At 38.3% G+C, this 210,000-nt stretch overlaps 14 protein-coding genes, 1 non-coding gene and 1 pseudogene across 31 annotated transcripts in view; 11 read left to right on the forward strand and 5 right to left on the reverse strand.

Moving 5' to 3' along the window:
- The window catches only part of LOC131783924 (uncharacterized), a 9,646-nt gene extending 8,109 nt beyond the window's left edge, over positions 1–1,537 (forward strand). For both annotated transcript variants that reach the window (XM_066171529.1, XM_066171533.1), the window contains one exon: positions 506–1,537. In XM_066171529.1, the coding sequence (XP_066027626.1) occupies positions 506–786 (281 nt within the window). In that variant the 3' untranslated portion in view covers positions 787–1,537. The remainder of the gene's footprint in view (positions 1–505) is intronic.
- Positions 1,538–2,619: 1,082 nt separating this feature from the next.
- LOC131783903 (uncharacterized) lies at positions 2,620–8,793 on the forward strand. The gene is made up of 6 exons (XR_010718609.1): positions 2,620–2,710; positions 3,957–4,417; positions 5,306–5,415; positions 5,799–5,876; positions 6,705–6,814; positions 7,481–8,793. It is a non-coding gene; the product is annotated as an uncharacterized protein (transcript).
- A 6,186-nt stretch (positions 8,794–14,979) lies between these two features.
- On the forward strand, positions 14,980–33,505 carry LOC131783919 (uncharacterized protein DDB_G0286299). Of its 11 annotated transcripts, none has more exons than XM_066171535.1 (26): positions 14,980–15,081; positions 15,842–15,896; positions 16,838–16,908; positions 17,675–17,830; positions 18,926–19,003; positions 19,598–19,678; positions 21,920–21,997; positions 22,576–22,656; positions 23,077–23,157; positions 23,496–23,576; positions 23,876–23,944; positions 24,320–24,397; positions 24,983–25,063; positions 25,466–25,546; positions 25,776–25,859; positions 26,169–26,237; positions 27,154–27,231; positions 27,814–27,894; positions 28,286–28,366; positions 28,589–28,657; positions 28,960–29,028; positions 29,901–29,978; positions 30,490–30,570; positions 31,289–31,369; positions 31,688–31,756; positions 32,072–33,505. In XM_066171535.1, exons 2-26 carry the CDS (start codon positions 15,865–15,867, stop codon positions 32,341–32,343), a joined length of 2,160 nt encoding a protein of 719 aa, XP_066027632.1. In that variant the 5' UTR covers positions 14,980–15,081; positions 15,842–15,864; the 3' UTR covers positions 32,344–33,505. The 11 variants fall into 11 exon arrangements, with proteins under 11 accessions (XP_066027632.1, XP_066027638.1, XP_066027636.1 ...); XM_066171541.1 differs by having other exon boundaries at positions 23,894–23,944; XM_066171539.1 differs by having other exon boundaries at positions 23,508–23,576.
- Positions 33,506–34,224: 719 nt separating this feature from the next.
- On the forward strand, positions 34,225–47,755 carry LOC131783904 (uncharacterized). Of its 2 annotated transcripts, none has more exons than XM_059100677.2 (13): positions 34,225–34,331; positions 35,971–36,078; positions 37,332–37,417; positions 37,499–38,690; positions 39,385–39,576; positions 39,815–39,941; positions 40,815–41,161; positions 42,047–42,270; positions 43,025–43,323; positions 43,875–44,198; positions 44,862–45,015; positions 45,592–45,649; positions 46,215–47,755. In XM_059100677.2, the coding sequence occupies exons 3-13, from the start codon at positions 37,394–37,396 to the stop codon at positions 46,490–46,492; spliced, it is 3,219 nt and encodes a 1,072-aa protein (XP_058956660.2). In that variant the 5' UTR covers positions 34,225–34,331; positions 35,971–36,078; positions 37,332–37,393; the 3' UTR covers positions 46,493–47,755. The 2 variants fall into 2 exon arrangements, with proteins under 2 accessions (XP_058956660.2, XP_058956661.2); XM_059100678.2 differs by having other exon boundaries at positions 34,277–34,385.
- Positions 47,756–51,516: 3,761 nt separating this feature from the next.
- On the forward strand, positions 51,517–59,887 carry LOC136278146 (cystatin-2-like). Its single transcript, XM_066161512.1, has 3 exons — positions 51,517–51,731; positions 57,225–57,341; positions 59,612–59,887. Exons 1-3 carry the CDS (start codon positions 51,531–51,533, stop codon positions 59,861–59,863), a joined length of 570 nt encoding a protein of 189 aa, XP_066017609.1. The 5' UTR covers positions 51,517–51,530; the 3' UTR covers positions 59,864–59,887.
- A 15,602-nt stretch (positions 59,888–75,489) lies between these two features.
- LOC131783922 (uncharacterized) lies at positions 75,490–77,425 on the forward strand. The gene has a single exon (XM_059100700.2). The coding sequence runs from the start codon at positions 75,490–75,492 to the stop codon at positions 76,423–76,425; it is 936 nt and encodes a 311-aa protein (XP_058956683.2). The 3' UTR covers positions 76,426–77,425.
- Positions 77,426–77,540: 115 nt separating this feature from the next.
- Positions 77,541–80,866, forward strand: LOC131783916 (uncharacterized). Its single transcript, XM_059100693.2, has one exon. The coding sequence runs from the start codon at positions 77,809–77,811 to the stop codon at positions 79,516–79,518; it is 1,710 nt and encodes a 569-aa protein (XP_058956676.2). The 5' UTR covers positions 77,541–77,808; the 3' UTR covers positions 79,519–80,866.
- A 1,756-nt stretch (positions 80,867–82,622) lies between these two features.
- Positions 82,623–83,489, forward strand: LOC136277871 (uncharacterized). Its single transcript, XM_066160651.1, has one exon. The coding sequence runs from the start codon at positions 82,623–82,625 to the stop codon at positions 83,487–83,489; it is 867 nt and encodes a 288-aa protein (XP_066016748.1).
- A 20,055-nt stretch (positions 83,490–103,544) lies between these two features.
- Positions 103,545–113,013, forward strand: LOC131783923 (D-inositol 3-phosphate glycosyltransferase-like). Its single transcript, XM_066160667.1, has 11 exons — positions 103,545–103,695; positions 107,238–108,426; positions 110,366–110,443; positions 111,373–111,444; positions 111,585–111,656; positions 111,797–111,868; positions 112,009–112,080; positions 112,221–112,292; positions 112,433–112,504; positions 112,752–112,829; positions 112,958–113,013. Exons 2-11 carry the CDS (start codon positions 107,277–107,279, stop codon positions 113,011–113,013), a joined length of 1,794 nt encoding a protein of 597 aa, XP_066016764.1. The 5' UTR covers positions 103,545–103,695; positions 107,238–107,276.
- Positions 113,014–113,564: 551 nt separating this feature from the next.
- LOC136277879 (uncharacterized) lies at positions 113,565–115,717 on the forward strand. The gene is made up of 2 exons (XM_066160676.1): positions 113,565–115,661; positions 115,712–115,717. The coding sequence occupies exons 1-2, from the start codon at positions 113,565–113,567 to the stop codon at positions 115,715–115,717; spliced, it is 2,103 nt and encodes a 700-aa protein (XP_066016773.1).
- Positions 115,718–123,851: 8,134 nt separating this feature from the next.
- Positions 123,852–135,583, forward strand: LOC131783900 (cathepsin L). The gene is made up of 16 exons (XM_059100674.2): positions 123,852–124,083; positions 125,971–126,087; positions 126,969–127,145; positions 127,976–128,066; positions 128,768–128,881; positions 129,227–129,343; positions 129,464–129,489; positions 130,293–130,389; positions 131,319–131,399; positions 131,835–131,954; positions 132,530–132,594; positions 133,363–133,453; positions 134,158–134,206; positions 134,595–134,619; positions 134,885–134,970; positions 135,084–135,583. The coding sequence occupies exons 1-15, from the start codon at positions 123,880–123,882 to the stop codon at positions 134,957–134,959; spliced, it is 1,449 nt and encodes a 482-aa protein (XP_058956657.2). The 5' UTR covers positions 123,852–123,879; the 3' UTR covers positions 134,960–134,970; positions 135,084–135,583.
- An 86-nt stretch (positions 135,584–135,669) lies between these two features.
- LOC131783899 (proton-coupled folate transporter) lies at positions 135,670–141,729 on the reverse strand. Of its 2 annotated transcripts, none has more exons than XM_059100673.2 (7): positions 141,595–141,729; positions 139,793–140,027; positions 139,300–139,612; positions 138,242–138,784; positions 137,908–137,991; positions 136,764–136,923; positions 135,670–136,236 (listed from the first exon to the last, which is right to left on the reverse strand). In XM_059100673.2, the coding sequence occupies exons 2-7, from the start codon at positions 140,018–140,020 to the stop codon at positions 136,107–136,109; spliced, it is 1,458 nt and encodes a 485-aa protein (XP_058956656.2). In that variant the 5' UTR covers positions 140,021–140,027; positions 141,595–141,729; the 3' UTR covers positions 135,670–136,106. The 2 variants fall into 2 exon arrangements, with proteins under 2 accessions (XP_058956656.2, XP_066023489.1); XM_066167392.1 differs by lacking the exon at positions 141,595–141,729 and adding an exon at positions 140,196–140,313.
- A 544-nt stretch (positions 141,730–142,273) lies between these two features.
- LOC131783914 (proton-coupled folate transporter) lies at positions 142,274–148,535 on the reverse strand. The gene is made up of 7 exons (XM_059100689.2): positions 148,401–148,535; positions 147,418–147,644; positions 146,607–146,919; positions 145,403–145,945; positions 145,021–145,104; positions 144,548–144,707; positions 142,274–143,265 (listed from the first exon to the last, which is right to left on the reverse strand). Exons 2-7 carry the CDS (start codon positions 147,631–147,633, stop codon positions 143,109–143,111), a joined length of 1,473 nt encoding a protein of 490 aa, XP_058956672.2. The 5' UTR covers positions 147,634–147,644; positions 148,401–148,535; the 3' UTR covers positions 142,274–143,108.
- A 688-nt stretch (positions 148,536–149,223) lies between these two features.
- LOC131783901 (uncharacterized) lies at positions 149,224–177,252 on the reverse strand. Of its 2 annotated transcripts, XM_066173819.1 has the most exons (33): positions 177,129–177,252; positions 175,426–175,482; positions 170,213–170,288; positions 169,887–169,982; positions 168,897–169,271; positions 168,495–168,536; positions 167,640–168,023; positions 166,644–167,102; positions 166,119–166,247; positions 165,852–165,904; positions 165,525–165,696; positions 164,689–164,859; positions 163,776–163,910; positions 162,260–162,472; positions 161,857–162,003; positions 161,501–161,638; positions 160,349–160,450; positions 159,398–159,507; positions 158,711–158,890; positions 157,220–157,291; positions 156,050–156,159; positions 154,903–155,068; positions 154,478–154,540; positions 154,166–154,314; positions 153,239–153,353; positions 152,649–152,799; positions 152,012–152,138; positions 151,647–151,704; positions 151,192–151,280; positions 150,602–150,722; positions 150,481–150,522; positions 150,199–150,301; positions 149,224–149,372 (listed from the first exon to the last, which is right to left on the reverse strand). In XM_066173819.1, exons 5-33 carry the CDS (start codon positions 169,138–169,140, stop codon positions 149,296–149,298), a joined length of 4,122 nt encoding a protein of 1,373 aa, XP_066029916.1. In that variant the 5' UTR covers positions 169,141–169,271; positions 169,887–169,982; positions 170,213–170,288; positions 175,426–175,482; positions 177,129–177,252; the 3' UTR covers positions 149,224–149,295. The 2 variants fall into 2 exon arrangements, with proteins under 2 accessions (XP_066029916.1, XP_066029912.1); XM_066173815.1 differs by lacking the exons at positions 175,426–175,482; positions 177,129–177,252 and adding an exon at positions 172,084–172,230.
- A 1,414-nt stretch (positions 177,253–178,666) lies between these two features.
- On the reverse strand, positions 178,667–198,489 carry LOC131776428 (uncharacterized; annotated as a pseudogene).
- Positions 198,490–208,135: 9,646 nt separating this feature from the next.
- Positions 208,136–210,000, reverse strand: part of LOC136284054 (uncharacterized) — a 24,874-nt gene continuing 23,009 nt past the window's right edge. For all 3 annotated transcript variants that reach the window (XM_066173838.1, XM_066173835.1, XM_066173841.1), the window contains 4 exons: positions 209,607–209,727; positions 209,487–209,528; positions 209,187–209,292; positions 208,136–208,425 (listed from right to left, as the gene is read on the reverse strand). In XM_066173838.1, the coding sequence (XP_066029935.1) occupies positions 208,349–208,425; positions 209,187–209,292; positions 209,487–209,528; positions 209,607–209,727 (346 nt within the window). In that variant the 3' untranslated portion in view covers positions 208,136–208,348. The remainder of the gene's footprint in view (positions 208,426–209,186; positions 209,293–209,486; positions 209,529–209,606; positions 209,728–210,000) is intronic.

Consider the following 210,000-nt stretch of genomic DNA (forward strand, 5'->3'; position numbering starts at 1 on the left):
AAGTAGGAAATACCATCGTCCAGTGTGTGTATTAAGGAAATGTATATCAGTCATGAAGGAAATGACATTTTCCTTCGTTTGTCATGTGAAATATATTTTATAAAAGCAATCCTCGACTGGGTCTCGGGTTTGCATAACTTTCTTGGCTCCTGCCCATCCCCTCGTGTTTAGACGAGGCTATGTAAACACGAAAAAAGTCCTCTATTGCTTTTTATAATTTAAACCGACTAACTGGCCAGTATCCTTACTTTGTTTTCTTTCCACTTATATTTTTGCCTGAGACTGGAGTGTTTCCAAAACAACAGCTTTATAACGATCGTTACAACTTGATATTGAACTTATATTTAACCTATGACGTGACCACAAATAGTGCTGTATGCTTTTGTCATGACTTAATGGCGACTGAGAAATTATCTGAAATTGTTTTACTTGGTTCTCTGTCTTAAGTCCGCTAATGATTGCTCTTTATTTATGCTTCTCATTAACAATTAATTTGTCTTTGTAGTCAAACAAGGTACACCCAGTGACTATGAACTGGAACGTCTTGCCTCAGGGCTTGGTGATGCTTGGAAAAAGCTTGGGCGCCGCTTGAAAATCCAAGATCCAAAGCTTGATGATCTGAACAAATTAAACGAGGATCTCTCCGAAAAGGGATATAAAACGCTCAGGCATTGGAAGGAGGTAAACGGTTCAGCCGCAACTTACGAGATTTTGGGTCATGCCTTATTGCATGGGCTTGTGAATCGGCGAGATTTAGCGGAGGAATTTTGCTATGAGAAACATTAAACGAAAAAAGGGGCCCCTAACGTTACTAACAGATTGTATATTTTGTATGTACTAATTTTTATCTTAATTTAATCTTAGTTTTGTGAGTATCTTATTTTGTAGAAAAAATTTTCAGCAGAAGATTACCCCAGAGTCAAATAATTTCTAACTTCCGGAAGTGATCAGCTGACTTGTGAAATAAGTGTATCGCTGCTTTAATATAACTTTTAGATGCTCGTGGAACTACAAAATTATTTGTGTCAGGGCTGTGTTCGATGAAGTAGTACTATTTTTTAGTGGCAAATTTTTTCCAACACCCTGATAGCTTGGTTTACACGTCCACTAAAACAGGAAAAGTTTTTTGCGACTGCTATAGAGAGGTATTATCTAGCAATAGTATTTTTTAAAAAGTGAACGTTACATAAGGTTTCACTCTAAAATAGTTTATGAATATTTATACAGATCTATGTTTTAAAATGTTTCGAAGAAATTATTAATTTTAGATAGTCATCATTTCGTAATAACATTGTAACTGCTGTGTTGTACAAAACATCATCTTTTTATTATTACACAAAATATCACTTTAGCATACTTACCGATAGTATTTGTAATCTTAACTTTGTTCACTTCATTTTAAAACACAGTGGTTTCACAAAACCCACGTTTGAGCGTCCTTTTGTGTCTGTGACTGTATAGTAGAATCTCTCCGTCTTTCCCTTCAACCTGATTTCAATCTTTCGGTCCAAGCGGTTATCCGTGGAAGGAATATTTTGCATTGGTACGTTCATGGGGAAATGCGTGAAGCCTTGCTTGATAATTGTGTGAGCGCATTCGGAGTAGAAGGGGCGTCCAAAGGTTTTGTCTTGAGGTGGGTTTTCGAAACCTTTCATACCGAACCTGTAGACCCCTTGATAGCCTGCGTGGCTAGAGGGTTTCTTTTCTCTTTGTTTTGTTTTTTTCAAGGTTTGATGAAAATTACGGCTGCGAAGCCGCGGTCTGGAGGATGGAGGAACTACGTATTTTTTACTGCCCAGGCCCCTCGCGGCCTATAGTCCACTCTTCCCTATAAAAACGACATTGTCGGATTGAATGAAGAAAGACCATTTTGATTAAGAAATTATTGTAAAGAAATAAGTGTAGTTACCTGATTTAGGGTTACAGTGCCTTCTACAACTATCGCCTATCTCATTTTAAGTGAACCCTTTAAGTAAGCGGTTGTGCAAGTGCAAACAGGAAAGGAGGAATGTGTTCGAATTCCGTCGAAGCCGTTATTCCTTTGAGGCTTTTTTCAGCAATTGCTTTAACAGCAGCACATCCGCGAGGATCACTGCTGAACTTAATTTTCACCCGCAGGTCAAATGAACTTATTTCAATGAGAATTGTGAAATATTTTGGCGTAGTACATGCAGGAGCTCTTGGTACATGTTAAAAAACAGAGACTGTTTCAAAGACATGAAAAAGAAAAAACCCACCGTTATCCCTTAAGATGCTGCAATCACCTTTCTGAGGACTTGAAAATTAAAATTTTCTGGGAGAGCATGCCCCACTGTCCTCCTAGGATGGTCTACCTTCGGCGAACATCTATCCGAACCCTCACTAAATCCTGGACTTCCCCCAAACGCACAAATTGTCTGTAGTTTTCACAGGTTAAATTTATGTAATTCATGGGAATGATTATCAGGGTACTTTGATAACATTTCAATTCTCAGTTTCGATCAGGTACCACTATGGAGAGGGTTCATTCATACCTAGGGCATATGTTCTAAAAATTTACCGCCGCTTTTTCGTTGTTATTTTTTTTTTAATTGATGGCGCTGTGTCTCATGGGATCGATATGCTTAGAATAATAAGCGATTGTTCCGCAGCCTTAGCGACGCCAAAGATCAAGTATTTTCGTGGAGCTGGATTTGCCATCCAATACGCAAACTTTTTACTTCTAAGTGAGGTAAGTAGTTTACAAGCCTTGTAACGTATCCACGATAGTCATGTCTTTTAGTTGCTACCTTCACTCTGTTGATTGCGCTAGTCAATGGAATGAACAAGTGTGAATTAATCCAGTCACGCTTCGACGAATTGTTCGACAACAATTAAGATAACAAAAAGCAACAATTCGGTTTGAAAAGTTTTTATCGGCAAGAGAAAGGCTAAAAGTAATTCAGTTCAACCTTTTATGTTGAAATCTGTCGCCCAATTCTCTTTATGCGGCACGATAGCCCCTTAGTGCTGGGAATTTCACTTCCGCCTTTGGAAATTGTTTCTTAGATACACAACTGAGGGTGAAATTTAATTTACACCCTAGTAACAGCTTAGGCTTCTTGTGTCTGACGCTTAAATGCTTCTAATAACGGTATTTAAGGCACAAAGACATCGATCTGAAGTCAAGACTCGGCAGACGCCGAGGCCACTGGCTTGGATTGCGAGACCGAGAACAAACCATTTACCCCAAACAACAACTAACAATTAGACCGTCGCTAGACTCAGATAATGGCTAAGTACTGTTAAAGACAACAAAATAATGCGTTATAGTTGAGATGATGTACTCTTTTTCACGTTCGTGTTAACGATGTGTCAGCATGTACACTGCAATTTTTTCATTTTTTAAACCACAACGATCATACATCAAAATTTCCTCGTTTACATCTTAACTCTAATAAGTTTCTCCCTTTCGAACGAGGACCCCTGCTGTAAGTAAAAATCCCAGATCAAAAGGAAAAGTGACAATTTGGGGCTCACCACTAAGGCTAACGAGTTCAGATTCAAAAATGGCGGGCTTACGGTTTTCCAAAGGTTCCTTTAGCCACCCTCCAAAGGGAGCCACAACCCATCAGCTCTTAAGTTTCTTAATTAGCTTGTGTGCTCTTGTGGGAGTCACATAGAGACCTATGACTTATCTACCACTGCAGTGGAATCATACAAGATTGTGGGTATCTAACAGACAGAGACAAATTCTTGATTTCTTCACTGTCCTTATAACAACTGCTTGATTTGACAAAGGATAATGGGGTAGGAAGGGGCAGTGAGTGCTTTTATGTAAAATCATATTCATTTGGAAGCTGCAATGAAAAAAAATTTTTTTTCCAAAATCACTTACACAGACTAACGAGAGGCACCCTTGTAACATGAGCCCTGACCATAGGGTAGCCTGTGATGCTCATTAAAATCTAATCTGAATTGACATTTGTGTTTGGCAGGGTAAGTGTTGTTCAAATATGGCCAGTGAAGCTGAAGGAGATGCAGGTAATGGTGCCAGACCAAGCCCTAGTGGTTCTGTCATGAGAGTAGAGACAGCTGGAGGGAATAAGATAGAGATTAATGATGTTTGGACAACTAGAATATTGGTGACCGCCATCTCTGGGACTGGAATTTATGTGGTAAAAAGTTTAGTAACTTTTTTCCGTGAGAACCCAAAATTGGTTACAGATGTAGTAAAATGGGCTTTTAAAGGTTGGGGTGAAGCTACAGTCAAGCCTGGATCAATTATTGTTGACTTGGATTTTGGATCACAGGAGAAATTTTTAAAGTTTAAAGAAGACTTTAAGGATGGAAAAGTTAAAGATGCATTGGAGAGAGGGTTAGGAGAAATTGGCTACAATGCCAAACTGGAATTAAAACTCATAAAGGAAACTCCCAATGTGGCTGCAGTCGAAATGAGGTAAATGAGTTATTTTTATTTGATAGCTGACATGTATTGGTCTGTTAGTCAGGTGATTGGTTAGGCCTTCTCTTCATACCTTAGCAGGCAATCATTTTAGCAGGCAGTCACATTAACTTCTTTATTCATACCAGTTTAACCTTTTACCTTAATTTCGTACACCCTGAAATCAATGTGCATATTCTCCATACTGTTCTCTGTACATTTCCCAAAGTGGAGACAAGGGGAATTTGTTTAACAATCGAGAGCTTCTTTAGTTGGTGATCATTTCCTTTGTTCTCCTAACCTTATTGTGTGGTTTAGGGGTGATATTGTAAGAAGAAGTTAAATGCTAGATTAAATCACTCTTGAGGACCCCATGATTAATATTTTGTTCTGTTGACGACACTGTGAGGATTGTTTTATTTGCATTGATGTCTTTACCTTGCAGTTCAAATGTATTACAGTTCTCTATCAATTCTTTTAGATATGCTCAAGACCTTTTGGAAGAAAATTTTGCTATTACATAGTGACCAGCTTAAGCTCCCACTGTTGGCTAAGAACAAATTTTTGTTTCAAGCTCTCAATGAAAATCCAAGAAGTTATGTGACTAGCCACTAATCTCTTGCAAAAATACAAATTTCTCAGGATCAAAATGGAAGTTTAATTGTTCAATTTATGTGGATTTTTTTGTTTAAAATGTCATATTCTCATGCAAGATTCAGTATACTTTAAGAGGTCTTGTTAGCTGTGTTGTTTTATTTTATTTGTTAGTGTTGACATTTATCCATCATCACAATGCATTGACCTCCAGTGTTAGCAAAAAGAAAAAAATACTTAATAGGTATAAGAGCTATATTTTTTGAGTACATGGTTTTCATACAGTACAATGAAATTTTGCATTTTCAGCAAAGAAACTGTGATACGAGAGACCAAGAAAGTTTCATTTGCATATTCCAATCCTAGAGTTGTGTCCCATGGAGAAAGGAAAGAAGAAAAAGAGAGTGATCAGGAAGCCGGTGAGACATATGCTCTGTGAATGTTTATAGACCTTTATATAATACAATATCTCAAAAACATACACTACTGCATGATCTAATAGCCTCCAAATTCAGAGAAAGTACAAACTAAGTTGCTAGTCTGTATATAACCATGGATTTTTGTTTTGTAAAGGTGAACACATAACTTGGAATTGTTTAGAATACAGTCATGTACCTACAAATTGGTCTCTCATTCCCACCTTTTCCCTCTCAAACTTAACAAATTTTAATCTTGCATGGACATTTAATTACCAAACCAAGTATTGCAAGAGGCTGTGTTAATGTCACTGCAAGAGTCACTTATATTTAAAAATAAAATTTGTAAAAGCAATTCTGACTATGAAAGGTTCTTCTTTTGACAGAAGTAAAAGAGAATCCAGACGGGACAGACAACCCAGCTAAAGAAGACATTCAGTCACCCTCTCAAAAGCGTAAAGAAGGTACCAGAGACTTTTCATTTGCCAATTTTTGTTTCCTGGAAACAGAGAAAAGGTTTAAGTCAATGTAATTGTGAAATAAGTTGTCAAAAGAGAATCATTCTTGAACAGTATAGTGCTTAAAGGCCTTCTTAATTTTAATAGCTCTGTTAATATTTGAACATATTTATCTCAGAATCAACTGGATATAGTTATAGTAAGGTTGTATGAACCTGAAACAGGCATGTCTCTTTTAATTGTAATAGTTTGTGTGAAGAACTATAAGATGTTAGCTATTATATAAATAATAAGTTTGGACTATAAAGTAATAAACAAAAATCAACATTTTAACAAATCATTATATTGATGGTAATCATGCTAATGGAGAATACAAATAACTTAGGCCACCACTTAAGAGTGTTAGAGAAAATACATTGCCACTGACTAGAAGAGCCTGCTGTTTTTAACTAATGGCAGTTATTGGGTAAATTTTATTTCACTAGATCAAAATGAACCACTTATTGTCTAAGCTTGCAATACCAGGATCCATATCTTAGCCTGAAGAACAGGTGTAAATTCTTTTGCCTTTTTCAGTAGAATTGAGGCAAGCATGAGGCAGGCATGAAGTCAAAGGAAGGAGTTATTATTTGCACTCCTACCCTGTGCATGACTTATCTTCATTTGCCTGAAAAACGCAACAAATTATTCCTGTTCTGCAGGCTAGATCTCTTAGACCTAAATTCTTCAGAAAAACCAGTCAGCAGGAGGAAATGCAAGCACAAAAAATATCACATTTTTACCCTAACCTTTTCATCTCTCTTACTCACATACTAGCTTCTGGCTCCACTGAAGTTAAGCAAGAGGAGGAAAGTGGCTCAGCTGCAAAAAACCTAAAATTGATCCTATTGGAGAACCTGGAACTTCTGGGGTATCCAGCACAAGTAAGACAAGGAAGTTTAAGGGTAAGGACAAAAGGAAAGTTACATTTTCAGTTGATAAAATTTCTTTACAGACTTGAAGAACCTTAAATCTCTCTCCCAAAATAGATTTTTTTTTGTGATAAATTGTTACTGACTCACAATCAGTTATACCCCCACTAGCTGCCATAATGTAAATCAACTCTGATCAGTTTTATTCAACATATTATACCTGATAATATGGGTAATGAGTATGTGGATATGTATTTGTATGCTTTTGAAATTGACCAGTCTTCCCCAACAGGGCTCGATCACCTCAGAATAAATACAAACAATCTGGTCCCAAACATTGTAAATAAAAACAGGGTGTAAAAACCCCAACTGGCAGGAGGCAGGCAGCAGTTAGCTATATACAAAGAACAGCCAAGGAGTTGAACTCAGGGAACCATTAAGAACAATCCATTGAGTGGCAGGCTGAAGGGCTTGTTCTCAGGACCACCAGACTAACCACTTGGCCACCCTGCTTCCACAACATCTGATAGAAAATCTTCAACATGACAGAAAAAAGCCTTTGCTCTTCTCTCCCCCCCCCCCCCTCTGAAAAAGATTACTTGCAATGAATGATTTCAAAATTTTTACTGAGTCACAGTAAGTAACAAGTAAGCTGGTAATCTTAAAATAATTATCTCTCCACTTGTTTTTATATTCAAGAGGGAGTAGTAACTGATGATGACCTTCAAACACTTGGCAAATATATTGCTGACAAAAGGGATGAACTGGCACGTCAACTTAAAATTATGAGAGCAGACAAAGTAATAATTGATCACGATTTTAAGTCTTTGTCTGAGAAGGGATATCAAATACTGCATCTGTGGAAATCAAAAAATGGGGAAGATGCAGACTATAAAACTTTGTATAATGCATTAGTCCACAATTTGGTACAGCGGAGAGACTTAGCAGAAAAATATTGTTTTGAATAATAATATCTCTTTGATATTACTCATACCAAAACCTGGGAGTTAGTTTAAAAACAGATGGCCACTAGGTGGAAAGTAGAGATAACTTTGCTGGTTACCAAGAAATTCCAGTTGGCTATTAATTTTAAGAATCTAGTGATTATTTTAACCTTGATTTATGGCCTTTTATTGATAGCCTTTTTAAAACATTTTTGGTGTGTTAATAATGGTAATTGAAATAAGTGGAGTGGAATTTTGGCTGCAATCATATGCATGATTTCAAAATCGAACGAATGTGAGTTCAATTTGAAATCAAAAGTATGATTTCAGACCAAAATTGCACGACATGAGGTTCAATTACCACTTTATTACATCCATTTTAAAATCGCCCAAAAACTGGACTTGGTCAGTTCTTATATTTTATTGATGCAGTACTGAGCTGATTTGAAATTAAATTCATCCATTTTCTGGGGGGAAAAATAAGAGTTTTGGAAAGTTTTGTTTTTGGTGTGACCTGCTCATTGGCTGGGAAAAGATGCGATTTAAAGCAAAAAATGGTGCAATTTGTGAATAAATTGTACCAATTAGAGCCAATCAGATTACAAAGAACACTAGTGATTTCAAAACGGGTGTAATAAAGCTGAATATTGCACACGCATTTGATTAGATGTATTGGAGGACAGACTCATATATAAGGTAGAGTATTTCAGATAAACTAAGCAGTCTAAGTTTTTTAATGTAGGCCACTATATATAGTTTTTAAAAATAAAAACAGAACTGCTTGTTTGGAGCATTTTGGCTAGTGATTAAGTTAGCGTTTTTGGATCCGCGTTTTTCATGATTGAGGAACGCAACACATGCAGTCGTTCGTCATTGGTAATCACAGCCTTAATTTGTTTCAGTACAAATCGGGCATGACAATAATGTTATTTTCCATGGTAGTATTATAGTTAACAAGTGTTTGCTTAGCAGCTTTCCTGTATGAAATGTAATGGAATATTTACCCGGTTATGAAATACATGGAGTGTATTCACTTTGAACGTTCAAGGTGTGGTGTTCCAAAACGTGTTTATGCACCTTACTTTATCACGCCTGGTCTAGACAAAATTGACCTTGGACGTTGGGCCTTGACCCTCTGCATCTTCCGCGGCCGTTTTTGATCATGGCATCAAAAAATGCTTGTGGAAACACAGGTATCCCAAGCTCACACTTCGACAAAAAGCAAACTATTTATTACTCGGGCTTTCCAGAGGAAACGCCTGAGTTCAAATTCCGGCCTCGTTTGTTTTTCGTTCGGTCGCAAATCGCAGCCAAGTCCTTATCACGCATGCGCTACCTTTTGACTCTCACGCATGTGCGACGTTTTGACTGATGAGCACACGGCATGGTCTAATGGCGGACGAAGAGAAGCTTTCGCGGAGCAAAATCAGCACAGAGACTGTGTATAATACGCTCAAAACGCATACAAAATATGCACACATCGTTTGAGGTAGACCCACACTAAAAGATGTCGAGCGTTTTCGGAACGGGTCGGTCCACGAACCTTATGAGAGATCTCTTTATGAACGAGCATTAATAAGTGAACCTTTCATCGAGAAACAGGCTTTATCACATAAACTGCGGCCCTGAGAAAAGCCGTATCAACACACTTGAAAAAATTTTTTTAAAATTTTTTTTTATTTTTAATTAGGTGTGTTGATAAAGCCAATCAGCTGCTTACACGTCATACGCCTTTGGCGCCACTCGGTCAGGTTGATGAATGAACGACAAAGCCTTCACGATTCTCAATAGAAGTTGTTTGTCAGAGCTTTCTCGAATTATGGCGACTGAAACACTAAAAAATCCGTATCACCGGTTCAAACTTGTCTAGAAGGGGAAGAAAACCAATATACCAAAAGAAAAACCGAAAGTTGCGTATTCGGTGGCTTTGGTGTTAGCATTTCTCTCGGCTGAGAATGAAAATCGACAACTAGAAGATTGGACACCAGCCGATTTTTGCCGTTTATCTGAAAGACTTCTGCTGTTGTTAAGGACAAAGTGAATAAATAAGAATTTTGTAAATTGAAAATTACGACCATTGTTGTTTTTGTAATCATGATTCAACGCATATTTCCATCTTAAGAGTTGGCGCCAACGCACTCTGCGATTGTTATTCGAGGATTGTCCATCCGTTTATTTTCATTTATTAATGAAGTCGGCTTTTCTTCCCAGTTGAGGGCTATTGTGTTTATATGATAAACAAAATAGGACATGGTTGCTTGAAGATATAGAATTTCTCTTCTCGTGTTCAACTCGTCATCTCACTCATGAGCTATCGAGTTAAAACACTGGAAGAGAAATTCCATATCTAAGCGCGTCCATGTATTATTCTCTATTTATCAATTGAACTAATGTTAATCGAGAGAATAGACGCAAATCTCATCGTGTTTGTAGACGTGATCGTGAACCAAGCAGAATATCAATACGAAGTTTGAAAAGGTTAAGGAACAAGAGCAGAAAGGTTAGAAAATTTGACTACGCATGTATTCTCTCATGTATTCCCTTGTCATCTACACTGTACTGTTATGTTAGTGCGAAAAAACTACTAAATAAGAGGATATTTAAGTTTAACTGTCGTGAAAGAATTCGTCAAAGTATAAGAAAGGTAAAATATCGTGCCAGTCGATATTTAACATTGTTTTCTTGTAACAAACTGATGTTTTCTTGCAAGAGCGAGGCTTATGTAGCAAATTATTGCTGCAGCAACTATAAATTAAGTAGAGACATAGAAAAAAATCCTGGCCCTCCCACATATGTTAACCTTAACAAAACAGTAATGTTGTGTTGCAATGAGTGTGTTCTTTGATTTACAATAGCACACAAGGGATCAGCTCTGCAAATGATCTTATTCAAATAATGAATATTGGAAATCAGCTTTTTTTCATGTTTGTTACGATTAGCTAGACAGGCATATTTAATGCAGTCAGAATTACCAACAGCATTAAATGTGTTTGATACTGATTATCTGGAATACAGTGAAAGCTACTCTGGTACTGTTCACCAAGAAATTGCTATAGAGGGATATTAGTACTGTGCGTCTTTACGAAGAGCCTTTGAGTTGCTCATATCTGAAAGCTACACCAATTTCATTTTAACAGTAGGGTGTATTACTGTTGCAACCTATTGTAATCTTTTAGGTGACCATACAAAATACTGATGATGAGGAGTTTAGCTTAAAAATGGGAGAAGAAATTCTCTCAAAGTTGTTTGATAGACCAGACGTTTTAACATTAGATGAAGATACATTGACAGAACATTTTGCTATTTATCAATGATGTAAAATTAACGTACGAAAAACACACTTTCTTAGTAACAAGTATCTGTTAGTTTGTCGCACATTTGTCTAAGTGATGAATTGTACACTTTGACTACTCTCCTTTCATGTTAAGTTTCTGTTACAGTTGTCAATTTTTATAAGATGTGAACATGATTCACAAATATAATTTGAACTTTGACAAACTACTGATTCCTTACAAACAAATTTAATTGTTCTTGTTGGACAACAATTTCTACTACTATACCCTTGAAATATTATCATCGTAATCAGTAGATATAAAGTCATATAAAAAAATATTAAAACTATTTTAATCTTACAATATACCTTTTTCCTCACTGCATATATACAGAATGAAAATATTTAGATAATTTTCATATGCAAATGAAAATTTGCAATTACTGTAGTTAGTAGACTCTGATTTTTTTGTTCATTATCAACTGCTACAAACTAATTAGTCATTTTTCATTCAAAGGCAAATGAAAATATTGGTTTTGATTAGAGTGATTTTAATAAGCCTGGGTTCTGCTGATTAATTACATTAATGTTTTAAGATGCTCAATGCTTTTTGAACTTTTTTTTTCTTTACATCTATTAGAGTGATATTCAATCGCTCATGAAATAAAGAAATGACCATTTAGTTTGTAGTAGTCAATAAAGAACAAAAGAATACAAAAAATTCACAGTACACCACTAACTATTAATCACCCTATTCTTTCACGGAAAATGAAAATTACTCTAAACAGTAACAGTTGATTAGTACTCACCAGGTTTGGTGAAACCACTCTAACCAATAAACCAAAATATAGCAATTAAAGCATACTAGCTCAGTAACTCCAAATGGAAACAAACAAATTGGGAGGTAATAGTACAAAATATGCTAAAGTATATTTCATACTTTCATGAGAACTATCCCAACAACCCCATAACATTAATAGTTCATCTGGTAATAAACTTTGGTAGCGACTTTTTGTTTTCTTTTGGTTAAGTGTCATCACCCTAGCACTTGGTGCTGTTCATAATGAAAAGCTATCTTTGCCTGAAACTTTTGTCAACCAAGAAAAAGAAAACATAAGAAGACAGCCTGTTTGGCAAAAGACTTACCCTGCTACAACCCTTAACCCGCAAAACAAAATTTAATCAAGTTGATACTTAAAAAAAAATGAAAATAGTGTCTAGTAGTAAGCATTGAAATAGTAGCCAATTATATATGGCACTACCTCCCCCCACCCCACCCCAGAAAAGGGTCTTCACACTACATAACAAATGCTGTTTTCAGCTCTGTATACATATGTGAGAAACCTGCATCTCTGGCATACCAAGAGAAAAAACAGTTACAGGATAAACCCAGAATTGCATTAAAAAACTTAAGCAAATGCAAGCAGAAAAAAACGAAGTTTATTCCCAACAGAAAGCCTGGGTGAACGCAAATATGCGTCTAGTTTATTAAAGCGTTACGCGCTGTGTGACGATATAATAACTGGCTGATGAAATGATACGTTCCTCTCGCTTGCCTTCGTCCATGGCGGCAGTACAAAACACTCCTCAGCCGTGAGTGACTACATAAAGTTTTGGGGCAAACAAAAAAAACTTCCAGTGGGGCCTGCGCTCCATTATGTCACGCAAACTCTATTTTGAGGTACTTTGGTATTATCAACTAAGTTGATGGCGTAAATTGGTCACCGTTAAAATTTTCAAAGCTGACGTTTCTAGCGTTAGCCCTTCCTAAAGAGCGAAATGTTCCTCCGTTATTCGCTTTGATATTTAACACTCGAAACGTCAGCTTTGAAAATCTCAGCGGTAGCCAATTTACAGTCTCTCAGTTAATAATACCTAGTTACCTTTCTATACCTTCCCATCACGCAGCACCACAGTTTCTTCAGAAATTTCCCCCTTCATTCATTATGCTTTATTTTACCTTGTCACGCAAAATTTCTAATAACAATTAACATATTATATTTTTGATCTTAATTGATTGATTTCTTTTTCAAAACTTTTTTGTTCGATCCTTGGTCCGTTCCGATCCTGATTTGGTCGACGCCGCTCACTTGGAGAGGTTTAAGCCATTTAGGATCTTTAGATAATAGTTAACTGACAACTGACAAATGGCCCCAAGTCTAACAGACAACTGACAAATGGCCCAAAATTTAACTGACATATAGATAAAATTTTAACTGACAAGTGACATTTTCGCCCCTGCCCCCCCCTCCATCCAGACCCTCATAGTTTCATCAATGGGCTTTTATCTCAAAATTCATCCATCCCTATGACAATGCATACCCACGAACTGTCACCCACCCTGAGCTCAAGTAATGTGAACCTACAGCGATTTGGGTACGGCGGAATTCGTACAACATCTAACCCAAGGACTCTTAATTGGCGGCCTTTAACTCCGTCCCTTTTGGCACAAACCTCGAACCATTCACATCTCCATTCCTTTGTACACGAACCTCGAATAAGGCAAATGAGCGTAACTAGCCAGCACTGTCCGGTATGGGGAGCCATTTGCGTTCTCCATACCGGACATGTCCGTATGGGTGTTGAATTTTGCGATGTCGAGGCATTTACAGTAAAATAACAGCATTTTACTATCAGTAGATTTGTTCGGATGGGATCACCCACTGACCTATCTTGGAAAAAACTTATATGACGAATGCCAAGTAATCTCATGAGATTCAAAGGAACAAATTCTAAAGCATGATTTATAAAGGTTTTTGTTCAAAACTAGGTCAAAATGTTGGGTTAAGAAGGCGTCGAGCTTCCATTCCCATACAAATGCCATGGCAGATCGTCCAACTGTGCGAAATAACTTGATATTAACAACCATTTTGCTGAAGATTATATGGTGGATAAAGCAGCAGAACTAAGAACGACCCAGATATCCTTAAATTCGCCCAGAAAACTCCCAAGGTGCAATCGACCAACCATAGAAGTATGGCAATTTTGTTTTTATACAAAACCAGGAGTCCATTAATAATGGTAATGGGCTCCTGACGAAAATAAAATTTTTAAGTGAAGGATGCGACCTTTTTTCCCCCCAGTCTTGAACCATAGCGCAATATTAAAAATGTTTGTATATCTTTGGAGGCTCATCGTGTAAGCTAGGGCTACCTTTGATTTAACAGAATGACACTAGGTCACTTTACTGTTTATTACACCCATTTTGAAATCCCTGGTTGTCCTTGTAATCTGATTAGCTCTAATTGGTGCGATTTATTCACGAATCGCACCATTTTTTGCTTTAAATTGCATCTTTTTCCATGCTAATGAGGAGGCTTCACTAAAAACAAAACAACCAATCAGATTTCAAGGCTTGTTTAAAGTAACCAATCAAATTGCAGGAAAATGATAGACAAAGCGTATCGTGAAGCAAATTTTGCTACTTATGTTTCCAAAACTCTTATTTTTCCCCCCCCAAAAATGGATGAATTTAATTTCAAACGGGCTCAGTACTGCATAAATAAAATATAAGACCTGACCAAGTCCTGTATTTGGGCGATTTCAAAATAGATGTAATAAAAAGTGGAACCTCGTGTCGTGCAATTTTTGTCTAAAATCATACTTGTGATTTCAAATCACGCATATGATTTCAGGCCAAATTGCACTCCACTCAGTTCAATTACCATTATTTTCTGGCTTCCTTCACCTGAGACTTACAGCGCGCGCACAAAAGCTTTTTCGGAAGACACATGTGAAAGTTTGGAGGAACATTAAAAAAACACTGTGGTATTGTCTCACTTCCACAACCGGAGATGGCGAGATTTAAACAATAATATGCGAGGAGGCCCCATATTTAGCGCTGCAGCACGAGCGTGCCTTTGCCCGCGAGAAAGTTTGAGGATTTTAGCAATACGGGGCGGCGGGAAGTTTTAGAGGGGTCTGGCACGAATAATTTTCCAGGAGAGGGAATGGTGAAAAGTTGTTTAACACACGTTGAGCTACACCGTTGCATTTTGGCGCTCAAAGTATCACATTACGTCTCTCTCTCTCTCTTCTTAGCATGGATAAGTTACGGCTCTCTCCTCGACACTGAGGTCTTTAGGGTAAGTGTTATGCTCACCAGATTTCTATTGTGATAATTTTACGTTTTTTTTGCTTACAATCGTTATTTCTTATCCCTCTTGAAAACTGCGCGATGAAACGTTGCATACAGCGCGCTCGATTTCAATGCCTAATTATTTGTGTTTGGTAAAATTTGTGCACAGCCTCATACTATTGTAAAACAAATCTGTTTTCCCAGTGGCAATGTATTGTTTTTGTCATTGTTTTCTCTATCCAAGAACTGATTGCATGATGTGGTATGGGGCTGTGCGGAAATTTTACCTTTGTGTTTATCAGATTGTTTATCTAACGTTTTTTCAAAGTACTTCATATTAGCGGTTCTACATTTTAAATGTAGATATGTCAATAAGCGATTTCTAGCTAGAAGGATGTAGCGCCTTGAAGGGCAAGATTTCCGCACCGTCCACTTATTCTGCGTTTTTCCACAAAGTTCTTGCATAACGGAAACGCACTGGCAAAAATAGTAGATTGCCTTTGGAACTCCTTTACGGCTTTGTTTCAGAATATTCTGGGGCTATGCAAAAATCTTTCCTCTTTTCGTACAAACGCTAAGGAGAGATGTTGTCTTCGAGCATATTCTACGTCAAAATTGCTTTGCCAGCGTTATAACTAACGGTTCGGCTTAACTATTGTGTTAATCCAAGTGAATGATCAATTTTCAGTTCCCTGGGTTAAAGCCCACCTGTGTTAGCTAAGGGATTGTCTGTTATATCAGCTAACTTCTAACATCTGTTATATCAGCTAACATCATTTCAGCTAACGTTATGTCCTGGCAATTGCTGTGGGAATTGCAAAGGTGAGACTTAATGAAATTTACCTCAACTCAGCTAGGATCCTTGAAAAGAATTTGTCTGGAATTGTGAGGCTATTGCATGTATATCTGACCTTCAGAATGCTCTTACTGGAAGAAGTTTCCATTTATTGAAACAATCTTTCCCTTTCACTGATTAAATTGTTTTAAATCACATACGCATTGTAAAACTCAAGCTAGACATACAATTTTATAGTCTACTGACCAAAAACTACTCTTTTTCATTATAAATATGTGCATGAGTAATGATAATAATGACAATCAAAACTATAACAAAATTCTCAAACATGATTGGTTATCACCATTCCTATTTGAGTACCAATAGGTCATGCCTGTGTTTGTGTCACATGTGTGCTGTTGTTGCACTTTTTGCTAAGTTATCTGTTGTTTTCTATGAAAAGGTATAACCAAAGGCTAGTTTGTTTCTAGAATGTTGTCATAGTTTTGATTAATTGGTAACAGGACTTCAAGCTGTCCAATTCTGTCTCTAATCATACTTGTGATTAACAAATTTGTCATTCACTTCAAATTCGTCATGGATTTTTTGGTATCACTTTCACAACTAGACTTCATCAGACCCCACTCAGTCCTATCATCATTATACTTATAATGATAACCAAAGTGATAACAATAATGATGAGATACTTGAGGTTAAGGGAATTTTCTACAGATGTTTCATGTGTTCCCTCGATGAAATGAGTAAAATCTTAGGAACTTTTTAGTTGTAAATATATAGAACTAAATTTGTGAATGATGGTGTAAGAAAGAATTTGTTTTTAGATCATGTTTTAAAATGTAACTTAATTTATTTACTTGAATAAGCACCTCCCCCCTGAATATGTGCAGCATCACCTATGCAGCACTTATTCTATTAATTTTTTTCTGTCATGAGCTGCAATGACTTATGCACATTCTGATATCTTAAGGCAATTAGAAGCAAATCATTTTGAATTGGAAAGTGACAACAGGCTGACTGCTCCTCGAAAAAGACAGAGAGGTATGTAAATGTATGTGCATTGTTATAAAGCCTGGAACTTTTGTAGTAGGGTTAATCTGTGGGTTTCTTGTTAGTTTTCACAAGCAACAGTTTGAACCTCAGTTGGAGGTATATGTTAGGACCTTGTGACAAACAAAATTTCAAAAATTTTCTAGATTTGGTAGTACTTGTGAATGTGGAGACAACAATTTTGATCAAATTTTTGTAAGATTTCCTGTAAGAAAAAACCTAAATTATGCCTTACAGAGTTGTAAATGTATAACATGATGATTTTCCTAAACTAATGGGGCTATTAAAGAAGTTTTGAAGAGTTAACCCTTCAACTCCCAGATCAAATTTGTAATTCTTCTTACTGTCAATAATACAATTCTTATAATGTCACTTCAGAGAATTAAGTATTGGATCAACTAATTATCTCCAAATTGATATTTTCTTTCATTCTCGTCACTTATTTGGTTGATATTGTATTGATAATGTAAGGAGAAATTCTGTCTTGGTCACTCATGGGAGTTAAAGGGTTAACACTTAAGGCTACGTAATCTGACTGGTAATCCTTCACATAAATAAATAGTAGTCAGGACCATGTAAGGGTCTCATTTATCAGCCATTTTACTGGTGTTGTGTCCTACTTCCTCTTTGTCAAAGATTTGTCAAATACTCTCTCATGTGGTCAAATCAAACTAGTCTGAATCTGTTCTGACCCAAAATTACTACTGTATTACTACATTTGCTTTTTATCTGAAAGTTTAGTTTCTTTTGTACTTAGTGGGTCTGGAATCTAGTGATTCAGAGGGCTCAAGTCCAGAGACAGATGACTCAGTTTCCAGATCTGATGGGAGCTCAGACACAAACACAGACAGTTACACAGAGGAAGAGAACTTTGGTCTTATAGAGGAGAAACCTATTCTAGCCAAACAAAAAGGTAGAGCTGTGTATATTTACATGTATATAATGTACATGTTGCTTACAAAGGCATGTCATCACAATCAGTTTGTTTAAGCATGCTTCACAATCCAATTATTCTTTAACTACACTCAAAGGCATTATGAAAGCAAAAAATTAATGCCAATTTGCTTTGCTTTAATATTTTTTAATTCTGGGAGAGTTTTGGTGTAACCTTCGTTGTAGATTTCTGAGTTTAAAATGTCATTGAAATTAATACTAAATGCATCTTTTACGTCAAAAGGCTTTTGTTGCTGGCTAAGTCTATTTAAGAGTAAAAGACCTATATACAATGAAAACTAATGAAAAAGCTCAATTATGGTCCCAGAGGCACATAATTTGCCTCCTAAATTTCACCTGAATTTTTTAAAATAACTTTTGTAATTCACTCCAAAGCATGAATTATTTGTTTATCAAGAGTCATTTACAGTCTGTTATAGTTCCTAAAAGCTGCAGATAAAAACTTCACTATTTTGGAAATTTAGCCTGAAGGTAGAAGAGGAAAAAACTGGTGTAAGGCTAAGTGCGTGTTTGTGCTATATGTACACATAGCTACCTGCTCTCTTATACCAAGACCCATGTGAAAGATATGCTCTTAGCTCTGATATATGCTCTCAAAAGCTTTCAAAAAGCAAGTTTTACATTAATTGTAAAATGACATAAATTAGTTGCCTCACCTCTGGTACCAGGGCTCTATAAGAACATGGTCATGCTATTGTGGGTAGTTAATGCATAGTGCTAATTTCCAGATTTTATTTCAGAATTAACTTCCGATTTAATTATAAAGTACTTTGAATAGTCAATTTTGCATGTGCACATTTAGATGCCAATTAACAAGAATGTGGTTGAGAGTGCCTTTCTCAGTAATAATTTGTTATACTAACCTTGCTAGGTCTCTTGTCTCTTTTGTAACAAAGTTAACCTTAGCTTTTACCCTCAAACAACTCTGAAATGGACTATTCTCAAACACAACGAACCTTACAAGTCCATCAGTGAGCTGTATCAATTTAGTTTTCTTTTTTAAGTATGTGAGATATTGTAAGCACTGAACTCTTGTTAACCTTACCTATTCAAGTTTCCAAGAACACCACCACCAAAAAGGAGACAGCTAGAGCTTCCAACACAACAAATAAAATGGAGAAGAATGAAAAAGGTAACAATTTTTCTTACATTGTTTATGGCAAGTGTTCCAGGCTCAATTGGTCAGTGGAGACAAAAAGAGAGCACTGAAGGTTGCTATTTGCATGCTTGCTTTCCCCATCCACTGATTAAAAGCTTGGCAAAGGCTAGTTCCTTTTTTTAGAAATTATGGTCATTAAATACAGTACTGTAATAATTCAATGAAATAAATCTTTAGATAAGTTATTTTCTTTATTCATTGCATGTGGGTTCATGAAGAAGTAATTGCAGTTTTAAGATGGAACACCAACTGACTTACCTCAGTATAATAGCACATATTAAAATTATTAGTGCATGCATGCCTGTTCTTGGCTTTGTCTTACATCATGAAGCAAAAGTATTTTGGAATTACGACATTTGAATAACAAGCACAATGTTGCCATTCTTGTGTGAAGAGGTCAGTACAAAAAAGTCACAGAGGTAATATCATTGGTAATGAGAGAAACAGTTTCTTTAGTTATGTGTAGAATCTGTTTTTGTATGGGTGGTTTTTTTTTACCTAGTTTGATGTTGTGTTTTTATATTCAGCTATGTGCCATTATTTAATTATGCTGGACTATTTTTTAAGGTGCATCTGAGGAAATTCTGGCTAAAAAACCAAGAGCTCAACCTAGGAAAAGAAAGATTAGCAAGGAAAATACAGGGAAAGGTAACTTATTTATAAAGATCAGCACCATTAGATAACTTCAAGTCAGATTAAATCCTTGTATAGGACTTTGTCTATAATAGTAATTGAACTGAATGGAGTGCAATTTGGGCTGAAATAATACGCGTGATTTCAAAATCAATCGAGCATGCAGTGCGAGTTTGATTTGAAATCACAAGTATGATTTCAGACCAAAATTGCACGACACAAGGTTCAATTACCATTTTATTATGTCCATTTTGAAATTGCCCAAATGCAGGACTTGGTCACTTCAAATATTTTATTGATGCAGTACTGAAATTAAATTTATCAATTTTTGGGGGGGTGGGGGGGAGTAAGAGTTTTGGAAACAAAAGTAGCAAAATTTGCCATACAATACTCTTTGTCTATCATTTTCTTGCAATTTTATTGGTTACTTTAAACAAGCCTTGAAATCTGATTGGTTGTTTTGTTTTTAGTGTGGCCTGCTCATTGGCTGGGAAAAAAGATATGATTTAAAGTAATAAATGGTGTGATTCATGAATAAATTGCACCAATTAGAGCCAATCAGATCACAGGCACCACCAGTGATTTCAAAATGGGTGTAATAATATTTAATAATGTTGCTTCCAGATTCCTAAAAAATGCAAATGGGGGTAGTTGTAAGACAGGAGCTAATGGTCAACAAGTTGTCAACAGCATATAGGAGATATCTTTAGCAGACATGTTTTGCTGACTTACATTGCATTATATTAGAGACGAAGTTTTACACAAAATTGATAGGGAGAATAAATTCTGCATCATTTTAGGAGATTTTAATCTTGATTTTCTTAAACTGGATTCTCACCCAGATACAGAAGGTTTTTTTAATATTTTGGGGTCCTTCAGCTTTCAACCTCCTATTTTACAACCTACTTGAATTACTGACCACTCGAAAAATCTAATTGACAACATTTTCTTCAATTCTTGGAACACCTCACATTAAGTGGGAATATTGTTTATGATGTTACTGATCACCTACCTAATTTTCTTATTATTCAAAAATTCACTTCTTTACCTATCAATGCAGGGCGTGAAATTAACTTTTTTTTCTGATAGCCACTTGGCTCCTAAATTCTTCAAAGTGGTAACCAATTCAAAAAAAGTTGGTTGCCATTTTCAAATACAAACAAAATCTTTCTTTACACTGTCAGCGTTCTAGATAGGCCCTCCAAAATTAAGTTAGGGAAAAGATCTTTAACGTGCTACAAAGTGGACACTAGGATGGATGATTTAAAACATTCAGGCTTATCTAAATCCAAGATGGTGTCTAGTTATCGATCGAGATGCATGTGCTACGTTTTGGAAACAAACTTAACGAGGAAGTTTGCCGCAGATTTATCTTTGCAAATTTTTTAAATTCTCTATATCTCCTGGTAAGGTTATAATGAAACGTTCTAGTTGCCAATTTGGCGACCAACTTTCAGGATTTGGTCGCCAAAGTGAAAAATTTAGTCGCACTGGCGCCTGTATTAGGTGCAATTTCACGCCCTGCAATGTAAAAAATTGCAAGCAGTTTGGCTTCTGTGCAAAACAATCAACTGGTCATGCTATCCTAAGCATCATTGACTTGATTCAATTTGCAATTGACTTCCAGGAATTTTCTTGTGGTATATTTTTGGATTTCAGTAAAGCCTTTGATATTGTAAATCATAATATCATGATTGAAAAATTAGATTATTATGGCATTTGTGGTGTAACCAAAGATTTGTTCATCTCTTATCTTACCAACAGATATCAATATGTTTCCTAGGGGCAAACTGAGTCTCAACCTCAACCTGTCTCTTGTGGTGTTCCTCCAGGCTCAGTTGTTGGCCCACTATAATTTCTTGTATATGTATCAATGATTTTAGTAACTGCTCTGAAATTCCAGATTTTCATTTATTTGTAGATGATGCCAATCTGGTTTACAAACACAAAAATCTTACAATCCTTGAATCCAAAGTAAACAATGAACTTGTAAATATTCATACTTGGTTGAGTGCCAACAAACTTTCACTTAATATTGCTTAGTTGAACTTTGTCATTTTCGACCCTCCACGAAGAAAGTTACCCTTTCATGTCACACTCTCTTTAAATGGCATTAACTTAAACCAAGAGTACTCAATAAGATATCTAGGTATTATAATAGATTCTAATTTATCTCAGAAAAGTCAAGTAAGCTATATTGCTGAAAAGATTAAGACATTGTAAGCACTGAACTCTTATGAACCTTATCTATTCAAGTTTCCAAGAACACCACCACCAAAAAGCAGACTGCTAGAGCTTCCAATACAACAAATAAAAAGGAGAAGAATAAAAAAGGTAAACTCTTTTGACACATCACTTAGGGCTTGTCCCAGGCTTAGTGGAAACAAAAGGAGAGCACTGAAGGCCATTATTTGCATACTTACTTTCTCTATGCACTGACCTTTCCTAGGTCCTAGTTTGTTACTTTTTTAAGAAATAATGGTCATTAATTGATTTAATACTTCAGTGGAATAAATCTTGAGATGAGTGATTTTCTTTATTCATTGCATGTGGGTTCATGAAGAAATAAAGCAATTGCAGTTTTAAGATGGAACACCAACTGACTTAGTTCAGTAGTAGCATGTTGTCAAATTATTAGTGCATGCATGCCTGTTCTGGGATTTGTTCTTCATTATAAAGGAAAAGTTTGTTGGAGGTATGACATTTGAATAACAAGCACAATGTTGCCATTCTTGTGAGAAGAGCTCATTGAAAAAATCACAGAGATAATGATATTATTATTGAAAATGAGAGAAACAGTTTCTTTAGTTATGTGTAGTTTCTGTTTTTGTTTTTTTATATCACCTAGTTTGATGTTGTGTTTTTATATTCAGCTGTGTGCCATTATTTAATTATGCTGGACTATTTTTAAGGTGCATCTGAGGAAATTCCTGCTAAAAAACCAAGAACTCAACCTATTAAAAGAAAGAGTAGCAAGGATAATACAGGGAAAGGTAACTTATTGATAAAAATGAGCATTATTATATAGTGTAGCTTCAAGATTAATTCCTTGTATAGGATCTTGTGAATATATGTAATTATGTTGCTTCCAGATTCTTAAAAAAGCAAATGGGGGGAGGTGGGGTAGTTTTAAGACAAGAACCAATTTTCAACAAGTCATCCACAGCATATAGAAGAAATCTTTAGCAGACATGTTTTTCTGACTTACTTACATTGCATTGTATTAGAGACAGTTTTACAAGTGATGTACGGGTAATTGACTTTGGCTTTTCTTTGACTTTGTTCGGTCTCCTATAAAAGCTCTGAGAGAAGTTGTCCTTTTTTTTTAAACAGACCTATCAAAGAGCTTTTTAATCACATTTACTGGTACTAATTTTGCCTTAACTATCACAATTAAATGTTTATAATCCCAGTTACCTGTCAAGAAACACTTACTAAAACTGCAAGACCTCAAGCTTTGAAAACAAGCAGTGATTGGGGGAATGATATTGGAGGTGAGTAATATACATATACTTATCAATAATATACCTATATTTCTTGAGTGCATTCGCAGATTCTTGCTTGCTTCTCTTCAGAGACAACCTCTGTCCAGCTCCCCTATATAGTTTTGTTGAATAAAAAACATGATTTCATATATAGTTTCTTCTTACTATACTTGGAAGTTTTGAGAGTTGTGTATTAGGTTTGTTTATTTTTTTTTTACAAATCTTTATAATTATACAGTCACATTTCAAGAAACACTCGCCAAAATTGCAGAACCTCAAGTTTTGGAAACAAGTGTATTAAGTTTGTTATTTATTTTTTTTTTTTTTACATATCTTTATAGTTACAGTTTCCTTTGCAGAAACATTCACCAAAACTGCAGAACCCCAAGTTTTGGGAAAAAGCAGTGACTGGGGAAATGATGTAGGAGGTGACTAAATTACATCTCTTTTTCAACAACATACCTGCATTTCGTGAGTGTATTAGCAGATTCTTGTTTGCTTTATGTCAGAGAAGACCACTGTCCCGGTTCCCTTATAGAGTTTTGTTGATTTCATGTATACTTTTTATACTGACAATAGTTGAAGGTTTTGAGAGTGGTGTATTATGTTTGTTCATTTGTTTATTTTTTTCCTTCCCCTTGAGTAATCCACTAACTTTAGAGGTTTTATTATTATATTATTGTCTACTAACTCAGCTCTTTCTAACACTTCTGAATATAAAATTCAGATGCATCTGCACCAACAGTCAACAATAAAAAAGGGAAGGCTAGTGAACCAAAACAAAGCCAAAAGAAGGGTAAGTAATCAAACATCCATCCAGTAAGGGAAGGGAAAACTTGAGAGTTTGTGAACAAAATTTGTCAAATTATGGCTATTTTGTTGAATATCAAGAAAGTAAAAATACTGTGACTTACTGGCTTGTGTGATTGAATATTATTCCTGAGAGACAACTTGGTTTTGATGAATCACTTGTTCCTAGACCCTAAGAAGAGCTCTTTTGTGACAAAGTTAACCTTAGCTTTTACACTCAGACAACTGTGAAATAGACCATTCTCAAACACAATGAGCCTTACAAGACCATCAGTGAGTTGTATCAACTGAAGTAAGTTTTCTTTTTTAAGTATGTGAGACATTGTAAGCACTGAACTCTTGTGAACCTCATCTATTCAAGTTTCCAAGAACACTACCACCAAAAAGCAGACAGCTAAAGCTTCCAACAAAACAAATAAAAAGGAGAAGAATGAAAAAGGTAACAAACTTTGACACATCACTTATGGCTTGTTCCAGGCTCAGATGGTCAGTGGAGACAAAAAGAGAGCACTGCATGAGGGCTAATATTTGCATGCTTACTTTCCCCATGCACTGACCAAGAGCCTGGAAAAGGCTAGTTCCTTTTTTAAAAAATTATAGTTTTTAAATACTGTAATACTTCAATAGAATAAATTAATAGATGAGTTATTTTCTTTATTCATTGCATGTGGGTACATGAAGAAGTAAGCAATTACAGTTTTAAGATGGAACACCTACTGAATTAGTTTGGTGATAGCATATAGTCATATTGTTATAGTGCATGCATGCTTAGTCTTGGATTTGTTTTGACATTATGAAGGAAAAGTTTGTTGAGTTATGATATGTGAATAACAAGCACAATGTTGGCATTCTTGTGTGAAGAGCTCATTAAAAAAATCACAGAGATAATATTATTGATAATGAGAGGAGCATTTTCTTTAGTTATGTGCAGTTTTTTTGCTTAGTTTTTTATCACTTAGTTTGATTTTCTGTTTTTATATTCAGCTGTGTGCCATAAGTTAATTATGCTGGACTATTTTTTAAGGTGCATCTGAGGAAATTCCTGCTAAAAAACCAAGAATTCAACATATTAAAAGAAAGAGTAGCAAGGATAATACAGGGAAAGGTAACTTTTTAATGATAAAAATAAGCATTATTTTATAGTTTAGCTTCAATTAAGTCAGATAAAATCCTTGTAGATAGGATCCTATATATATATATATATATATATAAATGTGGGGTTAGAGTCTACCTTGGCATAAAGTGCTCAATGCTGTGGTAGCAGAGCTAAGTATACATAAAATAAAGAATTAAAGAGGATGCATCGATTCTCTGTGACTCTGAGTTTCGCACCTAAGCACTTGTCGGACAGAACTTTATTCAATGAAGAACATACCTTCCTAATGTTCTTCATTGAATAAAGTTCTTTCTGACAAGCCCTTAGGCACAAAACTCAGAGTCGCAGAGAATTGATGCGTCCTGTTTAATTCTTTAACAGTATTTTTTACACAAATCTTTACAATTACAGTTACCTTTCAAAAGACACTCACCAAAACTGCAAAACCTCAAGTTTTGGAAACAAGCGGTGACTGGGGGAATGATACAGGAGGTGACTAATAAACATATACTCATCAATAATATACCAGTATTTCTTGAGTGCGTTTGGTAATTTTTGTCTGCTTTACCTTAGAGACAACCAGTGTCCATGTTTCCTCATATAGTTTTCTTGAATAAAAACATCATTACATGTATAATTTCTACTTATGATAGTTGAAGGTTTTGAGAGTAGTGTATCAGGTTTGTTTTTTATTTTTTTCCACAAATCTTTTTAATTACAGTTTCCTTTCAAGAAACACTTACCAAACCTGCAAAACCTCAAGTTTTGGAAACAACCAGTAGCTGGGCTGGAAATGATCTAGGAGGTGACTAAGTTACATATATTTTTCAACAATATATATACCTGCATTTCTTGAGTGCAGTTGCAGATTCCTGTTAGCTTTTTGACAGAGAAGACCACCATCTGGGTTCCCTTATATAGTTTTGTTGAATAAAAGACATCATTCATGGAAACTTTTTATACTAACAATAGTTGAAGGTTTTGAGAGTAGTGTGTTATGTTTGTTAATTGTTTCTTTCTTCACCTTAAGTAATCCACTAACTTTAGAGGTTTTAATGTTATATTATTGTCTACTAACTGAGCTCTTTCTAACACTTCGGAATTTAAAATCCAGATGCATCTGCACCTGCACCAACAATCAAAAAAGGGAAGGCCAGTCAACCAAAAGACAGCCAAAAGAAGGGTAAGTAACTGAACATCCATCAAGTAAGGGAAGGGAAAACTTGAGAGTTTGTGAACAAAATTTGTCAAACTACAGCTATTCTATTAAATATCAAGAAAGTAAAAATACTGTGACATACTGGCTTGTGTGATTGGATATTATCCCCTAGAGACAACTTGGTTTTGATGGCCAGCTAATGAGATCTCATGAGAAGATAGGCCCTTAAAATTGGTTGATTTTATTTGTTATATTGTGGAGTCCAAAGCATGAATCATTTGGTTATCAAGACTGAGTTACAGTCAGTAATAGTTCTGTAGAGCTGCAGATAAAAAGTTCACTACTTTGAAAATTTAGCCTTGAGATAGAAGGGGAACAAACTGGTGTAAGTTTGTACTACATGTACACATTGCTACCTGCTCTCTCACACATGGACCTATGTCAAAGATATGCTGCTAGAGCTCTGATATATGCTCTCAAAAGCTTCTGAAAAGCAAGTTTTACATGAGTTGTACAATGGCATAGGTTAGTTATCTTGCCTGTGGTAACAAGGCTTCATAAGAAGATTGTCATGCTTTTATGGGTAGTTAATGCATATTGCTATTTTCCAAATTTTATTTCAGAGTTAACTTTTAATATAATTATGAAGTACTTTGAATGATCCATTCCGCATTTGCACAATTAGATGCCAATTAACAAGAATGTGGTTGAGTGTGCCTGTCTTAGTAATAATTTGTTGTACTAACTTTGCCAGGTCTCGTCTCTTTCCTGATAAAGCTTACCTTAGCTTTTACCCTCAAACAACCCTGAAATGCACTATTTTCAAATGCAATGAGCCTTACAAGACCATCAGTGAGTTGTATCAGCTGAAGTAAGTTTTCTTTTTTAAGTATGTGAGACATTGTAAGCACTGAATTCTTGTGAACCTCATCTATTCAAGTTTCCAAGGACACCACCACCAAAAAGCAGACAGCTAGAGCTTCCAATGCAACAAATAAAAAGGGGAAGAAAGAGAAAGGTAACTTTTGATATGTCACTTATGGCTTGTTCCAGGCTCAGTTGGTCAGTGGAGACAAAAAGAGAGCACTGAAGGCTGTTACTTGCATGCTTACTTCCCCCCTACACTGACCAAGAGCCTAGAAAAGGCTAGTTCCTTTTTTAAAAAATTATATTTTTAAATACTGTAATACTTCAATGGAATAAATTTATTTAATCGATTAGTTATTTTCTTTATTCATTGCATGCGGGTTCATGAAGAAGTAATTGCAGTTTTAAGATTTAACACCAACTGACTTAATTAGTTCAGAAATAGCACATAGTCAAATTATTAGTGCATGCATGCCTGTTCTTGGCTTTGTCCTACATCATGAAGGAAAAGTTTGTTGGAGGTATGATATTTGAATAACAAGCACAATGCTGGCATTCTTGTGTGAAGACCTCATTGAAAAAAACACAGAGATAATATTATTGATAATGAGAGGAGCATTTTCTTTCTTTAGTTATGTGTAGTTTTTGTGCTTTTTTTTATCACCTAGTGTGATGTTCTGTTTTTATATTCAGCTGTGTGCCATTATTTAATTATGCTGGACTATTTTTTAAGGTGCATCTGAGGAAATTCCTACTAAAAAACCAAGAACTCAACCTATTAAAAGAAAGAGTAGCAAGGATAATACAGGGAAAGGTAACTTATTGATAGAATCAAGCATTATTGTGTAGTGTAGCTTCAAGTCAGATTAAATCCCTGTACTGGATTTTGTTTATATATTTAATTATGTTGCTTCCAGTTTCCAAAAAAAGCAAATGGGGGGTGGTTGTAAGACAGGAACCAATTGTCAACAAGTCATCAACAGCGTATAGGAGAAATCTTTAGCAGACATGTTTTGCTGACTTAATGTCGCATTATATTAGAGACAAAGTTTTACAGGTGATGCGTAGGTAATTGACTTTGGCTCTCTTTAGGCTTTCTTTCGGCTTTGTTTGGTCATTTAATTTTTCCAAACAGACCTATCAAAGAGCTTTTTAATCACATGTACTAGGTTTGCCTTAACAATCACATATCTTTATAATCACAGTTACCTGTCAAGAAACACTTACCGAAACTGCAAGACCTCAAGCTTTGAAAACAAGCAGTGATTGGGGGAATGATATTGGAGGTGGCAAATATGCATATATTTTATCAATATTATACCAGCTTTTTTTAGCACATTTGCAGATCCCTTTTTGCTTTACTTTAGAGACAACCACTGTCAATGTTTCCTTATATAGTTTTGTTGCATAAAAGACATTATTCCATGTATAGTGTATAGTTTATAGGTTTGTTTGTTTATTTTTTTTTTTTTTCCCACAAATCTCTCTAATTACAATTTTCTTTCAAGAACCACCCACCAAAACTGCAAAATGTCAAGTTTTGGAAACAAGCAGTGACTGGGGAAATGATATATTAGGTGACTAAATTACATATATTTTTCAACAACATACCTGCATTTCTTGAGTGCATCAGCAGATTCTTGTGAGCTTTACACCAGAGAAGACTACCGTTCAGGTTCCTTTACATAGTTTTGTTGGATTAAAAAAAATAATTTCATGTATACTTTTTATACTTACAATAGTTGAAGGTTTTGAGAGTAGTGTATTGTTTGTGTATTTTTTTCGTCTTCTTGAGTAATCCATTAACTTTAGAGGTTTTAATGTTATGTTATTGTCTACTAATTCAGCTCCTTCTAACACTTCTGAATTTAAAATCCAGATGCATCTGCATCTGCACCAACAGTCAAAAAAGGGAAGGCTAGTGAACCAAAACAAAGCCAAAAGAAGGGTAAGTAACTGAACATCCATCAAGTAAGGGAAGGGAAAACTTGAGAGTTTGTGAACAAAATTTGTCAAATTATGGCTATTCTGTTGAATATAAAGAAGTAAAAATACCTTGACTTACTGGCTTGTGTAATTAAATATTATCCCTGAGAGACAACTTGGTTTTGATGGCCATCTAATGAGATCTCAGGGGAAGTTAGGCCCTAAAGTTGGTTGATTTTATTTGTTACATTGAGGAGTCTAAAGCATGAATCATTTGTAATAGTTCCAAGAGCTGCAGATAAAAACTTCACCACTTTGGAAATTTAGCCTTGAGATAGAAGGGGAACAAACTGGTATAAGGCTAATTAAGTGCATGTTTGTGCTACATGTACGCATAGCTTCCTGGTCTCTCATGCCAAGACCCATGTCAAAGATATGCTCTCAAAAGCTTTCAAAAAGCAAGTTTTACATGAGTTGTAATGGCATAAGTTAGTTATCTTGCTTGTGGCACAAGGGCTCTATAAGAAGATTATCATGCGTTTGTGGGTAGTTAATGCATAGTGCTAATTTCCAGATTTTAATTCAGAATTATCTTCTAATATAATTGTAGAGTACTTTGAATGATCCATTTTGTATTTGCAAAATTAGATGCCAATGAACAAGAATGTGGTTGAGGGTGCCTTTCTTAGTAATAATTTGTTATACTAACCTTACCAGGTTTCTTGTGTCTTTTGTGACAAAGCCTAGCTTTTACCCTCAAACAACCCTGAAATGGACTATTCTCAAACACAATGAGCCTTACAAGACCATCAATGAGTTGTATCAAGTTAGTTTTCTTTTGAAACATGTGAGACATTGTAAGCACTGAATTCTTGTGAACCTTATCTATTCAAGTCTCCAAGAACACCACCACCAAAAAGCAGACAGCTAGAGCCTCCAATACAACAAATAAAAAGGAAAAGAATGAGAAAGGTAACAATTTTTGATATATTCCTTTATGGCTTGTTCCAGGCTCAGATGGTCAGTGGAGACAAAAAGAGAGCACTTAAGGCTGCTATTTGCATGCTTACTTTCCCCCTGCACTGACCAACTGCCTGGAAAAGGCTAGTTCGTTTTTTAAAAATTGTTGTTTTTAAATACTGTTGTAATACTTCAATGGAATAAATCTTTAGATGAGTGATTTTCTTTATTCATTGCATGTGGGTTCATGAAGAAGTAACACCAACTGATTTAGCAGTCAAATTATAAATGCATGCATGCTGCTTCTTGTTTCACATCCTGAAGGAAAAGTTTGTTGGAGTTATGACATTTGAATAACAAGCATAAAAAAATAAGGAGATAATATTATTGATAATGAGAGGAGTAGTTTCTTTAATTCTGTGTAGTTTTGGTTTTTGTGTTTTCTTTTTTTTACCTAGTTTGATATTCTGTTTTTATATTTGAATGTGTGCCATTATTTAATTATGCTGAATTATTTTTTAAGGTGCATCTGAGGAAATTCCTGTTAAAAAGCCAAGAACTCAATCTAATAAAAAAAAGAGTAGCAAGGATAATACAGGGAAAGGTAACTTATTGATAAAAATAAGCATTATTATATAGTGTAGTTTCAAGTCAGATTAAATACTTGTATAGCATCTTGTTAATATTATATAATTCTGTTGCTTCCAGATTCCTAAAAATGCAAATGGGAAGGGGGTAGTTTTAAGACAGGAACCAATTATCAACAAGTCATCAACAGCATATAAGAAAAATCTTTAGCAGACATGTTTTGCTTACTTACTTATGTTGTATTATATTAGAGACAAAGTTTTACAACTGATGTATGGGTAATTGACTTTGGCTTTCTTTTGGCTATGTTTGGTGTTCTGTAAAAGCTGTGAGAGAAGTTGTCATTATTTTTAAACAGACAAATCCAAGAGCTTTTTAATCACTTGTACTAGAGTTGCCCTAACTATCACAAATCTTTATACCTGTTACCTGTCAAGAAACACACACCAAAATTGCAAAACCTCAAGTTTTGGAAATGAGCAGTGACTGGAAGAATGATACAGGAGGTGACTAACTTACATATATATTTCAATAATATAACTGCATTTCTTGAGTGCATTTGCAGATTCTTGTTTGCTTTACTTCAGAGACATCCACGGTCTGGGCGGTCTGGTAGAATAAGAAACATCATTACATGTATAGATTCTGCTTATGATAGTTGAAGGTTTTGAGACTAGTGTATTGGGTTTGTTTATTTTATTTTATTTTTTTTCCACAAATCTTTATAATAACAGTTACCCATCAAGAGACAATCACCAAAACTGCAAGACCTCAAGCTTTGAAAACAAGCAGTGACTGGGAGAATGATAAAGGAGGTGACTAATGCACCTGTATTTTTCAATAATATACCTGCATTTCTTGAGTGCATTTGCTGATTCTTGTTGGCTTAATTACATAGAAGACCACTTTCCTGGCTCCCTTATATAGTTTTATTAAATAAACAACATCATTTCATGTACAGTTTGTACTCACAATAGTGAAAGGTTTTGAGAGTAGTGTGTTAGGTTTGTTTGTTAATGGTTTGTTTGTTAATTTTTTTTCTCTCAAAGTAATCCAACAACCTAAGGGGTGTTATTGTTATATTATTGTCTACTACCTCAACTCTTTCTAACACTTTTGAATTTAAAATCCAGATGCATCTGCACCAACAGTTAGCAATAAAAAAGGGAAGGCTAGTGAACCAAAACACGGCAAAAAGAAGAGTAAGTAATAGAACATCTATTAAGTAAGGGAAGGAAAAAAATCGTCAAATTATGGCTATTCTGTTGAATATCAAGAAAGTAAAAATATCGTGACTTACTGGCTTGTGTGATTATATATTATCCCTGAGAGATAACTTGGCTCTGACGACCAGCTAATCGGAGATCTCGTGAGTAGATAGGCCATAAAGCTGGTTGATTTCATTTGTTATATTGTGGGAAAGGAGTATGGAGTGTTTTCGTTGGAGCTTGAGTTTACAAGTAATTTTAGGGCTAGATTCTAGATTGTCAGACAAATGATTCATAGTCTTTTTATAGTTAAACAGGGCACACCAAAGATGGCTGAGTTAGAAGGATTGGGTATAGATATTGGTGACAAGTGGAAAACTCTGGGAAGACGCTTAAAAGTATCAGAGCAACTCGAAATAATCGATGCGCGATATAATACTCTTTCTGAAAAAGCCTTCCAGATGCTTCAATACTGGACCCAGAAAAGAGGTTCCTCTGCGACCTACAGAGTTCTAAGTGGTGCCTTAAAAGACGACCTTTTAGTACGTAAAGACTTGTCAGAAAAGTACTGTTATGGTTGACAGTTGACATAACAAATATTTTCTTGTCTTTTAACTCTGATTTACGAGGGAGTGAGCGGTTTAGTATGTACTTTCTTTGTTCTATTTTCTTGTTCTTTCAGTTACACATGTCACTTTCGTCGAAGTGTTTAAAATGTACGTCCAAACTTATGACAGTTCTTTCACAAACAAAACAGCTGCTTAAGAGTCAGAGTTTTGTAACAGCAAACTAAATACAGTAAGCAAGAGTATTGTTTCGTGGTCGAATCTCAGAGTAGAATTTTAGAATTTCAAACTGATCGCTCAACATACAGGTAGCGATTATTTTTAAAGGATCAGACTGAAACAGAAAGGGCGATTTGCCGATTTTTTTTAATTCTTGGGGTATTGTCTAATTGGTAGGTTACTATCAAATTTTCGGATCATGTGTACTAGAGGTGGCCTCGGTCGACTATCGACCGACTATAGGTCGACTATCGGTCGACAGTCGACCGATAAATGTGTACATATCGGGTGATGCATTGGTCGACTATCAGTCGACTGTCGGTCGAATATCGGTCGACTTTCGACCAATAGTCGGTCGATAGTCGACCAATATATCGGTCGATTGTCGGCCTATATGTCGACCGAGGCCACCTATAGTACACATGATCCAAATTTTCTACTTAATTTTAATTTTTTTAGAACGGCGTTTTTGTCTCTTTTTCATGCTGAGCACCAGTAGATTTAGACCGTCAGTAGTACTAAACAAGTTAACTGGTATATCGTATGAATAACTTGTAGGTTGATAAATATAATTATTTTAGACTTTCTTTTAGGTCATTATTACATTTCTGTTGGTGAATTGTTGTAATTTACGAAATTACCAAGAAATTGTAATTTTTACACCCCGTTATTAATGTGTTAATAGAGAATTCCTCCCAAAAAGTGTTAGAGAAGTATTTGGTAAGGATGGCAGTTATTTTATATTCATGTTAAATCATAAATTTTGTCCGTTAAAGCTATAGAAGGTTGGATAGGATTATTTTTATGGATCTAGGTAAATACAAAGTTTGTGATATTGCACACCTTTTAAAATATGGATTTGGTGTTAAGTTAAATTATTGTTCTTAGATACCTAGTGTCGTAAAATGTAAATTACAATTATCCGTAATAAAATACGTTTAACGTATTGAAACTCACAGCAAGCGATGTTTTTGTTGTTCAGCATCAAGCAGAAACTCGTGCATTCGTGAGGGTAACCTAATTGTTAGATATCCCAAGAAATTTCTTCGAGTGAGCCTGCTGAGGGCAGTCAGTTTTCTTCCAATTTTCACTCCTGTGAGAGCCCAGGACAGACTTTGTCTACTAAACCGCAAAACAGCAGCTTGTTCTTTATTCATTATTGTTATTATCATTATTATAATTACTACTATTATCAAAAGAAAAACCCTGAAGTAAAAAAGTGAGCGTTGTTTTTTCGACATGGAACGACGAGCTTATTTTTATTTCTCAAATACCAGCTGTTATATTTCTTTAATTTTTTTTAATCGTAGTAATTTTGTGTATTTCGATATTTATAGCGATTTCTAACCTGGTGTTTCCCTCGCTGGAATTAGTTACCAGGCTCTTTTAGCATGCAAGCTACCAGACTTCTATGGAAACAAAAATTTATTATTTACCGCTCTACTATAGTCTTTAAAATCTTATGCTATCTATTATTCCGGTTTGGAAATGTAAAACCGGCTTTGACCATCGAGAATAAGAGAATGCGAACATCCTCGGCACTGAGAAGCTCCTGTTGCAGAGGTCCACACGCACGCAACCTCACGGGGCTGCGGGGGACATCTAGCTACACGCGTGATATCGCATGTGTAGCGTACCTGAGTCCTTGTTTTCAGGCCTTGCTCCACGATGTGCGTGGATGGGAATCAAGTTTGCAGATTTATGCACGCGTCTTCTTTCCCGCTCAAAACATCCTCGAGGTGCCAAGAAAAGATGAAAAGAGTCAGAACTTTCCTCAACCAGTGGTAAGCGGAAATTCTTACAACAAAACGGGAACAAATTACGTTATATTGTCAGCGGTAGGTCAGTCTCCAGTCGAAGACTGGAATTCGAACGAAATTGTAATCCCAGCGAAATGAAGTCAATGTTTCTCGCTAAGAATCGCTGAAATTTTATCTGCCGTTTTAGTTGTATTTTATATAGACGTGAGCTTTGCTTATTATTTGACATTTTCTAAGATCCGCTCTCAGTGTTTATTAAATATGAAGATCGATAAACGACCGTTGAGATCTTATACTCAACGACTTAACGTTGCACGATCAAGCTTGTTTCAATATTAAGCTCAATCTTAATGCATCTAGAATTCATGACGGTCGAACGAAGATGGATCCATTTTTTTCTAAAAAGGTATTTTTAACAAAGGAAAACCACGAGCCCAATATAGAGAATTATGCTATGAAACCAACCTTTCTCTCGCGGCTATCGCACTTAGTGCAACTGTAAACCGGAAGTCACGCATGAGAGGCGATCGAAGTTTTCTCAAGATAATCCATGAGTTTGTAAATTTTTGTTGTGCTTGCTGATTGCTCTCATGCTGATCAACGAAAAAAACAAATTCAAAGCATCCTAATTTTTTGCGTTGTCCCTCGTGTGTAGTATGCTGTTGAACACGATCTTTGAGAATAGTGGTAAAAGGAACCGATACCATTATTTAACCTGTAAATCTACACGAACAGGAACAGTTGACATAAACTTAGAACAATTTAGGATAGTCCACAGGTGTTTCATCAACAGTTTGTTGCTAGCAGGGTATAGACATGGGTGATCAAATTACAGAGCTTCTGCAGGAAAGATTTGTGTGCAGCCTCATACTTCATTATGCACATAGTTTTTGGATAAACAAAACAATGGCAAACCGATAGATTACCTTTGTGACTACAGCTTTGTTTTAGAAGAGTTTGAGGTTGTACGAAAATCTTTTCCTACTTTGCTACAAATTAATTTTGAGCTTTACTTTATGGAAATAATTTCACTCTAAAAGGATTCTGCTTGAGGGACAATTTTGTTACCCTTTTTATGAGCTAGAGTGTTAAATGTAAACTTTTAAGTACCCTGGCATAGATTTTACATTTATTGTTTTAATATATACTGTATAAAGTAAATGTTATTGAATTTACAATGCATGAAATCTGTTTTTCTGTTTTGCCATGAATGGGGTGGGAAATTTGGGCACTTTTGTCCATATTCTAAAAAGCTGGGCCAGCAACAAGCATGTAGTCAGCCAATCAGAGTTAAGAATTAAAGATTCCACCCTGCTAAAGTTTTTCTGAAAAAACATATATATATATATATAAATGTGGGGGTAGAGTCTACCTTGGCATAAAGTGCTCAATGCTGTGGTAGCACAGCTGGGTATATATGTCTTATATATATATATATATATATATATATATATATGTATATATATATATATATATATATATATATATGTATATTAATAATCATTAAATTTTGGACTAGCCTTATCAAATAAGAATCCATTATTTACTGTTTTTGTTGCTTGAAAAAAATTGTGAAATTTGAAAGAAACTGCTCTTATTGATTTACTAACTAAAGAACTGAGAATAATTTTCTTGTAGTGTTGACATTGTTTTCTTTTTAAAGAGGTTTATAGAGGGTACAATAAACATCCACAGGCAACCATGTGTCAGCTGTCTCCTACAAGTAGAAAGAAGATGATGATTAAAAGTTTGTTAAATAAGTGATTGAAAGGTAAGAACGCTAATGTAGTTTAGAAACCTGATCTACTGCTTTTTCAAAGTTTAATAGATACATAAGAATTAATATACATGTAGGTAATGACATGATTTCAAGTGCAATATGATGAAAATATGCACATATAAAATTTTCAAAGACAATGAAAACTGCAGTAACCCATACATGTATTATATTTCCAAAGTGAAATAAATATTCTGAGGGTAAGACTTCCTCAAATGTGCTGGGAGCTTAGAGAGTGGCAGAAAGAAGACGTACAGGATAGGTGGGGGACCCTATGTCAGTTAAGATTATGCAATGTTGAGGAGTGGGAGTAAAAAAATTAATGATAAATTATTATAACAAAGTATAGAAATGTTATTGAGAAGGCCACTGGAATCCAATGATGAATAAGACTTTAAGAAATTTTGCAGAAGAGTATTTGGAAACTGCATTGTATTTTATTACAATAATTGCTGAAGTTTGGTAAGTGCTGGTAAAAAGTAAATAAAAAAGAAGGTCAAGGATTTACAAGTAAAATAAATATTTTTAGGGAACCACTTCTCACATGGAGTTTAATTGGGAAGGCCAACAGACTTTTTTTGTGTTGGTTTTTGTTGGGTTTTTTCAAACTGATTACAAGAATGTTCTGTAGCATTCCAATCATGTTATACAAACTGACCAGAAGGAAACATCCTAAGTCTATGAAGTAGAATTGTTTGTCTATTGATTTTTGCTATGTTTTGATGGTGTGCTGGGCATCTTTATCAGGCAATAAGGTTGACTGGGTATGTGTTACCTTATGAACTGTTCTGCTCAGTTGTAATTGACTGGAATTCCACAGCTGTGATTGGCACATCCTATTAACTTATTAACATATATTTACAAAGTGCATGTGCATGCAGGACCATTGCTTTAACCCATTAACTCCCATGAGTGATCAAGACAGAATTTCTTCTTACAATATCAATACAATATCAACCAGATGAGTGATGAGATACTAAATTCTCTGAACTAACATTATAAGAATTGTATGGTTGACAATAAGGAGAATTAAAAATTTGATCTGGGAGTTAAAGGGTTAATTTATCCTTTGCTTTAACCCTGCTTTGATGATCATTCTTCTGTACTTCATGTATCAGTGGTTTGACTAATGTTCAAATTTATGTGAATGATATCGAGCCATACTTCAGTCAGGTTGTGTTGACACATATTGGTATCCCTAGTGAAGTAACATCAGTTTTTTTTAAGTACTATATATTTTATTTTAGGCAAGGCATGTGCATACAATCAGCCTTCATTATTTGCCGATGAGGAACCTACAGAAAGGACAATGCAATCCTCAATGGGCCAGGAGGTAACATCCTTTTGTTAACTTACAATTGCATATTGTTGGAGAAAATTTGTAAACTTATTAATTTTCTTCTCTTCATTTCAGCTTTTTGACATCACTAAAGACAAAGAAAAGACTCCGCAACAACCAATTAGACTCACTCTGTTAAGTACGGAATGGAGGCCATCTCTATTAGACCTTTCCATAATCATAAGAGGACTTGCCATAGAGTTAGCTAAAGACCCACGTGTGGAGGTTAGTGTCTTTCTTCCACACTGCAGTGAAGAGGACAGGAGAAATGCTGCAGGTTACAATGTTCAGCTCATTGAAGCAGAGAAAATGGTTCCTGTTACTCATCCAATTGACTGGCTGATTAATTTACCCCAAGGACATGTCATGGATTGTGTTTTAGCTTATGGTGCAACTGATGGTAGAGAAGTGCCATACATCATCAAAAAGCAGCATAATTGTAAATGGATTCAAGTGGTTCTTGAGGAACCTGGAAAGAACATCACAAACCTTTCAGAGGGTGAAAAATGGCAACAGGCAGAAGTGGAAATCTGTGAGATGGCTGATCAAATTTTAGCCATTGGGCCTAAGCTTGCAGGTGCATATCAACACTACTTTTATTCTAGGAATATAGATCAAACTGTGTTAATTTACACCCCAAGTATTTTCTTTGAGATTTGGGATGTTCCACAGTTAGTTGTTGTGGATATCAAAGAATCATCACCTTTTGTTGTTTTACTATTTGGTCTCAGTGGAAAACTTGAAATTAAGTGGTGGGAAATTGTTGCTGAAGCAATGTCTGCATCGGAGGATGAAACCCACATACACATTTTACTCTCCTCAGAGGTAAATACAGATGCCATGGAAAGAAAGTTATTTGATAGTTTCACAAGATACAATCGACTGTCCTTTAATGTTGTCATCAATAACAGCTTTACAATAGCAGAACTTACTAATTTATTCAGTGAGGCAGATCTTGCCATAATGCCATTCTGGACTGAAAGTTTTGAATTAGCAGCACTTGGAGCCCTATCTGTTGGTTTGCCAATGCTTGTCAGAGGTTCTTCAGGATTTGGGAAGGTTCTAAAAGAAGTTCCCTTAGGCCCTCAGTGTGTAGTTGACTCTGATGATCCTAAAGACTGGACCAAGGAAATTAGAGCAATACAACAAAAACCTAGGGTAGTGCGACTTAAAGAGATGAAACTTATCCGTGAAAACTACTCGGAGAAATACAACATGGAGGAATCCTCTGGAAGACTTTTGAAAAAGATGCTTGAGTTGGTGTCAGGTACAAGTTCTATTTTGTCAATTAAGTTACAAGTTAAATAATTTTATTATTGATTGAATTTACATGACTGTTGCCTTCTCCATTTACTAACAGTAGGTTCATTATGATGCACAATAGGTTAGCTCCTGAATTTTATTTTTTAGTTAAGTTTGGATGTTCAAAGGACAGAGCAATCAATTTTCAGCTAGTATTCTCTACATATATGAGTTTTTAAGTTTGACTCTTATTTGCTTAGAATTAGCTTGTTGTGGTTCTGACTTATTCTACAGGATATTATGAGATAACTTGGTTTAGTCCTATAATTTCTTGCAGATGAGCCTTAACAATTCTCAGACTTTGTTTTCATATCACACTTAATAATTTTCCAAAGCAGGATTGAGAAGAAGAATGCAAATTGTTTGCACAATGATATAAAGCAATTCTTTTGTGTCTTTTAGTCAAGGTGTAGAGATTTTAGTATGGTGGTTATTTCTTGCATTATTTTCCAATCAGAGTTGATTTTAAAAAAAACATAATGTAGCATTAATAGTTAGCTTTAGCTTTATCCTTGAATTTTGAAATTATAACAGGATTCTGGGGATGACAACTGGTTAACATCCCTCTCTCATTTGAAGGCAAGGAACTCTACCTTTAGAAAGAATTATTCTGGTTAGTTCAATATTCTCCAACAACATTTTATGGGGTCAAATTACAGGTAGATCTAAAAGCAGATTAAAGTCAAGGCGATCTGCAGCTAAAAGGTCATCACCTGGTGTTCATGAGTTCACTGCCAAGAAACATAAGGGAGAGCCAATGACTTTGCCATCAACATCCACTAAGGAAACAACCCACCATAAAGAGTGGCTGCAACAAAGGGAGAGAGAATCAATGCTGATTGAAGAAGATGGTAAGTTTAAGAATGAATACTTAACCAAGTGAATTTTTTCATGAAGGAAAAGGGGGTTTCAATGTCTCATACTGTCAACACTACTCATGTTAAACTTAACTAGATTTACAATTGTAGAGATTTGACCCCTTTGTCTGGATTAGCTGAGACAAACTTTTTACAAGGGGAAAATACAAACTGGTGTTGGAAAATTTGAGTTTCACTATGTTTGTATGCTTGTTTTATTAAAAATATTTAGTTCCCATGGAGGGAGTGATGTCCCAGTTGGTAAATGTTAAGATGGAACCAGATACTGTGCAACACTTAGAATTGAAAAAAGATCCATTGCTGGATGTTGAAGTGATCACAAGATCTGTCATTTTTAGGTAAGAATTACTATATCTAACTCATCAATTTATTATCGGTAAGGTGGCACATATTGCAAGAGTCAACTGGTTAATTTGGAGAATTTATATTTAGTAATCTGTGGATAGTAATGAGAAGATTTGGTATCAAAGAAAAACCAATGGACTCTGCACAAAGAGATTGATTGATAAGAGTGGCAATGGTTTTACCATCTAATACTGAGAGATGATGACCTCTTTCTGATTGGACTTAAAGCATATTTTAACTCTGTTTAGGGGACTGTGAGCTGCCCTTCTCAAAAGAGCCACTATGAACTTCCATAGACTTAGAGATTTTTATCACCAATTCATGTAGCTTTTGCACAGGTGCAAGGATAAATACATGGTTGAAAATGAGATTGATTGATTACAGGTATCTGGTTTGAGGTAGCTTAATCAGAACTCAGGGCCTGGTCAAAGTTTCTTTTCTTTCCTTTTCTTTTTTTTTAAGTCATTCATATACCAAACCGAAAAACAAAGGAAACAACGCTTTGCTAAATTAGTGACAGGATAGATGAAACTTTTAAGTTTCTTCAGAGATAGCTTTGAGAACAAGTCTCATAACTCACTCAGCTTGTTAACTGTTATTGAAAAAGGGGGATAATTTTCTAAAGAAACTTTGGTGCTGCGTTGGTGGGAGAGTATAACATGGTAATTTGGTATTATCAACTGATTTAATAACATAAATTGGCCACCGTAAAAAGCTGCAAAGCTAACGTTTCGAGCGGTAGCCCTTCGTTATTCGCTCTGACGAAATCAAACGCTCGAATCGTCAACTTTGCAACCCTTTAAGGTGGCCAATCTGATAATACCAAATTACCCTGTCATAACTGTTATTGCCAACCTTATTTTTAGGGGTGAAGTTACGGAAAGAGGTTGTGTATGGAACCTACCGGAAGCAGCCGCCTACTTCACATTTCATGAGGGAGCTGTGCCAAAACCTTTGTTATTTACTTGTTCAGTATTGCCTCTTAAACTTCGCTGTCCGCCCATTTCTAGTGATGAGCTTTTGGTAAGCAATGTGATTGAATTGTCGCATGATGGTCCACCAGACCTAGAGTTAAGTGGAGATGAGGAAGGAAACGTTACTGTGGCTTTGTTGCACAGTGCAACTGATTTGAAGGGCTATGAAGTGGTTATCAAGCAATTGGTGGATCCATATGACAACGAATGGAAGGATTTGGAGACTTGGCATGCATCAGGTACAGGTTACATGTCATTTATGATGATTGTTAGTGAGCTTTTTGAAAGTGTCGCAAACCCAAAACCAAAGTACAAACTGTAATAATGACGGCCAATTAGAAGAAAGGAAATACTTGTACGAGCCAATGAGAACTCAAAGTATAACCGAACAAACTGCCTAATAAAGCGCGGGAAAACGCTGGCGACAAAGTCTTGATTTGTTTTATTTTTGCTTGTGATTGGTTGAGAGAATGGCGCGAGTTTTCTGGACCAATCAAAGAGCGAAGAAAAACAAAAACATATACGCTCAATTGAAAATTTCTCTTTATAATTATCGATTGTGAAGTCTGAAAACCTGGGTGAGGTTATATAGTCCTGAAAAGAACTGATTTCGTTGACAGTTTGTAGCGTTTCGTTAACCTGAGCAGAAGTCATCGTCAGAGTCCAGTGTGGAGTTGTTTGTAAGTCGAATGTTGTATGTGTGATCGAGATTGTAGGGTTCAGTGCAAGTTGACTCATACACTAGTTTGTTGGTATCCTTCGTCCTTTATTGAATTGTTTTGTTTTCGCGCTGGTTGTTCTCATTCTTCCGCCCTCTAAGACTTAAAGCCGACGACACCGCAGCAAAACTGACCAATCAGTTTTCACGAATCAGACTCATATGTTCGACTTACAAGCAAATATTCGCGAGAAATTGATGATAGTTTCCTCAAAAGTTGCTGAAACATCAGTCTTTTACCACCTATAACAGTCCTTCAGCCAGAAAATTAGACCACACAATCATTTTTTACTCTTTAGTCTATCCTTTTTCTGCATCATAGAAGTAATACAGTTGTCATTATTTTTTGGCACCTATCAAGGAAACAGCTCAAAATATTCAACTAGAATTTAACGTTTATGTGTAGAAAAACCAGAAGTTTCTGACTGGCGTCAGCTTGTTGAAGCTACATGCACCCCGTCACGATGTTCCTCGTTTGCTGCCATCTGGCGCCTAAAGTCCTTCACATTCAAAAGACGTACTTCATTGGCTCCTCAATTTACATGTGTAGTACCTGACTTTCCAGACATACGCGTTGAAGTTCCTTCCAGTTCTGTACCTGTTGATCAGGACTTTACTCTGACAATTAAGGTATAGGAAAACCCCGTTAACTTGCTCGATTAACTCGAACCTCCAGCTAACTCGAAAAGGACCCGATCTCCCTAGATTTTACCTCATTTTTCCGGTGACTTACTATAAGCTGGCTTAAACTCGGTTAACTAGAATTCCCCGTGAAGTCAAACTAATTTTACTTTCCCTTGATTCAAATTTATGCTGAGAACTCGAACTTAAAGTAAAATGTTGGTCTCAACCTTTAATCACGATGGATACGAACGTGATAACATTTATGAAAACATAATACATTCAGCTGAATTTCCCAAACTAAGAAGCACTTAATACAAACTAAATGTAAGTATGTGACTGTTGATTGTACAAGAATGGTAAAAACACGATTCCCTATCAATTATTAACAGGATAAATCTAAATCAATACCAAGTCTGATAACTAGAACCCCTACTAATTCGAACCAGTTTTTGTCTCCCGGTGGAGTTCGAGTTTGCAGGGTTCTATTGTATTATCTTATGTCCTAATTTAGAGGCAAATGACTTAGATGTGTTTGCATGTGCTTGTTAATGAAATAGCTACACTTGCATCTCCGTTACTTTTAATCCTTAAACAGCATGCGTCTAAATAAAACCTCCCACAGAAGTAACTTTTAAAAGGTTGATCTTTCTTTACTCAAGGACAATCTGAAATTTTATCATCTATCCTGATCTAAGAAAGAAGATTGTTTTATGGTTGGTATTCACCAAAAGTCAACACCTTTTCTGATTTTTCATCTAAGGTACAAGAATTTCCAAGCAATGAGGTTGAAGACATTGGGATACTGTGTGGTCCTGTCATTCACATTTCAAGCTCTCAGAACATTGTACATATGGAGCCTGTGACTTTCAAGGTTCCCCTCGCCCTTCGTGAAAGTAAACATGACTTTTCAGAGCTTTCAAGTGAAATCATAAGGATATTATACCTCGACTCAGAGGGCAAACCATGGAACGCTAGCTGGACGGATATCACAGGTCAACTAGAAGGGCCAGTTACTGTTAAAGATGGAATTGTAGAATTCAAAGTGAAGCATTTCTGTCGGTGAGTTGTGTAAAATCTTTAGTTACAGGGGAAAATATTTCATATTGCTTTTTGAATTCCGTCAATAGACAGGATGTTTGTCATATGGGCCTAGTTTTCAGCCCCTAGTTAAATGATTTTCTTGTTGGCCGCACTCTCACTGTTTTTCTTCAGAGCATGCCTTTAATTTGTTACTGACAGGGTGAGTTGGTTGTTAGCCGCACTGCCGCGCAGGAAGTGGAGGGTTCTAGCCGAGGAACAGACCAACAGTGAGCGTATTTGAGAAAAATTGAGGAGCGTGTACTGCCTTTTCGATGTCATCGGGAAATGATTAGACTAGCTAGTCTTCTCGAGTAAGGGCTATTGACCAGGGTTTTCAATAAAAAAAACCACCAACTAGTAGTCTACCACCGCCTAAAAGACCATTTCCCGCTGTCTGTTTAGCCCGCGACCAAACTCTCTCGATATCGACGTGTCTGTGCGGAGTGAAACAGCCTTCCACGTCTTAAGACACGAGGGATCATTTTTGAGTAAGATGTTACAGTTTATTCGTGTTACTTTCTGTTTTGCAGATTCTGTGTCTGCGCGTTCCGTAAACCCGTTGCTCTTTTGGAAGATTTTTTTCGTCGTCTTTTCTTCAGACCCATGCCTCAATGTGTACATTTTCTCACTTGTTTATGTAAGACAACAGTTCCTGATACTTACGGCCTTTTATTGTACTGTTATCCAAACTTTAAAAAAGCTGAGGTGGAAAATAAATTGTCAAGCTATGACGCACCTTACAAAGGTGAAGGAAAGTCAAAGGAGCCTGCTTGTGTCGGGGATGAAATTGTGGTTTCCCCATCAGCGCTTGATTTTGTGAGGGAGTCTCAAAGGAAAGAAAAGGTAGTTCTCAGGTAAGTTACTGATTTCCATTGAAAGGTTTGTCACGATACAGCATGGTAAGGCCAAGAGGCTCGACTATCCAAATTACCTCTTTATACTCTAACTCCCAAGATCCGATCGTTAATTCTCCCCTTCAGCTGCAACAGATTTCCTCGTAAATTAATTACGAGAATTTGGTGTTAGACCAAGATTACAACTTCTACCCGATAAGTTTGAGTATTTTCATTACCTGTTTCCTGGATAATATATGGATATTATAGGGAGAAGTTTCTTTTTAATCACTTGTGGGAGTAAAGGGGTTAAAAGGGAAACAACAAACCTGGCAGGTTTTATACAATATTCTGAATCGCTTCCATAGGTCACTGACATTTCTAACAGTTTGTTAAGTTAGTTGTTCAGTTATCTTGTAGGAATGTTAGTTAGGTATACATTTAAACTTTGAATAATGCGTATGCTACTTTTAGGATAAATAACTTTATTCATTAGTTTTTGTACAAGTTACATCTTGGTAGCAGGGTTAAAAGTTCCGCATTTATCGGGTTGGACATGAGTCGGGAGCGGGGGGGGGGGGGGTGTGGGGGAAGGAGGGTTGGTTTGCGGCCAGTAGAGAAGTCGAGATAAAATGAAACCCAGGCAATCTACCAAGAAATATTTATTTGGTTTCCATTTTTCAGGTTTCTTGGAAATGATATATCTGACAACAGTGACATGGCTTTGATTGTTCGCGTGGACAGCGAAAGTGTTCCAACAGTGAAGTTCTCCAAAGACGAAGAGCTGCAAAAACTTCTCTGTGAAGTGCCGATCTTGAAGACTCGACCAGCGTCTTCGGTACAGATAGCACCGTTTAGTAAATGTTCCTTTTAGCGCAATATTCAATTGAATATCGAAAGTAATCCGAGATTGCATTGGTTTTACTTTACTTTGCATTGTTATTGGTCCAGAAAACTCGTGCCTCTCTGTTAACCAATCACATGCAAGACTCACGACTTAGTTACCCGCGTTTTCCCGCGCTTTAGGCAGATTGGTTGTTTTTACTTTGACTTCTTATTGGCTCTTAAAGGTATTTTCCTTTCTTCCGAATGCTCGTTGTGATTATTTTGGTTTTACAACTCTCCAAATTTAATTCATGACCTAAACCAACTCTTATTATTGGTACAGCAGCTTACTTTGCATCTTAAATTATCTTAGATGATTCGTGGATTTTATTCTAGCGTAAATGCTAGATTCTAAAATCTCGAGAATGAAAGATTTCGTTCAGAATACTGTTTCTTTTAGATTTTAGTATCTTCAGGCTTTAAATACCAATTAGCATCAAGCAGATGAGCAAAAATGGATGTCTTGTGACGTATTGCTGTTTTGTTGTTGTTGTTTTTTTAATAATGATTCCTTGTTATTATGTGGCAGGTTCCTGTAACAGAGGGCGGAGATCAAAGATTGGTACCGGAGGAAAGACCTGCACTTGGTGAGTGGGCCTTTAAAATCACTCGATCATAGGTGGGGGGTGGTCCTAAAACCACGCGTTGTATTCCTCTTTTTCGGCATTTAGTAAAGTCACTAAGTCAGCTGTCAGGGTGCAGTTTAGATGACGCTCGTTTTGATTAAGGACCAGACATTGTCGCCGGTGGGGGAAGGGTCTGAAGATTTTGGTCGAGTCACGATAAAATGAATCTGATCCCTCTTATGGTCTCTCTCCCCCACCCCACCCCCCTCGATCGCAGTTTATTGAAAGTCAATTTTCTCTACAACCCCCCTTTGTACTCTGTTGACGACAACTGATCCCCCCTCAATTTCCCCTGAAAACCATGTCATCCCCCTCGAAAAAAAGTCCTCCGTCTGCTACCCCCTTACTCCACCCCTGCGATAAAAAATGACTGGTGCCTTTACAAAAACCCAAAAGAGAAAGGGGTCAGTAGCATACATATTTTGTCAGGTGTTCCAACTGTCGTTGATCTGAGGAGTATTCCCCTCTCCGTCATCATCTACCTTTTGACTATCTTGAAGTAAATCTTGTTGGTTTTTTTTTGCAGTTAAAGATGGTGAACCAGATGATGTTGAATTGTCTGACATAGCCGAGAAAATTCCCCAACTGTGGAGAAAACTCGGACGTATTTTAAGAGTTCCACGGGAAAATCTAAACGAGCTTGGTATAAATTACAGGGACGATGCCTATGAGAGGGCTTTCCAAGTACTATCGAGCTGGAAGGAAACTTTAAGTGATGGTGCAATTTCAAGGTATCAAGTATTGTTCGATGCCTTGACCAAAATTGGCCGCAGTGATTTGGCCAAAAAGTACTGTTGTTACTGATCCAAGTTTGGTGATTTCGAAGAAAGAAAAAGTTTCCAGCCGGTAGAGAGATTAATTTTTTGGTAGATCTTTATCCAGATCTAATTCATACTCGCGTCTCAACCTAAGGTAATTCAGTATTATCAACTGAGCGGATAACGTAAATTGGCCACCGTAAAAAGTTTCAAAGCTGATGTTTCGAGCGTTAACCCTTCGCCATTCACTCTGACGAAGGGCTAACCCTAATGCTGGTGTGGCCAATTTACGTTATCACCTCAGTTGATAATACTAAATTACCCTGATATTACTCTTTCACCAAAGCAGCACCACAGTTTATTTCGAAACTTACCTCCTTTCTTCATCTGAGCATAGGAGGCCGGTCATTATTTCTCGCCTGGGTTGAGGTGGGTAGGATGATTTTGGTTGTCACATTGAAGTGTACCTGATCACCCATAAGGTTCTGTAGTATTCTGACGACCCCCTCCCCCCTCCCCTCATCGGTAAGGAATTTCTATAATTTTCCCTTTATACTCTGTTAAAGACGACTAATCCCGCTCTGTTCCCCCCTGAAAACCATATGTTCCCCCAAAATCCTCCGAATCCCCCGTCGGCAGATGAGGAAGACTGGTTCCTAAGTTGGTCTAAAAGAAGCAGATCGCGCTAATCTTACGAAACTGAGTCAACTTCAATCATTTTTCCATTGTGAACGAAGTTTCATTTTTTAACCAAGAAAATAATTTTTTATCGTATAAAAGAATGAAAACTATTTTTTTAAGTCAGCGTTTTTAAATTTAGAAGATTTTCCAGTATATTATTCTTTAATTCTACTCTACAACATTCATGTATAGTCTTTGAATTTTCAAATAGCTGTACGTACTACTTTTAAACGATTACGTATCCTTTTGTTTCCATATCTTCTAAGGAATTTCTACGGCAGATATTTTTCATTCACTCTACTCCAGTTTTCACCGTACATAGCTGGATACTCGTCAGCAAAAAAAACAAACAATATTTGAATTTGTAAATACTGTAAGGCTATGAACAGTGTGAGAGTGAAGAATTCGCTAACGGTAGACTCGCGTGAATTAATAGTCGAATTGTGCCAGCAATAAAGTCGCCAAAATTTCCCAAGACAACTACATATCTACGTAAAGGAGACCACAGTTTTTTTACTCAGTACGTCTGAAATAACGTAAGACTAGATAGAAGGCCAGCTCTGTCGAGAAGGCTATAACAAAATTGTTAAAAGACCTCTTCAGTGGTTGTTGTTTCACTCGTGCTCATTTAAATAAAACCTTTTTAGAGGATGAAAAATGTAAAGAATGTATCATTTCCTCTTTTCCAAAAAGGCCAGGTCCCATTCAAGGACGGGAGAAAAGGGAGGGGAGGTGTAATATTCACCCAAACCTTCTAATCCCGGTTCAGTGTGGGAAAATTCTGGTAAGTTGAGCGTACGAAATTACATGACCGTGCAAGGACACATTTAGTTCTAAAGTGCTGGCGGATTCCATTGGTGCTATGAGACAAAGTGAATTTGTCCCAGTGACAATTCTTTTTTTTTTTTTTTTAATTCACATTATGATTTTGTTTTAGATATAAATTAGATGTTGAAATCATAGGCGATGTCGAAAACGCACTAAGACACGTTTCCTAATAAATCACCTTTTGAATGATCTCGTGAAAAGAATCTCCGCTATCAAATCTACAGGACAACTAACTAGCTGAATATATATATACAACCTTGAAAGCGATTGATATTTTAGCACTAACGATTGGGTTTTATCACTGGTGATTGACGTTTTTGGCACAAATGGCTCCGCAATAAGTTCAATCAATAAGTTGATAATATTCGTATACCCTCTTCATAACTCACGAGTGAGACATTGTGAATGTTATTCACCTGTGGAAATTTAAGTTGCCTTGAGTCAAGGTTGTTTTCAAAATGTGCAAAAACTGTTTTTTGAAATCAAGGTTAAATTCATGAGTTGACTTTAAAATTGTGGTGTATGACGTAAGTATTCATGCCGTCCTTGTCAGCCTCGTTTTCATGTATCATGTTCGGGTCGACACATTGTGGGAAAATAAATCTCTGTTTAGTTTTCTTCGCGTCTTAAAACTTAATCCGACGCTATAGAAAGATTATTCCATGCTTATGCAGGTGCACCGCTGGTCATTGCAGGAGAGATTCTAGTCGACGTGAACTACAACAGACAACGGTAACACTTCCATCGCTTGTTGTTCGCGCCGAGCGGTACACCACTCCTTTGCTCGGGAGATCCCAGATAATGAAAATTCGCTTGGACTGGAAAAGCCTTTTTTCCGTCTTCTCACGGTCAGTTTTTTTGTCAAGATAGCGATGAGCGGGTCGAATGTCTTAAAGGACAGTACGCTGAGATCTTTAAGCCTGAATTAGGAACGGTTAAGGGTGTCCCAGCGAAATTGCACTTGAAGGAAAACGCCACACCTGTCTTTCAGCGCGCTCGCCTGGTACCTTATGTCCTGCGCCCTACCGTGGAGGAAGAACTAAAGCGATTGGAAAACAAAGGAGTTCTTAAACCTGTGGAAGTGAGTGACTGGGCCACGCCTATTGTCTGAGTACCTAAAACCGATGGGTCAGTTCGTATTTGCGGTGGTTACAAGGGCACAGTTAACCCAGCAATCCTAACTAAGCAATTCCCAGTTGCAACGTTGGAGGAAGACAAGGATGTATACCGTCCTGGAAGAAATTTACGAAGGTGGATGTGCGAGACGCGTATCAGCAATTGATACTGGACGAGGAGGCACAAAAACTTTGTACTATTAACACCCATAAGGGTTTATTCCAATATACACGCTTGCCATGGGGAATTTCATCCAGCCCTGCAATTTGGCAACGATTCATTGAGCAAGTGTAAGCAGGCTTGACGGAACATGTGTCACTATGGACGATCTGTCAGTGGGAGGCTCTAGCGACGAGGAGCATCTGAGGAGAAGTTTGGCCGGTGGGTTAAGTTACCAAAGTGCGTGTTTATAGCACCTTCTGTTTCGAGCTGCGCTTTTCAGAGCATGGTCTTCGACCGACCGACGTGAAGGTCAAGGCCATCAAGGAGGCACCTATCCCTCGTAACGTAGCCGAACTGCGTTCCTTTTTGAGAATGTTAGCTGCGCTGACCAACTTTATGCCCAAGTTGTCAACGCTCGTTCATCCCCTATACGAGCTCTTTGGGACCATAACTTGGAACTGGTCGCCGAGCTGTGAAAAAGCCTTTTGTGCTGTAAAATGCGCCCTGACGTCGGCAAATATGTTGGCGCACTACGACCATAAGCTTCTTGTGGAATTGTCGGTCGACGCCTCTCCGTATGGTTTGGGTGCCGTTATAATGCACGTTTATCCCCATGGAAACCGTCGCCCGATTGCTTACGCGTCACGAACTCTGAAAAACACTAAAAATGCAACGGACAGATAGACAGATTGAGGCTTTAGCGGTTATGTTCGGCCTAAAACGGTTCCACTTGTACCTTTACGGCCATCATTTCACGATCCTCATGGATCATGAGCCGCTGGAGCGAATTTTTGGTCCCCAAGACAGCTATTCCCTCACAGGCAGCCATGGGTCTTCAACGTTGGGCCATGGTACTGTCAGCATTCAATTACAGCATTACAGATTTTTATCGAAGCAAAATGCAGTGGCTGACGTGCTATCACGGCTGCCCTTGCCCTCCACGGTTAACGGAGAGGATGCCATTTATAGAATGGAAGAACGTCTGGTTCACTCGTTACCCATTACGCACAAGGAGATAAGCTACGCTACGCGGGTTGACCCAGTACTATCTAGAGCGTCAGAGTTTGTCAAACAAGGATGGTCACGAGATGTGGAAGATCTACGCCTGCACCATTTTTCACTGAACCGCTGATTTGAGTTATCGGTAGAGCAAGATTGCGCTAGAATCACCCTTTTCTATCTATTCAATGCATCATCATCCCTAAGGCACTTAGACCAGATATCGTCTTCAGAAGCCATGAAAGTCACCTTGGCATTGAAGCATGGTTAAGAAAAGCTCGAGATGCCCTCCTTTGGCCCGGAATGAACGGCGAGATAAGGGAAGCAATTGCAAAGTGTTCTGTGTGTGCAAAGTTTCGAGAGGATAACCCCATAGAACCAATGCAGACATCGAAAGTTCCAGATCTTCCCTTCAGCAGACTTGCAGTTGACATGTTCACCCTTAACAAGAAAGAAAACAAAAATAATGGACTATTATTCAGACTTCGTGAAAGTCCAAGAGCTTAGTGTCAGCCTCACCGACCATCATTCAGTTTCTGAAGGAACAAGTCAGCAGGCACGGAATCCCAAATGTTCTCGATTCAGATAATGGCCTACAACTAACAAGCCAAGAATGCAGGACATTTACCGCAGGGTGGGAGTTCAAACATGTAACAAAGATCCGTGGCTAGCTTTACTTGAATATAGAAACACGCTTGTGGAAACCATAGATCCAGCCCAGTACAGAGACTCATGTCTCAAAGAACGACGATGCTCATGGAAGACACGGGGACGGAGACTGGACGTGAAATCATTCGTTACAACAGGTAGTTTCTCAAACCACAGGAACAGTCAGCAGCAGAAGTTGGTCTGGAAACTTCACACAAAGTTACCAAGCCTGTTGGAATACCTTTTCTTGCAGTGCCTATCCAAACGAAAATTAGCCCGTATGTATCGGATCCTGCACCTGATCCCGTAACTGATCCGGTACCTGATCCTGCACCTGATCTTGTACCTGACCCTATTCCGTAAGGCGTACTCGTACCAGGATCTTTAGCTGCCTAATAAGTTCAAGGACTTAATTTTAACTATTCAGATTTCAATGGACACAGATTCGCTGAATTCAGAACTCAATAAGTTTGCTCTAGTTTACTTTTATTTTCATTTTATTTTTGTTCTTTTTCAAAAAGAAAGGAAGATATAACGATATTTGCATATTTTATTTGATTGCGTCAGAGTTTTGTATTTCTCTACTATTTCCATATTTGGTAGTGGAATTCAGCTGCTTAATCACCATCTGACTAGATGAGACGAAAAACATGACGCTGAGCTCGAAGTTAATTTTTCTTAGCGTAATTTTGGTTCCTTGCTTCCTCTCGTTGAAAGGAGAAATACTGAATCTCAAACCTGATTACCAAGGGGTCCTTGATGCCCTTGATTTTGCCATGAACAAACTCAATGATAAGGGGAGCAACGTGAATCGCTTCATGTCCACCAAAGTTCAGGAGGCCACTCTGCAGGTAAAAATGTAGCTTTGTTTGGATCGTTACGGATACATAGAAGCTATCTAAATGCGGATTTTGCATACCTTATTTATACTGAACAGAGTACCAATTTAGTCTTTGTTCAGAATCTTTGTGCAAGAGGTTCGATCGACGTTGAATTCGATCACTGAGGCCTTCCTAAGGGGATTCTTGATATCGCCTTGTCGCTCATTTACCAAACGGTCAATGTAAGATGCATATTGCAGACTGCGGAACGAGGGTAAAATGCAAACTCGATTCTTTCGTTGAAATTTACCGGTATGGTAAATTCTGATTTCTCTAAGTGATTTACTTTTAAAAGGAACTCGAGACCTTTACTTGCTCTTAATTTGTATTTATTTAAGGAAGACTCCGATTTTTTTTAGTGAATAAAAACAGGTCACAGCAAAACTAAGTTTCTTAAGCATCCCTTGTCGGCCACCAAGAAGCAAGATATAGGTTAAGTTGACCATGATAGCCACAAATTTACCACGGGTAAATACTGAAGTAAAACACTGAGCGGAATAAGGAAGGCAAAGATCCAGGGATATTGCTTGGAAGTTACTAATTATTTAGACCCTTATCTCGCACCCATAAGTTTACAGTGAATTAAAAGAATTTGCACTGGCTAGTGGTTTTCGATTTCCATTAGCCAGTTTGGCTAGTAAAAAAATCGAAATTGACCGAACTAGTTTTTCTTTTTTCAAGGAAGACAAAGTCAGACACTTTTCTCGGAATTTCGTTAAAGGCGCAGCGTGTTACCGGGCACGTATGTAAATTTATGTCCGATTACTTTTCGCTCTGTGGCGCATAAACGGGTATTATGTCGAAAGAAATATTTGACCGACAAGAAATCGTTTTCTTTTTGTTACGAAGTTACTTGAAGAAAACATGAGCTTCCTGATAAAATCACGCGCAAAATCGTGCGGCACTGTAAAGGGAATCTTTACCAAACGGTCAGTGTAAAACGCATATCGCAGATTGTGGACCGATGGTAAAATGCACTCGATTCTTTAGTTGAAATTTACCGGTATGGAAAATTCTGGTTTCTCTAAATGATTAACTTATAAAAGGAACTTGAGACCTTTCCTTGCTCTTAATTTGTTTCAATTTAAGGAAAACTTCGCTATTTTTTCAGTGAATAAAAACACGTCACAGCAAAACTAAATTTCTTAAGCATCCCTTGTCGCCACCAAGAAGCACGACATAGGTTAAGTTGACCATGATATCCGCAGGTTTTACTTCAGTATCAACCACGGGTTGATACTGAAGTAAAACATCGAGCGGAATGAGAAAGTCAAAGAACTGAGGCTATTGTTTGAAAAGTTTTTTATTATGTAGAATCTTATCTCGCACCCACAAATTTGCATTGAATTTAAATAATTTGCACGCCTAACTGCGCAGCGCAAAACAGCGGTACGAGAAACAGGTTGTTAATGTCCAAGTAATCGAAATTGCGAATGTGTGATGAAAGTCTATCGCTACTACTTTCAAGGCCGAACAAAGTATACATGAGCTACAAGTATGTTAAATCTACCTAATTTTTCTCAGCAGAACTGTTTATTCCTTAACGAGGAATATTTATTTAGCTGGCTGTGAACTGCACATTCAAACACTTACGTTTCTAATCATTCTTACCTTAAAACAATATGTCGACGCCAAAACCATCTGAGGAAATGAAGTTCATCACATAAATCACCGCGACGATTATTGTCCGCTTTTCTCGACTTTTGCGGCCTCGATCCCGGCTAACTCTTGAAGTTTTTACGGGGAAGTGGGTTATTTTAGAACCAAGTCGGCATTTCATCCCTGGTCTGCAATCTTTAGTCTGTATTTAATCCCTAGACAGCAGACTGCATACCGCGGTCAAAAGACGGTTGCGGTTTGCGGTCTGTGGTTTGTGGTCTGCAGTTTACACCGACCAGTTTACCAACACTCCTGTTGCCTATTTGGTTCGGGACAAATATCGCTGTCACTTTTTTGCTAGAATAAAAATGTCGCTGTCGCACTAAATTTAGCAATACAGTAATTTGTGACTTGTGCTGGCGCCCATTATTTTTTTTCTTCGTGACATAAGATCAACTACACATAAATTTCTGTTGGCTTGAGCAGAAGTGAAAAATTACAGAGATCAGTAATGCTTTGTATTTTTGTGTTTGATTGTCGATCGGTGGCCCAGCTTTCTCAGCACCCCTCACTCGAGTACTTACGTGTATCTTAACACATGGTCATGAAGAAGACAATTCTCTTCAGATAAACGTCGTATTATTGTTTGAATAAGGAGTTAAGCAAGGGCCGATTCAAACGGCCCACCATTGTCGTTTGGCACTCATCTGACTAAATAGTATTGACAGGCCTGCGCGATTCGCACCATTTTTTCTTCAGAATCTTAATAGCTCTAACTAGAATATCTTTTAAATACTCTCCAAGTACATATTGCACATTAAGGCGTTCGGTTTTGAATAAGGTGCCATTTTTCTATCAGTGTTAAAAAGTGTTGACGAGCCTACACGACTCCTGCCATTCGCAAGTGAATTTGAATCTTCCACCTTCAATCAAATAAATGTCTCTGACTCAAATATCTTTGCCGGCCCGTAGACAAGTTTTAGTGCAAATGGTGCGTTTCAGGACCTAATGCACGAATTGACGGGCGCTAGAGGCATGAGATTTTAGGGGAGGTCCAGGGGCCTGCTCCCTCGGGAGAGATTTGGAAATTGGGTTGTGCGAGAAAACATTTTGTGTGCTTTGAGGACCGTTTGAAGGCATCTTTTGTAACTGCCTTCTTTTGAATCACCGGTATCGAGTAAACAGACTTTCACGGCCCATGGGGGGAGGGGGGATGTGTGTACGCACCCGTCGCATCCCTTCCTTACAAGATCTGCTCTGTCTTGTTAAAGAGTGTTAATAGGCCTGCATGACTCACCACGGCAAACAGTTTTTCAGAGTTAAACCCTGACCAGATTATCTCTTTATGACTTCCCTTGTATTGCGATAACAGGGATGGCTTTGAATACTATACTACAAGGCAGTTGCAGTATACCATAAGATCTGGTTTTTTTTTTACGTATACTGTCATGCTGGAAGCGAAAAAGTCTCTCCGTAAAATGAATGTTAATGGTGGGATTATTATTCATTATTAATTGACAAACACCGCTAAATCTGTGCCTTTGGAATTATCTGCAATTATTGCCCAGATTATTTTTCTTGTCTTTCCTACAGTGACTTGTTTTGACCTTTTTTAATCTTCTTCAGAATGCACTGCGATTTCTTGTTATCTCTCCCCGTTTCCTACCAATAACAAAGACAATATTGAGACTGGAAAGATCACGAAAGCGTCACACTGTTCTGGTCACAATGTCTCAGTCAAAGTGAAAAAAATGTCGCTTCATCGAAATTAAAAATGGATTGTTACTGTCGCAAAATGTCACTCCTTTCCTGTCGGTTTTTGTCGGCTGTTGATTCATCAAAACAAGATTGTCGCCAGTTTTTTTTTAGCACTGTCACTTGTCACCAATACCCTTTGGAAGGCCTGATTACTAATGTGACGATGTTAGTAATTTGCATCCGCATTGAAAGTCAAGTAATTATGCAACTGCTTAAATCTTCCCGAAACCTAGCATTATTTGAGAACAAAAATACCATAGGTTAAACATGATTTATAAAATATTCTTACGAATGCGTGTTGAACAAAATGATGTACACTGTTAATGTTCTTTTGGGATTAATTTTATTGCGCGTGATAATTTAGTTGCTTATTGTTGTTTTGTGTCATGGTCCTAACAGAACTTAAAAGTTGTAAAAGGTATGAACGATACACAATTACAAGCACGATGCATGTTCTTTCCACTGCTAGCTGCAAGTGAAAATTATCTTCGTTTTATTCACTCATGTGCAGTATGTCATGTGATTTGATCTATTTTTGATTCTTTGTTTCGTGTTGAGCTAAAGGGAGGTACGGATTATAGAGGAAGATACAACTTTATTATGATATTACCGATAATGTATGTGACAAAATTATGCACTTCTGACTGGCTGAAAATAAGTGCATTCTCATATAGCATGAATGCAAAGTCGTAACACAAGTGCAAATTACAAATAGGGCTGGTGCGCACACTATCAAAATTTCGTCTGTCTTGCCTTTCATAGATTTTTTTTCCAATGGGTTCGTGCAATTATCTTTGACAAATTTTCTGGTGCTTTTTAACTCGAAGTCATGTTTTTACCTATACAAACACAGAATACCACAAGGGAAGGGAGAAAAAGGGTGTTATTTCATCAAAATGTCAATATTTTGCACTTTTCAGGCATGATAAAAATTGTGCAATAGGAGGGTAAGGTTTTGAAAAATAATACTTTTATGTGCTATTTCCAAAACGAGTGCGGATGTTTCATCGGGGGGATCCAAACACCGAGAAACAAATGAAGGCAGGAGGCTGTAGGCCGAGTGCCTTTATTGTTTTGAGGTGTTTGGATAACCCAATGAAACACGAAGCACTAGTTTTGGAAATAACTTCTCATGATCATTCTTAAAGAAATAATAAACAAAGACTTCCATTTAGAATTGTTTGCTGTCCAACATTCCTTCCGTGATAATTTGAATATCAACGATGCTTTTTACCGGTGTAATTCATTTGTATTTATGGTGCGATTTAATTTATTCAGAGATGTGAAAGTTGCTGGAGTTGCCAGCTTTTACAAGTTGTCGTTTAGTCAGGATGTATACCGTAACAAGTCGTTCGAGAGATTTTGGCTGCCAAAAAGTGTGGAGGATGAGAAAAATGTGTTGATGATGCAGTACTGAAATCAACAGCTTATAAAACCAAATAGTCATGTAAGGTTTTTGAGGAATGAATCGATTAGTGAAATCCTGTACTTTGGAGCCCGGCGGCCCTTTTACCACAAAAGACTTTGAAGAAGGAGTACAAACTTTGAACACAGCCATTACAGATATGTCTGTATGCAGTGTGAACTACTGGCTGTCGAAGTTCGTTCAAGAAGTACGCAACTCTTCTGGGGAACGCTATCCTTCCCATTCGTTGTACTCGATTATTTATAGACCAAAGCATCACCTTTGTGATGTAAATGGAGTGCAAGTTGTCATATGTCAAGTTAAATGATTGTGAAGTAAATGTTTTTGTAAATGGGCTTAAATAAGACAATGAAGCATTTTAAAAGGAAGGTTATTTTGAGTAATAAATATTCATTGATTTTGTACAAGTTGTCATTGTGCATATTTTAGGGGTTTTTTTACCACTCTCACTGGAGAGTGGTATACTGTTTTTCATTGATTATTCAAACACATGCACGTAATGTGGTATACATCTTGTTGTTGGTAGTTGACCTCAAAAATTATTAATGAGTTTGAGAAGTGCATGGAAGCATAGAGGGACGTTTTGCTTTTGGATGCAGATTGATTAAAGATGATAATTTTAGTTGGTTTGTTTGTTTTTTGAGTATCAGAGGTGATTCTCATATGGTTTTATGTTTCAGGTTGTTTCTGGCCGAAAGTTCTGTAATGTTTCGGAGATTGGCAATTCTCGAAGGTGCCGGAATGATAAAACTCACAAGTCCGCCTCTCTGGATACTTGCCCTATTGACGCATTAGAGGTAGGAGACTGTGTTCTAGGGATATGTGGATGTCATAAGACTGAAAATGGCGGCAATGCTTTGTTTAGATAAATAAAACACGTTTAACATCACAAATTGAATGTGCAATAAATCTATTTAGATGTAAAGATGTGGAGATGTGCATATGTGTAGATGTGTAGATATGATTCAACTGAAAATAGATAATTAATACAAATATTTAAGTACAAATATAACAATATCTACAAGAACGACACAACTACATGAAATAGAAACAAACTTATGGCTGTTTCACAATCAGGGGTACCTTTTGAGGCCAGGAAGAGTCAAAAATAAAAATTTTATCTTTCAAGAAGTAAAAGTAAATTGTAGGTAGCTTCATACCATGGGTATACTGTCCTGAAATATCTTTGCACAAACTGCCTTATTTCCATTTAAAGAGGTCACTGCAACATCCTTCAGTAAAGGAAAGCTATAACAATTAGTAAGAACCTCATCAACACATAATGGAATTTAATAAATTAACTTCACTCTGGATTTAAAAATCAGAGCCAACAGAAGTCTCTTCAATCTCTGTGATGTCAAGCACCTCTGCCATGTATAGAAGTACACTTTTAGATCCATTTAACTTGACAGCTACACAATCTCCGATCCAAGGTGCATGGCTTGCTGTTGGTAAAGAAGGTATTGAACTGCTGGTAGTGGAGGTGGTACTGGTGCTGGTATTGGCGATGGTACTGATGTTAGGCTTGCCCGATTGCTTCTGAATGTGCAATTGCTTGGGTTCTGAGGGTGTTGTATGTTCTATATCTTGGCACTGAGTACCTTGTCTGCAGCCTTGACAGTATTTCTTCTTGCTTCCTTTTTTTTGCATTTTTTGCTGGCTTCTTATTTATTTGCTGCTGATGATATACCAGGTTTGGCCAACTGTGTTACCTGATATTCCTTTCTCTTTTCCCTATACATTTTCATCCCAAGCCTTTTTTTTCTCTGTTTCTGCTTTCTTAACAAAGGGTGATGCTCAAGGTACTCCTTCATAGTTTGTTATTCAATAAGTCAGTAGTCGTGGTTTTGACAACGTTTTCGCAGTTTGAACTCATATATGTCTCACTAGTTATCCAGCGAGACTAGTATGAACTTTGCTAATTTGGCTACCTTTCAATTTGCGGCCTCTCGTGGCTCCAAGAATCTTGCGTACGAATTGAGTAGACGTCTACGCCACCTTTGCTATTCATTGATACATGGGCAATATTTAAATCAAAGCTTTGCTCAATTCCCTTCTGTACGGCAACCGACTTTATGTCAGTAAAGGATATGACGTGGCTTTTAAATTCGTTTAGGTCTTTATGACGACCTTGGAAAAATTTTGTGTACCACTAACTGGTACACAAAATTTTTCCTTGTGTACTGGCTCATTACTTACATTGCCATCTTCTCGGGCGGCATAAATAGACACGAAAACTCTATATTCTGAAACATTTGCAGCCGTTTAGGTCGACATTCTTTCAGATCTTTCATTCGATGGATTCAGTTACTATCTGGTCTTTCTGGGTACGATCTGACGCACTACCACGACCAAGCGGTCGACAAAAATAACACTGAAGGTCATAGTCCTTGTGCAAATGTTAACTGTATTAACTCAGTTGTGCCTACTGCATTACGATTGTTTAGACCTGGACGGAAAAGACCAGAAAACAGTGTCACGGCTGTCACGGTTTATTGATCTTCGTTAAGACTCTATTTACTTTCAATGATTGGTCTCCTTCTAGGTCAAAGGGTGTTCACTTATCACAGAATTCTAATAAGAAGTCATGTGAATCACGCATTACGCGCTTCTAAAGTAGCAAATCACGCATCATGGTGTGATGTCCGGTCCAGCGTCACGCGGATAATTTGGGTTAAGTCGCATGTCACACTGCAAATTTTGGGGCCGTCACGCGTCACGCAAAAACCCTTTGTCACCCTCTAGCATGACTGCTCTTGTGGGAGTCATATACAGACCTATGACCTGGCTGCCACTGCAGTGGAATCATACAAGATTGTGGGTATCTAACATCTCATTGTTCTTGTAACAACAGCATGATTTTACGTAGGATAATGGGGTAGGAAGGGGCAGTGAATGTTTTTGTAGAAAATCATATTCATTCGGTAGCGACAACGTAAACATTGTTTTCTTTCCAGAAATACTAACACGGACTAATAAGAGGCACCCTTGTAGCATGAGCCCTGCCCATAGGATAGCCTGTAACGCTCATTAAAATCTAATCTGAATTTATATTTGTGTTTAGCAGAGTAAGTGGTGGTTAAATATGGTCAGTGAAGTCGAAAGAGATGGATTTGATGGTGCCATATCAAGTGCTGCAGCTCCTGCCTTGAGATTGTGGCTACCCTTTTGGAGTGGGGTAGAGGTTAATGACAGTTGGACAGCTAGAATATTGGCGTTTGCCGTCCCTGTTTTCTCCATAATTATAGCAGTGGTGATTGGCTATTTCTGTACCTTGTGGACGATTCGTAACATACAAGCATTACCAGCTCTGGAGTAGGACTAACGCTCGAAACGTTAGCTTTGAAACTCTTTACTAGGGACCGCGCAGCAAGTTTTTTTGGCTCCGTCATTCTTGTTAAACTATTATTTTATTATTGTTTAATTTATTTTAATTTTTGCGAAAAAGTGAGGGGCTAACCCCCCCCCCCCCTCCAGTCCCTCCCTCTGCGCGGTCCCTGTTTACGGTGGCCAATTTACTTTATCAACTCAGTTGTTTACACTAAATTACCCTGTCATTACTCTCCCTCCAACGCAGCACCACAGTTTATTTAGCAATTTACTCCCTTTATTTATCTGAACGTAAGAGGCTGGTCATTATTTCGCGCCTGGGTTGAGGGGGGTAATGTAACGATAAGATTTTTAGTCAGCAAGTTTTTGTGCTAACTATTTAAAAATTCAGCGTGGAAACTGCGAGATTTTGCCAAGCTCAGCAAAGTGTACATGCTATTAGTTCCAAGTCAGTCAGCCGTAACGAGTTCTTATTTGATCATAACTGTAATTAGTGTTAAACTGTAACCGTCGCCTGTCGTGGCCTTTAGTTTAGTTGTAATCCACCTGAGCTTTTTGGAAGTGGTTAATCTAGTAAAAGGCGAAATTCCTTTCTAGCCAATCATTATATTAGATTACGTGATCCTTTAGATAATTCTTAGCATTACCTAATCCTTTGTACCTTAGGCTTACATACAACTGTTTTTTTTAAGTTTTCTCTGGTCAGGGCCATTTCAGGCCAGATCAGAGAAATAAGTAGTTGGGTGAAGCTCAGTAGTATTTGCAGATTAAATCTATGTTGGAGCCAACTTTGTTTTTGTTTTAGTCATTGTCTCAACCGTCGTCAACAGCCGTAATAGATTCCAGCCTTTCCTGCAGCCAGTGAGTGTCCCAAGGATAAGCCCTTTCCAAACTAAGTTTATTAAGTTGTTTGCCTGTCCGTTTGTTTATTTGTGAAGGCGAAAAAACCTGTTTTCACATTAGGATTTGATTGATTTTGGTTGTATGTGTCACAATGAAGTCTACCTGATTTCCCCATAAGGCTCTGTAGTATTCTAACGACCCCTCCCCCCCCCCATTGGCAATCAATTTTCTATTATTTTCCCTTTAAACTCTGTGAGAGACGACTGTTCCCCCTTCTGTTCCCCCCTGAAAACCATGTGATCCCCCAAAATCCTCCGAACTGCCCTCCGGGAGATGAGTAAGACTGGTTCTTAAGCTGGTCTAAAAGAAGCAGAACGCACTGATCTTACGAGACTACGCCGACTGCAATCATTTTTCTATTGTGAAAGAAGGTTCACTTTTTAGCTAAGTAAGTAAGAAAATTTAGTGTATACAAGAATCAAAGCTACCTTTTTAAGTCAGCGTTTTTAATTTGTGAAGATTTTTCCAGGATATTATGCATTAATTCTACTCTACAATATTCGTGTAGTCTGAATTTTCATTGTATATCTGGACACTGATTCCCTTTCCGTTACACCCATTTATAATGGAAACAAGTGGAGTCCAATTCGGTCGGTAATCAAACATGTGACAATTGACAAAATCGATTTGTCAATCACGAGTATGATTGCATTGGACAACACGAAGTCCTGTTACTAATTAATCAAAACTGTGACAAAATTTGAGAGAGAAACTAGACATCGGTTATACATTTTCATAAAAAAAAAACAACAACAGTTAACTCGGCAAAATGCGAGACAACAGCGTTCTGTCCGCTTACACAGTGTTAACGGTCCCTTTAACTGGTCTATTTCACTGTCCAATTACAAGCATGATGCATTCCCTGACCTATCAGTGCTCAAATCGGGCTGGTGATAGCCAATCACGTTCGAGAATTTTGCTATACTTTTGGTTAAAGTTCTGATATTGGCTGTCTTAACCCTTTAACTCCCATGAGTGACCAAGAGAGAATTTCTCCTCACAATATCAATACAAAGTCAAGAAGACAGGTGTCGAGAACCAAGAAAAGTATCAATTAGCGGATTATTAGTTGATCCAATACCAAATTCATAGAAGTAACATCAAAAGAATTGTATAGCAGACAGTAAGGAGAAGGGAATAAAGGGGTAAGTTTCTAAAGAAACTGTGGTGCTGCGTCGGTGGGAGAGTATAGCAGGTAATTTAGTGTTAACAACTGGGTTGAAAACGTAAATTAGCCACCGTAAAGGGTAAAAAAGCTGACGTTTCGAGCGTTAGCCCTTCGTCAGAGCGATGAGAGGAATGGTGGGTTGTGTGTGGATTTATACGTAGAAATTGGAGCTACGCCATTGGTGGGAATATGTTGACGAGAAAACAGGAATAAATTAGTTGAATGAAAAGCGCTCGTTGATTCCGTGGGGATTAAGGGTGCCGATTTGGAATATAAATTTTTGTTCTAGTGTTTTACGGCTTTCCGAACTGCCTAGATGTAAGGAAAGGCCGCAAACTGCCATATGCTGTTTAGAATGATAATGAAGATTAAAGTGTCTAGCGACTGGTTTGGATGCGTCCTTGTCATTTCTTTCCACATCGCGAAGGTGTTCTCGGAATCGGTCACCCAGTCGTCTTCCTGTTTCGCCGATGTATAACTTATTGCAATAAGTGCAAGTTATGCAGTAAATAATATTGGCGGAGGTACACGTAAAGTGATCAATGATCTTAATGGATCTTTTGGGTCCGATATTTTCTCTACGTTATGAATGAAAGGACAAGTTTTGCATCGTGAGCGAGCGCATTTAAAAGTTCCAGATTGGTCATTGGTTTGAAATGAACTCCTGACTAAAAAGTTGCCTATGTATTTCTCACGTTTGAATGAAATAAGTGGGGGTTGCGAAAAGATAGTGCCAGTCTCTGAATCGTTTTGGAGTAATTTAAAATTTTTAAGAATGATAGATTTAACTGCGTGGTTGTGAGGGTGAAATGTAAGAGTAAATGGAATGCGGTCAGTGTTCTCCTTCTCGGCCGTTTGTAGTGCTGCCTGTCGATCGATTTGTTGGGCACGGTGGTAGCCCGCTTGAACGACAGAAACAGGATAGCCGCGTTTATCTTATTTTTCAGAAAAATCATAGTCATCACTACATAAACGACGAAGTCTGAGAAACTGTGAAAAAGGTATGGAGTTCTTGACGTGTGATGGATGTGAGGATGAATACAACAAGTAACTATGTGAATCTGTAGGTTTGTAGTAAACACTAGTACATAAGCCGTTGCCTTCAATTGAAATTTTGATGTCTAGAAAAGCCAAAGAGGTGTCGGAAATTTCCCAGGTATATTTAAGAGCCGGATGAAAGGAATTGACGGCGGTTATAAATTGAGTGAGCTCCTCTTTGGTAGAAGAGGTAGCGCCGATGCAATCGTCAATGTAGCGGCCGTAGAGTTGAGGTTTTGGGCCATGGTATTGGCTAAAAAATTGATGTTCGATGAAACCTACAAAAAGATTGGCGTAGCTGGGTCCCATTTTAGTACCCATGGCCACGCCATTAGTTTGTTTGTAGTAGTTACCACCGAATGAAAAGCAATTGAGTGTGAGTACTAGTTCGGCCAGACGGAGTAGTGTTTCAGAGCTAGGTTCCTTAACAGTGCGTTGATCGAAAAAATGTTCGAGGGCCCGGAGACCTTCGTCATTGGGAATGACAGTGTAAAGAGATGTTATATCCATGGTGAAAATAAGTTTGTTTTGGTCGAGGAAACTAAAGTCACGAAAAATTTCAAGTGCGTGTTGGCTGTCCTTAATGTAAGACGGTAGAGTTTTGACGATAGGTGCCATAATTTTGTCTAAATAGCTGGAAATAAGTTCAGTGGGAAACGATGGGGAGTAAGGAGAAGGGGTTATCAGTGACTGATGACGGTAAAAACCATGTATTTTTCATTAATGCTTGAAGGTCAATTTTCAACGTCAAACCTACCGAGACTTACTTAAATCTAAGTCCAGTCGAGATAGCGTGATCAAGAGTAAGAAGGAATTCTGGTATTTTAGCCGAAATCATGACGTCATTTGATCTAATAATCATGGTTTGACTTTAAATGAAACATTTTCAGAGGCTGAAAAATATAAAGAATGTATCATTTCCTCTTTTCAAAAAAGGGCAGGTCCCATTCAAGGATGGGAAAAAAGGGAGGGGAGCTGTAATAATCACCCAAACCTCTTGATCCCGGTTTAGGGTGGAAAAATTCTACAATGTTTAGCGTGCGAAATTACATGACTGTGCAAGGACACATTTTGTTCTGAAGTGCTAGTGGATTCCATTGGTGCTATGAGACAAAGTGAATTTGTACTAGTGGCAAACGTATGTTTTTTTTTTCATTCACAATATGATATTGCTTTAGATATATATTAGATGTTGAAATAAGAGGCAATTTCGAAGACGCACTAAAACACGTTTCCTAATAAATCGCCTTTTGAATAATCTAGAGAAACGAATCTCCGCTATCAAATCTACAGGACAACTAACTAGCTAAAGAAAACATATGATAACCTTGAAAGCGATTGATATTTTAGCACTAACGATTGAGTTTTATCACTGGTGATTGATGTTTTTGGCACAAATGGCTCCCCATAAAGTTAATAATATTCATACACCCTCTTCATAACTCACGAGTGAGACATTGTGGATATTGTTCACCTGTGAAAAATTCAAGTTGCATTGAAATAAAGGTTGTTTTCAAAATGTGCAAAAACTGTTTTTTGAAAACAAGGTTTGATTTCAAGGTTGACTTGAAATTTGTGGTGTATGACGTAAGTATTCATGCTGTCCTTGTCAGCCTCGTTTTCATGTATCACGTTCTGGTCGACATATATTGTGAGAAAATAAATCTCTGTTTAGTTTTTTTCGCGTCTTAAGACTTAATGCGACGCTGTAGAAAGATCATTCTATGCTTATGCTGGTGCACCGCTGGCCATTGTAGGACAGATTCAAATCGACGTGGACTACAAAGGACAACGAGTAACACTTCCATTACTTGATGTTCGCGCCGAGCGGTACACCCCTCCTTTGCTCGGGCGATCCTAGATGATGAAAATTTGCTTGGACTGAAAAAGCCTTTTTCCATCTTCTAACGGTCAGCTTTCGAATTGTCAAGATAGCGATGAGCGGGTCGAATGTCTTAAAGGACAGTACGCTCAGATCTTTAAGCCTGAGTTTGGAGCGGTCAAGGGTGTCGCAGCGAAACTGCACCTGAAGGAAAATGCCATACCTGTATTTTAGCGCGCTCGCCCAATAACGTTATGTCCTGCGCCCTACCGTGGAGGAAGAACTAAAGCCATTGGAAAACGAAAAGGTCTTAAGCCTGTGGAAGTGAGTGGCTGGGTCACGCCTATTTATTGTCTGAGTGCCTAAAACCGGTGGGTCAGTTCGTATTTACGGTGATTACAAGGGCACAGTCAACCCAGCAATCCAAATGAAGCAGTTCCCGATTCCAACGTTGGAGGAAATACGATGACGCGTATCGTCTTGGAAGAAATTTACGAAGGCGGATCTTCGAAGCGCGTATCAGCAATTGGTTCTAGACGAGGAGGCGCATAAACTCTGTACTATTAACACCCACAAGGGTTTATTCCAATATACACGCTTGCTATGGGGAATTTCATCCAGCCCTGCAATTTGGCAACGATTCATTGAGCAAGAGTAAGCAGGACTTGACGGAACATGTGTCATAATGGACGATCTGTTAGTGGGAGGCTGTGGCGATGAGGAGCATCTGAGGAGAAGTTTGGCCTGTGGGTTAAGTTACCAAAGTGCGTGTTTATGGCACCTTCCATGGTATATTTCGGTATTTCGGGCGGCGGTTTTCAGAGCATGGTCTTCGACTGACCGACAGAAAGGTCAAGGCCATCAAGATGGCACCTATCCCTCGTAATGTAACCGAACTTCGCTCCTTTTTGAGATTGTTAGCTGCACTGACCAACTTCATGCCCAAGCTCTCAACGCTCACTCATCCCCTATACGAGCTCGTCGGGACCATACCCTTGACAGGTCAAATGAAGCAATATTCAACTCATCCAGTTTTACATTCAATTTTGCACTTTTTATTCAACTTCCAATGTGTTGTTTTATATTCAACTGATTACTTGATATTCAACTATTCTAACATCCAACTGTTTCTTTAACATTCAGCTATTTATCCTAACATTCAACTATTCATTCAATCAATTATCCTTGAGCCCCCAATACATCCGACCAATTAAGCACAACCTTGCCTGTTACAAACATGACTGCATCTGCCGCGTCCTTTGCAATGCGAACAGCCTATGAGGACGATAACACGATTCTCGACTTCGATGTGGAATTTGACCTGCCCAGGTTTCTTTCCTTTGTCCTTGATAAAACTGACCAAATTTCTCACACGAAAGTGGATCATGAAATTTTGGAGCAGTATATTGTCGTGGTCGATTAGCCTACATGTAGCCGTGCCCTCCCCCTTAGGGTGAAACGGAAGCGGCTTCACATTAGGGGTAGGGGGAGGGAACGGCTACACGTAAGCTAGTGGTCGATCAAAGGGTTCGTTTGCTTCGTACCCTCCGAAATAGCAGCTGGAACATTTATTTTTTAGCGCAGATGACAAAGAACATCTAGATAATCTCTTATCAGCTTTCTATGATGTCTCATCGGCTCTGCGGCAATGTTTAGCCTTAGAATCTCTATCTCCGACTACAGTTGCAAATAATGTTTGTCCAAAGGTAAAAAGTGATGTGATTGGTAAGCCAGCTTTTGATATCTCTGCGGAGTTGTTCGAGGACTTCCTTAGTTTGGGATTTAGCTACACTAGAATTTCGGAAATGTTGGGAGTGTCTCGTTGGACTGTATCAAGGGGAATAAAAGATTCTGGTTTAGAAGACTTTAAATCGTTCAGTAAACTGTCTGACGACAAGTTAGACAAAGTTGTATGAGGTTATATACGTGAAAATGGAGCAAAAAATCACTTTCCTCGATACCACAGTGGTTAAAGGAGATCGATTCGCAAAAGATTCCATCTTGGACATCAAATCCCATTACAAGCCGAACGAAACCTTTCAGTTTACGCACTTCGCCTCGTGCCACTCACCAGGCTTAAAATATGGTTTCATTAAAGGTGAAGAAATACGATTGCTTAGAACTAATTCTTCGAATAAAACATTTGAAGAGGGCCTTTTAAAATTCAAACAACGCCTCAAAGCAAGAGGGTACCCAGAAAACATCAAAGAAAGGTCTCTGGTAGGGGTCAATTTTGCCTCCAGACAATCGGTCATTAAAAATACACAAAAGCCAAAAGGTCACGAACGTTTATTACCTTTTGTCACAATGTACCACCTGGCAGTTAAAACAAATATTGATGGAACATTGAAGTCTGGTAAACAATCAATCCTTGCTGAAAACAATTTTTTCAAAACCTCCGATCATCTCTAAAATCCCCTAAAGACATGCTTGTGAGAGCAAAAATATAATTTGAAGGCAATAATGCAACGCAACCACAAAAGCCACATGAGGAGTCCATGCCGGTGTGTCTTAACCTTCATTCTCATCATGAACCTCTTGGCTTGCCTGGCTCTAGCATTGTGATTATCTACGTAGGTTTTCTTCCATACTTTTCACAACGATGAATTTTCACGGGAAAACAAGCAACTTGAACAAACCCGTGCAGCACTGGGTTAAAGCTAGATTACCCATTTACTGATTTGACCACTGAACAGAAATAGGGAGGGCTCAACACTAATTGATCAAATGAATAGTTGAATGTTGAATGAAAAGCTGAATGTTAAAGAAACAGTTGGATATTAGACACACAGTTGATATCAAGTAATGATTTGAATATGAAACGACACCTTGGAAGTTGAATGTTAAACTCATAGCAGGTAATTTAGTGTTGAAGACTAAGTTGAAAACGTTAATTGGCCACCGTAAAGGATAAAAAAGCTGACGTTTCGAGCGTTAGCCCTTCGTCAGAGCGATCGGAGGAATTGTGGGTTAATGGTGAGTTTATATGCAAAAAGTGGAGCTACGCTATTGGTGGGAATATGGTGACGAGAAAACAGGAATAAATTAGTTGAATGAAAACCGCTCCTTGATTCCGTGGGGATCAAGGGTGCCGATTTGGAAGATAAATTTTTGTTCTAGTGTTTTGCGGCTTTCTGAACTGCCTAGATGTAAGGAAAGGCCGCAAACTGCCATATGCTGTTTTGAATGGTTGGGGAGATTAAAGTGTCGAGCGACTGGTTTGGATGTGTCCTTGTCATTTCTTTCCACGTCGCGAAGGTGTTCTCGGAATCGATCACCTAGTCGTCTTCCTGTTTCGCCAATGTATAACTTATCATAATAAGTTATGCAGCAAATAACATTGGCGGAGGTACACATAAAGTGATCAGTGATCTTAATGGATCTCTCGGGTCCCGATAATTTCTCTACGTTGTTAATGAAAGGACAAGCTTTGCAACGTGAGCGGGCGCATTTGAAAGTTCAAGATTGGTGATTGGTTTGGAATGAACTTCTGACCAAAAAGTTGCCTATGTTTTTGTCACGTTTGAATGAAATAAGTGGGGGTTACGAAAAGATAGTGCCAGTCTCTGAATCGTTTTGGAGTAATTTAAAGTTTTTAAGAATAATAGATTTCACCGCGTGGTTGTGAGGGTGAAATGTAAGAGTGAATGGAATGCGGTCAGTGTTTTCCTTAACAGCCGTTTGTAGTGCTCACTGTCGATCAGTTTGTTGGGCACGGTGGTGGCCCGCTTGGACGACAGAAACAGGATAGCTACGTTTATGGAAAAACTGGCACATTACCTCTGATTTTTTCCGAAAAATCAGAGTCATCACTACGTAAACGACGAGTTCTGAGAAATTGTGAAAAGGTACGGAGTTCTTGACGTGTGATGGATGAGAAGATGAATACAACAAGTAACTATGTGAATCTCTAGCTTTGTAGTAAACACTAGTGCATAAACCGTTGCCTTCAGAAGGAATTTTGATGTCTAGAAAAGCTAAAGAAGTGCCAGAAATTTCCCAGGTATATTTAAGAGCCAGATGAAAAGGATTGACGGCTGTTATAAATTGAGTGAGCTCCTCTCTCTGGTAGAGGAGGTAGCGCCGATGCAATCGTCAATGTAACGGCCGTAGAGTTCAGGTTTCGGGCCGTGGTATTGACTAAAAAATTGATGTTCGGTAAAACCTACGAAAAGATTGGCGTAGCTGTGTCCCATTTTAATACCCATGGCCACGCCATTAGTTTGTTTGTAGTAGTTACCACGGAATGAAAAGCAATTGAGTGTGAGTACTAATCTGCCAAACGGAGTAGTGTTTCAGAGGTAGGTTCCTTAACAGTGCGATGATCGAAAAACTGTTTGAAGGTCAGGAGACCTTCGTCATTGGTAATGACGGTAAAGAGAGATGTAATATCCATAATGAAAATAAGTTTGTTTTGGCCGAGGAAACTAAAGTCACGAAAAATTTCAAGTGCGTGTTGGCTGTCCTTAATGTAAGATGGTAAAGTTTTGACAATAGGTGCCATGATTTTGTCTAAATAGCTGGAAATAAGTTCGGTGGGACAACTGCAGGCAGAAACGATGAGTCGACCTGGGTCAAAAAATGTTGCCACGATATCAACAAACTTAAATTCAATCGTAACACAAAATTTTTCAATCTTTCTTCGGAAGGGTGGTCGGCACTGAAAAGTCTAAAAAAACGCAAAGACATAGTCATTAAAGCGGCCGACAAAGGCGGCGCAGTTGTTGTTTGGCGGGCCGACCTCGACCAAAAACTTTCTGACACCTCCTTTTATGCTAAAGTCGTCAAATATCTCACTTTAATCAACCAAAACATTGTCAAAAATACGATTGACGATCTTATTGCTAAACAAGAATTGCCGGCGACTGCTAAAATCTCACCATCACCACTCCTAGAACTTCGTGTATTGACTTTTTACTTTTACTTGACTTTTTTTTTTTTTAAATTTGCAAACCTAACAATCCAGGTCGACCCATCGTTTCTACTTGCAGTTGTCACACCGAACTTATTTCCATCTATTTAGCTAAGGCTGTCACCATCAAAGGACATGTTCGGCGATATGTGAATGAAGGTAATGACGTTCTGACTCCTGCTGACTTCAAAGATACCATTCTGTCCTACGGTGGAGTGAGTGGAGTGACGGTTGCTCTTGTTGACACCGTAATAGATGAAACAGTCGCTATGCAAGGCAAATGGAAGGGGATTAGCACACTAAATAGCTTCAGCTACACAAACAACGGGAAAGTGTCACTGTGTGGAGAGCTTATAACGTAGGAAAAAAGAAAACCCTTCAGTGGTCTAAGGTACCAGGTGAGAACCAGTATGAAATTATCTTAAATTGCACAACCGCTAGTTATAAACTAAAAATATATATGGTCCTCTGCAATGTTAAAATTTATATTAGAAATTTTAATATTCAATGGGAGCAACTTCAGAATACCCCGAAACTGACACGCCCTCTTTAAATCTACAGGTCCGGATGAATAAATATTAAACTAAGTGTTACCGTGGTCCGCAGTGTTTTACTAAAGTGCTACCGCGGTCCGCAGTCCCGTAGTGGATGAATAAGTTATGGGGTAAGTGTATAATTTAAGTGCTACCGCGGTCCGCAGTCCCGTAGTGAACAAAGCAAAAAGCGGTATATTTCGTGAGGTTTATATATAGATAGTATGTAAATTATGTCGACTGCGGGACTGCTACATGTACGCCGACCCGAAGTGAATGAATAAGTATTAAACTAAGTGCTACCAACAAGGTGAACAAAGCAAAAAGCGGTATATTTCGTGAGGTTTATATATAGATAGTATGTAAATTATGTCGACTGCGGGACTGCGGTAGCAGGATTTGAAAGGGCGTGTCAGTTGCGGGGTATTCTGAAGTTTAGCCATTCAATGTTTTTCTATTTAGTTCAAGTGAGTCTATTTCCAATATCTTCGACTGCAATAGAGCTTTCCTTTGGAGATTTTGTGGAAACGTCAAATCAAACGGCTACACAGCGCCCTGAAGTATCATTAGAGAATACCCCAGTGGAAGTAGTAGAAGAAAAAGAGAAAGATGAAGTTGAAGCCCGAGACGGAAGTGAAGAGGTATTCCACAGTGGCTTATTTTCATGTCCCTCTGAAGGACGAGTCTTTGAACTCCAGAAGTATTCCAATCTCGAATATCATATTCTTTACGGCAAGTGCAGGATAGTAGAAGAGAAAACTACCCTCATCGATAAAGCAAAGATTCTCTATGTGCAAAAGCTGACAGAAGGAACAAGCACACAACCTCAGATGGCCAGCTCCACTGTACTGATGTCAAGCTCGACAAAACTTTCGGAAGGCTGGGCACTGAGCGTCTAAGAAATCAACGCATTTCAACGAAAACCAAAAGAATTACCTCGATGAAAAATTCAAACTTGGCCAGGAGACTGGTTACAAAGAAGATCCATCCCAAGTTGCGCGTGATATGCGTCGTGCTAAAAATGAAAACGGAGAGCGTCGATTTGCTGTTGGCGAGTTTTTATCACAGCAGATAAAGTCGTATTCCTCAAGGTCAGCAGCAAAAATCAAAACAGGGGGGATCTGTAACAGAGATCGATGTGCCAGCTATTGATGAAGAAATGGCATACTCCTCAGCTCGTGACAAGATAATTCAAGAGTGCCAGCTTAGTCATTCCATTTTGTATGACACATACAACCTTTGTCAACTGTATGCCACGAACAAGCTTACTCGTTTCAGATTTCTTTCCTTCAAGATATATGCTCATATTTCCACTTGGAAATTGATTCCCTTCCTGCTAAACGAAAAGCGCCATACATTGGTTTTATCAATAAACTGATAAAGTCGTGTGCGTGCTTTCCAGCTAGAAGTGACCATATTCTCCGTATTCAGAAAGTAAGGACTCCTGGAATAGAGAGACACCAGCATTATTCCAACTGCCTTGAGAGAAATAAGTACAATAGGTGCATATGCGTCACACGCGGCTACGATATGTCATTATCCCTTTGTATCTTTATTATAAAAAAATTGGCGGTGAAAACCTCACGTTTACATAAACATGTTTTAGATCGAAAGGATTTTATAGAGACCAACCTTGTTCTGTAAAAAAACGTTGGTTAATCTTTTGTATCATTCTCACTTAATGGGCTTCCTGTGGGTAACGCAATCACATACCATCGATTGCCGAAGTCGCCAAAGTTGAGCTTTAATTGATGGGTGAAATTTTGCTTGAATTAGAAAATTCGTAAAAAAATCGTTTTTTAAGGAATCTTAGAAAAAATGCTTCAGAACCTTTAAAAACATCTCTTGTTTTAGAATTGTTATGTGGTTTCTGAATTGCTGGCGAAACAAATTTTTTTCGGCCGTTATCTTGAGGTGCACTGTTTCACCGGGAAAACACGGTTATGAGCCCCCAAAACACAAAATGTTACCGTTCTCCCAAAATAGTTTTTTTTCGGCATTTTTGATATTTTTTCGTAACTGAGACCATACATACCTATGTTCTGGCAAAGTTTGAAACAATTTTTTTTTTTTATTTTCAACACCTCTGCTCGATTTTTACAGACGACCACTCTTAAAAAGGGGAAAAACTGATATAATTATGTCATACCGTATTGCGTCCTTTAATATTCTTTCCTTTCTTTAGAAAATTGCGAAAGCTGTCAGAAGTAGCTTTCTCCTTCTTCTTCACCTTTACCCATTTACGGATCCTTGTAAGATAGTCTTTCCAAACGTCAATCAGCTTCAAATGACAAAACGACTTTACCTTTAGTCACCTAACAAATTATCAATAATTTGTTATTAAAATTACTCCCACGTCGGGTTGTGACCCTCACGCGAAAATTTTTTCCTTTGCTTTTTGCTTCCCGCACATTAAACATCACGCCATAGCCCTTTTGTTATTGGTAATTCTGAGGGATTTTTGCCGAAGAGAGAAAAATATATATTTCTTTATCATTTTATTGGTGTTGAAATTGATAATAAGGCTAAGGTTGTTTTCATACAAAAAATTGAGCTCTTCCTCGTGAATGAAACTATCTTGTAAAATTAATCTGTCAAAGTTTAACAAACTATCAATGAATTCTGCTCAAAACGATTTTGAAAGTTTCGCTGGGCTAGTTAAGCATGATTTAGAATTTTTGGGTTAAATCGAGCGCGCTACACGTGAACAATAATGCACGTCTTAGATTAGATTTGGCTTTCTGTGGTATGGGAAATCAATCTTTTGCTTTAGAAAAAAAAAAGAAAACTATCAAACAGCACACAAAAAGACAGTTTTAGCATGAACTTCTCGCTTTATTTCAGAAAAAAAGGTTCTTTATGCCATTATCTACTAATTGCGAACTATTTCTTAAACCCTCAATTAACTCTTGAAGTCCTTCATTACCTTCGTTACGTGAGTTAGCTTTAAAATCAAGAATTTTACATTGTGTTACTATTTGGTCCATTTAGATGAATTCCATTTGTGTAATGCTCAACAAGCACAGAGTTTGATCGACTATCATGCCAGGTATCCACCAAACCACCATTGTGTGGTGGAAAAATCGCATGCGTTACAACGGAAGTTGTTATTGATAACTTTGTTGTAACCAAAGTTGTCCTCAGTGGGGAAAGCACCAGAGGTGGACACGAACTCACAGCCAGTAAGGCTGCTGTCAGTGTGAAGCATGAAGGTGTTATGAATCTGCCAGAACTTTGTTTGATCTAGTTGATAAAAGTATGTAACAAATTCAGCCACCAATCAGATGGTCACTCACAAACCATTGCGGAGTTTAGCATCAAAGATTTATATTTTCAACCTAAAAACAGAAGGCCGCTTTGTTTTTCACCCAAATTATCCAAAGTGTATAAACCATCATTTGATATTAGACTTTGACCTTTATTTTGCTCATGCTTACTTGGTGTTTGTTGCTATCACGTTGACCATCTCAGTCTTGCCATACCTATTCCTTTCCAAGGATTGGGTATGGCAGGACCTTACATGGTGTAACAGTAATGGTGATGGGACAACGCTTTGATGGGAGCTTAAATTACTTTTCGGTAGTTACTTTTTTCTCGAGGCAGGCCATTAGAATATTTAGATGGAGTAATTTAATGAATTGTTCTAAACAAACTATTTTATTTACGTTAATCGCTAAGTTTATAGGACTCCCTAGTGGCCTAACGCTAAGTAATCAGTGCATGGCTCAAAAACAAAACAAAAAAAGAGGTAGCATACCGCAGTAACATTTATTGTTGTATGAGAAGGCAGGTCATTTAAAAATGCCTAAACTCTTGTCTTTTTAAACTTAAACGTTTGATAAGATATAAGCGCGTGCTTCAGTTTTTGAGTGAACTGATTAGAATTTTTTTGTCTACCCCTTAGATTGTTTCTAAGCCCAGTCCTCTTCCATTGTTAATTGAGAGTCCCTAAATCATGGACTCAAATAGCCTAAACTTTAAGAAATTGTCACAGAGAGATAACCATCCATGAATGAAACCAAAGCACGATGGGAAAACATCCAAAATTACTCCAATAAAGGCAATTAAAAGAACTAAACTGGTAACCACGATAACTGAGCTGAATGCGGAAAGCTATCAAATGTTAAAGGAAAGTTGAAATATTTGCCACAGTAGTGACCAAGCTGAGGTGAGCTGATCCCACTAAGGGAACGCCCATAACGTTTAAGTCCTAATTTGACATAAACAGTGGGATAAATTGCCATGGTGTTCCTACTTATTTATCAACCAAATTATAACACTCAACTATGGCTGTTCTGAACCTTTCTCCTCAGTATTGCGGTTTGTACCATGAGAAACATTCTAGAACTGAAAATTAAAATCTCTAACATGAACAACTTACAAAGCTACTTTTATTCAACTGTGTGCAAATATTATTATATTATTGATGCTAGACGTAAAAAAACACTATTTACAAAATAAATGTAACGTTTCACTGTGCGTATCAAATTTAGCTGCAAGATGACATTTTCATTATATAATTTTATACGGTTTATCCAATTACAGTAACCAAGTCTTTTGAAAGTTTTACTCTATCTATTTCATGGTGGGCCAATTAAGGACCAGGTGGACTTATTAAAAATATTGCTTCAATGTTCGAAATATGTCTCACCTCGCTACCACGCGTCACTTCTTTGAAGCTTGCAATGTTTACATTTGCTTAACCAGCAATCTCTATAATTTTTCTTTAAAATTTGTATAAAGAGCCGGTCGACAGTTTTATCATCTTCGTCCTTCCACGGTCAACACCGCACATACTCTGTGTAAATAGTGAAACATCAAGATTAATTACTCTGATGTGTCACTACAGAGAAGACCATTGAAACCCATGCTTAAAAAATTTTTTTAGCTTTATATATATATATATATATATATATATACTCTAAAGTAGAGTGTTCCTCTAAGAGAGGAGACCGGTGCCTTTTGATCGAAATAGATCACAGAAGTGCGCCAAAAATTATACTGAGATTTTTGCAGAGTAACTTTGTTACCAAAAACTAGAAATCGATATGCTGAGGAACCTTTGCAAAAAACTTTAGAGTTTAGAATTTAACACGAACGTGAAAAGAGGTGACCTCTCCAATTAGGATTCAGTTTGTTTTACTCTTCTTTTGTTTTTTGAGGGTGGTTGCCCATAAGCTATTCTTAAAATGCAAATAAATAGGACTTTCCAGAGGGTATGCATTACAAGTTGCATAACATGCGGTGTGAATCACTTAAAAAGGTGGAGGAAATATGGTGCTCTTTGCTACAGAATGTGCGGGCTATCGAAGTAACGAGTAAGAAGGATTTGCCAAAGGCCACTGTAAGTCTTGTACCATGGAACAGCGTTGAGAAATGGATTGAACTGGTAAGGGAGCACTACTTCTGGTTTGATTTTAGTCGAGCCTTGTTTCCGGTTCTGAGACCGTTCGGTTTCACCAGCGATAAACTCACCGAGTACAATCAATTTCCATTCCAAGAAGATAACGTTAACAACTGGTTTGTACAAGAAGTAACTAGTCCTGGTCAAAATGAAATGCACAGAGTAAACATTATGAATGTTGATGGGAGCGGACGCAAACGCAAATGTTATGTTAATCAAAACAATATTCGAAATTTTCCAAGTGACCTGAATAACGAGAACTTTGAAGTTTTTGTTCATGGGACAAATCATGCGGGCGCCAAAAATATTATCGAAAGAGGTATTTTGAAGATAAAAGGATGTAGGATGCGAGACTTCAGCTCTGGTGATGGCTTTTATTTGGACACAGATTTCGACCATGCATTGGAATGGGCCAGTGGCAACTCATCGAGATCAGCAGTGTTAATATGGCGAGTAGAAAGAAACGAGTTTAGAGAAAGGTACAAAGGCTTGGATTTTAGTATAGAAAGAAATCAAGAGCCTTCGTTTCAAAAAGTTGTTTCAAATTTTCGATCTGGTAAACCAGATCCTAGCTTTCGTAAAAATTTGGACAGGCGGTATGACTATATTGAAGGTCCTTGGTCCGCTGGACCATGGCCTGATGACGGCAGGGTTTCGAAAGGACGTGCCACTCCGTTGGACGGAACATATCAGTTGTGCCTTAGGAATGACGCCTGTTTTGAAGTCTTCAACACCGGTAAACTACATTCGGCAGTATTTTTCAAGGATTGAAGAAACAATGGAAAGAAAGATGAAGAATTAGACTGAGGGTCGCCTTATTTTTCATGTCTTATGTTTTTTATGAACACCGTTTCACACAGCTGGTTATCTTCTTTATGATATACAATACTTATTTTTGTTAGGCTTCCTGAGGAAATAGTTTCCCTTGTCTATTTCGTTTTTCAAAAATTTGATTTTATGTTATATAGCTGACCCTGTGGAACTCAGTGTTTTGAAGTTTCTAGAAGTAATTTAGTTTATGAACCGACGATGCGATTTGTCGTAGTGTTAGTTTAGGGATAATGATTTGTATCAATTATTAATCGTCAAACTCTCCAAACAACACCCATAAAAATATTGCTAGGGAGACATCGTTGGAGCCGAGGTTAATCTTGTTTAAACTTATTACCACAGTTCCTCACGAAAAGTTGAAAACTCCAGCCCGAAACCACAATAACACCAAAGACACCACAATAACATACAAAGTTTCGGTTCACCGCGCAACGTAGCCTTAACATCACAATAAAACACCTTGATATTTTTAGATCACCTAAATTCCGCGGTGTGAGAGTTAATTCACAAAAAAAAACTACCTAAAAACTGACGATAAACGGAACTCTGACCGAAACTCTGAAGTACGACTGAAGATGAAGCGCGCTGAAATGACAGACGGCAAATATAATCTCTCGGTTCAAATGGTTTCCGCAAATAGTCTTTATCCTTACAAACTTGCGCAAACACCGTGGTCACACTGCTATCATAATACTCGCGGTATTCTTAAAGTATATCTTGGGGCCGAGAGCAAACACGCGAGACTTAGGAAGGTGGTAGGGAAACTGTGTCTTAGATGAGTTGGTCTAAAAATGTGTTATTATCTCATACGAAATAATATGCAAAATATTTTCAATTTTTGCCCCAGGTTATTGAGTTTGTCATGCCCTTAAATGGTAAAACAATTCGTTGTACAGGTGCTTTTCTGTGTTATTATTTACATAATGGTTTTGAATACTATTACCAACGAATTGCCTCCTGGCGTCGGAACTACCCGATTGGATCACTAGGTTGATCACGTGAATAAATTTTCCATATTACAGCATTTTTAGCAGATGATTTCTGATAAAGGAAAAGGAAGCTAACACGAACTAGTACAAGAAATGGAGGGCTTTTGTTTAAAGGTTGGTCGTAAAAGGCTACTACGTCATTCGTTTCGTCTGACCGTTGTAATTGTTGGGTTATGAGTTCCCATTCAAGATCCAGAGATCTTTTTGATCGTCGGCCGAGTCTTTTGAGGGATCAACACGAACTAGTACAAGAAACGGAGGGCTTTTGCTTAAAGGTTGGTCGTAAAAGGCTACTACGTCATTCGTTTCGTTTGTCCGTTTTAATTGTTGGGTTATGAGTTCCCATTCAAGATCCAGAGATCTTTTTGATCGTCGGCCGAGTCTATTGAGGGATCAAGCTAAAACACGGACGCGGTTTAATCGCCATAGAAGTACATCGAGTCTCAGCATCGAAGAACCCTTTTTCTGGGACTCTGTGGATGACTCTCAAGGATGCGTCGGAAAGGAAAGCGAAGGTTACCCTTCTGAACATTCTGAAATGCTTTTCAACTTGATGGCACTAAAGAAGTTGATTACTGAGTTACAAGAAGGTGGCGAGAAAACGGACACATCAACATATTATTCGTCAACTAAATGCAAATCATACAGTCAATCGGTCCTCAACTTGCAAGTCAAAAGAATCCTACGTCCATATCAGTTTCAGTCAGTACGAAGACGTCCAAAGACAAAGGAAACGTTAAGTCGTCTTGAAGATCTTAACATCATCTTAAAAACAATCCAACATGCATTTGAAAGCGACGAAGCGCATCGAGGACAGCTCGGAGATACAAGAGAAAAAATTCACAATGGTCAACAAGCAGTAAAGCTTTTGCAATGTTTGTTTCAGAAATCTCACGAAATAGAGCATGATATTTTACACGTTTTCGCTGGTCTTCAGAAAGCTTGCTCTGAGGTAGACAAGAAGATGCCAATAGAAGCTGAGTTTCTCGCACCTGAACATAGAGTGAAAATAAACAATGAAACAGGGACATGTGCTGATACAGTTCGAGTTTGTTCTTGCCTTGGACTTCGTTTTGATTTTCTAGATCACCTCGGTAACTTTTCGCGTAGAATTAGAAACCACCGCTCAATAAGGGACTGGATCTTGAAATTCTTGTGGGAAAATTATGAATCTCTTCGTTTTGATGAGAAAAGTTCTCTAACAAAAGAGCTTCTACTTGCAATCGGTTTTGAATCGACGAGTTCTATCGAGACCGTTTTGACACGTTCGCTCTCAGGAAATATGCAGCAGCACTTAGAGGCGTGGGAATGGGCTGCGATATTTGTTGAAGACGAGTTCAAATACAATTTGTTGCTGTCTTCAGAGGTTGAGGAGTTTCCTTTTCAATGTAATTCCACGGACGCCTGGTTTCAGAAATCCCAAAACAACTCCTTGAACGAAGATGAAGGCTCAGTCAAAATCAGAAATGTTTCGGTAGAGAAAGGTGCAATGCATGAAAAGACAGGTTCTATTTTAAGTGAATTACGCATGGAACAAGACCAATACACTGTTTATTTTCATGGAACAGACCATGACAGTGCAAAGGACATTTTACAAAGGGGCGTAGATTTGACCACTGGTCGACAGAGACGAGACTTTAGTAGTGGGTTAGGGTTTTATGTAACGAAGGATTTCGGAATTGCTTTGAATTGGGCGAAGAGCATTACATCCAAACCTGTCCTTTTGATTTTTCAGGTCCAATGCAGTTTTCCTGATGGGTTTCGAAAGAGATCTTTTCTCGAGAACTGTGCTGATGACATGATGGAATGGGAGAAGGTAGTCGCTTCGTTTAGATCGGGAAATATAACTCCAGAAATTCAGAAACTGGTCAAAGATTTGGACTTCATGGAGGGTCCTGAAGCCATACTAACTGGAAGAAACGAACTTGACGAATTGATATTTGAACGGAAACCACGATCTCACCAAATGTGTTTCTTTTCTGAAACGATTGCCGAGGAGTTCGGTCGAAGTTTGAATTCGATGATATTTTACCGTTTATTATGAGTTCAACCGTGTATTTACTTGAGCCTGCTTTTTATCTTTCCGACTTTGGACAACATCCCACAATGATCCGCAAACCGAAAGGGAAACTATTTGCAAAATGATTGCGGAAATTAACTTCAAGAATGAATTTTCAGTTTAGAGCTATTATTTTGCGCTGCTCCATTTGTTAGTTGTTTAAGAGTTGTGGTTTTAACCGTAGTCACGAAATTTGTGATAACATTATTCAAAAAATTGCTTATACTGTATTTGTCGCTTATAATGTGGATCGAATATTCGTACTTAAGTTTCAGGAAAATTCTTTGCTTCATGTCGAACTGAAATCTGACAGATAATAGCAAACTTGTATTTTTGAAAAATGTTAGGAAAAGGTGTGTAATATTGATAACTTAGCAATTACGAGATTGGCGGGAAGTTTACAATCACGTATTCTAAGCTGTCCCTTAACTGGCGTCTTTTGACGACTTTTGACTCCTTTTTAGACTATTGGACAATAATTTTAATGTCTACCGAAAAGGTGAACAAGAATTATTGAAAGAAGATATGTGAAATTTCATCGTGAATGTTTTAGAAGTATCACAAGTATTCTGGCATGTCAAATGATCAAGGTCAAATGCGAGGAGATTTTTCCAGAACAAAATATTGTTAGTGATATCATTTCACATTTAGGGGATTTCAAGTTTTGAACAAGAGACATTTATTGTCTGATTGATCCATATCTTCAAGAAAAATTGATTAGGTCAATGTTCTTCCACTTCTGAAAGTCCCAGCACCTGGGAAATATTACCTGTCAAAAGAATTATAATAACGTAAGCAACATTTTTATAGAAGACACACATCACCTGTAACAGGTAGTATAGTGTATGAAATATTTTAGCATATTCTCCTCTTCTTCTTCTTATCGAACCTATGTGTTTGGTCAAGGCTCTTGTGTCAAAGCTAGTAGGTATGCTCGAATAAACGTTATGGAACTGGCTCAATATATCTTAAGTGTCACTTATAATATGGAACAGAACGAGCAATTGACGTGAATGTGCATATAATCAATGCCTAAAGCAAAATCTAAACTCCCAGAAATCGACCTTGGACTTAATTTTATGGGAAAATATTTTTTGAGCCTACGACACGTTGAGACATGTATGTATCAAACTGAAAGGGGTGCATATGAGGTACATCCCGAAAATAGTTGAATGCAGAAACACACTTGATTTTCTCATGTAAGAACATGCAATTTTGACCCTTTATTACCAGAAGTGACCAATACATGCTTTTCCCAACATGTATATATCGAATCAAGTAGAAAAGCGATTTGAATTAATTAAAATATAACGCAGAAGTCTATCATTTGATCCAACGCCAGTTTCTCGAACTAATAAATGTTAGACATATTCATAAGATAACAAGTTGCAAGTCAGGTTGTTTCTCTCTTGCCTTTTCAATTTTGCTCATCAGATATCTGATTTTTATCGGTTCAAAATCGAAGAGACAACCATCAAAAACCCTTTTTTTTGTTTGTTGTCTAGAATGGAGTGGGCCAACAGGGAGCCTGAATTGACGTCATGCACTTAGATTTCGCCATAGGGTAAATTGCATGAATCACTGAACACCGTCTAGGAAATATGGATTTCTTTTTTCGGAAGTGGCTTTTATGTGCAGGATAGACAAGAAAAAGAACACCCTTCACTGGCACTGTTGAGATAACTTTGGTATACACATCTACCAAAAGAATGCGAGCTGAGTCCCATTTATAGATCAGTATTCCTTTGTTGTCTCTTATCAACGCAGTTGTAAGGAGGCATTGTTCCGGCAAGCACGTAAAATTAGGACAAAGAGCTTTTGTACGTCTTTGTTTAAAATTAACACACGTCGTGTATTCGCAACAATAAGCAGGGTACCTAGAGGCAAGAATTAATGCGTTTTCCAAACCCTGAAGCGAGACTGCACGAACACACGGACCACAAAAAGGCAGAAGAAGTATTAAATAAAAGTCGCTCTGAATTCAACATACACAAGCGTAGGGCGTACCGCTTTTATTGATTTATCAGTGAAGCAAGAGAGCTGGCTTCAGGCAAACTTAATACACATTCAACTTATGTCGTTCTTTAAGCCATGAATCGAGACAGAATACTACGAGCGTCCATAGTTTACCTCTAAAAGTATGTTTAGCCATTTCCAGGAACAGTTCTCGGGTATATCGACACATATGTAATTATGTAACGAAAACATAAAGTATTCCATAGCAGTTACATGTACGCCACAATATCCCTTACATAAATTAATCTCATGATTCATTAAACTGAATCAAACGCAAACAAATCCATCAAAGTTTGGTATATCCGAGAGATTCATATATTTGCAACAAAGATAATAAGATACATCAGGTTTTAAAAAACTTTTATCCAATATCTATCATCCAAGTTAATCCGCTAAACTTCTCGTTTACAGATATAAACTCGGAAACAACAACTGCCTATTTATCAAAAATAGAAGTAAAGAAAACAACCGGACATGATGGTCTTTCTCCGAAGATCTTGAAACTCTCCACTCCTTCTCTAGCCGACCCACTGACGACTCTGTTTAATTACTGTATTCGGACAAGTACCCTGCCTAGCAGCTGGAAAATGAGTAACGTCTCCCCGATCTACAAAAAAGGTGACACCTCAGACAAGAACAATTACCGACCAGTTAGTGTTCTTCCTGCCATCTCCAAGCTATTTGAGAAAGTGTTATTTGATCAATTGTACTCCTCATTTTTACCTACCTTCTCCCCTAGCATGTCCGGTTTCCTTAGGGGACATTCCACCGCTACTACACTGATAAAACTAACAGATGACTGAAGAAAGTCCCTTGACGAAAAGCAAGAAGTGGGTGTGGTTGCTATCGACTTGTCCAAGGCCTTCGACTGTATCTGCCACAATCTACTGCTTGCAAAGTTAAAGGCATATGGTCTACGCGACACAGCCCTCAAACTACTGAGATCATTTTTACACGAACGAAAACAAAGGGTGATATGCAACAACAGCTGCTCCAATTGGACACCTATACGCTGTGGCGTCCCCCAGGGAAGTCTCCTTAGCCCCCTTTTGTTTAACATTTTTATGAATGACATGAACGAAGCTGTAAATGACTCCTCTCTTCGTCTCTACGCAGACGATACTACCCAGTATATGGCAGACAAAAACCCGACTGTACTCCAGTTCTCGCTAAACCAAGACATGGAAAGACTATCCTCCTGGCTTGACCACAACTATCTTCAGGCCAACGGAGACAAGACACAAGCAATGGTCCTTGGCAAAAGTACCCACCACTATGACTTAAAGTTTAACGGCGCTTCTATCGACATTAAAGAGCACCTAAAGATCCTCGGAGTTCACCTTGACAATAAGTTATCTTTTCAAGAACACATAAATGAGATGTTAAAGAAAGTATTTGCTGAGATAGCCGCACTCCGCCGCCTTAAACGCCTAGTGCCTTCCAGTACACTGCTAGTTCTATATAGGAGTTTTGTTTTATCGCATTTTGAGTATTGTAATTCCCTACTAATCGGCATCGGCAAAACTCCTAATAAGAAGTTAGAAGATGCAAACCACTACGGTCTCCGAACAATAATGAACTTGGAGAGAAGCATTAACTACGAATCAACTCTTAAAACAGCAGATATGAACACACTGGAACATAGACGCATAGAACAGTCGCTAATAATATTTTATAAATGCTACAAAGAGAACGGCCCAAGCTACCTAGCCGACCTCTTCGAACCCCGAATTACTCCCTACAACCTAAGAAATACTGGCCTCAACGTAACTCAAAATTCCTATAACAGCAAATTCCGTCACAATTCGTACTCATTTGTCATCTCTCGCATCTGGAACAAACTACCACCTTCTGTTAAAATCGCCCCTAACTTATCGTCTTTTAGAAAAAAACTGAAAACTCTTAGTTTTACCGGCTGCCAATGCAAAAGCTGTCTATAATCTTTTGACACTTCTGCGTATACGTAGCTTCTGTTTAAATATACATTTGTAAATAGTTTAACGTGATAACTAATAATTTAGATTTAAGAATTTCAGACTTTGTAAATGTATTTTATAGTCAGTCACTTTTATCATGAGGCTCCGGCTCGGGAGATTGGGCCACTACTCCCCGTGTACCTGACGGTAAATAAAATTATACTTATACTTATACTTATAGATACGAACTTCCTGATAATATTTCAGTTTATTATCATAAGAAACTATCAATCCATATCAAATCTGTAAACTTATCTCCGATGCGTTTTTTGCATTGGTACAAGCAACTCTCGGTTCGTTTCAGGTACCAACCATTGTACTTTATCGACTGGGACTGTGCATGGCTTACTTGTTTGAACCAAAACATCAGATATAACTAGCCCTTTCGGTCGCTATTGCGATCAGAGATCCCAGAACACTTACTAATTCACTTCAAAGACATTGATCCTTGGCATCTTGAATTTCCAAGAATACACCAAGAAAATCGTAACATTGTCATTCGATTTTATGAAACGAGTTCAAAATTTGTAATGGCCACCGCAAAGAGATTCTAAATCTAACGTTTCGGGCGTTAGCCCCTCGACAGAGTGACTAGCTCGAAACTTCAGCTTTAGCGTATTTTTAAAGTGGGATTGAATGCAGAAAGTTGAAATCGAATTGATAGTCGCGGAAATCGCTAAAGCACAGCAAAACAATTGGTGATCAGGGTCTGAGATAGTAATTCAGTCTTTGGAGGAGAAACACTCAACAAATAACAAACAACTGCTAAAAAGTCTGAAAGTGTTGTCCTTCCAAAACTGGTTATGACGATAGTGACGAAACATACGAACTGAAGGCCCTGAACTAAATTCTCTAGGAGTTGTATGCAACAGTTCTTTCGAAAGGAAGGGAAGATTACAACCTAGCTGAAAGCCTTCATTCGTGTCATTGTTACTGCTACTGACCGTTGCCTAAGAATAAGAGTACAAACGCTTGATTATTCGTGCTCGAAGCACGAAAAGCCCGACTACTCCGGCCACAAAACAAAGGCAAGTAGGCGAGCCAGTGAGCCGTGACACGAAATAAACACAACTTTAGAGAATAAAGAGTCAGTTTTTGCATATATATCATTAACAAGTATCACATGACTTATAGCGTGCAATTTTTGATAAACCAGCTTTTGAAATTATTTCAAAGACTACATATTGGACTCACCTTGCGGGCTCGAAAAATTTTGTAAGTCTTTAAAAAATGAACTCACACTTATTTATCCCAAATTCAACCCGAAATCATGAGATTACCTCACCAAATTACCCCCTTTATTCCTCCGCAACAGTGTACCTAATTTCTATTGGCTCCGCCGGCGTCCTTGCTGCGAACGCCCCTATACCTGACTGATTAAGAGCAAGTTCATAAAACATTCCTACATTACCGATTGAATACCGGGACCCCGGGTACGGAACGCTCCGAGTTTTGCAATTTGCACTTTTCAATCTTTTCACGAGAGAGGCAAAAAATATGTAAATCTTGAAACAAGTGACTCACAATGATGGATTCAGACAACGAATACTTTCAAAGCGAAAGTAAATTTTACTTGAACATAAAGAAAACTATGTTGGTTGTAAAACGCTGAGCAAAGTTTGGAATTCTACCACAAATACTCATTCGCTAAGTCTTTGCAGGTCCATTAAATTTGATCTTTTCTACCATATATTGCACAACAGAAAACGAAGGAATTCAATGATTAAAAGCCGCATTAAATCCCTTGTATCTCTTTTCTACCATATATTGCACAACAGAAAACGAAGAAATTCAATGATTGAAAGCCGCTTTAAATCCCTTGCATCTCTGAGAAGGAGTGCCTCATTTGACTTTAGTTTCTTGGTAGAAGAAATACAAGATTTACAGACGCCATTGAAGCAAACAAAGAAACACTTTCAAATCTTCAAAACATAAACTTGCATTTACTTACAATGACTTTCCTTGCCTTTTAAAACTGAATAGAGATAAATCTCAGAAGGTTAACCGTCATCGGAAATAAAATTTGTACTTATCGACTGAGTGGGAGGGCCGGACGGGGAAAAATTTTGCCCGAGGTCATGAGGTCCTATCTCAGTCAATAAGGATTTTATTGTATGACCACTGACTAAGTTTTTAAAAAAATCGAAAAGTTTGTGTACCTTAAATAGGACGCGATAGACTGGCCCACGCGAGTAAAGAGCAAAACAGAGTCTACAACAAAAAATGTTTTTTATTTTTTCAAGTCAGATTGTGACAGATACTTATAAAATATGATTCAAAGTTTGCATGGAAACCTCTTATATTAACTTTACCATTACGAGTAAGGGTCTCTTAAAACTTTTGACCATAAAATCAGTGATAAAAAATGACGTTTCAACAATACTTCGGTCATTTTTTAAGAGAATGGCAAAACTGGAACAATGAATACATATATGCATGTAAGAAGTACACAAAAATTAAAATTAGCAAGTGTAACCGTACCTTGAAAACATATAAAGAAAAAATAATAGGGGGCTAATAGAAAGCTTGTGCACGAATTGAGTCCGATTGTACTTTGAGAGCAGTTCATGAATAAGAAACATTTCGTAGGCTGGGCAATCAAATCTGTTCGTGCACTTTTTAAAATGCAAAAATTATTTGTAATATCTTTTGGAGTCTAAGAATATTTGTCACGAAAATGCTTGCCAATTGATGAAGAAGAGTTTTTGTGTTCTTGAACACGTTGGTGCAGATGGCGGCGTGTGAAACCAACATAACCTGCAACACACAGGTCACATTCAAATTTGGTTCACAACCGGTGGCTTAGCTTCTCGCAGTTTGAGATCTCGTTTAGGCTTTTTTTCTCGCTAGACACAAGGGGATTTGAGACCTCGGGTAGAGTTTATCCCAATACGGACCTCATGGCTGGTGGGTAACATATGTATATATGACAAATTTTGGTTGCTTTCTTATTGGCCTTTTTATACATGACGTAGGATCCTGTGGGAACTAAGACAGTAATTTGACTAAGAAATATCTTAAAAATGACATCATTATTCCGATTTGCACATCGTTTGAAGATTTCTTCCTCCGCACCTCTAAACACCATAGCATGAAATGAAAACTCAAAAGTGCCAATCGATTCAAATCAAATGTATCATTTATGAAACATAGGTTTCAGCAAATTCTTCCTCAGTATATAACCAGGGGAAAGAGAGCCTGGTCACCCCCTCTGCCCTTTGTTACCTATCCTGGGTTGTAACATTTTGTTAGAGCTAACGTCTCTGTTCCTACAGATCAATTTAGCTGGGCGCCCAATCTACGTATGTGCATGACTAGGTGGCGTGCTTTCAGGCTCTCAGCCGAATCAAGTTGTCTCACACGAGTTACAAGAAGAAGTTCAAAACAAAATAAATTGAGGATACCCTTATTTGAATAACCCTCGTGTTCGAAAAGTCTTGAGATTTCCTTTCCCTCTTGTTTTTTCCTTTTAGATTTCTATAAGCGTTTCAAGTTTTTTCGCTTGTTTTGCGATTCAGCCGTTGTTTCCTATGTTTTCCTTTGACTTGTTACGCCGGCGGAAATTGGTGCACGGCCGGCCAGGACTGATCCCGTCGCACATGCCCTACGTTTTACCACTGTGTTCCCGTTACGAACTGAACGTTTGAAAGAAGCCAGGATGTTAATTTAAAAAAATTAAAAATGCAGTACACAACAGATTTTTACCCGAAAATCAGGCTAAGTCCTTCATCTTCAAACGCAGTAAGCTATTATGGAAAACAAGTACGGTCAAGATACCTTAATGAATCACCCAGACTAAAAACATATAAATATTGGATAAAAGGTATTGAAGAAATTTACGTAGACTCTGTCGGCCATGGCAAATTTGGACAATTAGACTCTTTAGGCAAATGAATTTAGACATGATAGCAGTTAGACTTTCTTTCGTGAGCAGAAGTGGTGTTCACTTTCTTAGTGTCGGTAGAGTCATTTCGAAGTTGATAACTTCATTTGGGTCGCATTGATAAGGAAACTAGCAACAGACCGCGACACACTTTTACGAAAGGCACCAGCACATCTCGACTTGTCAGTCTTCAAGGGGGTAAGTTTCTAAAGAAACTGTGGTGCTGCGTCGGTGGGGGTAACAAGGTAATTTGGTAATATCAACTAAGTTGAAATTGTAAATTGGCCACCGTAAAGAATTGAAAACCAATTTACAATTTCGTCTTAGTTGATATTACCAAATTACCTTGTCAGTTTTCAGTCTTCTTTAATCTTTCAGTTCTATAGGACGATCTTACATCGAATCCTGTTCAATTTGGGTAGCTATTACTCTGTTCTGTTTCTCAACTTTGGTTCTCACTCATTGATTCCCACTGATTACTTCTCACTGACTGCTCATTAAACTCTGATGTACATGCTTATAATTATAAGCATCAGCGGTAAGCATGGGTGGGCGTGCTAGCTGACTGTTCTTGGAGAGTTAAACATTTGTTACCAGAACAATGATCCAAACAATTTTACAATAATCTCACTGATGCACAACACCACGCCTAACGCTTCCGATCAACTGAATCAATCTGTGACTGCGTAAGCTAACAGAAGAGCTTTTTTGTGGGTCCAAAGCAAGGCTCTTGGACAAACTAAGCACCTCCAGTAATGGAAGTTAGGTAAAACAGTCACAAGAGGAAATTCATCGCGAAGCTCGAACCTAAATAACTTTGGACTTCGAGTGTTATCCCCACTTCATGAGTGCTTTAGCCGCTTCCTGGGTGCTTCACAACAGAACGGAGCACAGTTATTTGTTTTTTATATAGAATCCGTTAAATTCCCCACGCATTACTTCCAATTTTCAAAACAAACTATAATTCCCAAAGCGAACAACATTGTCGACAGCATGGTCTGTACTCTCATAAAGCAGGCTACTAAAAGCCAATCAGAATCCTTGTTATATATGTCCGAGTAATCTGATTAGTGAAAAAGATTAAAGCTGTCAAAAATGTCAAACCAAAGCTCACAATCTGCAATATTTCACAAACTGAAATGGTTGGGCAGGTCGAATTTAACACTTATGCTTGAAGATTTTTGTCTTAATACGGATCTGAAAGTGAAACGTTCAGTGAAATCCGACCGAATTGTGGCTCGTATAAACACGCCAGTTTTTTCATATGACAGTTAGAAAACAAACTCTTCAAGGCGTGCTTTTTATGGATGAACGGCGGCCGGAACATGAAGATTGCTCGGGATGACAGCGCCATAAAATTCGGCTGCTGTGACTGATGTGGCCCTCACCTCAACGCATCGGAAAGGATATCAGAGCAAGCTCTTAGTTCATTTTACTCGAAAGGCGAACGATATTTCTGACAGAAAACTAAATTAAACTCGCCCGTCCGTAATTAGCAAATCTATCTTCTACATCGTGTGAGGAACCCAGGTCTGATAAGCTTCTAACTTCTGCTGGGCTTCCTTGCCACATTACTTATACATGACCCTAAATTGTAATTTTATCTGGATTAAGTATAGATTGTTGTGTAGTGATATTATTATAGTTATTATTTTAGATTGTTGTAAACAACTCTAATTTATCTTTGTACGTGTATGTTTGTAAGTGGCAAATAAATAAACAAATAAATAAATAAATAAATAAATAAAAGATAAAAAGAATAAAATAAATATATACAGTTGGAAAGTCATATAATCATGTAGTTGCTTAAATTGGCCCAAAACCTAGCATTTTTTGGCAACAAAACATATCGTAGGTTAAACACGATTTACGTAACATTCCTATGAATGATGAGTGTTGAACAAAATGATGTACTCTGTCAATGTACTTTTGGGATTAATTTGCTTATTGTTGTTGGGTGTCATGGCCCTAACTGAATTTACACGTTGTAAAGAGTATATACGTTACACAATTACAAGCACATCCGTCCTTTCCACTGCCAGCTGCAAGGAAAAGTTATCTTTGTTTCATTCACCAATGAACAGTGTGTCATGTGATTTGATCTATTTTCGATTCTTTGTCTCGTGCTGAGCTAAAGAAAGGTGCGGATAATAAAGAAAGATGAAACTTTATTGTATGCTACTAATAATATACACGAAAAAATTACACGCTTCTGATTGGCTGAAAATTAGTGCATTCTCATGTTACACGAGTGCAAAGTTGTAACGCAAGTGCAAATTACATGTACAAATAGGGCTAGTGGGCACACTATCAAAATTTTTTGTCTAATTTGAAAAATTTACTTGTGCTTATTAACTTGAAGTCATTTTATTACTTATATAAACACAGTACATGTCAGAACACCACAAGGAAAGGGAGGAAAAGGGTTTTATTTCATCAAAATGTCCATATTTTCATGTTTTCAGACATGAAAAAAAATTGTTCAATAGGAGGTTAAGGTTTTTAAAAAGAATATTTTAATTATGTGTATGGAAACATAGAGTTAGATTTCGCTTATGGATGCAGAGATGAGAGAAAGATAAGATGGTAATACTTCTTTCTTTATTCCATTTTTCTGTCTAATGATAATTTTGTGGCTTGTTTGTTTGTTTTTTTAAGCATCAGAGGTGATTCTTGTATGCTTTTATGTTTCAGGTTGTTTTTTGGCCGAGAGTACTGTAATGTTTCAGAGATTGGCATTTTCCAAGGTTGCCGCAATGATAAGGTTTACAAGTCCGCCTCTCACGATCTTTGCCCTATTGACAAACTGGAGGTAGGAGACTGTACTCTAGGGATATGTGGATGCCATACGACTGACAATGGCGGCAATGCTTTGTGTAGATAAATACAACATGTTGAACGCCACAAATCGAATACGCATTTAATCTGTTTGCCATATAAGCCAATATTTAGATGTAAAGATATAAAGATGTTTAGATATGCATATGTGTAGATGTGATTCAACCGAAATAGATAATTAATATCTAAATACAAATATATCAACAGCAACAAGAACGACAAAGCTACATGAAATAGAAACAAACTTACGGCTGTTTCACAGTCAGGGGTACCTTTTTGAGGTCAGGAAGGGTCAAAATAAAATTTCATGTTTCAAGAAATAAAAGTAATTTGTAGGTAACTTTATGCCTAGGGTATATTGTCCTGAAATATCTTTGGACAAACTGCCTTATTCCCATTTAAAGAGGTCACTGCTTAAGAGTGACCTTTGAGGGGGTACGGACACTACATTCTTATTTCCCCATAAGTTCTTCATGAAGATTAAATTTTGTCTTTAATGCATCTAGTTTTCACATGTCCCTATAGTAAAAAATTTAGGAGCACTATTTTTGATAGAAAAACAGTTATCTTTCAAATTTAATTACATCTGCAATTTATTTGGAAAACTGTAGTGTAACTACAAAAGCAATGAAAGATATTCGATGAAAGCAACTAACATTCAATCATGTACAGTGAAAATAGTTTCAAAGACCAAGGATAACTTAATGACATAAGTTCTGAGATATCAGTTTTGGAGAAAATCTAAATGTTTTGTTTAGATTAGAAGCAGAAAATGAGTAAAGATCTGACTAACATCTGGTCATGTTGAGGGGTATGGATACTACAACACCATCCTTCCGTAAAGGAAAACTATAATAATAATTAGTAGGAACTTCATTGACACACAATGGAATCGAGTAAACTAACTTCACTCTGGATTTAAAAATTAGAGCTAACTGAAGTCTACACAAAGTGAGGTCATGTCCTTCAACCTAGTTACTAAACAACAGTTTCCAGTCTATTAAAAATTGTAATTTCCTCCTAACAAAGAAGGCACGCCTTAAAGTAATCATGATCTGCCATCAAAAAGTCATTAGCTCATTCGTAACTTTTAACTTTAACCATATCTTTTGCTGTAAAACAGAATTGCTCCCTCTTGTTGACCAGTGTAGGAAAGCTAACAAAACACATTATGTTGTCGATTGGCTCCCAGGACTCATCTTTTAGTTCTTTTAGGGTTCGCCAGACGTAAAGATCATTGCCAGGGTGCGGTATGTTCTTTATCTTGGCATTGAATACCTTGTTCACAGCCCTTTTGCTTCCTTTTTTTTTGGCATTTTTCGCTGGCTTCTTATTGATTTGCCGCTGATGATCTACCAGGTTTGGCCAACTTTGTTACCTGATATTCCTTTTTCTTCTCCCTATATATTTAAATCCCGAGCCTTTTTTGTTCTCTTTCTGTCTTCTTAACAACTGGTGGTCCTCAAGGTACTCCTTCTGAGCCTGTCTACTCTTTTTCTTTCTTTCTCTATCTTTTTGATGTGCTTCAGCGAGATGGACAGGCTCTTCCTTAATTCTTGCCCTTTGCCTTTGCTTCTTAAGTGTATTCTGGCTCATCTGTCTATCCTTACCATTTTCACTGTTTGCCCTCCTCCTTTCCTTGTTTTGATCTCTTAAATACACCCTAAAAAGCTGGAATTTGATCGCAGTCTACACTGTGAAAGCAGGCATGCTCAGTGCACAATGCCACGGTAAACGTCACTCTCATGTAAGGCCTGTTAACTTATATATGGTCACTCGGGTGTCTTATTAAATGAGACCTTCTAGCATTCTTGTAATATGAAGGTTCTTTGAGATATCATGGTATGAAAGATGTTCAGTATCAAGCTGATCATGAGTAAAGGGTTTCATTTATTAACCAGCCATATTTTCTAGCTGTTATCAGCAGTCTAAAATGTTGTTGCAGCAGTCAAGAATGCCCTTTTGCAGAGAAAATCCAAGTTTCTGGTTAATATACATTTCGCTCTACCATTTGACTATTTATAACACATCATATTGGTAAAAATGGTAATTTAAATCATTGAATATTTTCTTACTTATTAGTGACAGCAGTCTTATTTATAAATTCTTACAAGTGACAACTCTCCTCGTAAAATGTATACCTTTATTAGATGAATTTCAATAACATTCAGAGAGATAACAGTAGGGGTATGGACACTGCACAATTTTTTGTGAAATCTTAGGCTTCAATTTCAACAACCACATATAGCAAGCTGAAATTGTTTCAATCAAGTTCATACTTCTTTTTCCAATTTGCTATTAGGAAAACCAATCCTTTTATCTCAAATTTGTTGAGTTTACAAAAGTTTCTCAAAGATTTTCATACATCCAGTATTAATAGTTATTGTCAAAGACAAGATAATATGTAACAATAGTCAGTTTGCAGATTAACTACTGGTAACTGTAAAATTCAAATGATTATTCCTTTCTGTTCATAGTGAGAGTAAGGGAAGGGGTTCAGCAATGTATCCTGCACTCATTTGTTACGTAGGTGGGTGATATTTTCAAAGTAAGTTTTCCTTCTCATCTTGTATTAAAATATTAATGTCACACTGCAACAGTGTGATTAGAGCATTTTTAACTACACAATTCTTCATAATTCTGCCAAATTGTGACGGATTTCCACCATTTTTTTATTTTGTTCAGCAAAAGATTCTTTTTCATACAACACATTTGCTGCTTGTTACCAGTTTAAAAATAAAAGCTTGTAACATCACACAAGTAAAAAGGGTACACTCGATTGTGAAACAGCCGTTACAATTTGTGGCACAATCAGGTCCAGTAGTAAAACTCTTAAACAAAAGCAACATGGCGCTAGCAAAGACTACCAAAACAATTGACTTAGTTGAGATCAACTAGCCATTAGAATTATCTAACGACAACAATGCTTATACTGGCGAGAAATAAATCGCTACTGGCGTTATGTAATTCTTACACAACCTTACGCAAAAACGCAAACTTAATTGAATAGAAACAGAACATCACAATAGTAGTTCAATTGAAAGAAAAACTATATAAAATCATTTTGCAGTTATTGTCAATAAATAGAAATTCAAATTTTAGTTGCCACACTTTGTGTCAAGGACTTAGCTGGTAGCCAGCAATATCTCAAGCCCGTAGAAACGATTAGTTTTTAACGGTTATGACGTTCCTTTCGCCATAGGGTGCCACAACCCCACAACCCTTCAACTCTGAAGTTTCTTTACTAGGGTGGCAAAGGAGGGGGGGGGGGAGGGGTTTCGACCACACATCACGCCGAATTTTTCTATCAAATCACGCATCACGGAGAAAGTCGTTAACCAATCACGCGTCACGTAAAAAGAGTTAGTGCGCTAAGCTAGTACCGTAAGATTTCAACCTATCGGATGTTATTAAAAATTATATTGCATCCACCGTTTTTTGTCTTGGAATGAATTGCATCTTACTCATCATATTGCTTTTTGTTAGGCAAACAAAGATCACTTTCTTTTTGAAACTAGACGCTCCGAGAGCGTTTACTCGTCTGAGCATCCTATAGTCATCATAGTTTATTGTTCAATAAGTCAGTCGTCGTGGTTTGGACAACGTTTTCGTAGTTTGAACTCATTTATGTCTCACCAGTTATTCCGCAGGATCTAGTATGAACTTTGCCAATTTGCCATCACGCGTCACACAAAAACCCTTCGCCACCCTTTAGTGTGAGTGCTCTTGTGGGAGTCACATATAGACCTATGACCTGTCTGCCACTGCAGTGGAATCATACAAGATTGTGGGTATCTAACATCTCATTGTTCTTGTAACAACAGCATGATTTGACATAGGATAATGGGATAGGAAGGGGCAGTGATGTTTTTGTAGAAAATCATATTCATTCGGTAGCTGCAGTTTAAACGTTGTTTTTTCTCCAAAAATACTAACGCGGACTAGTAAGAGGCACCCTTGAAGCATGAACCCTGCCCATAGGATAGCCTGTGACGCTTATTAAAATCTAATCTGAATTGATATTTGTGTTTGGCAGAGTAAGTGGTGGTTAAATATGGCCAGTGAAGCCGAAAGAGATGGATTTGATGGTGCCATATCAAGTGCTGCAGCTCCTGCCTTGAGAATGTGGCTACCTTTTTGGGGTGGGATAGAGGCTAATGATACTTGGGCAGCTAGAATATTGGCGTTCTTCATCCCCATTGTTATAATTTTACCCCTCGCATATTTGGTATGGGCTTTTTACAATTTCATTTTCTGTCTGCTGGCTTTTAACATAGAATCAGCGAATAGAAATGAAGCACGAGCACTAGCACTGAAGTCGAAATAACACGAAACGTTAGAAACTCTTAACGGTGGCCAGTTTACGTTATCAACTCAGTTGATAATACTAAATTACCCTGTTATTACTCTCTCTCCAACGCAGCACCATAGTTTATTTATTTATTTATTTAGAAACTTACTCCCTTTATTCATCTGAACATAAGAGGCTGGTCATTATTTCTCGCCTGGGTTGAGGGGGGTAATGTAACGATAAGATTTTTAGTCATCGAGTTTTTGTGCTAACTATGTATAAAATTCAGCGTGAAACCGGGAGATTTTGCCAAGCTCAGCAAAGCGTGCATGCTATTAGTTCCAATTCAATCAGCCGTAAACAGTCCTTATTTGGTCATAACTGTAATAGGTGTTAAACTGTAACCGTCGCCTGTCGTGGCCTTTAGTTTAGTTGTTATCTACCTGAGCTTTTTGGAAGTGATTAATCTTGTAAAAGGCGAAATTCCTTTCTAGCCAGTCGTTGTATTAGATTACGTGATCCTTTAGATAATTCATAGCATTACCTAATCCTTTATACCTCAGGCTTACATGCAACTGTTTTGTTAATTTTCTCTGGTCAGGACCATTTCAGGTCAGAAAAATCAGTAGTTGGGTGAAGCTCAGTATTACTTGCAGATTAAACTTACGTTGGAGCCAAATTTGTTGTTGTTCAATTCATTGTCTCAATAGATTCCAGCCTTCCCGCAGCCAGTGAGTGTCCCCAGGAAAAGCCCTTTCCAAACGAAGGTTTTCACTGTTTTCACAGTAAGATTTGATTGATTTTGTATGTGTTACAATGAAGACTATCTGATCCCCCCATAAGGCTCTGTAATATTATAACGACGCTCTCCACCCCCTCCCGTTGGGAATTAATTTTCTATAATTTTCCCTCTAAACTCTCTGAGAGACTCCTAAACTCTGTTCGCGACGACTGATCCCCCTTCCCCCCTCTTGAAAACCATGTGATCCCCCAAAATCCTCCGAAGTCCTCCTTCGGGAGACGAGTAAGACTGGTTCCTAAGCTGGTCTAAAAGAAGCAGAACGCACTAATCTTACAAAACTGCGCCAACTGCAATCATTTTTCTATTGTGAAAGAAGGTTCACTTTTTAGCTAAGTAAGTAAGAAAATTTTAGTGTATACAAGAATCAAAGCTACCTTTTTAAGTCAGCGTTTTTAATTTTAGAAGATTTTCCAGGATATTAGTCATTAATTCTACTCTACACTGATACCCTTTCCGTTACACTCATTTATAATGGTAACAAGTGGAGTCAAATTCGGTCGGTAACCATACAAGTGATTGACAAAATCGATTTGTCAATCACGCGTATGGTTGCAGATGGAATTGGACGACACGAAGTCCTGTTACTAATTAATCAAAACTATGACAACATTTTAGAGAGAAACTAGACATCGGTTATGCGTTTTCAGAAAAAAAAAAAAAAACAACAGTTAACTCAGCAAAATGCAAGACAACAGCGCGATGATTGTCTAGAGTTTCCGACAGCAATATATGAAGTCGAATTTCAAGAGGATCAATTGGAGTCATTCTAACTGATAAAATCCAAAGATAAAACACTTTGTCACAAAAAAGAGACAAATTCAACAAAGGGAATGCAGATTGACAAAAAAATTGTTTTTAGGTAAAAAAGTAAGAACTGTTTGTTTTCCACCCAGTAAAACGTTCTTTCCTAAAAATAAAGAGTTTCGCCTCTGCTTACCGGACCTTTCAGGGAAAGGAGGGTATTAGGACCCATGCAATGACAGACAGGTCATAGGTCTATATGTTTCCTAAAAATAAAGAGTTTCGCCTCTTCTTACCGGACCTTTCAGGGAAAGGAGGGTATTAGGACCCATGCAATGAGTTGGCACAGAAACTCATAAAAAGTCGGCCACCATTAGCATGTGGTATATGATGGATGACAACATTCGCTTTCTTGGAGGAAGAGGATTATAATAACAAAGGTTTTTCATAAATAGTGAGAAAAGTGAATCACTGATTATGTATCTGCACATAAGCATTTCCCACTGGTCTCACATCTTAACTGTAATAAGCTGCTCATCTTCCTTTCAAACGAGGACCCCTGCTGTAAGTAAAGATCCCAGATCCTCAGGAATTCAAGGAAAGGTGAACATTTTGGACTCATCACAAAGGCTGACGAGTTCAGGTTAAAAAATGGCAAGGCCTACGATTTTTCAAAGGTTCCTTTCGCCACCCTTGGAAGGGTGCCACAACCCTTTAGCTTTGAAGTTTCTTTACAAGTATGAGTGCTCTTGTGGGAGTCACATATAGACCTATGACCTGTCTACCACTGCAGTGGAATCATACAAGATTGTGGGTACCTAACATCTCATTGTTTTTGTACCAACAGCATGATTTGACAGAGGATAATAGGGTAGGGGCAGCGAGTGCTTTTGTAGAAAATCATATTCATTTGGTAGCTGCAATGTAAACACTGCTTTTTGTTTTCCCAAGAATACTGACACAGACTAACAAGAGGCACTATCATAACATGAGCCCTGCCCATAGGGTAGCCTGTGACACTCATTATAATCTAATCTGAATTGATATAGACCAAGTACTGGAGATCATGCCGTGAGAGTGATGGCCCCTTTTGGGGGTGGGATCGAGGTTAATGACAATTGGACAGCTAGAATATTGGCGGTCGTCATCCCTTTTGTTGTAATTTTATGCCTCATAGTTATTCTTTGTTTTCTTGTGTTGGGTCATAACGTAGAAATGGCGAAAATAAATGCAGCACCCACTCTGAAGTGGGACTAACGCTCGAAACGTTAGCTTTGAAACTCTTTACGGTGGCCAATTTACGTTATCAACTCAGTTGTTAACGCTTAATTTCCTTGTTATTACTCTTTCACCGACGCGGCATCATAGTTTATTTAGAAACTTACCCACTGTATTCATCTGAACATGAGGCCGGTCATTATTTTTCGCTTGGGTTAAGGGGGGGTGGTAGGTAAGGTAGGTAGGTAAGACTTAATTTAATGAGGGTAACATTTGACAGTAATAAAACTGATAACCTAATTGCCCTTAAAAAACAAAACAGCAAACGTTCGACCACCTTCCTTACTTCTCTTGTATCGAAGGAAACTTAAGTTAAGATTATAGAAACGGGTTGATCTAATATATAGATTTAGCCAGGCCTAAAAGCATACTATTAGTAGTGTAACGATAGGATTTTCAGTCATCAAGTTTGTATGCTAGCTTAAAAAATATACAAAATTCAATGTGGAAACTGCGAGAATTTGCTAAGCTCAGCAAAGCGTACATGCTACCAGTTCCAATTGAGTCAGCCGTAAACAGTTCTTATTTGATCATAACTGTAATTAGTGTTAAACTGTCACCGTCGCCTGTCGTGGCCTTTTGTTCAGTTTTTATCCACCTGAGCTTTTTGGAAGTGATTAATCTTGTAAATGACGAAATTCCTTTCTTGCCAATCGTTGTATTAGATTACGTGATCTTTCAGGAAATTAGCAGCATTACCTAATCCTTTGTACCTGTGTTGTAAATTTTTCATTCGTCAGGGCCAGGTCAGGTCAGGTTAGAAAAATCAGTGGTTGGGAAAAGCTTAGTTTTACTTGCAGATTATTGCATTAAGTCATTGTCTCAAGCATCGTCAACAGCCGTAATAGATTCCGGCCTTCCCGCAGCCAGCGAGTGTTCCAAAGAAAAGCTCTTTCCAAAAGAAGTTTATTCAGTTATTTCCCCGTCCTTCTGTTTATTTATCAAGGAAAAAAATCGAAATAGTTTACAGCGTGAAAGAGGCGGAGGAGTGACAAAACCAGGGAGGTTTGATTTGGGTTGCGTAAAAAACGCGTTCTTTACGCACTCTCGCGCGGGAGGTGGAAGGTTTTAGCCAATGAACGGACTTACATTAAACGTCTTGAGAAGCGTCTTGAGAAGCGTGTGTTGCCTTTCCGATGTCATCGGGAAATAATAAGACTAGCTAGTCTTACCGAATAAAAGCTATTAACCAGGGTTTCCAATGAAAAAAAGCCGCTTACCGGTAGTCTACCGCCACCTAAAAGATCATTTGCCGCCGTCTGTTTAGCCTGCGAGCAAGCTCATTCGATATTGACGTGTCTGTGCCTTCCTCGTCTTCAAACACTAGGGATCATTCATGGTTTTACTTTTTGTTTTTCAGATTGTGTCTAGTCTGCGGGTTCAATAAGCCTGTTGCTATTTTGGGATATTTTTTTTCGTCGTCTTTTTTTCAGACCCATGCCTCAATCTGTACATTTTCTAGCTTGTTTATGTAAGACAACAGTTCCTGATACTTACGGCCTTTTACTGTACTGTTATCCAAACTTTAAAAGAGCTGAGGTGGAAACGAAATTGTTAAGCTATGACATACCTTACCAAGGTGAAGGAAAGTCAAGGGAGCCTGCTTGTGTCGGGGATGGAATTGTGGTTTCCCCGTTAGCGCTTGATTTTGTGAGGGAGTCTGAAAGGAATGAAAAGGTAGTTCTCAGGTAAGTTATTCATTTTCTTTGAAAAGTTTGTCACGATAAAGCACGGTAAGGCTAAGAGGCTTGACTAACCAAATTACCTCTTGACACTCTAACTCCCAAGATCCGATTGTTAAATCTCCCCTCAGCTGCAACAGATTTCCTTGTAAATTAACTATGAGAATTTAGTGTTTGACCAAGACTATAACTTCTACCCGATCAGTTTGAATATTCTCATTACCTGTTTGCTGGATAAGTATAGGTAATCACATGAGGCCAAGTACTATTAAGGATTAATTGCACGAGAGTTATCAAAATTTTCCAAAATTGCCCGAGTCGCGAAGCGACGAGGGCAATTTGGAAAATTTTGAAAACTCAAGTGCAATTAATCCTTAATAGTACGAGGTCTCATGGGATTACTTGTTTATCAATAAAGGGCAAAATTTATACGAAGGAAAATCACGCGCGCAGTCTATTTTTATCTGGGAAGCAACGGATTAGCAATGCAACGGATTAGCCAATCATTAACAGGTAATCATGCCCTCTCTTGATTACTAAAAATGCCCTCGATTAAGAAAAAAATGCCCTCTCTCTCAACCAATCAGCGCTCAGTAATTTTGCCCTTTATTGATAATATATGATATTATAGGGAGAAGTTACATGTTAATCACTTCCGAGAGAAAAGAACAAACCTGGCAGGTTTTATACATTTTTATGAATCGCTTCCACAGATCATTGACATTTCTGATAGTTTGTTTATTTGTTCAATTATCTTGTGAGAAAGTTATATATATATAGGGTACTCTTGACTTAATTCATTAGTTTTTGTGCAAGTTACACCTTGGTAACAGGGTTCAAAGCTCCACATTCATCGGGTTGAATATGAGTGGGGGGGAGGGGGGGGGCGTTTTCTTACAAAGGTTTCTTACAAATGAAATATCTGACAACAGTGACATGGCTTTGATTGTTCGCGTGGACTGCGAAAGTGTTCCAACGGTGAAGTTCTCCAAAGGCGAAGAGCTGCCAAAACTACTCTTTGAAGTGCCGATCTTAAAGACTCGAGCAGCATCTGCGGTACAGATAGGATCGTCTAGTAAATGTTTCTTTAAGAGCAATATTCAATTGAGTGTCAAAAGTAATCCGAGTTTTTATTAGTTTTACTTCACTTCGCTCTGTTATTGGTCCAGAAAACCCGCGTCTCTCTCTCAACCAATCAGATGCAAAACTGAAAAAAACCTCGACTTAGTTACGTGGGTTTTCCGCGCTTTAGGCAGATTGGTTGGCTTTGCTTCGACTTCTTATTGGTCCAGAGAACCCGTGTCTCTCTCTCAATCAATCAGATGCAAAACTGAAAGAAATCTTGACTTAGTTACGCGGGTTTTCCCGCGCTTTAGGCAGATTGGTTGGTTTTGCTTTGAATTCTCATTGGCGCTTAAAGGTATTTTCCTTGTTCTGTTTGGCTGTTGTGATTCCTTTGTTTTTGGTTTTACGACAATAAACTTTACAACACTCCACTCTTATTCGTGACCTAAACCAACACTTATTATTAGTACAGTAGCTTACTATACGTAACAGTGGGCGTAGTACCTAAGGAAAGACCTGCACTTGGTGAGTGAGCCTTGAAAATCACTCGATAGAAGTGGGGGTTGGTCCTAAAACCACGCATTGGATTTCTTGTTTTTTCGCAATTAGTAAGGTCACTAGCCAAGGTGGCAGGGTGCAGCTTTGATTGATTCGGGACCAGTCACTATTTATCTCCGGGGGAGGGGTCTGTGGATTTTGGTTAAGTCGCGAAAAAATGAACCTGATTCCCCCTCTTTATTGTTATGATCTCCCTCCCCCCCATCGATGGCAGTTTATTGACAGTTGATTTTCTATATAACCCCCTATGTACTCTGTTGACGACAACTGATCCACCCTCAGTTTCCCCCGAAAATCGTGTGATCCTTCCCAAAAAAATTTCATCCGCATGCTAACCCCCCCCCCCCTCTCACCTCCGCGATAAATAATTACTGGTGCCTTAGCGAAAACCCAAAAGAGAAAAGGGTCAGTAGCATACATATTTTGTCAGGTGTTCTAACTGTCGTTGATCTGAGGAGTATTCCCCTCTCCGTCATCATCTACCTTTGAACTATCTCAAAATATACCGTGTCTGGTTTTTTTTGCAGTCAAAGATGGTGAACCAGATGATGTTGAATAATTTGACATGGCTAAGAAAATCCCTCAACTGTGGAGAAAACTCGGACGTATTTTAAGAGTTCCACGGGAAAATCTAAACGAGTTTGGTGTAAATTACAGGGACGATGCCTATGAAAGGGCTTTTCAAGTACTATCGTGCTGGAGGGAAAATTCAACTGATGGTGCAATTTCAAGGTACCAAGTATTGTTCGATGCCTTGACCAAAATTGGCCGCAGTGATTTGGCCAAAAAGGACTGTTGTTACTGATCCAGGTCCGGTGGTTTCGACGAAAGAAAAATTTACCAGCCGGTAGTGAGATTACTTTATATGAAGATTTTTACATAGATCTAATTCATATTCGCGTGAACGTAAAAGAGCGGTCAGTGTTTGTCATAACAATTGTTTTCGGTTGGTTGGGGGGGGGGGATGTTGGTTGTGTCAAAATGAAATTTATCTGATTTCTCTCCCCCCCTTTTTCCCGCTATAAGGCTCTGTAATATTCTAACGACCCCGTCTCTCATTAGCAATCAATTTTCTATCATCCCTTCTTTTAACTCAGTTAACCCGCTCTGTTCCCCTCTGAAAACCATGTGATCCCCTAAAACTCCCCAACCCCCCCCTCCCGCCACCTCCTAGCGATGAGTAAGACTGGTTCCTAAACTGGTGAAAAAAAAGGAGAACGCAGTTTTCTTACGAAACTGAGTGAACTGCAGTCATTTTTTTATTGTGAGGGAAGTTTACATTTAACCAAGAAAACCTTGTTAGTGTAAAAAAGAACCATAGCTCTTTTTTATAGTTCAGCGTTTTTAATTTTAGAGGATTTTTCTGGATTTTGTTCATTTATTCTACTCTAAATATTCGTGTATGGTCTTTGAACTGTATAGTTGCTGTACTTACCACTTTTAAATGATTTCGTGACCTTTTGTTTCTATATTATCGTAGGAATTTCTACAGCAGATACTTCCATTCACTCTACTCAAATTTTAACTGTACATAGCAATATTTCGTCAGCGAAAGTGCTCACAATATTTAAATTTGTAAATACTGAGTAAGGCTATGAATAATGTGAAGGTGAAGGACTCGCTACAGTACCAGACTCATGAGGATGAAATAGTCGAAATGTGCCAGCGATAAAGTGCCAAAATTTCCTAAAAGTCCCACACGAAGTAGCAAAGCTCTTCAGTTTTGAGAAAGGAAGTGTTTCTGGTGGAAAGCAAACTGTCTCTAATTTTCTATCTAAAAACTAATTTTTTTTCTAATCAGCAATCCTTTTGTTTAATTTTATTCTTTTTTTTGACAAGAAGTGCTTTACCTTTGAGTGTTTGTAGCTGATCATGAAATGACTTTAATTGATGCTCTTGAAATACGACCTCGTCTATTGCCTCTGATTTCAACGTCTAATTTTTATTTGAGACAATATCATAATATAAATGAAAAAAAAATACGATTAGTCACTTTGTCTCATTTTTTTAATGGAATCCATCAGCACTCTTAGATTACAACAAAATTATAAAAAGACATCTACAGTGAACCTATGGGGTTTGTGAAGTTACTGTACTCGTGTTTGTCTTACACTGAGCTCATATTTGCTGTCCCGAGGTATTTACCTTTAATTCTCAGGACCTGACTGTTAATTCTCCCCTCTGGCTGTTACACATTCACTTGCTTATTAGTTACGAGAATTTGGTGTCAAATCAAGATAACAATTTCTATCTGATAAGTGTGAGTATTCTTAATACCTGTTCGCTAAAGAAGGTATAGTTATTATCGGGAGAAGTTAGAGGGTTTGCGAAGCAAACTGCAGGAAGAAACATAACACCAAGATAGTGCTCAGTTTGATAAACTGTATTATGTTAGAGTACTGCTTGGTAATTTCCTTCCCCTTCCACGTCATTTGACATTTGACCTCTAATATTGGCGATTATATTGACCGATAACGGTAAATGTCGTGTATGCCTTAGCAATATAGAAGATTTTGTTCAGATCAAGATGGTGAGTTATTGACCAACCTCAGTTTGTTGCTGTTGTCAGTGTTTTTTATTATTATTTTAGTTTAAATAGACAAAGTCGAGTTGCATTTACAAAAAACAAACAGACAAAAAAACACAAAACTCTGCTTAGTCGACATCCAGCCATGTTGGTTTGGGCCTCGCTATTTACCAGTAATATATCAAATACTTACATTAAGGACGTGTGTGCTCATTTTAGAAATGCTTGCGATCGGACACTTCCTCACCTTCCCCTCCTCGTATTATTTTGTAATGGTACCTCCTTAAATGGTAATTCGGGTTCCATGAAACCTTGTGCGCCTTGCTCATTTTCCCGCTCAAACTGTAAATTGTAGCGTGTTTTAGAGATGAAATGTACGAAGCTCGGAAAGATGAAATGAACAAATTTCGTCGTGAATGGATTGACTTCCGATAGAACACAGAGCCTAGATGTATCTGTCCCAGCGTGGTGAAGCAATCTAATTTCGGAATTGAATCAAAATCGGGTAAGTATCACATAATTATATGCGAAAGCTTTCTATTAGCCGATCAAAGAGAAAGGCAATAGCCAAATCGGCTGATCTGGCGACAATAGCGTGTTTATCCCCGGCACGTTTTTCTGCTAATCAATATATGGCTAGGTGTTGATTCAATTCGAGTATGGCATGTCATTTATTTGCCTATTCATTGTCGCTTGCCACAAGAAGTGGAAGCCCCTTAGCAGCTTGAACAGTACCACATGAGATGTAGAAGATCTGAAGTCTGCGATGTTGCCAGAAACGAGGTTCCCTTTAATCCACTTGTAAAACTTAGACACGTAAAAATATTTTTGCCTTTTCACACATCACGAATATTATCAACAATTCTTTCACGTTCGCGCGAAATTTAAGACGATCAAGTTTCGCATAAACTGTGATAAAAACCAAATTCACGACTTGCTATTTTCCTGTGTGTAGCCTCGTAATGCATGATGAGCTTTATGCTGGAAAAAATATTATGCTAATTAGCTGGCTGCACATTGAATGTGCAGCCAGCTAATTTGCATAAGTAATTCAAGCCAAGGTTTATGCCTCTGGGTGGCATAAGGTGTTTGCTAAACACTCTAGGAGATCCGATAATGGCTACAAAATAGTTAATAAAGCTCTTTTTGACTGAATTGGAAAAAACCGCAACTTCCAACAATTACATTTCTAATCATTTTCCAGATACAACACTACTTTGTTTGCACATTGTCCCAAAACAAGAGTCCAGTGAAATGCCTCGAAGAAACTTAATGGGTCTTATTAGAAATAGCCTTAGGGGTAGTATGCTAAGCCTATTTTCTTTGTAGAAACAATGCATGTCTTAAAGAAGACAACAGTAAATCGTTAACACAAGGTCCACAAATAGTCTTGGCCAAATGACACAGCAAAATATAACAGGAACAATTTGAAACATGTAAAAAGAAGAAATTCAAAAATGATCTAAAAAGTGGCACTGCTAAAGCTGATTAATCACCTCATGATGGAAGGTCTATATGTAGTGAATGCGACGAACCTGGTCATAGTCATGCTGGTTGTGGGTTTGAATATTTAAAGTTGAGAAACTGTTTTGATTAGATAATCCAGATGTTGCTTTCAGCTGATGGTCTCAAGGTCCAGCATAATACAAGTATTCTTATAATGACCTTTTACATGCAAAGATTTTGGAATGGCATTTTTAGCTTTTCCAAAGGGAACACTCTTGCAACATCAACTATAACAGGGTAGAAGCTGGTCCTTATGTTTCTCTTAAACATTGTGACTGCATTTTAGGTCATTGTGGGCAAATTCACACTTGAAAATATGGTCTGATGCGATCGCTGTGTAAGGAGGGTAAAAAAAATAGGCCTCCATGATGAGATTGTGCCAAGTGATTCCAATCTAAGATTTATTGTGTTTTCTTAATTGAAGTATTTATCATCAGGTAAACCTTTAACTTATAATCAAAAGGTTTAAGTAACTGCATAGACCAGGACGTAAAAAATTAATATTTTTTTCTGATAGCCACTTGGCTCTTAAATTCATCAAAGTGGTAGCCAATTCAAAAAAAGTTGGTCGCCATTTTGAAAGACAAACAAAACCTTTTTTTTACACTGTCATCTTTCTAGATATTAAGTTAGGGAAAAGATCTTTAACATACTACAAAGGGGACACTAGGATGGATGATATGCAATGTTTAAGCTCACCTAAATCCAAGGTGGCGTCTAGTTATTGATTGAGATGCATCTGCTGCGTTTTGGAAACAAACTTAAGGAGGAAGTTTGCCGCGGATTTGTCTTTGCAAATCTTTTTAATTTACTATATCTCTAGGTAAGGTTATGATGAAACATTCTAGTCGCCAATTTGGCAACTAATTTTCAGGATTTGGTCACCAAAGTGAAAAATTTAGTCGCATTGGCGCCTGTATTAGGCGCAATTTCACACCCTAGACACCTACCAACTGAAAGCGTTAATGTAATTCTCTATATTTATGACAGAAATGATAGTGCCTCTGTAGAATGCATGCTTCAAATTTTATGTTATTTATATAACATTGAAATGGTATGTTTTTGGAAAGTGCTGAAGGTACCGATTGATCAAACAACCTTTTTGTTGTATTTATTATACTTATAATTTATTACCAAACCTTCAGTATTAAAATTTCACTGTAAAGTACGACCTGATTCTAATATTCAGCAAGAAACACTTCTTGTACATACCAAAATAAATAATATTTACGTAATTCAGCCTATGATAAGAAAGTGTATTACAAAAGTGCTAAACTAGCACTGTAGTTGCAAATGTCTTTACGTGCTTAATTTGTCTCATTGACAAAACAAAATGAAACAAATTGATCCAAAGCTCAAAGCAAAGTGAAGAAAAGTGATTAAGACATAGAAGATGATCGTAACTGAATCATGTTGTCTTAAACAGAAAATAAACTTGATCTAAACTTCATCAGATGCAATCCATGACAACTTCAAAGCAATCAAAGTGTGTAATTATGCGAACTGCACTCCACTGTGGTTGGTGCATGTATATGAGCATTGTTTTCCATTGTCTCATTTTGACCCAAGTCTCTCTCTCAGGAAAACTTGCTCTCAACTACGCATCTGTAGAATAATTTATGCATACCTAATGAATCACACACTTTGATCATGTTGAAGTCCTAATGCTGCTGAAACCTGAACTAGGGGAAAATAATAAATTAAGCCCAAAATATACAAAATGCACAGTAAAACCTTACATGTGAAACAAAGGAAGCACACAATTTAAGACTAATTTACATTAAAATACAAGAATGCAAAAACTAAGCAAAGCAGGAACAAAGACAAATATGTAATTGCTTGTAATCCTGGTGCCCATAATCCTCTGAGCCCTGAGTTGTATTGAGCAGCATAGGAACAAGCTGATTCACACTGAGCATGAATTGACAGAGCTCAAAACGACTGTGGGTGTGAAACAACTGCACACTAAATGAACAATGCTTTATTTTGTTGTTATGGAAACAAAGAACCCTTCATTCCTTTGTTATTGAAAGGAACAATGCTTTTGGAGTTTATACTCAAACATTTAAATTCTGATCATGTGATTGATTTCTGTGTAGTCAAAGTCTGCATGTTGTCAGTAACCAACACTGCTTGAGTGATAAAGATTTTGCAATTTTACAAAATGTCCATTGGTATGTAACAAGTATATTATATTATAGAAACAAACAATGCTTTTAGAGTCATATTTTAATTCTGATCATCATCCTCATGGTGTTGTCAGAAATGTACAGCACTTTTAATTAGTGATAAAGATTTCTCAACAACATGCCTATTTACAATCTTTAAGTCTGATCTTTAAAGTAATTGTTTCTACCGGCAACATGATTCAAGTTCATGCGACATGACTAAAAGTTTAAGGTGACTTGACTACAGCTTTGGGTGATATGACTGCAGGTGAGATGACTTTCAGGTGACTTGACTGGTTACCATGTAGAACACATTCAGATCAGTTATGATGCAAGATTTGAGATCAATAACATCTTGGTAATTTTCTTTCAGGATAACTAGTTGACGTCTCATTGTTCTCTATAAGTGAAGATGGTGTTACGAATAACCCTTCTGGCTGATGAGTTCAAGAAAACAACAAAAGGTGGTCTGTCTACCTTGAATAGACAGCTGGCTATACAACTTGCTAAAGTTCGATCTGTAAAGGTTTACATGTTAATGCCTAAAGCCACCGAGGAAGATAGAAGAGATGCTAAGAAGCACAAAATTGAAATTTTTGAAACTTTGGAGTGTGTTGGCCTTGAACCAGCTTACTGGTTAGGATATCCACCAGAAGACTTTGTTACTGACATTATAATTGGTCATGATGTAAAGCTGGGATGGCCTGGCTATGTGATCAGAAGATCATGCAGTGCAAAGTGGATACATGTTGTCCATACAAATGCTGAAGAGCTGGGATTGTACAAGAACTACAAAGGTGCAATTTCAAGAGGTCAAGAGAAGCAAAAGAGTCAAATGAAACTGTGTGAAATGGCAGATTTGGTGGTAACAGTTGGCCCCAAGCTAAGAAAAAGTGTTTCTCCAGGCACTTGCCCTCAGGACAAGGTCTTTAATTTGACACCAGGTCCTTTTGAAGAATTTTCAACTGAGTGTAAGGAACTAGACGAGAAGGAACAATTTGAAATCTTACTCTTTGGAAGGGGAGATCCTGAAGACATTGAAGTTAAAGGATTAAAAGCTGCTTTTGATATATTTAATAAGTTAAAGCAGGAGGACAAGACATACAGTATGACTATTGTGGGAGCCCCTGAAGGAAGTCAGGACGACTTGATGGAAAAGTTGACAAGCAGTTCCGATGGTCATAAGCCATATTTAAGAGAGTATGTAGAAGACCGAGAAGAGTTGAAGAAGTTGTTCATGGATTTTGATCTTGTGTTAATGCCGTCAAAGACTGATGGATTTGGTTTAGCAGCACTAGAAGCCCTATCAGCTGGAGTAGCCATTCTTGTGTCAAGCAATTGTGGCTTGGCAGAAGTACTGCAGAAGATTCCCCTTGGCTCACAATGTGTAGTGGATTCAGAGGATGATTGGGTAAAGGCCATCAAGAAAGTGAGGCGGAAGAACGTAGCTACCCGTAATGAGGAAGCAAGATTGCTTCGTGACAAGTACAGTGAGATGTACCCGTGGACTTCCCAGTGTGTTGATCATGAACTGGTGAAACTGATGAAAAATATGTGCCAAGGTGAGCATATGTAACTGTTTCTTTGGCCAATAGTTACTGGATTGAGTGACAAAGTATCAATTCCATTCCAAAATTTTTTTAACTCTTGAACTCACATAATTGATAAAGACAGAATTTCTCCTTACAACATCCATACAATATCAAGCAAACAAGTGATGAGAATAAAGATAAATAACAATTAGGGGATAAGTAGTTGATCCAATACCAAATTTTCTAAATTAAAATCTTAAGAATTGTATGGTAGACAGCAAGGAGAATTACTAATAAGTTGTTGGGAGTGAAAATGAACCCAATAGTCCGTTGTCAGTAAATGTAAAATATGTTCCTTGGTGTCTTGTGAATGAAAGTGATCCTTGCAGTAATTTGCACTACTTAGGCAGTAGTGAAAATAAGGCCTGAAAAAAATTCAGGCCTGTACGGGATTTGAACCCATGACCTCTGCGATACCGGTGCAGGGCTCTACCAACTGAGCTAACAAGCCAACTGGGAGCTGATCATGAAGTTGGTTCTAAATAAACCGTGAAGTGATTGAATAAATGGTTAAGAATATATGGAAGTCATATATTTGAACTGCGGATAAAGATGTGAATGAAAGTGATCCTCGCAGTAATTTGCACTACTTAGGCAGTAGTGAAAATAAGGCCTGAAAAAAATTCAGGCCTGTACGGGATTTGAACCCATGACCTCTGCGATACCGGTGCAGCACTCTACCAACTGAGCTAACAAGCCAACTGGGAGCTGGTCATGAAGTTGGTTCTAAATAAACCCGTGAAGTGATTGAATAAATGGTTAAGAATATATGAAAGTCATATATTTGAACTGCGGATAAAGACGTGAATGAAAGTGATCCTCGCAGTAATTTGCACTACTTAGGCAGTAGTGAAAATAATTGGTGTCTTGTGTATGTCACATAGTCCTGTCACTCAGTACAATCAGAAGCTTGGCAATGTCTGCACTGTCCTATTTCAGCACTCCATGCGGTAACCAATTACAGTTGTAGGTCACCAGATGTAAATGAAGTTTGATGGTATTTGCTTTACATGACAATCATCAGCCATATGTTTCTCCAGCCTTTCCATTAATTGCTAATTTATGTGTGTTGAGCTCATGTCCTCCAATTCATTTGTTAAATCAGTGTGTGTGATGTTGTTACTTGAGTTGACAGTTGAGAATAGTCCATTTTACAGTTGTGTGCTTGGTTGCCAAGCCTTTGTACAGGAATGAGGCTAAGGGTGACCTTGTTATGATACAAACCTTGCTGCTTTTCAAATGCAAATTACTTTGTTATCATGCAAACTACATACTGGTCTCTATCACAACAAGGTCACCTTCAGCCTCACTCCAAATCAAAGGCTTGGCAACTAAGTACACAACTGTAAAATGGCCTATTAAGTTCCCACTTTACAACAGATGTTCATGTTGAGATCTTATTATTGTGTTTATTTTGATTAAATAAAGAATAATACATGGGTGCACATAGATGAGGAATTTCTCTTAGAGTGTGTCACTTGATAGCTCTTGAGTGAGTGCAGCAAACAAGTGAGATGTCGAGTTGAACACAAGAAGAGCAATTTCATATCTGCAAGCAACTATGTATTATTTTGTTTATCATGTAAACACAACAGCTCCATTACTGACAAGAAAAGTTGACTTTATTAATGAATGAAAATGAAAGGATTGATACTTCAAATAAAAATGGTAAAGTGGGTTGCCACACTAAAGATGAAAACATGTGTTGAATCACTACAAAAACAAACAATGGGCATAATTTTCAATGTACAAAATTCTAATACTGGTAGTTACTGACTTTGACAGAAGAACTGTGTTGTTTCACTACCTTTAATTGACACCATGCATGTTAGTTTCCATCTTACAGTTAAATTACAAGAGTGATATTTTCACAGCCCTCTTTTAAAGAATAATTTTCACTTGAATTTAGGTACTCCAAAGGAGAGTAGTAAAACCCCGGTAAAGAGGAAAGCACCAGCAACTTTAATAAACTCAAATGGAAAAGAAGGTGGGTGTGACTGAGTCTTAGCCACTGACAATTAACAGTTGTATCTCCAATGTTATGTTTGTCCTTGAGTTTGAACTGCAAGCTGAAGACTTCCAAAAGGTCCAAAGTACTGTATATGTACCAGATAAAAATTTGAGAATCCTACACTAAGCAGATGTTTTTAGGGCCACCTTAGATTTGCAAAATAACCCCAAACTGTGTTAAGTTTCAATACCTGTAATTGACAACATGCATGTTGTCTCCATCTTACAGTAATGACAGCAATGATATTTTTCACAGCTTCCTCTTTAAGAACACTTTTCACTTGAATCTAGGTACTCCAAAGGAGAGTCATGAAACCTCAGTAAAAAGGAAAGCACCAGCAACTTTAGAAAACTCAAATGGGAAAGAAGGTGGGTGTGACTGAGTTTTAGCCGATGACAATTAACAGTTGTATCTCCTTAATATCATGAAATGACTTACTTGGATAATGAAGTCTGAAATAATGTTAATATGCGGCAAGGAAGACCTGTCTTCCAAGCTAGTATTTTAATTTAACATCATCTTATAATCTGAGTGTACTTAATTAAACTGTTAATTGATCACAATTAGATCAGTAATCATATTATTTTAGATATGCATACACTTGACAACATAAGACTACATTCCTAAGATTTATACTCCAGTGATTGGGCTTTCTGTTCCTACTAATTCTGACCATTATGTCAAAACATAGGCACCACTCTAAAAACTGCTTCGAAAAAGAGAAAGTCAGGAGGCAAAGGCAAACCAGGCAATGAATTAGGAGGTGAGTTGTTTGATCTCTTGTGTTATGATTGTGTTGCATCCCTTCACACAGGTATACATATACTTAACAACATTCCCAAGTCCTATACTCCAGTGATTGAACTTTCTGTACATACCTGACTGACTAGTATGTTAAAATATAGGCACCACTCCAAAAACTACTTCAAAAAAGAGAAAGTCAGGAGACAAAAGCAAACCAGGCAATGAATTAGGAGGTGAGTTGTTTGATCTCTTGTGTTATGATTGTGTTGCATCCCTTCACACAGATATACATATACTTAATAACATTCCTAAGTCCTATACTCCAGTGATTGAACTTTCTGTACATACCTCTGACTGGTATGTTAAAATATAGGCACCACTCCAAAAACTACTTCAAAAAAGAGAAAGTCAGGAGACAAAAGCAAACCAGGCAATGAATTAGGAGGTGAGTTGTTTGATCTCTTGTGTTATGATTGTGTTGCATCCCTTCACACAGATATACATATACTTAATAACATTCCTAAGTCCTATACTCCAGTGATTGAACTTTCTGTACATACCTCTGACTGGTATGTTAAAATATAGGCACCACTCCAAAAACTACTTCAAAAAAGAGAAAGTCAGGAGACAAAAGCAAACCAGGCAATGAATTAGGAGGTGAGTTGTTTGATCTCTTGTGTTATGATTGTGTTGCATCCCTTCACACAGATATACATATACTTAACAACATTCCCAAGTCCTATACTCCAGTGATTGAACTTTCTGTACATACCTCTGACTGGTATGTTAAAATATAGGTGCCACTCCAAAAACTACTTCAAAAAAGAGAAAGTCAGGAGACAAAAGCAAACCAGGCAATGAATTAGGAGGTGAGTTGTTTGATCTCTTGTGTTATGATTGTGTTGCATCCCTTCACACAGATATACATTTACTTAACAACATTCCCAAGTCCTATACTCCAGTGATTGAACTTTCTGTACATACCTCTGACTGGTATGTTAAAATATAGGTGCCACTCCAAAAACTACTTCAAAAAAGAGAAAGTCAGGAGACAAAAGCAAACCAAGCAATGAATCAGGAGGTGAGTTGTTTGATCTCTTGTGTTATGATTGTGTTGCATCCCTTCACACAGATATACATATACTTAACAACATTCCCAAGTCCTATACTCCAGTGATTGAACTTTCTGTACATACCTCTGACTGGTATGTTAAAATATAGGTGCCACTCCAAAAACTACTTCAAAAAGGAGAAAGTCAGGAGACAAAAGCAAACCAAGCAATGAATCAGGAGGTGAGTTGTTTGATCTCTTGTGTTATGATTGTGTTGCATCCCTCACACAGGAAATTAATAAATTAAAAAAGGTCAGAGTGGTGGAAATAAGTTGGAAATATTCTGTATGAAATATTAAGTTAAAAACAACAATTGTGACTTTTTCCTTATCAAAATGAACCCAATAGTTTGTTATGGGGTTTTATAAATAAATGTGCAGACTATTGTACACTTGAAGGTTAATGTAACCTTCCCTAACCATCTTAAGGAGTTACTGGGATAACTCCAATTTGGATTGAAGATGATTCACGGGAAAATGATGAGGGAATGGTACAGGAAGTCCATGGTGAGTATGGTTTGATATTAATTTTATTCATTGTCCTTTATGTACTTGTATATGCTCACAATCTTATGATAACACACATGCACTCTCTGAAATCATTTCTTTGTTGTTATCTTCATTGAATCTAGCAGGTGACTATAAGAAAGTGCTAAAGGAAGAAGCATCTGAAACAACTATTACTGCATGAGCAAGAAACAAGGTCTAAAGGTAAATTATTTTTCAGCTCTTTTTTCTACCTTTTTTTTTAAATGAAATGTGACTGTATAGAATGTATGTTAATAACAAGTGCAGTTATGATGACTTTCATAAGAAAAGTATCAAAAAATTGTGCAGTTGTTACAACCAGTGAAGATGGCAGACAGTGACAGCCCTCCTGAGTAATGTTCTGGCTATACAGACTTTTTATGGCAAATAAGGTGGTGAGAATCAAAAGCGAGGTATTTGTCTGTGTGGGTACTGTAAACATATCAGGTCTGCGGTTATAGGTCTCGCGCATGCGTTATGCAGGGGCACATGGCAGGCTCGACGTTGTGTGGTTATCGTTCTTGTTTTGAGGAATTCTGGTTGTACCACTGTTTACAATAAAAGTAAGTTGACTGTAACTGAGGCCCACACAATAACATTACATGGTGTCAGAAGTGGGATGCCGAAGTAAGTAAGCAAATTTGATGACAATTTAACTCGCTACACTGGTGGAAGTGGAAGAGTGAACAACACGATTGATTGAACAAAGCAAAAATGGCTACCGCCTCGTTTATCGACAAAGGTCCCTCCATGGATTGGAGTACAGACGACAACCTATACAGCCGCTTTAAAATGTGGAAACAGAGATGTGAACTGCTATTCACTGGCCCGATGGTGAAAATAGATGAAGAAGTACAGTGCAAACACCTTCTGTACTGGTCTGGCGAACACGGAATGGAGCTATTCAACAGTTGGGACTTATCAGCAGATGACCAAAAGAAGCTAAAAAACTACTGGGAGAGATTCGAAAACTACGTAAAGCCTCACTCGAACGAGCTGATCGCAGCGTGGGAGCTGCATAACCTCCGTCAAGGTACCTTATCACTTGAAGAATTCATTGCTAAACTAAGAATTCTTGTTAAAGAAGCTAACTACCCAGCAGAGCATCACAATCGATTTCTAAGAGACTTCCTGGTGCTTGGCATGAACTCCGACCGTGTTAGAAAGGATTGTTTTAAGAAAGGAAATACCCTGTCATTCAATGAAGCCAGAGAATTGGCAAAAACAGAGGAATCAGCTGATAAACAACTTCAGTTGATGAACACAGCCGTAGAAGTGCACCCTGTCACTTCTGAGAACAGAAGCCCAAATCAGAGAAACCACTCAAATGCAGCGGGTGGTACGAAGCAAACCCAAAATGGCAATCGATGGGGCAAAACACCAACCTGCAGGAATTGTGGCTGGGGTCCTCATGCACGTGAACAGTGCCCAGCAAAGAATGCAACGTGTCACTACTGTCAGAAGGTAGGACACCTAGCCAAGGTATGCCTGTCAAAGCTTAGAAAAAAGAATGTGCATGAAATTGAAGCTTCCAGAAGTAGCAATGCTTTACCCAACTCAGAGTCCACCCAGCCAATAAGTGATTATGTGTTTTTGGGCCCAATTGAAGCAACACCTCTATCCATGAATGTCCATTCCATATCCTGTAGAGAAAAGGCTCTACTAGAGGTGTCCTTGTCGCTGGGGCCAGAAGGAAGACAAGTCAATACACTCTGTAAAATAGACTCAGGGGCAGAAACCAACATTTTACCTAAGTCCCTTTACCAACAGCTGAATAATGGGAGGATGGGTTTAGCACAACCCACGATGAGACTATCCGCATATGGTGGAGTAGAGATTCCTAACCTTGGATCTTGCCAAATATATGTAAAAGGCCCTAACAACCCCAGCCCTAAACCTATTCAAGCAGAAGTTGTTGATGTTGACGGCCCAGCCATAATTGGTAACATGTCAGCACAAAACCTGAACCTCCTAAAGCTCAACTGGCCAATAACCGCCAACCAGTATAGCGATGATCTGATCAGCCACAGAGGCACACCCAACCCTCAAGTAAACCACACCAGGCCCACGCATGATCTGCATACATTTAGGCTATTTGACATGGGAGGCAAGCAGCACCCATTCCCATTAACAAAGGACTATTTGTTAAAAGAATATGAAGATGTATTTACAGGAATTGGGTGCTTCCCAGGTGCACCATACCACATAGAAACCGACCCCAAAGTGCCCCCAGTACAACATGCACCAAGGCAGGTTCCAGTACAATTACAGCAAGCCTATATGGAAGAACTAGATCAATTGAAGAAATGGGGCATCCTTTCTGAGGTTCGCAACGAGTACACCCCATGGGTTAACTCGACTGTCGTAACAATAAAACCAAATGGATCGATTCGCTTGTGCCTAGACCCTCGGAACCTGAACAAAGCTGTTAAGCGCAATCCCTACTATGTGAGAACGATAGATGATGTGATACCGAAGGTGAGTGGCTCAACCCACTTCAGTATCTTAGATGCACGCAGTGGGTTTTGGCAAGTTAGCCTAGATGAGGAAAGCAGCAGACTATGCACTTTTAACACCCCCTGGGGAAAGTACAGATGGACCAGGCTTCCATTTGGTCTCACGTGTAGTGGAGATGTCTTTCAAGAGAAAATGGACATGGTCTTCGGTAAGTTGGAAGGACTAAGCGGTATTGCGGATGACACATTCGTCTATGGTATAGGTGAGGCAGAACATGACCAGCGAATACTTAATGTCCTCGACACAGCGAGGGAGAACAATGTGAGATTCAACCCAGACAAATTTCAGTTCAAGGTAAACGAAGCATCCTTCTTCGGTCTCACATGGTCTCCTGAAGGAATCAGACCTGACGAAAACAAAATCAAAGCAATCCGTAACATGCCACCTCCAAAGAACCTTGCAGAGTTACAATCTTTCATGGGCATGATCAACTACCTGAATAGATTCTCACCCATCATAGCCCAGACTTCAGAACCTGTAAGACAGCTGATGAAAAAAGAAACGCTATTCATGTGGCAGGCAGAGCACCAAAAAGCATTTGAGAGTCTTAAACAAGTAATTACTGAGGCACCAGTCTTGGCGTACTATGATCCAGAAAAAGACAACCTGATCCAGTCGGATGCAAGCCTTCAAGGTATTGGATGTGTGCTGATCCAAGAAAGTAGACCAGTGTGCTATGCAAGTCGGTCACTAACCGAGACTGAGTCGCGTTACAGCAACATAGAGAGAGAGCTACTTGCCGCCTGTTGGTCATTAGAGAAGTTCAACCACTATGTCTTTGGCAAAAGTGTCATCATTGAAACAGACCATAAGCCGCTGGAAAGCATATGGAAGAAGACCATAATGAGTGCCTCACCGCGGCTGCAGAGGCTTTTGCTGAAAATGGCAAAATATGACGTAGAAATTAGATACATACAAGGAAAAACCAATGTGATAGCGGATGCTCTCTCAAGGGTCAGTTACATGGAACCTCCCCTCAAAGAAGACGAAGTGCCTTTGCTTGAAGTCAACGCCATCACAAGCACTCTACCAGCAAGTCCCGCCAAACTGGAAGAAATACGACAGTGCACCGACCAAGACGTCGTACTCGCACACCTTAAAGATGTTGTGCACCATGGCTGGCCAGAATATCCGAACGAATGCCCCCAAGACTTAAGGGAGTTTTGGAATTTCAGAGAGGATCTCAGCGTTGAAAATGGCCTCGTTCTCAAGAGACACCGCCTCGTGATTCCTAGTAGGCTCCGCCCACAGATGTTGCAAATAATACACCAAGGACACATGGGAACGGAAAAGTGCCTCCTAAAAGCAAAAGAAAGCTTATTCTGGCCAGGCATATCAAGAGACATAAAGGAACTAACAGCCAACTGTGCCACATGCATACAATTCTCTAAACAGCAGCCAAAGGAAGCGCTATGTCCCCACAGTGTGCCCAGTTTTCCGTGGCAGAAACTTGGTTGCGATTTGTTTGACTACCAAGGTGCACAATATCTTCTAGTCGCAGACTACTACAGCAAATACCCCATCCTAAGGAAGCTGAACTCAACGACATCTGCTGCTATTATCAATCATCTCAAGTCAATATTTGCCGAGCATGGAATACCAGAATCCCTGGTTACAGACAATGGACCCCAATATAGCAGTCGAGAATTTGCTGCATTCTGTGATCATTGGGGCATTAATCACATTACCAGTTCCCCACTATATCCAAAAAGCAATGGATTCATAGAACGGATGGTCCAGACAGTGAAAAACCTGTTGAAGAAATCAGATGCCGCCGGACAAGATCCTTATCTCGCACTTCTATCGTATCGAACCACGCCTATTGACAGCAACCTACCCTCACCAGCTAAGGTTCTAAACCAAAGAGATTATCGCACACAACTACCTTGCAGTGGACGACTACAGCGCTCTCAAACCATGGAATGTAACCAAGAGCAACTACAGCATCGACAAGATGTCCAGAAACAGCAGTATGATGGGAAGTCCCCTCGTGAACTCCAAAAGCTAGTACCAGGTCAACAGGTGTCTGTGTTCCAACCGCGAACCAAGACTTGGGTTCCAGTAGAAGTAAAGCGAGAAACTACCCAGCCAAGGTCATACGTAGTAAAGACAGCTGGTGGTTCAGAGATAAGGCGCAACAGAGTACAACTGAAACTGTCGGGTGAAAGAGTATCAACCTCTGAAGAACAGATGGAGAACAATCGGGACACTTCCTCTTATCAGCCCACCACACCTATGACGACACCCCACGAAGTTTTGTCATCGGAGCCACCACAGACACCCCACAAGCCAGCTCAACCCACTGAGAAAAGTGATGGTCTGCCTTTGACAACCAGGAGTGGCCGTGTTGTAAGGAAACCATCTAGATTGGACTTATAAACTTCGTTGCAGACTGAGAAAACATTTCAGTTTAAAGCTATTATAAGCTGTCGTTGTGTTATACCTAACTAGCCAAACATTTTGTATTGTAGTTAGTCCCGCTGCTACACCCATTAGACTTTTCAGGGTGGAGATGTAAACATATCAGGTCTGCGGTTATAGGTCTCGCGCATGCGTTATGCAGGGGCACATGGCAGGCTCGACGTTGTGTGGTTATCGTTCTTGTTTTGAGGAATTCTGGTTGTACCACTGTTTACAATAAAAGTAAGTTGACTGTAACTGAGGCCCACACAATAACATTACAGGTACATGTAGGTTTACGATAGACACTTGTCTCTAAATTCCCCTGTTCCCCTCTGGACACATTTAAATCAAGAAAGGGCAAATGTTAACCCTTTTCATGCTTGAGGATGAATTGGGTAGACAGCACTGCTGTATTCAAATGTGAAAGGAGGTGCTCTGCTTCATTTCCAGATACCACAGAAATAACATCTACATATTGTTTCCAGAAAAAGGGTTTAACTGTGGTGAAGTGGCTAAGGCCCTTTGTTCCACGTCTTCCATTACCATGTTGGCAATAACAGCAGAGACAGGTGAAACCCATAGCTGTACCAAAAACCTGTTGATAGAAGGTGCTGTTGTATGCAAATTGTGTGGTTTTGAAGCAAAAAAACAGCAGATGAATAATATCCTCCATAGGCAAAAAAGTTCTTTGTCCTTGGGAAGCATCTTCTCAGAGTCTCTCCTCCACAACCTTAACCCTTTAACTCCCATGAGTGACTATAAGACAGAATTTCTCCTTACTATATCTAGACAATGTTATGCAGACAAGTGATGAGAATAAAGTAAAATATCAATTATGGGATTACTAATTGATCCGATATAAAATTCTCCAAATTGACATCATTATTATTGTGTGGAAGACAGTAAGGAGAATTACTAATGAGATCTTGGGAATTAAAGGGTGAATGGTAAGATCAATTGGGATTTTAGTGAAGAGCAAAACAATGTCAAAAGATACCAATTCTTCTGCAAGTGTTAAGAGTTTTATCTCTTATGACATCCACAAATTCGCAGGAATTTTTGACATTGTAATCAGTATTCGCAACAACAGGCAACAAAATTCTCGCAAGATAACCAGAAATTGCATCAGTCAAAGAATTAACAAAAGAGACAGTAGGTCTCAAAGGAATTCCCGGTTTTTGAATTTTAGGTAAGCCATTAAAACGTGGACATAAGCCTCCAGAACTTTACCCAGGAGATCTGACTGTCTAACATCTTTACTCAATTTGAAGGCTGAGGAGAGGAAATATGTTTCTCTAATGTCCTAATGGCGAATAGGTACTCAAAAACATTTCTCTGTCACTGCTAAAAACCAGTTACAACTAGTAGCACTCCTGATGAGAGGGAACCAGCGACTGGTTTTGTTGTTATTCCTTACATTTGGGGTGTTACAGAACCCATCAAGAGAATTTTGAATATCTAGCCACAACATTAAAGTTGCTCAAAAACCTTTTCAGTCTTTAAGGCATATTTTACCAAACCTAAGGATCCTGTTAAGAAAGAACAACGAACTGACACCATTTATTCTATAATCCTTGCAATGACTGTGACAACAAATACATCGGACAAACCAAATTTTAGTTTGGTACATGTTTGAAAGAGCATCAAAAAGCGGTTTTCTTTTGCAAAAAAGAAAATTCAGCTTTATTGGAGCACACATGCCTAACTAACCATACAATTGGGTGAGATAAGTCTAAAATTAATACCACTAATCGGCATTTAACCATCAGTACCTTTGTTTGGATCAAAGCCTGGCATATTAACTCTGCCCAAAATCCTTTAAATTGTGATGATGGTGGCATACTTCTTGACACCTATTTACATCTCCTTAGAAAAAAAGACAGCTTGTTAGTGATTGTATAAAAGGACCTCTTGTTGCATTGTTTAGATCACCCCTGATGAAGGCACTAGACAGGAGTGTCAAAATGTGTCTATAAGTTGTAACTTCTTCAGTTACATTCATTAAATCTTTAAACCAGAGTAGCATCAAACCATGTCTAAGAGACAAACATATTTATAGGAACTGATTACTTTATATACATAGAAAAAAAGAGGTAAAAGTTCAGACACTTTTCAGCAATATCACACTGTTCAGAAGCAGTCACAATTAAGCCATATAACAGTTAATCCATATTCACATTGACCAAACCATGGCAAATTGCCAGCCTCAGATAACTCAATGATTGATAATAAATTCTAAATCAAAGACCTGAATTTCTCTTAGATTTTTCCATAAAGAGGCATTGCTCTCTCATGATGAAGAAATCGAACTTTGAAATATCCTTTATTTTATTCTTCAATACCAGTAGATTTAAGGTTTACATGCATGAACATAGTTTCTACCAAGTTCAAAATATTGTGGGATAACCATCAAATCAAAGTAATGTAATGGCTGACTAGACGGTATCTTAGCATTTTACTATTGTTTTCTTTTTAAGGATTGCCATGTGTTTTGGAGAAATGGATCTCTCCTAATGAAACCCCAGCCAATGAAAACACTTCATGCACAAGGTGATATGAAGCAGCTAGCACTGTGCAGACAAAAAGAGATGCTCAAAACAAAAAACTATCTTACAGGTCTGAATTGTAAAATGGTCTCAAATTAGGAATTAGTTAATTGGTAATTATATTAGAGTAACTAAAGTATAGTTCAGGAAATGATTAAGCAAGAAATGTCAAAATTAACTGAGGTACATGTTTGCCTAAAAGTAGGCCAGTTCGTTGTTCATTTTGATGTGGGAAGATTTTTTAGTATGCTGTCTTTTTATCTTGTCTTTTTGTTAGTCAATGTCAGATCTTATGTGACATTTTCTTTAGCAGTGAAAGAATTCTGTACATCATTACAATGAACAGACTATACAGTTATAGGAAGTCTCTTCAATTATAGCTATTTTGTGGTCTTACTCAAGCAGCACACCATAATGCTAGAGATCTAGTATTATTATTTAGCTTTACAGTGTGCTGCTTGATTAGACTAAGCAGTGGCTGTGTAAGAGACTTAATAATTGAATAATAGCTTCAGATTTTTTATATGTATCCTAACTAATGTAGTGCAAGAGAAACCGAGTCTATTATGCTTTTATCCATGGGCTGATTTAGTATACTGGGTGTACACAGTCAAGACCTTAGTTGCCACTTGAAAGTGGTTGACGTCAGTGGGAGAACTACTACTGATCATAAAGAAGTGCAGCTGGGTAAATACTGCAACAGTGTACTGTTGTAACTCCAAGTCTGAAAATGAGGATTACGCTAAATTTTTACTTTGTAACCATATTTTAGCCTTTTTTTTTTTTTTAATTAAAACTATAATTTACATTGTCATGATGTAAACCTTAGGGTGTCCAAACTATAGTACTGATTAAACTAAAGTGTCATTTTGTGTTGTAAACTAGCAGAGTGTGGATTCTCTCTTTGTTCTTTGATCTACAAAATGTACCAGGCTTTTGTTGTGCAGACTGTGAGACACAACGATATAGTGTTTTTGACAGCTGTCAATCACAGCGTTTGGAATGCCCCCACAGTAAAAAAAGAAAGGAGTCTTCTGTAGTCGGATCTAATATATGTATGTTGATTAAATATCGTTGCATATATATCAGAAGTTTCAGTACTGTTCACTTAAGCATAAACACCACAAGCACCAGAGTGCACACGACCAAAAGAAGGATTTCACGGATTGCATCACGCTTAGAGATTACATGGTCGTGCTGGGGCGCATTTTGTGGTATCCAGTCAAGTCGCCGACGTGCTAAATCGAGTAGAGACGTTGGCGAGTTGGTCTTTAATCCAGTACAACTTATTAGAAGATAGACATATAGAAAAGTAAAAGATATTTAGTGAAAAACAATTTAGTTTTCTTCCAACAAAGTTTATAAGGGTCTCATGGCAAATAAAGAAAGGTAAACATCGCCAATGAATATAAAAGCTTCAGAAGCGAACGAGTTACTGTGTGACAATACAGTAAAGACTCATCATGTCAGTCGATCAGGTTATTTTAAGAAAACTTGGCTTTCTAGACAAGATATTTAGTAAAAAAAACAATTATTTTATTTCCAACAAAGTTTATAAGGATCTCAAGGCGAATAAAGCAAGGTGAATATCACAATGACCAAAAAAGCAAGGTAAACATTGCCAATGACCGAAAAAGCTTTAGACGCGAACGAGTTATTGTGTGACAACAACACTTTAAAGACTCATCATGTCAATCGGTCAGATTTTTTAAAAAAACTTGGCTTTCTAGACAAGATCTAAACTAAAGAACAATTCTTTTTATTTTTGACAAAGTTTATAAGGATCTCAAGGCGAATAAAGCAAGGTAAACATCGCCATTAACCAAAAAAGCTTTAGACGCGAACGAGTTATTGTGGGACAACAACACTGTAAATACTTATCATGTCACTCGGTCAGATTTTTAAAAAAAAACTTGACTTTCTAGACAAGATCTTTAATAAAAAAAAAACAACTCTTTTCATTTCCATATAGGGATTTCAAGGCGAATAAAGCAAGGTGAATATCACAATGACCAAAAAAGCTTTAAGCGCGAACGAGTTTAACTGTGTGACAACCATAACAACCAGGTGGAACAACATGCATAAGTACTAAAACATGGAACGACCTAAAACCACCTACAACCATCTACAACCATCTCAAAAATTTTAATAACCACCTACAACCACCTCAAAACATCTACAGCCACTCGAAAACTATCTAAAACCACCTAAAACAACGTCTAAAATAAGGCGAGACGACAACATGTCACGTACATGAAATACGAGAATCGAACAAAACCTCCACCTCCCCCTGAAATCTTACTCTCCCTGGTCCCATGTATAATCAACCATCTCACAAAATGAAATGCGATAGAATGCTAATTATTTTATATTCCCTCAGTAGCAAAAGACTTGAAGTACTTTACAAAATGAACTATCAAGTTACAAAAAATAATAAAGTAAAATAACAAACTCGTAGTTAAGACTGACTTGACTTGGCTTTTTCTACCCTGGGTACTAGCAGACGTTTTGGCTCACGCCTAGAAAAAGTATGAGTAAGAATGATCATTGGAAATATTTTAAGCGAACTGTGCGTACCTTCGGGATCTTCCTTTGGCACGAACGCCATCGTGCTGGCATTCATACAGCATGCAGTTGTATGAGTGTTGCCACTTACGCAAAAGTGACTCACGTCTTGCTCCAATTAACGTAACATTTGCAGCGCTGAGTAAAAAGGGTGCTTACTGATGCTTCGGATGTAATGCTGATACCTGGGTCAGAACATTTTTAAGTTAATGCTAGTTTCGCTTGGCTGACTTCCAAACAATTTGCATATTTTTCATTAACATTTCATTCGTTTCATTAACACAATGAGTTTACGCGTCTATTCATATGGTAATATACAAGCGTCAGAAAAAATGCTGTTTCCTCACGGGTCAGTTGCATCACCCACCTAAACAACATTATTGATGGTATTTGTGTTTCTTGTAATACTTATGCGCTGGAGTTATAGAATTAGTAGTAGTAGTAGTCTACAATGTATTTATATAAATCTCTGTTCTGGAAGTCTCAAAGGTAATTATATAAATCTCTGTTATCGACAAATAAACCTTATAGAAGAACTTAAGGAAAAGGTTGCACACACGCGACTTTATTTCAGCAACATACAGCGCCGGTGACGCGTGGCGTGCCGTGCATTTATGTGGGCCCACTGTGTTTTAAGTTGCGCGTACAAGAGAAGGAAACTAAGTCCGAACAAAATAACGGAAGGAAACTAAGTTCGAACGGGAAAATCAAGTCAGCTCAGTCAAGTAAATAACACACAGAAGCAAGAAGAAGTAATGGTAAATTTTTATTTAGAGTAAACTAATACATTGGCGAAGTGACCAGTAGGACGTTGGCGAAGCGACTTTTCGCTTTGGCGAAGCGACCTAAGACGTTGGCGAAGGGTAGCGTTATCCGCCCTTTGAACAGCTTAAACGCAATCAAAATGCACGAATTGCATGCCTAGCAAAACTCGTGACCTAATCACGAAAGGGAAATCATGTGACGCAGCCTGACACAGACTGGACGAGGAGAAAGACATGGCGTTCACTTTAATTTTTCTTGGGTTAATTTCGATTCCCTACTGCCTCTCGTTGGAACCCCTGGCAGGAGGAATACAAGATCGCAAACCTGACGACCCAGACGTCCTTGATGCACTTGATTTTGCCATGAACGAATTCAATGCTATGCAGAACAACTTGTATCGCTTGATGTCGACTAAAGTTAAGGATGCGACTGTGCAGGTGAAAACGCAGCTTTGTTTGGATCGATTCAAATACATAAGAATTACATGATTGTACATTTTACATCCCTTATTCATACTTAACGAAGTATTGTTCACTCTTTGTTCAGAGTCCTTTCGAAAGAGGTTCGATCGATGTTGAGTAATGCGACGATGTTAGAAATCTACATCCGGTTTGAAAGTCAACTAATTTATGTAACAGCTTTAATCGGCCCTAAACCTAGCGTTGTTCGAAAACAAAAAGATCGTAGTTTAAACACAATTTACAAAATATTCTCGTGAATGAGTGTTGAGAGAAATGATGTACTCTATCGATGTGCTATTGGGATCAATTTTTATTGCGCTTATTGGTGTTGGTGTCATGATCCTAACTGAATTTTCAAGTTGTGGATAGTATGTATGTTACACGATTACAAGCACGTTCTTTCTCTCTAGCTGCAGCTGAAAGTTAGCACTCTTTCAGTTACTCTTGTATGTCTTGAGATTTGATTAATTTTCGATACCTTGTTTCGTGCTGAGCTAAAGAAAGGTGCGGATAATAAAGAAAGATAATTATATAGTATAACACACGGGCGCGCGTAGATATGGAATTTCCCAATCTACAAGCAACCATTTGTTATTTTTTTTATCATCTAAACACAATATAGTGACAAGAACAGCCAACTTCATTAGTGAATGAAAATGAAAGAATCAATAATCTCCAAATAACTATTATATGGTGCGTTGGCGCAAAGACTCAAGATGGAGAAATGTGTTGAATCCTAATTGCAAAAACAAAGATGGGCATAATTTTCAATTTACAAAATTCTCGTGAATTGACTTGGTCCCTACAGACAGCGAAGTCTTTCAGGTACATAGCCTAAATTGGCCTGTGGCCAATCTTCCAGTTGTTGTTTTTCATTTTCAGCCACAAGAAATGCTATTACCAAAGGCAATAAATACCTAACTTTTGGTTTTTCTTTCGTGGAAGGTGAGTTATTTGTCAGCAGTTGATTGGCGATATCAAACACGGGAAAAATTTTTTTATCATATAAACTATGGTGTCACACAACAATTTCCAGCCCTGAGAATAGCCATAACAACACAGTGAAAAAAATATTGTATTTTTTCACATGCCTTCACCATAGTTAATCCAAGGTTGTTTGTCTGAATATTTTTGGATCATGGCTGCTAAAAAATTGAAAAATATGTACTGCCTAGAGAGAGTGATGTTTAAACTTTCCTTTAAGGGGAAGAAAACCAAAATATGGAAAGTAAAACTGAAAATTACGTATTCATTACCTTTGGAAATGGCATTTCTCACACCTGAGAACAAAAGTCAACAACTGGAAGATTTGCCACAGGCCGATTTTGGCTGTGTACCTGAAAGATTTCTTCTGTCAGTAAGGACCAAGTCAATAACTGAGAATTGTGTATATTGAAAATTACACCCCCTCATTTGTTTTTGTATTGTTTCAACGGATTTTTTGGTCTGGAGCCTCAGCACCGATACACCTTTTGATTTTATTCAGGTATTGTTGATTCTTTCATTTTCATTTATTATGTCGACTCTCTTGTCAGTAAAGGGCTGCTGCTACTTGCTTGTAGAAATGAAATTTCTCCTCTTGTGTTAAACTTGTGTCCTTGTGTTCAACTCTTGTGTCTGCTGTGCTCACTTGTGAGCTATTGAGTTAAATACTCTAAGAGAATGTCTATATCTACATGCGCCTGTACATTATTCTCGATGTAGTTTTTCATGTGTGTTGTTCCAGCTTTTCTCTGAGCTGGAAATCCTCGTATAACACCAAATTAACACCAAATTGCACATGAAGTCATGTTATTACCTATACAAACACAGTACAGTATATTTAAATATCAGAGGTGATTTTCATATGGTTTTATGTTTCAGGTTGTTTCTGGCCAAAAGTTCTGTATTGTTTCAGAGGTTGGCATTTCCCGAAGTTGCCGCAATGATGAGGCTCACAAGTCTGCCTCTCTGGATCTTTGCCCTGTTGACACTCTGGAGGTAGGAGATTGTGTTCTAGGGATATGTGGATCCCATTCGACTGACAATGGTGCCAGTGCTTTATATCAAGGACTTAGCTTGTAGCCAGAAATTTCTCAAGCAAAAAAGAGCGATAAGTTTTATTTTGTAAGCTCTGATTTGATAAATTTAGTGGAGGACCATTGCTTGTTTCTTGGTGAGTGAGTGGAAAGTTGTAGTAGATGAAAAGTTGTAGTAGCCTCTATTTGGTGCAAAAATGTGTATCGCTATTTGACCGGGGACATTATCTGTTCCTTGAAGCTCACAGTTTTCCTTGAGCTTTGCTCTTATTACTCTTATTAGGAAAGCTGTTCGCTTCTTGGAACAGGTGATGTCTGTAGACAGATATCCATGCATATTTTTGTCCAAAATAGGGATTAACATGTTTATTATCCTCGAAATATTATGCATGTGAAAAACTGTTAATGAACAGCTTACTGTATGCAGCATGGAATGTTTTCTTTTGAGTGTTCACTGGTAAGACTTATTGGACAAAAAAAGATTTCCCTTCTCCAGTAGCAACCACACAAAACCCTCTCATTTTGAATTAAAATTAATTAATTTTGAAACGAAGCCCTATGGTAGTGGACGTAAGGTTTGAAAATTAAGCAATATTGCTTGGGTGATATTCTTGGATATTACCCAGTTTTAGCTTGAGGATATTTGGTCATGTCCTTTATCAAGACCAATCACACATGAGCAAAAATGTTTGATGGATCTTATTTAGTATTAGTTTTGTATTATTATTTATGTTTTTTTATCATTCATCATTAATACACTTACATTCATTATTGCATGATAACTTTTAATAAAGGATTTCACAGGTACTCAAATGACAGATGTAATCACGTTGTTCTTCACAGATGCAGTGCAGATTTGTGGTGAACAGCGTCCCATGGGAGAAGCGCAAAGACCTCATCAGCCATGAGTGTGTTGGTTTGGAGGAAAAAATTATGTCATGTGAACGGAGCCAGCCTTCTAAAGTTGCATCCAAACCAGATGAGAGTAACTCCGTGGTAGATTTTGAAAAGCAATCTAAGGTGAAAGCAGGTTTCTTTTGAAAACGCGTTGAACACCAATCACGAGAAAGTATAAGCCCTGCTTGTTACCATGATGGTAGTTTTTAACAAAGGAGGCTGTTCTCCAAAGTGGTAACTAAGATGTACATATGAAATGTTCTTGCTAAACAGAAATTTTATGGCACTGGAGAACAGTGTAGCTTTTGCAAAGTGTAAGTCTTAAGGTGATATGACTCAATTTATTTTTAAAAAATGATGGTCTCTACTGATTGTTTACAGTTGTTGTGAGCTGTGCTATAACAACCTTCAGCTATAAATGTCTGTAATTTCCTTTTTATCTACAGCTAGCAAATAAATATGTACACTCAATTGCAAACACATTGACAATTAAAAAAGCATTTGTAATCAATAACAAGACCCCACAGTTCTGTGGTTACACATAAATACAGAATGGCCATCATTAGCATGTGTTACATGATGGGAGTTATGCTGGCTTTCTTGGAAAAAGGGGATTATTGTAACAAAGGATTTCATGAATAGTGAAAAAAGTGAATCACTGATTATGTATCTGCACATGAACATATCCCATAGAGCTGTTTGGTCTCATTGTTCACGAATCATTTTTTCTAGGGGTTAACATTTTTTGCAATTTAGTGTGTTGTCAAGAAGAGACAACAGTTACAGTTTTGTTTGTAGTTATGCACTGTTATCAGGTACCACTGTCAGTACCTTTTCATCTGGGAAGTATATGCACAAGAGTAGTACCTGTGGCTTTTAGAATTTGCCTGCCAACCCCCTTGGGAGGTACACCTGGGTTGCACACAGTTAATTTATTTTATTTTTTTTTTCAGCCAAAACCTGCCATAGGTGACAGTGATGTACTTGAGACATTCCACAAGTTTGTTATTAAACACAAGAAGCCCTATCTAACAGATAAGGATGGTATGTTTTAACTCATTAACCCAAAAACTCCCAAGATCTGATTATTAATTCTTTCCTTTGACTGCTACACATTTCCTGGTAAATAAGCTACAAGAATTTAGTGTTAGATCATGATAACAACTTCTACCTGATAAGTCTGAATATTCTCACCACCTGTTTACTGAATAATGTATGTATATTGTAAGGAGAAGTGACATGTAAATCACTTCTGGGATTTAAAGGGTTAAACAGGAGAGAAGTGATTTGCTGATCAATAGTTTGTACTAGAAAATGTTTCTTTGTTGATAATGACTCAGAAAATAATTTGGTTTGGAGGTGGTGCTTGTTAAATAACTCTTGGTGTTTTGTTACACTTTTGCAGTAGTCATATGTTTTTAAAATTTTTCATGTCATTAACATTTTTCATGTCATGTTGATCTTTTGGTTATTTCTTTTATTTTTTTCAAAATTTAATGATGAACACAAAATGAGAAAATTTCTGCTGGTTTGGATAATTGTAAACAAGGGTACAAAAATTATGTTAGATCTATCAAAGCTCCAACCAGCAGGTGGGAATTCCTTCTCATTTCCTACTTTTCTTACAATTTTTCTCTGAAGTGAAGCCCTTTGATGTCCCCATTACTCCTCTCAGTGTGCAGTTTGTTCCTGTCATTTCCCTCTATTTACACAGTTTGTCTCACTTTTTTTTAAAACTCTTTCAGAATACAAGAAACGCTTTGCAGTTTACCAGGACAACTTGGTCAGAGCTCGAAAGATGCAGGACATGGAGCAAGGTTCTGCCAAATATGGGGAGACAGTGTTCAGTGATTTAACAGGTTTGTCTCCTCAATTGTGACTTTTCAAGGGGAAACTTACACTAATGCTCCATATGCATGTTGTTTGTCAGCCTTACAAACATATGGGGAATCTGTTCAAGTAGCTTTAGCAACAGTTTCAGTGACTTGGGTAGCCATTAAAACTGTTGTGGCATCTGTATGGTAAAAATCTCTACCTGCTCAAAAGAGTTGAGACATTAATTTTGGAAGGGATTGGCTTCCATTTAAATGATATGCAAGTCAATTTAGCAGCCATGTCATCACATACTTGGTTTATTACATTATAATCAATATATCATACCTACATGTGCCTTTGATGTGGATATTTTGTGTTTTTTCCTTTAGAGGAGGAATTTAAGAAGAGTTACAAAATGCCTGGTTGGGGAAAGCCACAATATGAAATGAAGCAAGCTGATATTCCAAAGGGAGACATTCCAAAAGCATTTGATTGGAGAGACAAAGGTAGAGTGTATGAACGTTTAAGGGTGTTATGAAGTTCACACAAAATGGTTGTTTGTGTAACTGGATGTAACCCATTTCACTTGCAAGTGATGTTGCTGAGGTTGTTCTGTTTCTTTAAAGGTGCTGTGACTGCAGTAAAGAATCAGGTATGTAAACAGAAATGTCAAGTTTATCTACCTGGTAATTGGTCTGTTGACCCTTTAACATCTAAGAGTGATTAGTAACTATTTCTTCCTATCAGTATCACCTTAAAACAAACATTGAGCTCACAAGAATAAAGGAAATGATCACTGACTAAATAGGCTCTTGATCATTAAACAAATTCTCCTTGTCAGCACCATAGTAAATGCAGAGAGCAGTGTGGAGAAAATGCATACTGATGTTAGAGTGTAAAGGGTTAAGTGTAGGTGTGTTTGCTATAATTTGTAGTCTCTCGTTGGTGTGAATAAGCAGTGCTGCTGGGCTATAAGATACTTATTGCCTGGTATTTGGCTGCATCTTGGCCTTCACTGGCTTTTGTGTGGTTGTGAACAACCTTGCTGATTGTGTACCTTTAAATCTAAAAAGACCTCTCTAAGTAAAATTCTCACAAAAAGATGTGGGATAACAAACAGTATTAATAATATGTCTATTTGAATGTGCTTTTTTTCCCTCCTGCCTCTCAACTTTTCACCCCACTGAAAACTGATACATCTGTTTGCTCTCTCTGTTTGTGCAGTTTCAAAGTTATTTAGTTCCAGGGGTGGAATTTTTCCGAACAATGGCATTACAGTTTTCAGTAGAAATTTGACAGGAAGAACTCAAAATAACAACTTGGGGTCATTGCTTGACTTGAAGACAATTCTCAAAATTGAAATTTTAGAAATTATACCACAGACAGCAAAGAGAGTTGATATTTATATCTTTGGAGTGACAGGGATCACATGATGATTAATTTTACTGCATGCAGGGTATGTGTGGTTCATGCTGGGCTTTCTCTACAACTGGTAATATTGAAGGACAGTGGAAAATTAAGAAAGGGGATTTGGTCTCCCTCAGTGAACAAGGTAATTAATGAAGGTAATGGGACTGAGTGGGGTCCAATTCAGTCTGTAATCATACAAGTGATTAACAAAATTGGACAATGGCAAAGTGGGAGTCTGATTTGTTAACTGTGAGCATAATTACAGACTGGATTGGATGACATGAAGTCCTGTTACCAATTTATCAAAACTATGACAAAATTTGAGAAAGAAACTAGGCATTGGTTATACCCTTTCATAAACAAACAACATTTATATGTAACTCAGCAAATTGTGTGACAAAAGGGCATGTACATGATATGTACTTTAATATGTGTATACTGTCATATTAGTGCTCAAATTGGGCTGGTGATAACCATTCATGTTGAAGAATTTTGTTTTGGTTTTGATGAACAGGAAAACACAGCATGTCAATTGATATGCTGCATTAAAAAATAAACTGTGGAGTTTTACAATGTTTGCCTTTTTCTGGCATCTCATTCAGTTATTGTATAAAATTTCTTGTTTTTTCTTTGCAATTTACAAAATTATTGTTCACAAATTGAAGTGTTTTTAAGTTTGGTTAGTGATAGATTTGCCTTAGAGATCATTGCAAGGCTGAGACAAACAAGTATTGTTAGGGATAAAGGAAGTTTTAAACTGAAGATTTCAGAATGTGGAATTGTTTACCTTTTTAACAACTGTACCATCCATGGTGTACTAAGGAACAGCCAAGCTGAGCCATTCTTTGTCTCTTAAAGTCCTTTTAAGTTAAGGCAAATTAGCCTTCCTGGCCTTGTTTTTTGAGTGAAAATTCTACTACCTTTTAAACACCTGATCAAGGCCAGAAAGGTTAGTTTATATGGAGATAAGAGAATAAAAATGAAGCTGTCATGTATGAAAGAGGTCTATGTGCAAGTGTTGTTGCTCACAAACCTTACTTATGATCTTCTGTGATCTCTTGATCTTTCCAGAACTTGTTGACTGTGACACTGTTGATCAAGGCTGCAATGGTGGACTACCATCTAATGCTTATAAGCAAATCATGAAACTTGGTATTAATAAGATCATTTATTACAATGAAATATTTTGGTGAAGTGACTTTTAGAAATACTGGTAGCTGAGTTTTTTTTTTAAGTTCTAAGTTGATCTTGATTCTGGTCCTTTTACTCGTGGATATGCAAAACATAAGGAGAAATGATGTGGAGTGTACATGTAAGCGTGGCCACAGGAGTCTGGAGAAAGAATGCACCTTATTAAAGATGGCAGGCTGATAGTTAACGATGGTAGACTTTGTCAAGTCACTTTGATTTAGATTCTCATTACTTGTACTGAACAGTTGTATCTTTGAGATTTTGGCAAATATGTGAAACTTAATTTTGGTAACAGAGATGTTCTGAATGTGTCAGAGATTTATGCTATACTGTATTGTAGTACGTTTGAGTGGTCTAACAACCTTGATTTTTTTCCTATTGAAATTTTGTGTTCAGGTGGACTTGAGACTGAAAAAATGTATCCTTATGAGGGATCTGATGATAAATGCAAGTTTGCAAAGTCAGAAGCTGTTGTTTACATCAATGGGTCTGTTGCGATATCTAAAGACGAAAATGGTAAGTCAGGGTTTCTACAACCGTCTGTTCTTTCTTCATCATTCTGAATGACATTTTCAATCCTTCTTTACTGGCTTTGGAATTTCTTTCTGCTTGAAGGGTTAACAGCCCTGTAGTCAGAGCCATAATGCTTTTGGTGAACATTATGGAACAATGGTTTTACTCTCATTTATGATGTAGTTTACAATGAATTTTCAGGTTTAAATGACTTAAAATTAATTTAAGTTGTTGGTGTATTTATGTGGTTTTTTTTTTTCATTAATCCTTCAATTGAGGATAACTCAAATCAAATTTGGTGTAGGCAATTTTTTTTTTCTTTGAGATTATTATGAACTTCCACACAGGTACCCGGTAATACCTATTTTTTAGTTCAGTAATTGAAGCCATTGATTTGTTTACCAATTCATATATTATTTCATAGTAATCAGTCATTTGATACAATCAACTTACAAGTTTGTGCAGGTTGTTTTACCGCACAGTTGCAGTGTGATTTGTGTATGCAGCAATGAGATAGGTCAACTTGTTGAAGGTTTGTTCATCATGTACTTACCTCACAAATAATGTAATTTTTTCAGATATGGCTGCCTGGCTGGTGAAGAACGGACCAATATCTATTGGTATTAATGCTAACATGATGCAGGTAAACTGAAGTGCATGCTTCCAACTATTCTCGATGTAAAAGTTTTCCATGTTATGTTCCTCATTCAAGCTTTGAGTTTATGCTTTGCTTGATCAACCAGTGTACAGGTTATCCATGGTCTGAACTAAAAACTACAAACTGTACACCAATTCATCTGATAAGGAAAAACCCAGCATTGGCACCAAAAGCTATTACATGACTTTGTTGAAATCTTCAATGGTGATCACACAAAGAAGCGGTCATTAAAAAAATTGTGCCTCAGTGGATAATTTTATATGCAATTTTTGCACAGGTCTGGGTGGAGGGGGGGGGGGGAGTGGGAGCTCAAACAAAACAATGAGAGAAGGGTGTTGAAGCTTCAAATCCAGGCATTTGTTACACACCCTTTGTTACACATGTAGGCTTCTAAGTTCACCTAACATCAAAGATCTTGTCACTTCTGGGGATAAAAATGGTAGGGAGGGGTCCCTTAGACTTACTGCCCCCTCCCCCCAATGTATATGTGGTTCTTCTTTATTAACCCTTAAAGTCCTAGAAGTGATTTACATGTAACTTCTCCCTATAACATCCAGACACTATCCAACAAACAGGTTATGAGATTACTCAAACTTATCAGTTAGAGGTTGTTATCATGATATGACACCAAATTCTTGTAACTAAATTACAAGGAAATGTTTAACAGCTAGATGGGAGAATTAACAATCAGATCTTGGGAGCTTAAGGGTTCAGGTGAAGGCTTCTTTACCATGTTGTTTTTTCATTTGTTAGTTCTACTTAGGGGGAGTTGCTCACCCATGGAAGATTTTCTGTAATCCAGAATCTCTGGATCATGGTGTGCTGATTGTAGGCTATGGCGTCAGTGAGTATTGCTGTTCTTGTTTCCTTGCTTTGAAACATGTGAGATAGCTCTTTAGGGCAAGTTAAAGGCATGAGCTTATGAACCTTTATCCAACCAGCCATGTTCGAGGTAGAGCTAGATTGGACATAAGGGGAGTGGGCAGGGACAGATGACATGCTCAGCCCAACCCCTCCCCTCTCCTTTCTTCAGACCATCAGTCACCCCTTTGGTACAATTTTTTTGCTCCCCTGCCTTCTACTGCTGTAAAATTCAAAGCAGCTATGATGTAAAATAGCAGCTATGATTTAACCAAGAAAACACTGAGCACTCACATTTCAAGAGCAATCCTGCTCTTTAGACTATAAGTGAAGTTGTTAGAGGTTTCATTGGTTACCCAAGGATGTGTTAAACATGATGCTGTGGGTGAAATGTATTACACTTGAGGTTTTTCATAAGTGAAATGCTTTTATTTTCACAATTATGGGAATCAGAGCCCAGGCCATTGTATTTCAACCTCTGATGTTCTTCCACTGAGCTACAGAGAATCTTATGGTGAGCTAGGACATTAATAAACGTTCCTTTACGTACGTTGTATTGGAAGCATTTTACACACCGTTGGGGTCAGCAATGTGAAAAGTGTCATGTGTGTAATAGAACCAGATAGTTCAAAATTTACTACCTTTTTCTACTTTATTAACCTAAAAATATGACATCTCTTTTTACAGAGAATAGCTGGTTGTGGGGGGATGAACCATACTGGATCATCAAGAACAGGTATAGAATGATAGACTCCATTAAAATCGGTCCTGTAAAATGTACTTTCATGCACATTAAAACAATTATAATTTGCTTCTTTTGAAATCTCCAAATTAAATTTTTCTTCTAACTTTTTTTTTTAAATTTTGACTATGAGAATTTGTTGCATTTTAGTCTATATCCCAAATGTATTTTTTCAATTCTTCTCGTCCCTTCCTATTGTAAGGAAAAAGTTCTTTTTGATCGCTCCTGGAAGCGAAAGGGTTAGAGTTAGTATTCCTAAGGGTTGAAGTGAGATCCAAACAGAATAATCTTTGGTTGTTGGCACTGTTTTATCGGAGCTTATTTTACTGTGTTCTATGAACATTGTATGTGGCTTATTAAAACATTTCTTTTTTCATTCTAGTTGGGGTGAAAGCTGGGGCGAACAGGTAAGTTTAATTTTTTTTTTTCCTGACAGGAGGCAAGAGCCAAAGAGAACGACACAGTATTTTTCGTGTCGCTTCTATATCTCGTGACTCTTCACTCGCGTGACACACCACTCGCGTGACTCACCACTCGTGTGACTCACCACTCGCGTTCGCCTCGCTGTTGCTTCGTGCTTGACGCTTAGCCCGGAGGCTAGCGTGTCTCATGTCACAGGGACTGTTGTGGGGAACTTAACTAACTTAAATCTGCCCATGTCTTTTGCCACAGGGATACTACTTGATATATCGTGGAGACGGCAGCTGTGGTTTGAACACCATGTGTACCTCGGCCGTCGTTGACTGAGCAATTCTCAGGTCAGGTGATATGCTTGTAAATGAAATATTTTAAACATTCATTGAACATAATGTAGAAATGACGAATTTTTGTAAATATTAAGCATTTGTTTTCATTATCTCTTTTATTGTAGGTTTTGAATCAAGTCATTTAGTGCACTATACCTCTGATACCTGATTTAAATTAAAGCATGTAGAATCAATTTTTTACATTTTTCGTAGCCATGGGCTTTTATTAGTAAAATGTTTTTTTTTCTTTAGTTTTTAATTCGTTTTATTGCCTCCCACACAGTTTTCACTTGTATAGTACTTGACTTACTTTTTATCGGAGAAATCAAAACAAAACCTCGCAAAAAGATGTGGAAAGAAACATTTTGAAGTTTGTTGGATTTGGAATGTTAAAAGATGGAGTTATTGGTCAGCTTAAAATACTGGCAGTGGCTATGTAAGCTTGGTATGGAGGATCAAATTTTTAATTGTTTTTTTTTTTGTAAGAAATGTTTTGTTAACGGTTTAATTGACATCGAAACTTAGTAATAAGATTTTTATTGTTCTATTTTCCAACCTTTTTATGCATGTTTTAGCTGAGCTATATGACTGGCTTTGTAGAGAGGGATATAGAATTTGTAGCCTTTGTTATGATATTAAACAGTGAGTTTTGCCAATTAAAACAATGGTGTGTTTGTTTGACTTGAAATAACCTCTTTTTGAAATTGTGAGTACAGTTTAACTTTATTGGATAAAAGAGAGATGAAAATTAACATCAGTATGCATATTATCCATACTATTTTCCATATATGAGGATAATTTGTTTTAATAATCAAGAGCCTCTTAAGTTGGTGATCATTTCCTTTTTTGTCACTCCGAGGGTTTAAAGGGTTACCTTAGTGTATGGCTTGCTGTTGATAGTTTTCTTTTTTTGCGAGGATGAGTCGTCTGATGACTTAGTCATGCCGTTATCCAATCGGCTGTTGATTGGTCATGACTTCCTCTACGAAAGTAACAACCAACCAATCAGGAATACTTTGGATTGCGTTTGCTGTGACGTCATGAGTGACGTCTTAGAATTGTCGGGCCTAGTCCTTCCACGAAGAAGGAAAGTATTTTAAGATCTGTCTTTGAAGCAATTTTTTTTTATTTGGGAAATGCATTGATATCTAAAGTACGGTCGCTTGAGGTTCATCTTCGTCAAGTGGTATGTCTTCGAGTTTTACTTCTGTTTCATCCGCTTCGGGCTCAGCTAAGGTTTCTGTCATCTTCCTAAACGACATCGGATTCTTTAAAAACCTGTTCCATGAAGAACAAACCCAAACAATTAGAAATAACTGGTAAATATTTCCCAGGGACACAGAAAAATTAAATAACCAAGTAATACTGGAAGGAATTAGATGGTTTAATTCATTATATTCTTATTCCAGCGCGATTGGTCGAGAAAATCAAAACAGGGGTTTATATAGAATACTTGAGGTTTGAGAGAAATCCTGGATTCTATGAGGTTCACTTCACTGCGCTCGGTGATAGGTGAAAAAAAAATTCACACCATTTTGTTAACCAATCAGATACATAACCAAAACCAGTTGTGTTTTGGCCACGTGCGTTTTCCCGCGCGTCACTGTTTTTTTAAATTTTCTTTTACTCTCATTGGTTTATGATATTTTCCTTTGCTCTCATCGGCTGATGTGATAAAATAAGTTTTACAACTTATCTCAAAGCCGGCGTTTCCAATTGTCTAGTGATTGCTGAAGGAGGAGGACGAAGCAAAAAGGAACCGAACACAGAAAAGCGGACACTACATTTTAAATGTTTAAACTTACTTGGTCAAGATCATCGGAATGATTATCAGTACAGCAGCCACAAGAAATGGCAACCCTCGAAAACCAAACTTAGAGGATTGGATGTACATCGGATTAAAGATAAACGCGCCCAAGAAGTTACAGAATGTATCCACTGTGGCCACCGAGGAAAACATGGCACCTAAAGAATTTAAAAGTGATTGATAAATGATTGATACCACAGTCAAAGAAAAATGAGATACATAGAGACACATAAAGGCGCGCTTCTGGGAGGGGTGGAAGAGGATTTTAAGAGGAGGTGTTCAGGGGCAATTGAGGGGATCAGTAATTGAAAACAGAGAATAAAGGGGATGCTACAGAAAATTGACTGCCAATGAGGGGGGGGGAGGGGGGTATCATAAGAATATTACTGAGCCTTATGGGAGGATCAGGTAAGTTTAACTAAAATCCTCTGATTCCCCCCCCCCCCCTCAAGCCGATAAAAAAAAAATGACCAATTCCTTAGAAATAGCATTTCCCTCGATGTGTTCTAAACCATAAGACGTAAAACATCTTTTCACTTCTCTGCCTCCCGGCCCTTTCAGACCAGCCCTGTTCTAAATGAGATATTATGATCCAACTGATAGATTTCTACAGAATTTAGGGGAAGTGGGAGAGACAGACAAGCTAACCCAACGTCTCCAAAACAAATGAAGGTAACATAGCCAACATAATCAACTTAAATTGAGGTCGCAAACAATACCCTCATCATGAGCAACATCCTTTTCAACTGATATGGATAAAATGACTACATGTGGCAGGGGCGTAATCACAAGATTTCTTTAAGGGATTCTACTCTGGCGTGTTATTAGCATTTGGGAGGAACACAGGTTGTTGTATAAAATATGTATATTATATAAATTTTTTTTTCTAAACAAGGGAGAATTCATTGGTACTCTGGAATTTCTCTCAGCCAAACCCTTGTTATTAGACAAGGAAGGGGTCATCTGCAACCCTACAACCCACTCAGCCACACCCCCTTGTTGCTAGAAAAGAGGTCATATGCACCCCTGGACCTCAGCCAGCCACGCCTTTGTTGATAGACAAGCAGGGGGTTATATGCGCCCCTGGATCTCACCCAGCCACACCCTCCTTGTGAGACACAAATAGCTCAGTCAAGGCTTACCTCGTTCATCAGGTTCAACCATCTGTGACATCATCCCTTTGTACAACGGAACAACAGCACCGCCAAAAATACCAATAAGGGGAACTGTAAAAAGAGTCAGATTTTCAAACAAAGAAAGTGTGATCGTAGTTATTCTACAGAAATGGTTGTAACGGGTAACTCGTCTTGAGGAAGGTGGTTTAACTCCTTCATGACGAAAAGGAGGGTCGAATGCATCTCATGCTCTGAACCTTTCCACCCCCCCCCCCCCACCCTCTTCCCCTTTGACTACACTCCTGAATTCATGATGCGAAATAAACTTCCTTGTAAATTTAATTTCGGGTTCAGTTCTCACCTAAAAAAACCATCCATGTGCGATTACTAAAGGCAAAGAAAACCAGCGAAAGGCATTGGGACACCATGCCAACTCTCATGACATTCACCTCGCTCATGAACCTTTTCAGAATTCCGATTCCCACGATTCCACCAAAACCCTGCATGAAGAATCGGAAAGCCATAAAAACCCCAAGCGTAGCTGGTCCCCAGCAGAGTGGGGTGCGCAGGACAAAAAGCGACACTACTCCACTGATACCCAAAACCCCTAGAGTGATTATCCCATCCGAGATGAGAAGCATAAGGAGATTTTTTCTTCCGCCGTTTCTTGGTTTCTTGTACACACTCCATACTGCTTTAAAGCTGTCTAAGCTGAAGAAGCGGATCTTGTTTTTCTGGCTTTCGCGTTTTGATTCCGGTACCATGAACGCCGCCCATAGCAACCCGGCCACGTGACAGGCGAAAATGAACCAATAAGGAGGGATGAAACCGAGTCTATTCAACCATGCACCGCTGGTCAACTGGCTCACGACTCCGCCAATGAATACCACGAGCTGGACAACGGCTAAAATAGAAAACGTCGAGAATCAGTAGAACAAATCTCTCCAAAACACAAAACAAAAAAAAAAACGGTCACATGGCTATGGGGGATAGGACTGCTAACCCTAGCTGATAATTTTACTACAACGCAGAATACTGTTCACCAATTCAAACGAGGCGAAGGAACTTAATTTGATTGCTATTCCAGTTAATGTAACGAACAATTGCAACGCACTCAATCTTGTTGATTGACTTTTAAAAAATGTGATCAAGATACCTTTTACTAACCAGACGAAAATCGTATACAATACTGAAGCCCGCTGATATACAAGAAAGAGCAGCGGTACAAGCCTGCACACGCAAAGCGTACATTTGTAATTGTGATCCCACCCTGCCCTTCGCCCTCCTTAAGAAAAATCCACGTTACGCCGCTAGCCAGTCGTGGATTTAACTTTTTCAAGTTTTTGAGTGGTAACACAAAATGGAACTAATCCAGGTTTCGTTTGCCATTTTAAAAATAGACAGAAAGAATTAACTAACCAATGTGGATAGCGAGTCCTTCTTCGGTTGTGATGTCAGAAACATAAGCGAAAGCAGCCATATTCATGATTGTAAAGAATCCCGAGAAGCCATTTATGGCCGAGCCGACAAACAACACAAACACTGGCCAATCAAAATACATTATAAGCAGAACAGTAATGGCCTCTAGTGCACTCCCTAGAGGAGGGGCTAACAGAGCGGGACGTCTTCCACCGGTGTCCGTCCAAGGACCCAAAAGAAGGACCATAAGAATGGACGGTAGAGACTGGAAGAGGATATTTCCCATGTCAATTCTAGCCGCCAGGGTTTGCACCTAATGATTAAGAAGAAAAGAAAACATGCTCACATTTGGGCTCCTCATCACTGAAATGATCCTTAAAATCTTACGAATGAGGGGAAAACTAACAGGAAAAACTGTATCATCAAAACAGAAATTCAAAATTTTTCAGTATGACCGTAACATTACAAAGAACTTCATCATGATGCTACCTACCTCTTTTTCCAACTCCTCCAAAGACGTACCGTTTCCATTAGAATCTTTGACACATCCCTTTTCGGTAGTTGCCGATATGTTGTACGGAAAGCCCTTAAATTCACTGACTCTAAAGTATATGTACTGTGTCATGACAGGGAGACTCATGAACAAACCAAATGTATAAAAAAGTACGACTGGTTCCACTGTTAGGTAACGTCTCCATCTTGGCAAATTCAGAGTAGGCATTGTGGTTCTTTATTAAACAATAAAAATCAAGGAAGCGTGTTAATAACGGTAGTAATTTTCGTAAACCGCTGCTATCTCGCCACGCACCAAAATAAATACTCTAAGTCATGATTTGCAATCTGCGTCAATCTTCTCCTATGTTGACCATTGTCGTACAATTTAAGTGGATTCTTACCTCTTAAGCACTCACCAACCCAAGCAAACACCTGTTACAAGGTTGTATCAAGGTTTGAAGAGATTCTCCAACATATAACATATCAAAAATTACTCAGCATTCCGCGAGTAATTTTTTTCCTTGTTCATATTTAGCCCCTGTAATTACGACGATTTCGTCAGTTTATTTACATATCCGAAAATACGATGCTCAAATCAAACCAATTTTACAAAGTTGTACAATTTCTTCTGTAAAATTTCAATTAGATATTCATATAAATATCACTCAATCAATTAATGAAAAAAACGGCTTTTTGCCCTTTGGTAGCGGATTTTAATTTTTTACTTTTTCGTGACGCTTTTTTACACTATCATTGATTCCAGCTTTTAGCGTCCATCTAAGATATTGCAATTCAGCTCAGCAAATTAAATTTGCATCATGAGGTGTTGTCGATAAAGTTACTTTACTTCAAAAGTGCTTAAAATAGAAACACGTACTCCAGAACGAAGATGGTTTGATGTGAAGTCACGTAAGTGTGACGTTTTAAAGTTCGCAGTCACGCAAAAGCCAATCACATACTCAAAATCCTGAGAACTGTTCACTAAACTGAGATAATGAATATTTTTATTTGAAAAGATTAATAGACAAAACCGAATCAAGTTTTTCATCTTAACTATACAAATCCAAAAAGACCGGCGCTTTCATCTTCGACCAAGCGTGATCTGCTAAATATTGCGTTACAATTACATAAACAGTAGGAGACATTTTTGCAGCACCGTGCAAGAATATGCAAATGTCGCACTAGAAAGAAAGACAACGAAATTTGTCCAAACGTGTCTATCTTATTTGGACAACGACGACGAATAAAACACCATGACATGTTCAATAACTTCCATATCGATAAAAGTTAGAAACGACGGGATTAGAACGCTGTCTGTCTTCTTCGACCTAACAATACTGGTCAATCGTTCGCACGAATTGTTTGTACGCGATCGCAAATTGTAAACTCAGGCAGTCTGTCAATACCATCTTTTTGATAGAAAAATAAATAAAAACTGAGTCAAAAACGGGTAAAAATTTACGAAGTTTTACAAGCCTCATCAACTTCACGCTGTTCGGCGTGGTTCGCCGCCCTGTCGAGTGTATGTCCCCCCATCCAAAATCGGACCGTAGTTCCGAATTGAAATTTCTTATGTTTCTCGCGAAAGCGACTCCAAAATGTCCTCAAGTACCCTCCCTTAACCTGGTAATGAACTAAAAGCTTCATAAGAAGGTCCTTGTCTTACAAGCAGAGCTTTTTAAATAGGTGCACACTTGCAACGAACGAATAAAGACCAGGTGAAGAGAGAAACTGTATAACTGTAATTATTGTAATTACAACCAACACGATATTCCACCTGAAATTTAAAATGTATCTCACCTCTTTCCTTGATATTTCTGTCTGAGTTATGTTACTTGATAATTAATCTTCTATTGAAAGTGACGAATGTTTCGTAAATGTTTGTATTGACTCCAAAAGATCACAGAATCTTCTTACAAGATTGCTATCTCAGCGGGTCTTTGTAACACATCTAAAGTTCACGTAATCACTCCGCATTCTAGTAGGGTAGGGTGGGGGCCTTTCGTGCCGTTGCGCGTACTGTATTGATTACTGTAGCAACAAGTACTTATACAAGCATCATCGATTTTTTCTGCTTTTTTCGTGATTTCGTCAATTATATTCCTATACGATTATTTGAACATCGCCCGGGAAGTACGTATTGAGTGATATGGTAACAAGTACTTTAACCCACGCTGGTGATATGACTGCTGAATGACGTAAAGGTAATGTAATGAAGTAAGATGATTGTTGTAGGTCGATGGAGGGCTGAACGTTGATAAAAACATAATTTAGAAAGGGGTGGAATGGCAAGTGCCTCCCAACTGACTGAGCCATTAGATGAAAACACAACACTGAAAAACAAAAACGAGTACATCTGTTCCGTGAAAAGCGATAAGTTTGGGAACAGCGTCAAAGTTAATCCAAGACAAAACTGAAAACTGTCCCAATAATAAGTTTCAATTATTTTTTTTATTTTTCATATCTTTACAATTTCAAAAATGGATTGGGTCTCCCATCTTCATGATAATTGTTATAAAAATATTTATCAATTTATTCCAAATGACTTCTCCATATATTCTCCCAATTCTGGCTCTTTTGTAATCAAAATTAGGTTTTTCTGTAATTGACTGATTGTCGTGAGCTTTATATTTTGCCTTCATTTTGACTGTAATAATTGCCTTGTTTTAAAAATAAAATATCCTTTTCAGTATATAAATTCTTATTAATCTCATGAAATTAAACACGATTTCCCCTTTCGGCTTTCATTAAACCTGTGCCACAAACTCTTTCGCCTTGTTCGAATATATAGAAGCAGCGCGATTAATCGTCGAGCGGGGAAGTGGAAATTTTCTTCACGCCTCCCCATAGTGGCTTTTATCCAAATGTCACGCAACATAATATGTATTCCTACAGAAGACAGGTCACGGCGGTTATGATGAAAGGTAACTTACTCATTGACATGACCGCCCCAAGAAAACTTTGCCAATCATTTACAATTGTAACAAGAGCCTGCGAGCGCGCTCTTGTTAGAGCTGCGAAACGACGACGACGCCTGCGAGAAGTCTGCAAGAGTCTGGTGCAAAAATTGCCAGAACGCTAGGCGACCTCTCGCACGCTCTCTTCGCTCACCGGTTCGAAACTCGCGAGCTTCTCTGCTCGTGTCGTAACCTTAACAAAAGCCTGCTCGCAATAGTCTCAGTTCCACGCCTCGCTTCTGCCCCCTGCCCATAGCCTCAGTTTTATGCACATAATCTTTTTCAAAATTTTCATGATTCATTTGAAGGGTAAAAATAACCTTTTATGATTCAGTATCAAAGGAGCATCGCACTCCCTTAAGGAACTGGTTGGATGATGGGGGAATTATCGGGCACATAAATATCAGGAGAGTCGGGCTCATAAGGTTCATCTTCTTTCTCATCTTCGCTATCTTTGGTATTTTCATTGACGATTTTCCTTCTCCGTGAGAACATCTCTTGATCCCTCAAACAACTGAAAGGTAAAAGCACTAAATCATTAACTAGTAATAAACAGTGTTAGCGACGGATATGAAGCATAGCCAGTAGCTTCTGTTCACGAGGATAATCATAAAAATTACAATTTCCTCGATTGCGATTGGTTTAAAAAACTTCTATTTACCACTAATTAACTTGCCAAGATGTTTCCCGACAGTTTGTCATTGCACAATTTAATAAGCCAGTCACATCTTATGTTGTAGTTTAAATCAACTGATCACAATCAAAGTTGTAGTTTAAGCGACGTTTTCGAATTCTGCTGCGCAGTCGTACGATTTTGTTACCACTTGTATGATTACAGACCGAATTGGACTCTACTCAGTTCTATTACCATTACTTACCAACAAGTTTCCTCCGCAGCTTTATGGCCTTTTCGAGACGTTTAGTTGGTAAAACGGAGCAAAATAGTAGTAACAATACGGCGCGATGGTAGGAGGAGTGAAAAATATTTACTACGTGTTTCGTTTATTAGCTGGACGCCAATAACAGGCTAAACAGGATCTCAATGAATACTCTCTCTTTTTGGAAATAATGGCACAGCACACCTCTGAAAAGTCTTACATACCTAGTTGCATAAAAATTTTTAGAGTCTCAATTTTCACGAACTTTATGGATCTTCAGCAATCCACAAACATCTTTTTTTCCACAGAAAAAGAAAAACAGCAAATATTCATCTTTTAGAAGAGGGAAATAACAGGAGAGTGCATTAAGCATAATTCTATGTGATCAATTTTCTGCACAAGTCAAAATTACTCTGAAGTTTCACAAAGGCACGTACTGCGGGCTTCACACCGTAATAATGCGATGCATTTAAAGATTACTGGAAAATTCATTGTTCTGAACAATCCTAGAAAGATTTGAGGGAAACTATGCGATTGGACGATATTAAATTGAATATCAAAAGTAGTCAAGGATTGTATTGGCCTTTCTATTGGTAATCTTTTTCAAAAATGTATGATACTCTTACCACCGTCTCAGCCACTCAGATGCAAAACTAAAACTGATCGAGTCACTCTAGTTTTCCCGCGCTCGAGTTCTTTTTTGCTCCTTGCTTTGTTCTGATTGGGTATCGTGATTGCCGCGGCCTTCGTTTCACGACGCTAAATCTAAAGCGCTTTACATCCCACTTTCGTATACAAGATGTATTGAGCCACGCCGACAGCTGAGATGTAAATATCTGCTCCCGAATGCCCTAGAAAATGTGAATTCCCGTCGAAATTATCTGATAACAGCTAAAAAATAATACTGAATGAACTCACAAGGTACAGAGCAGTGGTAGCAGCATCAAAGTGCCTCCCAGGACAAACACAAATCCCGGCATGTTGAATTTCAGAGATTTGGGGTACAAAGAACTGAACAACGCAGTACCGCCGAAAGTGCAGAGCATCTCTATGGAGGAAACCGTGGAGAAAAGTGACCCTAAAAAAAAAAAAGAAAACAGCAAATTAATCCATACATCACAGCAATGAGAGATCTGAGTTAAGGAAAAAAAGATGAGCGCGCTAAATCTCGGATCGTTCCCTAGCCACAGCTACTAAAGAAGAAAGAGCGTTTGCATTTAAGGGTAAGAAAGATGTCAAGAAAACGGGAGAAAAGGTTTAATTAGGAAAATGAAAGGTTGCGCGTTAGAGAACTTGGTAAATCATCGCGGAAAAAAAAAAAAACGTTCATCTAAAGTTTCGTTTAAGAATCAAGTCCAAATTGTAGCAGTACTCGTACAGCATATCTTTACCTTGATCGTCTGTGCTCACAATTTTTGACATCATAGCTCTGAAGACAGGCTGTCCCGCACCACCAAAGATACCAACTAAGGGAGCTGAAAAAATAAAATGAAAGAGATAAAAATATGAAACAAGAAGAACGAAAATTGAACCTTGGAATGCAAGTAAGTATCACTATCTTCAGAGTCCTCAGACTTATCTAAAGCTCGAAAGATCTGAAGATTGCTTGCGTACTTATCGAGAACATTCTGACTTCTTCGCGCGGAATCTTCCTAGTACATTGGGATGTTGAATAATTCATAATAATCTATATTTAAATAATTTTTGAAACACACGAAGGATCTCTTTTTTTTCGTTTCAATAATAATTGAAAGCTTTCGACTCTATACTCACCCATGAAAACCATGAACTCGTTTGCGGAGAATCCTAGAAAAATCAAAAACCCTGTGTACGACAAGATGGCGATACGACTGACAACGGCATCTGGGAGACACATCCCGAGCACTTTTATAGCTGTCACTCCACCGACTCCATGCATAAATTGACGAAACGCCAAGAAATATCCCACTAACGTCGGCGAAAAACACAAGGGCGAGTGAAGAGTGTAAAGATTCACTACGCCATTGATTCCCATCACTGCTATCGCCAGAACACCGTTACAAAACGTCAAAACCACTAAGTTTCTTTTCTTGCTGCCTGTAGCTTTGTCGTAAACCTTCCAGCTGGATTTCAAGTTCTGAAGGCTGAATAACCTTCCTGGGTTTTCGCTGGATTTTGCGCGCGATTCTGGTACAAAGAAAATGGCGTAGAGCACGGCGGCCATATGGCATCCAAATATGATCCAGTAAGGAGTGATGAATCCGAGTTTCTCTATCAACAGTCCGCTGGTCAGCTGAGCCACCATGCCGCCAAGAAATACAATTAGTTCGATAATACCTGTAATTTTGTGAATAAAGAAAAAGGAGTGATATGCGGCATTAAAATATATGGGGATATTTTCCATTCTGATTGGCTGACAAGATAATAAGTTCTTTTATTCAGCCGCCTTCCCATGCAGGAAGGCAAAAAGTATTGGATCAATGTCAGAAACTGTACACCTACCCCTCCCCTAACCTTGCAATAGTCAACTGATGACAAGTTAAGGTTAACGTTGTGGTTGTTGAGGGAGGGGTATGTGCATAGTTACTCAGATACTGTCATTGATCCAAGGTATTTAAGAGGATCAAAAACTTTAACTAAGACTTTATGCTGATTACCAGGGGATATGAAGTATTATTCACTAGAGGCCTGAGGAAAAGAAAGATGAGTTTAAAGACTTTCCCAACTTGCAATTAGCCTTTCATCATTGTCTACCATTGAAAAAGTAGCCTAGTGCAAGTATGATAAGTGGTGGAAGGAGTTTGTATTCCATGACACTTGTTTATCAAAGTGTTATGTGAAATCTGTCCCTCCTTCCACTCCCTTCTTTGACTCTAATTGTGACAAAACGGAAGACCTACATATTGCTTATCTGAACCCCTCAATTCTACCAATTACCAAGGAAGGGGAATGTTATTTTCAAAAAATAATATCAACAGCTGTTAGGCACAAGACTCACCCAATCGTAGGGCAATTCTGGACTCCTCTGTTGTATCTGCCACATAGGACATGCAAGCTAAGATGATAGTTGTGTAATATCCACAAATACCATGCAGAAATCCACCAATGAACAGGCAGTAAATAGGCCATTTCAGGTACATGACTAAGAGAACTACAACAGCTTCTAATGCACTGCCAAGAGTAGGTAAGATCAGGGCAGGGCGTCGACCAACTTTGTCTGTCCATCCACCCATGAATAAAGTAATGATGATTGATGGGAGGGCAGAAAACATAACAATACCCAGCTGAACATATGAAGCATCCGTTTGCACCTGTGGTAGATGAAACATCATCACATAGGTAATTTCATTAAACAGCAAGCAGGTCCATAAACAGCAAGCAGGTTGTCAATTTATCAGTGCTACAGAATGAGCATTTCTTGGCCCCCTTTGTGCCCATTTACATGAGCCAGCAAGGGATCTGCAAGGGATCTGGAACCCTTGTCATCAAGCCTCCAAAGCTGATTACACATGCTGAAATGCAAAACCTTCTTTTATTGCACATATATTAATGTCACAGCATGAAATAATGTTTGCATGGTTTCCAACAATTAAACCAGTTTTCATGCAAAATAACAATGTAAACCAATTACACCTGGTATCAAATTACCACACAGTAGTTATGGCTAAATCGAAAATCTGTTATTTCCACTCTGCCATGTATCTTGGAGAACTGTGGAGTGGATGCATTTGAATATGGTTTAAAACTAAAAATAATACAATCACTGCACTTCCAGTCTGAAGGCTCAATGCATTACATTGATTCCATACCTCTTTCTCAAGCTTTTTCATGGAAGCATTCAGGTTCTTTCCTTCACATCCTGTGTCTTGCTGAAAGTGATAAGGGAATCCCTTTGCATCACTCAGCCTGTGGTAAATAAACTGCTGCGACACTGGAACATTCATGAACAACCCAAATGCATACAGGAAGAGAACAGGTTCCACTGTCAGCAGCTGTCGCCATGAGAAACCACTTCCCTCTGGCATTGTGATAACTTCTGTGATTACGACGAAGAAAGCATAGATAAAAGTGATAGTAAATAGTAACTAGATACGATGAAATTAATACTTCAGAGCCCTATTCGAGTCACATGCATTGTCACTGATTGTGGTGTTTTGAACTTAAAGAGGAAAGGCCAGTATATTCAGAAGGAATATCCAAAATTTGATTCTAAAAAAATTGTTTAAAACGGATAAATAACCGCTAGCGTTTCCACTGAATACTCATCTTCCACTAAATTGTCTTCCACTTGGTCACGCAACCTCGCTACGTGACGAACTGTAATCGAAGTAAAAATACAAACATGCAGCTCAAAGGCTGCGAGCATTGTATCATAGCTCACTTAATGTTAAAATTAATATTATAAATGAGACACCTAGGTAATTCTCTGCCAAAGATTTTGTGAAAGTGCTTATTCTGACATCGAACGCTACATTTTACTCTGAAACTTTCGATCCACGGGTAGTGCTCAGATGTCGAGCGATTGGCACAATTTCACAACAATTAAGTGATCTTTAAAATTCTGCAAGAAAAGACGAGTTTGTTAACTAAAATATTTCTATGGGTAAGCTAAGCTAAGCTCATAAAGTTAAACCGTTAAAAGCGACAAATTAAATTTGCAAACTTAACCAGCGATCACTGAGTAGTGCATCAGCTGAATTCATTGTTTGTCTGATCTTCCTCGATTGAGTCAAATATTAGTGCAACATGACAAGGCATTAAAAGATATAAATTATTTACCTCGTGTACTAACCTCTAGGGATTATACACTGCTGGAAAGGTATCTAAGACAGCGCACAAGAGCTCACAATCACCTGTTCGAGACTTCCCTGACGCGCCTGGACGGACAATGTCGAAGTCCTCTGCGGTTGTGTAATCAGTAATGCCGATGAATTCCCGAGGATAGGGAGGTGGAGGATGAGGGGATATATTAAGTTGGCGGGGACGGCAGAGCGTAAGGGGGAGAGAGGGGGGGGGGGTGCAAATTCATGTCTTGTTCTTTAAATCGTTTGCTTTCAACGGTTCTCGAATAATCCTGCCAAAGGCAAATTTGTAAACACAGAATACGAGAATAGTTATTCATTTATCTAACTTTGGGAACCAGTGAAAACACTGCAAATTCAGATGAATCACTAGGGCTCTCTGGAGACTGATTGTTCATGCATGGTAAACTGTAACCTTTTCCAATGGCGTGATGAGAGAATCAACTTGAGAACTTTCAAGTGAACAATTGGAGGCAAAACTTTATCTTTAATGAAAGCAGTTGAACGGAATATTTAACACTGTATGTACAGTGGATGGACTCTGTTAGTGACTAAGATTCTAAATAATAACAATAATTGTTGTCCATTTTCCTACATCAATAAGCTTTTACTAATAAGTTTCTTTTATTTCCTTATGGAATTGTTCATGTCCCACTTTGCATTTTTTAAACATTCCTTAAGTATCACTGACTAAATATATAGTATGCTTTCCTGAGGTACGTTCTTTCTACACAACTGACCTCCTTAAACAGCACTAGTACGGAAAAAAATTGTCTTTGTTCACTGCAGCCAGTAGCTTCATATCAAGGCGTCAAATAGGTTAAAAAACTGAATTAGCTGTTACAAAGCTAGAAGGAGCTTTTTTTTTTCCATCAAGAGACACCATTAAAGTTTAGTATCTAAATGCTTCATTTCAGCAATCCCTGGGCGTAGACCCATGTTCGCTTGGTCATTTATCGAACCTGAAAGTTGAACATAGAAAAGAAGAACTGATAAAATGATTGCCGAAAGATCTGATATTCGTAATTTCTCCACCGGCACCCAGGCCCAAATTCCACATACATTTGTATAGGGAACACTTGTTAATGGAAATTCTTTACAATTTAGTAATCGGAAAAGAGGAAAGATCCCAAGTCTATAAATAATTATAGTATGTGGTAGGTATAAGGTCAGTCATCATTCACCGCTTGGGGGTGGGGTGGGAGGAGAATTTGAAGAGATAACATGGTTTTCAGGGGGTACGGAGGGGGATATCGGTCGTCAACCGCAGAGTATAAAGGGGGCTATAGAAAATTGACTGCCAATTAATTGCCAATGAGGACGGGGGGTGGGAGGGGGGAGTGGTTGGGTCTCCTAGGAATATTACAGAGACCTATGTAGGATCAGGTAAGTTTTAACGTGACACAAACAAAATTCTCCAGCGCCCCAATCCCCCAGACGATAAATAATGACCGGTCCCTATGTAAGTGTAAAAAAAGTCTGGAATAGGGTGGATCCGAATGAGATAAAAAAACGGCAGCCAGAGAGGAGGAGAGAGGGGAAAGAGGGAAAAGGAAAGGAAGAAAAAAGGAGAGAGAAAGGATAGACAAAAAAGCGAAAAGAAAAGAGAGAATGATTAGATGGGCACAGCGAAAAATCCCACCCTTAGAAAATTTGTCTAGCACTTCACTGCTAGATATATCAGTCTCGTGAGGACGCGCATTCCCCGAACTAAACGTATATGGCAACAAACGCTTCTGCACGGTACAAGACAGCGTAAAGCAAGAATGAACTAATAAGAACTAATACCTGCAGGTGACAACTGAGTAGTTGTTGATACAATAGATCTGCAAATTTGGGTCAAAATTCCTAATCGTGTCCTTCTAATGAATCTGAGCAAATTCTCTCTCACCTATTGTAACAAATAAAGAAACACTGCAACAAACAAGTATAGAAAATCAGCGATTCTACCTAAAGTTCTGAGTGTGGAGGTTTTACCGCATAAGCCATCAATTCAGAGGGCCACCACAAGGAATACGATATTCTGCATCAAACTTACACCAAAGCTGTACGAGTTAAGTTGGAAAATACCTGGTCATCCAAGAAGCCATGGAAGATACAAAACACCAAACCCTAAAAGAATCAAAGGAAACACGAGTGAGGTAAACTTGATCGATGGCAGTAACTGTAGAGCACATAGAACGGTGAGTACCTGGGTCGAGTTGAGTATGATGAACAAATACGCAAGGACTTCACTCCAGTGGATAAAGAACCCCAGCAGCCACGTGACACCCAACAGGGGCAGTAGAGCTGCGATGCTCCTCAATCCTTTTCTGTAAGATGAAAGGAACCTTTAAGGGATCGATCACTGGGGGGAGAGGGATAGAGGATGTTTTTGGGGGGTATGACATGGTTGTCAGCGGGAACGGAAGGATGCTCAGTTGTCGCCAACAGAGTATAAAGGGGGGGACATTGACTGCCAAACGTTCAAAGAGCCACGGAACCACCACTGAAGTTTATCTCAGTTTCTCTGGCGACAGAACGTAGAAGAGCATAGCTCAATTTCAAATACTTCTAAACAGCATTTCCTATTCTGTGCGCACGTGGGAGAAAACATATTTGCCACTTTCTATTAGCCCTTCGCGAATATCTTAGTGAATAGCATCTAGTTAAAAGAGCTTGTTAATTAAAAAAAATCACACATACAACACAAATCTGACCCTTTTACTAGATCATAAGCAAATATATATATATATATAAAAGAAAGGAAACAGGTATGAGAAAACAAAAGAAGAAACTTACCTGGTCTTCTCTACATTATCAGTCTGATATTTATCCGATATCTTGGTGAAGATAACTCTCAGCAGAATTACAAATATCACCAGATTGAACTGGACATGAAAAATTGAAAAATGTTTGACCTTAAAAAACATTCTGATATTCATGTAATGTGTCTGCTTGGTCGTTTGAAGTACAGTAAGTTGGAGCGCTTGATTGAAAGTCACAAGAACAAAACCCAGCCACCTTAGTCGAAACGGCGCAGCAGAACAAAGGAAAGTATCAAAAGAGTTAAACGAGAACTCAAAAGAAACAGACACAGAGGTGTTCATGGTCATTATTTATTCTTCACCCCCACCCCCTCCCCCCCCTCACACCCCGGCGGTAAGTAATCAATAGTCTAAGAAAAAAGCTGGACTTTTCAAAAAACACATAAACAATTACTTCAAAATTGATTTGGGAAAGAAAGTTGAGCCTACCACGAGAATTGCCAAGATTGGTCCTTTATGCAGCCATTCACCGTCATTAAGCCAGCACCTTGAAAAGATTACAATATTCCAACATGACTAAGTAAGGAAAAAGGAAAGCTGATCAATGCATTTTACTTATTCATTTGGAACTTTCCGCTTTGTTGCAAATGAAAAGGAAAAAAATAGAAAATACGATAATAGAAAAATCGATATAGAAAAGTTTGTGAACCAAACCTTTACGATCCGAAAAAATTAAAGAAACAGACATTCAAAACATTATAAATCAAACACATGGGCCTCTTAAAAGAAAAAGTGTGGCAGTTAAAAGAAAGAGTTAATGGTCCTAATCGTGGAAGTTGGAGAGTTATACCAACCTGTCACGTATAATCTCCGCTGAAAGTTTCAGTGATCCACACATGACGTCCTTGTAGTATGTCTTACTCATATCATATGTCACAGGTCTGATGGCTGCTATTAGACCCACAATAACAACTGGTAAACCTGTGGTCAAAGGAGGTTGGTATACTGTGAAATCCCAGATCAAAGTACCCCTGGTTATGGGTTAATCTGATTGTAAACGTCGCGTCAAACACCATAAAAAGAGAAGAGCCAGGATAACACCACACATTACATTATATAAGGTAAGACTGAGGTATAGCATCTCAGTTACATTACTCTCAGTAGCCTCGTTCTCGCGGTCTTTACTGTAAGTTACGAACCGAGTTTTTTCCGCTCGGACTTTTGGCCCAAGCGCTAAAATTACGGGCTATAGATTGGAGCGAAAAAATAAAACAGGTTCCATCACTTACGGCACAGACCGAGAAAACGAGGTTAGTAAGATAGTTATTAAAACTCTGGGTTTAAAAAGAGGGAGAAGATTTAAATTCAAACAATAATTTAAGTTTAGAGGGCGGTACAGTAATTAATGGGCCGCTAAGGTCCGCTAGGCTGACCGATCATAGTGCATGTACCAAATGAGAGAGATGATAAAAGCTGTAAACAGAGCCTTACCCCACCCGATGACAACGTATGTGATATAGAGCTTGTGGACTGAAAAAACTTTCACCAGCTTGATGTAAAGATGAATTCCTTCAACCAACATCCACGTGAAAATAGCGGTGTGTGTTATATGTTGGAGGACAGCTATAGCTGAACATAATTTCTACAATATCACAAAGAAAAAAAAAAAAGAAAGAAATGTCTAGTTGCCATATTAATCTGGGTTTTTCAAGCTGAAAAAAGATCCAATTTAAACTAGGAGTATAGGCTTCTACAAGATTTGCTAAAACCTATCAAGGAAACGATGTGTTCTTATTATCTGAGCGGGAGGGCCGGACGGAAAACATTTGGCTCGTGGTGACAACTCACGGACTTCGCTGCGTTTGGTCCACACGGTCCGACCCGACATTGCCTGTCAATACGCATTTCATAATGGGACCGCCTTCTTTCTCGTTCTTCCTCACTTCTTACATATTTTTTCTTCCTCACATCTCGCGGGGACATACGCTGGGCTGCGCAGCTTTTCCCGACCCTGCTCGAGCCATTGCGTACATTACTTATACCGGGATTTTTTCATAAGAATCAGGATCAGTAAAACTCACCGGTGTCTGCTTCCTGTTTGTAAAAATCCACGAGTCTAAGATCATCACGATGTAAACCAGGCATATGGATATTAAAAGGTTTTTATGAACAAATATTCTCTCAGAGTTTCTTATCCTGTGTTAGAAAAGAGGTCACTCCGTTAGCTATATAGTCGGTACTTCATCGTCAATTAATGTTTGTGTTATTAAATCAGTTGCAGACCAAAGGGTATGTACATTTCAAAGTTCGGCTGGTCAGACATATATATAACTGTTAACTACTGGTCTATCAGTCGGAAGTCAATCCATTTGAACGTACGGCAGCAAGCGAGCAAGTCACTCTTTTAGTTGGCAAGTTAGTCAGTCGGTCAGTTGTTCAGTCAGTCAGTCGGTCGGTCCGACAGTCGGTTAATCAGTCAGACGGCCAGCCAGCCAGTCAGTCAGTTCGTCAGTGCATCGTCAGCAAATCAGATAACAATCAGTCTGTCTGTCTGTCAGTCAATCAGTAAGTAAGTTAGTCAGACAGTCAGTCAGTAAGCTAGCCGAGTCATTCAGCCGGTTAGGCAGTCAACCGGTAAGTCGTCAGTCAGGCAGTCCGACTACTGTGTTATGCGTTGATCAATTCGAAGCTTCAATATCCCCCCTGGCGTTTGAACTTTAGAAGATAAGCGTGTTCAAATCCCCCTCCCCACAGGCCAAACTTGCGCTCGAAAAAGCTCACGAAAGCAGACTCTTTACTTTTAAACACCTCCTTTAAACCACGTTTATTACGTTTATAAGAATTGACACTTGCAGTTCAAATGCCCCACCCCATCCCATACAAGGTTCGATTCCCCCTCCCCCGGTTACAGACGACATTCAAATGCCAGTAAGGTGCCCTGGGGATGCTGAAACGTCGAATTGATGGGCACATTAGTCACACTTCTGAGTATCAAACTGACTGAGTACCTTAGGCAGGAAAGCAGTATTAAGCAAATTACGACAACCACTGTAGAAATGCCGCTGAGAATAAGATCCAGGTGAATTTTAGCCATAGCTTTCCTCTCTTTTTCCTCATCTCTAACTTCCCTGGCTGTGATTTTTAACGTTCCATTCACCTGAGAAAATAAGTTTGAATGATTTAACCAAAGTTTCCGCAACATTGGCAACTGGCCACTAATTTACTGCATAAAAGAATGAAAGGCATATCCGACCCCCCCCCCCCCCTCAGCACCAACGATCTAACTCTTTACCGTTTATAATAAAAGTTATTTGACTTACGTCATATTCAATCCAAGCACAGTTGAAACGTTGAAGAGGAACAAGTACGCGACTGAAATTCATCTAGTGAGAGAAGAACAGGACGTGCTCTTTGAGTCAAAGCTTTCCTCCTTAAATTTCGCTTGATAAGGTAGATGTGCTCTCAATAAAGGTCATTTTGAGAAAAGTATGAGTGAGTTCGATTGGGTTTAGAATTCAGTATGAAATTAAATGATAACCCATGAGTACCTATATTATTATTAGAGATAGGTGGATATTGAATTAAAAACTTTCTTTTAAGTCGATACTCTTAGGATTGAGAGAATTAACACAAATATCCTGACTGAAATTTGAGGTCATTTCCCTCAAAAGGAATTTCAGACATTATCAGTTTTCCTCGTACATTAGAATTTGCGGCGGCCTTTTTTCTTTGGTGCATTACTCACCTCGCTAGTGATGTTTCCCGGAGGAAGTGAAAGGGAGCTGACAGTATCACTTCCTAAGGACAGCTGATTTGGATCAATCCTCAGTTTTAGAACCGATCGCAGCCAATGGATAGTTATAGGAGATTCTGGGCTTAAGTTGCCTCCGATAAATGGAAGAGGAAATACGCTATAGGATATACAGAAGTATACGGGAATAAATTCCATGGAAAACATCAATGAATAAGGAATGAGTCCATTCTTTACAATTAATGTTCTCAAAACCGCGAGAGCATTCCCATGGGTATCGTAAAACAAAAACTAGATACCAGTAGCCAAAAAGGGTTGAGGAAAATATTGCAGGAAGCCAATGAGACTTCAAGCTGTCTGGAGCGCGGGAAAACGCGAGTGATTTGTTACGACTGGTTTTAATGGTGATTCTGATTGGTTAAGAGTTTGGCCCGGGTTTCCGAAACCAATCAAGGCAAAGTAAGAAGGAATAGTTAAATTGCGGATGACGCGCGATTGCTAATTGCTCTGTCACAACAGAATGGTAAATCAACAGGATATCCGTACTTGAATAAGTTTGTGATCTCGAGTTTTTATTTTCCCTAATTTTGTTTCCTTTTAAAGATTTCTATGAAAGGTTCCATTCTCTTTCGCTTCTTTTTGAAGGCATCTTTTGTTTCTAATGTTTTTCTTCGAAATTTTCCACGGGAAATTCGCGTGCGGTCGGCCGGAATTGATCTTCTCGAGCATGGGCGATGTTTGACTGCTGTGTTGCCTTAAATACAGTGCGTTACATCACTTACTACGTGAGGGAAAAAAATGGGAATTGGGATGAGCTGCTCAGCGGAATTCAACCAAAAAGACACTTGAAGTCGATCAATGTCTATTCTTTAAGTCTACGAATTTCACTCACTATTTCAACTTAATCTCGATTTGTATGAAACCCTCGAATCAATAGTTTTCATGCAGGTAATAACAAGCATTAATAACATAATCGTTGTAAATGAGCTACGATGATGAAAAAAAAAATTCTGGTGAAGAAGTCTTAAAATTTTCTGGCTTATTTTTATGCATCTCTCTAGCAATTGCCGTTCACTTGTCAGTATTATTGCACTACGTATTTTCACTTTAGTTTAAAGTAATTGGTCTTTACTTGACTTACTATTCCATCGGTATCGGAGTGAAACAAAACCGGAAGGTATGCGTCAGATTTGAGGCCCTGCAATTAAATTCCTTGATATCTTGCATTAATGACCAGCGCTGCCAGTACGTCTGCGAAAACAACAAAGACGGTAACAATTTAGTGACTAAAAAAAGTTCGACATCCATAGAAACTCAAATTTATGGCAAAGTTTTTTTTTATATAGTTTGAAATTTCTCAAATCGAGTTTGAAGAACTGGGGAGTGGCGCAGTGGTGAGAGTGCTCGCCGCCCACCACCGTGTCCAGGGTTCGATTCCCGGGCCTGGCGTTGAGTTAATCATGGTCGGTTCACGGCCTTGTTCCAAGGGTTTTCTCCATGTCCCCCAGATTTCTTCGCTCCTCAATACCAACATTCAAATTCAAAATTCGACCTGGAAACAGTGGACAAACTGGACCACGTAAACATCTGAACTAAGGCAGCGATGACGAATGGTCCGGTATGCCACACGGATTTATTTGATCATTATCATCATCATCATTATCACATTTGTCATCATTTGTGGATTTTCGTCTTTTGCGATTAATTTAGTTTTTCTCAACAATCCTTATCCTTGATCGTTTTCGAATTGGTTAAAGCCATCTAGCTTTAATGCTCATCTACGTCAGTAAAAAATTAACACCCCCTAAAAGAAAACCTTGATGTGGCGTAGCTCCTTTAAAGGTGTGTACCACACTTACCTCATCCTAACCGAGTTCGAGGTCGATAGTATAAGTTACAGACCGAGTCTTTTCCCGCTCCTATTTATAAATCCGAGCGGAAGAACGAGGTTCCGTAACTTGCAGTGCAGACCGAGAAAACGAGGTTAGCCAAGATATCTATAATATCTCTGGGGTGAAGTAGAGGTGAAAGATTTCAATTTAAACAAACTTTGATTTGAGAGGGCTGTACAGTGAAACACGGCCCTTTAAATTACCCAATAATAGCGCACGTACTAACTTAGTCTAAGTCTCGGAGATATAATAAAGTTGGTTAATTTTGTTTCAAGAATTATAAACTAGTCTTTTAGATGGAATATTACTTTCAAATCAGAAGTCTTATCAAATACTGTTTTATTATGTTGCGTGTTTATTTACTTTCTTGTTTTAGCTTTGCGTTTTCTTATCTTACAGTATGTTTCACGCATACTTACCACTTTTTTGGGACAAAAGGAGTCTGACTGAGGCTTGAAAACGTTTTCGGTCTGAGTTGTTTGGAACATGGCCTTGAGAGAAAGAACATACATGAAAAGCTCATAATTCGCAATCCTATAAGAGGTCAATAAGAAAATGAACCCCTAAACAATCATTAAAAAAGGCTACCCTCTGCATCTGCATTTCGAAATTCAGTAAGGGAGCAGTCATTATTTATCACTAGGGTGGGGGTCAGGATTTTGTGTCACATTATGATTCCCAGGCTCTTTAGTATTGCTAATGATCCCCCCTCTCTCATTGGCAGTCAATCTTTTTTATAAAAATAATTCAAATAGTACGTGCGCTCTGATTGGCCATAAAACCATTTTACATGAGCGTATGTAAACACAGTTTTCATACTGAATCTTCTCGCGGAGTTCTCCCTGCTATTTATTTAGCAGTAACTCAGTTTCTTTAAGTTTGTTTTGAGTACAGTAATGGAAGAAGAAGATTTTCCTAATTTTTCTTTGGAGTTTAATTTTCCCAGTATTCAAGAAACGGCCGAAAAGCCAAAAGAACAACAACAACAAGCACGTCGCTTTCCTTCGTTGCAAGAAGAGGCTCTTTCATTAGTTATTTTATAAAAGAAATGTAAAATGGTTTCCGTGTTTACATAGCCCGATGTAAACACTTACATTTCTTCAATGGTCCCCCCCCCTTGCAGACACTGTTGGCGACGACTAATTCCCCCCTCCGTTTCCCCTGAAAATAATGTAATCTCCCAATGTAAGATCCTTCGACCCCTCACCCCAAGGTGATTAAACGCGACTGGTCCAAGAGAGTTTCTTTAATTCTTTGATAACTAGTGTAGATAAATCAAGCCTCTAAGAAAGGCCTTTATCTGATTTATTAAAAAAAGATACCCATAACTTTTTAAAAAAATTCCTATGTTCTTCGTTAAAAAAGTAGGCGCGTATGTAATTTTAAACTGACAAAGAATGTAAAGTCTGTCATTTGGTAATAAATAATGTAATAGGACCGAGCGGAGTCCAATTCGGTCTGTAATCGTACGAGTGATTAACAAAATCGGACGAGCGCGAGGCGAGAATCCGATTTGTCAATCACGAGTATGATTGCAGACAGAATTGGACGACACGAAGTCCTGTTACCAATTAATTAATCATAACCATTACAATTTCGGAAAAAAAAACATTTAGGACAAACATCTCCAATAGGGACAATGTCTAACGCAAAAAATTTGGAAATTTCCCAGTTTTCTTTTAAGGGTAAGTGGTTGTTACTATAGTTATTGTGATCAATTCTGTGATTGGTGGATTTAGCTGAGTGGACTTAGCATGGTTGGCTAGTTCAAATTTCCGATTACAGGTATCCGATAACAACCAACTGTCCAATTACAACTGTACAGAGTGATTAGTGAAATATAAAGCAGCTGATGCACCAATCACGTTTGAGCAAATTGTAATGGTTATGAGTAAGGCTGAAATTCGTACCTGTGAGAAATTGAGCGCCACCATATCGTTGGAGCGGTTGACTGGATTTAGTAGGAGAGCTCCACTTTTAAACCAAAGGCTCAGATAATTAAAGAACAGTTCTTTGTTTGTAAAGTTAGTGGCCTTGTTCACAAATCCTCTTGTTAGTTCCAAAATGTTTGTTAGATTCACTATGGATAGCTGAAAATGAATAGAGAGAAGCCTTATATTAGTTCCTGCAAACTTAGTTGTTTACCCGATGAACTTTAAGACAAACATGATGACGATCATCTTAACTTCTTCGTTTGTACGAGCGTGAATCAAACCAACTATTTTAATTACGGCATTTGGTTCATGGCCACTGTAAAGAGTTCTAAATCTGATGTTTCGCGCGTTAGCTCTTTGTCAGAGTAAACGACGAATTCTACAAACCCTATACGATGGCCAATTTACATACGCAACTCAACTGACAATACCAAATTATCTTAGTTGTTATATTCCTCATTGACGCAACACCAAAGTTTCTTTAGAAACTTACCGTCCCCCCCTTACAAAAACAAAAAAAAATTGGAAATAAATTAAAAGCTTGATTTATTTATTTGCTATTCCAATTGAGTCATGTATCGCGTTTCAAACAACCGCGGATTAGAATACAACCTGTTAACCTATATTAGGATTAGAATACATCGGAATCAAGCTACTACATACTTCATGCCTGAATTCTTGACGAAGGGATTTTTTTTCGCAAAAACAGCTTTCTTTGAAACTCCACGTTGTCATACGACCATTTTGTGAAGAACAACGGCTCGTGAAATATCCTGTGGCCAAATAAAAATAAATAAATGAAAAGCACGTTGCTGAGGCACAATAATATTAATTCTATCTTAACACTCTAATGATGGTGATTCAAAGTCTAATTGAATGAAAAGTACAACCAACAGTAAATGCTGTAAGCCTACGCGAATGCCTGACGAAGTAAGCTCCACAGATCTAATTCAACTTTGTATCGGGTTTACACAATGAAAGGATATAGTACAAAAATTAACACAAGCACTGAACACAGTCTGAACCTTGAAATAACAACTGATTGGGTTACGTAATCCTCCTGGGGAGGAAAGAACAGAAATTTGCTGTTACTCGCCGAGGCGCGTGGCTGAAATTTCTATAACCGAAATGATAGCCAAAGTTAATTCACTTCCTTTTTATGATAAATTTGTTGAAGCTTCGGTCAATGTTACTGACTTTTCAGGACGTGCTCTCCTCACCCAAGTGATCATACTCCTTGCTCGGAGAAAAAAAAATGCCATGTGAAGTGCACCTAAGCAGGAAACTGTTTTCTACGTACAACTGGGCACTGCTTTGGACTTCTAGGAGTTATATCGTTTCCTTTTAACCCTTTTAATCCCAGAAGTGATTAAGATGTAACTTCTCACTGTAATATACATACACTACCCAGAGAACAGGTAATGAGAATACTCAAACTTAACAGATAGAATATGTTGCCTTCATCTCGCACCAAATTCTTGAAGCTTATTCACAAGGAAACGCGTGGAAGCTTAAGGGGAGAATTGACAATCAGATCTTGGGAATAAAATTTGTGTCGAGTATCTATCACAAATAACAATTTTTCGACGAAGAGTATCAAAACATTTTTCCTACCTCCTAATTCTGGATCTACCTCTGAACAGTTCCTTGCAACAATGTCATTCAGCGCAGTTCTTTCCCAGTACATATTGAACTTCGTGCAAAATGGACAGAAATCTGAAATAATTGTTTCGAAGTTCCTTTTACAACAGCTTTCACACAAAATATTCTTGAAAAGGCATAAGTGCTTTTTTTTCCTTCTGTAATCAACATCTTCAAAGTGCATAATAGGATGTTATTCATCATCATTATAAGAGGAAGATCAAACACCAGTCACTGTTTTTCGCCTGGAAAGTAGGAGGGTTGAAGGATTTCGGGGGGGTTTTCCAACTTTATCGTAACACAACAAAAATTATCCACCACTACCATCTCCCCCCCCTTCAACCAGGGTGATCAATAATGACCAGGCCCTAAAAGTAAAAGGTGCGCCCGACATCAGTTGAAGGTTTATTGCGATCAAAAGCTAGTTTGGGGATCTTCCGCGCTCTTCCCTTTATCTGACCTAACTGTCTGTTTCTTGTTACGGACATCACTTTTACCTTTTTTTGACTCTTTTACTTGTTATTTATGGTTCAAGACCTTGGCCCATTTTATTTATTCTCAGATTAGTTCCTTTCCTTTTTTATGGGGTATAGGAAACATCCCCTGATTTGCGTATATGGCTTTTAGCAAACTTAGAAAAGTTTTTCAAGTTCATTATTAGCAATCTATTGTCATTGTCAATCTATTGTCAATCCTTTCCATCCTCAACCTTTGTCGTTTCTTTTCGCTTCATTCTCCTCATTTTTATGCCTTTCTATCTTGCAAAACTAGTATTTAGTGGTCTTCATAATTTTGAAGAAAACTTTTTTGCGCGTTACAGGATGATACGGTTCAAATTCCGGTGACAGCCTCCGGAAACTCTCTGACTCAGTATTGTCGCCCCAAAATTTACCTGATCCCCCAGAAAACTCTTTAATACTCTTATGATCCCTTCCATCAGCAGTTCATTGGCAGTCAATTTTTCCAAAAGTCCCTCTTTTATTTGCAATATTCTATTGACGACAACTGATCTTCCCTTCCGTTCCCCAGAAAACCATACGATCCTCCATTGTCCTCCGAACCCCTCCCCCCAGACGAAAAATGATGACTAGTTCCCAGGTCTCAGTCAGTGCCATTTACACTTACACTGAACGCAGTCTCTCTCGTCAGACTCGTCCCTGCAGTCTGCTTTCTGATCACATCTGTCGTTAAGTGATCTTATCTCATCTCCACTCTTACAGAGGTACAATCTTTCATCAGATATGAGTGATAAGTTTCGTACTCCTGAAAAAAGTGTAGAAACACAAACAGCCTAAAAAAAATCGGAACAGTTTTTTGTATAAAGCAAAGCAAAATAGTTATTTTTCGACGTCCACAAATCTAAGCGGGAATGTTAAAAAAGTAGCTTAAAGGAGCATGTTTTTCTGGGCAAAAAAAAAATGTCCCTTAAAGTCCTTATGACACGATGGGTGTCTCGATAGTTAGTGGCCCATGGAACAAACCTGTAAAAGCCCCTGTACATTGCACGTGACCAGCTTTCAAGTAGCATCCATGCCTCACTCTCTGCTTTTCTGAGCTGCAAAAGAAGTCAACTCCATTCTCTGTCCAGCGGTAGCCTTCCGGATATGTTTGGTTCCTCCAAATACAAACTAACATAATGCAGAAAAGTCATTTACATGGGAATGGATAACTTAAATTTAGTGTGGTAATTTTCTGATGAATTGTGGTAAACAAGCTTTTAGGTACAAAATATATGATAATTCGCAGAGAAAATTGGGTAGAAAAGAAAAGAAATTAGCTAGAAAGAAAATTGCAGCTCTTGTAATTACAGGATGAGAGCCCTTTGAAGAATCCTGGTTTCCCACTTTTACGCAGGTATTCGGCTTTAACGTCACAATCACCTACCTTTACAGATTCCTCTAGTTGCTTTCAAAAACGCCGCTAGGTCACAATCCGGTTGACTACAGTTATCAGTGTTTGTGTCATTAGATGTAATAACTGACAGCATTCTAGAACACGAGATAACGCCATTGTGGCAGTAACAGTCGATGCAGTCACCAATAGACCAGATACTTCCATTGATATATGTATTTACATCCTCGTCCTGACCCAAGGCATCTGAAAAACAAATCGTCAGCAGATAGGGACTGAAAAATCTGCTCTGACGGGAAATGAGTGAATTGAGAGACGGAACCCTCTCTCCTCCCTCCTCGTATGGTCTTTAATCTTACGGTACTTCCCCTAAGGCCTTTTTTTTTGGCACACTCCCCTTGGAGATCCAGGCGGATCCAAACTAGTGGTAAATCCAATGTTGCCAATTTTTCTCACGTGCGCATCCCATGATCCCACACGGCTTCTATGCGTTCTTCACTGAGACGTCAAGCAACACACTAAGTAAATGTACATTGGTCTCGGAAGACCAGATACCCAAGTCTAAAAATAGCTTGAGAGTGATAACGTTTGAAATAGGGCCACAAAGGGATACAGTCTCATTAACTTGTTCTCTCTTAACTGCCGCTGACGTCCATACATTGGTTCTTTCACAAAGTTGCAAAGTTTTTTGTTTAATATTTGGACATTTGCTCCGAGAGAACTCACAAACTTTATGTCACTCGTCCATTCTCGACAAGCGAATGCGACTAGGTTATAATAGAGAAGGATGTAATAGTGTAGTTTGATCGTGTGGGTGAGTTTAGTCCTGATAAGGACTATTGTCGGTAGTGGTGACTGACGTTTCGACAACCTGAGCGGAAGTCATCTTCAGAGTTAAGTGAATAGTTGTTGTCAGTCGAATGTTCTTAGTCCGGTTTGTATAAACTGATTGGTCATTTTTGCCGTGATGTTATCGGCTGGAAGACTCAAGTGGCGTAGGTTGGTCGTGATTGATCGGTCTTCATCCGTTAGGGAAGTTAGGTCGTTCTGTTAGGTTCGTTTGTAATGTTATATTAATGTCGTGAGGAGTCCGGTCATTTCCATAAAATTCGATTTGATAGAGATCGATTCAACACATCGAAAACATCGATTCAAAACACGTAGAAATGAAGTCGTTTCGATACAGCCTAAGTCAGTTCGATACAAACTAGTGAAAGGTAAATTTGGATGTCACGATGGCAGTTGTTCGGCGATATACCTTGCCTTCTTTAATCTGCATTCAACGATCTGTCAATGACCTTTGTCTCGGCATTTTTATTGATCTCAAACGTCTTAAAGACCAACCTCAAATTATGTGTAAAATAACTTTTATTTAACTGCCACTTTCTAAGATAGTCGAACAACAAAGAAAGTAGTAAGAACCTAAGATAAAGAACATCTGCTGAGAATGGAGAAGATTAACACAGCTTGAAAATGAGAACTAGACTTTTTCAAGATGGACCAGCCATATCGAAGCCTCTTAGAAGTCGCTCTAATCAATCAAACTTACCCGTTTTACAAGAGCCGTTTCCTGGCAGGGAACTCGGGCCGATAATGTTACACTGATCATCACTGGCTATCAACTGAAGTCCTCCAGGACACACCTCCATACCCCAGCGCACCTGACTTGCAAGTTGTGGGAGTGCTATGAATTACAAAACGCGCCTTCAGTGAGAAATTGAGAGCAATTTTTCAATTAAATGCTGAATGCAAATTCGTAATTGCTTTCGTTTTGCTTCAATACACTAACCACTATGTGATAGGTCCAAAAACTCGCACGCTGCATGTACAAATCAAATGCAAAACAGTCAATCACTCGTGTCAATCACCCGACGCTTATAGCATCTTGTCAATTATTGCTTTGCATTTTCATTGGCTAATGCTGATGTTCACCTTGATTCCAATTGGCTGTTGTTTTTGGTTATTGTTATTGGTTTTCGTTTTTGAAAACTGACAGATAATCGTTCCAAAAAGATCATAACATTGTTGTTAATTCATTTAGATTAGGGAAGGGAGAGCGGAGAGTGGGAATAGTGCAGAGGTGAGAGCGCCCGCCTCCCACCAATGTGGCTTAGGTTCGATTCCCGTCCTTGCTCCAATGGTTTCCTCCAAGTCTTCCGGTTTTTCTCCTACGACAAAAACTGGCATTCCTGATCTAAATTCGACCTGGAAACAGCGGAGAGGACGAGCCACCTTGTGGAATGTTCTATTATTATTATTGTTATTGTTATGGTCCATTAAATTCGCTTAGATTTAAAAATTAGGTAATTACAACGCAAATGCCTTGTAAATCATGACTCCTTATTATTATTAATGACCTTATCAATATGAAAAGTGCTTCACATCGTTTTCTTTCCAAACGGAACCGTTGTTCTCATTCGCAATTGGCCATGCATATCAGTTCAATATCTTTAATATTTTACCTGGGCATTTCTCAGCACAACAGACTGCTCCATTGTAGATATAACAGGTTGATAAAGACATTTGTGGGCACCCTGTGGTCCGCTTATGTCCGACAAAGAGGAATTGACACCCTTGGTAGTCCCAGTTGTCTCCTCGTGACAAAATGTGGCCACCTTCGACGGTTTCAATTGCTGAGTAAAGAAATATTTATTATGTGGATATGAAAAAATGACAATGTCAGAGGTAACGGAGTTGAGCTAAATTATAAAGAGTGGTAGAATACGGTAGTTTTAATTGCTCTGTGTTGTTAATTTTAAGAGGGTAGAATTGAGAATGGTCGGTTTTAAACAGTTTCCTCGAGTCAAAATAAAGTAATGAAAAAAAAAATCAAGCAAAGTAAAGCAATGTCAGTTGTTTGAAAATATGATCGGAGACTGTTTGACTGATGTCTCCTTGGTCGGGAATGTATGCTAATCCTTAAATAAACTTATACTTAAATTGTTTAATTTTCGGTTTGAATTTTCCTGGCTGATACCGCACGTTTTGAAATAAATATATGTTTGGGACCAGTCCTCATTAATTTTTAGGGGAGTCCTTTAAATTTTATTGTTACCCAACTAAAACCTCCCACTCTTCCCTCTGGCAGATGAATAATGACCAGTTCCTAAGGTTTCCAAATAGTTGTGGATGGTATTCGCGGTGATTTCAATTTCCGCCCCGGTCAACATTTAGCAGCCTTTTTTGATAAGTATAGATCTATTAAGCGAATCCTGATGGTGTATGCTAATTTGGTTAAAGTGATCTCTAATGTAGCTCTCGGCTTAAATTAAGTTTAACTCTTTAACCTTACGTGTACCTTCACAAGATTCTCTCCTGGCTTTAATGAATTCCATAGTGTTACACCCTGGTTGTTCACAGGACTCAGTAAAAGGTACGTATGCCAGGTGTTTGCCCGGGAAGATGACTTGAAGTGTCCTCTGGCATTTCAGACGACCCTTTGTACACTCGCAGCTGAGACAGTCGGACACCTGGAATGATGTTAACAATGAACTCTTCAAATGTTATTCAAGCTGACATTGCAAAGAAAAAACCGCTAAGCTTTCCGAATGATAAGTTAGTGTACTGCTTTAGTTATTCTAAGGGTGGAATTTTTATAAGGTTTGCCATAAGTATGAAAACTTACATTCCAAACATCTTTTAGAATTAGAATCTGCCCTTCCTCATCGCGACAAATAACTAAAACAACAACGTGGAACAGAAATCATTAGTATTTATTTCTAAGTAAGTTTGTCTCCGATGGTTTTTTTCCCTTTCTTTTTCGTTTGAGCGATGGGGAGGGAGGGGGGGGGGAGAGGAAAGAGGAAAGTGGGGAGGAAGGGAGGACAGGTATATGGTGTGGTTAGATTAGTGAAAGCTCAGTTACTTGAAAAAGCAGGATTCATTAACTCACCATTCTGGCATTGCGCCTCATCAGAAGCGTCCGGACACTCGGGGACTCCATTGCACACGTGTTCTATCCTTACGAAGTCGCCACTGGAACAACCAAATACCTCATTTGAAGCCATGAGCTGAAAGAAGACTGGAAAGAGAAGAAGCCTTTAACATGGAAAATTGCATTTTGTAAATGTCATTCGTTGGTTGATTAAAACGAGTCGCTCTCTCTAACCGTTGGGGAGGTAAGTGTGAAAAAACACTTGGCTCAACTTGGCCGGAAAGTAGTCATTTTCAATATTTGATTCGATAACTGATGATTTCTCACCACTGCATGTTCGCCTCTTACCATCTCTGCGATTTAGCTCCACATCGTTCAAATGATTAAGGTGGGGACGATTTTGTTTTATGTTAGTAGGGGGGGTTTGCAATCAATATAAACCTGTGATTCAGATCGAGAGTAACTACGTGATAAATAACAATCAATCATATTTCATCATTGCAGTGATTTAATAACGACACTTCATTTATTATTGAAACCTACCCTGGCAAGCAGCGACTGTCTCATCCCCTGTTGGTAAAATATCGTTACTTGGTTGATGACATGGTTTACATCTACCAATTGTCTCAACTTGGAATAACCCATACTTGATAGTCACGCGATACTTCGCACAGCTGATCAAACCATCCCCGCATGAGCAATTGAAACAGAATCCGGAAAACCAGTGGGTACCATGTTCCCGCACTATGCCTTTCTCATCGGTGCAGGCTGGCCGAGAGAGCTTGGTACAGGTTATCTTTCCATAGCTACAGGTACACTTAGTCATGTTGTTGCTAAGCCACTCGTATCCATCTACAAAAGCGTTTCCATGGGAATCCCAGCAGCCATATTCAGTTTTTTTGCATTCGACTTTAAGATTGGGTGCACATGTACATTTGAACAAAGGATTTGGGTTCCAACTCTGCCATACGTCATAGCTGTTTCCCTCTTTGTCTCTGCAACCTACCAAAAATTCAGAAAAATAGCCGACGAAGTTGGTTACCACGCATAAAATTCTCGATGTAGGCAGTCTCGGGTCACCTTTCTTTGCCTACTGTCCACGGTTATGCCATTTGTAGCTACGAATGGCTTCGAAACTAAAACTACCTCATTTTATCGAGATCAAAGTCTTCTAACAACTAAATATTTAATGGAAGTATTCAGCCATGGGGAATCTGGTTTCCGCGGTTTTATCTCTTTGGTTGTTTCTTTTAAAGGAAAAATCCGTGATTTACCACCTGGGAGGACGAGATAAGGAGGATTGGGGGTGCGGAAACACATGATTTTCAGGGGAAATTAAAGGGGCATCAGTCGACCCCCACATGTTATAAAGGGGGGGGGACTAAAGAAAATTGCTTGCCAATCAACTTCCAATGAAAGGGGGACCATAACAATATTGAAGAGCCTTAAGGGGGGATCGCAAACAATTTCATCCTACTTTTTCCCCCTCTACGGCCAATAAATAATGACCAGTCCATGACTGGTTTACGTGTCATTTACCAGTTTCACCAGCTCCACAGTATCGCAGGCTGCAGGAGTCTACAGCTGTAGGAAAGTGTCCAAATTTGTACACAATAAAACCACTGCAGTTCTTCATTAACACCAAACTATACCAGTGACAACAATCGTTATCCTTTGTAAAACAAACCATACGCTCCACCACACCCTCCCATTTAGTTGGATGTTTGCCATTCAACCAGCCAGGTGACAGAGTACCACAATGCATTTTGGGCACGCAGTGTGTCGGCATAACAGTCCCTGCGCGACCAGCCAGCCTGTACCAGCCACTGGGTAGGTAGGCGTCACACTTCAAAGTGTTGTAACTGAAATAGTCTGCGGATCTATCACGCTCGTTGAGTGTGCTGTAGTTGGTGCATTCATCGCCTAATAACAATTAAATAAACAAACAAACGAACGAAGTGGTCGAAACAAATAATAGAAATCGACGATATGAATATTTTTTGTTTAGTTGAAACGTAGAGTTTATCATTCTTTTAATTACAATGAACAAACTTAAAAAGTTTCGGCACAATTTTTGCCAACACGTTTATGTTTCAAGACTGAACCTCGTGTTGTTTGGTTTAACGAAGTAAACAATTATCGTAAATGGGATAAGAATTGCAATGCTTTCACAAAATTAACGCAGATAACTCTTGTAAAAGGGTAACTCTTTTTCATATCGCATATTCATCTTGACATCCATGAAAGCATTAAAGTTTGTAACAATGGCGTCAAAATTGGGAATGTTTCTAATCTTTCTTACAAAATTTTGTTGTAGAGGAGGCGTGGAAAAAGGCTGCAGTTGTGAAAATAGAATACTAGTGACTGTGTTCAAGTTGAACTTTCTTGAATTACCTGGCTTATCCTTGATTGCTACTTGCTTAGGCGGCAATGATCCTGAAATAAAGAAAGACTCTGTGAGTAAATTTCTTCCAGATTTTATGAATTAAAGTCAGTATCAACAAGCCTTTGGATGTAAACGTTGGATGTCAAGTTAACTAACACCCATTCCACCCCTGTGGGACGCAAAATGGATGAAGCCTCCTCCTTCTCTCGATAAAGAACTCATTTTATTTCTCAAACAACTGCAAACAACTTTTATTTTAATAAAAAAGGCAAAAACAAAGTGCCTGAAATATCGTAGTTATGATTTTCAGGTGGATAGCAGACGATGGAGGAGGTATTCTCACTACAATCCCTGAGGATTTTCTTCTACAAATGCGATTGATAAAAAGATGTCAGAGAATATTACATTACCTTCGATACCACTTCCACACACTCGAAAGGTAAAGCTGAAACTTGAATTCACGTCCAGTTTGTAAACAAAGAAGCCGCTGCAGTTCCTCACGAGCACGCTCACAGATGTCATGCAACAAACTCGCGACTTGGAGAGACATACTGATCGTACTACTACACCTTCATCTACACTTGGATGGTTACCCGCCAGCCATCCGGGAACGAACGTACCGCAGTGATCAGCGGGAACGCAGGTTGTAGCCATACGCGTACCGGCTGAGCCATTGAATGTAAACTAGCCCGTTAATGAGGTATCGCTGCCGCTAACGATGTAGTTGGTAAAAAACCTAGATCTGCTTGCCTCGTTTAAAACTGTATGGTTTGTGCACTCGATTGCTATAGAACGGAACAGAAAAAAAACTAACTTAACATCGATCTTTTTGGTTCTCGTCTCATGAAAGTTTGGATGTTAGTGACCAAACCAAGAAATGACAAAGGGAAAAAAGACATTTCTGATTCCCCTACGACTAAACGCACCGCTTTCCATGCTTTTGAACTGAGCTTAAGGATACTCTTTGGCATGCCAGACCATTTTAGATTCATATCTGACGATTGTTTTCCATACTGCTACTATGTAGGATCAAAAACGATCACGCATCTTTGTTCTCTATCACCAACTTGCTTAAAAAATTTTTTTCTTAAGAATTTCGAAACTATATCTAACCGTTTCTCTAAAACCATGGTTTTTCGTTCCAAAGAAAATGAATTTTTATTTAACTAGCGCAGCACCCTCAAGCAAATTGCGGAATTTTCCCTACTGAGAAGAAATACCAGCCTGCTTTCGATAATATTGTTCTAGCATTACCACAATATTCCCCGATTCCAGGAATTTTGGCAAACCTAAGTAGTTTAAATCGTTTGACGTGTTCTGTGGAAAGCAGCTGGCTTCTACCTCTGTCAAAATGTTGAGTCAACTTTAAGGTACAATAAAAAGAATGGAAACAACATTACCAGGATGAGGACTGGAAATCCCTTCACGTGAAGAAAGTATGGCCACAGCAAACAGTGCAACGAAGTAGTACAGCATCTTAGCCAGTATGCATTATCCTAAGTAGTTTTAGGAAATAAAATTGTTTCTATCAAACACAGAGAAAATTTTTCTATATCTTTTTAAAGCTATGAAACCGCCTTTTAAAGCGCAAGTACCTTCTTTAACTAAGGTGTGCCGAAAAGTTAATGCAATACTCTTCTAAACAGTTGTCTGAAAGATGTCAACATCGAAGTTATGGAACGCAATGCTAATTTTGGTTAACACATAAAACTCAACTCAAACTCACAGTCAATACTTGAGGCCAAGAGTTCCTCTTGAGGGTTTTCAACCAGCTTGCTCCGTGCAGTGCGACATTTATCCCTCTACATGTAACAAAGGTCTATTTGTACTTGAGTGAAAAACTTCGTATTATGTATCAACTATTGTAATAAAATATTTATAGATGTCTAAATTAAAAGCCTGCTACTTATAATTAGAAATTGAGCTGTTAAACGTATAAATATAAGGATAGGTCACGAAACAAGCACAAATTGATTTAAGAGTCTCTTGATATGAATAAAAAGCTTGATTACGTGATTAAATTTCAGGGTTTCAAGACTTTCTTTCGCAGTACTTTGTTCGTAATATAAAATTCGCTAAATTTTGATTTCTAAAACTTTTGTTCATCAATTTTCGTTAAAAATTCAGATCTCGATATAATTGATATAATTGACATTAGCGGCTTGAGGCAAAAATTTTCGGCACGATTACAGGAACCTATCAATTAAAACTCAAACGCAATTTCCCCAAACAAATATGCACAAACGCCGGGGTACAGTAAAATTTTCTTATTCCGCTCCATACGTAGGGTTCGATAAACTGTTGTCGGATACAAGTTGTTACAAATTGTTGCTCCTGGAGCCGAATAAAAAGACATTAATTGTGTTGTTTATGAAAGGTATCAATAGAGCATCGGTTTAAATTAACAATTAAAATTAAAAAAAAAACTTAAAATGCTAGAAGAGCGGTATTCTAGCTGCAAGATTTCCTCCTTCGAGGTTACCGCCATTTCCTATCTGTTCTGGTCAATTGTTTTTGTTTTAAATCGTGTTGGGCAAATCACTTTACTGTCTGTCTGAGTATGGATGCAGTAAAAAAATTTCAAACATCAACAAGTCAACACGTCTTTCAATTTTTATTCAAATACATCCTCTATCTTCTCACTCGTCGAATCCAGATTAAAGGTTTGTTTAATTTGTAAACTGGTAGAAGACAAAAACCGCAGATATAACAACTCAGATGATCAGTGACAAAAACTTTTTATTACGTGTGAATGACCCAATCACCTGCTGCCGACAAAGTGAAAAAGCTTTAGTTAAAGCAAAAACAGATGTTGACAATTAGCGATAAAAATTTCAACGAATTCTGCATTCAATCCCTCTCGGCGAAAGAAGAAAAACAAGACAGTAAGTTTTTAATCAAAAGCTGGAAAAGAATTACCGTTTTGCTTTCTATGTTCGTCTTGTTTTACATTTTGGATGATAATAAAAAAATGGAAAGATAAAAGAGATGAATTAACTAAATGAGACGAGCGGAAAACGACGCAAGTATAATATTTATAACTTCCGACTACGTGCGTTCTTTCCAGATGAGTAGAAAGTAAAGTTCAGTAAAAAAGGAAATTAATCGACACACTGCGAGTTTGCGTTTATAATAACTAATTTGTACCAAACTGGTTAGCGCACGTATCATAGAATTTAGCTGCTCACCTTGCGTAATGTTAGACGGGAGGTATAGCGCTTAGGGGCTTTACCGAACCAATTATGTTAAAATATTCAGTTTAAATGTTTAGACACCTGTACACCTTATCATCCAAGGAAAGTTCGAGAAACCTTTCGTTTTCCAGTGTTGGAGACAAAACATGCATAAATTACTTTTGGGTCAGCTTGATTACGAGCGAAAGTGAAGATGGAATAAAAAAAAAAATCAATTGGTTTAATTTCCAGTTGCGTGTGAACACAATAGGATGTGAAACTTACCAAAGATAAGATGAATAACTACAATTAACAATCACACTTCCTTTAATAACAACATAAATTGCTTCAAATTATATCGCACAGTTTGCGCCTCTTATGATAAGGTAACATTACTGCAAACATTTACATCCAAATTACTTGCCTTCTTGCCTATGTGTATGCATATGTCTTGTCCAAAGGGTCCTGTTGGGCTAGTGCTTCCCAGTCCATGGTTCAAAGCTCTCTATTTTTTGGGTTGTTACCCATTTTGTACAGGACAAAAACTTCAAGGGAACTGTACCATTCTCAAACTTGAAAGCAATGTCAATCATTTTCGTTACAGGAAGAAAAAAACGGATTAATGTATGCGGCAAAGAACGTGTTTGTAAAACATGTGTAAAATGCCTTGGTAACAATTTAAAACACCGTGTTCAATCAATAAGAAAGTTAAATACATTCAACTTTGTCACTGAAAACTGATACTAAAAAAAATGCGACTTCCCTTTTTAAAAGAAGATAAGTCGAAATATTCCTCACGGGTGAAGTGTATTTCAAGAAAAATTGCTTGGGCCTCGAAGGATTTCAATCAGTTAGGTCCTTTGAGCCCCAAAAATATGGTTTCATTGCTCAGTTGTAGCATATAGTATCTGGGAGGTCACGTTCAAACATCGTCGAAACTTGAATATATTCGGCCTTCTTCTTCAACAATTTCTTGGGTTGTGATTGTAATGATCTATAACAATCTAAAGACCGGTTTGCTTTTGAAAATAACCTTAAAAAAGAAGGTAAAATAAAGCAAACAATGTTTTCCACTACCTTTAAAAGCTAAGAATCCCATAAAGAAAAAAAATAAGGAAAAATTATGGGTCAAACAGAAGCAACCAAAAATTACGAAACGATACGGTGCTGTGACGTTACCGAACACTTCTTTCCTCTTTAATGAGATATTTCTGTCTGCAGAAGATCTCGCGGAAAGACCTTTTTATCTTCACATAAAAAAATATTTAATTAAGGATTTCTTCTTAATTTATCTCAGATGTTTTTCCAAACCCATGGTAGATTTCAAGCACGGAGACTCAGTGGAACTAGATCCATTTTCTGAGCATGCGCAAGGTTAATATTTAAGTTACAAAAGTTAACTGCATTTCATATTTGCATGCAATGATTCTTGAATTCAAATGAGACACCAGTCAAATTCGTGTTGGTTCGTTGATAACAGAAATATTCCTTACCTAAATATACACTACTCTTGCAAAAAGTATGCATTCTTATTTTTTACTATCTCTTCATGAATTATGTACCCTTAAATGGGTACAAAAAAGATAGAACTGGAGAGATTTCCATAGCCGAATGCTTTAACATAAAAGCGAAGCCTATCTCGTGATAATAAAGCATTCGAGACGTTTGATTTGCGCTTAGCGAGGAAAAAAGGTGGTTGGATAAGTTTCAAATTCCTACTTGTGTCAGACGATATCAACCCGGTTAAATAAAAAAGCACACGAGTACTAAAAACCATCCTCTTCTACTTAAATAAGGTGATTCAAACAAAATGTGAGAGGTCTGTTCCCTTCTGTTTTGATATTTAAATTATGATATTCCCTAAGTTTTATCTGGGTGTAAGCAAAGAGCTGAGATGAGATCATGATCTAGCCAGGCGTTCCATAGAGGCTGTAACTGGCTTTTTCTTTGGGTAGTATCGCAAAAAATTGGCCCCTTTTAATGCGCCGCCGATTGACCTAGGCTAAGAAAAAAAGATCTTAAAATTTCAATTAAATATCGGCTAATTATCTGTAATAGTTTTCTTCTCTTCTGTTTGTTCAAGAGGGTGTATCACCTGCGCTTTAGGAAACTTGAATCATTGGACTCTATTTATGAAAGTTGAAGACCTCGATCGTCAATTTTGGAAGTCTTTTTCTCTAGGACACAAAGCAATCAAGGAAAATCTCTAAAGGAACCGCCATAATTAAGAGGTACAAAGGCTGAAAGCAGCTTAAAAACATATAGGTTAGCCTTCAAATCAACAGCACTCCGGTCTTTCCTATGGGACAGCAGAACCCTAGGAAAATAATTACTTTTCTTTCCTCAAGATAAGCCCTTTGAGTGCAAAAATAGTTGAATTCTGAGTTGAGACTGTAATGACCTTTCAACGTCATCATCATGTGTTTTCCACATAGGTCTCCAGTTATCAGCGGAAATCAATTTTCATCAAAGGCCCTTTAAGATCAATGATTTATCCTATAACGATTTCTCTGTGTGCAAACAAATGGTCCAACTTCATCTGATGTTGTTGTGGGTGGCACTTCAGTTTGAATCGACCCGGTAACCTAACACTATAAAAAACTTGGAGGACAAATGCGGCGAGTTTTACGCGTTTGGACTCGGTTACATCGAGGCGATCACGTTTGAAATCGACCACATCAGCAATGACACCAACTTACTCCCGAACGTCACATTAGGATTTGACATTCGAGACTATTGCGACACACCCGTTTTAGCCATGCATGGAAACAGCAAACGACTTCGTTAAAAGTAACTACTTGAATGCTTTATTTCAAGGGCAAATGAATGCTGTGTTCAGGAGGAAGTTAAAGATACACTTAGATAATATAACGGTTCCCATATCTGCAGTTATTGATCAGTTTCCTTCAAGTGGCTGGATACCAACAATACGCCCGTTTGCGGCCAGCGAGGAACTTAGTTCTTCTTACTATAGCAAACAGCTTACTTCTATCAGCTTTGAAAACTTCTGTATCCCCGTTTTCAAAGAAAATTTAAACATTAAAGACATAAGCTACCAGTAATAGGTTTTTCCATTGTAAGTGTTTCATAACATTAGATTCTCATCACATTTTTTTGTTACATTTGAAAGCATCAAAATATTTGAATCATTAAAATATAATGAAATCCCCATTTTAACCCTTTAAGTCCCTTCAGTGACCTAAACAGAATTTCTCCTTACACTATCAATATGATATCAAGCAGACAAGTAATGAGAATAAAGAAAAATACCAATTAGGGTATTATTGGTTGATCCAAGTCCAAATTCTCCAAACTAACATCATACGAAGTGTATGGCAGACAGTAGGGAGAATTACTAATGAAATCTTGGGAGTTAAAGGGTTAAGACACATATGGTAATATATGTACCAGAAAGACAGCGAGTAAACATGACATTATACTCCAGTAAAGTGTTCTTATATAGAATGAAGTTTCAATCTCATTGAAATAAAGTTGACTTCATGATTCAGATTTTAGTTAAAGAAATGCTTAATATCTCTTTAGAAGGATGAAAAGGGAATGACACATGAATTTAAAAACAGTAACTGCCAAATACTTAGAGATGAAATTTAAAAAACCACTTAAGTGTGGCACATCTTTTCACTGAGGTTTTAATCATTAGCTGGCACACAGAGATATGAAATAGGCTTTGTGGAAAAAACCAGGAATACAAAATTAAAGATTCAGGAGAACTATATGACTTTAACTAGTATACTGATGTTCTCACCTGAATTCAGTCTGAAAAAGGAGCTCTGCAACACTTCTGTCAGTTTATCTTCTCACCCTTGAATTAAAACATAAAATTTGATTATTTTTAGGCAGGTTAAGGAGGAAATTAAAGGAATGGACATATGGTACATAAAAAGAAACCTCCTACTATAAAGAGAAGCAGAAGCACATTACCTACATGTCTATGTTTCTGAATACAGCTATAATAGGTATTTTTTAATCAATTATCTACATTTGTAAACCGGGTGCTACATACGGTCGTAAAAGGGTGCCTTATGTATCAAATATATCAAGTTCAGTACTTCCAGAGTCATAAGCCGGGCTTCTGGCACCACAAAATAATAAAATAATCAACGAGTTATGCCAGGTCAATTTATCGAGAGTCAATTAAGTATAGTTTCCTAAAATCGTATGGAAAATTTAAAATGTGCTTCACTTGTGTGACATATACGGATTTATCGTTCTTAACTACTGATGAAAGGAGAGTATGACTTAGTTCATTCAAAAGAAAATATCCAAGCGGGGTACAGTAATAGTTCACGAATTGTAATCGGATAATGTGTCAACAAAACTTCACTAAATTATGGTGCCGAAGCGAATTTATCGTTCACAATCACTTATGAACTACATATACGGATATATCTTTCTTGATTACTGATGAAATTCCAAGATTGTACCCAAATGAATTTAATAGAAAATATTTAGGAAGATTACAGAAACGGACTCTCAAAAACTGCTATTGAATTCCAAAACTGTAAACAACAAATATTTACGCTAACCATGTGCTTAACAACGTGCTTGTGTGCTCAAATTGCCAGGACCCCGTTTAATTACACGATCACAGCTCGGACGCTTCTTATAAGATTGACTCCTCAGTTTCCAGCATTAGGAAAAAATTATCGTATCGCTAGCATGTTGATCATAACCCGAGCATTAAGTACGCCTCGAGATGATGAGCGAAGAGAAAGAGGCTCCATGTTTTGTGAGACAAATCAAGTTCGAACGAATCGAGTAGAAAGCATGAAAACACAGCGCTGAAAAGTACCATGACCAAACAATGAAATTGATTCCTTCTGTAGTAGGATTATCGCCATTTCACTCGTGAGTTGTTTGCACCACACATGTGCGCTCGGTAATTTAATTCTCAGATGTTTAACGGGTTCTCACATGACAATATTGTCAAAATCAAATTACCTCGTCAGACTTAATGTAAACATGAACATCGGTGACTCTATCTCATTACATTTCAATTTTGGGAATTGCTATTACTTCTTTCTTTGGGTAAAACAACAAATCTTCGACGAAGCGCGATTTTTTTAAATGAGTAATGTAAAGCCTGCGATAGCTTACTGAAGAGAGAATGATATAAACTTGCTCACGCCGTTCGCTATCATTTGAAAACTTTCTAAGCAAAATGTAATCGATAAGATAACTTCTTTTCCCTTAACACCACGACTGTATGAAAAATTCCAAAAGATAGGACAAGATATAACTTGAAGAATACGAACACTTTGAAATGTTATTCGAGCGACGAACCGGCGCGAGGGTTTTAAAGCGATGAATGCAAAAGTCATTGTTTTACTGAAACGTGATTTGAATTTTAAACTAAGGCTAATATCGAATGAAGATTGGGGAAAAAAAGTTTGAATTATCCGGGCCTTAGCGTAATAGGAAACCCAGATAAGACACGACTTAGCTTACCTCCTCTTCTTTCGCGGATCCTTTGTGGTTCGCTTCCCTTTGTTGATGACCTCTTTTCAGTTTGTTTTCTGAATTTCTTCGTATCTCCTTCTCACGTGGCTCCTCGCTAGATATTCACCTCTTTACTTATGCCTTTTCTTGCTCTTTTGCGCGTTCCGCTTGCCGTATTCTGCCTATTTTAGCGTCCTCTCTAACTTTCTTGTGCGTTTTTCTCGACTCGCTTTACGCCTTTTACTTCTTGCTTTCTTTGATTGTTGTCTCTTTCTTTCCAGCCTATTTCACTCAAAACCTTTTCTCCACGAACTTGAATTATAACAATTTCCTCCAGTTGACAAAGCTTTAAGCTCTGTCGGTATTGTTGCTTGGCGAGTTGATTAAAAATACTGAGAATTACTGTTCAAACTACAACCTCACCAATTCGATTTCCCGCTCAAAACGCGGGTGGCAAATTATTTGCTCACGCGGTTCGCATCTCCCAGCTCACGTGAAGCCCTCGTGTAATGCTTAACCGTGTGCCCGCAGTACGCTGCACTTAAGCGCGGTGCTTGAGCATACACACTTCATTGTTATGCGCATTTATGGGGTGTCTTAGTTACACACGCAGTCGCGCCTGCGCATTACCTTCTCCTTAACCCTTCCATTACGTAATTGCTGCCGTAGGCAGCTTCATATTGGGAAACGATCCATGGTCTTTGGTTCGATCGTTCGATCCATCGTTCGCATCAGGAAACAGCCAATGAAAAAACCTGTTATATGATGCTCTCTGGCCAATCAGCAGCCGTGTTATAAGAAATTGACATTGAAATTTTTTTTGAAATTCTCATTGTCATATTTGCAGTCAAACATCTCTAACGGCAGCACTCACTTCTCAATGAGAACTCCTAGTTGCTAACATAGTGCCCGCAATGCAGTTAACCGTGCATGCTAAAAGTGGCACCTCGTACGTACGGTCATAAGTCCAAATTTTTTCGATTTGATGGTTACGACTATTTATACGCTGCGCGCGCTGCGAGCCCTGCCATAAATTATTTACCTCGTGCACTAACTTCTCTGAGTTATACACTTGTGGAGAGGTATCTAAGACAGCACACAAGAGCTCGCAATCACCGGTTCGAGACTTCCCTGACGCGCCTGGAAGAAGTCCTCTGCGGTTGTGTAATCAGTAATTCCCGGGTATAGGGAAGTAGCAGATGAGGGGATATATTAGGTAGGCGGAGACGGCAGAGCGGAAGGGGGGGTGCAAAGTCATGTCTCGTTCTTGAAATCGTTTGCTTTCAACAGTTCTCGAATAATTCTGCCAAAGGCAAATTTGTTTGCACAAAATACGAGAATATTTATTCATTTATCTATCTACCTTTGGGAACCGGTGAAAAACACTGCAAATCGGATGAATCATCAAGGCTCTCTGGAGACTGTTTGTTCATGCATGGTAATCTGTAACCTTCCCCAGTGACGTGGTGAGAGAGTCAACCTAAGAATTTTCAAGTGAACAGTTGGAGGCAAAACTTTATCTTTAATGAAAGCAGTTGAACGGAATATTTAACACTGTATGTACAGTGGATGGACTCTGTTGGTAGCTAAAAGATCCTAATAATTACAATAATTCTTCTTCATTTTCCTACATCAATAAGCTTTTACTGATAAGTTTTTTTATTTCCTTATGGAATAGTTCATGTCCCACTTTGGCTTTTTTAAACATTCTTTAACTATCACTTACTAAATTTATAGTGTGCTTGCCTGAGGCGCGTTCTTTCTACAAAACTGATCTCCTTAAACAGCACTAATACGGAAAAAAAAAACTTGTCTTTGTTCACTGCAGCCAGTAGCCTCATATCAAGGCTTGCAAATACGTTAAAAACTGAATTAGCTATTACGAAGCTAGTAGGAGCTTTTTTTATTATCAAGAGATGCCATTAAAGCTTAGTATCGAAATGCTTCGTTCCAGCAATCCCAGTGCGTTGCCCCATGTTCGCTCGGTCATTTATCGAACCTGAAAGTTAAACATAGAAAAGAAGAACTGATAAAAAGATTGCTGAAAGATCTGATATTCGTAATTTCTCCACCGGCACCTAGGCCCAAATTCCACATACATTTGTAGAGGGAACACTCGTTAATGGAAATTCTTTTCAATTTAGAAAGAGGAAAGATCACAAGTCTATAAATAATTATAATATAGGTAGTATAAGTGGTAGGTATAAGGTCAGTCATTATTCACCGCTTAGGGGGTGGGGTGGGAGGAGGGATCACATGGTTTTCAGGAGGTACGGAGGGGGATATCGGTCGTCACCAACAGAGTATAAAGAAGGCTACAGAAAATTGACTGCCAATTAATTGCCAATGAGGAAGGGGGGGTGGGATGGGGTGGGTGGGTCTCCTAAGAATATTATAGAGACCTATGGAGGATCAGGTAAATTTTAGCGTGACACAAACAAAATTTTCCAGCGCCCCAATCCCCCAGACGACAAATAATGACCCATGTCCCTACGTAAGTGTAAAAAAGTCTGTAATAAGGTGGATCCGAATGAGATAAAAAACGGCAGCCAGAGAGGAGGAGAAAAAGAAGAAAAGAAAAGAGAAAGAATTAGATAGGCTCAGCGAAAAATCCCACAGGTGGAAAATTTATCTAGGACTTCACTGCTAGATATATCAGTCTCGTAAGGACACGCGTTCTCCGAACTAAACGTATATGGCAACAAACGCTTCTACACGGTACAAGACAGTGTAAAGCAAGAATGAACTATTAAGAACTAATACCTGCAGGTGACAACTGAGTAGTTGTTGATACAATAGATGATCTCCAAATTTGGGTCATCTTTCCTAATCGTGTCCTTCTAATGGAGCTGAGCAAACTCTCTCTCACCTATTGTAACAAATAAAGAGACACTGCAACAAACAAGTATAGAAAATCAGCTATTCTACTTAAAGTTCTGAGTGTGGAGGTTTTAGTACATAAGCCACCAATTCAGAGGGCCACCACAAGGAATACGATATTCTGCATCAAACTTACACCAAAGCTGTACGAGTTAAGTTGGAAAATACCTGGTCATCCAAGAAGCCATGGAAGATACAAAACACCAAACCCTAAAAGAATAAAACAAAACACGCGTGAGATAAACATGATCGATAGCAGCAACTGTAGAGCACATAGAACCGTGAGTACCTGGGTCGAGTTGAGTATGATGCACAAATACGCAAGGACTTCACTCCAGTGGATAAAGAACCCCAGCAGCCACGTGACACCCAACAGGGGCAGTAGAGCTGCGATGCTCCTCAATCCTTTTCTGTAAGATGAAAGGAACTTTAAGGGATCGATCACGGGGGGAGGGGGATGGAGGATTTTTTCGGGGGGGGGGGGGTATCACGTGCTTTTCAGCGGGAATGGAAGGATGATCAGTTGTCGCCAACGGAGTATAAATGGGGGATATTGACTGCCAAACGTTCAAAGACCCACGGAACCACTGCTGAAGTTTTTCTCAGTTTCTCTGGCAACAGAACGTAGAAAAGCATTGCTCAATTCCAAATAGTTTTAAACAGCATTTCCTATTCTGTGTGCACGTGGGAGAAAACACATTTGCCACTTTCGATAGGCCCTTCTCGAAAACCTTGGTTAATAGCATCTAGTTAAAAGAGCTTGTTAATTAAAAAAATCACACATACAAATCTGACTCTTTCATTAGATCATAAGCAAATATATATATATATATATATATATATATATATATATCAAAGAAAGGAAACGGGAATGAGAAAACAAAAGAAGAAACTTACCTGGTCTTCTCTACATTATCAGTCTGATATTTTTTCGATATCTTGGTGAAGATAACTCTCAGCAGAATTATAAATATCACAAGATTGACCTGGAAATGAAAAATTGGAAAATGTTTGACCTTGAAAAAAAATTCTGATGATGCATGTAATGTGTCTGATTGGTCGTTTGAAGTACAGAAAAAGCTTTAAGTTGGAGCGCTTCATTGAAAGTCACAAAAACAAAAACCAGCCAATTAAGTCGAAACGGCGCAGCAGAACAAAGGAAAGTATCAAAAGAGTTAAACGAGAACTCAAAAGAAACAGACATAAAGGTGTTCATGGTCATTATTTATTCTCAACCTCCTCACACCCCGGCGGTAAGTAATCAAACGTCTAAGAAAAAAAGCTGCACTTTTCAAAAAACACACAAACAATTACTTCAATAATTAGATTTGGGAAAGAAAGTTGAGCCTACCACGAGAATTGCCAAGACTGGTCCTTTATACAGCCATTCACCGTCATTAAGCCAGCACCTTGAAAAGATTACAATATTCCAACATGACTAAGTAAGGAAAAAGGAAAGCAGATCAATGCATTTAACTTATTCACTTGGAACTTTCCGTTTTGTTGCAAAAGAAAAGGAAAAAAAAAAGAAAAGACAGTAATATAAAAATTGATATAGAAAAATTTGTGAAACAAACCTTTACAATCCGAAAAAATTAAAGAAACAGACATTCAAAACATAAATCAAACACATGGGCCTCTTAAAAGAAAAGGCGTAGCAGTTAAAAGAAAGAGTCAATGGTCCTCATCGAGGAAGTTGGAGAGTTATACCAACCTGTCACGTATAATCTCCGCTGAAAGTTTCAGTGATCCACACATGACGTCCTTGTAGTATGTCTTGCTCATATCATATGTCACAGGTCTGATGGCTGCTATTAGACCCACAATAACAACTGGTAGACCTGTGGTCAAATGAGGTTGGTATACTATGAAATCCCAGATCAAAGTACCCCCGCTTATGGGTTAATCTGATTATAAACAAAAGTTCCTTCCGGTTATGATCCCAATAACAAGTCTAACAGCAGTAATATTGCAGAACTACTATATGTGGACACACCGCACTTAATGTCGCATCAAACACCATAGAAAGAGAAAAGCCAGGATAACACCACACACTACATTATATAAGGTAAGACTGAGGTATAGCATCTAGGTTACATTCGTTCTCACGGTCTTTAGTGTAAGTTACGAACCGAGTTTTTTCCGCTCGGACTTTTGGCCCAAACGCTAAAAAAACGGGCCATAGATTGGAGCGAAAAAAATGAAAACGAGGTTAGTAGGATAGTTACTAAAGCTCTGGGTTTAAAAAGAGGGGGAAGATTTGAATTCAATCAATATTTTGAGTTTAGAGGGCGGCACAGTGATTGATGGGCCGCTAAGGTCTGCCAGGCTGACCAATCATAATGCATGTACTGAATGAGAGAGATGATAAAAGCTGTCACCAGAGCCTTACCCCACCCAATGACTATGTATGTGATGTAGAGCTTGTGGACTGAAAAAACTTTCACCAGCTTGATGTAAAGATGAATTCCTTCAACCAACATCCACGTGAAAATAGCGGTGTGTGTTATATGTTGGAGGACAGCCATAGCTGAACATAATTTCTACGATATCATGAAGAAAAAAAGAAGAAAGAAATGTCTGAGTACTTAAAGCCAACAGCCATGTTACTTAGGTTTTTCAAGCTGAAACAACCTATTAAGGAAACAGTGTGTTCTTATTGTCTGAGCGGGAGGGCCGGACGGGAAATATTTGGCTCGTGGTGACAACTTACTGACTTCACTGCGCTTGGTCCACACGGCATGACCCGCAGAGCCAAATATTTTCCCGTCTGACCCGACCTTGTCAGTCGATACACATTTATGCGCAGGACTGCCGTCTTTCTCGTTTTTCCTTTCTTCTTACATATTTTCTCATGGAGACATAAGCTGGGCTGTGCGGCTTTTCCCGACCCTGCTCTAGCCATTGCGTACATTTCTTACTGGGATTTTTTTATGTGTTATCGGTACTCATAAGAATCAGGATCAGTAAAACTCACCGGTGTCTGCTTCCTGTTTGTAAAAATACACGAGTCCACGATTATCACGATGTAAAGCAGGCATATGGATATCAAAAGGTTTTTATGAACAAATATTCTCTCGGAGTTTCTTATCCTGTGTTAGAAAAGAGGTCACTCTGTTAGCTTTCTAGTCGGTACTTCATCTTCAATTAATGTTTGTGTTAGTATTTCAGTTGCAGACTAAGGTTCGGCCGGTCAGATATATATATATATATGTGTGTGTGTGTGTGTGTGTATAAATATTAACTACTGGTCTCTCAGTCGGAAGTCAGTCCACGTTTGTAAGTAAGGCAGCAAGCGAACAAGTCAGTCCTTCAGTTGGTAAGTTAGTGGGTCAGTCAGTCAATCAGTCAGTCAGCCAGTTGGTCAGTCAGTCAGTCCGTCGGTCGGTCCGACAGTCGGTCAATTAGTCAGATGGCCAGCCAGCCTGTCGGTCGGTCGGTCGGTCGGTCGGTCGGTCGGTCGGTTAGTCAGTCTGCAAGTCGGGCAACAACCAGTCTGTCTGTCAGTCAGTGAGTCAGTCAGTCAGATAGCCGAGTCATTCAGCCAGTCAATCGTCAGTCTGGACAATCAGTCTGCCGGTTAGGCAGTCAACCAGTAAGTCGTCAGTCAGACAGTCCGACTACTGTGTTATTCATCGATCAAATCGAAGCTTCAGTATTCCCCCATGCATTTGAACTTTTGAAGATTGGCGTGTTCAAATCCCCCCCTCCTCCGCAGCCAAACTTGCGCGAAAGCTCACGAGAGCAGATCCCCTTTCTTTAAACTCCTCCTTTGAAACACGTGTATTACGTTAGAAAGACTTGACACTTGCGGTTCAAATGCCCCACCTCAGCCGAGCAAGATTCAAATTCCCTCCCCCGGGCACGGACGACAGTCAAATGCCAGTGGGTTGCCCAGGGGAGATACTGTAGCTTCGAATTGATGGGTACATTAGTCACACTTCTGAGTATCAAACTGACTGAGCACCTTAGGCAGGAAAGCAGTATTAAGCAAATTACAACAACCACTATAGAAATGCTGCTGAGAACAAGATCCAGGTGAGTTTTAGCCATAGCTTTCCTTTCTTTTTCCTGATCTCCAACTTCCCTGGCTATTATTTTTAACGTTCCATTTACCTGAAAAAGAAAATTGACTGATTTAACCAACGAAAGTTTCTGTAACATTGACAACTGGCCTGTAATTTACTGCATAAAAGAATGAAAGGCGTTTACTACCCCTCCCCCCCCCCCCCCTCAGCACCAACGATCTAACTCTTTACCATTTATAATTCAAGTTATTTGACTTACATCATATTCAATCCAAGCACAGTTGAAACGTTGAAGAGGAATAAGGACGCGGCTGAAATTCACCTAGTGAGAGAACAACAGGAGGTGTTCTTTGAGTCAAAGCTTTCCTCTGAGTTTAGCTTGATAAGATGGACGTGCTCTGAATAAGGGTCATTTTGAGAAAAGTATGAGTGAGTTCGATTGGCTTTAGAATTCAGTATGAAATCAAATGATATCCCATGGTTCATATCAGTATTTATATTATTATTAAAGATAAGGGGATATTGAAGTGGAAACTTTCTTTTTGGTCGATACCCCTGGGATTGAGGGAATGAACAAAATAGATCCTGACTGAAATCTGACCTTGAGGTCATTTCCCTCAAGAGGAATTTTTCAGACATTGTTGTTTCCCTCGTACGTTAGAATTCGCTGGGACTTTTTACTTTGGTGTACCACTCACCTCGCTAGTGATGTTTCCCGGAGGAAGTGAAAGGGAGCTGACAGTATCACTTCTTGAGGACAGCTGATTTGGATCAATCCTCAGTTTTAGAACCGGTCGCAGCCAATAGGTCATTATACGATAACGTTTTGGGCTCCTGTTGCTCACGATGAATTGACGACGATATACACTATAGGATATACAGAAGTGTGCGAGAGTAAATTCCATGGACAACAGCAATGAATAAGAAATAAGTACATTCTTTACAATAAATGTTCTCAAAACCGTGAGAGCATTTCTACGGGTATCATAAAATGAAAACCAGATACCAACAGCCAAAAAGGGATGAGGAAAATATTACAGGAAGCCAATGAGAATTCAAGCTGTCTGGAGCGCGGGAAAACGCGAGTGATTTGTTACGATTGGTTTTAGTGGTGAATCTGATTGGTTAAGAGGTTGGCCCGGGTTTCCGAAACCAATCAAGGCAAAGTTAGGAAGGAGTAGTCAAATTCCGGATGACGCGTGATTGCTAATTGCTCTGTCACAACACAATAGAAATAAACAGGATATCCGTACTTGAATAAGTTTGTGTTCTCCAGTTTTTATTTTCCCTAATTTTGTATCCTTCTACAGATTTCTCTAGAAGTTTCAATTTTCTTTCGCTTCTTTTTCAAGGTATCATTTGTTTCCAATGTTTTTCTTCAAATTTTGCACGGGAGATTCGCGTGCGGCCGGCCAAAATTGATCTACTCACGCATGTCCGATGTTTGACAGCTGTGTTGAACTAAATGCACTGCGTTACAGCGCTCACTACGTGAGGGGAAAAAATGGGAATTGGGGTGAGCTCCTAAACGGAATTCAACCAAAAAGAAACTTCAATTCGATCAATGTTTATTCTTTAAGTCTACGAATTTCACTCACTATTTCAACTTAATCTCCATTTGTATTAAACTCTCGAATCAACAGTTGACATGCAGTTAATAACAAGCATTAATAAAATGATCCTTGTAGATAAGGATAGGAAGTCTTAGAATTTTCTGGCTTATTTTTATGCATCTCTCTAGCAATTGCCGTTCGCTTGCTAGTATTATTGCGCCACGTATTTTCACTTTAGTGTAAAGTAAACTGTCTTTACTTGACTTACTGTTTCATCAATATCCAAGTAAAACAAAACCGGAAAGTATGCGTCAGATTTGAGGCCCCGCAAGTAAATTCCCTGATAGTTCGTGTTAATGACCAGCGCTGCCAGTTCGTCTGAGAAAACAACAAAGACGGTAACAATTTAGTGACTATAAAAAGTTCGACATAAATAGAAACTCAAGTTCATAACAAAGTTTCGGTACAATTATTTACATAGTATGAAATTTTTCGAATCCAGTTTGAAGAAAGAGGGATGGCGTAGTGGTGAGAGTGCTCCAATCACTGTATGCCACACAGATTGATTTGATCATCATCATCATCATCAATATCACATTTGTCATCATTTGTGGATTTTCTTCTTTTACGATTAATTTAGTTTTTTCTTCAGTTTTTCTTAACAATTCTTATCCTTAATCGTTTTTTAATTAGTTAAAGCCATCTAGCTTTGATGCTCGTCTGCGTCGGTAAAAAATTAAAACCCCCTAAAAAAAAGACTTTGATGTGGCGTAGCACCTTTAATGGTGTGTGTTACCTCATCCTAACCGAGTTCGAGGTCGATAGTATAAGATTACAGACCGAGTCTTTTTCCACTCCTATTTATAAATCCGAGCGGAAGAACGAGGTTCCGTAACTTCGAGAAAAGAACAGATCGAGAAAACGAGGTTAGCCAAGACATCTATAATATCTCTGGGGTTAAGTAAGGGTGAAAGATTTCAGTTTAAACAAACTTCTCAATTAAGAGGGCTCTACAGTGAAACACGGCCCTCTAATTAAATTACTCAATCATAGCGCACGTACTAACTTAGCCTAAGTCTCAGAGATATAATAAAGTTGGTTAATTTTGTTACAAGAATTATGAACAAGACCTTTACATGGAATATTACTTTCAAATCAGAAGTCTTATCAAATGCTATTTACTATGTTGCGTGTTTATTTACTTTCTTGTTTTAGTTTTGTGTTTTCTTATCTTAGAGTAAGTTTCACGCATGCTTACCACTTCTTTAGGACAAAAGGAGTCTGACTGAGGCTTGAAAACGTTTTCGGTTTGAGCTGTTTGCAATATGGCCTTGAGAAAAAGAAAATATATGAAAAGCTCATAATTCGCAATCTCATAAGAGAACAATAAGAAATGAACCCTTAGACAATTATTAACAAAGGCTTCCCTCTGGATCTGCATTTCGAAATCCAGCAAGGGAGCGGTCATTAGTTATCGCCGGGGGGTCAGGATTTTGTGTCACGAGATAATTCCCAGGCTCTGTAGTATTGCTAATGACCCCACCCCCTCTCTCACTGGCAGTCAATCTTTTATGGTCCCCCCTTGCATACTCTGTTGGCGACGACTAATTTTTCCCCTCCCCCGTTCCCCCTGAAAAGAATTAAATTCCCAAACTCTTCCGACCCCCCGCCCCAAGGTGATTAAACGCGTCTGTTCCATGAGAGGTTTCTTTAATTCTTTGAAAACTTGAGTAGATAAATCAAGCCTCTGAGGAAGACCTTTATTTGATTTATTAAAAAAAAAACTACCCATAATTTTTTAAAAAATTCCTGTTCTTCGTTAAAAGAGTAGTAAAGCGCGTATGTAATTTCAAACTGACAAAGAATGTAAAGTCTGTCATATGGTAATAAAGGCTGAACTTCGTACCTGTAAGAAATTGACCGCCACCATATCGTTGGAAGGGTTGACTGGATTTAGTAGGAGAGCTCCACTTTTAAACCAAAGAATCAGATAATCAAAAAACAATTCTTTGTTTGTAAAGTTAGTAGCCTTGTTCACAAATGCTCTTGTTAGTTCCAAAATGTTTGTTAGATTCATTATGGATAGCTGAAAATGAATGGAGAGAAGCCTTGTATAAGTTCCAGTAAAATCAGTTGTTAACCCGATAAACTTTAAGACAAACATGATGACGATATTTACTTCTTCGTTCGAACGAACGCGAATCAAACAACCTATTTCAATTACGGCATTTGGTTCTTGGCCACTGTAAAGAGTTCTAAATCTGATATTTCGCGCGTTAGCCCTTCGTCAAAGCGATTGACAAATTCTGCAAACTCTAGACGGTGGCCGATTTACATAAGCAACTCAATTGTTGAAACCAAATCATCTTAGTTGTTATATCCCTTTTGGTTTTTTAGAAACTTACCGTCCCCCTTATTACATGTAAAAACAAAAAATTTGAAATAAATGAAAAACTTGACTTATTTATTTGCTATTCCAATTGAGTAATTTATAGCGCTTCAAACAACCGCGGATTAGAATAGATCGGAATCAAGCTACTACATACTTTATGCCTGAATTCTTGACGAAGAGATTTTTTTTCGCAAAAACAGCCTTCTTTGAAACTCCACTTTGTCATATCACCATCCAGTGAAGAACAACGGTTCGTAAAATTTCCTGTGGCCAAATGAAAATAAATAGATGAAATCACATTGCTGAGGCACCAACAATATTAAATCTATCTTAACACTCAGTGGTGATTCAAAGTATAATTGAATGACAAGTGACATGCTGTAAGCTTACGCGAATGCCTGACGAAGTAAACTCCACAGATCTAATTCAATTTTGTCTCCGGTTCACACAACGAAAGGATATAGTAGAAAAATTAACACAAGAACTGAACATGTACAGTCTGAACCTTGGAATAACAATTGATTGGGTAATGTAACCCTCCTGGTGAGGAAAGAACTGAAAATTATTGTTACTGGCCGAGGTGCATGACTGACATTTCGATAAACGAAATGATAGTCAAAGTTAATGCACCTGCTTTTCACGATAACTTTGTTGAAGCTTCTTTCCAGGACGTGCTCTCCTCACCCGAGTGATCATACTCCTTGATCGGAGAAAAAAAAATGTCATATAAAGTACACTAAAACAGTAAACTGTTTTCCACCTACAACTGGGCACTGCTTTGGACCTATAGGAGTTATATCGTTTCCTTTTAACCTTTTTAGTCCCAGAAGTGATTAAGGTGTAACTTCACCTTGTAATATACATACACAATCCAGAACACAGGCAACGAGAATGCTCAGACTTAACAGATAGAAGATGTTGCCTTCATCTCACACCAAATTCTTGAAGTTTATTCACAAGGTAACGCGTGGAAGCTTAGGGGAGAATTAACAATCAGATCTTGGGAATTGAATTTGTGTTGAGTATCTATCACAAAATAACAATTTTTCGACGAAGAGTATCAAAACATTTTCCTACCTCCTAATTCTGGATCCACCTCTGAACAGTTCCTTGCAACAATCTCATTCAGGGCAGTTCTTTCCCAGTAAATATTGAACTTCGTATAAAATGGACAGAAATCTGAAATAATTATTTTAAAGTTCCTTTCAAAACAGCTTTGACACAAAATATTCTTGAAAAGGCATGAGTGCTGCCATTTTTCCTTCTATAATCAACTTCTTCAAAGTGCAGACTAGGATGTTGTTCAACACTATTAAACGAGGAGTTTAAGGAGGATCAGTTAAACTTCATCGTAACAGAACAAAAATCATCCTTGGGGTGATCAATGATGACGAGTCCCTAAAAATAAAGGTGCGTGCTCCACATAAGTTGAAGGTTTAACTGCGATCAAAAGCTAGCTTGGCGAGCTTTCGCTCTCTTCCGTTCATCTGACCTAACTGTCTATTTCTAGTTACTGACATAACTTATCCCTTTTTTTGGCTCTTTTTACTTGTTCTTCATGCTTCGAGACCTTGCCTCATTTTTATTTTTTCTCAGTTTACTTCCTTTCCTTTTTCATGGGGTACAGGAAACATCACCTGATTTGCGCATATGGCTTTTAGCAAACTTGGAAGAGTTTTTCAAGTTCATTATTAGCCATTGTCATTCCTTTCTATCCTCAACCTTCGTCGTTTCTTTTCGCTTCATCCTCCTCATTTTTATGTCTTCCTGTCTTGCAAAACTAGTATTTTGTGGTCTTTATCATTTTGAAGAATATTCTTTTGCGCGTTCTGGTTCAAATTGCGGTGACAGCCATCGGGAACTCTCAAAACTCCAGCCATATTTCATCGCCGTGGGGAGGGAGGGGGGGAGGGGGGGGGGTATGAAGATTTTGTAGAGTCACGGCAAAATCTACCTGATCCCCCAGAAGGCTCCTTAATATTCTTAGGATCTCCTCCCTCATTAGTAGTTAATTTTACTAAAATTCCCCTTTTTGTTTGCAATATTCTATTAGCGGCAACTGATCTCTCCTTCCGTTCCCTCAGAAAAATACGCGATCCTACATTATCCTCCGAGCCCCTTTCCCCAGACGAAAATGATGACTAGTTCCCAGGTCTCGGTCATAGCTATTTATACTTACACTGAACGCAATCTCTCTCGTCAGACTTGTCCCTGCAGTCTGCTTTCTGATCACATCTGTCGTTAAGTGATCTTATCTCATCTCCACTCTTACAGAGGTACAGTCTTTCATCAGATATGAGTGATAAGTTTCGTATTCCTGGAAAAATGTAGAAACACAAACAGCCTCGGAACAGTCTTTTGTCTAAGGCAAAGCAGAAAACTTATTTTTTGACGTCCACAAATCTCAGCGGGGACGTAAACAAAAGTAGCTTGAAGGAGCATGTTTTTCTAGGCAACAAAAAAAGTATGTCCCTGAAAGTCCCTATGACACGATGGGTGTCTCGATAGTTAGTGGCACTTGAAACAAACCTGTAAAAGCCCCCGTACATCGCACGTGACCAGCTTCCAAGTAGCATCCAGACCTCACTCTCTGCATCTCTGAGCTGCAAAAGAAGTCAACTCCATTCTCTGCCCAGCGGTAGCCTTCCGGATAGGTTTGGTTCCTCCAAGTGCAAACTAACATAATGCAGTCATTTACATGGGAATGGATAACTTAAATTTAGTGTGGTAATTTTCTTAGGAACTGTGGTGGTAAACAAGCTTTTAGTTACAAAATATATGATAATTCGCTGAGAAAATTAGCTAGAATTAATTGCAGCTCTTGTAATTACAGGATGAGAGCTCTTTGAAAAATCCTCGTTACCCATTTTTACGCAGGTATTCCGCTGTACCGTCACAATCACTTACCTTTACAGATTCCTCTATTTGCTTTCAAAAACGCCGCTACGTCACAATCCGGTTGACTACAGTTATCAGTGCTTTCGTCATTGGATGTAATGACTGACAGCGTTCTAGAACACGAGATAACGCCATTGTGACAGTAACAGTCGATACAGTCACCAATAGACCAGGTGCTTCCATTGATATATGTATTTACATCCTCATCCTGACCCAAGGCATCTGAGAAACAAATCGTCAGTAGATAGGGACTGAAAAAATCTGCTCTGACAGGAAATGAGTGAGTTGAGAGACGAAACCCTCTCTCCTCCCTCCTTGTGTGGTCCTTAATCTTACGGTACATCCCCAAGGGCTTTTTTTGGCACACTCCCCTTGGAGATCCAGGCGGATCCAAACTAGTGGTCAATCCAATGTTGCCAATTTTTCTCACGTGCGCATCCCATGATCCCACACGGCTTCTATGCGTTCTTCACTGAGACGTCAAGCAACACGCTAAGTAAATGTACATTGGTCTCGGAAGACCAGATACCTAAGTCTAAAAATAGCTTGAGAGTGATAACGTTTGAAATAGGGCCTACAAAGGGATACAGTCTCATTAACTTATTCTCTCTTAACTGCCGCTGACGTCTATACATTGGTTCTTTCACAAAGTTGCAAAAACTTTTTTGTTTAATATTTGGACATTTGCTCCGAGAGAGCTCACAAACTTTATGTCACATGGCCATTCTCGACAAGCGAATACGACTAGGTTATAATAGAGAAGGATTTAATAGTGTAGTTTGATCGTGTGGGTGAATTTAGTCATGATAAGGACTATTGTCGGCAGTGGTGACTGACGTTTCGACAACCTGAGCGGAAGTCAACATCAAAGGCAAGTGAATGGTTGTGTCAGTCGAATGTTCTTGGTACGGTTTGTATAAACTGATTGGCCATTTTTGCCGTGATTTTATCGGCTGGAAAACTCAAGTGGCGTAGGTTGGTCATGATCGGTCGGTCTTGATCCGTCAGTGAAGTTAGGTCGTTCTGTTAGGTTCGTTTGTAATGTTATATTAATGCCGTGAGGAATCCGGTCATTTCGATAAAATACGATTTGATAGAGATCGATTCAAAACATCGACAAAGTCGATTCAAAACACGTAGAAATTAAGTCGCTTCGATACAGCTTAATTCAGTTCGATACAAACTAGTGAAAGATAAATTTGGGTGTCACGACGGCAGTTGTTCGGCGATATATCTTGCCTTCTTTAATCTGCATTCAACGATCTATCAATGACCTTTGTCCTAGTATTTTTACTGATTTCAAACGTCATAAAGACCAACCTCGAATTACGTGTAAAATGACCTGTATTTAATCACTGTTTGCTAGGGTATTTGAACAACAAAGAATTAGTAATGACCTAAAATAAGGAATGATTGCTGCGAATGGAGAAGATATACACAGCTTAAAAATAAGGACTGAATTTTTCAAGATGGACCAGCCATGTCGAAGCCTCTTAGAAGTCGCTGCTTATCAGTCCAACTTACCCGTTTTACAGGAGCCGTTTCCCGGCAGGCGGCTCAAGTCGATATTGTCACACTGATCATCATTGGCTATCAACTGAAGTCCGCCAGGACACACCTTCATACCCCAACGCACCTGATTTGCAAGTTGTGGGAGTGCTATAAATTACAAAATCCGCCTTCAGTGAGAAATTGAGAGCAATTTTTCAATTAATTGTTGAAAGCAAATTCGTAATTGCTTTGGTTTGCTTTAATACACTAAACGCTTTGTGATAGGCCCAGAAAACTCGTACACCGCATGGAAAAGTCAAGTGCAAAACAGTCAATCACTCGTGTCAATCACTCGTGTCAATCACCCGACGCTTATAGCATCTTGTCACTTAATACTTTGCATTCTAATTGGCTGTTGTCATAGCTTTGGTTTTCGTTTTTCGAAAACTGATAGATAATCATTCCAAAAAGATCATAACATCGTTCTTAATTCATTTGGATTGGGGAAGGGGGAGCGGGGAGTGGGAATAGTGCAGAGGTGAGAACGCTCGCCTCCCACTTATGTGGCTCAGGTTCGATTCTCATCCTTACTCCAAGGATTTTATCCAAGTCTTCCGGTTTTTCTTCCTCCACAAAAACTGCTCAGGAGAAGACGAGCCACCTTGTGGAATGTCTATTGCTAAATTATTTTTATTATTATCCGTGTTATTGTCCATTAAGTTCGCTAAGGTTTAAAAATGAGGTAATTACAAAGCAAATGCCTTGTAAATAACTCCTTATTATTATTAATGACCTTCTCAATATGAAAAGTGCTTAACATCGTTTTCTTTCTAAACGGAATCGTTATTCTCGCTCGCAATCGGTCATGTATATATCACTTCAATATCTATTACATTGTTATCTATCACCTGAGCATTTCTTAGCACAACAGACTGCTCCATTGTAGATGTGACAGGTCAATGGAGACATTTGTGGGCACCCTTTATTCCGCTTGTGTCCTGCAAAGAGGAACTGACACCCTTGGTAGTCCCAGTTGTCTCCTTGTGACAAAATCTGGCCACCTTCGACGGTTTCAATTGCTGAGCGAAGAAATAATTATGTATATAATAAATTATGTATCATTAGAGTTCTTTAGAGCCTTTGGGGGGATTAGGTAAATTCGATTGTTGCTCAACCAAAATTCTCCCACCCCTCCCTCCAGGGGATGAATAATGACCAATTCCTAAGGTTTCCAGTTCCAAAGGTTTTTCCGGCGATTTCAATTTCTTCCCGAGTCAGCACTGAATAGCTTTTTTCTGTTAAGCATGGATCTATTAAGCGAATCCTGATGGTGTATCCTAATTTGGTTGAAGTGATCTCTAATGTAGCTCTCGGCTTAAATTTAAAAAAGTTTAACTCCTTAACCTGACGTGTACCTTTACAAGTTTCTCTCCTGGCTTTAATAAACTCCACAGCGTTACACCCTGGTTGTTCACAGGACTCATTAAAAGGTAAGTATGCAAAGTGTTTGCCAGGGAAGTTGACTTGAAGTGTTCTCTTGCATTTCAGACGACCCTTTGTACACTCGCAGCTGAGACAGCCGGACACCTGGAATGATGTTAGTAATGAATTCTACAAATGTTATTCGAGCTGACATTGCTTAAAAAAAAAAAAAAAACGCCAAGCTCTCTGATACGTAAGTGTACTGCTGTAGTCATTCTAAGGGTGGAATTTTTACAAGGTTTGCCATTAATATAAAAATTTACCTCCCAACCATGTTTGAGAATTAGAATCTGCCCTTCCTCATCGCGACAAATAACTAAAAAAAAAAACATGGAGCAGAAATCATCAGTATTCATTTTTTAAGTAAGTTTTTCTCCGATGGTTTTTTCCTTTCTTTTTCGTTTGGTTGAGCGAGGGGGGGGGGGGGGGGGGGGGGGAGGGGGAGACGGGGAAAGGGAGGAGTGATATAGGGTGTGGTTAGATTAGTGAAAGCTCAGTTACTTTAAAAAGCCGGATTCATCAACTCACCATCATGGCATTGCACTTCATCAGAAGCGTCAGGACACTCGGCGACTCCATTACACACGTGTTCTTTCCTTACGAAGTCCCCACTGGAACAACCAAACACCTCATTTAAAGCCTTGAGCTGAAAGAAGACTGGATAGAGAAGAAGCTTTTAACATGGATAATTGCACTGTGTAAATGTCATTCGTTGCTTGATCAAAACGAGTCGCTCTCTCTACCGGCAAGGGAGGTTAGTGAGAAAAATTACCTGGCTCAACTTGGCCGAAAAGTAGTCATTTCCAATGTTTGATTCGATAACTGGTGATTTCTCCCCATTACAAGTTCGCCTCTTACCATCTCTGCGATTTCGCTCCACATCGTTCAACTGATTAAGGTGGGGGCGATTTTGTTTTACGTTAGGGGACGAATTTGCAATGGAGCAGATTCAATATAAACCTGTGATTCAAATCGAGAGTAACTAGATGATAATCACAAACAATCATGTGTCATCATTGCAGTGTTTCACCTTAACAACGACATTTCATTTATTATTGAAACCTACCCTGGTAGGCAAGTAGTGACTGTCCCATCCCCTGTTGGTAAAATATCGTTAGTTGGCTGATGACACGGCATACATCTTCCAATTGTCTCAACTTGGAAGAACCCATAATGAATAGTCACGTGATACTTCACACAGCCAATCAAACCATCCACGCATGAGCAATTGAAACAGACTCCTGAAAACCAGTGTGTACCATGTTCCCGCACCATGCCTTTTTCATCGGTGCAGGCTGGCCGAGAGAGCTTGGTACAAGTTATATTTCTATAACTGCAGGTACACTTGGTCATGCTGTTGCTCAGCCACTCATGTCCATCTACAAAAGCGTTTCCATGGGAATCCCAGCAGCCATATTCAGTTTTTTGGCACTCGACTTTTAGATTGGGTGTACATGTACATTTGAACAAAGGATTTGGGTTCCAACTCTGCCATACGTTATAGGTGTTTCCGTCTTTGTCGCTGCAACCTACCAAAAATTCAGAAAAATTGGCGACCAAGTAGGTCACCGCGCGTAAAATTCTCGATGTAAGAAGTCACGGGTCACATTTCTCTGCGTACTATCCTCGGTTATGGCGTTCGTAATTACGAATGGCTTCGAAACTAAAACTACCTTATTTTATAGGGATTAAAGTCTTCTAACCACGAAATATGTCATGGAAATATTTAGCCATGACATATGGGGGGACGAGATAAGGAGGAAATGGGGGGGGCGGGAACACATGGTTTTAAGGGGGAATTAATGGGGCATCAGTCGACCCCCATATATTATAAAGGGGGGGAACTAAAGAAAATTACTTGCCAATCAACTGACAACGAAAGGGGAATCATAAGAATATAGGAGTATTATAGAGCCTTAGGAGGGATCAAAGTCTTTTAGCAACGAAATATGTAATGGAAGTATTCAGCCATGGGGAATTTGCTTTCGGCAGTTACATCTCTTCGGTTGTTTCTTTTAAAGGAAAAATCTATGATTTACCACTTCGGAGGGAGAGATGAGGAGGATTTGGGGGGGGGGGCGGGAACACATGGTTTTTAGGAGGAATTAAGGGGGAATCAGTCGACTCCTACATATTATAAAGGGAGGGGACTAAAGAAAATTGCTTGCCAATCAACTGACAACGAAAGGGGAATCATAAGAATATTATAGAGACTTAGAAGGGATCACAACCAAATTCATCCTACTTCTTCCCCCTCCCCCCCCCCCTTCGCCGATCAGTCGACTCCTACATATTATAAAGGGAGGGGACTAGAGAAAATTGCTTGCCAATCAACTGACAACGAAAGGGGAATCATAAGAATATTATAGAGACTTAGGAGGGATCACAACCAAATGCATCCTACTTCTTCCCCCTCCCCCCCCCTTCGCCGATTAATAATGATCAGTCCATAAATGGTTTATGTGTCACTTACCAGCTTCTCCAGCTCCACAGTATCGCAGGCTGCAGGAGTCTACAGCTGTAGGAAAGTGTCCAAATTTGTACACCATAAAACCACTGCAGTTTTTCACTAAAACCAAACTATACCAGTGACAACAATCGTTATCCTTTGTAAAACAAATCATGCGCTGCACCACACCCTCCCCTTCAGTTGGATGTTTGCCATTCAACCAGCCAGGTGACAGAGTACCACAATGCATTTTGGGCACGCAATGTGTCGGCATAACAGTCCCTGCGCGGCCGGCCAGCCTGTACCAGCCACCGGGTAGGTAGGCGTCACACTTCAAAGTGTTGTAACTGAAATAGTCTGCGGCTCTATCACGTTCGTTGAGTGTGTTGTAGTCGCTGCATTCATCGCCTGATAACAATTAAATAAGCAAACAAATAAACAAAAGGTGAGCAAAACAAACAATAGAAATCGACGATATGAAATTTTTTTGTTTAGTTGAAACGTAGAGTTTATTATTCTTTTAATTACAATGAACAAACTTTAAAAGTTTCGGCACAATTTTTGCAGACACATTTCCGTTTGAAGACTAAACCTCGTGTTGTTTGGTTTAACTAAGTAAATAATTATCGTAAAAGAGATAAGAACTGAAATAACTTCACAAAGTTAACGTTGATGAATCTTTTAAAATGGTAACTCTTTTCCATGAGAGCATTAAAGTTTGTAACGATGGCGTCAAAATTGGAAATGTTTCTAATATTTCAAAAAACTGTTACATTCCCAAAATTTTGTAGTAGACGAGGCGTGGAGAAAGGCTGCAATTGTGAAAATAGAATACTAGTGACTGTGTTCAAGTTGAACTTTCACTCACAATTTATCAATCAATTCATCATCATTTTTAAAGATTTTAAACTGCCGTTCTTAAAATACCTTGCCAATTCTTGATTGCTACTTGCTTAGGCGGCAATGAACCTGGAATAAAGAAAGACTCTCTGGGTAGATTTGTCTAGATTTTTACGAATATAAGTCAGTATCAGCAAGCCTTTGGATTTAAATGTCGGATGTCAAAACCAACACCCATCCCTCCCCTGAGGGACGCAAAATGGATGAAACCTCCTCCATCTCTCGATAAAGAATTCATTTTATATCTCAAACAAATGCAAATAAATTTTATTTTAATACAAAAAAGGCAAAAACAAAGTGCCTGAAATATCGTAGTTATGATTTTCAGGTGGATAGCAGACGATAGAGGAGGCATTCTCACTACAATCTCTGAGGATTTTCTTCTACAAATGCGATTGATAAAAAGATGTCAGAGAATATTACATTACCTTTGATACCACTTCCACACACTCGAAAGGTAACGTTTAAACTTGAATTCACGTCCAGTTTGTAAACAAAGAAGCCGTTGCAGTTCCTTACGAGTACGCTCACAGATGTCATGCAGCAAACTTGTGATTTAGAGAGACATACTGATCGTACTACTAAACCTTTATCTACACTTGGATGGTTACCCGCCAGCCATCCGGGAACGAACGTACCGCAGTGATCAGCGGGAACGCAGGTTGTAGCCATACGCGTACCGGCTGAGCCATTGTATGTAAACCAGCCCGTTAATGAGGTATCGCTGGTGTTAACGATGTAGTTGGTAAAAAACCTAGATCTGCTTGCCTCGTTTAAAACTGTATGGTTTGTGCACTCGATTGCTACAGAACAGGACAGAAAAAAAAACTAGCTAGAATGCTCCATGGCATGCAAGACCATTTTAGTAAGTACGATCAAAACCATCAAGCATCTTGGTTCTCTCTCACCAACTTGCTTAAAACCATAAAAAAATCGTTTCAAAGAAAATGAATTTTTATTTAACTGGCGCAGCACCTTCAAGCAAATCACGGCATTTTCTCTACTGATAAGAAATACCAGTCTGCTTTCGATAATATTGTTCAAGCGTTACAATAATATTCCCCGATTCCAGCAATTTTGGCAAGCCTAAGTAGTTTAGATCGTTTGACGTGTCCTGTGAAAAGCAGCTGGCTTCTACCTCTGTCAAAATGTTGAGTCAACTTTAAGGTACAATAAAAAGAATGGAAACAACGTTACCAGGATGAGGACTGGAAATCCCTTGATGGGAAGAAAGTATGGCCACAGCAAACAGTGCAATGAAGTGGTGCAGCATCTTAGCCAGTATGCATCATCCTGGGCTGTCTTAGGAAATAAAATTGTTTTTATCAAACAGAGAGAAACATTACCAATACCTTTTAAAGCTACGAAACCTCTGTTTAAAGCGCAAGTACCTTTTTTACACGAAGGTAGATTTAACTAAGGTGTGCCGACAAGTTAATGCAGTACTCTTCTAACAGTTGTCTGAAAGATGTCAAAAGTTATGGAACGCAATGTTAATTTAGTTAAAACTCAACTCATAAGTTTACCAGATCAATACTTGAGGCCAACAGTTCCTCTTGAGGGTTTTCAACCAGCTTGTTCCGTGCAGTGCGACATTTATCCCTCTACAGGTAACAAAGCTCTATTTGTACTTGAGTGAAAAACTTCGTATTATATGTACCAACTATTGTAATAAAATATTTATAGATGTCTATATTAAAGCTTGCTACTTATAATTAGAAATTGAGCTGTTAAACGTATAAAATATAAAGATAGGTCACGAAACAAGTGCAAATTGATTTAAGAGTCTCTTGATATGAGTAAAAAGCTTGTTTACGTGATTAAACTTCAAGGTTTCAAGACTTTCTTTCGCAATACTTTGTTCGTAATATAAAATTCGCTAAATTTTGATATCGAAACTTTTGTTTATCAATTTTCTTTAAAAATTCATATCTCGATATAATTGATATAATTGACATTACCGGCTTAAGGCAAAATTTTGCGGCACGATTACAGGAACCTATCGATTAAAACTCAAACGCAATTTCCCCAAACAAATATCCACAAACTCCGGGGAACAGTGAAATTTTCTTATTCCGCTTCATACGTAGGCTTCGATAAACTACTGTCTGAGACAAATTGTTAACAATCAGCCCACTTGCTCCTAGGGTCGAACAAAAAGACATTAATTGTGTTGTTTATGAAAGGTATCAATAGAGCGTCGGTTTAAATTAACAATTAAAATTTTAAAAAAAAAACTTAAAATGCTAAAAGAGCACTTTAAGTTTACTAAAACTTTACTGTCTGTCTGAGTATGAATACAATAAAACATTTCAAACATCAAGCCAATACGTCTTTCAATTTTTTTTCAAATACATCCTCTATCTTCTCACTCGTCGAATCTTGATTAAAGGTTTGTTTAATTTGTAAAATGGAAGAGAAACCTCGTAGACATAACAACTCAGATGATCAGTGACAAAAACTTTTTATTATGTGTAAATGACCAAATCCCCTGCTGCCAACAAAGTAAAAAAGCTTTAGTTAAAGCGAAAATAGGTTTTGACAATTAGTGATAAAAATTTCAACCGAATTCTGCATTATACCCCTCTTGGCGAAAGAAGAAAAACAAGACAGTAAATTTTTGATCAAAAGCTGAAAGAGAATTACCGTTTTGCTTCATATATCCGTCTTGTTTTACATTTTGAATAATAAAAAAAATGAAAAGATGAAAGTGATGAATTACATAAATGAGATGAGCGGAAAACGACGCAAGTATAATATTTATATATTCCGCCTACGTTTATTCTTCAACTTTGTGCGTTGTTGACAGATGAGTAAAAAGTAAAATTCAGAAATAATGAAATTAATCGACGTACTCACACCACTACTTCGGAAGTCACTTCCAGTTTGCGTTTATAATAACTAATTAGTACCAATCTGGTTACCACGCCTATCAGAGAATTTAGCCGCTCACCTTGCGCAATGCAGGGCAGGAGGTATAAAGCTTAAGGACTTTACCGAACCAATCATGTTAAAATATTCAGTTTTTATGTTTAGTCTGTACACCTTTTCATTCAGGGAAAGTTGGGGAAACCTTTCGTTTTCCAGTTTTGAAGACAAAACAAGCACAAATTATCTTTGGGTCAGCTTGATTCCCAGCGAAAGCGAAATGGAGCCAAAAGAAGAATCAATTGGTTTAATTTCCAGTTGCGTGTGGACACAATAGGATGTGAAACTCAAACAAAGATAAGATGAATAACTACAATTAACAATCATACATCATTTCAAAACAAAATAAATTGCTTCAAATTACACCGCACAGTTTGCGACTCTTATGATAAGGTAACATTGCTACAAATATTGACATCCAAATTACTTGCCTTCTTGTCTATGTGTGCAAATGTCTCGTCCAAAGGGTCATGTTGGGCCAGTGCTTCCCAGTCCATGGTTCAAAGCTCTATATTTCTTAGGTTGTTACACATATTGTACAAGACGAAAACTTAAAGGGAACTGTACCATTCTCAAACTTGAAAGCCATGTTGATCATTTTCATTACGGGAAGAAAAAAACTGGTTAATGTAGGCGGCAAGGAACATGTTTATAAAACATGATAACAATTTAAAACACCGTATTCAATAAATAACAAAGAAACTACGTTCAACTTTGTCTCTGAAAATTGAAACTGAAACGAGAAAACAACTGTTCCCTTTTCAAAAGAAGATAAGTCGAACTATTCCTCACGGGTGAAGTGTATTTCAAGAAAAATTGCTTGGGCCTCGAAGGATTGTAATCAGTTAGGCCCTTTGAGCCCCAAAAATATGGTTACGTTGCTCAGTTGTAGCATGTAGTATCTGGGAGGTCACGCTCGAACATCGTCGAAACTTGAATATATTCGGGCTTCTTCTTCTGCAATTTCTTGGGTTGTGACTGTAGTGAGACATCTAAAGACCGGTTTGCTTTTGAAAATAACCTGAAAAAAGAAGGTAAACTAAAGAAAAGAATGTTTTCCACTGCCTTTACAAGCTAAGAATCCCATAAAGAAAAAAAAAGGAAAAATTATCGATCAAAGAGAAGCAACCAAAAATTATGAAACGATACGGTGCTGTGACATTACCGAAAACTTCTTTTCTCGTTAATGAGATTTTTTTGTCTGCACAAGATCTTGCGTAAGATCTTTTTTATTTTCACATAAAAATATCCAATTAAGGATTTCTTCTCAATTTATCTCAATTGTTTTTCCAAACCCATGGTAAATTTCGAACACGGAGACTCAGTGTGACCGGAATGCATTCCGGGAGTGGAACTAGATCCATAACTAAGCATGCGCAAGGCTAATAATTAAGTTACAAAAGTTAGCTGCATTTCAAATTTGCATGCTCTTGAATTAAAATGTGACACCAGGAACCGAAGTATTCCTTACTAAAATGTACAATTCTCTTGCAAAAAGTATGCATTCTTATTTTTTATCACTCTTCATGAATTATGTCTTGTTATTTACCGTTATACCAATCACACTTGTGCAAGGTTTCGCGCTGAACTTAAGGCTAAAGCACAGTTCACAATGGGGTATCCTTAGAGGATGTGGTTGACAAAAGAAATTTTTTTACCCATCCACGCTCCTTACACAGCCTTCTCGGTCGTAAAAGCAGAGCTACAACTGACGCCTAACCCTTTAAATGAGTACAAAAAAGATAGAACTGGAGAGATTTCCATAGCTGAATGCTTTAATATAACAGCGAAACCCTATCTCGTGAACTGGATTGTTTGCGTGCACTTCTAAGCTGGACAATACAAACTGTCTCTAGTATGGATGTTTCGGTTTCAGGAGGAAGTTTCTCGAAATCTCCATCACCACTTGCCCGATCTCTAAATATTCGCACCTTATCGGACTTGCGGCAAGCAACGCGCGACAAACCAAACATGGCAATTTTCAAAATGCATGAATCAACAAAATCAGATAACGATAACAAACAAAAAGAGATTGAAGTAACCTCACAGAATTTCTTTCAAAGAAGTGATCTGAGGTGCTAGGCGTGCTTATCGCATTTTACATACGTCAAAAATATTACTCAAAAAAACATTCACTAGTATTTATTAAAGGACGCTTCTGGCCAACTCGTGGATAACGTATTAAAGAGATATATACTTGTAAAGTTACTATCAGTAAACTAAGGTGTTAAAAAAGATAGAAAGTAGAACCATTGCAAGTATAGAAACTATAGCACTTGAGTATGTGATGGAAACCCCCCCGGGGGGGGGTACACGGGTCATTTTTTGCTGAGTATGTGCAGCTGGCTTCTCAGAACCTCTGCCATGTTTTAGCCTATGTTGTGGCCAATAATAGACCCCATCTTTGTCCGCTTTTGGGCAAAACCGGAATGGAATGGGAGCCAGCAGCACATCGTTAGCTTATCCCTAGGAATTTTAACCCTCACTCCCTTAGTATTTAAGTGGTAAAAATCGCAAAGAGTGATGAAGCAAAATATCGCACATAATCCCTCTAGGTTGACAATAACCATTCTACCTTGCACTGCTTATACCGTGATTGCAGCATTCCCACAAAAAAAGTGCGTAAAGTGCTTGTAAATTATGGGAAACAGCAAATAGCAAAAGAGACCGATTTCTCGCAATTTCTCGTAGTTTTGAATTTCCCTCTTGTTTTTCAGTACACGCATATGCTTGCATTTTTTTTTTTAGAAATTAATTAGAAAAGCATTTCTTGAAATAGGAAGTAGTCGTGTGTTTTGAGCGAAAGAGATCGTCAAGTGATCAAAACAACACCGGCCAGATAATGGTCACGTGCTCGACAACGACTTGTAGAGACCGATCATAATTCATTCTTACCATCAAAACAGTCACGTTTGCATTGAAAAACAACAACACGAAACGATCATAACGAAAAGACCGAAATTGGCGTAGCTGCCGAAACGTCCGAAAAAAACCCTTTCACGAAAGAAATAATTTAATAAATACTTATTCGGCGCAAATATCTATATGAATATATTCAAATGCGCCTTACAAGTTACATCTTCCACCCATCCCACCCCAGGGGAGGACATCCACCTCACAGTAATCTCGTGCGTGGGAAATTAACGTCTCCTACCCCAACCCTGCAGGAGACGGGGCCTACGGTTTTACGTCCTATCCGAGAAGACGATAATGCTGTAAATTAATTTTTTTTTGTCGAGGGTAAATTTTTCCGTGGGGATTTCCATGTAAACAGCTTGCTTTGTTACACACAAACTCTTCGTGATTCTCGCTGCTTCTCGTTATGTTAAACGCACGGACGATTCCAAGACCCTTCAAATTTGGTCTTTAAGTTGATCGTAACACTAATCCGAAACTTTCGAATTTCATTTCAATTTAGTAAATGTCGAAACAGCCGTGTAAAGACAATAAACATCGCAACGATCGTTGCAATCACAATGGCGCCAGGACTTCGGACTTCTTCGGAAGGATAGATCTTGAGTTCGGAGCCGACCAATAACGAAGATTCCACGCCAATTTGCATATCCCAAAGTGCCCACAACAACTCGTTTCTACGCTATCACGTATCCACGAGTTAAAAACGATGTGAATCATAAATTTTTGAAGCTTTTATGCAAACTTCTTGTAAATCTTTTAAAATCATCCGAGATAGAGATCAATATTTTTCTGTAAAGTTACATCAGGCATAGCTTGAAATAGCTTTGGTGATTCAGTTCCTTATTTGACTCCTATAAGTGACTTTGACAGAATTTCTTATTACAATATCAATAAAATATCAAGCACGCAAGCGATGAGAATAAAGAATCGTAGGGTAGAAAGTAAGGAGAATTCTGGCCACTGAGATCTTTGAACTGAAGGAATTAGCTACAGTTAAACCAAAGGGCTTTATGTCTTCGTTCCATTACCACCTGTTCCGCCCAATTATCGTGTTGTTAAGGTACTCCATAAGGTACTCGCTCAGTGTTGGCGCGCGTGCCAACGTATTGGTTTTCCAAAAAAACTCTGTTTTCCCTTTTCTTGGTCATTAAGAGCCATCCGAAGGTGATGAGCAAGGTTCGGTCTATCGTTTGCTGTAGCAAATATTAAGAAAATTATTTTTGGTAGTAAACTAAGGCTCCATGAAGGGAGGCGCTTGCCAGCGATAATTTGGCTTTGTCTTTGATTTTCTTCAATTTTATTCGGTGAAATCTCTCAAATTTTTTCTTGCTTTTTACAATTTTTTGTTTTCTTCCTCAATCTCAAATTTGGTCTTATGAATTTTTTTTATCAACAGGCACTAGGAAGGACAAATATGTTTAACGGTCCAGCAAATCTTGGGTCGAAAGATCCTTATTTTCTTTGTCGCAAAACATTACGTAATGGAATAGAAATTCGCCAAGATCGGTATCTGAGCATGCGTAGACTTTCGAATCTGTCGCCTTTTGGCAATCTTTCGCACGGTGTTTTCTTTTCGGTTGACCACTTTTTCAGGCGAGATGGCCTATGAATATTACGGGTGCAGTTGCTGGAAATCCAAGATTCCATCACATATAAACTGTATTGTGTTCAACTGTTTTTAACACACCTTTTCGGATAACAATCGCGCGATTGTATCGAGCTCGTGCCATGTTCGCACTCAGATCTCGCGCGGTCATAAAACTCTGTGGAGACAGCTTAATCTTAAACACGGAGCGAGCCTATAAAAGGTCAGCGGTTTGCACTTTGTTGGCTTCCTTCGCACCGATAATGACGGCTTTCTGCAACGGTCACTATCGTTATAAATCTTCTGCTAAATCTCTTGTTGTCTGCTTTGAAGAAATGATACATTAAATTATTTATTTACAACCTCCACCATTTGCTTACCTTTTCAAGAGTGTCTTAAATGTCGTTCTTAGACAAAAAACTCAAGAAACGAGCGAAAACTTCCTTCCCGTTCGGAGAAAATTCAAATTTCGCGGGTGCTCAAGATCGATGAACGTATGTCCTCCGTTGAGAAAATGGGCCTGCAATCATAAAGATCATCTATTTCTATAACTTGAGCATGCCTGTAGGTTCTGTACGATAGTGAGGCTTGTTCTTTGAGTTTTGGCTGCGGGAAAGTAAAACAACAAAACAAACAGAAGTTATGTGTTCGTATGTATACGTTTTGTGACCATGCTAGGCCGCCATAGTGCAAATGCACCTCCAAACTGTTCTATTCAGAACAAAAAAATCCGAAATTCTGAGTACTACAAAGAAAAGAAAGAGTCTTTAAAGGCTAAAAAGGTCAGGTACGACTTCAAAATAGAGTTAAACAAAGAAGAAGAAGGCCGCCTTGAGTCGCTGAAGATGAATATTGCATCCATCAAAAAAGAGCTGCATTTGGATAACAAACTCGTACCTGCAGCAAACGCTCGTTTTATGGAAATTTTAGTAGACAACTGGCTTGTACATAATGCCAAAACCGAGGCAAACGGTTTAGAAACTGCACACTTTGCGGACTTTGATAGTATGCAGTCAGTAATCGAAGAGGAGACAAACGCAAGCTCGCCCCCAGAATCGTTCCAGGACAGCTACATCAAGACCCAGCTGCATAGCGAGAGCCGAGAAAATGACGAAATTTATTTAGTGTGCGGATCTGCCCTCGAACGCTTGTTTAGACATTTTATTGACGGAAATGATTGTGTTTGCAAATGTGGGAATACTAAAAATCTTTGCTCGTGGTAAAATGCACCTCTACACTAAGGGAAGCTTATATACACTCACAGAAAGCGAACTACAAATATTTACCCTGTGTTCGAGTTGTGTTGAATGCAATTCAAGCTTTATCCAAGCAAATTTCGCTATAAACATGCACTGAAACAATGCAAATACACATTCATTGATAATTTTCACGATTGATTGTAGTTTGAACGTGGGCATCTACAAAGAATTACATTTCTGTCAAGCTCGGCTGAAATTACGCGACATATAAATCAAGCTACATTTATAAATTTACCAGCATCTTCCTCTTCACGGACATTGCTATCTTGTGTTATTTTTGCTCTTTTCCTTCGGCTGGGTTTGGTTTCAGAGACAACCTCCCCGCCGCTGAAGGCCACAAAAGAACGCAGAGATTCCATTTCACTCACTGGCATTAGAAGGTACAACCTAAAACACGGCATTTACGTTGAGTAACAAACTCCAAAACAATCGATATGCTTTCACAGGTGAAACAACAAAAAAGGTGTTAAAATGCATGTATATGAAGTACGATACCTGTCTAAATTCTTCTTCTGTAGATGCCATTCTTGTTGTTTTCACTTACCTTTTCACAAAGCCGAGAAGCAAACAAGCGAAAAACCTTCCCTTGTGCGGTCGCCTGAAAAATTACTTCGTGCGAATTTCGCGGGAGTACGACACGCCTGGGTGAAAAAGCCAATCAAAGCAGAGTATTCCAATTTGTGATTGACGGGCTGAGCTGCTCAGCCTCCATTTATAGGCTCGCTCCGTGTTTAACGCAAACATAGATGTTTTTAGCATAAACACCACGAAATTAGTGCTGACATAAATTACGCAGTGTCCAGTTTTTTAAATAACTGAAAGCTACTAAGAAGATATCTAAGCGACAGTGAGAATAATGAAAATGAGAGAAAAACGAATGAGGAGATGAACTTTGTTCGTTTGTCTCACGGTGGAGTCACTTTTGATGTAGATTGCGACGCTTCGACTGCAATACTGCTAGTCTTCGACAGGCGATGACGATTGTTTACGTGTCGCTATTTGTAGCACATTGGTTCGCTGTTATTGGTGTATTTCGATCCTTATTATTATTCCGGTTGTTAGATGTTGTTCCCTCACAGGTCCTCTTAAATCGGTTGTTGTTTTGTTTGACCGTGGGTATCCAAGCTTCGGGAATGTCGATTCCGCTATCCCTATTGATGTAGTTGGGATGAAGACTTATATGGATAGCCTCTTTGACCCTACGTCTGTTCCAGTGGGGGTCACGATCAATAAACTTAACCTTGCTCCAAATAGGAATACGCCCCTTTTCGTTAGCGTGCTCCGAAACCGCAGAGGTCTGAGTACGAGCAAACCGTATGCATCTGTCATGTTCTTTCTTCCTTTCTCGCATTGATCTCCCAGTTTCACCGATATAAGAGTTTATAAACTAAAATATTTTTATGAGTTAGCTGAGCTCATACAGTTAATTATTAAAGCATTAAAAGTGACAAATTTAATTTGCAAACTTAACCAGCGACCAGTAGTGCATCAGCTGAATTCATTGTTTGTCTGGTCTTCCTGGATTGCGTCAAATATTAGTGCATGACAATGCATACAAAGATATAAATTATTTACCTCGTGCACTAACCTCTGGGGGTTGTACACTACCGGAAAGGTATCTAAGACAGCGCACAAGAGCTTGCAATCACCGGTCCGAGACTTCCCTGACGCGCCTGGACGAACAATGTCGAACTCCTCTGCGGTTGTGTAATCAGTAATGCTGCTGGATTCCCGGGGACTGGGAAGTAACGGATGAGGCGATATTAAGTAGGCGGAGACGGCAAAGCGGAAGGGGGGGTGCAAAGCATGTCTTGTTCTTTCAATCGTTTGCTTTCAACAGTTCTCGAATAATCTTGCCAAAGGCAAATTTGTCAACCCAAAATACGTGAATATTTATTCATTTATCTATCTAACTTTGGGAACCGGTGAAAAACACTGTAAATTCGAATGAATCACTAGGGCTCTCTGGAGACTGGTTGCTCATGCATGGTAATCTGTAACCTTTCAGAATGGCGTGGTGAGAGAATCAACTTGAGAATTTTCAAGTGAACAGCTGGAGGCAAAACTTTATCTTTAATGAAAGCAGTTGGACGGAGTATTTAACACTGTATGTACAGTGGATGGACTCTGTTAGTAGCTAAAAGATTCTAATAATTACAATAATTCTTGTTCATTTCCTACATCATTAAGCTTTTATTAATAAGTTTTTTATTTCCTTATGAAATAGCTCATGTCCCACTTTGCCTTTTTTAAACATTATCACTCACTAAATTTATAGTGTGCTTGCCTGAGGTGCGTTCTTTCTACAAAACTGACCTCCTTAAACAGCACTACTACGGAAAAAAAAACTTGTCTTTGTTCAATGCAGCCAGTAGCTTCATATCAAGGCTTGCAAATAGGTTAAAAAACTGAATTAGCTATTACGAAGCTAGTAGGAGCTTTTTTTTTTTTTTTATCAAGAGACACCATTAAACCTTAGTATCTAAAAGCCTCATTCCAGCAATCCCTGGGCGTCGCCCCGTGTTCGCTCGGTCATTTATCGAATCTGAAAGTTGAACATAGAAAAGAAGAACTGATAAAAAGATTGCTGAAAAACCTGATATTCGTAATTTCTCCACCGGCACCCAGGCCCAAATTCCACATACATTTGTATAGGGAACACTTGTTAATGGAAATTCATTTCAATTAAGTAATCGGAAAAGAGGAAAGATCACAAGTCTATAAATAATTAAAATACGTGGCAAGTATAAGGTGTGGGGGGGTTTTGGAGGGAACATATGGTTTTCAGGGGTACGGTGGTCACCAACAGAGTATAAAGAAGGCTATAGAAAATTGACTACCAATTAATTGCTAATAAGGACGGGGGTGGGGTGGGTGGGTCTCTTGAGAACATAACAGAGACTTATGGAGGATCAGGTAACTTTTATCGTGACACAAACAAAATTCTCCAGCGCCTTCCCCCCGACGATAAATAATGACCGGTCCCTAGTGTAAAAATAGTCTGGAATAAGGTGGATCCGGATGAGATTAAAAAGACAGCCAGAGATAGCCAGAGAGAGGGAAAGAGGAAAAGGGAAAAGAATAAGAAAGGATAGAGAAAGGGGGAAAAAAGTGAAAAGAAAAGAGAGAAGGAAAGATAGGTTCAGTGAAAAATCCCGCCCATGGAAAACTTATTTCAACACTTCACTGCTAGATGGATCTGTCTCGTGAGGACGCACATTCTACGACCTAAACGTATATGGCAACAAACGCTTCTGCACGGTACAAGACAGCGTAAAGCAAGAATGAGCTAATAAGAACTATTACCTCCAGGTGACAACTCAGTAGTTGTTGATACAATAGATGATCTCCCAATTTGGGTCATCATTCCTAATCGTGTCCTTCTAATGGATCTGAGCAAACTCTCTCTCACCTATTGTAACAAATAAAGAGACACTGCAATAAACGCTGCAACAAACAAGTATAGAAAATTCTATTTAAAGTTCTGAGTGCCGCGGTTTTACCGCATAAGCCATCAATTCAGAGGATCGCCACAAGGAATACAATAGAATACGATATTCTGCATCAAACTTACACCAAAGCTGCACAAGTAAAGTTGGAAAATACCTGGTCATCCAAGAAGCCATGGAAGATACAAAACACCAAACCCTATAAGAATTAAAAGGAACACGAATGAGGCAAACTTGATCAATATCAGCAACTGTGGAGCCGTAGAACCGTGCGTACCTGGGTCGAGTTGAGTATGATGAACAAATACGCAAGGACTTCACTCCAGTGGATGAAAAACCCCAGCAGCCACATGACACCCAACAGGGGCAGTAGAGCTGCGATGCTCCTCAATCCTTTTCTGTAAGATGAAAGAAAACTTTAGGGGAACGATCACTAGGGGAAGGGGGTCGGATAATTTTTTGGAGGTATCACATGGTTTTCAGCGGGAACGGAAGTAAGATCAGTTGTCGCCAATAGAGTGTAAAGGGGGGGGGGGAAATATTGACTGCCAAACCCTCAAAGAGTCAGGTAACCACTGCTGAAGTTTATCCCAGTTTCTCTGGAAACGGAATGTAGGAGAGCATTGCTTTTTCAACTGGACAGTCCATTGCAGGTTAGCCCCCCCTGCAAT

This window comes from Pocillopora verrucosa, chromosome 1 (genome assembly GCF_036669915.1).
Source record: "Pocillopora verrucosa isolate sample1 chromosome 1, ASM3666991v2, whole genome shotgun sequence".
Lineage (NCBI taxonomy): Eukaryota > Metazoa > Cnidaria > Anthozoa > Scleractinia > Pocilloporidae > Pocillopora > Pocillopora verrucosa.

What these genes read in the sequence shown, in the direction of transcription:
- LOC136277871 (XM_066160651.1), top strand. Translation starts at nt 82,623, where the DNA reads ATGAACGAAGCTGTAAATGACTCCTCTCTTCGTCTCTACGCAGACGAT.
- LOC131783899 (XM_059100673.2), bottom strand. Translation starts at nt 140,020, where the DNA reads ATGCCTACTCTGAATTTGCCAAGATGGAGACGTTACCTAACAGTGGAA. An exon ending in AGGACTCGCTATCCACATTG is followed by an intron (nt 138,785 to 139,299) that starts GTTAGTTAATTC and finishes TTTCTATTTTAG; the next exon opens with CCGTTGTCCAGCTCGTGGTA. An exon ending in GGTTGAACCTGATGAACGAG is followed by an intron (nt 136,924 to 137,907) that starts GTAAGCCTTGAC and finishes TAAATTCTTTAG; the next exon opens with GTGCCATGTTTTCCTCGGTG.
- LOC131783901 (XM_066173819.1), bottom strand. Translation starts at nt 169,140, where the DNA reads ATGGCTACAACCTGCGTTCCCGCTGATCACTGCGGTACGTTCGTTCCC. An exon ending in GTCAAGAATTCAGGCATGAA is followed by an intron (nt 158,891 to 159,397) that starts GTATGTAGTAGC and finishes ATTCATTTTCAG; the next exon opens with CTATCCATAGTGAATCTAAC. An exon ending in CAATCTTGGCAATTCTCGTG is followed by an intron (nt 151,281 to 151,646) that starts GTAGGCTCAACT and finishes TTTCATGTCCAG; the next exon opens with TTCAATCTGGTGATATTTGT.
- LOC131783900 (XM_059100674.2), top strand. Translation starts at nt 123,880, where the DNA reads ATGGCGTTCACTTTAATTTTTCTTGGGTTAATTTCGATTCCCTACTGC. An exon ending in TTAAGGATGCGACTGTGCAG is followed by an intron (nt 124,084 to 125,970) that starts GTGAAAACGCAG and finishes TTTATGTTTCAG; the next exon opens with GTTGTTTCTGGCCAAAAGTT. An exon ending in ATTTGATTGGAGAGACAAAG is followed by an intron (nt 129,344 to 129,463) that starts GTAGAGTGTATG and finishes GTTTCTTTAAAG; the next exon opens with GTGCTGTGACTGCAGTAAAG.
- LOC131783904 (XM_059100677.2), top strand. Translation starts at nt 37,394, where the DNA reads ATGCAATCCTCAATGGGCCAGGAG. An exon ending in AATGCTGATTGAAGAAGATG is followed by an intron (nt 39,577 to 39,814) that starts GTAAGTTTAAGA and finishes AAAAATATTTAG; the next exon opens with TTCCCATGGAGGGAGTGATG. An exon ending in GGAGGAAAGACCTGCACTTG is followed by an intron (nt 45,650 to 46,214) that starts GTGAGTGGGCCT and finishes TTTTTTTTGCAG; the next exon opens with TTAAAGATGGTGAACCAGAT.
- LOC136278146 (XM_066161512.1), top strand. Translation starts at nt 51,531, where the DNA reads ATGACGCTGAGCTCGAAGTTAATTTTTCTTAGCGTAATTTTGGTTCCT. An exon ending in TTCAGGAGGCCACTCTGCAG is followed by an intron (nt 51,732 to 57,224) that starts GTAAAAATGTAG and finishes TTTATGTTTCAG; the next exon opens with GTTGTTTCTGGCCGAAAGTT. An exon ending in GCCCTATTGACGCATTAGAG is followed by an intron (nt 57,342 to 59,611) that starts GTAGGAGACTGT and finishes TGTGTTTAGCAG; the next exon opens with AGTAAGTGGTGGTTAAATAT.
- LOC131783922 (XM_059100700.2), top strand. Translation starts at nt 75,490, where the DNA reads ATGCGGTGTGAATCACTTAAAAAGGTGGAGGAAATATGGTGCTCTTTG.
- LOC131783916 (XM_059100693.2), top strand. Translation starts at nt 77,809, where the DNA reads ATGAGTTCCCATTCAAGATCCAGAGATCTTTTTGATCGTCGGCCGAGT.
- LOC131783919 (XM_066171535.1), top strand. Translation starts at nt 15,865, where the DNA reads ATGTCCTGGCAATTGCTGTGGGAATTGCAAAG. An exon ending in TCCTCGAAAAAGACAGAGAG is followed by an intron (nt 16,909 to 17,674) that starts GTATGTAAATGT and finishes TTTTGTACTTAG; the next exon opens with TGGGTCTGGAATCTAGTGAT. An exon ending in CAAGGATAATACAGGGAAAG is followed by an intron (nt 30,571 to 31,288) that starts GTAACTTATTGA and finishes TTATAATAACAG; the next exon opens with TTACCCATCAAGAGACAATC.
- LOC136277879 (XM_066160676.1), top strand. Translation starts at nt 113,565, where the DNA reads ATGGCTACCGCCTCGTTTATCGACAAAGGTCCCTCCATGGATTGGAGT.
- LOC131783914 (XM_059100689.2), bottom strand. Translation starts at nt 147,633, where the DNA reads ATGCCAGAGGGAAGTGGTTTCTCATGGCGACAGCTGCTGACAGTGGAA. An exon ending in TGAAAAAGCTTGAGAAAGAG is followed by an intron (nt 146,920 to 147,417) that starts GTATGGAATCAA and finishes CATCTACCACAG; the next exon opens with GTGCAAACGGATGCTTCATA. An exon ending in CAGAATTGCCCTACGATTGG is followed by an intron (nt 145,946 to 146,606) that starts GTGAGTCTTGTG and finishes ACAAAATTACAG; the next exon opens with GTATTATCGAACTAATTGTA.
- LOC131783923 (XM_066160667.1), top strand. Translation starts at nt 107,277, where the DNA reads ATGGTGTTACGAATAACCCTTCTGGCTGATGAGTTCAAGAAAACAACA. An exon ending in GATGAAAAATATGTGCCAAG is followed by an intron (nt 108,427 to 110,365) that starts GTGAGCATATGT and finishes ACTTGAATTTAG; the next exon opens with GTACTCCAAAGGAGAGTAGT. An exon ending in AAACTCAAATGGAAAAGAAG is followed by an intron (nt 110,444 to 111,372) that starts GTGGGTGTGACT and finishes GTTAAAATATAG; the next exon opens with GCACCACTCCAAAAACTACT.